Here is a 215,000-nt window from a genome sequence, read left to right as displayed (position 1 = left end):
ATGCATGAAAAATCCTACTCCCATGACAAAACAGAGACAAAGAGAAATAAATCATCATATACATTATGTACATGTTGAACAAAGTACTGTTTGTATTTGTGTTCCATTTAACCATTCAGCTTTCTATCAGAGTTGCTGAGTCAGGAACGACCTCAAAATGTTGGCAACATGAGTGGGCTGGTAGGTTTAATAATAATCCATTTTACAGTATGTCTGGACAGAGAAGATCTTATCCAGTAATGTATCATCAACTCACTGATTCCGTGACCTGACTCCATAGATGACCATCTCTTCCAAAGCATCCTGATTTAAGCATTACGTTCTACTTGGAACCCACTCTGCTTCCAAAACAGGTGTGTTTGATAATAAGAGGAGGATCTGGTAGTTGTCAAAGTCAACAGTGTGTGTGACAAGAGGCACACCGGCCTGCTGGTTCCAGTCGCTGCACCCCACCGGCTACCCATGACGAGGTGCACACCTGGCATTGTCCATATGCATGTGTGACTGAACACACACCTGGTCCAAACACACCTGCCCCCGTTGTCGAAGCCAGTCAGCGGAGCAGGGAGTCGACCGGGAGGTGCACCAAAAGAGCAAAATAAACCTAAAACATACACTCCCGAAGTAAAAAGTAGATTCAGAGGTGTGCCTAACCAATGTATGCCTTCTTTCACCGTCAATTCACCTTCACCCGAGGGTGTAATTTACATTTCAACTTTCGGGAGACATCTGGGAACTACTCAAGACTCGACAATTATAGCCTGATTCATGCTCATAACACTGCGTAACCCTTTGGCACTCAATACAAATTAGTAGTGTATAAACATAGTTTCTAAGAGACAGGGCTGCACTTAACTTGACATCCTGACCTGGACAGTGTATAAAGAAAAGGCCATAATGATAATTGAAGAAGATGTAAATGTGGTGAAAACAGTCAACAGTTTAAATCTCATCTTTGGCGTTGCAGAAGGGATGGATAAGCTTTTGCCCACATAACGGAAATATGTTTTTTTTTTCATAGTCATTTATTTTAAGATCGATATAGGATTAAAAGCTAACCTTATTTCTTTTCTTTTTTTTCTTTTTTTCTTTTGCTTGTTAATCGGCTGGAAAGCCTCCGAGCGTTGGGATCCTTCATTGACGGGCCGCTGCATGTAGGAGAGTGACAGAATGGGTATTCAACTTGCACTCCCTCCGCAGGCTAAAAATCATGTAAGATGTAAAAAAGAATCCCATACATCAACTGAAATACAGGCAGGGAGACACAGGTGCACCTAAATGACTAATTGGAGTTCTGTAGGTGCCATTCATCTCTTCATTGCCTGCCCTCAGTGGCTGTACACCACCAATCCTATCCTGTTTCCTTCCACTTTACCTTCTGCTCTCTCACATGCTTCAACAATAAACAAGGAGAAGTCGTCTACAGTACCTGGGGGTTTTTAATTGTTGTTGTAAGTATACTGGAAATAATGACAGTGAGAAATTCAGTGTGAAATGCATATCCTAATCCAATCCACTCTATTTATCGAGCACATTTAAAAAGTTGACCAAAGTGCTGTACAAGTCAAACAACAAATCACACAGAGATCAAAAGCACACAATAACATACACAGTATGTCACATAAAAAGATTGTAGTGTATTTTATATCAAATGAATTTACTGTAACATTGAGTTTTTTTTGTATTTGGCAATGAGGATATTCTTTCTTTCCCATGTTGCCTTCCTTTAAGTATTTTACTTTTCATTGTCACACATCAAACTGTAATTACTCTAAACAACTTCATGGACCACATTGTTAGGTTTATGCCTTCACACAATGCAGGTTCTTAGAAGTAGCACAGATCTGATGGTTTTAATGATGCAGGCGTTTAGCACTTGCAAACCACACACATTCTTATATCAGGGGAAATGTAAAAAAAAAAAAAAAGTACTTGCCAAATAACTATTCTGACTCAGCTTGTTACTCTCAGCCCATAAATACATAGTTTATTAGGATCAGGGCCATTTCTTCTCTATCAGCACAATGGTAAGGCCTTTGGCTGCTGGGACTGGGCTGAGCTGTTTGAATGGTTAATAAAGGCATTATTTTCTCAAATAAACAGGTCAAGGCAGCAGGCCTGATTGGGAAGCATGCGTCCTTAACCGTGGCTGTGACTGGCAATGAGAGTGCTGGATGGGCCCAGAGCCTGAGTGATTTTAAGAGAGTTTATAATATGATTACACCTTTGTATATTTGCTCTGAATGCTTTCTGGGAATATATATAAACATGGAAATGTTAATTCTGCTTTAAGAATGTGTGTTTGTGTGAGGAGTGTGTTGTCATTGGGCAACAAGGAAATCATCAAAATCATCTGGAGACGCGAGTGTGATTTGGATGTTTGATTGAATGACACACCTCTAGTCTCTACTGAAGCAGAGAACCAGTTCAAGGTCCAGTCAGATGAAGAGGGGGTTGCACGGTGGTGTAGTGGGTAGCACTGTCGCCTCACAGCGAGAGGTTCGATTCCTGGTTGGGGTTCCTTCTGTGTGGAGTTTGCATGTTCTCCCTGTGTTAGCGTGGGTTCTCTCCGGGTTCTCCAGTTTCCTCCCACAGTCCAAAGACATGCAGGATGGACCTGTCTGTCTCTACATGTCAGCCCTGTGTTAGACTGGTTACCTGTCTGTCTCTACATGTCAGCCCTGTGATAGACTGGTTACCTGTCTGTCTCTACATGTCTCCCTGTGATAGACTGGTTACCTGTCCAGGGTGGTTACCTGTCCACCCTGGACCCCCGTGACCGTGACTACAGGATAAGCGGTAGACAAAGGATGGATGGAAGATGAAGAGGAACTCAGGTTCAGTCAGATGGAGAGTAAATGGAGAAGGTGAGGAAATAGGATTGAGTGAAAAGAGGGGGAAACGTGAGAAGAAAGAATCTGATTTGGACTTGGAGTAGACCAGGGTATGGACCAGCTAATGGTCACAAGAGTGCAGTGTGTGAATTAATCTTACATGTCATCAATGATGACACCACCTCAAGAGGGTTACCAGTATTTTCTACATATTGAACCACACTTTTTCTGGTCCCTCGCTCTCATTATTGTTTCTCCTTTCGGATCTGCTCTTTTTCTCAGTCTCTCTGTCCTCTGTGTCTGTTAGTCTCCCTCTGTTTTGGACAAATCCATTTGTATGCTAGTTTTCTCATTTCCTCTCTCAGAAATGACACACTGCAGGCTTTTTAGATTACACAGCTCATTAATAATACACTCCATACACCCACTAATAAGCAATGTGAATCACAAACACTGGTATATCCACCCACAGACATGCCGCCATACACACACTCACATGCCTCTGAGCTATGACGAGATCATGTCCTGAGTATATTACAGCCCTGATTATTTTTAATTACAACATGGCCTCTAACTGTGGAACTGTAATAGTTACATAAATCAGAGCCCTAATCAACTGGCTTGCCTGGCCTCCCTCCCGACTCTTGAAATACAAACAGACGGCGTCACAGCCCAGCCTGCCTCCACCGCAAAACACACGTCAGCGCCCAAGATTACCTTGCTGTGATGTCATGTCCTCTAAATGCTCCAGACAGTTAGGGTGAGAGAGAGCAGGAGCACATGCATGAAACAAACACACACACACGTACACACTGTGCACATAAGCATGAATGTGTTAGCACTAGTGCTCACATGCACACTGACACACTGATCAGAGATAAAGAGAAGGGGCGTGATGGTGGTTATGGTGAGGGAGAACAGTGCTGCGGTTGGCGTCAAGAGCAAGGCTTTGGATATTCCTATGGTCAAGAGGGTAATGATGGGTGAGTACAGGGTGAGAGAAGGGTGAGAAGGGGGCGAGTGGGGGACACTAGGGCATATAAATGTCATATTGCTGCAGTGACTCTTCTGTCAGGGCATGTGGTTGTAACCTTAGCCTTCCCTAAACTGCTCATGCTATGCAAAATAAGGGCGTTGGAGTCCCAGGCCAACACAGAACATGCGGCTCATTGGTTTGGCCAGTTGTTTACACACACACACACACACACACACACACACACACACACACACACATAGAGCTCTCCAGCTGAGGTATAAAGATACAAATCAAACACGACAGATGGACACACACACTCACACACACACACACACACACACACACACACACACACACACACACACACACACACACGTGTAACCACACCATGCCCAAAGACGCCATGTACAAAAAACAAAACAAAACTGCATCAATTATCACATCAACAATCATCATTCATCAGCACAGAAGGAGCGGACAACCAATAGTCCCTAACACTGATCAGTCCCCATCCAAGACAAACATGTTGATGCTGATGAACTGTGAACTGAGGGAACTCTTAGATGAACACAATACTTATAGTAGTTCTCAATCCCAATCCAGCGCAGAGACCTGGGCACAAACCGAGGCCAATGATGCTGCTTGTTTTGAGCAATGATATTGTGAGACCACCTACTCGGGTGCAGCCCGCCTTTTCCCTCCGTTGCTTCCCTGACCTCCAACCTAGCTTTCCTCCTTCCCCTTGCTTCCCCTCCCCTCTCTCCTCTTCCCTCACTCCTGACTGTCCTTTCTGTTATACTGGCCTCTACACTCTAAAAACAGCCTGGGTGCATTTGAGTGGCAGGGGCACGGCAGGGGGCTCCTGGGTCTCCATTTAGCCACTTCCTGTTTGAGGGAGCCAATATGTATACCCCTCCAGGCCATTGCTCTGCTTGCCATGTGCAACCAAATTAGCCTTTTCGTAGACTGAACGGGCTGGCAGAGCTCAGATCACAGCTACAAAGACTCTGCTGGATATGCTAATGCTGAAAAATCACCCTCAGCTTGTTTGTACAAACATAGAATGGAATGCTAAATATATGCATATGATTTGTTTTGGTTTTGTTGTTCAGTTTTTGGCTGAAGAGAGTAAGCTGACTGTCTGAAAGGAAATTGATGAACTACAGGCTGGTGAATGATGTGTCGCCTTCTTCCCAAATACATAGTGTACACTAATCCTGACCAGAGCACGGACATAATGACATATCGTTTCTCTGCCCTTTCTCCCAATTCTTTTTCCACATTCATGCCTAATGCACACACACACACACACACACACACACACACACACACACACACACACACACACACACACACACACACACACACACACACACACACACACACACACACACAGATACCTTACCAACAGTGGACTTCAACTCTACTTACCAAATGTGGACCACTATATCTAGTCATTACAAAAAACCCTGAAACCCTGGCTGATGTCTGGGATCTCTATAGCCTTCAATGTAACTGTTGTAACACACACTGAAAAGGGACATGAGTAGATAGACCATCTTTAAAATATTGATGATTACTTTTTTGTTTTCAACATTTACATGTCAAGTACAAAACAGTAAAGTAAAGTAATGCTGCATCTAAACTTCTCTACCTGTTGCTTTGGTAGTTTACCGACATACTTTTTGAAGAATGTATTGCTTCAGATTTTATTATATTTAGTCAACAGTTGCCTTTTAACTGGTGACTTCCCAAGGGCCTTGAAAACAACAATTATTTAGCCTCTCCAAAAAAAGAAAAAACTTGATGCCTCAATACTCAGAAACTACAGGCCATATTGAATAATATGTTAATTGTTATCATATGTTGATAATTGAAAAGGTATGTCTTATCATGTTTTTAATATGGATTGCAGCAGCATCTCGGTTCTAGTTTTACTGGATCCTAGTGCTGCGTTTGACACAGTATACCAGTTCTAATCTGGTTTAAATTGTACTTAAAAGACAGACACTACATTCTATCTATCGGTAACTATGCATCTTAGCAAACAAAAATGGCAAGTGGTATTCCCCAGGGGTTGATCCTTGGGCCTCTTGGTCCTTGCTCTACCTGTTTATACAAAACAACATTTCCTCTCACAACTATGCCGATGATACACAGATTGGTATAGCTTTGTTAACTGATAACTATTGCCCAAGAGACTTACTTATTGAACAAATTAATGACTGCCACAATTTCTTACAACTAAATAGAGATTAAATGGAAATAATTGTTTTGGTGCCAAAGAGGACAGACTTAAAGTCACTGTTCAAATTGAATCTCTCTCACTGGAGACTCAAGACCAAGACAGGAATCTTGGTCTAGTTCTGGATTCTGACTGTCAATTCAACAAACACATCAAGAAAGTTGCAAAAACAAACTACTATCACCTAAAAATATTGCAAGAATAAAGAATTCATGTCCCAACATGACCCCGAAAAACCTGTTCATGCATTTATTTTTTGGCAGCTAGATTACTGTAACAGTATCTAGTGTTTTTATGCTCCTCATGTCTGGAAATTTGCCTCCACATTACAATCTTTTAAATCTAGTCTTTAAACATTTCTGTTTGACACAGCCTTTTAAGAAATCTTGTCAAACACTCATTTTTACTGTGCTATTTGTCTTTTCATATCTTCTTACGATTTTGATATATTTTTACTGTTTTCATCCCCTGGGCTGTCTATATTTTTTTAAATCCTGTGGATTTTGTGTCTGTATTTCTATTACACTTTAATGGTAAATTGATTTACCTTTACTGTAACTGTTCTGTGAAGCACTTTGAATTGCCTTGGTGGTGCTATACAAATAAAGTTGACCTAAATATATACCTATGATAGAAATATACTGAACATAATCACTAGTGTAATTTAGAATACATTAATGTTTCACCAGTACATCATTATTTGCTTTGCTGCATGCGCTAATATAATATACTCAATAATTGTATTATCAGAATATATATTGCTATATGCTTGTTGTTTGAGATTCTATTACTATATCAGTTATGGCACACCTAACATTAATTGCATTCTGATATAAGTAGATTGAAGGAACAAGTTCATTGATTAAAATCCTGTGCTTGTGAAAAACTGACCAGGGGAGTGTGTTGGGACTGATCATTTTAAAGGTCAAGTGAAAGTGTGACATTAAATGTCTTTTGAGTGATTCATTTAACTTACCCTTTTATCTTAACTATGTCCTGATTCTTTTTTATTTTATAATACTTTACATGCCCCTACCTTTATGGTAGCCCTTCATTTTAATACAGTGTGACGTTTGAAACTTAGGAAATTCAATAAACTTCAGCCTTTATAATTTTTTTGACTGATTCCTTCAGTATGTTGCCTGTTAAATAACACTCCTGTAGTCTGAATGCTTGTGGCTGCAAGCCATTCACACTCCTTTAGGGTGAAAAAAGTATGAGTGTTACAAATGAATGCTCCAGCCTGCAGAGGCAGTAATGAGTATGAACATTAACACCTACATCCGAAGGTGCCCTGTTGGCTAAAAATAAAATAAATCCACCCGATTCATCAGAGGATCTGAGACATTATTTTAGCAGGAATTTAAAGCAGGACCTCCAACATGTTCTGGTTGCTTACCAGTCCACTGTTGGTGAATCTGTAACGCTGAACTCGTAAGTCTTGATTGGTTAATTTGGTTGTAATGAGGAAAGAGCACTGGTTGGCATCTCTCTCTCTCTCTCTCTCTCACACACACACACACACACACACACACACACACACACACACACACACACACACACACACACACACACACACACACACACACACAGTATTAGTACAGCTGGCTGTCAGGTCCTCAGGCTCACCAAGAGGTCCATAAGTACTGAAGGCTATTCTTCCTGTCACAGCATGGGGTACACAACTAACTGTGTATGAGAGTGTGTGCTAAGAGTGTATGTTTTCAGCTGGCACCTCTCAGCCTTGGCAGCGGCTTGTCTCCTGGCACTCACAGGAACAAATTTGTCTTTGGGGTTTGGTTTAGTTTTTGTCTCTGATGTGTGGCTGTGAGTGGGTATGTGCATGTGTGGCTGAGGTAGTCAAGAGGTCTGGTCCTTATCATCACTTTAGCCAGGGAGCATTTGGCCAGAGCAGCAGGAAAAAAGGTAAAAGAGTGTTGAAAAGTGGCAAATAAGGACAGGGATGAGGACAAGATGATTTGAGGGCAAGGTATGAAAATGCTGAAAGAAAAAATAAATCACATAAATGCCAGTGGCACTGCAAATAATATCCATAAAATAAAGAACAAAATAATCTATGCTAAAATGATTCTCTCTCTTTCCTGTCATTGCTTCTCTAAAATGACATTCACTTGTTAGCCTGTCCTCTATGCAAATATAAGAATACCTACCGAATGGGTTGTAGAGCTGACATTTTGTAAGTCACTCCGTGGAATGCCGACGGAATCCTGCATATGTTTTCCCAGCTTGTCCTAGCTGTGGTGTGTTGTGGTCACCGGGCCTGTGTGTGGTCCTGGTGTGGTTCAGCTGCTCAGAATCATTTCCATTTAAACATATCTGTGGTCCTCAATGCAAAACAAGCTTATCCACTCCATCGGAGGTAACACCAAAAGCTTTGCCTGCTGTGTGACCCCTTCTTCGTGCGTGTATTGAGTTCATACCAGTTTATGTTAATGGATGTGGACGTTTGCAGAAAGGTTAGAATGTGTGAGATTCACTGTAATTTGTCTTCCGACGTCTTAGCAAAACAGATTTCTCATGCAGTCGTGATAATGGTGAGCAAACAGGCTTAGAGGGGTGAGTGATGATGGATGGATGTGTTTTGAACTGCAGGGCACCTTCAGGGCATTGTGTCCCGGTGATCAGTGACTCCCCTCTCAGGGGTTCCTTCCCACCACAAACAGCAGAGTACATCGGATCATTGGGAAGGAATGTGGACGCTCTTTCAGTGGGTTTCTTTTGATGGATATTGGTGTGAACTGGTGACAACATTAAGATTTGTGTGATGAGCCAAACCTGTCAATACACACATTTATGTTTCCATGACAATAGAAATGTCATTTTGCAGTGGGACTTCCGCATGTATTTACTAGCTTCTATTCTACATATCATTTTTCTTGTATTTCCCTTTTTCTTTCGTTTTTTAAAATGTAAAACAACATAATCACATGAGGACAACTGAATCCCCTCACCTGCGTGAGTGCTTGTGAGCAGTGTGCTATTTGGAAAAGAGTGTCTTATAGCGTCTGGGTTATCTTTTCCCTGTTAGTTTGTGGTGGAAAGAGCTTTAAGCAGAGATGAGCATTTATCAGTCACAGGACCCCGAGATGGCATCAGGGCTGCCATTGTAACTCCCCAGAAAGAAAATTGCTTTACCACGTCTGGCTTTTGTACGCATATTGGATGCACTTTCCCATAATTCATCTGGCAAACAGGAAGGAATCACAAACTGGATGGGATTCATGTCCTAAAACAGTTCCACTCCCATTATGTAGTGATAAATGGCCCACCAGCAAGTCAGGGAGTCTTTTGGCCACAGAAAGAGGAAGAGCACAATCTTCTGGAACTGATTAGAGTCACACAGTTCTGCTCAAGGGACAAGATCAGTGAAACAATAGAGAATAGATTAGACCACTTGGATGGTGAGAATTACCTTTCAGTGGAGGAGGAAGTCGGGATTGGTAGAAGTGGCTGGTTGAGTTGGGAACAGAGCGGGAGATGAAGCATGCCCCGTCGTTGGCCACAGGGACCTTGGCGTTGACATGGAGACCACAGCAGAGCGGCCTCCTGCCGGAGCTGGGCCGCTACTGTTATTGTGCTTCTCTACGCACACACAAAACATAAGAGTTAACCTGGCATGAATCCTATTCTTGCATGTATGTGTACGGCGTCTTTGTCAGAATTAACCCTTAAGGGACATTTGTGTAGTCGGGGGTGCATTTATTGCGATAACGTTGGCTGTGATTGTTCCCTAGCGATAAAAATTAGGTCCAGAAGTGTGTTTTTGAATGAGTTTCATCCATTATCCACTGAATTTTGACTGTGTGAGATGTTTTTGTTACACTGTTAAGGCCCAAGACCCCCCCCCCTTTAAATTAAATGCCTGTGGTTTGATTACACACAAACTGGAAAATATTTGTTCACTTCAACCATTCTGACAAGAAGAGGAGATCTCTAACTACACATCAAAACCATTTTAGTTAAAAAAAAAGTTGTTGTAAAGGGTCACCATAGAGATCAGTGGGGGAGGGGCTAAAATGGGGCAATTTTGTGATTGTCTTCATTTTTACAAAACTTCAAGATGTTTGCTCGGGAAAATGGGAAAAAACGTGGTTATAATGGAAGTCTATGGAACAAATTTCGGACTTAACTGTACAAACGTAACTTTTTTTGTTCAATCTGACATCATACAAAAAGTAATGCACCAAAGTCAACCTTCTCATTTATTATTCAGATGGGTCAGCCGGTGATATTTATAATAATCAAAGTAAAATTTGTTTTTAGAATATTGCATTTTAGTGAATTAAAAAAAAAGAAGTAAAGCAGTTAGTGGTATATGATCAAAACTGGCATCTAAAGGGTTATTTTTTAATTGTGATTAAATTGTGATATGAATTAAACAAGAACACCCTTCATGAAAACAATGAAAAAAATAATAATAATTTTATAGCAGTATAAAGTTCAAATTACAAATCTTGTAGTTAACAGTACCAACGTAACTTTTTTAACAGGGCAGAAGGGTTAAAAAGGATTTTTGTGTCCAACCACCCTAAACACATACAGATGGATGTTGTGGTTGGCCTTTGATTCTAGTGTCATGGTCTTTATTGTCTCTCCTCATGTGGGGCTTACATGAATGGCAGAAGAGGGGAACACCCGATAAACACATATATTTGCACGCACACACACATCTCTGCCAGTGTGGAGGCTTCAAAGCAGCCAAACGTTTCCCCACAGCCAACCATGAAGACCAGATACTGGGTTAATCAGCCAAATCTGCCAACAACAATAGAACAGTCTCTAGGGACGGGAACTAATGCTTCATATTAACTCTATTGTTCTATTGAAGTTCTGCTTTTCAACAACATGGTTCAACAACAGCATCCATTTTAAACATCATTTTATTTCAAAAGTACACAAACAGGACCAATATCGTTCAATAAGGCAAAGCTCAAATATTAACAACCACTCACATCAGGAGGACTCAAAATTTCATAGTCACAGTTTATGGGTACCACTTGCAAATCATAAATAAAACTCATTATTCCTCATATATAGACTAGAACTTGTTTTTTTTTTCTCATCATGAAAAAAAAGATTAGACAAACATTTTATCACGACCCCAGCCACATATAATCATCTTCATCTTTTTAATTTTTTTATTCTTCAGAATCATTATTGTCCATGAAAAGTCAGAGAGGGCCGGGTAAATGTGCACCCGTCTCTCTCCACATGGGTGTTACACGGCTCTAATGCCCCGTTCCAAGCCCAACTACGGAGCCCAGCCCTTAGTTCAAAGGTTCGAACATAGTGGTGTGAATGTCAGTGGGTTTTATGGGACCACTTGTGCAGTTTTTAAGCTACTATGTGCATTGTTAGCATTACAACTATATTCAAAACTTTGTATTTCCCCTGAAACCTCTCCATGCAGCTCATGTGATATTGCTAAAGCACCGTAATGACCACTACTTAGCAGCTGCACCAGCTATCCATAATCCTTTCAAATAGGTGTCTTTTAGGGAGGTCCCTCAGGGCTAGGGGCTTTGTAGGTGTTGAGTTGGAATTGGGCACATTTTTATAAAGGACATGAGTGTTTTTTTCTGTGGCATCGTTACGATTCTTTTGCATGCCGGGCCAAGCCGATCCAAGTCAAGTTCAGGATGGAGAGGCGTGGCCACCTCTGGTCACCTAGGGAACAGCGCCAGGACAACGCACAGCAGTATTGCCGCGAGAGACGGGGTGTGACCCACAGCACCTCCACACTCCATTGAGTTCTCCTAGAGAGAAAGGCATGTATGGAATATTTTAATAAAAAACAAAGGGATATTAGAACGTGAATTGTGTGTGTGCTGTATGCGTGTTCATGGAGAGATTACCTCTGGGTGGAAAGGGTGACAGGTATCTGGACGCCTCCTGTCCTTCTGCATCTTCAGCCTCTCACACTTGAGGGACTCATTATGTGCAGCTGAAGTTAAGGCAATAACAATGCGTACCCTTTCCAGCTTGTTTTGAGTGCAGCATAGAAAGAGTTGTATGGAGGCAGCGCAGCGTGGGCAAAAAAAAAAGAAGAAGCAAACTCTGGACAATGTTTGAGGAGTTTTCTTTTGTTGCATAGCAACACAATTGTAGGCTGTATGCTACAGTAAACAGTCTACAAGAAAATAAACAGTGGTGGATATGTATATACAGCGGGACTGTACTGCATATAAGTTCAGAGAGATTCACATTGTAGGAGAATCCAGCTCGGGTATGTGGTGACAAACTTAGCTCCTTCAGTCTGAGTCCACTCTGAGCTGTGTCTGCTATTGATCAGTATCCCCTTGCAGCGTGGGCTGTTGTGTAACACAGTCCAAACACAGACACACACACACACACACGCACACACCCAGCACTGTGAAACAGACTTCGAGGCCGGTGCCTTCACATCTTGACCCTCATAACGTTCTCACCTCTTTCATGCAACAAAAGGGTAGGGGGCAAACAAACTCCCCAAAGCGTTCCCACAAATCGATAACAATACAAAAATAAATAATATATAAAATGTTCGAGGCTATTTACATCCTGGTAACAGTGATGGACACACATTGGCTATAACTACTGTACACTGGTACACTGAAACTCTTGAGGTGGAGGAGAATAAACGCCTCCACCTAAGTGGATGGACAGCTGTAAAACACATTAAAGGTGCCTAAAAAAGCATTCATTCATTTATCGTGTGAGTTTATTGCAATAGCCATTTGATATTTGATGATTATGGTACTTTTTTAATCATGCTTTCTGTCCGGGTTTTACTGGTGCTGTTTGTTTTACTCATCTTCACATCCCTGTCAAATGTAGCTCCAAATGCACTTCCTCTTATTCAGGATACCACACCATCGTTGTTTACTCAATCACCCCTACCTCTCCAATCTAAGATCAGTGAAGGATATACATGATTTCGATGGGGTCCATGGTGATTGGCTCAAACATGCTGCAGTCACACTTGTTGTCCACCACCACCATGAAGAGATTACTGCTGGGGATCTGCTGGATCACAAAGGACCTGACAATCACAGTACAGCCAGAAACAAAAGAAAAGATGAGGAAGGAAGAAGAGAGAGGAAACAAGAGTGAATTGAGACATGGATCGGCAAGCAGACAGGTCACAAGGGCATGATGTAAACGTCCATGTGTGTCAGAGGATTCGTGTTACGAGTGTTCACATTCTCTCTGGCGGAGGTTAGATGCACTAAAGAGACTGTCGTCTCATCACCAGCTGTCAATAAACACAGAGACATCGACAGACACACACATATTTTTTCTGTAGACATGACATCTATTGCACTTCTGTCCATACTGGGACAGGACTCCCTCCTCAGTCGCTGTTGTTCCCCCTGTTAAAAGGCTTTCTTCTCATCTGAGAGGGTCCCGGGACAGGGGATGTTGTATGCTGTACAGAATGTAAAGCCCTCTGAGGCAAATATGTGATTTGTGATATTGGGCTGTATACATAAAATTGAAACATACAGAGATACACACATACTTCTCGAAGTCACCCCGTTCCCCTCCTCTTCCTCATTCTCTTCCCTTCCTTTTGTCTTTGTTATATCCTTTCCGAGGCAAGGACCAATGAAGTGTTGCAGAATATAAAACACTCCAAAAGGGAGACAAATGGGAACCACACTTTTGTGCTCATAGCTTCCCATGGTTGTGTTTTACTGGCCTGAGAGATCAGGCCTCACCTCGGCCTCCCGGCCAGCGATTTATGACCGTGGATAAGCTTTATGAAGAAGAGAGGTCGTAAAGATTATCTCTTCTTTCTGTCAACCTCTCTTTCTTTATCTCTTGCTTCTCTCCCTCCCTCTCGTCTGCCCCAGCCGGTGATTTATCAGGTTCTCCGTGAGGCGTTCATCAGACACGTAGGAGCACATGCTCACAAATACAGAAATATATGCAGATCCATTCTCAATTCTTGTGAATGAGGAAGAAAGACAAAAACTGAATATCTCCAGTCTTACTCATTCAATACATGACCAATTTCCTCTGACCACAAACAGCCTCCAGCCCTGAGTAGCACCCATCCACCGCACACTAATTCAGTTATCCCACCACCGCCAACCAAACCAGCCCCGCAAATACACCAAGCCAGTTCCAATCAAGGTGAATTAGGATCTGCTGATGTTTAATAATCTGCGCCCTCCCCTTCACAGCACTGGGCCGGCCCAGCTCAGCCTGCTGATAGAAAGCTAACTTTAACACTTCTGGACAGCACAGCTGCTGGCCTTGAACGTACCCAGTACTGGAAAAGGGAGCCCTACAGCGCATATGAAGGCACACAAGGATATGTACGCTATGCACAGATACACTGAGACAGACATTCATGCATACACACTCTCACAAGCACACAGAACGTAACAACTGGGCCCTGACATGGTCTCCTAGTGCTGTGGCTTTTAGTGGCTTTGGCCAGCAGAGAAACGGACAACAAAGACATCCAATATGTTTTCCTGAGAAAAAAAAAGAGAACGATAGAACACTCACAGAAACAAAGATAAGGCAGTAACAGAAAGAAATCAAGAGTGAGACAGATGTATAGTATAAAGCTGACACGCTGTAGGAAAAGACACACAAAGACGTGGTGAGAAAACATGTGTTCTTTTTCTTCTTACAAAAAACAAATCACACAATCTGCAGCAGAAGCGGACAAAAATGAGCAGTGCATAACAGCCCCTTGTGATCATGAAGGGAAATGTTTAATCTTTCCAGAGTTGTAGTGAAGCTCATTTGATGGATAGGAGCTAAGATGAGAGGATTTCTCATACATTTTAGGCAGAACAGGGGCAACGTGTTACTACCTTTCATGGTCAAACCAGACCGTACTCAGTGTTGGCTAAATGCAATATTTTTGTGTGTCCTGTAGAGAATGTTCACATTTTTCCAATGATTTAATCCTTGCATAACTTAACCATAACCATAACTGCATGCACTGTATGTTTTCAGAAATATCTGTCATCACAGTTGGGGAGTTTGACCAGTAATTACTGTGTGCAATTTAGGAATCACTAATTCAATGAGTTGAAATTGTGCCAGTAAAATCTCAACAAACAGACTGGAGACTTTTCAGAGCAATGCTGTCATTTTATTTCCATTTCTCTCATTACTTTTGGGGAAACTGGGCACCACCATCCCACTATGCTCTTGTCAAGCCTGATTGCCTGAAACCTGATGATGATTCCAATAAGCAGTTTACTCAGGGGACTCAATTAGAGATGTTTAAATTATTTTTAGATGTTTTTAATTCAAGTGGCATTCCATGTTAAAATAGCAAAACCTACGTGAGACGAGCCAATAAAAAAAATTGAAAAATGAAATGAAAAATATGAATGTCATCAAAAATGAATGTTTACTAAGAGAAGGTCTTAAAATGTACATAATTATTAATTTAACATGTAAAAACATTAACTTAATTTAACATGTAAAATGCAACACTCATTCGTATAAAACAAATATACAAATATATTTAAATATAAATAAAACATAATCCTTTTCAAAATAATGAATGCTGGTTTCATAAATATTGCTATACCATTTATGTTTTTGTGTTCTCAAATACTGTATATTATAAAGAGAACATGTCTTCTGTTTAAAAAGCTGTTTCAAAGAAACAAACTTAGACAAACTAAGTGCAACCGGTGAAAAAAGACATTTCAAGCCTCTCTAACAGATGAAACCACGTCTACAAGTCCGACTATAGAACTGAAGCTGTAGCTCATAGCTACTTTGAACTTGTGTTTTTTGGGACCTTGCTGGACTGGGACGGTCGAGAGAAAGCAAACGGCCCGCGGAGCAGTAGGATATATGGCTGCATGTATTGTTGCTAATAATCCCCTTGAAGACCTTCTCTGGTGAGAGAAATGACACACTCTTTGTCCTAAATCTCACGTTACAGTTGGAGAACCTGGCAATCTAAGCCGTTATATAAATTGCTCTATTGTTTCTCATGATCCGTCACTCTGTCTCACCCATCAGCAAGTAACCGACAAATACAAATACCGACATCACATGCAGACATAGTCAAAACACGCTAAAGAGAGGTTTAACAGGCAAAAGCTTAGGGCATATTTCCTAGAGAATAAAGCTCACACGTGTCCCAATGAAAATATGAGAGAAAGGCCTCAGTCAGCTTGTAACGTGAAACAGATGTTTATCACCAATATCCTCTATTACTAATGTGAGCTATAAAATTCCATAAAACCAATATAAAAACTCCATTTTACGTTGTCAAATTCAATGTGCTTAAAAAAGAGATTTATTTGAAGGCGACATATTGCTCAGCACACACAGCCCTGCCCGCTAATCCCAGCTCTGGTGTCATCGTTGGAGATGAGGCCATCCTTCTCTGAAGCTCACTTCTGTCTCAATACAGTGTGTGTGTTTGGTGGTGTGACTGCATCCCCAACCACATTTTACTCCTAGCACCCAGGGCAGTGGTTACCCCACTGACCTTTTGGGGCCGCACCGGCACACACACACACACACACACACAGGCATACACACACACACACACACACACACACACACACACACACACACAGATACACAGGGTTCTGAGCCTCCCTGGCAGTTCCACAGCTGGGAGCAATGAAGGGCGCATTGGAGGGATCCAGAGAACACCCCACAATTGCCTGACAGAAAAGCCCAAATTGTTAATGGGGACCACACTCATTTTCCCATTTTTAAAGGAAGCCTTTTTTTCCACCTCTCTCCCTCATCTTTAAATGCCTGTGTTTCAAACTGCCGGAGGAGAGAGTGAGTGTCTGCATGTGTGTCTCTGGTGGATCGCCTGGATAGAAGTGTTTTCAGCAGACAACAAATGATTTAAACGTGTTTCTCATTATCGGGGATCTCAGAGATAAAAAAATCTTTCGTCAAGATGAGGATTAACAGGATAATTCATTTTTCATTGTTGGCTTGTTTTATGGAGCATACTGGTCTGATGATATCCAAGGTGTTTAACTGAACAGTAGAGTTTTATTTACTCTGTCATTGTTGTTAATGTGTTTTCACATGTCTGTGTGTGTGTGTGTGTGTCTCATACTTGATGCATCCGTCACAGTCCACGTTGCCCATGTTCTCTTTGATGGTTCTCTCGGAGACGAAAGCCGGGTACTCTGTGTCACATGGTACCTGCGTGGTTCGACCCAGCCTCTGGGCTGTGGGGGAGGAAGGAAAAGCGAGGGAGAACGAGAGAAGAGACATATAGAAAGAGAGATTGAATGAGAAAGCCATGGAACATTCATTTAAAAGTCAAATACATATTTAAAGTATGGAAATGCAAATAGATTGAAAGCAAACAGTTAAACACACCACATCCTTGTAAATATACAAGTTTGAAAGAAAGCAGCACTTCTGAATCAGAGCTGCCTCTTGTCCTGCTGGAGATATTGCCCGTGTTAAACTAGGCCTCCCATTTATGCAAAATGGCTTGAACTCTCCTGCCACCCAGAGGTTTGAAACAATGCTACAGGATGGAAAGGGGGTGGGGGGGGGAGGGGGGTGAGGCTCAATTTATTTTCATTTGAGAGCATAATCCTCATTTGCATATTCAATCTAAAAACGTCAAAATGCTGTTATTTGTACATTTCATATTCATCAAAGTGGTATTTGCAACACAGATTTCTAATGATGGTGGATTATGTGTGTGATATGAACGGAGCAGTTTGACGTCTGCATATCAGTGTTGCAGTGTTACTGAGTGAAAAAAAAGTGTGTGCATAGTTGTATATAAACTATACACATGCGATAAACGCGGCCTACATGTATAATCGTGTGGGATTAGTTCAGCTTGAGAGGCTGTGTAGATTGGGTTATGGGCTGCTAAATTGGGGTGTTTCAGCTGTGTGTCACGGGCCTGTCTCTCTATTGTAAAAAGATATAGAAAGTGCTGCTAAGACCTGAGGCTAGCCAGCTGTGAAATTGTGTCGGCTGCCTGGCGAGCAGCGATGCCCAGCTTCACTTCATTGGGGATAAGACTGTGCAAGGAAAGCATTTTATAGACATTCATTTTGTGGTTTTCTCTCTCTCTCTGTCTCTCTCTCTCTCACATTCACATACAAAATAATTTTATATTAGTTTTGGCTCGAATTAATACTACTATATGATGCTGCTTAGTGAGGCTTTCATTTCAAATGGGCAAATGGTATTCAACACACCATAAAGCAGAAGGCATCGCAGCGTTCATAGCTTGGCGGGTATCATATGAGAATGTGGGCGAGTTTGTGGAGGAACGTGAGACAGAAAAAGAAAGGTAAACATAAAACCAGAGAAGGAGAGAGAGATAGAGTGAGAAAAGAAAGAAAGGAGCCTTTTTTGCCTCCTGTTAAGAAGCGGATATTGCTTCCCACCACGACCAATATGACATACATCCTTACAGATCCTAAAACCATCAAGAACAACCCCCTCTGGACACGCAAACAAATACATGTAGAGGCACAGACACACACCCGCTCCCACACTGAGGTCACTCCAGGCAATCTCATGTTCTGCCATTTTTTGCTTTTGGATTGTACCTCTTTATTCTGTTTTTCCAGTGGTCACACTGACTCAGACCGAGAGGAAATGGAGGGGAGATCAAGACGGAGACGGGAGGTCAGTGCTGAGGACACTGGTTGTTTTTACAGGACGCAATGAACTTTGTTCCGTGACTACTCAAGCAGTAGCATGAAAAACTGAACGTATGTGTCAGTGGATGTTTTCATCCTTATATTCCATGTTTTAGAAAAACAAACAATCAAAAGCAAACAGCATTTTGATTGTCATACATAAAGACATTAATGGATTTATGGGCAGATGTCAAATTGCAAAAATAGCTTTCTTCTTTGCAAGACTGCAAAAACTATTATTTAAAAAACACATGTTTTAGAAGCTGGAAAATTAGGTGTTATTCATTTATTGCTGCACATGGCTGTGTTGAGGTATACGCCTTCAGATGAAATATTACTTTAAACACAATTAGGTTAAATTTAAATAGTTGATGGTTGGGAACTACTGAATCCAAATGAAGTAACGTGAATTGCAAGAAGAAGAAAAAAAAATCCAGTTTCCACGAAAATAGTGTCTGTTACTTTTCTTTGTTTGTTTTACTAAGGAGAATAGCGGTCGTTCTAACTTCCTGGCAATGGAAACAAGTGTTTTGGATCATTGAATACAAAAACATTTTTTTTCAACCTTTTAGTTCAGGATGTTGAAAAATCAGGACCAAAATAAATAAATGAATAAATGAAAATACTGAGAACCATTGGACATGCAATGAAAGGCTGGAATGGATGCTGCAAAAGAATCTTGGTTACAGTGAAAAACATTTTTGAGATGTAGAAATATCTATAAAGGGTAAAAAGGGCTTTATCGTTTTGTATCTCGTATATTGTATATATATATATATATATATATATATATATATATATATATATATATATATATATGATGTGTATACTTTAGTGTGTGCATGTGTGGGTGTGCTTCAGAAACACACCCAGAGAACAAGCAGATCACCAAAGAGTGAGTTCTTACCTTTAGCGGTGAGGTCAGAGTACCACCAGCTGTACAAGTTAAACTCCACCAGGAATCTAAATACAGAGAAGACATCGACCATAACAATACACTCCAACACATGCTTATATAATACATACTGTAACACTCTCGACTGCATTCTGACCATTTTCAACTACATAATACATATTTCTGAAGAAATAGTCTGGATTCTTTATTTTATTTGAACAAACGATGATCAATTTAAAAGCAACAATGGTGCAGATATGAATCCTTCCCTCAGCTATCATTGGTGCAATTCTGTTATGTGTATATGCTTTTAAATCACTTCAAGAAGTGAGTGTTAAAATACTCAGTTCCTGGTAGAGGTTTGTACATTTTTACCCTTCAGTTCTGACCTCACACTCATATGCGACTATTTACTGTAACTTTTTATTTGATGAAGCGCAAGTAAAACATCAATTCAAAATCATTTCATAAACAAAAAGTTGTCTGCACTGTGACCAGCTGTAAAATCAGCGCAGACAACTCAATCCTCACATGATGCACTGTGGCGACAACAGACCACCCAGGAAGACTCAACCACAACATGGCATCACAGGAATACCCGTGCTCCAGGAAACATCAGGTAGCCATTACCGCTCGTGATCAGTGATGATCACGTCGGCGTGCATGTGGAGCCACTCGTAAACAAACATACAGTTTATATATAGCTGCATACACACACTGATGACAAGAGGGGCCACCATGAGTCCTCGAAAGCGGCCGGCAAGCACACACGGACAAGACACTCTCACGTACACAGAAGACTTACATGACAAGCTCAGTCAGGATCCACTTCATGGCTGAGAAGAAAGCAAAGTAAGGCTAAGGAGAAAAAAGAAAGAGGGAATATTAATCAGCTACAAAATAAACACTTAATACGCAACTGTGCATCACATGGTGTGGGTTGAACAGAGTGAACTAATGGAATACTCACATCCAGCAGTGTGTGTCCACTGTCACTACTCTCTGAGAAGACCCAACATAGAGCCTGGTAGTCATACAGAGTGACTCTATGAGATAAAGACAAGAGACACAGTGAGCTTAAGACAGGCTGAAGGTTTTTATAAACAACTAACGCATGTATCAGGGAGGTGTAGGCTAGATAAGGTGACATACATCTTGATTCCCACATTCTCTATACTATTACATGCCTGGGGGGTCTTTAGCACTGATGTGTGGGAAACAGGAAAGATCCCACCTCTGCTATAAATGCCGCTTTACCTACGAATAATATATTAGATGGATGTGGCAAGAATGGGAAAAGGAAAGCAACTGAAAGCCGAGAGCTCCCTGAGAGGTTCCTCCAAGTGATGTAGGAAGGTGTGTGTGTGTGTGTGTTTAGATGATTTGGGGATATTGGGGAGGGGGAGGGGGGGAGGGGGGGTATCAGAGGATTTAAGGGCTTAGTGGACCCCGAGGGTGTGAGGTCTGGGTCTGTCTGGATGAGGTTATTGAACGGCTTCCTAACACACACATTCACACGCACAAACACACTGGCTGTGTTTCTCATAGCCTGTGGACAAGTTCCTATAGACTTGACATGTGCAAGTGTGTGATGTCTGAGTGGGCCGGTCTATCCGCAGCGCTGGGCGATGTTCAAACCTCAGTCACAGTACCGGTGACACACAGCTCCAGCACAAGGCCAGGAACCAATTAGTGCTAAGCCAGGCCACATAATGGTGTTAGCAGCAAACTATAATGTAATATCTGTGTATGACTATGAGTGTGTGTGTTTGCATGGCCGTTTGACTGCTGAATATGAGTGTGTGTGTGTGTGTTTGTGTCTGCGTGTGCACCTTAATTTGCTTTGCATGGGAGCACATCACTGTTTTTAATAGTTTCATTTTCCATTGCTTATTTGTAAAGATGGATAATCCAAAAGCAACTCAAAATAATTTGTCGACATATTTGTCTTCATCTGCGGCCTTGATGCTGATGAATAAATCCAAGCTGGCAGCTTGGTGTCGACTTTAAAACGTCTTGAATGTTTTTTTTCCTCCGAGACGAAAACTGTTCTGTAACGTAGCACATTAATTCTCCACAGATGGTATTGGGTTACGACAGATCGTACTGGATTCATTAATGTTACCATTTATAAGCTCTATTACTTATCATGCTCGTTCTGCACTGACACAAGTCATATTATTCATTCATCATATGCTGCACTTTAAACAATCCCTCATCATCAGGCATTAAAGATTCAGTGAAAGCACTTGTAGGCCTCTTTGTTTTTAGGAGTGGGACTGGAAACCAAAGCTGTCAGCTTGTGATGCTCATCTGTCCCATAAACAGGCGTGGTTGTCTATTTGTGCAATGATTTCTCACCTATGATTTTTATGCTCAGAGACAACATGGCTAACTTCTCCTCACCCACAGGCAGAACTGCAGTGTTGGAAATGTGGTTTTTAAGCTTCTGCAAACACGTTCTCTAAAGGTTCAACATACCAGTTTGACTATATGTGCCTGTCCGTGTCTGTTTCCCTACATTTCTGCTCTTTAATACTGGTAAAGTTATCCTCCAGGGTTACATTTCCAAATTAATTGCAGAACGTTGCCACCCACCGCTCCTGGCGTTTTCCAGGAGAAACAGCTCTGCAACATGCAGTATCTGCGTGTGTGTGTGTGTGTGTGACTTCAGGTTTCTCCTAATTCCTTCGTTTCAGGAAAAGATTTGCTGTAATCCCCTAACGGAGAACTCTGCTGAGCGAGGGGTCGGAGTTCAGTGCTGAATAGCTCAACACGATTGGCCAGGTTAGGAGCTGTCAGCAGGAGGGGAGACATGCTCTCATTCTGTGGCTTTCCTGATATTATGCACATACATTTACATACATAGATACACTTGTGCTGGCACTTATAAGTACAGACTCACACACACACACACACGCAGTCTGAAATACTTACCTCTTGAAAGAGCTCATCTGCAGAAGCTTACTCATTACAGCACCCTCTGCTTCTCCAAAGAATTTTCCTGTCTGAGAAAAACAATGAAAGATATATACATATATTTTTTTTTATTACCAAAACCAGCCTCTGGGTTGTATGCCGTCACTAACCAGTCACACATCCGGTTTAGATGCATGTCATACATCATTGTATCCTTTCAGACATTTGTGTGAAATGTGTCATAATGAGCATACGCATTATTGAGTCATGGCCGTAAACGTGTTTTGTAAAGTCACAGCGTCCTTTGACCACCAACTTCTAATTTGTTATTCCTTGAGTCCAGGTGGGCGTTCTGTTTCTAACAATGGATGGACAGACAACCTGAAAATAGAATGCCTGTGGGCCGGTGATAGTCATGCCCAGGGGGTTTATGTTTTCCATAAAAAAATCATGAAAAAATGTAAAGGTCCCCTTAAAATGATGTGTTTAAAATGCCGGAAGCTCTTCCAGGTACAAAAGTGGACAGATCGGATGGCATACCAGAAACCTTCAATTGTCAAACCCCAAAGCGCACAGATACCATCCCACATGGGTAAACGGTCTGTAGGACCCCCCTTCTGCTTCGCCAAATGACCAAGTGGCCATGAGTCTGTGATGCAAACACACTTTCAGCCTTTTTGGGACAGAACTAAGAACTAAATCTCTGAAACATAAAGCCTTAAATGAAAGTTGTGCAACAAAGAACAACCATCCCATTGTTGGATGCAGATTTTAACATTTGAGAAGCTTTATGAATAAATATGTCACCCTTCTGTATTAATAATTCTTATCCTTATCTTCAATATCCAGCCCAGTGTGACTGTTACACCTTCACAGGTCTCCACCTGTCTGCTGCCAACCAGGTGATGCCACAGGGACAAACCTCTTAAACCAAGAGCATCCGGTAACCATATGAAACACGGGACCGGGAGGGTGAACTCAATCCTCTATCCCTCCACATCTTGTCTTGACACCTGGAATGCAGAGATCACACCTCCCACTTCGGAAACCTCCACCCAGTAACAACATGAAACTACCCGATATGACACAGCATGGTAAGATCCTCCGGCTCTCCCAAACAGGCCGACTTCACACATTTAACACAACATGATGACGGATGAAATGAATGTCACCTTGTCGGTCAATGATGTCTACATAACAGCAATGCCATGAAACAACTTGACAACCAGAACCCTACATGCTCCGTCACCTCTAAATAAGAACAAATAAAGAATGGTGGCCAGCGAGTAAGAGACGCATGAAAAGAACATGCAAAAGAAAGGAAGGGCAGTGACAGCCAGCGGACTGGCTTCTAGATGAGCCAAAGCCAGAGTGACAGCATGTCTGGTGACAGCTCAGCAGAGGGTTTATGCTGGGGTTGCATGTCTCCTTTAGAATTAGAATAGGAAGCAAACGTAAGAGGTAGATATGCACTCTGAAATGTTAGCCCAGGCTCAGTCGACTCTGATATAATCTGAAATATGACTTAATATGAATATGATTTGCCACAAACAATGTTTTTTATAGCCTGCTGTCGCTGACTTTTATGCATTTGTTTTTACACTGAACTTGCATGACCTGGCTCTCTATGTGTCTCTTTGTGCGTCGATGTCTTACCAGAGTATAGTCCTCTGCTACCAGAACGAAGCCGTTGTTGTCGATGAGGTAGCAGTTAATATTCTGTTAAATAATAAACACAATGTTAAAGCATTTGTCTGAAGTAAACGTGACAGAATCTTGTATGGTTGATGGAGAAAAGGAAGGCTGACCAACCTCATCATCACAGCTTATGGAGCATTTCCCATCCAATGCTGCACACTGTAAGATAAGAAGAATACAACTACTGTATCTGGGTGTCACACCAAATGTTTATAGATTCATAGATTCTGTTTGTCAGCTGAAAAACCTCGACTGTCTTCCAAAATCCTTTTCAAATAAATAAATGGAATGAAAAGGACGGATGACCTCAACATGGTAAAAGTTCTTCCGAACAATCCAAAGAGCTTTTGTGGGTCCTTGACTTATTAAACATATCATGTAGAGATATTTCAAGTTATTATTCAAGTATAAATATAACATAAAACAAAGGACACTTTATGGAAAAGCAAAAAGTTGACTTGTTTGTGTTGAATCTTTCTGTATTTTAAACTACTCTCATTAGGGAGTAACAACATTTTATGTCTTATGCTTTACATTATACATGTGAATATGTACACATGCAGGATGTGTGATGCATATGAACCTGTCTGCTGGCTGTCCAGAACTTCTTCTGAAAGAACTCCAGTTTCATCTGGATGCCCACAGCTGAAAGAGAGATGACACAGTCAGAGACGTTGCAACTGAATGTGTGCTCTATTCGTTGAAGTGCAAGTGCACTGTGATCCGTGTCACAACAGAAGTCCCCCTACAGGCCAGAGATTGTTTATTAATGTACACTCAGATGTATCCAGTGAACCCTGCAGGACACAATAGGCCAAAAGGGTAATTACACTCTGCATCATACATGTGTCAGCTTATATTTCTGGAAGTGTGTGTTTGTATATAATACTGTACTATCTGCACACATGTGCACAGATGTCCCTAACCACACTCAAAATGCAGTTTCACACGATTCTGAAGCAGACCTCTCTCTGTGCCCACATGAAATCCATCCCATTCCTCAGTCTGCCTCCCTGTTGTTATCCTGTTATCCCTATACAGAGCTGCTCTCACTTCCATAAGCCTCACCCCAGCAGGTTTCAAATGCACAGATCTGACCACAATTCCTTGACGGGGAAAAAAATGTCTCAGCTTTTAGCTGACACATTTGTTAGATGAGGAAAGATTGACACGTTCACCACAGGCTTTAACTTCTATCCTCTATTCCTCGTCCTCCTCTCCCTTTACCCCCTGCTACTAAGACTCAGAGGACCATAGCTTTGTCTCAGTGGGGGTCCGCCATGCATTTAGTGTGTGTACGTCTATGCAGGAGCACAATTTACAGCTTCATTCAAATACAGTGTGACCACACTGTAGTAAACTAAATGAACCAGAATGTGGCATTCAGATGGATGTAAAGGGAACATCATGTTCATTTTAAGGTTCATACTTTTATTTGGGGGTTTTATACTGTCTGTCTGAATATGCCTTCACCTTTATTTCACAGTTTGTGGGTTGGTAGACACTCCAGATACTCAAATATATGTGTGTATATATGTTTTTTGGGGGTGCAATCTTATGTAGCACATCAACTGTATCATACAAATAGGAATGGTTTGAACGATTTGAAGGAAAAAATCTCATTATATTTAAATCCAAAATAGAGATGCATCATTTAATAATGGAATCATGACCCCTGATTCTCACCACTATTACATTAGCATAATTAGAAAAAACGGATATCTAAAATTAAATAAAATCAATATGGATGTTGTAGCTGAAAACATGATGTTTTGCCTCTTTAAAGAGCATCTCAAGGCCCCTAGGCCCCGGCCTCATCACTGCACCCCCCCCCCCCCCCCCTGCATTGACAGCCAAAAGGGGGAGATGGGAAATAGTGTAACTTAAATAGACCGCCAAATTTGGAGGATGTGAATGGAAGAAGATTATTGGAGTATGAAGCATGTCACAAAGTATAAAAGTGCAGCTGCAGTTGTCTGCCTGAACTAGCTTCTTCAGTATGTATTCATTTCTACTGAGACTCATCAGACTCCATAATCTAGAAATTGGTAGATATATAATTAAACAATACATATTCTTATTGCACAAATGTTGTGATATAATTTGGATTCTATACACACATAGACACAAATAGTATTATTGTAATGCATTTAGAATCAGTATTCATATTAATATATGTCATTTACAGCCTATTGTTTAAGAAAAGGGACCCTTGTGTCACAGTGCTGTTTGTTTGATACTTCACATAGAAAAACACAGTCAGAGAATGAGAGAAACAGGGGGTGTGTATGTAGATAGGATCCACAGAAAAAAACCTCACTTACAGCTTAAAAAATACTAAAAAGCCTCAGCGTCAACATGACAAGGGTATCATTATGAACATTATCATTATTATATTGGTTTGCACTTCTTTTAGCGTGATTGTCCGAGTGCGGTGTTCAGTGAGGTGCTGCTGTGGCCCGTTTTAGCCCTCGCCCAGAGGAACAGGTGCAGATTATCCTGTCAGAAGCTTTGCCAAACCCTTTCAGCAGCCCACCATTTCTACACCCACATGGAAAACCCAGAAGGAGAGACTAATTTAAGATGCTGGGCAACAGCATTGGAAACACACACGGTATAAAACCAGGGAGAACCTCGATCATTAAGCCAATGACAGAGACGGGATCATCTGCTCTTAAAAATGCTGTAAAAACAAAGGAGCTCAAATGATTTGTCAGATAAAAATACTGTGAATTCTGAAACATGGAACCTTCAAATAATTAAAATCATCTGAATCCTTAAATTATTATTAACCTCAATTATTATTAGATTGTAAGATGAATATAGCAATATTTTGAATATAGTTACATAGTATAGAATATGTTCTGCAAGGAAAATTGTTTGTGGAAACATAAATCCCATACAAGCAGTACAGCAGTTTGGTCGGTAAATTTGTATTCAGAGGTTAAAACGATGCTGGCTGCTACCTGGAAGTCGGCTCAGAGCAAAAAGAGAACAGCCTAAATCTGTCTCACTAATGCTGTGGAATTTTCTGTACTACGGGGGAACATTTAATTTCCCTAGGTATGATTTAAGAACTTGGGGGTATTTATGCCCTGAGCTGGGTTTATGAGTCCAAAGATGAAGAGACATTAAACACCACTCTAAATCCACCGCACCTCCAATCTGCTATCAATGCAATCCCAGGCAGAGAGAGCTGACAGCCGGTTTAAATCCTACAGATATTTGGGGATTCTAATAAGGATTATATAAAAGTATACATCCATCAGCAAGAGGGTGCAGCCGACTGTGTGCATGCTTGTGTCCGTGTACGTGCTGTAGAAAGGACAAGCATTAGTGTTTCTATTCTCTCTGAGTGTAGGATATGGGCATGTTTTAATTCACATGCCAGGGACAGCACCTTTAGGACAAGCATAAACCCACACAAGCGCCACAATCACAAAGAGCTGCCTGAGAGATGAAGTGTTTTCAAACGTGGTGGTGCGTTCCACAGCAGCTGCAGAGCACAGGGGCGGAACATTCAAGATGCTGAGCTACATTCAGAGGAGGAGCAGAACACGAGGCTGTTGTTGAGGATGCCAGCAGTCTACAAGATTTAGGCTGGCCTCTCCTTCCTGCATGAGACTTGCAAAATCACAATTAAATAAATACAATAACTAAAAGAGTTATGTTAAAAATCATCAAGCACTATATTGCTTTACATATGAAAAGAATTTAAAAAAAAAAGATCAGAACAAAATAAGCCATCTTTGTAGGTTGCCCTTAAGGCATTAATCCCATGCCAGATGCACACGGTGATAATATATGACAATCTGATTAAATAGTAGAGCTTGTTTACTTTTCTCTTGCTCTCTCTCTTTTTATTGGAAACTTGGTTCCTAACATGTTCAGACACTGCAGTCTGTACACATCAACAATATGAACAGAAGTGCCATCACACATTTGAGGATGTATTTGCCTATGTAGATGCACATGACCAGTCAAGAGTGCATGTGAGTGTGGATGCAAGTGTACATGTGAGTGGGCAGGTTCATGATCCTATACATGGTTTTGTTTTTAAAGCATCTCCATGTGTGCCTTATTTGCTCAAGGCTTATATCTTTACACATCTACTATAAATCCCCCAGGTATAAGCTGGTGACACTTATTGACTTCACTTAGTACCGTATATGACAGAATGAAAATAATTGTGATGCCCTTCAGCAGAAGAAAGGATATAAATATGGATGGACAGGAGGAGGTCAAACAAGCCAAGGTCAGCTAGTAAGCTTAATCATAGTCATTGTTCAACATGATTTGATCATTAATCTCTTTCTGTCTCTTGCTTTGTCCAGTTTTTGCTTCTCCTTCAAGCGAACCATGAGGTCATATAAGCTTAACAGTCAATCCATTTGTATGCATAAAAACCGAGCAACAACTGCAACAGCTTAATATCCTGCTGGGAGTGTGTGTGCATGCGTATGTGTGCATTCGTGCGTTCTGTGTTGCTGTGCTGGGGGCGTGTTCTGCCAGCCCTTCAGCCCACGACCCATGCATAATATCATCAAAGCATGCCACAGCAATGGGCATCCTCCGAATGTCTTCACTGCGTATTGAAGTGTTTGGAGTTGTTGCGTATTTGACACGACACAATCCAGATCTAATTTTGTCACAACTCTTGCCACAGCAATAGGAGGTGACACAAATGTCAGCGTACGTGTGTGTGTGTGTGTGCTGTGATTTAAGAGGAGCAGCTGTCCACTGGGAGATGACACCCCATCACATTTCCCCAATGGATTGAATAGAGGAGCAGAAATCAAATTAAATCAAGGAGCAAGAGAAAAGGGAAAATAGAAACAAAGGCAGAAAAAAAAACAGCTTGAAGAAAAATATAAGAGACAGAAAAAGAGGTTGAGAGGCAGTGAGAGAGGTATGGAACAAGATAGAGAGAGAACGAGAGAGAGCGAGAGAGAGAGAGAGAGAGAGAGCAAGAGCGAGCGAGCGAGAGAAAGCGCGCGAGAGAGGCAGAGCTCCCTAGCTCCAGTGATTCCCAGACTTAAGCTCTGTTCTCTGATCTGCCCGCTCTGATGGGGTTTCATACCCGTGCAGGCAGTATTGGGGATCCTGAGGACAACAACACGTTTCTGCTGCTGATCGCAGCTTCTCTAATTCCTACTGAGTGACCACATCAGCCCACTAGATGAGAGTCAGGACAGCTGAACGCAACCTACTACTGATGGCTAATGGATCACCAACCAATGACAGACACTAGAATCCAAAAAGGGAGCTAAAAGAAGATTGAATCCAAGTGACCCAAGGACGACTGGCAGATATGAGAGGTAGGAGCTCCATCGCTGGGAAGAATAGCAACTTGAATGCATTTGTGTATGTGTTTACATGTGCATGGCTAGGGGGCTGCTATCAATGGCTCAGTGTTGTTTAAATAAATGTTCTTTAAACATGGACTGCTCCTTGCATACACGATTCCTGAATGAAAGCAGTTAAATGTACACACAGATAGAAAGACGGATAGATGGAATGTATTACTGCATCTGCACTATATTCACAGTTTTATCTTCCTGTAAATAGGCATTTGCAGTGCCATCAAGGTGATTTCAAGCTGACTTGCGTGCATGTCATTACAAGCTACTCTGTGTGTACTTTGGTCTGTGTGTACCATTCTCCTGTGTTGACCTCATTCCAGAGCTGCTGTTACAATGCTCCACTGAGCTGATGCTGTTTGTGTGCGTCCATGCATTGTATGTATATGAGTGTGTTCATGAGAATGTGCACACGTGTGCAAGTACATGTGATAGAATGCATCCCCCCACCACACACACACACACACACACACACACACACACACACACACACACACACACTTCACTAACAAGGATGCAATTAACACAGCACTACAACCCAGCCATATTCTCATCGTTTTTGTTGATGCACTGACAATATAATACAGCAACAGAGTCGCCATACCAGAGTAACACCTGAAATTAAAACTAGGACTAGTAAAAGACTAACTTGTAAATCACCATCAACTGCAAGATGTCCAACTATTGTCAGTATAATTTGTAGACTATGTTGACAAAAGTCTTAAAGATCTATCATCACTGCTAAATAGCAGATAAACAATTATGTGATAAACAATTCAATTTTGGTGTCCCATTGAAATATGTAACATTCCTCAATGGTAGTTTGATTATTATAGTTGATCAAAGGTCCTTAATATGAATCTGTATTCATTTAACATTGAAATCAGACTTGCAGCTGCTTCATCACAAAGGAATATGTAAGTGAACATTCTCGTGTGCGATGCCACCTGAAGATAAACATGGTGCAGCTAATCAATCTGTTCAGGATCTAGTGTAACGTGCGAGCCGGCTACATTCCCAGGCTTGGGTTTGAGCTTCATTTCATTGAGCCTCCAGCTAGTCCAGCCAATGCTATAAATACTGCTGTAATGTACCAGAAGGAATGGACACGTGAAGTCATCTCAAAAGAGAATCAGACACCTAATATCTTCTGCATATGGATTGTTGTGTGGGTGGAGTGTGGGTGAGGGGTTATGAATCTTTGGTGGAGTCACCAAGGGCCACTGTATAGGGGAGGGTGGGAAGTGGGAGTTTGCATATTAGTAGTTTACTTTCTTGGTGATATCGAAAAAGAACAGTAATATCTGGGCGAAAACTCAGTGAACTGCAGTCTTTTCTTACTGCTTTATTTTCAAACACGTTAATATGCACTTAAATGTTTATTTTCTGTGATAACGGCATTTATTTGTGAAGGTTATCATTATGGCAGTTGGACTCTGCTGTGAATGTATGCAATTATGTAATAATACTTCAGGGTATTGCTGAGAAAGATCAAATCTTTAGTCACACTAGAATTCATTTTTTTCACATTTAGCAGCAAACACAGAAGCATCTGTTGATGATCTAATACTATGTCTCCCTATCTCCACAGTGGTAGTGGTGTGTGCCCTCCTCTCCCTCCTCTCTCTGTCACATGCCTGTCCAAAGGAGTGTAGCTGCAATGGCAACACCAAAGTAGTGGACTGCCGGGGTCGAGGCCTGTACGACATCCCCAGAAGACTGCATCCAGACACCCAAGAACTGTATCTCCAAGATAACCGTATCAGGGGATTAGGATCGATGGCTTTCCGGGAAATACCACTTGTCCGCATTCTTGATCTATCTAATAACTCTATAACGTCTGTTTCGCCGACTGCCCTGCTGGGTCTCAGAACTCTACAGCGCTTCAGCCTGGCCTACAACAGCCTGAGAGAGCTTGACAAGCGGTTACTTGGACCTATCCGCTCACTTTCACACCTTGACCTCTCACACAACAGGTTAAGCATCAGAACTGTAAAATATCCAATGTGTTATTTGGCCACTGTCAAACAATACACGTTGTAAAAGTGATCCAGCAGAGCTTATTGTATCCTGTGTTTCCCTGTCATGTCCCTTCCTGCAGCCTGTGGGGTTTGCCTGGAGCAATGGGGGACAGTTTGAGGAACCTTAGCCACCTGGGGCTAGCGCACAACAAGCTAACGCGATTGGACCGCTCCCTGTTGGAGGCCTTGACACGCCTGGACAGCATCGCACTGCGAAGTAACCCCTGGAGGTGTGACTGCCAGCTCATAGGCCTCAAACTCTGGCTGGAGACATATCTCTTTAAAGGTAAGACCGCTTGAAGCTCCACGAAGTGGCTAGAGCAATGTCTGCAATGTTTCCAACTTTCATCCATCTTACTACCTCCGTCTCAATGGCATTCAATAGAATTCTGGTAATATAACATTATGGTAATACTGACCTTTAACACAACAACAAGGAGAACTAGAACAAGAGTAGAAATGGCTGGACTCTATTTAAATGACTTACACAAAGAGAGTCTATTTGAGTGATTAACATTGATTGGCTGACCCTAAATTGATGTAGGGTGAGGATGTAGATTTTGCACTTGGAAAGATGTACACAGAAGAGTTAAGAATGGGCTTAAAGGTCTGTCAGTAACTAAGGGTGGTTGAATTAGTTTAACATGCTGTCTGGGCGTCGCTGTGGAAGAATGTACGTTGTTTTGGCTTTTATACTATTATTAACATCTGATGAGTACGGTGTTTGCGGAGGTGACCACATGCATGTCAGAGCTGACACTGTTATGGTCATTATTAACAACATTTACAGCAGAATCTTTTTTTTTGACTGTTGCTTCACTGACATTGCCTGACTTCAAAGCTTAGCTAAATGTACCAAGCAGCAAAATAATAGTGTTGTAATGTTAGGCACTCCATGCAGCAGCTCTTATAACTATGGTTGTGATCTCTACAGCCAGAGATAGAGTGTATTAAGAGTTGAATTTGCCAACATTATTTTCCTTGCTAGACCAACCCTAGCAAGCATTAGATAACAAAATAACCACTGTACAGTGAAAGCTAGACTTGCTTGGAGTTGCCGGGCCCGCCTACATGCCTATGTTACCCTGCCACAGCTTTTGTTTTAGAGGCTTCTAATTACTGCAAAACAGAACAATGGACCCAGATAGAAGGATTAATGCTTCATAGAAAGCAAGTGGTTAATCGGGCAGTCAGAAAGGGAGTGTGTGTGTGTGTGTGAGAGAGATAAATAATAAAGGGCTTTACGGGGGAGAAACAATGGGCAGCTGATAAAGTCCTAACTCAACGTTTTCTCCAACAGACTATTCATTTGGCTCCACTGGTTGAGGTGTTAATCAAATCACACTTGCTAATTTGGCCCATTAAAGTAAGCCATTACACCCCACATTAATACATATCCTATGTAATGGGCTTGATCAGGGTCAGCTATGATGATTACGATTGTGGCCTCCTCTGTAGTAAGCTGCCAAAAAGGAAATGGGCAATTAACAAAGGTAATGTATTTTTAATACACAACAACTGATGCATGCCTCCCTATTCCCTCCTGGCCCTCAGTTCTTCTTCAAGGCCCCTCTCTAATCTAAACATTTCACTCTTATCCCAAGGTGGAGTGGTGGATGAGGTGCTCTGCTCCCAGCCAGAAGAAATGAGGGATAAAGACCTGCAGAAAGTCCCATACCAACTCTTCCATGCCTGCATGACTACAAGTTACCATTACCTTTTTGCTAACATAAACCACTTGGAGAACGAGAGGCTACTACGAGGCCACACCCATGGCAACCATGCTCATCCCTCTAGCCACGCTATCCATGTCCCCATGGCAATGGGTGAGGGTTTTGGTGGCGGGGGAGGAGGAGGAGGTGGAGGGGGTTTGCCAGAGTGTGAACCTAAGCAGAGGCCGCGGCCTGTCAACTTGCGCCACGCAATTGCTACAGTGATCATCACCGGCGTCGTGTGTGGGATTGTGTGTCTGATGATGCTGGCTGCAGCAGTGTACGGCTGCGCCTACGCCGCTATCATGGCCAAATATCAGCGGGAGCTTAAGAAGAACGAGGAGTTGGCAGTAGCGCGGGGGACAGATCATGGCAAAGCGGATAAGAAGGAACCGCTGGAGAATGCTATCGCCTAGGAGATAACATGAACCCTGGACCTAAACATGGGCCTCAACCCTTTAACCTACTCCTTTCTGGATGCCATGTGTGTGTGTTAGTGCATGTGTGAGGAAAAGAAGAGAGTGTGATTGTGTGTGTGTGTGTGTGTGTGTGTGTGTGTGTGTGTGTGTGTGTGTGTGTGTGTGTGTGTGTGTGTGTGTGTTTAACTCCTTTCTGAGACTTGGGTAGCTAAACTTCACAGGTATTTGACTATGCACTATGGAGAGTATCCTCTACTACTGTATATGCGGGTTCGAGGTGCAGGCCAAAGAATCCAAAAGGAAACAATTCCATTTTTTTCTGAGAAATGCACATCACAGATAGGAACAAATTGCTATATATTTATAATTGTGTATTTGTAAGTATATTAGTAAAGCTCTGGTATTAAAAATGGATTTCAGAATTTATTGTCTTTTAGTTGTTGTTCATAGTTTTGAGTCTGATTTGGGGGTCATTTTGAAAACTCATAGTAGGCAGCTGCTGTCAGTTAAATTCTGTTCTATGTTGTTTATATCATTAATGTGAGAGTATGAAAAGAAATGAGAGTGTTTGTGTCAGTGTTTTATTTGTGCTTCGTGTGTGTGTGGAGATGTATACTGTATGCACATATTTATAGAGAATTTAAGAGTCTGTGCCTAATAACATGATATAGTTTTAAGAAGGACATATGTTTTCTCAAGGTGAAGGTGATACAAGTTGAAGATGGGAAATTCGTTCAAGCAATAATGAAACAAACTAAAAACATGAAAACCTGGACTTTATCTATGACTTTACAGGTTTATTAATTTGAGTTTGCACACATTCAGACACAAACAATTTAGATCTACAGTTTTTTTAAGATCAGCTGAGTCTTGTTTGTGAATTAATGCTGATCACATAATGCTAGTCATGTCATTCATTATGTATTATATAAAATAAAGGGAAATATGTATTTAAATGTCTACTGGCAACTAATTTGAGCTGGCATGCATGATTAATTGGAAAAAGTACTTTTCATCCTTATCCTACCAACGCAGAGCCCAGAGGTCTCTTTGTCATATGTTTTTGCTGCTCTATTCTATCATTCCAATTTTTAATGACTTTGTTGATCAATTAATTTCTAATCAGTTCGTATAATTATTTTCTCTTTTAGTGCCTGTTAAATCATAAATTTAAATACCAATGCCATGGGGTCAAAAGCACCCAAAGGCAGCCTATGCAGTTTTAACAGATCAAATGTTTACCATGCATCCTAATTTAAAGTATAACAGTACCAGGGGTCCGAACTATCTTTCATTTTGAAGAAGACAGACACAGATGCAGCAGACACAGATTTCCTCATGTGCTCTGTCTATTTTTGGTTTACAGAATATGCAAATTAACTGTACCGTATAATAATCTGTTTTTTTCTTCAGATGACACACATCACTAACAATGGTTTGTGGATAAATAAGTTAATATTTTGCTACGATGGTTGTGTCTCAGGGAGGATATTTAGGCAATTTTGCTTGTTTTGTCGATTACACTGTTAGCCACACAGACAATGACGGTGTAATTTGTTTTTGCTACAGTATGTTATCCTCTGCAGGACGAACACTTAAATGGACAGCAGCAGCTACCTTGGTAATGAATGTGAGGAGTTCAGTCTAGATGGCTTGTGGAAAAACACTGCTTGTTAAGCAGGTTAATACAAGCATCCATTATTATTATTATTATTATTATTATTATTATTATTATTATTATTATTATTATTATTATTATTATCTATATATCGATAATTGTCAGCTTACTCACTGTAGTATGGAGGCACATGAATGTACAGCGATGCCTTTGGTCCAAATGCCTGACCTGAGTGTTGTAGCTCTGTATATTACTGCAGCAGACTTGCTGCACGTGGCCCAGGATGTGACCACAAACACTGACACGCGCGCAAACAGAGATGCTGAAATACACATGCGTATACGAACACGCTAACATTGTGACTCAAGCGATGTCTGCAGGGCCCATGGTGTGTGATGTCATCAGCCTGTCCTGTTCAGTTAGTGTATTAGCGTATTCACAAGTCTACAGCTCAGTGGAGCGCAGGGCAGTGAAAACTGGCCCTAACCGGCCCACGCTAAATTTGCATCCCAGCCTACATCTCTCCTCCCATCTGACTCTCTTATATAAAAGCATCCTTACAGACCTCCCACAATCTGACAAGCACGATCGTCATTACTGTACATCAGCACCCAATGTAACAATAGGGTATTCATGAAGCCTCGTTACTGATTAGTCATTTTGGCGTGCTGCTAAACAGGATTTCAGAGAATGATATTATCTTTAAAACAATAGAGATCAAGTCAGCGGTGTCAAATAATACCGTGGGCAGGTGTAAACTGTGGGCTGCATGTGTCCGCTGTGCTAGAAATCTGATGCATGCTGTATATGCATGTGTGTGTTTGTGTGTGTGTGTGTGTGCACGTTGTGGCACTGCACAGACTCTCCCATCTCTGTCCTTCTGCTCCAGTGGTTTCCCCCAGGCCAAGAGTACCCACAATACACTGCTTTCATGTCAACGCATTCAGGCACCGTGAAATAATTTTCTCTTTCTCTGCCCTTTTATTTCTTCTCTTATTTTATCACTGCATTTCCAAAGGATTGTCCTCTTTCTCCTTTCCTCACTTTTTCCTTCCTCTGTCCAGATATGTTTCTGTGATTCCCCCACTGGCATTACTGACCCTCATCTGTCAACAGGAGAACTTACATAGATGATTATCACAAGAAGCTTTTATATGAGGCAAAAGCTCTGCTTCATATTATTCCTATGTTGGGCGGTGAAAAAAATATTGCAGTTATTCACATACTGTACATTGGGTTTGAATGGAATAACTCACATTCAAACCATTTACAACTGGGTGATTACAGAAGATAGCAATGGAAAATGAGGGGGGGGGGGGGGGGGGGGGGGGGGGCAGGAAGAAAGTTAGAAGCACCTCACTATAAATACAGCTGTATGAGAAATAGCATTGGACCAGGAACACATTGTCTACCTAACAGCATATTTTAGCCACTTCATATGTTTGTATTTTGCTCAACGTGTGTTTGAACATTTCTACAGATCAGAAGCCAAAATAAAGATAAACATTTTTGCAAATAAGGTGCTTCCAACTTTCTTTATGTGAATTACTCACGCACAAAAATATGTCTATTTACTAACTTGTCATCCTTATCGTATGATGTACACATAGTACCGCAGTAAAAGTATTGCATTCATTCTAACCCACACAGGCTCCGCCCCCTCTACTGGACTCTATGTGTAATACTCTCCTTCAATCACAAACACACATTTGTCCACTGAAAAAGCACATAAGCACAGCCAGCCAATCAAGGCGTGCCTACCTGAATAAGTGCAGTCCAAACACTATAAAACACAGTCCGCATGCCGAAATGACCTTGGGCGAGAAACTGAACCCCAAACTGGCCCTGAAGCCTGTGCCATCGACGTGTACATGTGTGTGATTGAGGTAGATTAGATCCTGATGGGCAAGCAGCACCTTTCATACCAGCCTCTGCCATATGAATGTGTGTGTGAATGGGTGAATGCAGATATGAAGTGTAGCGCTTTGAGTGGTTGAAAAGACTAGAAAAGCACTATATAAATGTAGCTCCATTTACCATTTCACACCAGTCACTCCCTTGCTTTCTCTTCAGGGAATGGCGATTCGTCCATTGACTTCTATACGGATGGAGTCACTGCTTCAAGAACCTTGTCAATGTCCCGGCTATGAGGCCGTCACTCAGTGCTTTAAACGTCTGGATGCGGTTAAAATCACAGCTGAAGTGTAACAATATGACTGTGGGGTGAAGTGAGCGATGTTGGGCAGGAGGATGTTAGAGGGGCAGGGGCTCAAATTCATAAAAAGGCATTCATATTACAAATGTAGCAATGTACTAATTCACTATCACAAAACTGTATAGTACAATATATGTAGCCTATTTAAAACAAATCTGTGACTGATGTTCTTTCAACCACAGCTACGTGAAAGTTAATGCTATATTCAAACTGTATTTCAGCCTCCTCACAGGTTAAGCACATCTACTCTTACCAAGCCCTCTGACTGGTTACCCTCACTTGCAGAAACTCAGCTTAATAGTACTGACAAAGATGCACTTCCTCTGGCTGCAATGCTGCCTCTATCACCTCTATATTAGCCTTACCTTATGGTCTCTTCTTATCACCTCTCCATATAGAAGGCAAAGGCATATGCCTTCTATATAGAGAGATGCATTTCTTGTATGGCTAAGATCCTATTACTGTGTGTCTGACTGTGTTTTTTTATTTTTTACAGATTAAGGACGTGGAGCTCAGTCTTTTGCATAATATGCATAATTATGTATGGTGAATAGCTCAGCTCCAAAATGAAAAGAATCCGCAAAAGCTCAGCGTGGATTGTCTTTAAAGGACAACATCAGTCTACAAACTACAACATGAAAAAGAAATCACATTCACGGTGTCAAATTAATCAAATCTACCACATTCCACTGATTCCCTCAAGGGCAAAAGGTAGCCTCGCAACTTGACACATTTGGAGGTGCTTATAGGCTACTTTCTGTGGTCACATACCATATGACTGATGTTTGCTAACTGCACAGCATGACTGCATATACATTCAATTTTGCATTCGTGCAACCGTGCATCCTTTCAAAGGCACACACAAGGGCATTATACATTCTACTTTATTTAACTTTATTTAGTCTTAGTGTTAATATCTTTTTTATATTGTACTTTTCTTGTCAATGCATGTTTATTATTTATTATCCTTATTTTTCTACTGTCTTGCTGCTGTAACGATGTAAATTTTCCCCACTGCGGGACGAATAAAGACTATCTTATCTTATCTTATCTTAAAGTGTAAGTTTGGCGGAAATTGAAAATAAAGCTATTTTCTGAATGAAAATACATCAACTAAGCCGTGGAGGAAGTAATTATCGCTCATCACGCAGTTCAGAGCTAGCACGGGTCGGAGCTAGAGTCCAAAATCGCAAACAGTGGGTTAGCATGGGGCAGACAGCCACACGCTTTCAAAATCGCATTTTTAAACCACTAACATTGCTCAAAACAGCGCCAAACCTCGTCAGCAGCTTGCTCTGGGTGTCTACACATAAAACGAAGCACCAACAACTCAGTTCATGAACCCGAAGTTTATAACAGAAGACAGTTAAGAACACTCACCAATTCTACCCCTGCCAGCTCCTCGCGAAGGATAGTCCGTAAGTGTCGATTACCGAACGAGTTCCCGTGTGAGATCTCGCGTGACATGTATGTGCTTCAGATAAGGCTGCTGTCTTGAACTGATTGGAAGTGTATACAAACCATCCCGACGTTTTTACCCACCGTTATTAACTTATATTTGGCCAAACTGCCACTAATTTAAAAGTATACTCGTTTTATTCTGGGCGAAATCTTCAGTTTCACTTTCACTTTTGCATTGCGTTCGGTAATCGACACTTACGGACTATCCTTCGCGAGGAGCTGGCAGGGGTAGAATTGGTGAGTGTTCTTAACTGTCTTCTGTTATAAACTTCGGGTTCATGAACTGAGTTGTTGGTGCTTCGTTTTATGTGTAGACACCCAGAGCAAGCTGCTGACGAGGTTTGGCGCTGTTTTGAGCAATGTTAGTGGTTTAAAAATGCGATTTTGAAAGCGTGTGGCTGTCTGCCCCATGCTAACCCACTGTTTGCGATTTTGGACTCTAGCTCCGACCCGTGCTAGCTCTGAACTGCGTGATGAGCGATAATTACTTCCTCCACGGCTTAGTTCATGTATTTTCATTCAGAAAATAGCTTTATTTTCAATTTCCACCAAACTTACACTTTAAGCCCTGATTTGATGTATGTGTGCACGTGCCTGGTGGCGGGAGAGAGTGCCCACGCTTCCAGGACCATCCTTCTTGCTGCCAAGGTGATAAGGGGAAAGTGAGCGAAAGAGGACTCTGTGTCAACTGAAGACACCTGACCAAAGAGCTGGCTTCCTCCCACATTCCAAAGACATGCAGGTTAGGTTAATTGATGACTTGCCCGTAGGTATGAATGTGAGGACCATGTCACCCAACGTTAGCTGGGATTGACTCCTTAACAGGATAAGCGGTTAGAGATAATGGATGTTAAATTTGTGGGTGGTAATAAGTGGGATGTAGCAACTAATCTCTAGCTGGTCAGGATTCGTGTGGCTGAGTCTATGCTATATCGTGGCATGCATTCATTGGGCTCCACCCACTTTAAGAGTCCAGTAGAAGCCTTCACAAATTAAAACGTTAAGATATTGTAACCATAGTTCTGTGAGCACAGCCCTCTACTCTCTCTGTCTCTCCTATGCCGCTTGATGGAGAGTGGGTGGGATGGCAGACAGCAGTGTGTGCCAATGTATATACTATGGGGTCCTCATGTCGGGTACTCACATCCTAATTGGCCGGCAACTCTTGTGCAAATTTTCAGTGGGTGAATACGTGCTTGTGGTTGAAAAAGCGTATTACCCATGGCTCTGCCTGTGCTTACGGCACTAGGGCTACAATATGGTAACTTGTACTGTAACACACAAAATGATCCTGTACCTTCAGGAGAGGTGGGTAATGAATGATATTATATCATCTTTCTAGAATTTGTCCTAAAGGTAGTACCATAACTACTATGAAATTATCTTTATCCAGTCCAAATGTCTTCCACTAAATCAGCAATTCCTTTCCTCCATAACTAAGATGATGGCAAACAGAACAAGGGCTGTGCTTCGTACCATCAACTTGCTGATTGCACAAAGTTGCATTATATGGGCGTGACATTGTGGGGCTTCTGAGTCACCAGGACGTGAGATGAGGCAGGCCACAATGAAATCCTCTCGGCCACAATATGCCTTAAATAAGCACAGGGGGAAACATGAATGCACAAAAGGGGTTTATGAAACTGGCTTCTATTAATAAATGTAGGCATAAATGCTCCTTGATTCAAACGTCTGTGCAATGTTGCACTCTCGCCTTCTTTTGAGCATGCGTTCATGCAGAGGGACGTGTGTGGACAAAAAAATCAGCACAGTCAGTACATGTGGGCAGTGAATGTTTCAACTCAAAAAGAGGACAAGAAGTGAGGTTCAACAACTGTAGAGACCAGGAAAACAAAACCGACATAGCAGTGCAAGTACGGAATATTGCAACATCTGTCAATGCAGAAGTGTGTGTGTGTGTGTGTGTGTGTGTGTGTGTGTGTGTGTGTGCGAGTGTGTGTGTGTGTGTGTGTGTGTGAGTGAGAGAGAGAGAGAGAGAGAGAGAGAGAGAGAGAGAGAGAGAGAGAGAGCAACTTGAGTCCCAACTTACCCGCAGCTATGGGTGATTTCCTCTCATCCAGAAGCTGAATGGCGGTGCTGGCCAATACAACACTCTTGTTTTCTGATCCTAAGCCACACACATAAAAGCACATACAAACACAAAACGCACACACACACACACACACACACACACACACACACACACACACAGTTCACATCACGTATCATAATTCCTTATTAGTTCTGAACTGACCACAGGGTGATTGCAGAGAGAAACACTGAACATAAATACCACAGAGTATTATTTCATGGCTACAGCTAACGACCACAGTCCTGAGAGGAAGAGTGCATCCAAGGCAAGTCCGGCGAGTAAATAAGAGGCTTTCAGATCACTTGTATTAGCTGGCACTAATGGAAAGCCTGAGGCCGAGGACAGATGAGAACACATTCTCCCTCTGGAGGGGAAACCATTTCGTAGAGACGTAGTTAAACTGCAACAACTGTACCGTGAGGTGCCTGTGTGTGTGTGTGTGCTTTTTTCTGAGTGTGTGTCTATATGTGTGTCCTGGCCAAGTCACTATGGAAAAGGCTGAACCTCCTCCTAATGTATCTTATTTCAACCCACAGCAATCAGTCCTGTCCACAAGAACACAGCCCAGAATTAATAAGAGAGGAAGGGGAGGTAGAGATGCATGGCGAGAGAAAATGACCAAATATGGGGGAAAGAGGAAAAGAGGGGGGTGAAGGAAATTTGAAAAAGGTCTTTTTAATACCAGGAAGATTTTAAATGTGCATTTGCTAAAATGTGAGTGGGTCTATTGTGGTGTTGCCAGTATCACTATATCACAATAGAATTGATAACTGTATAGAAATAAAAATAATTCAAAAGCAAAACTGACATTCATTTCTCATAACTTCCTCACCACTAACCTGAGTTGAATGGTAGAGAGTAGACAAACGTCCCAGGAACTTGTTCTGCCGCTCTCTTGTACCACAGGGGAAAGTGATCGGCGTTGAACACCCCCTCTTTGTCTTCAGCTGTCAGAAAGTCTCTTGAAGCAGACAGGAAACAGAGAGGATGAAGATACAGAGGATGTACAAACATACAGCATAATATATAGTCACTGGAAGCATAAACAAATAGACGATCAACACATAACTCATAAGCTTATACATGTGTTTACGTACAGAACATACATACACTCAGCATACATACTGGTTTGTAAGCTCGTCAGGCACCACAAACAGATTAATTCGAGACAGGCCTGTTCTTGAGCCCAAGTAGGCTATCTCCACCCCTTTGTCAGAGTTCCTGTGTGTGACAAATACAGACAGTAAGGTGCATGTGTGTTACATTTCCTTTCAACATCAATCAGGACAGAGGCTTTTACAAGAACCATAGATTTTTGGTGTTCTGTAAAAGTAACTTCATGCAATTATTGACGGTGTATTTCTGCAAATGTCTACAACATAGAATTGGTCTTTGTCTACAGGATTGAGTTTGTCTTGATTTCATGCAGAAGTTTCTGTGAGAAAGAAGCGTAGAGTAGTTCACACACTCAGACTTATTGAGCACGAGGCTTGTCCAATAAGCCTCCAAAGGGGCAGTCACCACCGCGTCAAAGAGAACCTCCTGAATCAGCTCCTTGTCACCTAACAAAACAAATACATGGATTTCTTTCACAAACTAGCCACAACACATTCAAATGATTTCATTCTATGAGCAGAGAGGAATGGGGGATTTGTAGGAGACTTTAACCAACATTGTAGGTGTGGTTCGTGTCCACTAAGGTAGAGTTTGATTGCCTCCATCTGGGACAGGTAGCGATGCTCTGGGTGCTCGTCTGTGTTGCAGTACGTCCTGCAATATAACAGAATGGACAATAAGGACATTAGTTACAATAACATGCAACACAGTCATAACTTACACCAGCAATTTTAAAACGGATGATTTCAGATGATGATCGATATAGTCCAGTTTGTTTAAATTACTTTTGCATTGCAAGGCATCTATAATGAAAAAGAATGTGAAGTAAAACCAAGAAGGTTTTTCCATTTACAAGCATTCATTTGAAAAGCGTTTACTGTAATATATTTAGATTTTGGTTCTAAATCCTGTAGACCGCAGCTTCTCAAGTGACACAAACCAAGTCAACGTCCTGCAGATTCCAAATGTGTTATATCACTATTATGTTTATACTGTGTGTGTATCTATTTTTCACACACACACACACACACACACACACACACACACACACACACACACACACACACACACACACACACACACACACACACACAAACACACACACACACACACACAGTCCAGTTTGACTTGATATCAGTTTGTCAGGACACAAACACCATCGATATACCCTTACCATTCATCTGCCAGCGCTACGTCAGGATGCTCCAAGTCATGAAGTCCTGAAACAAAATAAGAAGTATGTCTCTCAAACGAAATAAGCAAAGCACTCAATATGAACTCATAATAATAAGGGGTTGGCATCTATACCTCAAATGCACACACTTTTATACACACACACACACCAGGGTTGAAAAATGTGTTTTTTGAATGGATGTGACAGGTCTGATTAGATCAGGAAGAGCCAAGTCATGCTCAGAGGGCTCTGCATGATGGACATGTTTAGAGAAACACACAGACATGCACATACACACCACCGCCACATGAATATTTACATACATGAGGCTGGAGATGAAAATAGACACACACACACACACACACACACACACACACACACACACACACACACACACACACACACACACCCTGAGGCACACATAGGCAAGGGCAGACATATGCACTGTCAAGACACGGACACACCTACCGAGCCACTAAAGAAATATTTAACTTCCTGTCCAATTGTGGCTTCATTATCACTACATTTCTATTGAACAAGTAAGTGTGACTGTGCAGGTGTGAGTGTATATACTCACATATATTTATATATTGTTTTTTGTTACCGTTCTATGTTTAGAACATTTCAAAGCAAGTCACTCAGAAGATTAAAATCATATGAATAGCTTCTAAAATATGATGCATTGCTGCCAATTAAAGCACCCGACAGCAACAGCACCAACACAGTGAAATGCTGCTCATATGTCAACCCCTCAGTAATACACTCATGTAATAATAATATAAAGACAAATGAGCCTTTCTGCATGAGTACTTTTACTTGATATACTTTATTAACGTTAGAGTGGCTCCTCCCAATTTCATAAAAACTCCCCCTTAAGTGTATAGTTGATGTGGGCTTTATAACAATTGCTGGTCCAGGGGTTTTTAATTTTGATCTTTCACTGAAAATAAATAAATATTGAAAACAGGATTTTTACTTGTGGTGGAGTACCATGTTACATATATAATTTGGTATCGTAGGCTACTGGTACTTCCATCACTGTAGCAGAGTAAAGAAGTGTTCGCTGATTGTGAAATACAAACACAACTGAAGAGAAAGAAGAAGAAGAGGGGATACAAAATGAAACGAAACAGGAATCAAATGAGTTCAAGTGAGTGGGGCAGATAAAGAAAAGGGAGGTTTTCCTACCTTCCTCTACTGTGACATTCCCTCTGAAAAAATACTTTCCATGGCCTCTGGAGAGAGCTACCCCTAGACTAAAAACAAAATATATATATTCTTTTCAAACGACAATTCACTACTTCTTTTATGTGCAAAGAAACCTGCTCTTACCTGAAGGGAGTCCCCTTGATGTCTGTGTAGTAGTAATCATTATGCAACACCAGAACGCGTTTCTGAAATAAAATACATTAATACATTCCATTATACGCTGCAGTAAGCAGTAAACAGTGATAGCAGTAATCTCATGTTATTTGCTGCAGTCTGGCTCCATCTAGTGGTGCAAAGACTACAAGCTGTGGTTGTCACGCAACCTGTTACTCTGCAGATGGATGTGTGTTTTTGCAGTGCTTGAGTATTGGAGAAGGATTGTGAATAGGCATCTGTGTGTACATGTGTGTGTGTGTGTGTGTGTGTGTGTGTATTAACATATTGAATGCTTAATAATCAGGTTAATGTATAATGCCCTTTACTAAGCTTTGAAAATGCACAGTGCACACACACACACACACACACACACACACACACACACACACACACACACACACACACACACACACACACCACACACACACACCTGAATGCCTCTCTCTCTTGGATATTTAAGTAAAGAGAATCATTGGGGTGCTGTCTCTCCGTACTCAGCAACATGTGCTTGGTGGAGATAAGGAGCTCACACTCACAGACAGACAGACACACCTATGAGTGCAGAGCAAACAAAATCAGAAACAAAATCCCCAAGTCAATCCTGTATATCACTGTGCCAAGCCTGACAGCCCCTTGGCAGAGTGGAATCTCCCTGCTGAGTATTTCCTTTGGCACATCCTTTGGGAGGACCAGAAAAGTGTTTATGTGTGTTTGCGGAGTGCTCACCCCTTTGTCAACACTCTTCTTCACCTCCATGGAGAAGGTCCCTGTCTTCCTGTTGACCATGGCATTTCTCAGCTAGCAGCACAAAGCACATACTAAATCTCAGACATCAGATTTGAATTGAGATACTGTGATCATGTTTAATGTAGATTGTACTGAGAGCACAACACACAACAAATGAAAGGACCATACCAGTGTTGCTAAATGTCATTGTCCACATCGGCCACCTAGATTACATTCCGTTTTGTCCATATTCAATATAAATTACAGATTAGACCTGACAATGTTTGTCACGGTTAGTTCAAATTCACCTCGTCGTTAAAAGGATCAATGGATCTCTTGGCTCTGTTGTGATTGACAGCTCAGAGGGCAGAACCAAAGTAAAAAGGAGGTCAACGATTGGCTTAAACTTAGACTTCGGGCTTGTGTGAATATCAGGCTTGTACTGAAACGGCTCGAAGATAAACAAAAATAAAATAAAAAAAATAAAAAACACGACGCATGATTTTCACAAGGTTTAAGGAGAAGGAGTTCGACCATATAAGTATATTCTTCCAAATCCTTTTTGGACATATTTATTTATGTTGAATGTTTGTTTCATTTTAATGTGTTTTCTTAATTTGCAGTGCATTGAGCTCTCAGGACCACCATAAGATTGAGTACAAGTGTCTCACCGTATCATCCTTATCCTCCCATTCCACCTCAGACAGATCCACACTGCTGTAGTTTGGTTTCCTTCGCTTCTTGCCATCTCCATACTGGACACACAGACCCATGTAAACAAGGATGCATGCACAGACACCAAAGACAAGGAAACAAAAAGAGTGTACTACACTGCACCTAATTATTATTTTCACTAACAATTCATCTATTTATTTTTTTACGACATATAGCCCAAGGTAATATTTTTTCAAATCGTTTGTTTTGTACAAAACCCAGTCAATTTGCAACGATATCAAATAACAGTGATAATGACAATGACAAATTAAATCAATATGAATAATTTATTTACTGTCAGAGCAGCAGAAATTAGACAGTTAGTTTAGCTAAGCATGAATATTGGTAGCAGTACGATAACAGTCTGTACAGTCTGTAATAATAATAATAATAATAATAATAATAATAATAATAATAATACTAATAATAATAATAATAATAATAATAATAATAATTCACTTCTTTTTACATAATTTTAAAATAATGTCCTTTGATTATTATTTGTAGCAAACAACACAGCCAGTTAACCAAACATAGTACTGATCATCACCTCTACCTCTCTACCTGATTGACCCTGTTTAATATGGACATTAAATAAAGATGATGGAGTATTGAGTGTATTAATGTCTCATATGTGTGTGTACTTGTGAGTCCCTCTCCATTCATCTGCCAGTGAGGACAGACTCCCACCCCTCATTAGTCGTTAAACACTGTTCATTAACGTCTTTAATGAGACCGCAATTAAACCATCTGTCTGTCTGTCTCGCTGTCTGTTCCCTGCTCCATGTCTGCTCTGCTCCCATCCTACCATCTCTGTCCATTTTCATCCAGTGTTGCATCCAGCTTTGCCACTCTGCACCTATTGTCAAAGTAAGCAGGTTCCTTTGCTCTCCTCGACCCCCCTCCCTTCCCTTTCTGCCCTCTCTCCCCTCATCCACCAGTGAGAAGAGTGAGTGAGTACAATAGAGTTAATCACAGCCATTCAGAAGCTGTATCTCTGTCTATTCACAGCACATCAGAGGCCTGGAAAGCACTCTTCTGATCTGCCATGCAGCCAACACACATGAACCGCATGGCACATAGAGCACCCACACAACTACGCACTCATTTTCTATGTCAATCGGCATCTCGATGTGACAGCGAAATCAGTAATTGACTTGACATGACCTCATGAGTTAGTATTCCTGAGTTGCTTGTACAAAATAAATGAATACATTTGAACTTCAATCTCTGCGGCCTAAAAGGGATTGTTATGATAATATGGTTTCTACTCAGGGGCCGTCCAGACGAAGCAAAACAAACTGTTTTTCTCCGTTTTGCCTTGGCGTCGTTTCAAGAAAATCCGCGTCCAGACGAATCCACTGAAAATGACTCAGCGCGCTGTAGTACATATTCCAGGCCCTTATGCGGCGCTGTTTCTGCTACAAAAACGCAGAAGAAGAGACGGAGCTTGACCGGATGTTTGCTATTGCTATGGCAACACGTGAGAGTTACGGCTGATCTCCGCCCGACCACCCGATCAATAAACACCCATAAGATGACAATTTGGCCCGTATAAATAAAACCAACAATAAGCACCAACAGCCGTCACCCTAAGGACCTTGACGAGGCGTTGTCACACGTTGGGATGGATTAATTAGACAAATAAATGCCTACATTCATTAGCTAGCGGTTGTTTTTTAGCCTCGTAATAAAGTAGCTTTTTCCCCGGAATATCGCCCCCTCTCTCGGCTCCGTTGTTTTTTTCATACAGTGGCCCTGATACACCGACGTACAGACGAGCAGAATATCTGCTACGAGCACGGAGGCCGCCGTTGATTTTTGTTTTTACGAGACGTCGCGGGGGAAGAAGTCAGGCTCGAGGGTCGAGGAGCGGTGCGATGACGTCAGCGTATTCGTTTTCGCCGTCCAAACGAAAACGAACATGAAACGGAGGGGTGCCGTTTTTTTCATTTCCACCCTGAGAGCTGTTTCAAAAAAGTGCGTTTTCACACCGCGAACGCCGGATTCGTATGGACGGAAGGGCGAAACGCACATGACGTCTGCGTTTACGCACTGAAAACGTTTTCGTGTGGACAGGCCCTCAGTTAACTTGTTACAGAGCATCCAGATGGCGCTGGAGGTAATACTCACAAGTGGCCGTAGATCTGGATGGGTGAGGATGTAGCCGTTGTTGGTGATTGCAAAGGCGTAACCGTGAATGCCCAGCTAGGAAGGATAAACACAACCCCCACACACAAACCAATGCATGAGAAATCTGTACAGAACTGCAAATCAAGGCTAATCAAGCTCTTTGTATTTTTTTCTTGCAGGGATGAAAATCACAGAACTGCACAATACAAGGAGGGTGGTTTGATTAATCTACGTCTAGAAAAAATGTCACAATCTTGCACCCAACCAAGCTTCAGATCTACAAGTAAAAGGAATCAGCAAAGGGGCTGTGGCAGGGGACACCATCACAATGCATCAGTGTACATATGTATAATTTTCCTGTCTGTTTTCCGGACTTGAGGAAGAAGCCGTGAATAATCAGTGTCAAAACTTCAACAGAACCTACTGGGGTTCAATTACTGCACTGTGGAGTTGGACTGGCGTACATGCAGATATAAAACATAATTTAAATCCTTTATAGTAACATGCTTTAGTTTTTTACTGACTTAGCATCCAGGTGAATGGCACAGTGGCAAAGTCCAATAATAATGATAATAAAACAAAAAATAAGATCATAAAAGGTGTGATGGTGTAATGGGGTATCTCATAATGCCTACAAGATCTCTAACTTTTTGTAGGGATAACAAAGTGATGTTGGAAGCAGTACCTTATATTTGGGTATGGTCTTGAGCAGCTCAGATACAGGTACGTCTGTCCCAACCACCCCTAGCAGGATGCCACGGTTTCTCTGCAAGCAAACACATAACAAATATTCTTAAGTTGCAAATTGAACAGTTAATTATACAACACTGTCTGATACAGATCCACTGTTTGACATAAAGATTTCAATCTACGATATACACAGTATTCAATTAGTGTTGCTCTACTGTATCCTAATTCACAGACTCCAATCAAACTGAAATTAGTGTCCATCAAAGACAAACATAATCAACCATTATTTCACAATTTGTGTTCATTGTCTCGAACCCTAATCCCCTGAATGAGTTATGCAAGACATAATTGCATAGTTTTTCCAATTAAACTAAACTGTTTGCTGGAGAAAACAAATTGAGTAAACATAACGGTAGTAACAGTGCACTCACGGTCTCATTCTTGGTACTGAACACTGGCATTGCCACTGTGGTCATCAGAACTGGACCTTGACCGTCATCCAACTGAGTTAGTCATGAGGGAAGAAGAAAAGTGAAAGATAGCAATTGGGAGGGGCAGAGAGAGAGAGAGAGTGATAGATAGAGAGAAAGAGAGGAGGAGGAGGAGAGGGAGAAGAGGGAAGCTAATGATGAAATGTTATTTTTATAGTTACAAAGGAAACAAAACTACACAGCACATTGCATGGTATCATGCACGTTATATGAATCCTCTCACACTCAGTGAGTGATTATCTCAAACTGCATTACACTCGTTCCTTAAGTAGTAAACCAGATTAGAATTCTGCAGCAGACCTAGTCATATTAGCTTCTTGAGGGGCCTACACAACTTCCATGACATGTTTTATTCATGTTTATTATTTGCCTTAAAATGTGTTCAATCACCAGGCTGCCTTTGATCACTTGCAGAATAAGCGTATCCAAAGGCAGTGGTTCTAGTTTGGATCTTGGTATCTTCCCTCCCTAAAGACTGCTGGGATAATTATGATATGTATCTTTCCAGTGGCTGATGGTATCCATTAGAGATGAAAGCTTGACACCGTTATGAAAATATTGAAGGAAGGCTTCCCACAGCCAAAAGTGGTCTGACCATGTCCGTTCAGTATAACGTTGAAAGTGTCTAAATGTCAGTCACTCACACAGTTTATTTTCAAGTCACTACAAGTATATGGTCCATTAAGTGCAATATAAATCCTATAACACAATGGTTTATTATATATCCATCCATCCATTGTCCTCCACTTATCCGAGGCCGGGTTGCAGGGGGAGCATGCTTAGGAGGGCATCCCCACCAACGCTTTCCAGCTCCTTCCGAGGCGTTCCAAGGCTAAATGGGCTACATTATCCCTCCAGCGGTTTCTGTGTCTCCCCCGCGGCCGGATCCCAGTTGTGAATGCCTGGAACACCTAACGGGAGGCGTCCAGGAGGCATCCTGATTTGATGCCTGAACCACCTCAACTGGCTTCTTTCAGTGCGAAGGAGCAGCAGTTCGTCTTCAAGCTCCCTCCAGATGTTTAAGCTCCTCACCCTATGTGTAAAGCTTAGCCCAGCCAACCAAAGGAGGAAGCACATTTCAGCTGCTTGTATCCGCAACCTAATTCTTTCGGTCACTACCCAAAGCCCATGACCAAAAGTGAGGGTTGGAACGTAGATGGACTGGTAAATTGAGAGCTTTGCCTTCAAACTCAGCTCCGTATTCACCACAACGGTCCACTACAATGACTGCATCACTGCTGCTGCCGCACCGAACCAGCTGTTCATCTCACAATCCATTTTCCCCCTCCCTCGGTTTCCAGCAGAGCACCATGGCATCAGACTTACACACTCTGGAGCTGTTATCAAGCCAGTACAGTGACAAACTTCTTTCTATCGAGCAGTGCCGTCATGTCCACATGACAGTGTAACTACATAGTAAGATTGCTTAGCCTTTGTGACAGTTGAAACTAAATCTCAATTGAAGGATCGGGATGATTCTGTTTTCCAAGGATGCCATGGCTGGCCACACCAGGCTCTTGTCCACTCAGTCGACTTCTAGGGTTGGCTCGCCACTGACCGCCAGGGTCAGGTTTCGGATGATCTCTCCCTCACTATAAAACCAATCTATGCATACAGTACAGAATGCATTAGTTACTACTGTATCATTTCTGTTCAAATCCGATCACCTTATCTCCATCATTCAAATGTCAAATCAAGTAATAACCATCTTTTAAGGATATAAATACTCTAATCATTATGTAAATTAATAGATACACATCACACCACATAAGATAGATCAGTTCAAATGAACAATCAATCAATCAATCAATCAATCAATCATGCACTTCCATCTCACAGCATAGAAATAAAATCATGAATGTTCCAAAACCAGATATTTGTTTGTTTTTTTAACCTTTTAGATCTATTTATGCATCTTAATAACATTTTAAACATTACTATTTAAACCAAACATTTGAATATATTTATTCGTTTAACAGTTAAGATGAACTTCGGCTTCTCATATCCATATCAACGTATATATATGGCAATTTAATGAACTGAATCCCCAATATCTAAATAGTCTAGTAAACACTCCCTCAATTAAATTACATCTAAGTCAACAAACAGAGTATAACTAACCTTTGGTGGAGTGAATACTATGAAAGATCTGCTACAGTAGTGACTAGCTTAGTTGAGCTAGCAGCAAAGTTCAAATCAGACAAATTCATGTAAATGCTAACGATTAGTATGCTAGCGATTTGGTTAGCACGATTAGCTCTCGGCTAGCACGATTAGCTCGCAGCTAGCGCGATTAGCTCTCGGCTAGCGCAATTAGCGATCTTTTGTAAGCATTTACAACAACATAAAACAATCTGAATCCGTGTCTATATGATACCAAACACCAAGTATCAGGGTCACAACTCCGACTGTAGAACTGAAAGAACAGTATTTCACAACATAACAGAGCTAACACAGTTAGCATGACACTCAATTTTGCATGATCATCCTTATCGGAGGTATTTTAAGGAGCTCACATTCATGTGGCTCAACTCTCTCTCACAGCTTTCAACCTTATGAACAGATATTTTAATAGTTCGATACGATATTTTATAAATTGAAATCCCTCAGGGAATATTTCAATACTAGTTATTGATGTTAGTTATTGATAAGTGAGTGCGTCTATAAAATTTACAGGGCGTATGCGCCACCCTCTGGCGGAGCAGAGGATTGCACTCCCTGTGTGGGTTACACATTGGTCTTGGAATTATTTTCTGAGGCCCAGAAAAGCAGATAAAACTTGCCCCTATGGGTTTCCATTGGAGCGAGTCTGGAAGGCTGCCAGGCAGGTACCGATCTCGGGGTAGGTCAAGTCAATTTTTGTCAGTTTTTTTGCTTCTGAAAAGTCGGGATGACCCTGGGGACAACGACAATGTGGTCAAAAATGACCGGAATGTGTTTGACTGTGCCAAGATTGCCAGCACAGCACTCACTTTGGTTATACAAGGAGCGGGTGGCTCACTGCAATGGCCCCGGTACCCGGGTCAGGTATATTATATACCTGTTATATTATGGTTTATAAAATGAAATGCAGTAACAAAAACGTAAATCATGTTGCATATGATCTGTTTTTGCTGCAACAATCAATAGAGTATGAATCTGCCAGACTGACTATGACATCCCTCAATAATTCTCAGGGAACTACCCTATTACACAGTCCTCTTAACTGAATATTACACACTTCTTGTACACTTTCTTTTCTCCAATGGTCCTTCAGTAATAATAGGTAATGACAGGAAACTGCAACCATCCATTCTGTCTTCCTGTGGAAGGGGGAATTGGTGACCTGAGCTCAAGCTGGTAATAGCAATCCAGGACGCAGGATTGGACATCAAAGAGAGAACAAAACACACCTAAGTACAGCTGCTGTAACAATGGACATCATTGCTGCTGGAGAACAGGATCGATCAAAGGACGGGAACACGAGCAGAGCCTCATCTAAAAATACAAAATCTATTATTATCTATCCAAGGTATGGTCCATTGGATCATATATCACCTGTCTGCACACGTATGGAATGACATTTATTGTTTATCCTCATGAGTTGTTGTTGAGCAGTGCCATCAAATGTGTACTTTTCGTACTACAACACTTGTCTAACATGCTTTTTATTTATATATTTTCAGTATATGTGCATTAGGTAAAATAAGGCTTGCCCAGCTGTTCTGCAAAAATAACATAGATTAATTAAACAGATAACAAGAGCTGCATGGAGAATGGCAGCCAGCAGCTGAATCTGTTAGATTCAAAGGCAACGGCACAGCTACAGAGGATCCTCACTTGCCCTACCCAGAGCAGGAAAGACCCTTTAACCTGTACTTGATTATCCGAACCCAGGAGAGGAGAGGCCCTTCCTTGAACCCTAAATGAGTGTCCTCCAACATGGCCGTGCCATAAGTCCCTAAGGGAGTGCTCTGTATCTACAATTTGACATATAATACATAACCTGCAACCTCTAAACCAAGGTCAGAACTCAACATAGAGCTGTGCCAAATCTGCATCATCATTGCCTCTGTGGCTTTATCTGTAGGGCAAACTGGGTGTGTAAGTCCTTTTCCCTGTTGCAGGTCAGAGAATGAAAAAGAACCCCCCTGGGCTTGAATACACCTGGTCCTCACTGACACAAATACCCACACACTTGGAACCCTCAGAGGACTCAGACACATGCCCTGCCCCGTGTTGGCTTTCTCACAGGACATCTCGTAATCTAGGTTGCCTTGACAAATTACGTTCTGTTGGATGAGATGACACCTGTTTCCTTGGAGACTGATTTAATGATGTTAGTGTGTGTAAGCCCTGGAGCTCGAGTCCCCTGAAGAGTCCTGGGAGGAAACAAGCGCTACCCAAAGGGGAGCAGAGCTGGCATGGACTTGGCACGTCTATGAAAGCTTTCGATTGCCTCAGTCATTATTAACACTTTTGCTTTGAAATTGTGAAGTATAAATTAATCCGTCACATTTTGAACAGCTCACTGGATCAATGTGTCATCAAAAAGGTAACAAACTGCTTGCAGCATTCCCACTTGTCTGTCTTCGTGCTTTAACAAGTATCAATCTTGTTTTTTGAACTTAAGTGCAAAAACCCTCTTCTCAACCCTGCATCCTTCCAACTTTCTCTTCAAATCGTTTACATTTGTTCTCTCATCCTCCCTACACTTGTCCTCCAATATCCCCCCACGACACATTCCTCTCACCCCCTAACCACCCCCCATCATTCCTGAGCTCCAGTGTCAGTTCATCCGACAGAGTGGGAAACAAAGCCAAATGAGCCAGAGAATGATGGATGAAGCTGGTGAGATGAAGGAGGGGAGGGAAGGGAGGGCTACAGAAGAGAAGGGGAGAGTGTGGAGATGGGGAGAGCTGCGACAGGTAGAAGCAAAGTAAAACAGAGGAAGAAGGTGTCGAGGCTAGAAAGAATATTGGATTGCACTGAAAGGGATGGAGAGGAAAAAGATAGTATGAAGGGTACATCTGGAAAGATGATGCACATCAGCCCTGAACATAAACATCTGATGCTCATCATTTCCCCAACACTGAGCCAATCCCAGAGTTTTTCTAACTACTTATCACACACCACCACCATGCAGTGTGTGTGTTTGTGTGTGTGTGTGTGTGTGTGTGTGTGTGTGTGTGTGTGTGTGTGTGTGTGTGTGTGTGTGTGTGTGTGTGTGTGTTTCTTTCTGTCACTGTCTGTCTTTACTTTCAGAGGTCTGCTGTGCATGTGTGCTCCTAGCACCTCGGCTGATCACATGCCAAGCAGCAGTGCAGATTCCTTGCTAATCCCAATTATCATCATCTGACAGTGTGATATCTATTTCTGTTTTCTGCCGAGCTGCTTCTATGTCAATAAGCTTGAATCTATCACACACACAGTACTATGTCAGGCATATGGCCTGCCAGCTGTCTAATGGGACTGCTCTGTGCTCAGCTCATGCTGATGGGGGGGCAGAGCACTCTTCTGTTCTACCATCATCATTGTTATGATTATAGAGCTGCTTATCTCAACCCACATATGATTCACAAAACACTGAAAACGATAAAAAGGCATCAGAACAGATCATCCCGCCAGTCATTATAGGCTATTGGATTTTCACCCAGGAGACGACAATACAGATTATTCTGGAGAATTCTACCAAAACAAATAACACAGGCAATCTTGTTTTTCACACCAAAATCACAAAAGAGCAAACATAGCCTCACATTTACACATATGGTCACACTGCCAGCCCTGGATATACTGGCAAAACACGGCCATCACAGCATCACCAATGATGAATGAGTGCGAGTGTGTGCACAGACATGTGCGTGTGCTTGATCAGACGTGCAGAAGAGAGCGATCAACTGAAGCTTTGACAACCACAATGCATGGTTTGAATCAGGAGGTTGAGGAGCGACATACGACACTGACACACAAGAAAATGCCATGGGTCAGTATGGTAGTTAGTTCACCCAAATTATACCGCCATCTTGCAGAGACCAAAACGCACATGCACATGAAATGCACATGAACACACACCAGGCCTCAACACAGCACAAGACAGCGACAGTGACCTCAAATCTGTTTTGTTTTTAGGGTTTTTTTTACCTTTTGTGCTTGGGGGAGCTAAAGAGAACAGATTAAGGAGGAGGGGAGGAGAGAAAGGGTCAATACGTTTAAGTGTCGGAAAGCCTTTCAGTGCAGTTTCCAATGAATGGAGTGCCAGCATCTGTGGGAGCGTAAAATCCACTAACATTGACTTTGACTACAACTTCAAAAACAGTGTCTATGTCAGGGAGGAGAGCTTTTTAGCTGGGGGTTACAGCGAAGGAAACAACACTTAGTTAGTGCTGTTAGTGTTGAATCAGTGTTGGGTGAATGTACTTTGGCTGTGATAAATGGTTGGGGATAATAAGGGCAAAGAGAAGGGAATGAACAGAGTAAAACAGAAAAAGGTCAAATAAATATGAAGAAGATTGCAGGGAGGAAGAATCAATTTCCTTGCAGTGTTGATACCCTGTGATTTGGGCACTTTTACAAATAGCTACTATTCTCTCTTCATGGCCAAGCACAATAACAACAAGAATGACAACTTAAGTATATTGGGTGTATAATGTTGTTTTTTTACTGCAGGTCAGCCGTTATCTTTTGGGGTGTTTTAGCGGCGATCATTTCTGTGCCAGAGTGTACAGGGGATTTAGCAATGCATGTGATTATATGACTTTGCTGGAATATTAAAGTGAAAAGAAACTGTGGCTAGGGTATGAGGTTGAGAGATCAGAGACTAAATTGCCAATGTGCCCCAGTGTGTTCTACTCACGCTACACAACTCCCAAACACACTCAGGAGGCTCATTGGCTTAATGATTCCATCTGCTGCGCACGCACACACATACACACACACACACACACACACACACACACACGCACACACACACACACACACACACACACACACACACACACACACACACACACACGCACACACACACACACACACACACACACACACACACACACACACACGCACGCACACACACACACACACACACACATACACACACACACACACACACACACACACACACACACACACACTTTCACACATTCAGTCTGAGAAGTCAAACACGTTGTCAGGCGTCTGCTTGCACTACTATTCTCCCTTTGGATTATATGAGTCATCAATCCTGAACATGCACATGTCGTTTTTGTGCATTACGGATTACGTTTTCTTAGTAGTATAACATTAAATCTGTGAATTGATCACAGAATGTTCTGGGTCCACAACCCAGTGTGCATGTGTGTGTTATGAGCAAGGAGTGTGGGAACTGTAATCCTGTACCATATAAGAGATGGCAGAGTCAACTCACAGTGCTGTCGATGTAGGCCTCTGTCCACACTGTGTCATGCTCCCGGTCAATCACTTTGGGACGACTCAGCACGTGGAGATACTCCATCACATTCTCTTGCACATCTGCCAATGTGGAAATCTGAGTGAAGTAACCTGTTGGGCAGAGGGAGGAAGAGGAAGAGAGACATGATGAGGAATCATTTAACTTAGATGATTGCAAACAATGGAGGGTAATTAGGTTCAGTCTCCTAACTCTGTGTCTCCAAAACCCATTGCAACAGGTGGCACATCCAATATCAGCTTAGCCATATACTATTTTCCAAACCATCACTCCAACTTTATTTACTGTGGTACCAAAGCAGAGAAACTACACCTGGAATACAGAACATTTTGCTTGAAGGAGCAGATGCACACCTGGATACATGAGTTATAGCTGAAGAATTCCTTGCAGTGGGCGAGTGAGAGCAAACCAGCATGGGTTTGTGTATGGGTAAGTGGTATGTAAATGTAATGGAAAAACGATCTCAGTTAAACCAAACGCAATGCCATTTCCTAGGCTGGTAATGCTGCCATTATGATGCTAATGTCTTTGCGCCCCTCTGTTATCTCAACAGAGGGGCAGATCTAAGGAGAGAAAGAGAGGGAATCACGGCACAGTAAGACAGAGGGACAGAGAAGACAAGAAGTGACACAGAGAATAAGGGAAAAGAGAGAAACCACCACATTTCCATCCATCCATAAAAACAGACTGCCTCCATCACTGTGAAGCAGTCAAGGAGAAAATCATAGCTGGAGGAAATGGATTTTGGGTCATCGTTCCCGGCAACCACCTTTACTCCACAGGGAGAAAGAGCTGGAGTATAGATGCTATACACAAATCCATGAAGGATGCCATGTATCCCACAAAATAACCAAGGGTAGGATCTATCAATGGTCAACTAATTTTCCATCTGTAACCACAATCAATCAATAAAAAGCTAAAATCTCTTATCGTGCTCGCTGGAGGCATTAAAGTCACATAGTTACCAGAATCTCTATAGCGACAAGGATGCTCTTGACCTGAACTTGACCTGGAAGTGAACCTTGACGGATTCCTTTTCATCCTCAAAGACATTCGGATCTGGCTATTATTCCAGCAGACAGTACAATGACAACACACACACACACACATACAGACTCGCTTCGCACACAAAGCAAGCTGCCTCAGTCTAACTGCATCGTTCATCACAGTGGTGAGTGAAGAATGACTGCTCCCTCTAGAAGGCTGAGGGCATCCTTCAGGCTGAGCCACTGGGGCCAGTGAGATGAGCTGGGGAGAGAACAAATGAATGCTTCTTGCTTTCAGTGACATGGTACACCTGTTGTACACACAGGACAGGACAGACACAGCATGAGCTGGTCAGGATGAGGGCATTAATACATTTTTAAAGATACAAGATGTGGAGGTGAAAGATGTCGATAGATGGATAGATGGATAGATAGATAGATAGATAGATAGATAGATAGATAGATAGATAGATAGATAGATAGATAGATAGATAGATAGATAGATAGATAGATAGATAGATAGATAATGTATTGATCCCAGGGAGAGTGCAGTGCGGCTGAAGGTGCAACACAGGTCTCATCATCATCACTAACACCATCAAACTGACTGAATGGGTCCTTTGATATCACTTGCAAGCTAAACTGTGGATGCCCTTGCTCTCATATCCACACACACACACACACACACACACACACACACACACACACACACACACACACACACACACACACACACACACACACACACACACACACACACACACACATAACGCTAAAAATACATCCACACCCCCTTGTGTGACCTGTGGCTTGCCTTATGTCTTATCTACAGCAGCCTGAGGAAATGGAGCCAGACTGTCTCCGTCACCCACCTCTCTAAAGCTAAATATAGAACATGAAGGAAAGTGCTGTACGCACAAGCATGACCACACACAAAGCATCTGGAAAGTGGTGTATCATCGACATAGTTTGGACTATCGGATCTGAGGAAGATGTAAGGGGACAAATCTGGTCGGTGGAACCGGCTTCCTGCTGTGACATAAAAATGCTTATACAGATGAGCACTGACAATTACACATCTATGCAACTACATACACATACACAGACATATAACAAACACCCTAAACAAATCCTTAACTCCTAATTTATTCATATTCGCCCAACTAACAGCCAAAGCAGCTTCCTTCTGCAAAAACTAAGTAAGATTATAGAAAAAAGCACAGAGGTCTACAAAAGTGTTGTAGGATCCCACCTTTGTTAGCACATGCCATCCATTTGAGATTATCTGCGAAGGCTGACTCTCGACCAATCAGGTAGGGGAATATGCGGACCTGCAGAGAAAAAGCAGATAACTTCCGTCAGTCATTTTAATCGCAGTTTGACAGGGCCCACCACACCACCAAATAGAAGATAACACTGTCAAAGCCAGGCAGAAGGCTCATTCTCTTTCTTTATCTGACAGTGATTAGCAGGCACTCTCTCCTTGTTTAATAGAGCCGATTATGGACTTATTATAATGGAATTTTGATTTTTAGATTTTCTATCTAATCATTAATAATCAACTCAAAAAACTAAATAATTAAGGATTAAGAGATACTGGGTTCAAAATATGATAAGTAAGAACAAGAACTACAGAAGCATAATGCAATCGTTTTCATTATTTGGTGATTATCAGAAAAGTTTTCATGAAAAAAAACGGAAAAAACGTTTTCTGAATTAACACGGTATTTTACCTGAAAAATCTGGAGAAACTCCCATTTAGTGGAGAGCTCAATTTCATGGAAGCAAATATGTCTCACTGGTTCAGTTTAATACAGGTTCATTTTGATTTTGTAACCCACTTGGTGTGTGTGTTGCCAAGTTTCGCAGGTATATCCAAATGTCCAGGTTCTAAGAGGAGACTGGCATACGAAGCAGTGATGTACACAATCGAGTTACTTAACCCCTCCCTTCATAATTCACACTGACCCCACCAGTTAAGCATATTTTGTAATTTCACAATATTCAACAATTTCAAGTGAAAACATGGCATTTGGTGCTTCACAAAGTTATTAGATCATCCTGACTGTCAGAATGCTAATTCGTGGTTCACCGGAATCTTTGATACACACACCATTTGGACGGGTTGGCCACTCCGTGGCTGCTGTATAACTTCTCCTCATGTCTTTCCTAGTTTGTTGTTGCTAATGTTCTGCTAAATCAACTTGGTTGTTCTACACAACAACACATTCTCACTTCCCCCTCTCAATTATGCCACTAGGTAGCACCAAACGACCATAATAACTGAGGGAGTAGCTAATATTGTCATACCGTATACCGTGGACGCACCTCGAACTTTGCAGTCGTTAAAACATGAATTGACGGACATTGCAGAGTTTCTCAGTTCAACCAATATGCCATGCTTCACAGACAACATGTTGCATCTGAAATTCAGGCTGGCTACGTGGTCTGTAGGGATCTCAGTCCAGGACAGGTGGGACATGTTTGCTTCCATGAAATTCAGCTCAGTATTCATCATCATTGCCTATAGCCCCACTTTGGGCATAGGTCGCTGACAAAAAAAACTCTCCAGGCCTCCTGGTCCTGGGCCAATTCCTCCAGCTGACCTCATGTTTGGCCAGTCCTCTGCAAGTATGCCTCCAGGTCTTGGCACCAGGTGTTTCTTGGTCTGCCTCTTTTCCTTTTTCCTTGTGGGTTCCAGGAGAGGACATGATGCTGGAGGCAGTCTTGCAGAGAGTATGGCCAATCCATCTCCAGCGCCTTTTATCATACTTCCTCCAGCTAAGAGGAAGTATGATAATACCAGAAGCCAGAGTTGGTGAAAGATTGGTGTTAGATACTCCTTGCTACAGAAATGCAAACAAAAGACTGAAAATGACCTACAGTCCTGGGAGGGGATGGGCCTCCAGCTAAAGGAGCTAGTATGACCAAGATAAAAAATCTTGCTAATTCAGAAAAACAGGGTCTAAAATAAAAAGTGAAACATTTGTGAAATTGAAAGTTTTTTTTTGCTTTTCTAAGAACCTGTAATTGGAATGAATGCAAATGATTAACCACAAAGTCAATATTTTGAGTTGAAAAGCCAAATCTAAGCTTTATATGCTCAAACCAGAGAGTCTTAACTCTTTGCTGCCAAACACATTTTTTCCCAGTTGGCTGTAGCAGCAGGTGTAGCTGTGTGTGTGTGAAGAGTATGTTGCCAGATTGGACCAGATGCAAGCCTCTGGGGGCACAGCTGCCATAGCTCCCATGCCTGCATTTTTCACCACCTCCTGTCACCCTGACAGCGTGTGTCAGTTTGTGTTTGTGTGTGTGTGTGTGTGTGTGTGTGTGTGTGTGTGTGTGTGTGTGTGTGTGTGTGTGTGTGTGTGTACGTGCAGGTCTAAACATGGGTGCATGTGTGTCTTTATATGAATTTGGAAGACAGCTCCCAGCAGGGACTGAAAATTGCGAAAACATAATTTATGTCTAAATGGCATTTCCTTTTTAATGAATACTTCAGTATTCAATTTATTTCATTGTCACTGCAGCGTGAAATAGATGAACTTCTAAATTCATTAGTGCTTATAACAGCTTTAGCTGACGAAGATATGAACTACAGACAGATCATTTTTCTAGCATCGGTATTGTTGGTCAATTGTCAATTATAATAACTTTCACTATGAATAAGTACAGTTGCCTGTCATTTTAAATCAGCCCTCATCATCTCGATCATAATCATCCTCTATTCATGCAAACCTCGGCCATTTGAATTACATTGTTGGAGTGACTTGAAAATACAACATAGCTGATATCAGCAGAGCCACTCCATGTTAGGCAGTAAGAAGTGTCCCTTTTTTTGTTGAAGTTATGTATTTTCCTTCACTGGTAGCCAAGATGGAGGTGAAATGGGCTGATTATTAAATATTGAAGAGATTTACAGCTGAGTTAAGTACAGTGGAGGTAAAAACTTGTAGGGGCTCAAACCATAGCATGCAATGTTAATCCTACTTGACTGCACAAATTTTACACAGGCAAAAATAAAAATATACATGCATGTAAGAATACAAATGCACACGAATAAACGCACATACATCTATATGTATACATGCACACAGAAACACAAACTCTTTCACATGAACATCTGCAAACATTTAAAGACTGGAAGAATCCCATCTAGCCTGACAAGTCAGTCTTAAAACATACAGGTCGGTGCTCCATAATGCCAGAGCAGCGTATTACTCATCATTAGTAGAGGAAAATAAAAACGACCCCAGATTTATTTTCAGCACTGTTGCCAGACTGACACCCCTTCTACACTGCCTTTTCATTGCGGCAGCATCACTCCTTTTTTCTGCAAAGGGGTGTCAGAATTGTTCCTACTCTGAGTCGGAGGTAGTCGCAGAGCAGTAACAGACGCGAAAGAAGGAGAGACGGCCTCTTAGTGAATTTGGAGAGTCCGGAAGCTGGAAAAGAAGGTGATGTTTTGAAGACTTGTAACGTCCACCACCAGGAGATATAACAAACTCAGAACGCTATATAAAGAAAGCCAGTAGTTGCTCTGATGAGGCCGCCATTGTATTGCACAAGCAAAAGTTCACCTTCCATTATTGTTGTGGGATTTCTGACGTTTCTTTAATATGTCACACTACTGTCGATGCTGACTACGGCAGTGTTATGATGCAAGTCAAAGTTCTATAAGCGTGGCATATGGAGGGCTCTTCTTTCCGTGAGTACGGCGGATTCTCTTTGTAAAAAGTCACAGCTCTGAGCCATGTATTCCTACCACATTATGCTGGTTTAAGTACTATTCATCCAATCAATCTCAGCTTGTGCATGTTAATGAAAAATGATCCATGCACACTGAAGTTAGAGACGGTCTGCCACAAGGTTCTTTGCTTGGACCAATTCTTTTCAACTTATATGGTTTCTTTAGGCAATATAATAACAAGACGCTCCATAAACTTTCATTGCTATGCAGATGATACTCAATTATATCGATCAAGCCAGAAGAAACCAATCAGTTAGTTAAACTCCAAGCATGCATTGAGAAAAACATGGTTAACCTACAATTTCCTGATGTTAAACTCAGACAAGACTAAAGTTATTGGTCTTAGGCCTAAACTCATTTTCGAAAGATATATCTTCGATTGATCGGACAACCTTATTTACCTGTAACATTGCTAAAACACAATCCTGTCTCAAAAAGATGCAGAAAACCTAGTCCATGCATTTGTTTCCTCGAGGCTGGATTTTTGCAATTCCTTATTATCAGGCTGTTCCAATAAATCCCTTAAATCTCTTACACTGTTCCAGAATGCGGCAGTGCGTGTTCTGACTAAAACTAGAAAAAAGGGATCACATTTCTCCTGTATTACTTTCTCTGCGCTGGCTCCCTGTAACATACAGAATTTAAAATCCGTCTCATTAGGCTAAAATTCACTTAATGGTCAGCCACCATCATATCATAAAGAGCTCAATAAACCCTACAATCCTAGCACTACACTCTCAGAATGCAGGGTTACTTGTCTTTCATAGAGTCTCCAAAAGTAAAGCGGGTGCCAGAGCTTTTAGCCATCAAGCTCCTCTTCTGTGGAACCAGCTTTGACGGGGTCGTTTTTTTGTGTTTTATTTATGTATTTCCAGTGAATCCTTGCTGTGTTTTAACTTTGAGTGGTGTGTTATTACATAACGTGTAGTGTGTTTCTCAACGGCCCTTGCACTGCACACAGACTCACCCCCTGACAGTGATTAGTGCAATGCGCAACAGGTGTTTAATGACCAGTGGTGACACATATATGCAACAGAGGAGCAGAGAATGCGGAATCTGGGGAGAACCAAGCAGGAACAGCCCGCAAAAGAGGACGACCACTACAGAATTTCAGAATTCCTTACAGCCTTCACTGGGTGCCATGGGACCACGGTGACCTAATGTTTCCTGGGCTACGTCTGACCAGCCCGCCACTAAAGGGTCACCATACCATGCAGGAGTAAAGTGGTAGTCTGGGGACGTGTCAAAGCTGGAGCATGAGGGCGTGACGACCATGAGCTGGTTGAAGCACTCCAGGAGCCTGGTGCAGTTTCTACTGCTCGGACAATAGCTGTTGTAAAGCAAGGCCAGCATGGTTTCCCTGTTTCCAGAGGGCATTACAAGAACGTTGGGCAGGCTGTTTCAAGTTGATGAGGCAGACATCAATGGAGATGTCAATCTAACACCTGATGTTGATGGCATGCTGGAGGTGGGATTGGTAGATGTCTCTAATAGGCTATAGAAAAACCAAGCATTCAAGGTGCTGAAGTTGGAGGACTGGCCCAGCCTGACACAGGAGGTGCAAGGTCAGTTAGCCCCTCTGCTGCAAAAGTGGGAGAAAGTTTTTGTCCACTCACTTTCCACTAGGGTTCATCGTATCAGCAGCCTAAGCTGCAGATGTGTTGAGTGTAGTAGTCTCCAGGCAATGTTTTTTAGTTCTTCACTATTTGGACAAAAGGATGGGAAATGGGGCCTCGTGATGCATTGCCAAACGGTGGCGACAGATACTAACTAAGATAAGGTATGGGCTGTGCACAAAGGACAGGGCACAAGCAGGATTTGGAAGGTTGTATACAGGGCAGCATATCAATCTCCTGTGGCTGGAGGAAAGCCCACTTCCAATGTTTTTTATACATTCACTTTCACACTGGGGTGCAAGGACAGAGTGCATTCCGCATCTTTTATCAGGAGGAAGGGTTGTCTACATTCTCCTTGCCTCTGCAAGTTGGCCCACAGTTGTTGCTTTGGGCACACCACACATTCCAACAATCAGCCCTAACCTCTATGGTGATACGCACAGCAGCTACAGCCTAAATTGCAATCATCTGACTGTGACTGCCATAAACTTGGATTCTTTCTAATGGCCACGAGTGTGTGACGCCTCTGGTGGTGAAAATAAGTGTGATTGTATAGAAACCTGTGAGAAAATGACCCAACATCTCACTTGATTTATTAGTAAGCATTGTTAACATGTTCTCAAGGTTGAAATTGCTAGTTTCAAGTTGTAAATTATAGTCCCATTTAGGATAAAATCGATAATATAGAAGGGTATGTTTCAGGGCGTGGCCATTGTTTAGTTTGAGAGTTTTTCATAGAACTTTAACCCTTCACAGTGTGTTTTCACTTCAGGAAAGTAAGTGTTGCATTTTGGTTGCCTAAAAATGGCCTCTCGTGTCACTTCTGGTTCCAACAAGATGGGGATGGCCAGAAACCAAAATGCTAAATTCAAGATTTCAAAGCCACAAACCGATGGGTGATGTCATGGTGAAAACGTCCTCTTCTTATATACAGTCTATGAAAGAAAATGGCTATAGAATAATGTGATCAACGTGACGAGTGATCAACTTTAATTGGTATGAATCTCTTGGAACCCCATATTCAGTTTTCATTATATATGGACGGCACAACCCCTTTTTCTCCCTTGAAGGGGGTTACTTTGCCAAACACAAACAATTTGTCAGAGGATCCATTTCAGGTGAAGGAGACGACCACTGCTGTTCTTATCAATGCTGTCCAGCTTTTTCTGTTGTATTATTGGGAACTTTAAAAGGTGGTGAGATTCCCAATGGACCACCATTAATAATTGCCCTTTCTGAGGGAGGGGCAGCACATGAGGGTGCTCTTCTGTCAAAGTTCAACTTATATTTGTATTGACCTTCGCTGCAAGCCATTTGATATGATTGGACCAAGTTCAGACCCCCCCCCCCCCCCCCCCTCTAAAACTGGAGCTGGATTAAGGATATATTGCATTTTTATGAGCTTGGAATGTACATATTTTATTTTCAGGGACATTTGTGGGGTTTGATTGTAACTCCTGTTTGGTGATGTGGACGAACCCCCTCTTTAGAGTACAAAGCAGGATATTGAGATAGCATTTGGCCGATCACATGACCTGTACTTAGTGCTCTTTATTAAATATTCTCTGTTTTTTGTAGCACTGGTGCTTTTGTTTTTATTGCCCTTTGTTGTATTTTTATAATTGCACTCCTTGCATAAATATTATAATTTTTGTGGAAAAACAAAGAAAAGCGAAGAAAAGCTAAGCAATTTCAGAGAGCAGCAGACAGAATGGTCTACAATATGGATGAAGGATATACTCAGATATCAAACTGACTCAGCAATTAACACAGGATCAAAAGGAAAGGTGGAAGCTAAAGCCTAATCTTACAGATCACTGTGCAAAAGAGAATTGACGGCTCAGATTGTCGTCAACATTATGGAAAGGACCATACAGAGATAGACCTTTTTGTTGAAGAGTTAAATCCTTTTTGTTAAACCAAAAACATAACCTATATTGCTGTCGCCAAGTATACTGGAGACCAAAACAGTAATTTCACAGTATTATAATTTTTTGAAAGTCAACAGAAATAAATATTTTTACTGTTCAAACAATCACCAACGCTGGTTTGGCTGTAAAGCTGTAGAACCAAATTATTTTTCACATTTTTGGTCAAAATAAACCCTCAATTCCCTGCGTTTGATATGAAAACATTCTGGCTCTGCAGCTGTTACCCCCCTGACCTCCCTTTCACTCCTCTCATAATATATTCACACTTAATTAAGGGTTTATTTTGACCAACCAAGAGTTTTCATTAAGTGTGTTTCACAACAGATTAAAATAATAAAAATACAAGTGATCTTACCCTTTAACAATGAGGTCCATCTCTGTAGGAATGCTTATTTTATTCACTGTTACAATCATTAAGAAGCACATTTGTACTTTAGTCTGCCTTCAGCGTAGCATATAGAAGTGTTGATGTGCTGTTACACACACAACAGGAGCTGTTAACATCACTTCCTAATACTGTCTGATACTTTTGTCTCTTAACCTCAGTTAATCGGATCAGTGGTGCCCACAAGCTTTCAGTTACACTATGCTCCCAATGCTCTTTGGTAGTACAAAACAAATGTTTCTTTTAAAGTTTGCAATGCTTTTTGCAATCTGTGTTTTTTCCAAAGCATCCCTATATTCTCAGCGTGATGCTATGCAGCGGTGAGGCCATAAGACTGGTTGGAAGGAAGCCATTAAAAACCAGCAGCAGGGAGAGAGAGGGAGAGACTCTGGAGAGAGTGACAGAGACCGAAGACTTCTATTATCAGCAGGGTTTTTTCTAAATGGAACTATCTAGCAGCCTTGTCCCCTCTCCGCTCACTGCTGTTCAGCCTTGAGGCAAGAGTGAGGGTGGTGGGGGGCTGCGAGAATTTTCAAACACCAGAAATACACAAACACATGAAAATGCAAGTGCAGAATTTTTGCTAACTATTAGGGACCCGTATTGATGCATAGAAACATATGCTCAAACAGATTCAAGATTATAATTGGCTAATAATGTGTTTTTTCTGACTTCTGACTCAGACTGAAATTTGCACCGTACATTCATATGCATGAATATAAAGTGTGTTCAGGATGTCTGCATCTACCATTGCCTTTAATACGGTACTTCATCCATAAAAGACCTAAGAATACCCCTTTTTCTTGCCCTCCATCTCCTTTCTATCTCTATCCCCTCCCATTTCATTTCATGGCCTGTCAGGAGAGAACCACAATTACCTTGCAGGACAGCAGAGAGAGAGCTCCGTCCACAGAGACAGGGCCATACTTAGTCTCAGTCTTAAATGCCTCTGAAAAGACCTCATACTAGGTCCACTCCATACCTTCTGCTTCCCGCTCGCTTCTCTCTTTTAGTATTTTAGAATAATTGTATAAGCTTTGTAAGCAATGTATTATACATTATCCTTCTTGCTCTTTAATATGCATTGATCAAATCCTAATTTCACATTTTCTGACAGCAGATTCTCAACAGCGAGTTTAAAAAGTCATTCATAGTCACAGGAGGGCATTAGTCCACTGCTCTCCATTCTCTTCCTCCATAGCGATACCAGGTTGAAGGCTCATGAAATTGGTGAAACAAGGTGTAACAGGAAATGTGTTGTGGAGCTACTATCATACAAAAATGGGATGTGGGTGTTTGTGTGTTTAATACACTACCTTCCTCTCTGGCCAGTTGTACTTGGCAAAGATGGCATCATATGTGTCCACGGCCCCATCTGTCACCAACATAATGGCCTGGCTACACTCACTCCCCCTCCCAGTCTCATTGAACTGGAGATAGAGAAAGGAAAAGGGGAACATTGAGGGGGATATTAATGCAGGTGAACAACAGAAAAAGAAAAGTTTCAAATCTACTTTCTTTAAACGGTTAACTTTTCATGTAATTACTTCCCATTAAAGAATGTAATGTGTCTTTACATGACTTTCCTTTATGGCATGGATGCTTACTGTGTTATTAAAGCAAATGTAATAATAATACCATGCCTTCAACATAGGCACAATCTACAAGGACGTCTACATCAAAAGTGAATTACCTCATAATGTTACCAAGAGGAAAACAGAGACACTTGACATATAGATGGATGTTTTTGAATAAAAATGGGATGTTAAATCTGTGCGTGTTTGTGTGCAAGTGTGTTTGATTAATTGCTTGTTCATAATGAGGAGATGTCAAACCCGTAACCTGAGTCATCAAGCCTTGTTTACTTAGTTTTTTGCATGATTCTGTTGAGCTGTTACGTATTAATTATAGCGTGCTAATTAATTTTGTGCACAACACTGTTATTTGTCTGTGTGTGTATACGCATGCATGTGCATGTAACTGTGTCTATGTGTGTGTGTGTGTGCGCGTGTTACTCACATCACCAAGAAGATTGAAGGCCTCAGTCAGAGCGATGTCTAACATACCAATGCCTTGAGCAAACAGCTTGTCAAGGTGCTCCCGGAAATGCTGGGTAAAATAAAAGTTTGGGAAGGAAACATCACGATCAAGGCGACAAGAAGACTGGACAAGAGTGGAAAAAAACACAGATTATTGATTTTTTTGGGGGGGGGAAATCAAAGCTAAAAATGTAAAGACAATGATCCATTTGCTGATAACATTGAGCTTGATTTGCCAGCGTTTGTGTGTGAACAGAGATTGCACCAATGGTCTAATGGGCTCTTTAACTGAAGCCTGAGTCGCTTTTTGTGGCAAACTGCTTCAAAAAGCTTGGAGTGAAATGTCACATATTGACTGAAAGTGAACTGAAATGACCTGTTCTGCCTTCACCTCCTTTTAGCTGACAACCGTTCAGTCTAGTGCATTTGCAAGTGTGTACATTTGTGTGTCTGTTCATGATGTGACCATGAGGGTGCATTCTCTCTCTGGCAATTAATGATGTCAGCAACCTAACAGGTCTCATGTGCATGTCTCATTCTTTGCATCAGCCTGCAGGCAAAACCCATTCACTCACACACACACACGGAGAGACACAGCTTATTATCCAATTCAATCTATTTTTAGCTGTTTAGATCCAGTTGTTGGCATTTTGAACATTTCCTTTAGATTCTGATTCTATCCAGTTACTGGCAAAAACATATTTCCACCTTTGGAGGTCAGCAACCATTTTACAAACTTCTATATTCCATCTTACAAACTTCCTAGGCATAACATACAAGATATGATCATTTTAGGGACTTACAACCCCACCTACATCATCTTCTCTGCATCTTTTCTTTCTACACCTTTCCATTCACTAACTCTCCATCCATCTGCTCTAGTCTTCGACTCCTTACGGGCAGGTGGAGAAAAGTCTCTCAACACACAGTAGGGGCCCAAGCAGCATAAGGCCATATCAGAGCCTGTTCACCTGGGAGCACACATGAACACACACACACACACACACACACACACACACACACACACACACACACACACACACACACACACACACACACACACACACACACACACACACACAAATAAATATGTGTACAAAAACAACCTGCAGCATCTCTGACAACACTCCCATATGGCAAAAAGACACAACCTTTCCTTTGATATCGATGGAAAGGTTAATCGTTTCTAACAAAAGGCCGTACCCTCGAGCATGTCAAACTTTACCTACTGCATGTGTGTGTGTGTGTGTGTCAGTTAAATTTAAAGTAATTTTTCTCAGCAAAGAGGGCAATGTTCAATCCCCTGGCACAGCAGTGTACTAAAGTACAGTAAAGGTAAGGGGGGAGGGGGGGTGCCCAACCTTTTGTGCAGCACCACAAGGCTCTGAAATGTACATTGGACTTCAAAGCCTTCAATTGTTCACACACCTTTTATACTTCAAAATGACCACGGCAGTCATCTTAATGAAGCCTGGCTACAGGGACATTACATTGCAGCTTTCTAAAGCCTAAGGTTTGATTTTGATTTATTCATATCAACTTGTGGGGAGGTGCAATTCTGATAAATGCATATGAAGAAAAGGAAAATACTTGGCTTTTGCCAAGAAAAAAATTGTGATCATGTAGGTGAGGTCAGTAGGAAACATTGAATCGACAGGAAATTGAAATGAAGTCAGATTCAAGCCCCATTGTTGCATCCATGCAAGGACTTCCTGCCAAAAAGACGTCTAGGTTAAGTAAGATAGATTGGGACTGTGGTTACACCTTTGTTGATGTTGCAAAAATGTCTGATCCAGATTCTGCCTGTTAATCTAGACATTATTTATGCTATTCAACCTGTAAAATGAACCATTCATTCCAACCTGAGTCTCACTTTGTTCTTTATTTAGTTAGTTGCTGCATCTGTGGCACAACTGGAGCAAACTGCACCGAGTCTAAGCCTGACAAATGTTCAATACAGATAATGTTGAGAGTTAAGAGTTTTAAGGCTTTCGTAATACTGCAACTACAGCACACATGAGTAATAATCAGGATGCAATTGACTTTAGATGCTTGTTAACAAGCCCATTCTCCTCTTGGTAATATAACCAGATGAATGTGTGTTCCCGGGAAGCCTGACAACCGGTATTCATGAGCCAATTCAAGTTTGGGGATGAAATAACAGATTTTGGGAAGACAGATGAGTAAATGTAAGTGTCCAGTGTGACATTAACTTCTTGCCCCCAGCTGAAATAGAATACATTAGCTTTATTTACTAGGGCAGACTGCCTTCCCCTCTTAGCTGGCTGACTCACACAACATTAAACTAGCATCTGGAATCAACCATAATGCCACAAAAATCACACACACACACACACACACACACACACACACACACACACACACACACACACACTAGAGGTAATGAAGGTCATAGATTTAATTCACTTGGAAATTTAATTTGAAATTGTATTTTAAGGATTAAAGACAACATTTCCGAGACAATAAGAGTAGTAGTATAAAGAGTAGAAACTCAATGACGAAGAAGGGAATCATGCCACAGTCACTGTGAGGATTCTCACGTTGCATCTTAAAGAAATGTCTTTTATGATCCGCCCAATCAACCCAAACATAGAGACATCCTCTAAACAGAATGTTTGTGCCATGCCTCTGACTGTTAAAGAGTAGTCCACTGACTCAGCATTACATCCGATGCTGCAGATTATTATTATTTTTTATTACACGCAATTGTCTACCTTATTAAATTAAGGCACCTACATTACCTACAATGCACCATTCTGTTTGAAGAATCGGGTGCTAGCAGCTAATGTAGCCTCAAGTCAGCCGAGTTCCCCTTTGAGGACATGTGTCACCCAGTTCAGTCCCAACTGTCTCCTTCTATATGGAAATCGCTTTCAGAGCATCACTACGCACACACACACACACACACACGCACACACACGCCAAACTCACAAACATGCTCACGCTGTGATTAGACACCATACACAAGATGCAATACTTCAAGTATACAAGTGTGTCAGTGACACCTCTTCATATGTGAAGTGTATGTAATATACAGGAAACCATCAATGAGTCCTAAGTGACAGGGAAACAACATGAAATAGGGACAGAAAGACTTACGTCTTTGTTGGTGACGTCTGCTTGGACCAGAGTTCCATTCAGGCATGGCTCCACATAATGCAATTCCTCATTGTACTAAAGGATTACAAAAGGAATAGTTAAAGAGGTAAACTTATTTTTAAATGTGCTGCACCGTAATATTCAATCGAATTAATAATACTGTAAAATGTGAAGATGTTAACACTTTACTCATCTTGATGAAAAGCACACACATGCACACTGCACAGTACATAATGTACCCAGCGCCTGCCATTATGTGATAATACTCATCATTTTATGCATGAGGATGAATTAGACTTCAAAGTCCAAGAAACAGAATGGAATTGTGTTCCTCCACAGCCAGCACTTTTTCCCTAATGTGTGTATGTGCACATGTATCTGTGTGTGTCCTTCCTTTCGTGTGTGTGTGTGTGTGTGTATATACATTGCAGCGTGAGACAAATTCTCACTCGCATAAGATTTAGATAGACGTTTCTCTCAGTGGAGACACAAGATAAAAACCCGTAACAACTATTACACAACGGTGTGTCATCTATGGGAGAATTTCCACAAATAGTAGCACAAATTAAAACAGATGAGTCAAAACGACAGAGCATTTCAAAGAATTTGGGGAAACAATATGTTTCCGCCTGATTGTCAAAATCCCCTTATCCTTCATTTTTTTCAAAGGAATCGTTTTCAAACTAACATGATTAGGAAACAAATGATAATGCACACTTTGTTCTGTGGGGAAAGAGAATGGAGGCTGGCAAAGTGACTCGCTACGTTTTGATGTGCAATGTTATCAGACACACATGTGCACACCCACACACACACACACACACACACACACACACACATTAACACTCATTGAGTTTCATCAGACTGAGATGCGATAACAATGGTTGTGGTGCTTGAGGCGCGATCCAATCACAACTGTCTGTTTTGCAATTCAAATCTCAATTCAACCGACTGCTAATTGGTTGTGAGCGTGACAGGAGAGAAAGCTGATTCGTTCCAGGATTTCCTCTGATCTGAGGAGGAGAGGATGTATGCGTATGCATCTCTAAACCCCACACTCACAGCTGTGTGCACATCTGCACCGACTTACGGCAATGATGTTAAAAAAGTCGTCGTCTCCAAGTGTGTCCAGTATGGAGGAGACGGTCTGTCTGGCGATGGTCAGCCTGAGGCCTTTCATGCTGCCACTGACATCCACCAAGATGACCACGTCCTTTGGAGAGGTGGCAGCCTGGATGTACCACTTCCGGTTACGACAGTCGAAAGCTATGACCCCGTGTTCATCTGGCTTCCACTTGATCCCTTAAAGAGACAGAGTCAGCATCACAAGTCACAAGATAAACAACAATCTGAAATAGCACTATTACCTTGGCTGAAATCAAAAAAAGGTGCCTGCCGTAGCTCTCTTTGTGTCCTAAAGGTGTTCTGCCAAAGCAGAAAGCTTTTTTTTTACATCATTTTCTCAAACATCCTTTTTTTTATTTCCTCTGCCCCTATGCTGCTAAAGATTCTGTTGATCCAAATTACAATAATACATATTTCCAAACTCACGTAGTGCTATTTGGCCATGCAGCTAGAGAGTTGACATTTCTGCTGTCAGTCCAATACAATAGAGTTGAATATAGTGTTCAGGGCATCAGAAAAAAATACACTGAAACATTCAACAGCGATATCCCTTTCTAGACAGTCTTTCCATGTCCAAAATACACTAAAGAGAACACACTGTTTGTATAAGGACTATTCCTTTCTAATGTTGGCGAACTTTAAGAATTAGAAAAGAATAAATGTAGGCTTGTTTCGTTTTTAGGCCCGCAGGTCAGGAAACTTACAATAGACAAGGCCTTTTGACAGCCAGAGCTACACAGAAAATATATGTAATTAAAATAATAATTACACTTATATATAGGTTCAAGGGGTCAAAAGATGAAAAATATGAATTATTATTATAATATTCACAAATTCCATTCAATAGCCTACTTTTCATTATTATGCTACTCCTTATCTATTCCACTTCATCTGAAAATGTTAATTTCATCCATCTGCTAGACTCACTCTAATCTCTACAAACTCTCTCACCTGTCTCTCTTTACCGGCACTCTCTCTGTCTACCCCCCCCACTCCTCTCTCTCACCTCGCTAGCCTCCAGTGTCGAGCTGTCAGTCACTGAAAATCCCCATAAACTCATTCTGCTTTAGGGTGGCAGCGATTTAATTACACACACGCACGCAGACACACGCACACACACAGCCTTACGCTGCTCCACTCTGGCAAACAAACACACACTTACCTGGGTACTGCCTGAAAAAGCCTTTGGCGCTGCCAAAGTACTGCCATATGAGTGATGGGTCTCTCTCAAAGTTATCCACAAACACTTTATTCAAAGCCTCAGACCAGTACACACCATTGACAATGGCAGAGTCTATGGATGAAAGAGAAAAAGAAGGAGAGACAAGGAGAAGGAAAGAAATGGCACAGTTTGAGCACAAAGCTTGCGTTCCAGTCCAGAAGGTTGAAACAGGTATTCTAGGGCCTGCTCAACAACTCATATCATGTCATACACCGCAGCTCCACAGATCACTATCAAACCTGTTCATTACACAGGGAAACAGGGAACGTGTTTGCAGTAAAAGGGATGAACGGATGGGAGCATAGAAAGAGAATCCGAGAGATAAAGGAGAATTGGAACAGGACAGGGTTGGCTAACCTGCTCTACATGGCAGTAACTACAAATATGAGCAATAATTAGGTTACGTGTATCTGACTTTGTGACATCTGGGGATACAAATATATTACACCACAGAAATGTATACTTTCTGTGAAAACAAAGTCAAGTAAAAGCCAAGAGATTGCTAGATTTCACTAAAATACACTTTCTGATAGATTTTTTTTTCTCAGCTGTTGTCTGCAATTGAAAAATATTAATTTTGATTAACTGTTATCTCGACAGGTCCCGTTTGTAATTCCACAGTGAGAAAGCAGTTAATTGAATCATGATAAAATAAAAAACAAACAAACAGATAATTCCTGCTAAAGCTAACAAGCTAGGCACATCTCCGTAGCTGCCATCTCAGCGTCTGAGTCCAGTCAAATGTGCATCTTCACAATATGTGCTATAGTTTATGATTCTACCCAAACTGATCGTCATGTGTGGCATATCCAATCATTGAAACGTATTTGAAATGTCTGCGAGAGTAAGCTTAACGGCTGTTTACTACCACGATCTTGCTTCATTCAGAAGCGGGGCAGGGCAGATGAAGCAGCAAAGGACAAGCACACAGACACAATCATACCGTTACACACAGGCCTTTAGAGAGAGAGAAATCAGACGGGCAGAAAATTACTGAGACAGTCAGACAGACAGGTACCTAATGGATGGAGTGTGTGTGTGTGTGAGAGAGAGAGAGAGAGAGAGAGAGAGAGGAGGAGAGAAAAGCAGATAACAGATTTCCCATCATCTCCTATGCTGGCAACATTGTTCTGCTGTCAACAGTCATGCCAATAAGCCATGATTGAATTAGTCCTCTGGAAGCTAGCACACTGAAGCCCTCTCTTGGTAGTAAACACCCATCCACCTCTGTGGAGTGGACTGGAGAGGAGGCTGGATTTGATCCAGGCTCCATTTACACAACAATACAGTCACTTCTGGTGCAGAGTGTCTATTACAATCTGAACTCGTCGTGATGAGGGAGAGAGTATGCGCTCTACTTTCCCCCTAAGCTGTCACTTAAATTCATCTCAACTAATGCACTCCTTAATTCAATCTGATCAAAGGAGCTCCATGATTTTATATAATCACATATGAGCTTGTACTCGAGATTGAAAAGTAGAACTGTTACTCACCACGTCAGTCAGAGCAATGTAAGCGATTCACGTATTGGAGTATACCAGAGTATTTAAAAATCCAGAAGGTTTGATTTTCAATACCCTCAAAAATAACACTGCTACGGATGATCGATTGATGTGATGTGCTGTAATGCACATTAAGTGCCAACAGAGGTCAGTCTCTAGCGGTGGAACATGCAGGTGAGCTGAGAAATATAGCCACTAAAAGTGATCTATCCAGAAGACGCTAAACTTAAAGGGATAGTTCGGAATTTTGGACGTAAGACCTATTTTCCAACTCAGCCAGTGTGTTCGAGACGTCTGGAGACGTTTTTAAGAAATTTCATTCAGTTCTTCTAGTTGCCGAGTTCGCTTGTGCTATGGCTAGTGCAAGTCAATGGTTCTAGTTAGCATGGCATTAAAAACACTCATACCGACTCCACAGTGCACCCGAGGCAAATCCATTAAAACACTAGACTGTCGATGTACATATGTGTTGATAGAATAATATTTGAAACAAAACTAACCTTGCATCGCATGAATCATCTATTTTTTGAGGGACTAGTTTCTCAGCAGCAGCGGAATTTTACTTTGCTCCGTCGGACTCAAAACTCTAAGACGCGCTGCTTGGAATCCAGCCGGTAAATACACACCTGAACACCGCCGATTTGTCGGCACTTATGCCCCCAAGGCTGTCTGAAAAGCCCTTGGAGCTCACACAAACACCGGGCAGCCCACGGCCACGCAAATCCACAATTACGCACCGCAAACCCGGACCTCTGCTCCGTCTGTAGACCCGTAAACCCTCGGACGCGTTGCGGGGAATCCCTCCGGTAAATAGAGACCTGACCCACGCCGAACAGTCGGGCCTCGTGCCCTCAGACCTGGGTGAAAAGCCCTTGGACCTCACCCAAAGACCAGTCAGCCCACGGCCCAGCCAACCCACAATTATGCACCGCGAACCCGAACCTCTGCTCCGTCCAGAGAACGGTAAACCCTCGGAGGCGTTGGGAGGGATTCCCCTTCTGGCACCACCAGTCTCCGTTTGTTCGGTCCCGGTTCTCAGCTCCAGCGGGGGCTATCTCGGTCTCCACAGACGCTCGTTCACGTTCTGCCCTTTGAGCATCCCTCTCGCGCAATTCTTCCTCTGTATATTCAGGCTCGTACAGGTACGGTTGGGTTTGGGTGGAAAAAAACTCCTCATCAGAGTCTTCAAAAGTTTCAGTATATTCTCCAAAAGTGTCCATTTCTGTGAGATTGAAGAAACTAGCACTGCAGGCTACTCTGCGTCTGTAGCAATGACAGCAGGTAAACAAACTATTATAGAACCGGAAACCGATAAGTGCTAGGTGATATCACTCCGCCGCTGCCATAGCCTACTAGGAAGTATGACATGCTGCTGCTGCTGCTGAGACATAAATCCTTAAAATGCAAGGTTGGTTTTATTTCAAACATTCTATCAACACATACAGTATGTACATCGATAGTCTGCCGTTACAATGGATTTGCCTCGGGTGCACTGTGGAGTCGGTATGAGGCTTTTTAATGCCATGCTAGCTAGAACGATTGACTTGTGCTAGCCATAGCACAAGCGAACTCGGCAACTAGAAGAACTGAATGAAATTTCTTGAAAACGTCTCCAACACACCGGCTGACTTGGAAAATAGGTCTTATGTCCAAAATTCCGAACTATCCCTTTAAATAAACGGTCTTAATCAATAACATTTCGAAAAGTTAAACGTATCAATCTTTTTCACAAGCTAATGATGGAGGTAGCTAACGCCTGAGCCCGCTCATTTCCTTCGCATGTGCAGTACCGATCAGGAAGGATGTACAGATCGGGCAGCGACATCTTTAAAAATACAGGACTATATGGAAAGAAACCAAAGGGTAAAGAAGAAGGCACATTCTTATTTGAACCAAAACTATTTTAACAGAAGAGACGAGATCCGGGAATTTCTGTCGAAATCGTCACACAAAATTCAAGCAAGAGACTTGGTAGTTTGTGCCCAAATTCTGAACTGTTTGCGTGACCGCGATGTAATCTGCTGTGTAATCCAAAACTGCACACTCTACCCAGGTGCCACCGCTCGCCTAAACCTAATGGAGTATCTCCAGTCGGTCAACATCTCCTGTTTTTGCTACATGTGTGAAAGTGAAACTCCACACAATATCCAGAGTTCAAATGAAACGGCTTTAGACACACAGCAATGTAGGCTAGACAATGTCATAAATGCTACAATTGCTTCTGCCGCCAGCCGCTCAGCCTTTCAGGCTTCTGTTCGGTTTTTAAATACCATCATATATCGTAGACGATATCGTAAAAGAGACACCGCAAAGCCGAGGAGGAATCATGAGCAGCAACAGGAGAGAAGTGAGAAGTGTGCATGAGCGCACGTGTTGAGATGGATGTGAACACTCCTCCATCTCAGAGAGTATAAAGGTAAGTGCGTAGCCATCAGAGTGTATCGACCTACTGCAAATGTGGCCGTGGCTTCACTGCCACATAGTGTTCCTGTCATGTATGCTCATAAAGTATGATGGTGTGGATAGCGTTTTGGTTGCAGTGTGAGTTTGGAAGATGGATGTTTGATGTGGTGTGTTCCTCACGCAATTCATCTCCAGGGGCATGCAGCTCTCTGCTATCATGGACTTAACATCTAATTCATCAAAACTGCCACCAATCACCACTTGAGCAGCATAGAAAAACGGGTTCAGACGAGAGTGACTTGCTTCTAAGTGAGTGTTGGAAGGGTTTCAGAAGGAAGACTGTATAGATAAAAAGAAATAGTGCTGCTTTATAGAACGGAGCCTGTTCTTTCGTATCGATGAGAGCCTTGCTCAAATTGCGCTGCAACAATGCAATGCAGCACCATCTGGCAACCGCGCTGTTCAATCAGATACGTTCAAGAGCAGATCACAGGTAGATTACTCTGTTACATTAATACTTCCACTGATTGCATAAACGCTTCCCTTCCCCTGAGTCGAGTCTCTCAGTCTCCTTTTGCAGGTATTTTCTTTTTGATACTTTACCCACCGACGAGCTCCCTGCAGTCCCAGCACATCCACGTTATCACAGGCAGTGAACAAAGCCTGCACATCAAAAACTCTTGAAGCTTTTTCTGAACGTGTGTGTGTGTGTGTGTGTGTGTGTGTGTGTGCACGTGCAATTTTACTCATTTGCCTGTGAATCAAATCAAAATGACTCTTCCTCTCCCTGTATCGGCCTGCCAGCCTCACTCTCCCAACCCGTTTATTCAATCCCTTTCCATTTCATTCACTTTCCTCCTGTCACTCTCACTTGCCTTTACTCTCTTTTCCACCTAGCTGTAATTAATCTGTTGCTCAGACCTTCCATCAGTCTGACTTAACCTACTTTCTTCCTCATTTGCTTTATCCCTCATTTCCCACCTCTCTCTCTCTCTCTCTCTCTCTCTCTCTCTCTCTCTCTCTCTCTCTCTCTCTCTCTCTCTCTCTCTCTCTCTCTCTCACACACACACACACACACACACACACACACACACACTGCCTTTGCCTCTGGTAGATGGGTTAAGCAGACATGACATTCACTCTGTCCACTGAGCTTTGGACAAGGCCACGACTTCATGGGTTGGCAAATGAGCAGAATGTCTGATTATTTAACTTCTAATTAAGTCAGTGTGTGGCAGGGATGATACAATGGGTTACAGTTAATGAACTCAAATCCTCCTCCGGTCAGAGGCGTGCGTCCACATCACTGGCATACAACTGTTGTACTGGTTGTACTGATTATTCAAATTAGTGGGCCATTCAGCAACATTTTTTTTTAAAAAGTGATCATAAATTGGAGGTAGTGAACATACCTTTGTTGTACATGTTGGTGGGCACCTGGACCACGCTGAGACTGAGGTTGACTGACAGGTTGTTAAAGTGATCATTGGGTTGTAGGATGAATTCTCCTCCCAGCTCCGCGTTGTTTCCCTCCTCATCCACCTCGTTGATCAACACTGCATTGAAGTATTCATACTGGAGATAAGAAGAGATGTAAACAGTAAAAGCGATGACGTTTGAGATACAAGTAATAGGCTGCACCTATTTGACCAAATCTTTCATTCAGAATCATGCATGCTAGTTCCAACATGTTTGTGTTGCCCAGTTGCGTTATCGCTGCATAGAATGCCTGGGTCACACAAGAGCTGAGTCAGAGAGTAGTTTGCGTACTGAGGTAACCTGAAACCCTGGATCATCCCAGACGTGCATGATGTTACAGCGGAAAGCTGCTGAGTTGACAAATCTCTCCTCAGCTTACACTCTCTCTTCCTGGCCAGATGCTGCATATGATGCTCTGCCTCCGCTGTATTTTTAGTACTGCGCATACTGGGGAGACTATTAATAAATCATAGAGCATGATAAATATGGAGCACATGGCTCCCTGCATCCCAAAGGCACTGAAGTCTGAGGTACCACACAGGGCAAAGCCTGCAGGGCTGCAGAACAAAAGACAAAGAAATAAAGTTCCTCAAATGATTTCAAAGAAAATCTGACATTTTAAGCCCAGAGGCATACATATTTTTGAGCACTTACATTTACAACGTCACTTTGATGCCATTTAAAATATATACCAGGTCTCAATTCACTTCATTGAAATTGACTCTAAACTGATAATGAATCCATAATGCTCACCTTCAATGCAACTTCAGGTATGTAGGTGGTTAGGAGAACAAGTGTACAATGTTACTTGTAAAATAGATATTGTACTGTATTTACTGTCAGTGGCAATGGCAGCAGCAGCGGTTCAATGCATTGTGCAGGAAAATGGTGGTGATTGCATGTCTTAAGGCCACATTGATTTCTCCTGTAATGACCAAGAGAATAGGATTGAAAAGGGCCTCTGAGGAAAATGAATTCCAATTCTCAAGAGTCCAATACAAAGCCTCAGTATCTGTGTTATCATTCAGATGGGGCAGACACTCTGGACTTGATTTTTCACCGACAGATAACTCAAGTCTTAAGTCCAACATAAAGGGTGATTTTTGTGCAGAGAAACAGCATAGAGCACAGATTTAAAAATCACCATATATATCAACAAATCCTGAAACAAGCCCTCAAACATATTATATTGTTGCTTCGGTGGACTCTTTCCTCCATATGCACCCCACCAGCACCAGTAACCTTCACTTTGGGCTAAATCCTTCCAGCTCCTCTTGAGGAACACCATCATCGTCTGAGCGAGATAAAGCCATCAAATCGGATAGCAAACGCAGTTCCTATCAGTGTAATTAATCAGGCCTGATTAGGCTTATTAGCCTTTTATCATGGGGAACACTGTCATTTCAAGGTGAGGGAGCACATGGTGCATATTCCTGCCTATATTTCCCCTCTTCTTTCTTCTTCTTCTCTTTCTGTTTCACCTTCTACTCCTCTGCATGTAAAATATAGTATGCGTTCAAAAGCCCATTTCTATGCAATTTTGCATGACAAAACAAAGTAAATGTATAATTTTAGAAATGAGCAGGTTGGGAGTTGTGTTCCTCTGGGGAACCACTTCACAGCCTTGTGGTGTTAAGGACACACTTTAATGCATTAACAGTGGAACTTCTAGTAAGTAAGAATTTACTTTCACAACATGTTAAAGTTAAAGTGCTTCACAATAAAACCATTCAATATATTTAACAAACAATATAGTAACAAACAAAAAAGCCATGAAATGGAATACAAAACAAACAACATAAAAGCAAAACATCAGTTTTAAAAAGCTTTTACTATTACCAAGAGGAGAAGAAGTCATTGTAGGGAAAAAAATATTTTTTTAAACTAAACAAAACTATAGGAAAAAAGGAGAAAGGCATAAGACAGGACAGGACGATAGGGTAAGAAAGGACAAGGAAGACGTGACAATATTATACGATAGAATAGGATAAAATCAAAAATACAAAAAAATACAGAATAAGTGATAAATTACAATAGGACGCGATATGGCTGGGCAAAAGGAAAGGACAGGATGGGCGGAAAGAGCAAAAAGGGGTCAAACAACTGTGTACGTGATATTTCTTCTTTTTTATTTGTATGCAATGGATCACATAATTACATGACACCTGTATGTGAAAAGGTTGACTCATCATGATGAACTCACAAATAATCATCACCTGACTCTGCAGTTCACCTCAGCAAAGTGTAGTTTTTGAAGTTGTGGAAAAAAGGGCTTTAAAAACCATTGGAAGCTACCTTCAAATAGCGGATGGACTTGATTTGACCTCAAGCATAGACACCCGGAGTACCACACACACGTCATGGCAAACAAGCAGAACCAACAGCCTGCAGCAGACAAGGTCCCATGCATTCTCCCATTGTCCTGTTAGTACTCTCTCTCTCTCTCTCTCTCTCTCTCTCCCTCCCTCCCTCCCTCCCCAGCTGATTTATCCCTTTCCTTTTCTGGCTCAGTCTGTTTCATTCTACCCATTGTTCACCGGCTGTATGCAATCCTCATCAAGCTCCTCGCCACCCTCAGTCCCTTCCAACTCCAATGTGCTCTCTCATGCATGCAGCTCTCATTGGCAAGGTATGGCTACAATCAGCTCTATATGTGAGACCATTGTTGCAACTGCCAGGTTGCCTCTGTCTAGTCAACCCTTTCTATCTGTTTGTCTCTTGCATCTTGCTGGGTGTGCTCCATCTTTCCTCTCCGGCTGTACAATAGATGGACGAGGAAAATCAGATAAACCTCAATTCCTAAATAAAAGCAAATGTCCAACAACTGTATCTCCCTTTTTCATTCAAATGCAGACAAAAGAATAGCTCCAAATGGAAATGTAAAACATTTCCATGCATATGAACATTGGGCAGATATGTGGCGGACACACACACACACACACACACACACACACACACACACACACACACACACACACACACAGCACACTAGAGGCATTAGCTGTTAAAAATACAGAGAATACGAAGAAGAGTAAAACAAACAACTGTTACTGAGTCTGTTAATTTCCTTATTTAAAGTCAGAACATGTTGGCTTTAATTTGGATTCAAATTGCACCCATCAGGTTTTTGAGTTTCAATAGTGTGGGAGTGAATGTGGGTGTGTGAACGGTGGCAGGCGCAAACCATGGTGAGTGTGTTTGTGTGCATTTATTGTGTGTGTGTGTGTGTGTACGTGTGTGTGTGTGTGTGTGCATCTGTGCATGTGCTCCCCAGCATCAATCGAGGCTGTGTATAGATTGTGTGTGTGTGTGTGTGTGTGTGTGTGTGTGTGTGTGTGTGTGTGTGTGTGTGTGTGTGTGTGTGTGTGTGTGTGTGTGTGTTTCAACGTGTGGGTGTGTGTGTTGAGTAAGTGAATTATGCCATTACAGTGAAGGAGTTCCAGTGCCACTAATGCAGTCCGTGACCACAGTGTTAACAACCTGATCTTTAACGTTTCAGTGCATTACAGTCCGCTGAGAGATCGTACATGTCCCATCAGCACCCACTCACACAGCGTGGTACAGACAGACAGGGGGATGAGGAGCACAGCTTGCTGGAGGTAAACAGTGGAGCATATTTCAGTTGCCTACTTGGGAAGCATAAGCCCAAATATGCATAGATTTAAGGCATTATATGTACAATTTTAACATAAAAACAGCAATAATGCATTGGCACTGTTGGCACAATACAATCATTTATCATAAAGTATTTTTATAATAATTTCCGCCTTCTCTGTGGATTTCGCCCTGTTTCTTTTCTCCATTCGTAGTGGGTGAAACATTTTGAAATGCATGTATTTTTTTAATGTTTATGTCTGAACAAGGCACTCAGTGAGAGTAAAAAAGAAGTAAATCATATTAATTTACACAATCATAGCAAGGAAGCATTAAAAAAAAGATGAATTTGAAGTTCACCAAGAAATAAAATGCACACATCACTGACGATGATGGCTTGAGAGAAATCATGTTATTGAAACTACAAACACAGGTTTATTTTACTCATCTAGATGAAGCAGTTCAGAAATGTGATACTCAAAAAGTGACTTTTTGTCGAATGCATGTTTTTGACTCACTTTACATGTATCTGAGCTTGTATCAGACTTTACACACACATACAGCAGTCTGTTTCCTTGAATACTCATTTCACAGTTCATTCTAATAATTGTTTTTGTGTTAAGCACCTTTCATAATGTCTCTTATGTTAATTACATTAACGTGTACTGCATGTAATCACTTTGAAACAGCTTCAGTAGGAATTATGCTGCATAAATCAACCTGGTTCAGGGTCTCTGTGGACATTTCCACAGGCTGATCACAATGTGTTTGTGTGCTGAGTGAAGATTTCTGCAGGAAGTTCACAGTGGGACACAACACTTGATGTCGACTTTAAATACTGCTATTTCCCTGCAATCACTGAGTTGAGTGGCTATCGTTGATTTCAAGCTGGTGCACAATATCACTGAGTATTTATATTAAAGCTAGGATGGGGAATGTATAGGAACGGTTCTATATTGAAACTCTCTTTACATCACGACCGCAATCAATAAATCAAATGCCCTGACAGAAACAGGAAAACATCTGCAGTTGACACTGTAATAATCCTGTCCAATCATAGAATTCAGCCTCAATGCAATGACAGGCCTACCAGCCTGTCTACCAGCCTGTCTACCAGCCTGTCTACCTGCCTGTCTACCTGCATGCACTCTGCCTAAGCACTCATTGTGCATTTCCAGAGTTTTCCACAAGCTGTTACCTTGACAGCTCATTCTAACAATGGCCATGTTGGTTGTTTATCTTCATGATAACATGTTTACAATCGTGATAATTTAGGGGGCATGGCTTTGGAGGGAGGTTTTATGGGATGGGTTGTCAATGGTGGCAACTTGGCTTTCTCGCTTAATTGAGCAACTTTTGGAGCTTGTGTCTCAAGCTACTTTCATTGGAAAACAGTTGACATCGGCTAGTTTCTGCCATGTTGCTGACCCCAGCTGCTGGTGTGTCACACATTTATTATACGCTAAGTAAAAGGTTTTATTTTTTTTTTATTGTAGCCTTTGGTATAATTGGCAAAATCGTGGTTGTCAGTCGCCAAAATGTGAACCAACTATCCTGCACCCCCAACATCACTGCTGTGGCCCGATCCTGCAGATTTGCCCTCTACAACATACGCAGGATTCGGACCTTCCTCACAAAGGACGCAACGCAACTCTTGGTCCAAGCACTGGTCATCTCCCGCCTTGACTACTGCAACTCTCTCCTGGCCGGACTCCCGGCCTCTGCGATTAAACCATTGCAGCGTATCCAGAACGCTGCAGCACGTCTTATCTTCAATCTACCCAAATTCTCCCATGTGACCCCCCTCCTCCGTGACCTCCACTGGCTCCCTGTTGCAGCACGCATCCAATTTAAGACGATGGCACTGGCCTTCAGGGCCATCAATGGAACGGCACCCATCTACCTTCAAACACTGGTCAAACCTCATGCCCCGAAGCGAGCACTTCGCTCCTCTACTTCAGCTGGCCGGCTGGTACCACCATCGCTGAAATCAAACAAATGTTGCTCAGCAAAGTCCAGACTCTTCTCTGTTCTGGTCCTCAGTGGTGGAACGAACTCCCGACTAATGTCAGGACAGCAGAGTCATTTGCCATTTTCCGAAAAAGGCTCAAGACTCACCTGTTCACCTGACTTCACCTCGACTAGCATGACCCACTAACACCCCCCCCCCCCCCAAAAAAAAAAAACACCCTTACCTATAGCACTCTGATCGTAGCACTGTTGCTCTTGAACTACTAGTTTACTCAGATGAGGACCTAACACTTGTTCTATTTTTAGCTCTTACTTTATCGGCAATGATTCGTTGTGGTTTCCTTGTTTCCTTCTTTTGACAAATGTACTTATTGTAAGTCGCTTTGGACAAAAGCGTCTGCTAAATGACCTAAATGTAAATGAAAAAGACACACACTGCATTAAAAGGGCAAGGGAGAACAGCTACTGCATCTAAGCATCCTAAGTCCACCCAGTCATGCATGCAGCATGTAAACGTGTGACCCACATGCACACACACAAGCCAAATAAAAACACTCCTGTTGATTCTGATAAATACTCTGGCTGCCAGCGAGTCAACAGCCCCAAGGAGAAGATAGAGAGAGTGTGAGACAGAGAGGAAAGTGTGAAGCGGGGGTTCGACCGTGACGCTCCACCCTCTGGTGTTCACTTTTAACTCTCGTCTCCACTTCAACTCTCCACTTTTCTTCACCCACCTCCCTGCTCTCTTTCTTCACGGTTGGGAAAGGGGAAGACACCACTCCCAGAGGGGTGGGAATGTGACTGGAAACAACCAGCGGGCACAGATACAGGTAATCAGTCAGTAAACAAGACTGCAGATTGAGTAAAGAACTAAGGAACGGTCAAATAGGGGTTCATACGCAGTGTTTAAATCCTGCTTCATGCACAGTATGAGCTTTTTTTCATGCTCCCTCTTTCCTCTACCCATAAAAGGAAATGTATGTATTTAAAGATATTTGTATATTGGTGTGTGTGCAGATGTGCATCTGTATACTGTATAAATATGTCTTGTGCTACCATCTACCCTCCTTCAATGCCTCATACACACACACACACACACACACACACACACACACACACACACACATTTGCTTTTGTCCCATTGACTGTTTTACATACTAGTCTCCTCCTGTTCTGTAATCTCTTCCACACACAATTTCAAAAGTACTAGTTTTGATATTAAAAGTACTGCTTAATAAACATTTAATGTTACTTAGAAAATCCCATTTTAGCTCCATCCACCACATCTCTGTGTAAGCAGCCAATGCTCTCTGTCCAAAGGGAATTAATAATGCATTTTATAACTGGGTACTTATCCCTTCAGACCCTCTCGAAGAGAGACTTCACTAAGAGTCAGCTAAGTCATTCCATCCACACAGGTGAGACCTACCTGCTCAGTTTAATTCCCAAAGCTACTCTGAGGTGTATAGAATACAGTTAGCAGCTCTGATTGTCATCTGTTATAGTTAAATCACAACTGTTTCATGTCCAGTTTCAAATGTCGTATGCCAACACTCATGTAGTACTAGTTTTGTAGTCAATTGGCAATTTAGGTTTACTTTCATTTGTATTCAATCTAAACAATTTGAATACCACAAAAGGTTATTTGTAGAAATATTTATCTTTCTTCACTGTCCAACAACTTACTATTGATTTTCCTTAGTTGTGATTCTTGCTGCCTGATACAAATTACGTGAAGCAATGGTGTGATAGAATGATAAGTAAAGAAACAGCGTATGGGGATGTGTTTAATTTTGATCTCTTGGATTCATTCTTTTCAATAAGCTTTTTCCGAGGCCTGTCGTGTCTCGAGGAAGCCTTCTCTCTCTGAGAACAGACAAAAGTACCTTGAAATGCTTTGTGTCTGGAGTTGGCTCACACATTTGGCAACAGTAGTGTATTTGTACATTGTTGTACAGTCAAGGTCAACTCTTGAATACATTTCTTCAAAACCCCATCTTCACATCAAGGGCCTTGCATGCCACCGGACGGGCAGCAGACAGGTACACGCAGTCAGGTCAAACACATTTTGCTAGTAATAGGAAGAGCAAATTGTCAATTCAACAAGCATGTAGCCACCTCTACCCTAGACAGGGAACGATGTGTGTGTGTGTGTGTGTGTGTGTGTGTGTGTGTGTGTGTGTGTGTGTGTGTGTGTGTGTGTGTGAGAGAGAGAGAGAGAGAGAGAGAGAGAGAGAGAGAGAGAGAGAGAGAGAGAGAGAGAGAGAGAGAGAGAGAGAAGGGAGAAGCATTTCACTCCAAGTGCTTCCTCTGGTCTGGGGCTACGTTTTCAGTCAACATCATTGGCAATTGGTTGTTTGTCTCCAACCGCCAAGGAGGGATTTCATTGGCTGCAGAATGCATGGCAGACTGCTCCCTGCTTTCCTATTTACAGTACATAAGCAGTGCGGGTAAAAGAGCAAGGGAGGAAAATCGCAGCAGATTACCGTGCCAATTTCACATGGAAGCAGAGGAGCTCTGGAAAGGATAGATAAGGAAATTCCTATCAGACCGCTGCCAGCCAAATATGTATCCAATAGCAAAAAAAAAAAAAAAAAACCCCGTAAACATTTTATAATAAACCCCCAAATAGTGATGGAGGAGGTTTCACCCTACAGCATGGATGTGGTATTTTTAGCACAGCTGGTGATAATTACCATCTATTCACCATGTTCTGCAGTAAAAGGCACTATTAGAAATGCCACCATGAGAGCTGTGCAGACACACACACACACACACACACACACACACACACACACACACACACACACACACACACACACACACAGGTGTAGCTCTCACACAAACGTACACGCATATTCATGCATGACATGTAAATAGCACCCAAAAAAAAAGCAAAAGCTGTGATGGCAACCAAAGGATGCTCAACCATTTCATTTTATGCTCAAGCAATTCAACACAATTAGCAATGCAAAACCAAAGGCTGCAGCATAATCTGCCAAGAGGTACTGAAAAACTTGCTTCACTAAGGATAATTACGAACACACATCCACACACTCAAATCGACTCAGACACTGAGATTCACATGCGCGCTCACATGGATGTTACATTGACGTTAATCACTTCAATCAGCAGAACTTTACCTGTCAGACCCTAAGCAGGACTAATTCACTTCAGTGGATGAGCACGGTGGTGGTGGCAGCAGCACAGGTGGCCAAAATGAGGAAGGAGAGAACTGGGAGCATATATCTTGTCACGATTAAAAAGCTAACATATGCTGTGCTATTAGAGATTGACAGAGCATTTATGGATAGTGTGACTATTACAGTAAGATTAAAGCGATGATGAGTTCATGATGTGAGTGAGTGGTCCCACTCTTCAAAAAGTATGCATGTGTGTGGTGTGCTGAATGAGTATGGCTAACAAACCTGTCCTATAAGTTACAGGCGATGGGCTTCTGAGTCTTCTTGATGTAATGAACTAACACGATATCATACACCAACTGCATCTGCCATTACATTAATCTCTGGTTAAACTAGATTCTATTACAGTGGTTACACACCATGCCAACTAACATCTGGCAGGTACATGTAATTGTCATCACCATTTTAATTGTTGTACTTTTTTTCCCTTTCCTCTCCCAATTTCTTATTCCCACATGTTTGGTATACAAAGGTTTGTTGGTATAATATCTTATATGGAGGTATTTTGGCTTGATAATGGCATCTCACTCGGTCCGAGACGTTGTGAAACCCTACATTAGACTTTAGACTCTATCAGTCATTATCAGCTCTAAGGCTGCGTCGTTAAAGCTGAAACAAAGGGACAATCACTCCGCTGGGCTCATCTCATCTCGGCCAAGTAATTACTGGCATAAAGCACTGCTGTGAGCCCACACAGTGTTGCTGCCCCTCAAGCAGCATATGAGAACACAAACAGACAAGTGTCCACAGATGACACATGCAGAGGCGAGAGCACATGTCCCCAACAACATGCAAAATACGAACACAAGTACATCTCTACGAAGGCAGTTTTGTTTACATGCATCATCAACAAGAACACAGAGTGTATATTAAATAAGATACATCAAAATATACACCTACAGGGAACCATATAAATATGTATGAACTCCACTTGCAGTTGCGGGCTAAATCTCACAATTTATTTCTCAGTAAGCAACACATTGTTGCTTTATTATGCTTTATTAAGCTGAATGAGAGTGTGTTTAACAGAGAGAGTAGGTGCAAGTCTATAGTCTATCTAACAAGTTGTCTAGAAATGTGCTTATCAACATAAACACGGACAAAAAAAGTACCCTTGAGATAAAATGTAGCAATTTTCTTTACTGTCTGATCTCCTGTTGAAGCTGTTGATATCCATTTTCCAGAATGGTGTTCAAACAACTGCAGGTGATTGTGCAGGTTTTAGTAGGATCGTGGGTGACACTGTCAGGAGACTGATTGAAAAAAAGCACCCTTTTCAAAGAATAACATTGTGTGATGTGTTGCATTATGGTCTATATTTGGATGTTTTCTACTTTTCTGTGCAAAATTGTCTTGACAGACATGCGTGGTCCTAAGAATCAGAAGCTTAAACTCTGTTAAGTACAGCAGCTTCATTTTCTTTTTACTTTTTTTTTTTGTTTTGCTTACATCAAACACCACTTAAACTGCATTCAATTTCAATAAATAATCTCAATGTGATGTTGGGTTAGCCTGCAGCTAATTATTATGATTTTTTTTTAATCATCAATTAATCTCCCAATTATTTTCGGAATAATTCATTAATAATGTATTTGTCTCAGTCCAATGAAAAAAAAAACAATATGTAGTTTTGCCTCAAAAAATGTATATTGTAATAATGAAGGAAAAATATAGATAAACAATGAATTGAAATCATAATAGCTGCCGACTTATTGTCTCTTGATAAACAGCTCTAGTTATTCAATCAAATGTATACACCAGCCAAACCAAATAGCCCTGCATGTGTTTGCTTTAAAGCACAGCGGGGGCGTTGCATTGTATGTGGAGAATCAAGTTACAAAAAAGAATTAGGGAAAGCTTATGATGAGAAGGGGCCTGAGAGCTGGACAGCAGTTATTGGTTACTTTTAGTAATTGGTCCACCTTAATGGCCCATGACAACAGAAACCACAGGGCATTCTCTGTAATGTCTTAAAGAGCTGACCCAATAAACACACACTCACCGCCACGGGCAGAGACACAGACACGCTTAACGCTCACGCCACACACTTTATAAGTAGTTTAGCCGCAAATACTCCCAAGTCGGCTTAGCATCACATTTCCTTTAAAACTCAAGTTTCTGCTGTTGCTCCACCTACTCCAATAAACTTCTGAGATGTGCATGATGCACAGCCAACTCAGGCGTAAACATCATGAGGGCACTGTCTCTCTCTGGCACACACACACACACACACACACACACACACACACACACACACGCGTACACACACACACACACACACACACACACACACACACACACACACACACACACACAGCACTCTAAAAATTAAAGCTGCTCAAATGGATTTGCGGCAGAACCATGAGAGCAGAGGCTGGGTTTGGGGGTGTGTATGCAGATACGATTAGCGGAATGCATTTGCCCAAGTTTGCAGAACTCAGGGGTGGAACTCCCAGGAAGTAGTTTAAAATGTTGTTGGGTTTTTGAATTGGGGAACACAACAGTGCTATATTACCGTACTTATTTATGGTTTCTGTTTCAGATTCAAAATGCATTTGTCACTGAGTTAATTCTGGCATAAACAACATGAGGATGAATTGTTCCACCACTGACAAAGTAAGATGCTTCCCACGTACAACTTGATCTTTAGTTCCTTATATATAATAATTATGCATCTATCATCATGATGCCTTAATTGAGCGGCAGAGTTATTCTACTGACACTCAGGATTAGGACTACAATTTCCCAGGGATTCCACCATGACCTGACAGACAAATTAGAGCGAATAGGTCCCATTCAGTATTTAGAGATAACTAAACCTGCTGGAAACCAGTAACATTACTGTTTAGGGGGAAATCTGTTTGTGGCACTGATCACCAAACATTGATCACAGAGCGGTAACAGTGTGAGCTGTTTCTTTAGGCTCTGTGCAAAATCCTCCACCGCCATCCAGTACTTTGCACCATTTAAAATCCAGAATCTATAATAAATAATCGTGATCTTGTCAAACATCAGACACGGCCATTTGCAGGGATCCGTACTCATCCAACAGCTTTCTAATTAGCTGAGAAAAAGGAGAACTTTGAGGATTTGTGAGAACATTGGTTTGCCACCATAAACCCAGAGGAAATATAAAAGTATAATTGAGGCTTTAGCATATTGAACACGTTACTTTTGCTATTCATGCAGTTTATGGCACAAAGAACGACATCTCATTATCTCCTCAGAAGCTCATCTTAACCGTGACTTGTTTTTCGACCCCCTGTGCACATGCACATCTAAGTGATGGTGTCACTCAGAAACCTGTCTATTTAATCTGTTTGCTAACTGGCTCAATGTAACATCTCATTTGTGAGGATTTTGTTCAGTTATCCACAGAATGAAAAATCATCGTAACAAGGTAGACTCATGAATCTGTGTCAGGTTCGTTTTTTTGTTTGTTTGTTCAAGTAAATAAAATGCTAATAGTAGTTGATAATGTGAGACCCACACCAGACTGTGTGTCTGCGGCAGACGGAGACATGTGCTGACAAAATGATTGGCGATGTGAACATAGAGAGAGATATGGATGTGTATAGCCATGTGGACACACACACACTTTTCAAAGAGAAAAGACTGTTAAGCCTGTTCAAGCGAAACAGATTCCTAATGCCTTATCCCTGCCTCTCCTCTGTTGTGTTTACAGAGGCCCTTGTCATTTGCTGAACCTTTTCTCATTGGGGTCCAATCACAGAAGCACTGGCTTCTGAAGGATACATTATTTTCAGCATGATTTAATAAATTAGCTCACAAGAACAGGGAATGAACACATTGGTTTTAATAATGTGTGTGGTCAGAATATAGTGTATCTCCAGGCACACATACACATACCTGTAGGTCTGGATCCTCCTCGTGCTGAAGGTGGGCTTCCTCTGCCGCCTCTACCAGTCTCTACAACAGGGGAGGAGAAAAAACGCATTGGTCTTTGTACAAAAGTGAATTGATTAGTGGGTCAAATGAGAATAGGCAGAGAGAGAAACAGCCCTTAGAGAGTAACTTTACAACTGGTTTTATAGGAACCCTTTAGCACTAGAGCAGCACTGTAAGCCTTCAGGACACACACACACACACACACACACACACACACACACACACACACACACAAAGACACACATTTGGCCATCTTGTGAAAAGAGGCTATTTTCCTAAATGGTTCAGCAGTAGAGGTAATGTCTGCCTCGGGTTCTTTGGATCCAACCACAACAAACTCCATCACCAGTTCATTTTACTCTCTCTCTCTCTCTCTCTCTCCCTCTCTCTCTCTCTCTCACACACACACACACACACACACACACACACACACACACACACACTCATCACCAGCTTGCTGCTACCGTCTGCTGTGTGTGAGCCTGTAGGGCGGTGTGGGGATCTGCGTCCCTTCGAGTCAACGTTATGCTCTCTCTGTCTCTTTCCCTCTGGAACCATCATCTTTTGAAAATAGCTTTTTGTCAAAAGCAGGCAATCTCTGTCGTCATCCTCATCCTCATGTTGCTCCTCTCATTGATTGGTCATTGATCATTTCAGCACTAACGAATATATGTGCATACGGGAGGGTTTGTTTTCAGAGCCTGAGCACATTCCATACAGAAACATGAAGGTATACACAACAGACCAATACTTGGTTGCATATGCACAAAGTTAAGCCCCTGACTGTATGAGAACCCATACTTATGTACTTAACGTATATGCACTCCCACGGTCTTCCAAACCGTGTCAACGAGGCATTTGTCCTGAAGTCTCCATTGTTAATTCCTGTTTTTAGGAACCAAAAGTCATTTTCTATTGTGACTGCAAGGCGTGTCATAGCTTTGTTGAGAAAATGAGTCATTTCAATGTTGGCCAATGAGTGGCGCTGTGGGTAGACAGTGAAGTGTGGTTTTTGACCATGAGGCAGGGTAAAGGTGGTTTTTGGATAGTTTCCAAATAAATGGATTGGCATATCAGATTTCTAAGTATTTATGTGGGAAATGCAGTATTTATAGGCTGCAACAGAGTTATTGTCACTTGTTGAAGTATGGCAGCGACATTAGAGTAGGTACAATGCATTTGTGATGATGGGTGAAGGGCTGATACATCAGACCACAGTCCATCCTGCCCTTGGTGTGTGAAGACATTGTGAAATTGTACTCAATAAAAAGTATAGGGTAATTGGTGGCATATGGCAGCAATTTAAACAGGCTCAAGGTGAAGGACCTGGCGGAAGGTTTTTAGACCCAGAGTTACAGCTACAAGAATCTCACATACTTCTTTCTATTTCCAGTGATGCGCATGGTATGTTTTCATAGCAACTCATTTCTTTCATTCACAGCTGGTCCTGGTGTCTATGAGTTCTGGTAATGCACTTCCATTTCACATTTCCATTCAAATGGCTTTGCCCGTAAAACTGCTGCAATCAGCCAGCTTCTATCAGCTGAGCCATGTAAGTGTGTGTGTGTGTGTGTGTGTGTGTGTGTGTGTGTGTGTGTGTGCGTGCGTGTGTGTGTGTGTGTGTGTGTGTGTGTGTGTGTGTGTGCAGGCAGGCTGTTTTGGGAAGTGAACATTGTAATCTAGCGCCTGGTCAATCATTTTCTTCACCATAGCAACACATCTGGTCATTGCATTTCATTCTGGGCTAGTTTCCGTTCAGCAACCGATTGATGGATACATTCTACTTCCTTCCTGGTCTGATTGGCTGAGAGAGAACAGCAAAAGACACAGAGGATGCCTTTGTGTCCTCTCTGGCCTGGGCTTCTTCAGATCGTTTAGAATCAAACAGGAAACGCTTGAAAGGCACCACAAAGACCTCAGGCAGGTGCATCTAATGGAAATCCAGAACAAAGCATGCTCGACGAACAAACAAAGATAAGGACGGTGAAATAAAGGGAGGATGTGAGAAGAACGAGGGAATAACGTTCTCTAAAGGTCTGAACACTTAACCTCACACTCCCAGCGAAATGTCAGATGTTGCCTGTGAAGCTGCTGTCGATAGAATCACACTTTTCAGCATTTGTGAGTGGGAGATGGTGTGTTTGTGTTTGTGTGCGTGCACATGCTCCAGTGTTAATGTTTTTCTCAGCTGACACGTGTTGAGATATTAGCCCTTTGATCAGTCTTGCTGTCGCTTTGGCAAATGTCAGTCATTGAATGAGAGAAATGTGTCAATATGTGTGTGTAGGTGTGTGTGTACGTGTGTGTCAGACTGTATAGAAGAATGAGGACATGACAGCTCCCCAAAAGTGAAGCCAAAACATCGTGATCGCCCCCTGGTGGCTGGCTGCAGTTTAAGTCATAAACCCCTCCATGTTAGAGGATGGGACATGGGCCGCCTAAAAAAGAAAGAAGTACACACAAAATGGATTGTGTCATCTTCAGTGTTCATTTTTCGGATTAGTTTGGTTTTATTTAGCTTGCTGATGCTTTAAAAAGGTGTGACATCACGATGGACAGCTGCGAGTCAAATAGTCATGGAGCTAAAGGCTTGGGAGTTGACACAGAGTAGAAACGTCAAGAGGAGATGTAACATTAACTTTCCATAACTGTGACCGTTTGTCTACAATCCATAGTTCATAGAGCAACATTTCCACTGATTAAGGAAATTAGCCATCGCTTTGGACCGTGGTGTGTGGAATCAAAATGTAAATAATCAAACCCCATGCTGATATTTCTGAAACACAAATCATCTGTGAAATAGAAATTGCATCAATTTGATCATAAATGTATTTATAGAGATATTGTAATTAGTTGTATTGTAATTATAGCAATATGCAATTGTGGGTTGGCCTAAAAAATGTGTCTTATTATGAAACATGTTAATCCCCCTCAAAGACTCAAAATTGATTAATTTTCCATAATGTGTCTTTAGGAAAAAGTACTTAAACAATTTCACACCGTCACATCATCATCATAAATGATGTTTCCGAACTGAACATGTTAACAGTTGATTCCCACCTATCTATTCTTGTAGAGTAATTTACCATGCAGAATTACGGGAGTCAGTGATGCGTGGCTGATCTGAAATAAGCAGGTGCTCTCAGTCACCCGTAGTTACCAATCAAAAACAAATATTTTGAATGATATTCTGGTAATTTGCAGGCAGATCAGTTCAAATAGAAGGTATGCATATTAGTGAAATATTACCTAAAGGTTCATATACATATTTAGGTAATGACTATTTTATAAAACATCATTGGTTGAATGAGTGTAATTGCGGTTTCAGTCATGGTCATGTTGAATGACAGGCTTGGGTGAGTTCAGGTCACTCGTGAAAGAACCCACGCATCACTGATGGGAGGTAAAGCTCTAGGGTAAAAATAACTTGCATTGTAGCAGGGAGTTTTTCCAATTGGAACAAACAGCGATAATAATAGAGAGAAGAACTCACTCCTGTGAATTTCAATTCCAGCATATCACCAGGATGAACACTCCAGGTGGTGTGTTTGTCTTTGTTTTTATATAGTGCCACTGTGGGTGTATGAAAAATGTGTCTGTCTGCATGCGTTTGTATGGGACTCACATATATTGAAATGTCAAAAGGTGGTCCTGCCAAAGTATGTGATGCAGTTTAAAAAGAGAGGAAATTACTTTTTTTTTTCACAAGTCATTCTGTGGAGGCTTGGGATTGGTGTGAGATGACAGTAATAATTAAACTGGCACAGAGAGGCAGGCCCTGTTGTCTCCCTGAAAACACACATTCAAACACAAACATACACATTCACAAGCCTTCACTGCAGCTGACAGGGTGAAAGCTGAACACACAGAGCTAACAACACTTACTGCGGTGACTGGATTAGATTTGTTAGCACTAGAAGAAGAGTCTGGCATCCCCAACTGATCAGTAAAGAGCTTTGATTCTCAGCACAAACCTGATAAGACCCAACCTGACTGGTCTGGTCCAGGTCAGGCTCCATTTTCTCTTTATTTCCTCAGGCTTATTTTAATTGTTGAATTGTATTTAGCATAAATCAACCAAAGATAACAATGTGTCACGTTAACAAGGTTGAATCTCACCCCCTGTTGCTTTGCCAGCATGTTCTGTGAACTGTGAGACCTGTCGGGTTGCCTGAGGTGATGCATCAGCATCATATTTTGACCTAAGAGCAGGTAAGTCTGAGGTATGGCAGACATGTATTCACATTTATGTCAGCAATGACAAGATATATATCTGTGTGTTTTGTTGCAGTCTGAAAATCTGATTGAATTTTTATTGTGGACTATGCCATAATAAAAGAATACTTTTGATCAGATTTTGATCATCTTTGGTTCTAGCCGGTGTAGATCCAGACTTTTTTGAGCCTGAAGAAGAACTCACTTTTCGGTTCTATAGGTACTATATAGTACTATCAGTATTATAGTGGTGTAAGTTGAAGCGTTGTCATCCCCCTTGATTAAACACAATTTTCCGTTCCGTCATAATTTTTTATCCCGCCTCCTTCCACCCACCCAGTCAATTTCTCTGACATTTGGACACATCTACCCCCTGTCATTATCTGACATCCTGTGATTATGATTTGGCTTACAAAGGATTCAGCTTGTTTACGCTTTCAAAAGTTCATAAACGATCCCCCCTCATTAAGTAGTCAACTTGATTGGCTTATTGCTCTTGCGCCGTACTTGCTGTGTGGTTTCCTGACGGTTGAAGCCACTGACCTTAACAAATGCCTATCCATTATGAATGCACTAAAGCTGTGAACGCTAGCAAAAGCTGTCAAAAAAAGCTGAGCTATGCTAACAACCGCAGTCAGAGAAACAGAGGAGGGGGGGTGGACGGGGGGTCACATACATTATTGACTGGTAGAGGAAGGCTTGGACTTTTTTAAGCTCTACATTAAGCCTTGCCTCAACAGATTCCCTCCACAAGAGGAGGGGAGGGGAGGGCAGTGGCCTGAATCTGAATCTTCTCCCGAGGCAGCCAAGAACAGGACCACAGTCAACTGCAGTTCCAAATAAACTCGCAGAAAAAACATTCCCAGAGGTGCTGTATGCTGTTGGGTCAGCATGCATTTGTACATTGGGTACAAACTTAATTTATCCTTTTTCCATAAAATCATCAACATTGTTGCAACTAGTGGAGTTGCAATTTCATAGACAACTTATGAACAGCAACCCAAACTAATCCAGATCACCTATTTGTTTTTGCCTTTTTTTTCCCAATCTCATGTACTTGAATAATGTCTCTGCTTGGCCAGATGAGCTGTTCCTCGGTTGTAAGAGGGAATGCTAACTAAGCCCTCGCCTTACTGGATCAGGACATGTCCTTTGGGTTTTGGTTCTGCCAGAGGTCTGATCCGTCGAGGTTGAGCTGGGCTGAGCGGGATTGGCTCAGGTCAGCCCATCAATAGCACTAGAGACAGCAATTAATATTGTCAAACCATCCTGGAAGAGTTGCAGCATCAACAAAATGGAAAAGTGCCCTGTGACACTTCTGGCTCAAGGTTTTGCTCTCTGTTTTGCACATTTGGATTGGGTACAAGCCAAGTAGACAAGAGTGTGGTAGAGGGACCGATACAAAGGGAGAGACATGAGAGAGACAACAGCAAGGTGGAGGGACCGATACAAAGGGAGAGACATGAGAGAGACAACAGCAAGGTGGAGGGACCGATACAAAGGGAGAGACATGAGAGAGACAAGAGCATGGTGGAGGGACAGACACAAAGGGAGAGACATGAGAGAGACAAGAGCATGGTGGAGGGACAGACACAAAGGGAGAGACATGAGAGAGACAAGAGCATGGTGGAGGGACAGACACAAAGGGAGAGACATGAGAGAGACAAGAGCGTGGTGGAGGGACAGACACAAAGGGAGAGACATGAGAGAGACAAGAGCATGGTGGAGGGACAGACACAAAGGGAGAGACATGAGAGAGACAAGAGCGTGGTGGAGGGACAGACACAAAGGGAGAGACATGAGAGAGACAAGAGCATGGTGGAGGGACAGACACAAAGGGAGAGACATGAGAGAGACAAGAGCATGGTGGAGGGACAGACACAAAGGGTAAGACATGAGAGAGACAAGAGCATGGTGGAGGGACAGACACAAAGGGAAAGACATGAGAGAGACAAGAGCATGGTGGAGGGACAGACACAAAGGGAAAGACATGAGAGAGACAAGAGCATGGTGGAGGGACAGACACAAAGGGAAAGACATGAGAGACAAGAGCCTGGTGGAGGGACAGACACAAAGGGAAAGAGAGGGAGAGAGAGAGAGAGAGAGAGAGGGGGGAGGGAGAGAGAGAGGGGGGGGGAGAGAGGGAGAGAGGGGGTGATAGTGTGTGATTTTCAAACACTAAGTCCCAATAATCAATACTTGACAAGTTCTCAGCAGTTCTGCTGATTTAAAGGGAATATAAAGAGACTATGAAGTCCTGCCATCCCTCCTCTGTCTCAGATACACTCTTTACACTTTCACTTTCATGTCGAACATTTTTGAAATCTTTTATTTAGACAAATATTTCCTTCACACGCACGCACGCACACACACACACACACACACACACACACACACACACACACACACACACACACACACACACACAATGTGTGTATATGTGTGTGTATGTGAAGGTCACATTTACAATAAGCAAAGTCATTATGTGTGACCTGCCTGCTGGAGTGAACTTTTGACGTATCTCTTCTTCACATTCAACTTGGCCAGCCTTCTGGCCTCCACCCCCATTTATTCACTAGAAAACAATTCCATGTCTCTCATTGTTCTTGGTGACAGAAAGAAAATACAGAGAGAAGGGGAAGGAAGACACTGTCACTGTCCTGACATCTACTGGCTCTGCCTCGTCATTAGTGGCCATCACTCCTAACAGACACCTACACACAGACAGACAAACACATGCACAGATGTGGCAATGATCTGAGACTGAGGACAGCTAATGAAATTAGGGAAATGAGGGGAGCAGTGCTGTCAGCTCAGTGTGACAGTGGGGTGTTTCAGGGAGGAGGGCAGAAACGAGGAAAGGGCAGGACAACACACTTTAAATTCCCCATCAGGAATTTACGTCAACTAATATAGGAAATGAATTAGGGACGCACAATATCATCGGCAAGGTAAAGGTATCGGCCGATATTGACGTTAAAATGTATCATCGGATAACATGCCAATATATTAAACCGATAAATAAAATCAGATTAAATGACTGGCTGATTCCTGGTGTTTCTTGCTCGGTCTGACTTCAATGCCACCATGTGCTCAGCAATTAAAAAAGCAATGTTAAGAGGCAACACCAGGTCATGGAAATCATCTGCTGCACAGGAAAAGTTGTGCCACACTGTTGAAATGCTTTGTGTTTAATATTCCCAATAAATAGCAGCAAATGAAAATTCAATTTCATAGGAGGTTCAGAGAATGTCATTTAAAGTCCTGTGTGTGCCTTTTATTTTTAATGCACACCCATGCAGACTTCCTGCACTACACTGGTAATCATGCAGAGGACTACAGAGGCGTAGCTGCCACAGGTAAATGATATCAGCAGGAGCAGAGCGTGCGGAGGCCGAATGCCATTACAGGAGAAACAGCCCTAGCAGCAAGGCATCCACTCTGCTTTGAAGTGCATTTGTCACATGAAACACAGCCGTGCTTGACTTCAAAGAGGGCATTACAATAGTTCCACGCCTTTCAACTTTGATAACAACATGTTCTCTGTTTCTTTGAGCGTCTGCTGTCGCCACCATTTCAGGGAGGAGAGGGGAGAAGAGGTGAGGGGGGAGAGGGGAGGGGGGAGGAGAGGAGAGGGGGGGAGGGGGGAGAGGGGAGGGGAGGAGAGGAGAGGGGGGGAGAGGGGAGGAGAGGGGAGGAGAGGGGAGGGGAGGTGAGGAGAGGGGGGCAGAAGGGAGGAAAGGGGAGAAGAGGGGAGGAGAGGGGAGGTTTAGGTTTTCAAGTCCCTTTATTGCACTACTGCAGGACTTACATTGCAACAATGACAAAACAACAACACAAACCAAACACCGTCATGAAACATTTCTTGGTCAAAAATGTAATATCAACTCCTCATCCTCCCCCACAGAACATAAAACCCCCCCAACAGCCCATATCTTTTTGAAAGCCGACACATTGTCCGTTATTTTGTAGAAATCAAAATCAACCCTCAGTCTGGCTTTTAGCTGACCCTTCAGGACCGACACTGGCTCCAAGCAGCCGGCACCCTGAATTTTATTCTTCCGCTTCAGCCAGATGGCTAGTTTGGCAGAGCCGGCTATAAAGTTCATTAATATGTGTATATTTTTCTTTTCTGCACTGTATTTTGGACCAAAGATAAATAGGGGAACAGAGAAAACTTCCCCAAGCCCCCGACACCACCGTTCTAGCAGGTCAAACAGTGCTGAAAGACGGGGACACAGCACAAACAAATGCGCCAGAGTCTCGGACTGACTACAAAACAAACACCCTTCCCCTACTTCTGGATCCAGGTGCGCTCTGTATCTGTTTGTAGCTATTGCTCCATGCACAACCCTCGACTGGAGGTCTGCTGTCCGTTTCTCAATGGGCAGTTTGTACAAGGACCGCCAGCTGCCTTTCGGGAAGAGTCTGGGCCGAAGAAACCGGTCCACCTCGACTCCTCTAGTCCAGCCAAAGAGCGCATGTTTAGGACCTTGAGGCTGATGCAGTAGAGTGCCTTTCTCCCCACATCCTTGAAACTGTCCAGGTGAGGAGTTGTGAATGACAGCAGCTGACCTCCCTCCCGCCAATCCCCCACTGCTGGGGTGATCCGCAGAGAGGGGAAGCTGTACTCACATTCCTCAATCCACTGATCGCACAGAGTCTGGTCCTGTGCAAAAAGTCTCAGATGCGGCGGCAGTGAAGACCAGACTTCCTCCACGACTTTGTTGATCAGCCTGATGGAGGTGATGTTAGGAAGAGGGGAGGAGAGGGGAGAAGAGGGGAGGAGAAGGGAGGAAAGGGGAGGAGAGGGGAGAAGCGGGGAGGAGAGGGGAGGAAAAGGAGCCGCTGTCTGCTCAACGATATTATCCCACCAATGGGAACTGATGATGGTAATAGTAATTAAAAAGTAAAAATGTTAAGCTAAGATGCTTGCTGAGCCCACAAATAAAGACTAAAGACTAACAGGGACACACACACACACACACACACACACACACAATGCCCTTTGCAAGCACATGTTTACTTTGAAATATTTTTCATAGGTCATTTTATCTCATATAAATTAAATTGGTTGACGGCACAATAATGTGGAGATGATAAGGGAGGGGGACAAACACCAATTACACACACACACACACACACCATATCGTCTTCCTCTCTCCAAATTAAAAGCATTATCTTCATACAGAATGAAAACACAAAACATCTCTCACCTAAACACACTTGAAAAGAATGGCATCATCTAGCGAGCACACATTTATACAGGGGGAACCTTTTTACAGCAGCAGGGGCTGCTGTCTCTCAGCAGGTGGTGGGGTGCGATAAAAAGGGGGAATTGACGTGGAGACCAGAAGATAAAACCACGTTGACGGACAGGGGAGTGTGCCAGCACGGAAATTGAATTGCTGAAGCGCCACATAGCAAAGAGCAGGGAGATGGGAAGAGGCGGAGTAGAGAGGGGAGAGACAGACAAAGGAACGAGGGATGCTTAAGGACAGGAGCGAGACTGCTCACTAGGCCAGGCAGATGAGAGTGTGGGTAATAAAAGCTAAAGTAAAAATTGGAGAAAGATGGAGGAAAATGAGGGGAAAAGTACTCATGGATACTTCCATAACACGGCCAACTGTCAGCATTGAAAATGAGAAAGGTGGAGGTTAAGTGGAATTTACGCAGCAGCAGAAAATGGGTTAAATTCTCCTCCGTGTGCATGCAACCTCTTCACTCCTCCACTTTCTTCAATTTTCTTCCTCCTATTGCTTTCATCTATCTTTGCTAAAGCACAGATCATCACCCCTGTGACCAGTATTCTTCTCATCAACCCCCACAACTTTTAGACCACACACATATGAACACACACTAGCACACACACACCCACTGGGATGTACAATTATCAGGTGTCAAGCACCCAACAGGCGGCTTTAGAGAATCCATTGTTAGCGACTAGTGGAACTCAGACTGCCTGGGAAAAGGCAGGCAACAAGAAGAAGAGTCCAAAAATAAAGGCAGTCAACAGGAGGTAAATGAGAGAACAGTCAGGAACATATATTCCCAGAACATATCATTGAATATGGGGTGTATTCCAGAAAGCAGGTTTTACAAACGCCTCACCCTGAAGTCCGAGTTGACCAACCGTAAGATGGGCAACTCTGAGTTTTAGGTTTCAGAACAGCTGTTCTGAATTAATTCAATCAACTGAGTATTTCACTCAAAAAAGCCATCATCAATGGAGCTCTGATACTACGATTCACAGCATCCCGGAGAGAGTCAGAGATATGAATCTGTATTTATGGAGAAAACGAGCTCATACTTAGAGAGTGCCGACATAGCTGCAGCAAAGGAGAGACAGTTGGTGTGGGAGGTAATTGCTGGGAAGTCAATCAAGTTAAAAGTTAATAACTTTGTGTGATGGTTAGCAATGCTACTGCAGGAGACAGGGGTTCAATTCCTGTGGTGCACTCGTGAAATGTAATGAAATTCCTTTTGACAAAGGTGCAATCCCACCGGCATAAAAAGAACGTGGTTGCAGTTGAAAATGAAGCATAAGAAAACAGGGAGGTGAAGGCATATGGTTTTAATCATATTTCACGTATTAAAGTACATATCAGACTAAATACCCAAGGGACTAATTAGGGAACAAGACACAGGTGAGCAGACATGAGGGCGGGCTGACAAGACTAATCACACATAATACACAGAAAAAGGGAGGGAAAACAAAAGCAACAGGATGTAAAGCAAGACAGGACTAGAAAATAAATGAGGAAACCAACAAGACGAAACACAGAAACTACAGAATAAAATAGGAAAACAAGACAAAACACAAGATCATGACAGCCGTTAGCCAACGGAGTCCTCGTAGCTCCAGGAGTGTATTGACTACTGAGGAGATGGCAAACCAAGAACACTGCTATTAGATTAAAAACATCTAATCTCACAGCACGGACTCAATTTATATAGTTGCTACACGTTGACAACACATTTCTTCCTGTAATGTAAAGATGATATCGATGGCCGAAACGCAAAACCTCCTATCTGAAAAATTCACTTTTTGAGAAAACAAAAAAAAAACTTTGTTAAGGATACCCAATGCATAATACACTGTTTTATACAGACTAGGTGTTAACCTTCCTTCTTCTCATCATCCAAAATTAAATCCGACAATCAGAAAATCCTGCAGAGGTTTTGCTTTCCGGCCATCGTATGTAAGTTAAATACAGTTTAATGCTGTTTTGGACCGCCTATAGCAGTGGTTGAATTCCAAAACAATGTTCATTATTATTAGAAAACTGATTAAGTACTCCATTTTGTGTTGCAGGATTTAATATATAACCAGAAACAGAATTCAATTAGGACCTCGCATTCATGCCAGCAAACATTTTCTACAAGTAGGAGTATCTTTGAAATGCCAGGTGACTCATATTAGCATGAATACATCAGCCTCTCTGTGTGCTCAGTGACTCCTGTTGGAAATGTGAAAGCTTTCAAAGGGAATGGAACAGTACAACAGGCACGGTCATGCAATCCATGCGGGCAGAGGTACCATAAGAATAATCACAGGCATATGTAAAGCTAAAGCAAGGAAAGGGTTTGTCACTATCTGTGCCCCCTCTCTCTCTCTCTCTCTCTCCTCTCAGCTTGTATCCTTGGACCAGACTCTCAGAGGGAAATCCAATTTGTGTTAACAGCACCATGTTGTCCTGATAAGATCTATCACCTGGAGCTAGAGCTGCAGCCAGAGAGGCAGTGCACCGCGGACACATCCTGAACTGCACCTGGTACACACTGACACACACACACACACACACACACACACACACATTCACGTATGCAGACATGCTCACACACATTTATGGGCGAGTGTGTTCTTACTCTACATACCAACACTTTAATTAAAGTTGTACTCTAAGATTTGGCATCCGTTGCTTCTAGCGGCCTCTTTGGTGGTAGATGTAACTGCAGGCGAGCCTCTGGGACTTCATCTCCCAGAGTTCCTTTAGAAACAGAACAGTGTTGACTATTTGACGTCAATTGTGAAACTTTTTTTCCCATGTTGGCGGTCACTTTGCTTGATGACTTTCCTTCTTCACTTCCATTAGTTTGTTGTTTCTTTTTCTTGGACTGGAAGTTGAATGGTCTTCTTTCTCTGCCTGTTGATCCTCCATTGTGAGTCAGCAGTAATGAAATGTACCTGGTCAAACACTATAGACTAGAGGGAGCCTGATTCAGCAGTTGGAAGTTACTGATTTCCCATTCCAAGTAAACGCAGCATTCTTCCGTGAGTAGCTCCACCTGCAGACCAACCGCTGCTGACTGACACTAATAGAGCGCCACCATTGAATATTGAACCTCACTCTTTGATAGATTAAATAGATGAAAATGTTTAAATTAAAAATCCTATTTAAAGAATGGTTCGCATCAGCTGTTGACGGTCAAAAAATGTATGTAAATGAGTACAGTAATATATTTTCCCATCTGAAATATGTCTTTCAAAAGTACAACCATTTAGTCCATAAAATGTATACTTAGGCAAAGTACTTATCAGCCACAGGATACGTGCACTACAGCCAGTCCACATACACGCAGAACTGAACATGATATTGATTCAAAGATGATTCAAAAATCAAGAGGATAACATTTTGGATCCAGTTTCAGGCTCTGTCTTTAAGTCGCCTCTTAGATACTGATGTTTGGTCTGAGTAGATCAATAAGGTGACACAGACACTGATGGGTGGCTCACAGCCGCTCTCTGTCTGACACACACTCTTTCACATTTCTCCCTCACACATACACACAGCAAATAAGAGTCTGGTATACCGTGGCAATGTGACACTACAGCACTTCTTCAGACATCAAATAGGGTCAGCAAGTGATTTTTCACTAAGCTCCGTCGAGATCCTTTGCTTGTTCATTCCCAGCCTCACTGGGAATAAATGTACCACAGCAACTGAGTCGTTTCTATTCGTTTCTACTTTGGAATTAGGTGGTCACTGTTTTATGTTCCAGAGTGCATGAGCAATGCAGAAGGTTATGAATAGAATTTTGTATTTGAAATATTTTGCTTCGTTATGAGGAAGGCTTAGTTTTAATATAATGGATGATAAATTAGGTAAAAACGTGTACCTTCATTGCCTGGGCTTTCTTGTGAAACATCTCCTCCATGTCCTCCGCCAACCTCTTTACCAGCCGCAGCCCATCAATCTCCTCCACCCGCACTGCCCGCTCAAACTCCTTGTATTTCTGAAAGAAAACCACACATTCATGTTATCAGATTAGACTGCAACAGTTATATCACTAAACAATGTGTTTTCATTCCAAATATACTAAAATAAAAGGGCATGTTTTACTTTGCTATCCATTCCATGTGATATGTGTTTATGGGACGGACATCTCAGAGTGAGCTCATGCTAATGTTCATTGTCCTATCACTGCCAAATAATATATCATCCCTTATCAATCACCACTTATCCTGTTCAGGGTCATGGGGGGCTGAAGCTGACGTTACACCACAGGGCTGACACACAGAGATTCCGCCATGATCACGGAATGAAGACCTCTCGATGTGCCTTGATTGCACCATTTATACTGATCTCTTTTTACACAAGCATCCTGGCTCTGTGGAACCGGAGAGGACGTGGCATGAAACACATCACAGCGAAATTGCTGTCCATCATATACAACACAGGGTTTCCCGCAGCGCTTTCCTGTTAAGGCGGCAACAAAGGGCTGCCGCCTAAACTAACGTCTTAAAAAAAAAAGAAAAAGAAAAAAAAAAATCCATATACTAGCATTATTCGCCGCAGTGTTTCCCCTACCATTGTACAGGCCGGGCAGGGCCTCCAGGCATAGGCGTAATTTATGGGGAGGATGGGTGGGTTGCAACCCACCCAATAATCCAAACCAGCCACCACAACCCACCCAATTTGATATCATAATTATTGATATTGAATGTTAAGCATTATAATCACAACAGTGTGGTAGATTTTCTCAATTTACCAGTAAAAAATAGTGACGTTTGTCTGTGCCCCCTCCCGCTCTGAGATTTGGTTTCGCCCACCTTGCCGGACCTGCGCTTCTCTACTGTCTCTCCGGTCTCTCCCGGTCTCTCCCCGCATCAGCGGTGGTATGAAGAAAGCACGCGAAAAAAAGCAAAAGAATAAAAGTATCTTCCCAACAGGAGGTAGCTACTGCTAGGGCTCCAGTGCCACCTCTCACGAGTCAAATCATGTTACTGAACAAAAGTTAGTTTGTCCCCCCCCCCCCCCCCCCCCAGCCGGCGAGTTCGACAGTGCGTGTGCGTATAGCCCCGTTCACATACGCCACTACTCGCCACTCGCTTTCTCGCTGAATTCTACTCGCTGGCAAAAAAAAATTCACTGCCGCCGGCGACTTCAAACGGCAACTATCTGTGGAACTCTCTGTTGACGTCAACTGTCGATCATCTCTATTCTACATTGTGATTGGTACTCGCTTCACTCACATCGCAGAAAGTTAAAATAATTTGATCTCCGATCGACCACATCGCATCGCCTGTCCTGACCACATTCCACTAGAACACATTCACATTAATTGAGAGCTGTCTCTCAGAGATGGGCGAGTGGCGACGTATGTGAACGAGGCTTTAGTCAAAACCAAAACACCAAGGAAGGCTGAGGAATAGTCACCCACTTTTATTATTATTATTATTATTATTATTATTATTATTATTATTATTATTATTATTATTATTATAATAATAAACAAATTGTGTTTTAGTCATTTTTGTTTTCATCTTTTCTTGAATGCTTAAACTCATCAACCCCATTTAGTATGTCAACATTTGTATCAGTACCAGCAGTTTGTAAGAAATTGGTCAGTAATTGATATGTCATATTTTGTTTCTCAGAATTCACCAAATTGATGCATTAAAATGAAATTATTTAAAATGTTCTCCCGGGGGGGCATGCCCCCGGACCCCCCTACAGGATCGCAATCCCCCCACCATAGTCTCCAAAGATATATATATACACCTGCTTCACAGGCGGAAATCTCAACCCCCCCAATGTTCAACTCAAAGTTACGCCCTGCTCCAGGCCAAAAAGAAATTAATATATGCCAAAAATAAGCCACCTATCAATTCATTCATAAATCAATAATCATTTACATGGGGGGGAGACACCCCCTGTGGGGGGAGGATTGTTTTTGATAAGCTGTGGAACTCTGAGTTAACCTATTTCTACCTGAATTTCTATGAACTATTAAGCTGTTGAGTAAACCCATAACTTATATTTTACTTCATAAAATAAGACATGCACTCATATGTCGTTGTAGTGTTTTACAGTATCTGTAGCTATTAATGTGATGCTCATCATCCCCCCCCCCCCCCCTGACAGACACCACCTTAACTAACACATTTTCTGGGGGAAACACTGCAACATGTTGATGCATACAATGGCGGGCTCCCGCAAGCAACGACTGGCTTTTTATTTTCAGATAACCGTCTGAGCTTTTAATATCCCCCTGGTGGTGGGTCGTGCACATAACACATCTTCAAAATTCACACTTCCATTCACACTGATGCTGTCTCCCCTGTTTCACCTCTGGTACAGCTCTGAGACGGCTCTACCTTCATTGTCAGTTCAGAGGCGGAACCACTCTCACCCCATTCCCTCTTTGTACCTTTTACAGGAACGACATTGCAGAAAAAAGAAAACATTTAAAGGCAGTGTAAAAGGGGCTAAAGGCAGACAACCATTCACACTCACATTCACATTCATATCAGGGTCATTCCGTGTCATTTCATCAAATTTCTGAAAATCTTCCCACCTGACCATCTCAGAATGTCCTAAAAAAATTTAAGTACAAAGACACACTTGTTACTAGGAAAAATCAAAAATATTAGGTCTCTACTGTCAACAGTTTTCTTATGAAACATCATTGAATGAAGGGTAGTTTAGACGGTTTTTGGCATCATGCTCTGAAAAGCCATTTTTAAACAGCAATATCTGGAAAACTATCTCACCTGTGGCCTTCAAAATTTCTACAGTGTATATATGTTACTAATAGCCTCCAGACATGAAATATCAGGGGTGTAGCTCAATGATAACCTAGTATGGTAGGTACTTAAAATGTGGCTTGTTGAAATAAAGTAGTACATTTGAAGAGTGGCTGAGCTCCCATTTTTGCAGATAAAAGACTTCTATCAGTTCTGCCTCGATCTCTGGTGTTAGCTTAAACATTCTACAAAATATGGTTTCTCTCAGATGATTAGTTTCACAGATATTAAGGCTCAAAAATGGAAGTAAACACATCTTTGCCCAACTTCAGAGTCATATTCCAAAAAACTGACAACACGTATCAGGTCCAAACTTACTTTTTTTGAAAGATCATATTCCTGTTAAAATCATATAAAAAAATCAGGATTTTTTGGGGTGTTTTGCAGTGATTTTTTAAAATCCTGATATTGGTGGGGTTTTGTGGCCGGTTTTGGTACTGCATGTCCTAACAGCCTACTAGTAAACATCACAGCAGGACAATTCAATTGTGTTTTTTACAATTTACCAAAGACTTACATGTGACTAAATGCTACTGATAAATTTAGCCAGTTTCAATGATGTTTCATGAGAAAACTGTTGACAGTAGAGACCTAATATTTTGGATTTGTCCTATTAACAAGTGTGTCTTTGTACTTGAATTTTTTCAGGACATTCTGAGATGGTCAGGTGGGAGGCATTTGATGAAATGACACGGAATGACCCATCAATTAAACATATACCATATAAACATCCTGCATGTCTTTGGACTGTGGGAGGAAGCCGGAGAACCCAGAGAGAACCCATGCTAACACGGGGAGAACATGCAAACTCCATACAGAAGGAACCCGAACTCAAGTCCCACTTGCTGTGAGGTGACAGTGTTAACCACTACACCACCGTGCAGCGCATCATATGTCAGGATTATCATGGAAAATAGGACAATCCCACATTCTAATTCTTATCATATTAAAATATGAAAGTATTAAGTATTTTTTGGAGGTGAATAAGAAAAACAATCAAATAAAAAAAGGTGTTTCTTTATATAAACTAAACTCACAAGTTGACTTCAGGAGGCTCTTTACAGCATGTGACACGATCTACAGTAGATCTTGAATCGGTAAAACTTCACAAAAAATAGGTAAATGGGGGGAAATGTGAGAAATGTGAACCACAAAGAAAGGGTTCCTGTTCTAGGATGCATGTTGTGATACAGAGTAGCCAGACGTAGCAGTAACAATATAAAACCACAGACCAGTAGAAATGCAACAAAGAATCTATGCCTTACCAGAGGTTCAAAAGTAGAATATAGCTGAGTAGGAATAGCTTCTCCAAAGTAATCTACAGATAAACGAAAGCAATCAGCTCAGCCAGGAGAATAAACAGCCACCTCCAAGTTTTACCAACCACACATTCTGCATCGATGACACACCATGCCCTCAGTATCTGCCCCACACTAAATCACATTACTCCGCTATAAACCAATACTAGGGTACTTAATTTAACCAGCGCAATGCTCGGGACAGTGACATTAAGTCTTGCTAATTCCACACCCATACATGCCGCACACACTTATATGAGTTGAACTAAGTGAGGAGGTATACTTCGACAGGAAAAAAGAAAGAGGGAGAAGAAAATAAAACCATTTTTGAAATCTCTGCAAAGCTGCAGGCGGCTGTGTTTCACTCTTGAGGGATTTACCAGGAGATTACCGCCATATCAAATAGCGTGCCCCGTCTAATGTTATGCCAACCTGCTGAGACGCTTGCTCTTAGCTGCTCCTGCGCAGCAACACACATGATGAGCAGGGCGAGGGGAGAGGGATCACGGTAAGAGGGGGAACGGGGACAACATCAGACACTCAGGCGGCAGCTTCCAGATTTAGGCAATCATCTGAAGAACCGCAGGACATCGCCAAACAGAGGGGAATATGTGTGTGCCTCAACCGAAATGTTCGGTAACTCTTTAGTTGTAGCTGAAGGTGATACGTGAAAGCAGAGAGGTCGAGATACAACGTCCGGTCACTTGAGTGAAGGATCCCTGAGACAGGTCAGCAGTGCCACAATGAAAACAAAAAAGCTCTTGGTGAAAACAATTAAGCACAAAAAAGAACAACGAGAGGGGGCAAGGCATTTAATCATTGATTGTTATCTTGTTACAATTATGGGTACATTGCTTGATTGCCCCCATCCCAAGAGATAGACACCACCAGACAGACACAAACGCATGAGAAAGGGATAAGACAGATAAAGGGAGACAAAAGAGAGACAGGAGTGAGAAAAAGATAAGCAGAGCAAACACTGTGTGGGTGCAAAGAGGTTCAAGAGATGGAAAGACAGGTGAGGATGAGGAAGAAAGGGAAGGCAGAGGGATGTTAAGGGTGAAACGTAAAGATAGTCAGGTAGAAAGTGGAGGAATAGGATGATGAACAAACAGAGAGAGTACCGGAAGGTTATAATCAAGTGGGAAGGTCACAGGTCAACGTGAATTTTTACATAGAGATTCCCGTCCTGTAATCACGGAAGGAAGAACCCTCGATATGCAGTGATCTCAACGTTTATAAAGAACTTTGGTTTCAATGGTGTCTCCTTTAACAGAATTATTATTATTTAAGCGTCAGAAATATGATTGTTTCGCTCTCAAGCACAAGTGAAGTTGCTGTGCGTCATATACAGAATGTTGATGCATATAATTGCCGGCCTCGCGCAACTACCACTGGCTTTCTGTCTTCTTCTGAACAACATGAGCGTTTTAAATCCTCCGGTGGCGGGTCGGGAACGTATCACGTCTTCCCAGCTCTCCCCATTCACACTGAGGTTGATCGAGTCTGACACCCCATTCCTCTCTGTACCTTTTTTACACTAAGAAAGGTGCGGAAAAAAATAGTGATACTCCTGCATGTGGGAGCAAGTACAGGAAATCAGGTTGAAAATTGGTCAATTTACATTTGTTTAATATGGAATGAAAATAAGACCTAAGGTGGAAGGGATTTTTGTTAGCCATTAGAGTGATTAGAGAAAAGAGGGTGTGATTCATCAAGGCACTTTTTACAGAGATAAGTGTTCAACGTATTTGGAATTATGGAGTCGGGGGGGGGGGGAACGAGCAGCATGGACAGCAAAGAGCTAACAGGGAATCAAAGAGCAGCCAGGGAATGATTGAATACAATCAGGTTCAAACACTCACTGTTTCATCTTTATCACCATATCATAGCATCAAGCCCGTGTTCGCAACCAGAACACTGAACAGTCTGTTTGCCTTTGAAACGCTGCCGAAGTGGTGCCTTCACTGCCAATTGCATTTGCAAGCCACAGTTTGGAGTGTCAAAATTGTTTTCAAAAGCTCCGTTTGCAGCCAATGAAATGTGCTTCTGTTTCACATATGGTAAGGATCGGATCAGACACACAGAAAGAAGGAGTGAAATAAACCCTACAATGGGTAGGCGCACCCGAATACATGTCACTTTAATCTCCTTTTGGATCATTTATTCTTCTTCAGAACTGTTCTCCATGAAAACTACCCCAACCACAACGTTTAACATTTTTTCAAACAAACGTGTCCCTCATCCAACAGCACTGCTAATTAATTGTAGCCTCAAGTAACATCTTCTGTAGCCAATCAAAGTGACTGGCTGATGACTCACAAGCCAAATCACAGCAACCATAACCGTACGAAAATCAGAGCGATAATCCCACTGGCTGAGTGACAACGGCAGTGTGTCAGAGGAACAGAGAAATCCAGATTTAAAGCCAATCCTGGTTCCTGGCTGGTGGTGGGTGTGGGTTTTTAAAGCTGACAGGTCAGCGGTGGCTCAAACCTGAACTGGCTTGACTGGTTTCTTCACCAATTTCCTCTTTGTCAGTTCTCCGTTTGCTTGATCCCTTTCCTTTTCTCCAGTTCGTGTATCTCCCACTTTCCTCTTTCATCCCTCTTCTTCTCTGCACCCACTTCGCTTTGCTAATTATAAAAATGAACGGCTGACTTCATGGACACAGTCATGGCTTAGAATTCTGTCTAAACACGGTTCTCAGGTCTTTTCTAATGCAATCAGTTCATTTTTGTCTACAGCTCCACTAAATCCTTGTCCATGAAACTGGCCCCAACTGTAACTTTACACACCAAGACATCAGGACAGGACCGAGTGGCTGCGGCCTGAGTCAGAGTGTTTATGTGTCTGTGATCACGTTTGTGTGGTCAGTGAGAGGCTAAGACGGTCCAGCTGACCACAGGCTGTCTGCAGCTCCAGGTTCAGTCAGGCAGACAAGGCCTAATTAGCCTGAAGCTATCGTCTTCACATCACATAAACATCACAGGAAAGCCGACTGACATAAATCCAGAACAACCATTTCCCAGGAACGGGGACGGGAACTCTTCTATAATGGGTTTCATTGGCAACTTAAGCTCAATTATTATTGTAATACATTACATGAATTCATTTCAGCAGGGAGATCGTTGCAGTGCTGACCTGTGGACTCGCAACCTTTCTAAAATTCTATTGGTTTCATTTTCATTTTTGAGATGTGAGGTCGTGGGTCGTTTATTTAACTTTTTTTCATTCTTTGAAAATGTGGATTAAATTTGCCTAGGTTCCATTGTATAGGGAAGACTTCTGCTGCCATCCAATGCGCTTTCATTTTTGTGTCACTGCACTGAAAAACATCAAACAATCAACAGCAATCTTCTTCGTCTTTTTAAAAACTAATTTCCTGCAAAGTCACATGAAAATAAATGCTAATGTTGCTGTGTTTAAACAACAATGTTTCCACAGCAGGGCACCACAAAACTAATTCCAATAAACCTATTGTAAAATATATGTAATATAAATCTTCACAATGGAGTCCATGTGCCATCACAAATACCCGTTGGGACAGTCTCCTCCTGAAACAGCTAACATTTGTTAGGATGGAGGATTTTTGTATTCTAAGATAGCTCTCAATAATGTAATTAACCAGACTAGATATCTAGATACCTACCTAGATAGCTTAGGAGGGTGGGGCTCACTGTGTTGTACACGATAGACTTTGACTCCATGAACAAAACCACCACCCAGTCACTAATGTACAACTCCTCAGGATATATCAGGCTGCTAAGGCTACATTATGAGCCCGTTGCAAAAAGGAGTTTCCAAAGGAGACAAGCAGTGGTGACACATATTGTATGGTCTGTGGTAACTCCATCCCCCCCCTCGCCCCTCTGCTATGCCGCATCACATGAATGAGCTGATGCTGCTAATCTCTCTCCTGCACAGTGTGCTCTGACTCTGGAACAGGAATCAGTGGCTAGAATCCCCATATCCAGCACTTCCAGCACACAAAAACAGAGACATATTCAAGGCTGCATGTACACACACACACACACACACACACACACACACAGAAAAAACGTAATCAATAATACAATAAGTACACAGTAAAAGGTAGGTTGATGATATGTGTGCAAGCATTGTTTTTCTTGTGTCTATCATTTGGTCATTCATCACAATGAAGTGTGAATGACATAATACGGCATGTGTTTGTATCTATGTATGTCATTACCTTGGCTTGTGATAATAAAGTGATTAATGAAGGGGAAAATTCATTTCACAGTAAGACTGAACCCCAATCCCCCAAATCCCAACTCATTTTCCGCGTCACCAGAGCCCACTTTACTGTGGCCCATCCTCACACACTGTAAATGTCTCCCTGTCGCTCTCTGCACAGACACAGACATACACTCTTTGGATATTTAGCGTTTTAATTATTGAATAAAGAAACACAATTTAAACCCAAAATGTGATAAAGGCCACAACATAAACAGTGTGGATATGGTTGTTGCTCAGATAGCCTCCCTGGCTTGCTAAATGAAGCTGAGCATTCACAGCAGAAAAAGGCGAGGCGGAAGCCAAGATGAAGAGAATACCACCTTGAATTACAAGTCTGTGTGCTATTTAATCTTGTCTGGTTCAAGCTGTGTTATTTGGTTTTCATTCAGAAAAAGGAGCCCCGTCTGTTTCGTTTGCTTCCGCCTGCTTGTCTGACTACAAGTGGATGAGTCTGGTTTGATGGACAAAAGAGACACGGCTCTGAAAAGCCCCTGAATGTGTTTCTGTGTACAGGAAGAGACGAGACGCGACTACACAGAGACCAATAAGTCCACATAACAGACTGATGAGGCCCCCTGATATGTGTGCATGACAAGCCTTCAAGTGAAAATGGTTCAGTGTTTAACTACAAAATCAAAAAAGGGAGAAAGCAGGAAGAAAGCAAGTTTCCCAAAAAATAATAATAGCCTAATTATTAATTCCAATTATTGTTATTTTCTGAAATCAGTATTACTTAATGTTAGATTTCTAACGTGTCTGTTAGAGACGGGACAAACAATTACAGGATCAACGTGTTTTATTAACCAGGTTTAATATCCATTATCCTTTAAAAGACGTGCTGTCAGACACGCGAGTGGCGGTGCAAGGCGCGTGCATCTGGTGGTAGTCCGACGGGGAAAGCTAAAGAGAAGAGGACTTAGGCTGCGTCCCAAACATCAGTGAATTCCATGGCCCATTAAACACAAGTAAGTTGAATTGTTACAAAAGAAAATTGCTTGATGTTGAGACAGATGACTTCGGGCCAAATCGGCCGTTATTTTTGACTAATAAAGTGTCTGGCTATAGTTCCATGGTGTTAATAGTGGCAAAGTGTGTTAGCTGACATTCTTTGCTAGCTTATTCAATATAAATGTTTTTTCCATAGATGGACAAACAATTTTTTTTTCTCAAGAAAAAAAAAAACATTCATGTGAGAGTAAGGTCAGAATAAGGTCAGAATAAGGTTAACTGATTGGATTGTTCACAGCAGCTATGAATTGATATTGATGAATGTATTCCTCTTATAATATCAGATCTACCCTGGTTGTAATGCGTGCTTATTGCTTGACAGCAGAAAGAGGTGAGGAGGGACAGCAGGAGGGAGTGGGCACAGAGGGAGGAAGAGAGGGGGAGAGAGGGGAGAGGTGAGAAAGTGGACAGGTAGTCAAACTCAGAGTTCTGAAATGCAGAGTCAGCTTCTGTTTGGCCACATTCATTGCAGTCGACTCTGCAGTGATTCCACATAACTAAGCAGTGTATAGTTCTGCAACCTTACATTTATTGTTTGCATGCTTTGTTTTGTATGACTGAATTGTGCCTTTCTTCAACTTCTTCAAAAGTGTCATTAACTGGAACTATTCAGATTATAACCCAGAACATGCTGGAACACGGTATGTTTGTGTGTGATTGTCAGTGCTAAGAGGGAGAAAGGGGATGGAGAGAGAGAAGGCAGAGAGAGATAGAGCAGGAAGAATCAGGTAAGAAGGTGAGCAGAAATCAAAGTAAGATTGTCATAGTGGCAAAACAATAACATAAATGCGTTTATAAAATCATTTTACAGACATGGTATCCATAGTACACACACATGTATGCCAATGGTCTTCATTCTAAACAGAAGACATTTATTAAAACCCTTTCCTAACTACAGTATATAAGCTACTTGTTTATTCTACCAATACAAGGTGAAGGAGAAGATGAGAGAGAGAGAGAGAGAGAGAGCCGACCAGAGAGCAGGATATGGCCACCAAGCAAAAGTGACAGGGTAACAAGATGTTGCTTTTAATTAAGGGGATAGGGACACAGGTCCCAAACAGGACCAGTTTGGCACACAAAAAGAGCTTTCCAACAAAGCTTGTTCCAGAATTTTAAATGGTTGTAATACTCCTCTTGGAAAGATGCTGCTTTCTGTTTCGCCTGCTGGGTATTTGGTAAATAACTCAGTGAAATACCGTTTGAAGACAGTCTATCACAAGGCAATTTTAGTGGTGGATTTGTCCTAAATAATAATGCCCTTTGTCCAAATAAAAAACTGTATTAACAAAATCAAAATCAAATGGCCACTGAGGCACTTAAAGAGTGAATCTTACGCAGGTATATGACAAAACAATTTGACCTGTACGGTTTTGCGGTTTATTTTCTGTAAAATAGGTTGGTTTTTGGGATGAGCTGAGCCAATGTTGACTACTTTTCACCAAATTTAATTTTCTGTGAAATGTATTGGTTAGCACTGTCACCTCACAGCAAGAGGGAGGATCTTTAAAAATCACAATCCCATTTACCAGCAGGATAATGAGGCCTAATCTATGCATCAGTTTTATCTTTTCCCAAAATGAAGGAATATTAGATAAATACAATACTATATTATTGGTTGAAAACCTTTTAAAAACTTCACTTAGACATTGCTGAATTATTCAGTGTCTCTGTGTGTCTCTTTGTGTCCATTAATGCAAGCTACAACCTTGTGCCCACAGTGCAAGAGCAGGTAATCTCCTAAAACATGTTGAAGAGAACAAATGTCTTGCAGTGTCATCATTTCATATGAAGGACTAGTACTGACTCCCCAAAGCCATGTTTGTAATAACAACCAACATGGCTCAGGAAGGAGGAGGGGAGCAGGAATGGAGAGAGAAGGAGATAGGATGTGAGGAGAGGAAACAAGAAGAGGTAAGACCCAGAGGCATCACAAGGTTAATTCTGCTTTCTGCCACAGTGTCACTGAGAGTGCGTCTGTGTGCAGGAATGAGCCGAGCGAGGGTTGAGAGACCGTCTGAAACAACTGCACTTTGACTTGGAGTGTTTGGAGTGAATGCAACATCAGTCAGTTGCTTTAGTGGGGGACAGGAGAACCAGCCTAAATCCACAGCAGGATCACAGGATCTCCCAGGACCGCCAAATCGCTGCCGTGCCCTCCTCCTTTCATACCCTCCCTTGTATGCCAGCCGACAAATTGTTCCCTTTAAAAGAAGAGCACTGGCCGGAGATGAAGTGGAACAATTAATTTCACGCTTGTCCTCCCTGCCTTAAAAGCATGTTGGTCTGAGTCCCATATCTGGTGGCACATACACTCCCCGCGGATTGTAAAACACACACACACGCAGACACTTACTGTAAATGCGAATCACAAAGACATAAAATAAAACATCTTTAAACACCAATAAGACTCGTAGGTTCATAAACTTGTCTTGCCTGACTGGCCACCCCTTAATTGCAGCTCCTTTCAGCATAATGCATAATCTATCAGTGGGGCTGAATATAATATTGATCATAACACGTGATATCTTAAAGTGAGATCAATGTGCTGTGAATGAATGGGGAAGAGTGTGAGAACAAATGCACACACTTTGGCAGACCACTCACTCTATGGTGAGAAGAGGGCAGCTCCTTATAGGTGCTATCAGGCCATAAGAAGTGAGGTGTAAAAGTTTGGTCGTGGTCTGTCGCTGGTCCCAGGACATCTACCATGCGGTCAGTTTGAGGCTGAACAAGAGCAAGCAGGAAAGCAGATTGTGGTATGACTAACACTTGGCGGTTGGCACACTGGTCTCAATGTCTTTCTTATAAAACAAACTGTTCAGGCCTTGTCCAAACGCAATAAAAAGCAACGCTGTAGATTGAGATTACAACTTGCAGTCAGACAGAGATTTAAAATAACAATAAAAATAATGATGGATAGGGTTTACATGTTTTGGATTAATTAAGATTGCTTGACAATGACCTCTCATCTGGTGAGGCAGGACCCTGGAAGACTTTCAAATCAGGCAATGAATACCATGTTTTGGTGTATTTAAGGTGACTGTGATATGGGGGGACATTGACATGCATACATTGGAAATTAGTGTGTTCACAAGGCCCAGCGTTGATGCCAAGTTGATGCTAAGTTGATGTTAAACTCAATGGGCCCTAGTTTCGTGGTGCAGCGTGGGTGGCGGAGCCGGCGCAATGCAAGTTTCGACCCGCGCAGCCTTGCGCACGGTCAGTTTGGCAGTTTGGTGGATCGCCTGCGCCAAGATGGGTGTGGCGGCGCAGCAGGGGGAGGCATCACGGATTCAGCTTGGCGTAGCGGAAGTTTCGTGGCAAAAAGCCTCGCCAAGACTGCGCTGAAAGCTCGCCAGCTCCGACCTGGTCTACTCTCGGCGCAAGGCGCAAGGCGTAAATAAAGTCCATTCATTCAATGCGAATCACAGCTGGCGGAGTGGAAGTTTGGCTAACGGCGCGTAGTGCGCACACGTCACCGAGACGTGGCGGGAGGTGTGCCTGCGCGAGCCTGCGCGGTGCACGAAACTTGCAAAGTCCAGGCGGACACACCCCGTCGGCGCGGCGCAGGTGCGCTGAGAGCTGACTGCGCCTGGTCTACGAAACTAGGGCCCAAAGACTTAAGGTGTGCTCTGGCTCTGGTGTGCTGCGCTCAGGAGATAGAGCTGTCCACTAATCGGAAGATTGGCGGTTCGATCCCTGGCTCCTCCAGATGAAGAGTCCTTGGGCAAAATACTCAATACCCAAATTACTCCTGAAGGCTGTGCTGTGTGTGTGTGTGTGTGTGTGTGTGTGTGTGTGTGTGTGTGTGTGTGTGTGTGTGTGTGTGTGTACCCGTCCTGTCCAGTCCGGTGTTTGGCTTATTATCGAACCGGCCCAAGCCTAACATACATGAAACCTTCCTGATGGTATTTGATCCCATGCAAGCCATGTTTCTCTTTTTATTTCAGTATAATTGAGACCAATTAGAAATCCCACCCATTTCATTCCTCAACACAATTCACCCACCTGCTTCTCTCTTGTGTGTGTGTGTTTGTGTGTGTGTGTGTGTGTGTGTGTGTGTGTGTGTGTGTGTGTGTGTGTGTGAGAGAGAATGAACATTTAGATTGGTACTGCCCATGTATGTGTGTGGGTAAATGTTGACATGAGTGGTTGGAAGACTAGAAGGGTGATATATAAATATCAACATTTGACTTGAGTTTTACTTGAGACTAAGGGTGCATTCACACTACACTAATCGTACCGCGCCAAGGCACGATTGAGCCTAACTTAAGAACGGTACACTTCCTCAGTGTGACATAGGCTTTAATTGATAGACCGCCCCACTCACTCGGGTTTGGGCTTCAGACTCGTGGTGTGAGCGCTACCGGAATGGAACCGGACCAGTACTTTTATGATAAAAATGCTGCTCTGTGCAAAATCTGCTGAGTGTTTACAAAATCTACCGAGTGTTTACTAGAAACATATGGAGACACATCAGAAAAGTTTCAGTCATGTTTTCTGTGTTGTTCTCTTTTGTGATGACTATGAGACGGCGCTTCTTGAAAACAACGTGAAGCCATGCATGTGTCATATTACGACGTGATGACGTATGTACAACAGGCAATCGGGCCGAGGCCCGTTTGGCCTGGAGCAGTGTGAGTGCAAGCCGGCGGGGGGACGGGGGAGGGGCAATCATGCCCGAGGCACGGTATGGATCAAATGGCCCTACGAGCACTAAAAGTCTACAAGTAGAAATCACAGCTTCAGCCTGACTGTGTTTCTTTATTTATTTTTACTAGTGTTCCTTTGTGCTTCTCAGATTTTCTGAGCTTGGTCACAACAGTAAATGTTCTAGGGGGAGGGATTCTGTGTGGTGCGGCTGTGCTATTTTTTTGGTGGTCCTGAAGGTTAAACTGCAACGACATTCACAAAAACACAACAAAATTAACAAAAACACAACGACAAAAAGAAAAACACAACATTAACAAAAAACAATTAAAATAAAAAAACACAACAACATTAAAAAAACATGACATTAACAAAAACACAACCACAAAAAGAAAAACACGACATTAACAAATAGAAGAAAACACAACCACAAAAAGAAAACATGACATTAATAAAAACTCAATGACAAAAAAGAAAACCACAACGACATTAACAAAAACCCGACATTAACAAAAACACAACGACATTAACAAAAAGAAGACATTAACAAAAACAAAACAACATTAAGAAAAACACAATGACAAAAAGAAAAACACAACCACAAAAAGAAAAACACAATGACATTAACTTCTACCGGAAAGGTAGTTGCTATGACACATCATTGCTGACTGGACGGAGCACGTCCATGTTTTTAACAGGTGGAGGGGCTGCTTTGATGCGGAGATGAAGAACAGATTGTGGCGAGGGATCGCACCAGGATTGGGGATGTACTGCAGCCGCTGTTCAGATGTGTGGTCCCAGTAATTCTGTAAACCGGACCTAAAGTCCACCTGGACCTGATCGGTACGGTTGAAAATAAAGTAATTCTAGCAGTGACGACGATATAGTGATCGTCTCATTATTGAAAGAAGAAAATGAATGAATGAAGCTGCGTAATGATCCTGCTAACTGCTGGATGACTGTTTATTTTCAACGATCATGGTTGGGTCCAGGTGGATTTCAGGAGGTCAGTGGTCCAGTACTACGAGGGCGGCACATCAGAAAGAAGACCACCTATCTCCACGATCCAACTGTTGCGCTGTTCTTTTTCTTTTTTCATGAAGTGAGTAGATCACAGAATCTCCCTCCCTGCTGATGACTCCATTTATTTTCCTTTTGTGAATTTTCGCAACGAATATGTATTAAAAAACGCACCAGACTCAGTGTGCGAGGTTTCTGTACGTCACAAAGTTTGTCGTTTGATGGATGAAAAAAACGAATGTGAAACAATGAGCCTGGTCATTTCTCTGTGTGAGAAATACTAGGTGTGGCGTGTGAGCGTGTTAACAGGTTGAAATGTGTGCTTGAGAGCCCTGTGTAACCGTTCTGTCACAATGAGGGCAATACATCTTTTCTTAATCTGATCCAAAATAATGTCCGTCTGAGCCATAAGCAACCTATGTGGTGAAAAGCAGCCCTTCACTTGTTAAAAAGACCAGGCAGCAATGATGTGTCATCATAGCAAGTACATACCCTTTCAGGTTAAAGTTAATGTGTTTTTGTTAATGTGGTTGTGTTTTTGTTAATGTTATGTTTGTGTTAATGTGGTTGTGTTTTCCTTTTTCTCTTGTTTTTGTTGATGTGATTGTGTTTTTGTTAATGTGGTGTTTTTGTTAATGTGGTTGTGTTTTTGATAATTTCGTTGTGTTTTTCTTTTTGTCGTTGTTTTTGTTAATGTGGTGTTTTTCTTTTTGTCGTTGTTTTTGTTAATGTGGTGTTTTTGTTAATGTGGTTGTGTTTTTGTTAATTTCGTTGTGTTTTTCTTTTTGTCGTTGTTTTTGTTAATGTGGTGTTTTTCTTTTTGTCGTTGTTTTTGTTAATGTGGTGTTTTTGTTAATGTGGTTGTGTTTTTGTTAATTTCGTTGTGTTTTTCTTTTTGTCGTTGTTTTTGTTAATGTGGTGTTTTTCTTTTTGTCGTTGTTTTTGTTAATGTGGTGTTTTTCTTTTTGTCGTTGTCACTTGCCCTGGTTCAACAATGCTATTACGCATGAAAAAACGGCATCACGGCACAAAATCCAACTTGTATTGCATTATTAATCAGCAAAAATGAAAGTGTTTAACATAATATTGTGTTTATTTATAAACGGATCGGCGAGTGTCCGAATCGGCTGGTGTACAAATTGCAGCAGCGCCGCTGCCAAGCAAGCCAAGGCCGGCATGACAGAGATCACATTTCAGTCGAGGTGGGAGGGGGGAGATGTTTGCTTACATCAACGTTTTGAAGACGTGTTACTAGGCGTCGCGACACCGGAGCATTTAACGAGCTGAGAACGGCGATCTGAAGAAGATAAAATGCCGGTTTTTGCTCAACAAGGCCGCCATTGTATCATCAACACTTGAAGAGTAGTGTATATATATTCCAGACGAGCAAAAGTTCCCCTTTCACAGTTGTCTTGAAGCCTTGAGCTTATTGGATTTCCAATGCTCATTGAATACGTCACACCACCGGCGGCACCGTCACCACATCTCTGGCTCCGCAAAGCCATGATGTTTTGTAAAAGAAGACACCGCCGCGGCGTTACGCCACAAAGCAAAGTTATTTATAAACGGTGTGATCGCGGCACATTTTTGTCTCTCTCTTCTGTGATTACGGTGCAATCTTCTGTGTAAAAAGGCTGAATGTTTCCCACAGGAGGGGCTGCTGTGGCACTTAGTGGTAAAAGTTGGTATGGCAGTCCGGTCCAGTCCGGTGTTTGGCTTAATACCAAACCGGTTTTAACATTTTTAAACCGGCCCAAACCTAACATATACATGAAACCTTCCTGATGTTATTTGACATGCAAGCCATGTTTCTTTTTTTATTTCAGTATAATTGAAACCAATTACAAATCTCACTCATTTCATTCCTCAACAATTCACCCACCGGCTCCTCAAGTGTGTGTGTGTGTGTGTGTGTGTGTGTGTGTGTGTGTGTGTGTGTGTGTGTGTGTGTGTGTGTGTGTGTGTGTGTGTAAGTACTTCTGCAGCGAGTGTTTAAAGGCTGCCTGAGGGCTACTATGAGGAACAGTGGCATAACAGCTGTACACAAACACACACACACACACACACAAGGCCTTATGGCATAGCTGGTACCGACATTCAGGACTTTGTCCCATGGTGCACTGCATCTGTTGGGCATGCACCATTGCCCCTCAGAGTGGGTGCCAAATCCCTGCTCTCACTAATGACCGCCATCTTTCAATGTCCTCACATGCCTCGCCATCATGGTGTGCCCCCCACCTACACACAGAGAGACACTGACATCATCTATTCCAGCATAAGCCATAAATAAATACATTTACATGTATGAAGCTATGGTAGCCTTCCTACTTTTAAAAGGGAAGCACTGAGGAAGTGCCCTCTCTACTGTTTCCACTCTACTTTTTCTTTCATAAAGCCATAAGTCACTTCACCAAAAAAACAACATAATAGCACCAAGAGCAAGTCTAATCTGTTCACATGGAACTGATTAATAGTCCACAGTCTATCTGTAGTTGCCTGCATTCAGTTGGTTTCAGCAGTCATGGAAAACATTTTTCATGCTTAGCAGCACGTACAATGCAGCCTGCTGCTTCCCTATTCCACTCCATACATTCTCACAGTCTCAAATTGATTCTAGCAGCAGCCAGCGTGAAAGTGGACGGAGAGAGCAAAACATTGTGGAGGATGTATTAAGGTAATATTCATCCTTGCAAGTTGAGATTTATTATGGGAAGTTACACTTTTTGGACTATAAATTTGTTTGAGTTCGCTTTGAAGGCCTCACAAAGAAATGAGGGAAATAAGCGTACCACCTGCAGAGGACAAGAATATACTTGTGAGAAACATTCATGAATAGACACTATGAAGTAAACTCCCATGTGCCAAGCGTGTAGGAGAACTATAGTGGCCAATGTGAAAACATGAATGGTCCTATCTGGAGCCAGTGTTTGGCTAGAAAGATGGCAGCAAAATCCAGCCAGGTACCGCTCTGAATGGTGAATGAATGAATACACGGCTCATTCTGAGATAACAAATCAATGCTTCTTATTTCCATGTGATTATACTAAAGAAATCATCTGTTATATTCCATTTCTGCTGTTCCTTTATGTAGAGGTCAGTAAGAATGCTAAATTTAATTCTACACACCATAACCACAGCTTGTACTATTGTGACCCAGAATGACTAATCCAAGCCTAGGTGTCATTATACAGTACAGAAAGTGCAATGCATCAGACACTTTTCACTCTTTCATCAACAATTTTGGTGAGACTGCCTGAATTAATACTTTGTGGCATCAACAACCACACCTCGTTCACAGTCATAACGGTGACCCTGCCTTTAGAAATCATCCACTTTATTGCCCAGTCATTGAAAGGTCATTGGTTATCTTTGGAACTATATATTTCAAATATCAAACAGGATACATATGTATTGGTATTAACCAAAACAGCTGGCTATATTGAATTATTGGCAGCCATACTGGATCACATTTTCCAAACTAACTTATGAGGTTCCAAAATCCATTAGCACCAATTGAAAATGACCGTCACGCGACAAAAAGTCACGTAATCTGCAGTGCAGTTTTTGGTGTTGGTCAACATCCACTGTTGGACATCATTTTGTTATTGTAATTGTATTGTATCATTCTGCTTTGCACTACCAGCAGTAATGCCCTGGATTTACTTATTATTACTTACTGTTATTGAATGTAATTTCATTGAAAGTCATACACCTAAAGCATGAACAGCAATAAATCAAACTTTGGCCATTCAATGATAAAGTTGAAGGCTAACTGGCTAACTGAGTACTAAATCATTGAAGAGATGATCGTGACGTTGACGTACAAACATGTATTTCTCTCAGGGAAATACATAATGACTGCTTACTTTCTGCACAATATCCGTCTTTCTTATTGCACATGTCAACAACACCATGTAATCAATACAGCTGAGCATTGATTCACACGGATCTTTGTGTCTAAGTAATCGCACATTGCCGCTGATGCATGACTGTATTCTTCCACGTTGTGTTGGCGAGCGTGTGTTTGGTTGAGCTGATAGGAAGTGCAGGTGAAGGTCATCCGGAGGAGGGGCCACTGGCATCCCACTGAGCTGGATTTGGCAGCACTCTCACAGTCTATGAGAAGTGTTGTGCAAATGAGGCACGGTGTGGGGCTCCATCAAGTACAGCCAAGCGAAATGTTTGTTTGTGTGAATTTGTGTGTATGTTGGCAGAGTTGATGTAGAGGTGGACAGGTCGACTTGGGACACATATTGAGGCCACCCCAAAGTGCAACGAGTGCACGACATTGTGCTGGGCCAGCGGAACACTTTTTTGAGTGTGTGGGCATCAACGCTTGTTCCAAACACTGGCGTGTCCCAAGATCCCCTCCCATGTATTCTTTAGTGCCGTAGCTGCATCCTATCCATTATTAAAGCAGGGGGTTGAGGGAGAGGAGGAGAGAAAGTGCAAGATGGAAGGGGGGAAAGAGAGTATAATGATTTGGAGAGGCACAAGATCATAAAATCACACCGGTGAAAATGTATGATAGAGGGACGGGTTGGCAGGAAAGTTGAAGGTAATAAAAAGACAAAGTGAGAGAAAGTAAGAAAACAAGAGTCGGGGTCTGAGTATAACGTTTAAAGCAGAATTATCTGAGCATGCAGAGGTTTAGGACATACAACGAGGTGCTTGTGATTGATGGAGCAGCTGCAATGGGTCTCATGTCCTTTCTTCTATTCAGTGGATTGCGTTATACAGGCCATCTTTACCTACAGCACACAGGGTGGACCCAAACAACCAGCCGGATGATGGATGTGGACAGCAGCAAGTCACAGACAGTCCTTCACACAATGCTGCACACGTTAATGTGTTTAATAGTACTAGTCCCGCCCCGTTACCAAGTTGGCTAATGTTTACTCTCTGCATGCAATCCAGTCCCGAGCACAACACTCTGTCATAATTACAGAATTCGGAAAAGTGTGTGTGTATGTGCTTGTGTGCTTGTGTGTGCATCAGTTAATGTCTGGTGAAGCCATGGTGAGATATTCTTTATCTGCGGGGCAACAGAGGCAAAGCCAGGCCTGCACAGCCCATGACAGATGACAGAGGATATTTATCTTTAATGCCGAACAGCACAGTGCACAAGGTGTTACGCTGTATGCAAACGCTGTGTGTGTGTGTGTGTGTGTGTGTGTGTGTGTGTGTGTGTGTGTTGCATCTTCTGTAGGAACTTCAGGAACTGGGGGGAAAAATTCAACTTCCTTACAAACATAAATTAACACTTTTCATAATGGAAAATTAATGTATTCATATAGATTGAGGCTAAATCAAAGGAATAAACCACACAACAAGTCATCAAAAGACGAGTGGTTTTCTAAGCCCTCAAACACAGCGTCAGCAGTTGCGCTCTTTAAGAATTTAAGTTCTTTAATCTGGTTGCACAGGGCGTCGCTCCCTGCTCCTGACCTCTCTACAGTAAAGGCAGGGTGTTAGAGTCACTGAGGCTTTTCTCGTACTTTTCTCACCAACAAAGCATTAATTACAGTATGAGTGAGTGGCTGCGTTGGCTAAAGCTGGACTGCTAAGACATGAAAGGATAGCAACATAGGCTGTACGCTCGCCTGCTAACGCTGTAATTAACTCTCTGACACGCCAGCCCTCCTTTTTTTCTCCATTCTTTTTCTGTCTTACACTTACACTTACACACACACACACACACACACACACACACCTCTGTCTCCCTCATACGAGTGGTGGAGGAATCAAATTTAGCGAGCTCATGCTGGTCAGTGAAACCAGGAGGGGGAGGGAGAGCAGGGGGAGAAATGGGAGGGTCGGGGGAGGTTAGGGAAAGACGGACAGTCATCAGTAGACGCCCCTACACAGCCCCTTCACTCACCTCATCGCTAGCCATGCTGAACCAAACCTGACAGCTATTCAATTTTCCAAAAGCTAAATCTAATCTGCAGCAGTCTCCCCCTCACTGACATTCTGTTACACTGGAACGCCTCAGCCGTCGCCCACCCTTGGCAGCAGATTGGCACCATCACCCTCCCCCCCCCCCCCCCCCCCCCCTTTCCACACACACAGATGTACAAAGTCATCCGTGGGACAAGAAAGACAAATAGAGGACAAAAGAAGGGGAATTAGTTTAAAACGAGTCAGAAGAACATCCATCCATCTGTAACCACTTCATTCTATTCAGGGTGGCATTAAAATGCTCGGACCAATAGGGTTGAGTTTATCATAGTCACCCGTTAATAAGACAAATGCATAACATTTGGAAATAAAAAAGGAATCCTAAATTCACTTACAATTTGAAGTACTGTTTAATTGGAGTACAGAGTGGGAAATATTATTTAAAACCTCATCCTCAGACGGCAATTCTTCATTCTTCCACTGTTGTCATTCAAATTTTTAATTAATTTTAAATGATTTAAAATCATTTCCACTTCTGAATTACATAATTAGTCATGCTCTTAAATCTGGTTAGTATGATTTTCATACACATTTAGAACAAAAAAAAAAGTTTTTTAATTATATTTTGGTGAAACAAGTCTTGTCGACTCCAATAGATTAAAGCATATCGCTGCTGGGTGCAAATCCCTTAACTCATCACGTACAACAGAATTCACTGATGTCTTTGTCTATTAGATTCTCTGAAAGCCTAATAGATAATGACAAATTAACTGTTAATAGCTTTTCATAATTCATATTTTTTTGCACTTACTTGTATGAAATATGCTATAGACAGAGTTTAATGGATAAAGCAAGAACATGTACTATTTGCTTATTGTTTTAAAATGGTAACACGTTTTTTATTTCCCTTGTTTTTTTTTTCCCTTGTTTTGTTTTTTTTTATCTTCCAGTGATAATACTGTGTAATAAATGTAGAAATATGTTTTATCCACCACTTCTTTTGGAGGATCCATCTTGTCTTCTTTTGCTTGTTGTTGTGGAATATTGTCAGCATGTCAACATGTCATTAGGTTGTTGCTCTAAGCTCTTTGTTAGTAAATGAGAATATTATAACACACCATACATGCTCACACACACACACACACACACACTCTTCTTCCCCACCCAGGCAAATCAATTCCAGCATACTGATACTTGTCACACATCATTACTTTTTTCTATCATCCTCTGATATTTTTTTGTGCGTTTGGTGAGTGTGTGTCTGTGTGTGAGCGTGCTTTAAGTAGGTAACCTTAACCCACACACACACACACACACACACACACACACACACACACACACACACACAGTACAGTATGCCTGCTGCTTACAGCTCATGCTTTGAAAAACAGAAGAGCAGACGTGCACAGATACCTTGCAGCCCGCCGCTGTGGCGATCCCACTGAATGATAATTTGTCTCATATCTTCCATTACCAAGAGGCTTGAAGTTATTTCAGCGTGGCGTAATGTCCCACTACTTTGATTTCCAGAAAGCCATAACATCACTGAGGTGAAAACCACTCCAACCAACAAACACAGACACGGCCATCAAAGCCAGGCTGGCTCATATAGACAGGTTGCTCAATGATACATGAAATTAAAGATTTCGACAGAATAGCAGCGATGAGGGTATAACACACAGAGCTAATTCTAACTATCAGTGGGAGATGTTTAATGTGTCTCAAACTAAAGTCGCAGGTCCTTTGTATGGGTATGCAGTATAGAGTGTTCTACGTACACATGGATTGTATTTGCTCACGTCTGATTTGTGTAACAAATTGAAGGCTTTATTGATCATGTTTTTTCTTCTTCTTCTTCTTCAGGGACACACACACACACACACACACCCTACTGGTATAACCTTGAAAGGAGAGCTCTTTCCGATGGATACAGGAAACGGGCTGTGGCGTGGGAATGGAGGACAGACCAGGACAGGACAGGAGAGGAAAGAGGAGACAGGGTTTGGATAAAAAGGTGGAATCTGGTCCAATTTGACTGATTGTTTTGGGGGGTTTTTTAGCAATAAATCATCATCATCATTATTTTCAAATGTTTCTATTTCAATTATTTCTGAACCCTAGATCCTTCTGTCAATCATATTGTTTTCCAACTTGTTAGTCATGTAATAATTGACTATTTGTAATGATACATTTGTTCAAAATAGATCCTACAAACCTGTTCTTAAATGAAAGCGCCTATATTATCTATGAAAGTCGATCATTGGAATGTGACAATGACAAATAATAAATTATTGTTATCATACTTGTGCACTTTTTGTTAATATCTCTCAGTAAAGAAGTGAAGTGTCAAATGAATGCAGAGTCAACACAAGAAATATGGTGGGACACAAAGTAAAATCACGAGCCACAATAGGTGCAAGAGTTTAAAAATACTGTACAAACATTAAGACAAACACAAAAGCACTCTTGTCTTGTTAACTACTCGTCCACCTTTTTGTCTTAATATGTCAGTGAAAATGATGGTATCACATGAATATACATTGGTTTTACACTGATGGTGTGTGTGTGTGTGTGTGTGTGTGTGTGTGTGTGTGTGTGTGTGTGTGTGTGTGTGTGTGTGTGTGTGTGTGTGTGTGTGTGTGTGTGTGTGGGTGTGTGTGTGTGTGTGTGTGTCTGTGTGATTGAGTGAGTGAGTGAGACAGACTCATGCAGAGGTATGGTTATTTCCAAGAGAGTTTTGTTACACTAGGGTCAAGAAGATAACTGAAGGGAGACCGAGTCCATCTGTCCCCTGCCCAGGGGAAACACACACACATACACACACACACGTCAGCCTTTTCTCCTCAGTACCATCCTCCCCTCTATGTACAACAGTGTATATCCCTCATTCTTTTCTTTCTGCCTATTTAAAAGCATATGTGCCCTCAGGGAACCTGTGGTCCCTCCTCAGTGTTTCTGGACAAGAGCTAGACTGTACCGGATAGAAAATAAGGCAAAACATACAGGACACTGTGAGCGTGCATCTATAAGCGCCGCACATCTGACAATACTATCCAGCCAGTGGGAACGGTGAATACCACTATGCTTGCAACATGCAACATTTGGTGTCAGAGATGCACTTTCCCCACAAAGAGGTCTCCAGTTTTTTCGTTGTGCAATTAACCCCATGGCCTTCATTTGCATTTGATAAAGAGGTCGTCACTCTGAGGAGGGTTATCTTCTTTTTGAAGGAAGAAAAAGATGAAACCGTTTTATCCTATCAAAAAGATAACAGCACTCTGGCTTCCGAGCGGCTGATGAAATCCACGCTAGCCCATATGTGTCTATATGGCTGTGAATATGAATATGCAGTGTGAAGACAGCCTGTACATTTAAATGTGTGGGAGGGGGGCGGTTGTTTGGATGCACTCATGGGTTGCCTGTGTGACACCTAAACCAGTCACACACACACACACACACACACCATGGGTCTATGCATCCACTGGGGCCCTAAACTGATGGCTTTAAGCACCACATTGTGTCTGTGCACCCGCTGAGACGTTAGCTTCCCCTAAAGCAGCCCTTTATCCACAGCTATCCATTAGCCAGTTGTAACCCGTGCTTCATCAACTGACCCTCCATTAGGAACATTTGCATTCCATCACACTCACATCTTTCCAGAAAACCAAGTAAGAGGGTTGTTACTGCAGAGAGTTGCGACAAGAGGGCTTTTTAGAAATGTCAGGAACATTCAGTTGCATAGCAAAAAATTGCACTTTCTGGAGAGTACATCTGTGTGTGTGTGTGTGTGTGTGTGTGTGTGTGTGTGTGTGTGTGTGTGTGCGTGCGTGCGTGAATGCATCTGCTGGAGAGCTTGTGAATTGGACACCCATCTCAAAAAGGTGCTTGTTCCGAATAAGCTTTTAAATCTGTGCCTACCTCGTCGGAATGCATTACCGATTCTCAAGTGGCTAAAAAGCCCGCAGTTTAAGAGATGGAGAGTGACATTTCTCTCAATTCAAAAAATAACTCAACAGCAGTCATTTCCTCTCGTAAGCTGGCCTTTTCACATCCAAACGGCAATTTCAAAAAGTCTCTCAATAAGGTATCTTTAAGCTTTTACATAAATAGTTACTTTACCAACTGGAATATCAGCTTTGCAAAAAATGTAGTAGAGTACAGTGTGTGTCCCTGGGTGTGTGTTAAAAAACGTATTTGTCAAGGACAGAGGAGCTCCTTTTTTATATATAAGTAGAAAATCTCTTCTCCTCTACCCAAATATTTTGCAAGTCAAGCTCTCGAGTTCAGTCAGTCAACAGACAGTTGAATAATGTTTTAAGAGGAGGATATTCAAGTTCCAGGGTTCAATTTGACAAGTTGAATTCAGACAATAACGCTGCTCACCTTCTGCAGCAGCTGGGAGCCGGAGTACTTTGCAGAGATGGACTTCATCTCCCCACCAAAAGCCGAAGCCCACAGCTTCACCCTGCAGACAGGGGAGAAGTCAGCAAGTTTAAAAGAACTGACTAGTCTGCTTTTCGACAGAAATTTCAAGAGTGGTCATTTAAGCCTGTCAATTCTACATTTCACACTAAAATACAACAGATAGAAATGTGAGGGGGAAAGGGATCACACTCAACAAGCACACCATTACACAGTGGAATTGTTTTCAACGCTAGACCGCAATAAACCATCACACATGTTTTTTTAAACTGGGATATTTGAATGACATTCTGCTTTGAAACTTGTGGCGTGTAAAAGAGCATCTACTTACACGGACGGCGGGATGCTCTGGTGGGTGCCTCCCACCTCACTGACCCTGGTGCTCAGAGTTGACAAAAGTAAAAGCAGACACGCAGACCGCGCACTGGAAACCACACAGCTCCGATCCACCTGCATGTTGGGCAAAGAAACGCGCTCCCTGCGCGCACACGGCGAGTTCTGGGGGGATTAAGCTGCCACCGTGGAGTATGCCCCTCCAGAGAATCCAAATGTGAAATGAAAAGGGGGGAGGGCGGAATGGAGGGAATCAAAAAGTCACGTATGATGTCAGAGTAAATCGTTCATGGCAATGTGTTCAGTTGTTCTTGGTGCGGGACGCGAGATGAGCGCGATGCGCCTCGGCAGACGGCGGGATCCTCAGCTGTGTGAGTTATCCAAAGTGCCGCGGTGTGGCTTCGCTGCCCGACGGAAAGTCCGCTCAGTCGCTTCTGTGGAGCCGACCTCACCCGCAGAGAGCAGGCAGAGAGAGTGGAGGTTCAGGGGAACCGGGGAGACCATCAAACGATGCAGCGCTCAAGAGCACGCCTCCTCCTCCTGAGTGATGCGACTAGTGTCTCTCTCTCTCTCTCTCTCTCTCTCTCTCTCTCTCTCTCTCTCTCTCTCTCTCTCTCCCTCTCCCTCTCTCTCTCTCTCTCTCTCTCTCTCTCTCTCTCTCTCTCTCTCTCTCTCTGAGCATAGGCTACTGAGGATGCTGTTGTTGTTGTTGAATCACGCCATACTTCTGCCCCTTCCTTTCTGTCCCCCCAGTCATGGGCTCTAATACAGGGCTATAATAGCTAGCCTTTAGCTTTCATGTCACATCAAGTCATACACTGTATGCTCAGTTCACTGAAGCAAGAATTAGTGACAAAGTGCTGACGAAAGACAGAGAGTAAGTAGGAAAGTATGCATGTAAACAGAAGGAAGTGGGGATAGGCAGCATCTTGGTGGAAGAGGGGAAGACCACATGATAAACCAGTTGGGCTATGCTGCACAAAAGCATGAGAATGAAATGCACTTTGCAGCAGTGACGTGGCACTGGCAGTGTGTGGGCACATGGGTTGTGAAAGAGGATGAGAGCCCCCGGGCGAGGGACCCCATGCGACGGATCACATTTCACAAAGAGCTGGAAGGATTCTGGCAAGGCACTGGAAAGGGAACGGCCTATCTGGACCACTGCAGACCCGGTGCCCTGTCGATAACTGGAAGACTCACCTTTGATGTGGGTCTGACACACCTGGTCTTGGTCATTCAAACCACAGCAAAAAGAAAACAGTTAGATCAGACCTCAACAGATGAGAAAGTTCAGTATTAAAATTATTATTGCTCTGATATTTAGCTTTTCCCTGTGATTTCGGGCTTGGTAAAATGGAGAAAATCAAATATGATATTTTTGACCGAGTACCTTGATATCGATGTGATAATGATATTGTGGGGGTGACCATTGGTGTTTTCACTAAATATTTACACTATGAGATTTTTGATGAATAATCAATAGCAAGAAGAAGTCTGGTACATTCAGGAAATAACATGATTTTAATGTCAAATTTGGAATCGTGACAAAAAGCAAGCCTACGAGACAGATGTGATTATTTCACTGTTTAAAGTAGCCTATATCTTTTTAGATCATATACTGTATATATATATATATATATATATATATATATATATATATATATATATATATAGTGTTTCATGAAAAGAATCATGGCCCAAGCCATTTGGTTACATACAGGAAGGGATTTGACTGAATATTGTCTGTTCAGCAAAGTTCACTAAAGTGCAAACATAAAAAGATTATTCATATAAATGCCTAAATTATTAAAAAAAAACTGAATGGAGGACTTCAGGTTTATAATCTGCTCTTGGAGGCTTTGGGGCTCTAAGCAGCTGCTGCTGTATTCTACTTATGCCTTAGGCCAGCTATACAGATATACTCAGGTGAAAGTTTTAGAGAAAATTAAAACATTAGCCATGATAGATAGTCTCTTTATCCCAGGAGGGATTTCAGAACTTTTACCACTCACTAGGCTACTACTTCTCATTTCAAACTAAATGTATAAGCATTCATTCTGGATTATCTCTAAAATTTAGATTTTGTGTAATAAATTCTGAGAAGCTCCCCAAATGTGACTGAACGGTAACCCGCAGAGCGTTCTAAATTTGTTTAAATGGCATCTAAACATCCACAGCAGTTTTCGAAAGAAGAGACGCCAGTCTGGAAATTAGGCTACCTTTCATCAGCGCCGGATTCATCTATTCAGTATGTTGACATCCACTATTGAAGATGATTTTCCCCCAAAAGCTTTCATTCACTTTCCATCTGCATTAACTTTCCTTTTCAAAGAACTTACTTATACGAGTGCAGTCAGCCTTTGCCAACATTAGAGATCAAATGTTTAATTCAAGGACACGTTTTTCAGTAGGGCGGAAGGCCTGGTAGTCATTCATTTCCCCTGTCCTAATTTCACAGGTGACACACCAAGCATAGCTCACCTCTCGCATTGAGGCTTCCATTGCCCCCTGCTGTTCATCGTGGCAAATCTCAGTGCGGTTTGTCCTTGTTTTCTGAGTCCATGAATCTTGCATGTGGTGGATATTTTGATCCATGACAGTGCATATTCCACGGGCAGCTGTACTCCATCTCATCAAATACAGTCAGCTGTTTCTCCACCTGTGCTGATGGAGGGAAAAAATGGCATCTCATTATTAATTGAATTAAGAGAGGTATGTCTGGAGGAAGGTGAGTTCTGAGCCTGTTAACAAAGGATTTTGTATGGCATGTTTTGACATTCCCGGGCACCAATGGAACTAGCCCATCACTGTCCACACAGATAAGAACACCCTCAGACACCCGCCTTCTAGTGGACAAACCAGCCTGGACAGGGATGCTTTGGCTCTGCAATAGCTATGAAATAGAACAACGTCATCCCGTGATTTAACAAATACAATAGACGACAGGTGACTAGATGTCTAACTGTTTTTAGAGCTGAAGGATAGAACAGTGGCAGCTCTCTGTTATCATGGCACAGTTGGGAGCAACTCTCAGATTCATCAGTATAATGCCTACAGCTGTATATTCAAATTCAGGGTACAAGTTTGTTGACAGATAGTTGAGAGTTGTCCAGGAGAAACCTGAATATTTTGGGAGCATGATTAAAAATTCATATATGCTCATTGACGTATCAGCATATCCAGTTCAATCATGCCAATATACCTACCCTTATCCACTGATCCTTTATGCTGTTGTGATATGCAAAATTGACCTTGGTGATAATGAGCTGCTCGAGACAGAGGACAGCTGATTGGCCTGAGGTCAGACTGGGGACATCAGAAAAGGACACATGGCCAAAGTGATGAAGCGCTCGCTTCGTTCATAGTCTCATGTGTGTGTAGTATTCTTTCTAAGACCTTTTTTTGGGAGGGGAGGGCCATAGGGGGGATTGAAAGTCATCACTACTGGATGGAAAAGAAATTGCACCATCAGAAATGTCAGAATGTTTCTTTCTAAACTGAAATGCCAGGTACAGCCCAGTTCCCATCAGCTGGGGTACACTGTGCTCTCCAAAATCAGGCATGATTACAGCATTCAGAACTGAGGCAATGGAGGGTTAGAGGAGAAACAAGAGGAGTTGTGGGTGTGTGAAGAAGGCAAGGAGTACCGGATCATTAGTCTTTGATGTTTTTCACTCTGATGACCCCTGACTAATTCTCTTCCACATTTTTTTTCATAAAGTGTGTATGTGTGTGTTGTTATCTATGAATACATGAATAATGATATCAAGGAATTGGTTATCTTCTTAATGTCTTCTAATAATCCTGCATGTTAAAAAACCTCATCCCCACGATGACTGCACGCACTGGTTTCAAGGTTGACCGTAGTCTGTAAAAGAATCCTTTGCTAATCGACTCTTTAGTTTCCTGCCTCAGCGCCCCATCATCTGGAAGATCTCCCAAGACATGCCTCCAGCTCTCCAGCAGGAATCTATGTAGGAATGTGGTTTGGATCCTAGCTACTTATACTCTCATTTATTTCATATTTTTATCTCAACGTATAATATCACTGAAACGATGTTATTCTCTCTCCAAACTAGTTGTGTCTTTTGGTTTTATGGCTAGAAGCTGTTATGAATGGATTGGGGTCGCATGCAACATGAGCGTAGTACATTGTGTTTTCTCAAAGGATGTGAGACGGAATGTAACGAGACTTGGGAACAGATAAGAGACACAGATCATTTATGTTCAATAACTTTATTATCATCTGACTTTTACTTTGGAGCCTTCTTATTTGCCTGATTTAACTGGACTAAATGAAAAAACAGCTATATGGCTTATTCCATTAAAAATGACCACTGTGACCTATCCCCTTTATGTGAACTGTCTACATTACCTGTCATTGAAACAAGATGAGGAGGAAAGCGTCGTGGTGGGAACAGCAGCACCAGGACCAGGTCTGGAAGAAAATAACCAATATGTAACTTAAATAAATAACTGATCCTGTCTACCCTCTAGTCCTAGTCCTGATACTGAAGACTTCCTTAAACTGAACTAGACAGATGTTTTTCTTCATTCCATAATTTAGATTTGATTTGGCCATTCAATCCACTTATTGTAGCTGCTATTATTCAAATCACTGTCAAATCACTGTCAAGTTGAATGGCCCCGCTTTGCCCAGTGATATTCCTACACAATAACACTTCTCTCCCAGGAACTCTCAGGGGAGACTTTAGCCTTAAAAACTCCCATTCAGTAAAGATCATGTTCCATTCCATCCCCGTCCATGCAGGTAACACAAGATACAGTATGAACATGCCCAGATGGGAGCATTTCAGGTGATGCTCTGAAACCAGGAGGGAAACATCTTAAAAGAAGATGCTCATTTTATTTCAAAGTTTCTCTCTTATTACTAAAACACATAGGTACATGTTTTTGTAATCCATCAATGATCAAAATTGCCTGACTCTGCTGATACTTTCCTGCCACTTTAAAAGCATATATAACTCATAAAACCGCGACACAACACAGAGCATGCAGAACAATTTCCCCATAAAAATAATGATGGAAAAGAACGGAAGACAAAATCTATCTACCTCTCTTTATATATATATATATATAGATATATATATATATATATATATATATATATATATATATATATATATATATATATAGATATATAGATATATTATGTTCATAAAATTTGAATATAGTTTTGCTTTTATAGATTTAATAACGATCATGCAGCAGCCGTTAACAATTTTCACATTGTTTTACAACAAAAATAATATATATAAAAAAAATTTAAAATGTATTTTTATGTACAGTCTGTCACTCTCAGCATGCTTGTCAGATCAGATCTCCACACAGCGTTTGGACTATTTTAGCACAGGCTGAATTCTTTATGGTCTCTTCTCTGTTATAGTAACGTTAGAATGACCAGTGTTTGTTGGTTTGGGAGTTTTTCCAATGACATCAAAGCATTGGTCACTGTTCCTGGTTCTATAGGCTGTTTATCATTATATTACCAGTGAGTATGTACAAGTAAACACAACCTCCCGTGCAGGAGACAGCTCAAGAGGACACACAGACCTGATCAGAGTACCGCATCGGTGTCTTCTGACAAGCGGTCAATAGTGAAAGAAAGAATCAGCTTGTTCAGCAAAAGAAGAGTGTGAAATGAAGAGGGGAAGGCATCCTGTGAAAAGCAGCAGGAGGAGGAGATGAGAATGAAATGAGTGCTTCAGGCTTAAAAGACACTCATGATGAACTTGTCATTGAAAATATATACAGAATGGGATGCATATTAGTGAACATAATTGTATTTAAAAGCAATTATACACCAGTCATTTCCTTTTCTCAGAGATAAGAATCAGAACATTGAGTCATTTATGAAAGATAAATGACTGCACTGTGCAGTAGTTGACAAAGGATGAACTAGGAAATACTGGCATGTTAGTTTGTTAAGAGTTGGTATAATCTATGTCTCTTCTGTGTGATTTAAAATATATTGTCTTGATTGTTGATGCAGTAACTGCACCTTTACCTGGGCAGAGAGAGGATCTTTGGCATACAGTCACACTGACCATGACCTTCAAGTACATCATAGAGGCAACCAGATGTAGTTCCCCACCACCAAACTGTGTGGCCGCTACAAGAACCTCAATTAGCCAAGTAATTAGGTCATACATCAAAACAATGAAGCGCCTGGGTGAGGAGGGACGGAGATGTTCAGAGAGGAAATGAAAGAAGCAGAAGAGACAGAGGACAAGGGAAGGGGAGAACGAGAAAGAGGTGAAAGTAAGACACCGAGAGACTGGAGGAGACAGGAGGAAGCAATCGGAATGTACAGGCAGAGGCATAAATGAGAAAAAACAAGAAGGTGCTACAGAAAGACAGGCCAGTAAATCGAAAGCAAGTGGAGCATGGTATATGACAAAGGTGGAGAAAGAAAAAAAGAAAATTTTCATATAATCTGGTGTTTCAGAGTGTTTCATGTTGTAAATCAGCGAGTGTCATCCTGGTGACATATCAGCAAGGCGCTCCACACTTCTGGTTCTGTGAGGAAATGTAAGAGCCAGGCTGAGTTCTCGGCTATCTACACTACATTACCATGTAGAATTATTCAGTACATTTTTCCCCCAGGTTTTTAATTTATGTCTGGCCGCATTTTAATTTTCCTCTGTTTTCTTGTCATTAAAGTGCAGTTAGGAATTAACGACTAACCTAAATAATTCAAAGATTCTGTATTGTGCACAGTCAGTATTTGTTAATTATAAGTAATAGGATAACAGTTATTCCAAACACTCAAGACACAACTACATCAGCAGATGTTGAATGTTTATGAAACAATAAATATGAATGTGTTCTAAAGCAAAGTGTTCTGAGTAGTCATTGATCAAAATATATTAAAAGCAATTTTTTAAATTTGATTTACTATACATTTCAAATAATGACAACTGTTACTTTTGTATTTGAGACAATCTGAAGTAATTAGTTTGCTCCAACCTAAAAGTAATTAGTTTGCTCCAACCTAAAAATAATTAGATTGCTCCAACCTTTAAAAAGTGGTTGCATGGAATTAAACTTTTCAGGTTAAACTAAATTACATTTTTGCTTTGAGTCAATGTGAAATATTTTGTGTGATTGATTACCTCAATTTTTTACGTTGATCCAAGGTTTTTATTTTTTCAGTGTGAGGGCACTTGGCTGTCAGTATGCTACTTTCTGAATATAATATGTTTGTGTATGTACGTCTGTTACGGCTGCCGCCTGTCCCCAGGCCTAACTATTTTAGGACTGGTTAATGAGATGTCAAGTATCACGTGTGTAAGTGTGTGTTATGTCTGGTCTCCAGTCGGATTGGCCTCGTGGGCCCGGTCCCTTCCACTTCCTGTTCACATCTCCAAGGATCCTGACGGAGCGGCACCCAGTAGCAGCTCCAATCCCGAGGGAGCAATCAAGCCCACCTGAGGATAAATGCCATGGGAAATGTTCACTCACGGCCGGCTGTGTTCTTGATCAGCCCGCCATTGTGCAAGAGTATTGTAAGATTGCCTCGTATTTGTAGTCGTCGCTGATGCAAAACGTTCTGAGGAGTCGGTTGATTCGTGTTAGTAGCTCCCACCGGCCATTTTGCCTCATTTGTAGTTTGTTAACCCACTTTGTTACACCATCTTGAAACTCTCTGTTAATTACGATACCAAAAACACCTGGTGTTATGTTGCTTCCCTTTTCCCCTCACGAGCCGGGTCGTAACAATCACGCATGCGTGATCATCCATCCATGCAGTCTGTCTCCTTTTCCCTTTTTCTAAACTGCCATGTCTGCACTGCCGGTCTCCTGAGGGCCAAAGCATCTCATAGCTCACACTTCACATGATGTCCTCACACCGGTGTTGTGTTCAGAGGCACTAGGTAAACAAACAGCATACAGGGAAACACACGAGACACGCGCTCATAAGCACATCTTAAACGACAGTAATACTAAAAGCACTATGACAACATGCATAATTAAAGGCATTCCACCTAAAAATAGAAGGGTGGGGAAGAGAGAGTATGGAAACAAGAGATGAGCAAGAAATGGGAGAAAGACAGAGAGAGGTAACGCAGAGCTCATGGATGTCCACAGCAATTAAAGGAGAAGGAAAAAAGATCCAATGCATAGACTGTGTGCATAGTGTGACTTTTGTATTAGTACACTTGTCAATTTTCTTTTCCATCATCAAACTAACAGTGTGAAATGACTGAAGCAGCTAGCTGTCTGATTGCCTGAAAGAAAAGACTTGGTGGGAGAGGTGGCTTCATCATGTGGAGAAACAACAGGCAGTCAGCGGAGACGTCTGCTATATTTGCATTAGTTTGTGTAGCAGATTAAAAATGGTGTTTAAATGCTCAACATTCACAACATGTTTATGATTGATTTGCCCAAAGCATGCCATTCCATTTTACATTCCTCAGCCACTTCAATTAAAGAAAAACACCTTGCTGTTACAAGTCCTCTCCTTACTCCATTATTCTCCGCCGCTCCTTTATTTCCCCTCTCCCTGCCATCATCAGCTTATTTCAGATATGCAATCTCCTTTTTATCTTTTTCTTGTGTCTCTTGGCCGTGCCTCAGTGCACCTTATTAAAATGTATATTTTCAAATCATTCTTCAAAGCCGAACTGTTTGCATGGAAAAACAGGGCCATGCCCCATGATGTAACAGGAAATTACAGTGAGACTGAGCAGATAGCCCACCTCTATCTTGTCGTCTGCTTTCTCTGAATTTGTTTGCCAATGTTGTGCCACATGGCTGCAAATCCAAGTGACAGTTTACTTTCAATCATTATATTGACTTTATTCAGATTCTGAAGTGCAGCCCAAGCACTTGGCACAGCTGTCAAAAACAAGTATTTAAGCAAATATTTAACTCGGCACTCAATCTGCATCCAGAAATCAAAACAAAATACACATATTCATAAAACAACTCAGCACATCTTTAAACAAAATGACTGAGCTACTGTAGAGCAGCATACTGTGAAACTCCTGTGATCCACCCTTGGGCTGTTTATTTGTTTAAGCCCCATATCCTAGGCTGTCTTGTTGATAACCAACTCATTTGCAATGATAACATGCCCAAGAGGCTAAAATGAGGCCGTTCACGGCAGCTGTGCTGATAGAGGAGGAGGTTGGAGGCTGTGATTGGCTTGACTGTGATGTTCAATTAATAGTCAACTCACCACATCCTAACACATATCAAAGTGCCGCGTTGGGCCAAACCAATGATTGACAGAGCAGAGTAATCCCTGGCACTGAAGGCTGAGCATTATTATCTCTAACTATTTACCACAGTGGACACACCAAACAGGGGATATAAGCAATGAGAAGTAAAAGGGTGGATGAATAACTGAGGAAGAGGGAGAAGGTAGTAGTCTCTTCCAGTATCAGGATGCTAGCATCCAGGCCCCATCCTGTAAAAAGGATGTGAACACAAATTCCTAAAAAGGAAGCAACTTTAGCCACATACCACCCTTAGTATCCTTCCCATCTCTTGTGCTCCCAAAATGCAAAGCAGCTTAGACAGTGGGACTCCGTCACAGTTTGGCTGCAACAAAGGAGTTGTGTGGAGTACCCTACGGGCCCTGTGCTTTCTGGCTGGCAGCTTTACATATAAAACAGGCAGGCCTATCTGTCTCTGCACAGGCTGCGGCCACAAAGTCCGAATCCCCAGCTTGGAGTACTCTGAGGATCCTCACTGTGGAGTTCTGCACAGGGAGAGATTAGCAACAAACACTAAACATGACTCTTGTGTTCGTGTCTCTGAGAAGGAAAGACATTATGCATCACTGAGGGAAGTTTTGTCAAATAAAAGTCTCTAGCACTGTCCGCACAAAAAAAATCTCCACCCTCCGCCCCTCCTGGTCAAGGCAGTTGATCAATCTTTTTTTGATTATTTTGTACATTATTTGTTCAATTTGATATGCAGTTTTAGTGCCGTCACCAGCTATCTGTTGAATAAGGTATATTGCGTTTTAGTCATGTGACAAGTTATTGGCGCTGAACATCTCTGCAGCAAATAAAAAAATTATATCATTTTTGTACAATATACAATATAGTACAATGGCTAAATGTAACTATGACACAAGCAAATACTGCCATCTAGAGCATGTTTTGTGAAGTTACACCTTAGATGAAGCACATTAACTGTGTATATTTGAGGTAAACCAGGTCTAGGATATATTTACAACCATGACTGGTTGAGAAACAAGCAAAATGTTGATGCTTCGTCATTGAATTAAACTCTAAACTGTCTGAGAATTTAGCCCAAATCTTATATGGTCATTGCAAATGAAGGACTTGGGCTATTGTCACAAACCTTTTTTAATAACCTTCCACACACCCTTATAAAAGATACACAGCAGGTCCTGATGTAATAGACCCAGAAATGATTGATTAGGCAACTGACAAAAACATGTTTCTTATGGGAACCTTCAAAGAAATGTATTATAAAGTGCCAAAAATCTATAATAAATGACAACACTCAAAAAATCAATAAAAATACTGCTTCCTACATTTGACTCACAGGTGAGTAGAGTACATTTTTGTTTAGTAATCGAGAAAGCAGTATTTCATTGCATTGCATTGCAGCTATCCTGGCCTCTAGTGGATGTATTTAAAATGTACACGGTCAATGGATTCATCTGAGTCACAAAAACGACTGCAGCCCTCCTCACTGTGGTTGACCCTTCAATGGGATCAAGTATAACACTTTTCTTAGTGACCTATATCACTGACAATACAAGTTATATGCATTGACATGATAAATAGATTTAGTGTTATTATTAAAAAAACATTGATCTTGTCAGCTGATACCCGGCCCCAGATGTGCACAGCACACATGTGCCACAGCTGCCTCTAATGCAAAGATGTAAGACGAATTGCAGCCTGACTAATTCAATTAAATGCCTCAGCAAAAATCAGTAGCTTGAAAAAGAAAAGCCACAGAACTGAAAGATCAAGAAATTGAAAGGAACAGAGAGGCCAAATTTCTGGCCAAAAAGAAGCATGAAAAAGCACCAGAAATGACTTGAAAGATGTGGGGTGCAAGGCAGACTGGCAAATAAACGTCTGCTGTAGTGGGCTCAGTTCTAGTGAAGATACTGGTATCTAGAAGTCCTTGAGGGGGTGTGGATGAGTGGCTGAAATGGAATCCATCCATCCATTTTCTACCGCTTATCCTGTATTTAGGGTCACGGGGGGGCTGGAGCCGATCCCAGCTGTCATTGGGCGAAGGCAGGACGCCAGTCTATCACAGGGCCAACATGTAGAGACAAACAACCATTCACACTCACATTCACACCTACGGGCAATTTAGAGTCACCAATTAACCTATCCCCATCCTGCATGTCTTTGGACTGTGGGAGGAAGCCGGAGAACCCGGAGAGAACCCACGCTTACACGGGGAGAACATGCAAACTCCACACAGAAGGAACCCGGGCCGACCCGGGAATCGAACCCAGGACCCTCTTGCTGTGAGGCGAGAGTGCTACCCACTACACCACCGTGCAGCCCCTGAAATGGAATCATAATTCCTAATTGTAGGTCAGTCCACATGAAGTGTGAAGTGGGCCGACCCAAAGGCTGCCCTCAGTGTGTGAATGGGTAAATGTAGACTGAATGTAATGCAAAGCGCCTCAAGTGCTCCAAGAGACTAGAAAAGCGCTTTATAAATGCAGGTCTGTTTACCATTTTCTACTGTACACAATCTCCATCTCCCACTTATTACCAGATCTCCAGGACTTTTAAAATGATGTACTCATTATTACAATGCATAGTATTATTGTATTTGTTATTTTTCTTTATTTCCATAATTGCATATAAATGTGTTATAAAATAGTAATATGTCAAAGTGTATTTTATTTTTGAAGCCTGTATTATTATATATTCATATTTTGTATAGTTTGCATCTTTTGATTTCTGTAAGATTATTGGCTGGGGTTTAGGGTGACCAATGAGATAGATTCCAGGGAGTGAGGTAGAGGAGAAGAGGGGAGATGGAAGAGAACGGACCTCGAGTCCAATCTCAGAGAGAAGCTTAAAAGATGTTTCTGTAATATATATCTCTGCCTAGCTTATTTGGGCAGGGTGTTAGTTTCCAAGTTTTAACCTTACCTATCTAGTGGGGAAGCCGAGTGTGGCAGCTATCGTAGATAACGCTACGTGAGTGTGCCGAGTCATGGATTTAATACGGTTCTCTATCATGTAACTGCTTATAGACTTTGAAATACTTATGATTTCAGACACCAGAGAGTGTGCCATTCATCTGGTAAAGGTGAACACTCAAACCCACCAATTTATAACTCAACAACCTTCCATTTTTCATCTTTTGCACATTCCTGTAGAGCTCTTCGTCTCTATCAATCATCCCTCACTTATGACTGGTTGTTTATATTGTATATACTATATTATAGTCACTGTTTGTTTATTGTTATTGTCCTCAATGTATGTGCCTTAGTCACCAAGACAAATTCATCAGGATAAAATCCTTCTTGGCAATAATTATGTTTCTGATTCTTCTCAACAGAAACCAACAAGTGTGCACCAGAAGCAACACAGCTGTCTGTCTCTTCAACACAGTTGACAGAACTCAGATAACATTCTGCTGCAACGAGGTGCAATGAGGTCAAAGACCTTTTGTTTGTTCTTGTGAGGGAAACGGCCGCTTTGTTTTTGGCCTCAACTTAAACAGGCCTACTACAGTATACTCTGGGCTTTATTGCCAGCATAAGGTATGGGACTGTTCATAGATCATTGAAATACTTGACAGGAGTCTATAGAAAGAGACATTTACCCTGAAAGCATTTCATACATTATTTGGTATAAATGTGACCAGGTGCTATTCAATATAAGACCCAGAATAAACTGGAACCAGAGACCAGAAACCCACTACGCACCAACCAAATCAAACACTCAAAGGTACCTTTTCCCAGCAAGCTAATGGGACTCAAACCACACAACAAAAACACACATGCAAGATGGCTGCTCCATTTTACTTCCCCCTCCTCGACATGGCAGAAAACCCCACAAAGAAAATAACAAATGGCCCAGTAAATAAAACAGTTAAGAAGTACATTAAAACCTAATAATGTGGGAAAACAGTGGTTGGCTCCTCTAAAACGCCTGGCTTGTTGCAGGTGGAATCTATAGAAAAGTAATATTATTTTATAAAAGGACTAAATAACCTATTTAAAGACACTGTTGTGCATGCAGCCTACCTGGTTTCTAGGCTGATGTGCATATTAAGCGATTAGAATCCCTCACGAACATGCAGCATCTAGAACTACACATGCCTTTAATAATTCATTTTAATACTATTTAACTCTACATTTTAATAGTTAAAATCATGCTTTTAGAGATGTTTAAAAAGGAACACCACATCAAGCAAACAAGGGTGTTCTCAGCTGCTCACTCTCAGGTGAATCAGTGGAAATTAAAAGGCCCAGTTGTGCTTTCCGCCCCTTTTTATGGCCCTCTGACTGGGTCCTAGTGCCCGACAGGTGTAAACCTCCCCTCCACACATGCAAAATACATGAAATAAAAAAGTGCAACTGCTGAGAAGTTTTTAAAAAAGACAAACAAAATGTTCAATTTAAAAAGATTCAAGTATACAAAATTCACTTTTCTTCTGATTTCCTTATCAGTAGGTAAATACTGAAAAATCATTTTGAATAAAATTAAGCAGCACTCCCTTCAACCTGAGGTGTAACACTGACATCATAGACCTGAGTTTGGAGGAATTCATGTGAGAACCCGGGATATTTTTTGCTTCTGGCAAGTGAAACGTGTTTTCTTTTAAACATTGAGCTTCAGAGGATGAGATGGTAAATGAAAAGGTGAAGCAGATTGTAGAGTTTATTTGTTTATTGACTAAACTGAAATCAAATCAGAAGAGTAAATAGATCTTCCGGCATGTCGTCGAGGCTCGACATTCTTCTAGAAGTGACATCATCAGTGGGGTTGTGACATCACCATGTGTCAGCACATGACAGGGTCTTCACTGGTTCTTGACACAGACAAAGGAGTTCTTCTTATTACAGGGTGCATCGTTGGCTAAATTGTCTCTTGTAGTCGCTGTTTAAACATAGAAACAATGATAGCATGTTAGAGGGTGACGGTTTCACATTGACTTGCTTTTCTCAATTATGTCAACAAAACTTTCTTGGAATAACAAAGACATAAGAAAATGGAAACAAAACACAATTAAAGTCATTAATTATGAACAATTATATTTATACCTCCTAAGATAATCTCCAAGCAATGTTCAGCTTTGTTGTAGTTGTCAGGCTGCCCGTTGCCCCAGAGGTCGAAGTCGAAATGGGAACCATCACTCCACATCCACACACCCTCCTGAAAGACAAAGTTTTCATTACAGTTATGTTGAACCGTAGTGCCTTTCATCAAACTACATTTCTACAGTAAAGAACAGGTGGGCTTATGCCATCAAGTGTCCGTATCACAACTGTTTAAGAGGGTTTAATATCTCTTAATGCCACCGTCAAATTACACACAGAATATATGCAACATCAGACACACACGGGGACAAACACTGTTTGTTGCTAAAACACTGACCTTGGTTGCGTCGTAGCCTCCAATCCACGTCCGTATATTTGAGCCAGTAATTTTAACAAGCGTGTTATGGAGGAACAGAAACTGGTCTTTAGTGTGGAGGGAAACCAGGTTTGCACCTAAAGTAGTGCAGTAACGCTGATGAAGGAGACAAAACAAGGCAGAAAGAGTGAGGACATCACTACACAAACCATGTACTTTGTGTTTAATGAGTTTAGTGGGAAGTTTTTTGAAAACTAACATCCAAATTGAAATCCTCTGTATTTAAACTCAATACATTTTCAGATTCAGTTAAAAATGTTATTATACGGCTGTTTGGATGTCTCACGTCACCACTGAGGGTTTCTTTAAGAACAGCTGGTTTAAAGTATACTGCATGCCATGAATACATCGTGTGGATTATAACTGATATAGTTTAAAAATGTACTTGTGCATCAGCCCAGTCCATTCCCTGGTAGACAAACAAGTAACACTTTTGCTCAAACTGGAACCAGCTAGGAGGGCACGGTCTGCAGGAACCATCTAGAACACAGTTGTATTGATTAGAAGGGCAATCCAAGGACAAGCGTCAAATGATCCAAAGCAGATTGGAGATCTGACAATTTTGTCCCTCAGCAAAATACAATCTGTTGAGTAAGGAGCAATCTTTAAAAAAGAATAATAAAATAGTAGACTTATCGATAACCTGAAGAGCAGCTACAGTATTTCACTTCCACTATTCTGACAAGTACCGACAGGTTGGGTCTCACCTGCTGCCTGGAAAGATGAAGAAAGAGTGAAAGTTTGATTTTATTGCAGAATATAAATGAAACATTCATTTGATTGATCACATTGGTTTAAATTGTATTGATTATATCAGTTATGTTAGAAAGATGGTGTTTGTCCTGGAAGAGGACTGTTGTTGGATGCATAACACTTACATTAGAGTCGATCCACAGTCCAGCAGTCAAACAGAGGACAACGATGAAATGAAGACTGGATGCCATCTGTGAAGGAAAGTACATGGATGAAATAATGCACAAAAAGCATATATATTTTCTAAATTTGAAATAAATTACTAGATTCAAATGACTATTTGAAAAGTTCTTCATACAGCAATGTGGTGATACAGGACAATAACATGAACAGAGAACAGGTCTACGTTCTACAGAAAGGAGGCATTGTGAAGGATTTTACATGCAAAAATGGGATTTTCCCTCTGAGTGAACACTTAATGTAATAATGAACGGATGAAAGCTTGTTTTCTGTGTTTATGAATCATAACAGCGTATGTTGAAAGGCAGGATTGAACGCCTTACCTTGTTGTGATGATCAGCTGAGGTCACTGTAGCAGCAGTAGCGGCTGTCAAGGCGTCTTTAAAGGGAAATCCAGAGTTTATAAACCCGCCTTGTTTTCAGTCACATACCTGCAACGTGTCTTTCTCTGATCACAGGATATTGTTTGATTATTGTAATTGGAATGAATGAAGGAAAACCAGAAATCTCTTCAAACAAAGATATAGAGCTACACATTAGGGTTACCAACTGCCACTGCATGCGTTAACTGTATACTCACTCTTCTTCATGACAATAACAATAACTAAATGACTTAAGCTTAAAGCTCTAGTCTACAATTTGAAAGGTTTGAAAAAAGCATCCCCCCCCCCCCCCCCCCACACACACACACCTCCCCTCTGTGCTCCTCCTAGCTCTATCATTCCCCCCTCACAGCCTCCCACTTTCCTCTTATTTTATGAAAATAGTTCACCAAAATGTGTTTCTGAAAACATTTTAGGCGAGAAATAAGCTATGCTGTTGCTGAATCTGTCTTTATTTTAGATCGACAACGCTCAGTTTGAAAGATTTCCGAGAGCTTGCGGGCGGCGGCGCCGTCTCTCGAAACTCACAGCATTGCACATTGCACAGCTTCTTACATAGACAATGAATGGGAACATTTCCTCCGGCGATGAACTCAGAAGGTCAGACTCAGACTGCAGTACGTTCCCGATCCCTGGACTGCTACTCAGGGCAACAAGCGTCTTGTCTGCTCGTAGTGAGTCGGGACGAGATGTGAGCAGGAGAGTGAGCGAGGATTGGATCGGAACATTTAGCCAATAGTAGCCATGCGGACCGGATGGCTAATATTGGCTAACGTTTGGCTCAAGTGAAAAATCATAGACTACAGCTTTAAGTTGAGTAGACTGTGGTGTCCTTTGAAAAAGTCAGGCATGCTCAGTATAAGACAACATCATGTTTGAGTCACATCATTTCATGGTTTATTAATTATTCTTCAAATGTTTGGATTTCATATTCTCTCAAATCAGAATGTAAAAGCTCAAATGATCAGATATCACAGGTAAGGAATGCAAACAGCAGGCAGAGAGGTGAAATAGAACAAAAGGCTTTAATGACGAAGCTGATTGGAAACAGACAGGGAACCAAAAACCTGAGGAAGCAGGCAATGAAAAGATATTGAAAGGGACAGATTTGAAAAACCAGAATGTGAACCCTCTCTCTGGTGAAAACAAGAATACATGGTTACGTTTCAGCAGCTGTGGGGAACGTCAACAGGCCCTGCAAATACTTTTAAATACTTTTACTCCTGCTTTTGGTCTACAGCAACATTGTTGGATTGATCCATCTCGGCATGGCTGTGCCTGCTGCCATGGACTACTACTGTTGATACTATTGCTTCTGTTAATACCACCACTACTGTTAATGCTACTACTACCATACTACCAGCACCAAATGCAGTTGGAACCCAAGGGCCTGGGCTGCACGAGATTTCTGCCTAAAAGCCTATTAAGGCAGTTTTTTCTGGCCACTGTCGCTGTAACGCTTGCCCCTGGGTGATGTTGGGACTTTGAAATTGTGTTGACTCTTGAAATTTTGAGCGTATTCTAGTCCTGCTCAATATTAAGTGTCCTGAGATGACTTCTGTTGTTTGACACTATAAAATTTAATTGAATTGAATTTATCATGTAAGGTGACCTTGGGAGTTTGAAAGGCGCCAACAAATAAAATGTATTATTATTATTATCATTATTATTATTATTATAAAATATACAACACAATCAAATAGAACAAGACTCCTGTTTCCTACACTGAGATGGAAGGGTAAATACAGAGGTGTCAAAAGCAAGGCTAACGGAATCTTCTGTCATATCAATAAGGAAAGAAAACGATAATTCCTCTCAAATGCATTAAAACGAAAGGAACGCGCCTGTTTTAAAAATGTAAGGAGGAGAAAGTACAGATATTTGTTTTAAAATGTAGAGAGATAATTATAAAGTTGTCCAAAAAAGAAACTCAATGACACCGTTATTAAGACTGTGACTTTACTGTTTACTTATCATTTAATTATTTTAATGAATAATTGATTTCACACACAGTTACAGATCAGCCTCTACTGCCGCAGGTAAATGTTCAGTACTGAAAAACCATGAGAAACGGACCTAGAATTAATAATCATACGGATACAGCTCGTAAAAAACCATGAGAAACAGACCCAGAATTAATCATACGGATACAGCTCGTAAAAAACCATGAGAAACGGACCCAGAATTAATCATACAGATACAGCTCATAAAAAGCGACCTGGCAGACGCCTCTCTTGATCAAACTTCATGTGTTTGATTAAGATGATATTGTTTAATTGAAAGGTTTTTGACCGACAACTTGGAGATGATCCACTGAGTCAATTGGCCGGCAGCAGAGTTGTACGTAACACCATTACATGAATTTCTGGTTTAAATGGACAAAATAGCACCCATGTCTGCATGTGTACTTTTGTTGGGACTGGACCCCGGATTTCCAACTAAAATATTATAAACATTATAGGGTAACTTCTTCAATCTGCAACCTATTTCCCCTATAATGAGGTTTTAACAAATTCACATGGCACTGTTGAGTAGCCTTTCTGCGATCAGGCGATACTTGTTTTAGAACTTTGTGCGGACCAGTAAACCTTGCTTGAAAGGGCGAGTTGATAATAAGTAACAGTGTTAAAACCTGGTCTCCAACAGTAAATACACGGCGCTCAGTACGCTGATCAAACAGTCTTTTCATTTTACCTTGTACGGATGACAGGTTTTGTTTAGCCAGCTCTCCAGCTGCATACAGCCTATGCTGAAAACCATTCACAAAATCAATGGGATTTTAAGGAGGTTCTGCTTCCTTCCGCTGATCATAAAGTGGATTCAACGGCGTTGAATCCACGTTACTTCTGCGTTACTTCTCTAGCTGCCAACATCAACCAAGGCAAACCCTCCTCCCAGTCCCCCTCCATTTGAGTACAATAAGCCCGCAACACTTCAATGCTCAACAAAACTCATTTAACTCCAAATGCCATGGGCCAAAAGTCAACAAGGTGCCTCCGGGTCAAAATAAACCCACCGCGAGAGCGCCAATTCCCACTACATATGTCTGCCTAACACAGTCTAACCTACCATTTAAACTCACCCTAGTCTTCATGCAGTGACAATGGTGGGTTCTTACGTACTGAATACAGACAGCGCGGGAAAGCCATCAAATAATGGCTCAAATAAAACCTCCCTGCGGCTAGGGCCGTGCTCCCGAGCAATTGCTCCAGCCAGATTTACTGCAACACTACCAGGAAAAAAACAAACTCGACGAACCCAAATATGACTGCAAGTGATGGGCAGAGGTCATAGGTCATTGTGCAGTTTTGGTAAATTTGTACGGGGTATTTGTCAGGTAAAAAATAATTGTGGAAAATTTAAGCCGATGGTCTAGCACAGACAACACAATTAAATGATTAAACCTTTATCAACACGAGTGACAAATAGATTGCCAGTATAATTGTATTCCTATTGTCCTCTTATGGTATATGTCATTGTTTCCTTATAGCCCCTCTCTCTATTTTATTGTTGTATTTTGGCATTTTGCGTTTGAAAAATGTTGGATAAACATGTTAGGACAAAGTTGAACAAATACATGTTTACCTGCTGTACTTTTTAAGCATGATGATCTGTGACCCAATTTAAGTAAACTGCGGCACTAAAAAGGCATGATATTGGGTGAATTAGACTTAGAAAAATGATGGCAACAAAGTGACAACCAATATTGTTGAATAGATTTAAAGTAACAATGTGCTAAAATATGAGTTGATATCATTTATTTTATTTAGTGAATCTTAATCATTTTTTGCCAGATTCTTAGTAAACCCAGAGTTCACCCAGATAATTATTAAATATTAATACATTTCACCCAGATAATTATTACATATTAATCAATTTCACCCAGATATTTAATAAATATAAATTACTTTTGCTCAGATAATTAGTAAATATAAATCAATTTTCCTTCTGAAATTTATTTGGATTTACTAAATATTTTTGGGCTAATACAACTCATTATTTGGCGTGCTATTACTAAATCCAACACATTTTAACTGTTGCTTCTATTACCATGTACTTGTTTTTTTTTTGTTTAAATTTAGTTCATTTATTCAATACGTTTTAATCAAAGTTGTAGTACTTAAAATCTATTCAATTATATTACGTGTCACTTTGTTGCCATAATTTTTTTAAGTAACCATTGGTCACATTTTTTACGGTGCACTCTTTATACAGATGCTTCCTACTGTTTTAGTAAGTGAGAATGTGTTTAGAGTTTTGAAAAAAGAGGGAATGAGATCTGCCTAGGCTTGCTTAAGGCAGACCTAATGACAGGATGAGTTTCAACCTAGGATAGCCCCAGTAGTCCAGTCGAAGTGGGGGTCGACTTAGTTAGGCAAAGCAGCGACACAAGTGCAACGACACAGTGAGTCCAAATACATTCCAGCCTCCTCCCTTCTCATACCTTCTGATGCCATTGCAGTGATGAGTAGTACTTTCTTTCCATCTTACAAGAAACACACATAAAGACAGCACACAACATAAAAGACTGAAAATTGAATACAGTTGCTGTTATAAGAATTTTGTATAACCCCATGTCTTAAAGTTTTCTTTGTTCAGGTTACAGCTTTAGGTGTTGAACTGTTTATTACTTTAGTATCCCCATGGCTGACCTAAATGTTATCAGAGGCCTGGTAGTCAGGAGTCTGGTTTTGCATGAAGATTAACTGTCAATGACGCGTTATCTCCTTTGCCTTTAAAAGACTCAAGTCACAACACTGATTTAAGCACTTTGTCTGTAGCATCCTCACACGTTGTTGCATTTTAACTGCTCCTCTTGTACAAGATTAAAGTCAGACGACGACTTCTGTGTCCGATCTCCTCATTGGGTGAATTTATTCGTTTACGGACAAATTATTTTAACAGTTGCACCTTTGGCTATATCCGAGACTTTAGAGATGGTTTGGGGTGTGGGACGTCCATGGTCCCCTGCTGTATTTATACACTGTTTATATCTTGTTTAGAGTGTATTTGTTGACCCGCTGCTGTTGTGTCAAAATAATTTCCCAGTCTGGGATAAATAAAGGAATTCTGTTTTGTTCTATTATTCTATGCTGTGGTAAAAATGTTCCTTCACTGCAGGTTTCAGTGTCAGCACAGATCACTCTTTTTGTAAAACCTCAAACAATGTTCCCTAGTTATGGACACACTTGTGATGCATAACAGTGACCACAGGCAGAAGTGAAACACAAATACAGCACAGGAGTCACAGTGAAAATGCGTGATGTAGCAGGTCAGAGCGCATGAGTGAGTTGAAAGTTGATATCAAAGATGGATGGAGACAATCTGAGAGGCAGAGGAGGAAGAGAAACTGTTATAGGCCATGTTCTTTTCATGGAATGACAATGAAGGAAGCAGGAAAAAGACTCCAGATTCTCTGTGGCTCCATAATCCGGAGATTCACAAACGACAACAGCTCGTTGTTTTGGTCATTGATGTTCTGTGTACAGATACTTCCATGGCCGTTTTGACTGCATGTATGTTTGTGTAACTGCATGTTTCTGTCATGAGGGTGGAAGGTCTCCTAGATTCTGATGATGGATCAACCTGATGAAGGTCCTGCAACACTGTAAAGCAATACATTACATCATCCACTTCTCTCCTAAAGAACATCTATTCACCACAACATTCCACCTACCCTCACCATGTCACCTGTCTCAGTTTGATTTATTTGCCAGTCTGTTGTCCGTTTGAATTGTTCTTTGTTTTCTATTTGTGTGAAGCATCCTTGGGTTTCTTAAAAGGCACTATATAAACTACAGGGGCGACTGTGGCTCAGGTGAAGAGCGGGTTGGCCAATGTTCGGAGGGTCGGCGGTTTGTCCCCACTCTTGTCACTGTGTCATGGTCATTGTGTCCTTGGGCAAGACACTTCACCCAGCTAGCCTTGTGTGAAGTGTATGACTGCTGTATGTTTGAGGTTTACCACCACCGGTATGAATGTGTGTGAATGAATAAAGCGTCTTTGGGTTCAGAAAAGCGATATATAAATTGAATTCATTAAAGTTATTACTTTTAGTTTTGCAAAACAAATGAAACAGAATCCTCATAATCAAACTTCCATGAGGTTTGATCAAGAGAGGAGTCAGCCAGTTCACTTTTCCAATTAACATTAGCCTGCATGCAGCGGAGGATGCAACTGTTAAAAATATATATTTTTTTAAAAAAGGATTTCAATAATTTAATTAAAATTAGAAATAACTCATCGCCTGACTTACAAACTACTTGTTTCAGATGTGATAGACTGGTTACCTGTCTGTCTCTACATGTCAGCCCTGTGATAGACTGGTTACCTGTCTGTCTCTACATGTCAGCCCTGTGATAGACTGGTTACCTGTCTGTCTCTACATGTCAGCCCTGTGATAGACTGGTTACCTGTCTGTCTCTACATGTCAGCCCTGTGATAGACTGGTTACCTGTCTGTCTCTACATGTCAGCCCTGTGATAGACTGGTTACCTGTCTGTCTCTACATGTCAGCCCTGTGATAGACTGGTTACCTGTCTGTCTCTACATGTCGGCCCTGTGATAGACTGGTTACCTGTCTGTCTCTACATGTCAGCCCTGTGATAGACTGGTTACCTGTCTGTCTCTACATGTCAGCCCTGTGATAGACTGGTTACCTGTCTGTCTCTACATGTCAGCCCTGTGATAGACTGGTTACCTGTCTGTCTCTACATGTCAGCCCTGTGATAGACTGGTTACCTCTCTGTCTCTACATGTCGGCCCTGTGATAGACTGGTTACCTGTCTGTCTCTACATGTCAGCCCTGTGATAGACTGGTTACCTGTCTGTCTCTACCTCTCCTGTTGGATACAGACAGCATGGTGAGGGAAACAGGGAGCAGTAGAATATGGATTAAATAGTTCTTTTGGAAAGCAGTAACAGAAGCGAGGCAACAGAGAGTCCATTGAGTTTGCAAATGGCAGAGTGTCTTTGCTTGCAGCCTTTGTGGATGTTGGTATGTGGGTCAAAATGGAGTCTACTGGTCAGTGACCAGTTCCTAATGTCATTAGGAAGTGAGGTAAAAAATGAATGACCAGATTACAAATACTCTCTCTGACTTAATTCAAATGTATGTAGCACATGCTGCAGCTTACAGCTAAATGCCGATGGATATTTTGTATTTGAGGAGCATTGTAGGTTTTTCTCTCAAGTCTGAATCCACAGATCGCTCGTTATAAATTACAATAATCAAACAGTATTACTTAATCAGAGAAACACGTTGGCATATGTTTGCTAAGCACACCCAGAGCAGGTCTATAAATGCTAGGCTTCCCTCTCAAAGACGGCCGGCTCGCTGCTACTCCTGCAAGTGCAACCTCAGCTGTTCATCACAACAACGTAAGGCTCTCGTTCCTGTCTTTCATCACAGCAGCATCAGCTGTTATGATTCATATCATTATTACATTTAGTGTTCACATCGAGGGAAAATTCCCCTTTCATATCTAGTTATTTATGTCTTCTGTAAAACATGCAAAATGTAACATTGGTGTAAGAAAAATAAACATTTAGATAATGCATACACTCATCTCTAGGGTTTCATAAATATACTGTCTTTTCACAGATGGGTTCAGGTCTTCATGTCATTGTGCTCCTATGTTTGACCATTGGACTGCAGACTGTGGCAAATGTAAGTATTATGCATACTAACAGATTTAGTTTAGAAAGATGTTTGATGATGTAATATCCATATTTGGTCTTTACAGTAACAACCAGTGCAATAGTGAGTAAGGTGAATAATACATGTAAGTCATGTTTTCTTTTGTTCACAGGTGGCCGGTGCATCAGGTTGGTAATTCTCACAGGCAGGGAGGTGGATGGTCGTAATACAGTAGCTGGCACTTTGTGACTTCAACTAATTCACTTTTCTAAATAGGGTTATGGGGACAAAGTCAAATTCCCTCCTTCTGTGCAACTATTCATTTAAAAGTTTATCCAAAAGTCATTGTTATTTTCAGCAGCCTGAGTTGAACAAATCAAGACGATATCTTCCAAAGTTTGTGTTTTGATCCAGTTTCCTTTCCCTGAGCTGCAGTGGAGGGATAGTAACACAAAGGAGGAATGTTGTACTAAAAATACTTGATTTTGGGGATAGATATCTGAGGTAGTATAGTCACTCTACCAGGGTACCAGTGTGGCATAGAGGAATGCAAAGATAGTGAGTAGTATATTAATAGACACTTGAATACATTTGACCATCTTCATTCAGGTTTTGTAATTAGTAAATATTATTGTAATTCTGCCCCATTTTTGCCATTTCAAACAAATTAATGAATCTTTGTGTCCGTCTCATCAAAGACCAAGTCTGTAAGACCTGCCCTTCTGGTTGGACTCAGTTTGAAGATCACTGTTTCAAGTACTACCGTGGTCCAAAGGACTGGGCTGATGCAGAGGTACTTGATGGAACAATATGAATAATCAAACTCCGTTCATAACGTATGTATGCTTTAAACACGCTTGTTAAAAGAGCCAGTAGAGGAAGCCAAACTCACGTTTTTATCTCTTTCCATCTCTCAATGATTTCCCCTCACTTTCTTTCTGTTTTTCACTTCACACTTTCTTTTTAGCTCATGTGCATGAGCATTGGTGGGAATCTGGCATCAATCCCTAACCAAGGCGTGCTGGACTTCATCAATGAAATGATCCTGACAGTGGATGCGGTAAATAGTGGAACTTGGATTGGAGGCCAGGACGCAACAAAGGTGAGGGATTTAACAAGACATGCAGTTAAACCTTTAAGATGATCCGTGGAGATGCATCAATCAATCCCTTACACTTTATTTGTGTTACACTGTCTTTCAGGAGGGTGTGTTTTTGTGGAGTGATGGCAGCCTGTTTGAATTCACCAGCTGGTCTCCTGGGGAGCCCAACAACTATCGCGGCAAAGAAAACTGTCTGGCGATTAACTCCCAAAGTATGCACCATTTATCTCTTATATTATTACCCGAAAATAATTGTGCTACTGATTGTAATAATCTCTGTATCCCTAATTGTTTGTTACCTTTTAAAAATAGATCTTTTCAACGATGACCATTGTGGTGTCAGGAAACATTATGTCTGTTCGAGGAAGCTGTGAAGATCCCCGTCAAGTGCTGATGATGTCACTTCTATCAGGGTGTCCCGCCTCGATGGCATGACTGGTAGAAGATTTATCGACGGTTTTGATCAATTTCACTTCAGTTGATTCAATAAACGGATACATCCTGTCCTGTCTCACCTCTTGATCACCTGATTTTTACTTTCAAAAAACCCGATCAAAGAGCTTGATCATGGCCATGGGTCTTAACTCACACATTCCATTCTAAGTAACAGCCGTTTGTAAAAAACGAATTTGTTGTTTTCATGTGTGACCAGGTGCTATTCAATATAAGACCCAGAATAAACTGGAACCAGAGACTGCATATAAGGTCATTCCATGCCAACTCAGCCACCCATGTACATGACACCTCTCAGATTTAGCTGAAAAGCGGTGTAAATATGCCTTATGTTACCAAACAAAGGAATCTGAGGTTTCAGGTCAATATCTCAAACGGTTTGCCCGTAGTGTTCATTTGAATTTCAAGTGCCACACCCCTTTCTGACACATTGGAATTTCGCATTTCATATGTTGGCATATTTGGAGGCCCATAACTTCTGTTCTAATAGTGATAGAAGGCTGGAAATTGGTCTGTTAGTTCATTGTAGTTTGTACTACACCTTCTAAAGGATCAACATTCCTTGCTGTTTGGGTGAGAGGTGGTTCACCAAAGTCCTAAAAAAATTTGACGGCATGTGTGATTCTTCACTTTCTGGGTGCGTCTAGCACCCACAAAGTTTGTTCCTTTCTTTTAATGAAATAAAACCTTTTGGACTTCCGGTTCAGACATGGAGTAGTAGTTTGCGTGACACCGGAGCTCCCTCAATTGTAAAAACTCCCCGAAAACTCTTACAAAAAGAAACAGAAACCATACAGACTGAAATGTGAACGGGGAAAGTTAGAATGAGAAGAAAACTCGAGCCGCCCAGACTAAAGACACGGCGAAGGACGAAATGGAGAAACCACTTACTAACCGCAAAGCGGAAGGAGACTGCGAGCATGAATTAATGCACCTGGCTGATCGTGAAGTGGAAAGGGGCTCGGATCTAAAGATTATCAGCAAAAGAGATATGGGATCTTAAAACAGAAATTAAAGATGCATTTCGAGCATTTGGGAAAACACTGAGAAGCGAAGTGAGAAAAGACCTTGATGATTTCAAACAAGACATAAACCAGCAGCTCTCTAAAATCGCCACTGACCAGCAGCTGCAGAGCGGCAGAATTAACGAGGCTGAGTCGCGGATTGAAAAACTGGAGTATTGGGCACAGGAGGCAAACAACGCTCTCATTATATCACTGAAAGAACAAAAATCTCTACAGGTTAAGTTAACCGATTTGGAATCCAGATCGAGGAGAAATAATCTCCGTATTTACGGAGTCGCAGAGGGGGAAGAGGGTGATTCTACCGGACGACTTCAATTTTCAAATTCAAAGAGTGCATCGCTCACTCGCACAGAAGCCTGCAGACGGAGCCCAGCCGAGAGCTATCATTGTACATTTTCTGGAATTCACCACCAAAGAAAGAGTAGAGGTGTGGAAAAAGAAAATACAACTGGGAAATAGAACATTGTCATTCGATCACGACTACGCAACAGAAGTCGTTCTAAAGAGAAAGGAGTACAACGCTATTAAAAGAATCTTGAAGGAAAATGGAATCCGATTCCAGACACCATTCACCAGGATGAGGATCCATTGGAGACGGGGACCCGAACCTACAACAGCGCAGGGGAGGTGAAGGAGGAACTGGAGAAACGCGGGCTCTCGGAGAAGACACCGATGACCGCGACCGCGACCGTGTCCGTGGAGGCGGCGGCTGCGGACGGGACGGAGACACGCCTTCGCTCAGCGATGGAGTGGCAGCACAAAGAGGGACCCCGGAGGAGCTACGCAATAGCAGCGGTACGAGCCAAGGAAAAGTTACAGCAGTTTCAAAGATCTTTGGGGCTACCGATGTTTTCTTATGTTTCCTAAGTGATACAGTGTAACAATGTGAGAATAGCGTCCTTAAATGTAAATGGCTTAAACAACCCAATTAAAAGAGGAAAAGTAATGGCAAAGATGAGAAAAGAAAAAATTCAAGTGATATATTTACAAGAAACGCATCTATCTCAGCAAGAACATGATAAACTGAGGAAATTTGGATTTAAAAAATGCCTTTTACAGCTTAAGAAAGGCCCAAAGAGAGGAGTCGCAATATTAATTTCCAACTCTGTTAATTTTGAGGTTAATAAAGAAATTAGTGACAAAGAGGGGAGGTATGTAATGGTAAGAGGGAAAATGAACAACAATGTAGTTACTTTGGTTAATGTCTATGTGCCACCTAACTCTGATAGAACATTTTTGAAATTACTGCTTGAAATTATAGCCTTGGAAAATGAAGGAATCTTAATATGCGCAGGGGATTTCAATATGATTATGAATGCTCAACTGGACACTAGTAACAACAAGAGAATTAGGACCCATCTATCAAAACTTGTCAGCATCTCTCTTACTGAACTGGGCATGTTTGATGTTTGGAGAGAACTTCATCCATCGGAGAGGGACTATACACACTGCAGTGTTTCCCCTACCATTGTACAGGCCTGGCGGCCCGCCAGGCCAAGGAGACCTGCCGCCAGGCCAAAAAAAAAATCTATATACCAAAAATAAGCCACCTATCAATTCATTCATAAATCAATAATCATTTACATTAGGAGCGCCTCCGCGCAGCACAGCAGACTTCCTCCGCAAGACGCGCGGCCGCAACAATCCTCGCCGCGCGCTCCCGCTACTTTTTTCTTCGTGTACGTTCTTGATGTTGTTCTGATGCCGTTCCGCCTCGTTAAACCACCACGATGTCGCTTTCTACTTTGAAAACACGGAACGTTGACACTGTATTTTGATAAGCTATTGCACTCTTCAGACTCGTGGTGTGAGCGGAACCGGTCCATAGGGTCCATAATATTTATTTTATTACATTACATTATTATTTATTTTTACATAATAAAAATGCCGCTGTGTGTCTCCGTCCAAAACCCGCTGCGCTCGCGCTGCCTGCTCGCACAGATCCGCTCGTGCGCACATGCGCTGATGCAGGTCGAGTGTTGTCGAGAAATATAAGCAGAGACGGCGCTCCTTAAAAACAACATCACGCCATGTGTGTGTAGTATTAGGACGTGATGACGTATGTACAACCGGCCAAAGCCCGTTTGCCCCCCCTCCCCGGGGGGGAGGATTGTTTTTGATAAGATGTGGAACTTTGAGTTAACTGCTGTTGAGTAAACCTATAACTTATATTTTACTTGATAAAATAAGACAATATATGCACTCATATGTCGTTGTAGTGTTTTACAGTATCTGTAGCTATTAATGTGATGCTCATCATTTTCCAGCCATATTTTTCTGGACCCTGATCATTTCCATCAACTGGCACCTTAATAAGTCACTCTCCCCTTGTGATCTTGAATACACTCTGGTTGAACAAAAATGTTGAATGCAAATATAATAATTGCAGAATTGCAGACTGCTTGCTGTGCCACCTGACTTAATCCAACTGCACCAATACACCATCCCACGCGTCTCGTCTGTTTAGGGTTTTTTCGGTGGGTACCACCGGGCCTGAAAAAAATTCTAGGGGAAACACTGCACACTATTCTGCCCCACACTCAGTGTACTCCAGAATAGATTATTTTTTTATGAGCACAATTGACAGATATAGAATAAGGGAGTGTAAGATAGGGATAACTGACTTGTCCGATCATAGTATAATCTACCTCAGTATTCATCTAAATAGGAGAAATAAAAATACACTATGGAGATTAAATGTGAGTTTACTGAATAACCAGGAAACACAGGAGCAAGTTAAGAAAGAGATTAAACGTTGTATAGAGGATAATAAAGACAGCCCAGTGGATTCTACAATATTGTGGGACACGGTTAAAGCAGTAATGAGGGGGAGGTTAATAGCAAGGGCAGCATACCGAAAAAAGATTGGAGAGGAAGATTACAAAGAGTTGATTAAACATTTAAAAACATTGGAACAACAACATAAAGACAACAAAGATGAGTTTTACAACTAATATTCAGTGTGAGACGGCAGATCGATGATATCCTAAAATAAGAAGTTGAGAAAAAATTGAGATTCATTAAACAAACATATGAATCAGGCCCAAAAGCAACTAAATATCTGGCGAGACGACTTAAGGCCCAGCAAGCCCCACACACAATACATAAGATTAGAGACCCTGTAACAAAACAAATATTACTAGACCTCGATGACATAGAAAAGGCCTTTAAAGATTACTACCAAAACTTATATTCCACGCCTATAGCAAAAGAAGAGTACGAAATGAAAGAATTCCTTGACTCTCTGGACTTGCCAGCTATTGGAGAAGAACAAAATAGAAAACTAACTTCCACCATAACTAAGAACGAATTAGATGCTGCAATTAACAGATTAAAACCAAACAAAACACCAGGTAGTGACGGATTCCCTAGTGAATGGTATACAACTTTTAGGGACGAATTATCCCCACTACTTCTGAATTCCTTTAATTCCACCCTGGCAGTGGGCAAACTGCCCCCCTCGTGGAAAGAGGCCATAATTTCAGTTATAAGGAAGGGAAAAACAAGGAATATTGTGAATCCTATAGGCATATTTCAATTCTAAATGTGGACTATAACATTTTTACCTCAATCTCTAAAAGATTAGAAAATGTTATGTCTGACCTGATAGATGAAGATCAATCAGGTTTTATAACAGGCAGGCAGACCCAAGATAATGTTAGACGTGTCTTGCACATAATAGACCAGATCCAAAAACAGGGACTGAGAGCAGTATTGGTGAGCCTTGATGCAGAACAGGCCTTTGACCGCGTCTATCAGAAATTTTTATATCAGGTGCTGGGGAAACTAGGGATTCAGAAACAGATAATACAATGTATCCAAGGCCTCTACCAGGAACCCACAGCGAGGATAAAAATTAATGGACATCTGACCGATAGATTTATTTTACAACAAGGGACTCGTCAAGGATGTTGCCTTAGCCCTACCCTATTCGCAATAATTATTGAACCACTGGCACAAATGATCAGACAGAGTAATGACATGACAGGAATTCATATAGGAACACAGGAACATACCATAGGACTTTTCGCAGATGACGTTATTGTGACTCTCCAAGACCCCGATAGAACATTTCCTATACTGATGTCAATATTAGAGGACTTTGGTAGATACTCAGGTTATAAATTAAACATAGAAAAAACACAAATTCTCACATTTAATTATTCTCCAAGCCAAGAAATTAGAGAACATAACAACAAATTAAATGGAATGCTAAAGTAATTAAATACCTCGGTGTGACATTGACAAAAAATCTCAATAAAATATTTGAAATAAATTATAATCAGATCAATAATAATATAAAGATAGATATTAGGAGGTGGTCAGCCTTCAATATGGAAACACAAAAGAAACACAATTTAGACAATGGGATAAACTTATATCTGCATATATTTGGGCCGGAAAGAAACCAAGGGTTAGACACTTCAGTTAAAAAAAGAGGAGGGTGGGTTGTCCTTGCCTAATCTGAAACAATATTTTTACGCAGCCCAAGTGAAGTTCCTGGTTTGTATTGCCCTCTATATCAGGCAAGATGGAAAGATATAGAGGCCAAGATGGATACCCTTCAAACCCAAGCATTATTAGGGGATATAAGTAAAAAAAGGGATCTACAAATCAATAATGAAATTACTAAACAAATGCTCCATATCTGGAGCAAGATGGTAAAAGAATACAAGATGGAGGGAGATATCAAATTATTAATTTGGCCTGCTTTAGATCCTAAATTCAAACCAGGAATCGTCGACCTTGGATTCAGACAATGGTGGGACAAAGGCATTACAGCACTGTATACGCTAACTCACAAGGGTCACTTAAAAAGTTTTAGAGAATTACAAAAGGAATTTAGACTTGAAAACAAAGACTTCTTCAGATACCTGCAAATAAGAGATTACTATGAGAAAAGAATAAAACCAACATTATCTGAAGAGGGCAACGCAGTGATAGACGTTCTGACTGAAGCTCATAAAAAGATGAATAAAAAAATAATTTCCAAAATATATCAGGGTCTCCAGGAACAGAATGGAAACAACACAGACTACATTAAAGCAAAATGGGAGAAGGAAATAAACATAGAAATATCACAAGAGGATTGGCATACAGCGTGGAGTGCACAGCATTCATCTACAAGTTCAAAGATGTGGAGAGCCTTTGGTTGGAAAATATTGATACGCTTCTTCATTACACCACATACCATACCTCGGACACCATAAAAGTAAACTATCCCAATCACAAGAACAGTGCTGGAGGCTGTGCGGAAACGCAAACGCCAATCACTCTCATATTTTTTTGGTTATGCCATAAAATTCTGGTTCTGTACTTTTGTGTCTTGAGAAATGAAATTATTAATACGAAAGACTGGTATCTGTGTAAAACATTGTTAATTGCCTGTAAAAAAACAATCACTAAGAACTGGTATAATTCAGAGGCACCAAGTATCAATCAGTGGATGGATAAAATTAAAGAAATCCATACAATGGAACGGATGACTTTCTGTCTGAGGTCCAGGGGACCGAACTTGAAATGGGAGAAGTGGACTGCCTACACCAAAAGAACAGAGGACACTATTAGTTAAGCTAAGGACAATTAAAGACACTGGACATGATATAATTAAATTGTTCAACAGAGGAGCCCCCCAATTTGTTTTTGTTTTTTTGTTTTTTTTGTGTGTTTTTTGTTTGTTGTTTGGTATTTTTCTTGTCGGCTTGTTGTTTTTCTTTTCTATCTTAAGTGGAAAACACTAAATAAAAAGTAAGAAAAAAAAAAGAAAAAAAAAGAAATAAAACCTTTGACTATGAAGCTCCATAATATTAATTTTATTCTTCATAATGCACCATTTTGGACATTTTTTCAAGTCTGGAATGTATATCAGGGAGAATTTAGTGATGACAAAGCATGAAAATAGTGGAAATAACTTAGTTTTATGCTCAGTGATGGCAAACAATTAAATATTAAGACTGCTGGCCATTAATTTCCTGAAAAACACAAATTAACCCCTTATCCCCGATGAAAGAGACCCGCCTGCGACAAGCAACTTGCAGCACAAGCATGTCTGCAGGCCACTGATGCAAACCATATTCTGACACCAATGGAGATGTTTCAATCCGCAACAGAAAACAGTAAGAACATTACATTCTTCTTTGTTAGTGCAGAAGATATTAAAAAACACGAGGAAACGTACCAATTGGAGAGACGTTACACCTCAGCCAAAACAATCACTGGAACACGATCGCATCGTTGCTTTATACCCATTTCCAAAAGTAAGATACGGATGAAAAGAATATCACAGGATATAATATTCACAGATATCGATGCAGGAAAACAATCTGATTCAGAACACTTGGATACGGAACACCCGGAGGCAGAACACTCGCAGTCAGATCAGCCACACAAACATCATTGAATGAAGGGTAGTTTAGACAGTTTTTGGCATCCTACTCTGAAAAGCCATTTTTAAACAACTGTGGCCTTCAAATGTTTACAGCAGGGTTTCCCGCAGCGCTTTCCTGTTAAGACAGCCACCTTAACAACAAAGGGCTGCCGCCATCAGGTACCCGAGGTAAATACCTCGGTTAATATTTCCTGGGATTTTTTATAAAAATATTAATTTTACAAAAAAATATGAATATCTAATTCATAGAAAGATCACACATTTTATTAACCGCTACAGCCGACAATCAGGAGTTGTGTTTCTAAAAAAAAAAAAAAAAGGAGTTGTGTTTTTGCATATGAGTCTCATAACTTTAGCCTTACACGTCACGCCGCAGCACATCGCGTCTACCGGCACTGACTGGACATGTTTTGGTTTTGGGGTGAAGAAGAAGAGATTCTCCGCTTGGGATGACCTGAATGAGAAGTAAGGAACGAACATACTTGCCAGTTCGCGCATTTGTCATAATAGTTTTGTTGAAACAAAAAGAAAACACTATTTTGCAGCAGCTGCATGTAGGCTACTTGCCCAAGACAAATTTCAACTCGGGGGACAATAAAGTTTATCTCATCTCATCGTCATCTCATCTCACTAGCTAACGTTAGCTAGTGTAATGTGGGGGACAGCTCTCCATTCCGAAACACTGCTGTTACTGCTGCAGCCGCCGCTTCTGCTGACAGCACGGGGGAGAATAAAAATGTCTTTGCTCGGTGCTTTGGTTGGATTTAGGCTATGAAGAAAGGAGTTGGTTAAGTGTAGTCCAAAGACCAGGTAGAGGCTAGACAGGCTGAAGATTAGACAGCCTTCGTAAATAATAATTTGTTCTCAAATGCTTACCTGGTTAAAATTGAGATGAAAAAAAGCATTTGTCACATTTGCATTAACTGATCATAATTCTGTCTGCCTGTCTGTCCTTTTTATGTACTTTCAGTGAGTTGAACCCTCTGGAGACAGGATCCAGCCAGGCCTTCCAAAAGGTCAATATATACAGTATATGTCAGTGTCAAAAGTTATTAAAAATCCAGTCAACAACATTATCTGATTGTGTATTTGTATAATTGCACAGTTTAAAACACTATTTATTTTGCTAAAAAATAAATATTCTTAAAAATAAAAATAAGTGCTCGCATGGTTTTGTACCTCACTAGTTTCATAACCCTGGTTACGGCCCTGGCTGCCGCCTAAACTAACTAACTAAAAAAAAATATTTATACTAGCGATATTCGCCGCAGTGTTTTCCCTATCATTGTACAGGCAGGAAAAAAATCAATATGCCAAATCAATTCATTCATAAATCAATAATCATTTACATTAGGAGCGCCTCCGCAAGACGCGCGACCACAACAATCCTCGCTGCTATGGCATTATATTTGTGCCACATTTATGAAGGAGCAATAGGGTTGGGCATTGTTTGGATTTTACCGATTCCGATCCCGATCCCGATTCCGATCCTCTGTTTCGATTCCTGTTCTAAACGATTCTCGATTCCGATTCTTTGAGGTGCAGGTCAACAGGTCCAGTGTTGCCACAGTTACTTTGAAAAGTAGTACTCTTGACTTCACTTAACTTAAATAATTGTTTGCATATTGTAATGGCAGTAACATCATTAATGAACATTTTATGAATATTGAACCGGCATTAGAGCAGCAAGGAGTGTTTTTTATGGAAAGGATGAACACAGTCCTCAAGTATGAGCGGCGTGATGACGAAGGGAGGGGGCGGGGCCAGCAAGCAGCGAGACATTTCTCCACTAAACACTCAAGAGAGACTCCGCTCGCATTTCAGCACAGACTGAGTTAGCAGGAGCTCCGTGAAATCGAGAACTCGTCTTGTTTATTCACACGCTGCGCCTTTTCACCGTCAGCGGGCGGGACCTGCTCTTTTAATGTGGTTGTGCCATGCTGTGACTCTAAAGGTTTTTTCAAGTTTGACGTTGTATTCTTGAAAGTAGACAACACACTGTTGTTAACACAGAGTGTACAACGAACCTTTATGTTGCCATCTTTTGCTGAGATGAAGCCGAAATAATGCTTGTATTTCCAGCTGGAAAATGCGTATCTCTCCCCCTCCATTGTTTACGTTTCTGCCGGTAAAGCTGACTACACGCGACCGTCAGTGAAGGTGTCGGCTAACATACACGTCACCCCCGAGACGCAAGAAGAAAGCTTTTTCTTTTTCTTTTTTTTTACCGACAAAAATAGTAACGCACCTTGTATTTAGATAAGTAACTTTAATCTGACTACTGGTTTGGCAATAGTAGCGCGTTAGACAACTCGTTACTGATCATTCTATCGCGGAGTCTCCGCACGCCTGGCGGAGTAAAACAAACAAACTAGTGCGGACGTTGAAGAACCAAAAAAAAAAAGAATCGCAATTCCAACAGCTTCTTAACGGTTCCGGAACCGGAGGTTAGGATCCGGTTCCTATTTGGAACCGGATCTCGATGCCCAACCCTAAGGAGCAATGTGAGATTTTGAGCGCAAAAAAATATATTTTGCGAGCACAGAAATTATATTTTGAAGAGAAATGATACGCGAGCAAAACATAATGTCATTTGAGCAGGCAAAAATATATTACTCTCACTCAGTTTTACTCATGCCCTCTCTCAAACTCTTGCTCGCTGCGCTGCAGACCGCTGCACGCGCGCTCTCAATCTGTACCTTCTGAGCGCGCTCACCTTTGTCTTTACGCTCGCTCAACTTGGCACAAGGTGCGTGTCCACTGGGGCGATTTTAAACACGAGTGGACGCGCCGCTTCCCAGTACTGCACGCTTGGTGGGCTGCCACTAGAGGATGATTGACAGGCGCTCTCCTTCATACAATCACGCGCACACTTCATCGCAGCACCTGATTGGACGATCACTTTCACCGCTGTCCTGTCTGCTCCGGAGTTCACGCAGACCAACATGGCGGCTCGTTTGGAAACTTTCTCTTATTTTACGAAAATAGTTCACCGAAAGGTGTTTCTGAAAACATTTTAAGCGAGAAATAAGCTATGCAGTTGCTGAATCTGTCTTTATTTTAGATCGACAACATTCAGTTTAGAAGATTTTCGCGAGCGTTCGCGAGCGTTCCCGAGGCGGCGAGTCGAGCCCGGCGCCTCTGATTAGCATAAAGTAGATTTGACTTCAACTTTATGCAAATGAGGAGCGGCCAACTCACGCGCCGTCTCTTGTATGGAGGACTAAACATGACTTAAGTATAAATAAATAAATAAATAAATGAATAAATAAATGCTGAAATAAATGAATGAATAAATAAATGCATGAATAAATGTATAAATAAATACAGGAATAAATAAATAAATGCATAAATGAATAAATAAATGTATAAATAAATACAGGAATAAATAAATAAAAGAATGAATAACAAAATAAATAAATGCTTTATATTTATTTCTACATTTCTGTTCACCTACATTTATTTATTTCTGTATTTCTGTGTCCATATGTTAATGAGGTAGGAGGTCCTAACCTCAGTCAACAGCATGATTGGTCAAATCGGAGGGCCAGACAAAAGCAAATGATTCCCGATCCCAAGCCTTGCTCCCTGTAACTTTGCAAACCAGCTCCAGTAAGCGTAATGGCCTCGACCGGGAGGCCACTGGCAGACCTGCTGCGGGATGTGGCTGACCAGCTTGAAAACTGTGAGTTTCTTCTGTTTAGGCCTGTAACAGGTATAGCTAGAAACGGCAGTTGTTGAGCTTAATAATAATTGAAATTGGCACCCATATGATTTTCACTGCTTTGTTATTTTCTGTACAGCACCGAGGACCGCTAATGCGCCAAGTTCACCACCTCCGCCGTCACACAGCATGACACCCAGACACCCAGTGGATGGTAGGTTTCTACAGGGAACAGTTTTTGATTCTAAATCCCATCTGTGGACAAAACTACCATCGCCAGTGATGAGTGATTTATTCAGTGGCGCTGTGCATTAGCTTTAACAGATCACATTTCTATAGTGTGCGATGCTAACATTAGCCAACATATTTCCCCTGCAATCTCTTTATATTATTTTCTAACATTGAGCATGTCCTCTTCACTTGATCCTAGCCGAGGTTTAAAGACTGTTTGGGCCATACACGGGAGGGACAAGGACAGCAAGACGGCGACCCGTTGCTGGGCCCGCCCAACTTTATTCCTACACACATTCATTCTGCTGTCTTGTGGACAAAAACGCGGACTTAGTCCCCAACCAAAACGCCAAAGACAGACTTGCTGCAGCAGGTTTAGGGGAAAAACGTCTTACATTTCAAGGTATGTCAGACATCATGATGACTATTGACACCATACAGTCTATGATTGACACACATTTGTCCTGTCAGTGTATTTCTGCAGCTGCAGTGTGTAATGTGGGAGGTGAAGGGGAAGGTTATGGTCCGCTTTCAATGGCGGTAGCTCCGGTTAGCTCAAAGACACGGCAGGCAACATGTGGGATTTCCGCAATACTTTTATTCCACTATACAGATCATACATGCACTGGCAAAAACAGGCCGAGGATCCTACACCACCACATCACAAATTAAGTAAAATAAAAAGTGGTCTTCGCTCCGCTGGCGGCATCTTTACGCATGGAGGAGCGGAAGTACACCTGCTCTTCTTCTGGGTACAGGTTACATTATCCACTAAACAAAAGGAGGCGCCACCTAGTGGCACTACATTAACCGCTACATTAACCGCTACAGTAAGTCATGTTTAGTCCTCCATACTCTCGACATTCGCTGCAACGCTGCCAGAATGCATTGATTATTTTCACAGATATTCACAGATATTTCACAAGTCAACGGTTCTTAGCTAGACAGGCATTAAAAACAGTCTTGCCCACTTCACAGTGCCAAACTGTTGACGTTGACTTGCGCTAATCATAGCATAAGCGAACTCGGCAACTAGAAGAACTGAATGAAATTTCTTGAAAACGTCTCCAGACGTCTCAAACACACCGGCTCACTTGGAAAATAGGTCTTATGTCCAAAATTCCGAACTATTCCTTTAAGGCTCAAAAATGGAAGTAAACACATCTTTGCCCAACTTCAGAGTCATATTCCAAAAAACTGACAACAAGTATCAGGTCCAAACTTACTTTTTTTGAAAGATCATATTCTTGTTAAAATCATATTAAAAAATCGGGAGGGTGTTTTGCCTCAATTTGTCGCAGTAATTTTTTAAAATCCTGATATTGGTGGGGTTTTGTGGCCTGTTTTGGTACTGCATGTCCTAATAGCCTACCAGTAAACATCACAGGAGGGCAATTGAATTGTGTTTTTTACCATTTACCCAAGACTTACATGTGACTAAATGCTACTGATAAATTTAGCCTTACGAAAACATTCAAATGTAGCACAGTTGTAGTTATAGAGGCAATAAGTCCTTGAATGTGAGTTGAACATGCTGAAAGCAGCTTTTAAAGTCTTAAACCATGAACAAACATAGCATAATATTGAAGACTGTACATTTTGTCATACTTTAAGTATATACATACACACAGATTACACAACCAAATCAAATAATAATCTTAATTTGAGCATAAAGATTTTACATTACAGTAGAAAAGTCTCTAAAGTTTGATATTGAATAACAGTTTGTCTCTATGCTCACTATGAGGGATCACACATTTTTCATCTTTTAGATCCAATTCCTTCGTCACATTCATTAATTTGGCAGTCACTTTACAAATTGTCTAATGTACATCTCTGCTCTGTTGTGCTCATATTTTTTTTTACATGCGCCCAGTTTCTGTAGAGGGAACGTCAATCCTTGCAATTCTATGCTGCAGTGGGACATTGCACATGTCTTCTCTTCTTGGCCAGTAGAAACTCTTGGCAGGGTCATGTGGGTGCATGAACTGAATCAGTACATCTTCATCTTGCTCTGAAACTCAAATTAAGATGATTATTTGATTTGGTTGTGTAATGTATACTTAAAGTATGACAAAATGTACAGTCTTCAATATTATGCTATCATATGTTTGTTCATGGTTTAAGACATTAAAAGCTGCTTTCAGCACGTTTAACTCACATTCAAGGATTTATTGCCTCTGTAACTACAACGTGCTACATTTTAATGTTTTTGTGAGGCTAAATTTATCAGTAGCATTTAGTCACATGTAAGTCTTTGGTAAATGGTAAAAAACACAATTGAATTGCCCTCCTGTGATGTTTACTAGTAGGCTGTTAGGACATGCAGTACCAAAACCGGCCACAAAACAACCACCAATATTGAAAAAAATCACTGTGACAAATTGAGGCAAAACACCCTCCCGATTTTTTAATATGATTTTAACAAGAATATGATCTTTCAAAAAAAGTACGTTTGGACCTGATACTTGTCAGTTTTTTGGAATATGACTCTGAAGTTGGGCAAAGATGTGTTTACTTCCATTTTTGAGCCTTAATATCTGTGAAACTAATCATCTGAGAGAAACCATATTTTGTAGAATGTTGATAGATAAAGTCATAGAAGTCTTTTATCTGCAAAAATGGGAGCTCAGCCACTCTTCAAATGTGCTACTTCATTTAGACAAGCCACATTTTAAGTACCTACCATACTAGGTTATCATTGAGCTACACCCCTGATATTCTATGTCTGGAGGCTCTTAGTAACAGATAGTAACCTGTATTGCATCACAAACTTGTTTTTAAATGTGCCTGCTTTTAAACCGTTTTATAACTTTATATTACTTGTTTTTAACCGTTTTATAACTTCACAGTACATCTTTTTAACTTATCTCTTAAGAATAGCCTGCTTGTTTTAATGCACTCACTTGTAGCCTCCCTGTGTTTAATAGTACTTGTTTTAAATGTATTGATCTTTAACCGTATATGTAAAGTGTCTTTGAGATCCTTTGAAAAGCGCTATACAAAATAAATTTATTATTATTATTATTATTATTATTAGATATACACTGTAGACATTTTGAAGGCCACAGGTGAGATAGTTTTCCGGATATTGCTGTTTAAAAATGGCTTTTAAAGATGGAGTCTACGATTTATAGTAGCCATCCGATCCGCATGGCTACTATTGGCTAAATGTTCCAATCCAATCCTCTCTCACTCTCCTGCTCCTGCTCATGTCTCGTCCCGACTCACTTCTGCGTTTGAAACTGCAAGCAGACAAGACGCTTGTTGCCCTGAGCAGTTCAGGTATGTAGCAGGGCTCTCACGTGATTTTGGCTGAGGCTGCAGCGTCAGTGGGGAGGAGCGGGGGGGATTGTGGCGAGAGATCGCCGAGCAGTTTGGGATCGGGGACATAGCCTACTGCAGGTCGGGGTGAGAGAGAAATCCGACCAGCACCCGCTGCATTTACACCGATAATGTGTCATCATTCTTGGCCCTAATAAACACTATTACTGCTTTGTACATGTTGTGGAAGTCCCGGACACACCGGGAAACTAAACGGCGTCCTGCCTGAGTTCATAGCGGAGGGAATGTTCCCATTCATTGTCTTTGTAAGAAGCTGTGCATGCCGGTGCGGAGCGATGAGTTTCCAGAGATGGCGCCGCTGCCCGCAAACTCTCGATTATCTTTCAAACTGAGCGTTGTCGATCTAAAGTAAAGACAGATTCAACAACTGTATAGCTTTGCAGAAACACATTTCAGTGAACTATTTTCGTAAAATAAGAGGGAGGTGGGAGGCTGCGAGGGGAGAACGATACGAGCTCGGAGGAGCACAGAGGGGAGGGGTGTGTGTGTGTGTGGGGGGGTGTTTTTTTCAAACCTTTCAAATCGTAGAATACAGCTTTAAGCGTATGATGCCAAAAAACGTCTAAACTACCCTTCATTCAATGATGTTTCATGAGAAAACTATTGACAGTAGAAAGACAATATTTTGGATTTTTCCTATTAACAAGTGTCTTTGCACTAGAATTTTTTCAAGAAATTCTGTGATGGTCAGGTGGGAAGATTTTCAGAAATTTGATGAAATGACACGGAATGACCCTCAGAAGAACATGGTGACGTTTTTGTGAAATTCATATGGAAGCAGTGCTCACCAATACAAACTTGACAATTTCTTGGATAGTTTCTTTAACTATTTTCCATGAAATTGTGGAAGCAGTGACATACATTTGTCATGGTCCTTTTGGTCAAGGTTGTATTGGCGAGCACTAGATATCTGGCACACTGACACAACAAATTATATGTTGGAATGGTACCCAACAGGGGTATAATCTAATAAAAATGCGGCTGTGTCTCCGTCCAAAATCCGCTGCGCTGCCTGCTCGCACAGATCCGCTCGTATTCACGTGCGCTGATGCAGGTCGAGTGTTGACTAGAAATATATGCAGACGATGCTCCTTCAAAACAACATCAAGCCATGTGTGTGTAGTATTATGTACAACAGGCAATCGGGCCGAATCGGGCAGTCAACCGGCCCTCATTCAAAACTAATCGAATAGCCCTGGCATACATGATGGGGCACAATGTTACACTGAAAAAATCCTGCGGCCACAGCCAGTGTCGCGTGACTTCAAGTTGACTCGGGGACGCGATGGCGGCGAAAAAAGCAAGCGCAGCACTGTGTGGCAGTTTTTTGAACAAACTGAAAATACAGTTGAGTGTAAATTATGCCAGACAAAGATGGCTTATAGTAACAGGATCCATGCGCAACCACTTACAATGGCTTTGATTTAATGGGATTATGAGGCGGTTGAATGGAAACAGAACCCTCTAGTGGTTATAATGTATGGCGCAACTGCGACAGAAAGAGATCATACATTTAAACGTGTAACCGGGGACACGTTGGTTAGAAGCTCTATGTAGACTTGTAGAAAAAATTGTAAACGTTGACACCCCTAATCTCCATTGGTGTCAGAATAGGGTTTGGCCTGCAGCCTTGCTCATGCTGCAAGTTGCTTGTCACAGGCGGGTCTCTTTCATCGGGGATAAGGGGTTAATTTGTGGTTTTCAGGAAAATAATGGCCAGCAGTCTTAATATTTAATTGTTTGCCATCACTGAGCATAACACTAAGTTATTTCCACTATTTCCATGCTTTATCATCACTAAATTCTCCCTGATCTACATTCCAGACTTGAAAAAATTTCCAAAATGGTGCATTATGAAGAATAAAATTCATATTGTGGAGCTATAGTCAAAGGTTTTATTTCATTAAAAGAAAGAACAAATGCATAAGACCCCATCTTATTTGTGCCAAAGTGAGTGCAAGTGGGGGAGGGGGGTCTGGGGGTTCTCTCCCAGAAGATTCTGAATTTGGTCGATGTGATTTCCCGTATTCTGGTGCATTTGGGGATGGCCAGCTGGAGAATGGCAATACCTATATTCGTTCAGATGCATAGCCTCCACACTTGCAGGGCCTGCACTAGCGTACAGATGTAGCATTGGGTTTTGCTGCTTCCAAACCATAAACCTACTTTAAAGGCCTATATTTTGGATTCAAAGTTAAGTTGATTACATGTGTGTAACATACATTCAGGGCTCCACATAGACATCATAACCATAAGCAGAGTTTCATAATTTAGAGGCCTTTTTAGATACAGTATATCACAAATCACATATCCTGTGATATTTTTCTGAGGGGCCCCATTCAGACATCATAACCTATTGGGGGCCTATTAAGACATATCACCTACTAAGTTTGATCAGGGGACCCATTAAGAGCGGGCCTTGCACCATACCATGAGTAGATAATATAACCATTGCTATTTGACTTATTGGGGTAATGACTTCACGCAAAGGCTTGGGCTTCAGGTAGGCCCGTTCAGTTGTCACAATTTGCCTTTTCACTTTAAGCTCAGTGTTGACAATAACCACACAAGGGGGTACTTGAAGTAGGGAATTAAGCGCAGAGTATAAATAAAGCTCCACCTTATGCAGAGGCAAGTTGTACAATAAATGGAAGCCACAAACATACTTCATTACGCGTGCATTGCGCTATGTATTAATCAACCAAAAATGATCAAAATTAAACACAAAACCTATACATTTCCCCATCCTTTTCTCAGTCCACACAAATAACATAACAGTCCAGCTCTACCGAGCAACCCGAACGTGCGCAACAGTCTTTGATCCGATAATGAAGACGGTGCCGCCTAATTCTCAAGGATGATCCACAACGAAAGAATATAGTCCAGCAAAAATGACCAAAAAAAAGGCAAAAAGACAAGCGATCGCACCCGGCCGGGTATACCCAACACAAAAAAGTAACAAAAAGGTTGGGTCTCACCGGTATCGCAGGAAAAAAGGTAATCCAGAAAGGCTTTGGATGAACGTCGCTCCTTGCTTTCACCATCCAAAGAGCATGCGCCGCGTAGAATAATGTCCACAAACACTCGAACAGACGCGATTCTAAGGATTTTTTTTACAATTAAAGTTAGCGGCAGCTTTTGAATGCTGGCGCCACTTCTCCACGGTATCTCACGCACTCTTCCTTGTCAGTCACCGGGGCCGCCCTTAGCCAGACGCGCACCTCCAACAACCATTTAAATGGACAGACCCACCACCTTACATACACAGGAAAGTTAACATAGACCAAAGGCAATATTAGTACGTATCTTTTCATACACACTTTACATTAACATCATATGTGATTTTAATAACCTTTAGGAACTATTAACTTTATCTTTCATTTAAGGATACTTCATTAATATGACGGTGTCACACAGTAATCATTCTTGCTCACATGCCACAAATGTGTTGGGGCTCCTGGCCCCTCTAGACCTCTGGTCTAGAGGGGTTAGTTAGCTAGTTATTAACACAAAACCAGTCACTTTTTAACCGTAGAGGGTACTAAAAATGCTCGGCCTCCCATGCACCTGTACAGGTTGTGTTTCTGGTGCTTTATTAACTGGGTTTTTCCGACTACGCCATCATTTTATTCGTTTGAGGAGTTTAAAGTAGAACCCGCTCCACTCTCTTGCACATAAATACATATTAAGAACTGCCTCAGAGAGTTTAGTTAATTTAAAGTGACATGCCCATCACCTCAACATGGTGGCGCTACAGAAAATGGAGGCATCCCTGGGATAATTTTGAGGATTAGTACGCTTAATTCTTTGTTAATTATTTTTGTTTGTCCCTGCTAAATTGTTTGGACATAGCATTGAGAAAATTGTGATTTATGCCATGGAGGCTCAATTGTATTTGAAGTTCCAGTCAGAGATGCTTTAATGGTGCAGAGAAGAAAAGATTGAAGCTAACCATGCTGTATTAGTGGTTGGTGTTGGTGAAGATGCTGCAGTGGGTCAGATTGAGGATGCCCTACAAACTGAGAAATGGTATGAGAAACACTTGTCTCATGTTCCCATTCAACCCTTGTCAGCCATTTGGGGTCTTAGTGACATAATACACTTATCGAGGATATTTGGTAGTGGACGTGTTTTCTAAAGAGCTTGTTGGTAAACCAGATATTGTCAGTGTGAAAGTCAGTATTGGTTGTAAGATAGAGTAGGTCTTGCATAGCCCTACTGAAATGGACCCAGGTGAAACAGTTATGCTGTGAAATGGATGGGCCCTTGTCAGTTTACCATCGTACCACAATAAAGTTGTTGTGTGCAGTGTCCTGTGGACTTTTTCCAGCGAGCGCCTAAAGGCATAGTTGTAGTGGTAGCAAGTGACGTCATGCAATTGCCTCAAGGTGTAATGTTTCACCAGTAGTAGCTGTGGCTATTTCTACTGATACAAGATGTTTCTGGCTCTTACTATATAATGAGGCAAAGAGAGAGGTTACCATACCTCTTTAAAAATACAACATAAACATGCCCCAATGGTTTGCATATCGAAAGCTCATAAGAGTGAAGGCTACTGAGATCACAAATTGGGCTAACGTTAGCAAGAAAGCACTGTCCTGTTCTCACAGTGACGTCATGGGGTTCGTACTTCTTTACATTTTCTACAAAGCTCAGTTGATTCATACCAGAAACTAAGAGGATACTAAGACAACTAGGGGTTAACTTACCCATAGTTTATCTTTTTTGCCACCTCTGCTCACTTCCGTCCTCTGTCAACTGAACGTTGAGAAAAAAATTACGTCAATCTTGGATCCAACTCCTAGTGAGTCAGCAAACAAACAAACCCCAGCAAGAATGAATGTAATGCAATTCTGAATTTCATTACCGAAAAAGTATGTATCATAGTATCATATGAGTAAAACATGTTAGTGGTTACCAGGTATCATGAGTACTACTTGCTAGGACCAGTTGTAGCCACTAGATGTCGCTGTAGAACACAAGCATTTATTCACAAAATGACAATTGATTGGGTGTTCAAAATCCACTCATGACTTTGGCGTGGTCTTATTTTTAATTTTACTCGGTCCAACTAGTTTTGATTTTGAAATGAATCCAAACTTGCAGCTGAAAATAATATTTGATGATTAACATTTCAGTCATTGTTCTTTATGTGTTGGTAGTATAACAAACATATTAGTAGGGTAGTTATTACTTTTTTACTTTAAACATTATATGACATATTTAATTAACTTAATTTAAAGTAATTTAAACTCAACTCCTTGATAATAAAATATGAAAATAAAATATTGTTAAAATAATCTTAAATACAGCCCTTCAATGACAGCATTAGGCCTATAACCAGCGGAAGAGGGATGTTATCATGTCTCTGTTTTTTGAGATTGCATTGCAGATGGTTATAGCCTATGAAGTATGCATCAACGTATTTGATTGGACAAGTGCCAACAGATAAACTGTAATGACATTTTAGGTCCGAGTGAATGTGAGAGGGAAGAGCAGATGGCACTTAGGAGGGAAGACCTAGCTGGCATAATACCTGGACACTCGGTTGGAGAACTGTGGGTTAAGTAACAATTAACAACATGATCAACATATTGGGAAATAGGCCTGCATCATGCAATTGAAATAGATTTGTTTCATTACCAAACGGAAAAACATAGCAAAATACAGTTATGTGATCCTGTATGCATCCATCCATCCATCCATCGTCTATAGCTTCAGGGTCGTGGGGGGGCAGGATCCCAGCTGACATTAGGCGAAGGCGGGGTACACCCTGGACAGGTCTATTGCAGGGATCCTGTATGCAATACAACCCAATTCATCATTTAAACAAGGAAACAAGGAAAATATCTTTTCCTCTGAATATCATTTATTGTTCAATCTACATCAGTTGGTCCTTGGACAAACTGCCTCCGCTCTTTTCATAGTTTGAAGGATACATTAATGACCAAAGAACACATTTCACACTGCTACAGATTGACAGAATTGCCATATTGAATGTTAAGATATCTATTCACTGTCATGCTGAGTGTTTTTATCAGTAATAATGACTTTACTGATGCTGTTACTGCTGCTAGTGTGGCTTCTGGCATAATAATGGCATCTATAAGTCCTGGTGGGTGGACGGCATTCCATAGTATCGTCCTTCTATGGTAGGAATTTGTACTGTAATTTACAGTTGGATGAAACTGGGCCTTACATTGTCTGGCCCAGCTTAAAACAAATAGACCGACAGTATGTTATGTTAATACTTTGTAAAAAAAAAAAAAAAGAAAAGAAAAAAAGAGAGAGAAATCATATGCATTGATACTTTCACCAATCCTCATAGCACAATGTTTGTATCTATTTATATTAGTTGTGCAATATTTGAAGATAGTAAACAGCTATGATCATATAGAGATCTTAATGTATCTACAGCTTTGTATATCCTTTTGGTTATGAGGAATAGCATAGTCATCCTGTACCTAATAGTATTTCATGATTACATTGTATATAAAAAAAGACCTCCGCAGAGTAACGCTTCTGTACATGTATGTGTTTTTGTTTTGTACATAGCTGTAATGGTAAGCTCTCATTTTCACATTGTCTCTTTCCGTCTCTCATCATATTTCATGGCAACTCCTTTGTAGCTTCACTTTGGCAGTCAAATCCAGTGGTGTGGATGGAGGAACCATGTCCTCCCTTGTCCAAACGCTTGACTCTCAGAGAGTCAAGTCATTGCAAGACCCGCTTTCCTGCCATGCCCTTCCAATGGGCAGTCTTGTGCAGCATAGTTCCTTGTGTAGTCTTTAATAGTTTGTTGTCAGTGCTTTCGCAACCAACCAATGTTGTGCTAGTTTGTAGAACCCCCCTTTGTCTGGCTGATCTGTAAAAGGCCATTTCACAGTTAAGTCCCAAGCAGCAGTCTTGTTCAGGGGTGGGGTGAGAGACTCCAGAGGCCCTGAAGGGCCAGCAGTGCTGGTCCATTCCCCTCCAGCCAGATGCTAGACCAGTGGTTCCGAATATTTCTCTTCGCTTACACTCAAAAGCTTTTAAAGCTCCTTCTACTTTGTGCCATATTTGATTATTTTAAGCTGCAACTCATGCAAGACTCTCTGTCATCCTTATTATTAGGAAACACTGTGCTAGCCCGGATAGACCCGTCTTTTATGGCACGCAGCTAATACGGCTATTCCAGCAATAAAACTGCCTGTTTGAAGTATATATTTCTTGCAGCGGTATTAGACAAAGTACACTGTAATGAAAGCTGGAAAGACAATGTGTGTGATGGAAGCTTGTAATATGACACTTGTGAGCCATGTAATACATACATATAATCAGCATCTGATGTTAGCTGTATTAGCTACAGTTGCTAGCCGTCTGTGGTTTTAATGGCTGACTGGGGTAAAGGCCTGTTTATGCTCTTACCCTTCAGGGCCCCAGGACTGTCCTTGACCTTTGCCATCAGGATCATGAATTATCTCTCTGGGAGAGGCTTGAACATCCAAAGGCCTTATTCAAAATGTGGATGCTTCGATGCAGGTCAATGACATAAGAAGAAAAAGTATCCAACCACGGTCTGCATTTACTTAAAGTAGTTAAGACATACAAGGTTTTCATATGAACAGGCAAAGTTGTCATTTTGTTGAACAAATATTCTGTGGAGGATACTTTTTCACTCTCATATTCACTTGCTCTCCCCTCGGCCTTGCTTCTCAGCTTTTCTCTCCCCCTGTCGTTCTCCAGCTCTCCTTTTTCCTTCACAGGCTGTTCTTGTCTGGCAACTCGGCTTCCGGACTGCGGGGAAAATACACAGTGGCTTTGTGCTCCTCGTAGCGGTCGATGTGCTTGAGGTGTACCACCATGTGCAGGGCATAGGCTAAGACGAGGAGCAGGATCAAAGATGTCACCAAGCCCATCAAGATGGCTGGTGTCAGGAAAGTGGCACAGTCACTGGCTGACGCAAACTTGTCCGACTGTACATTGAAGGCCTGGATCTGGAAGAGCAGAGAGACAAGGCGGAAAGATGAGATTAGGCTAAACTAAAGAGGACAACTGGCTCTTACTGGGCTTACCAGTCACATAGACACTGGGCAGATGGACAGGTTGAGACAGTAGCAGATGGCTAAACAGACTGTGTACAGACAGATTGACATACTACCAAAAAGACGATAAACAAACGGACGGACTGACAGCCAAACAGGTGGAATAAAAAAGGAAATGGCTGGCAAACATACAGACACATGCACCCACGAAGGAAACAGTGGGGAAGACGTTCACATAACAATGTGCAGACATAACTAGCAGAGTTACACAACAATGGTTGCGCCCCTTGTGCAATAGTGTACCTGGAAATCAGTGAAAGTGATGTGCCAGTTAGCGGATGTGTCAGTGTGGGAGCTGGGCACTAGCAGGGTGTCATATTTGTGCAGGCTGCTGACGTGTTGGCAATGGTAAGACGAAGTAGCCGGAGCGTAGACCTCGCTGGCATTGAACGTGGCCTCCTGGGTCCAGTTGTAGTGGATGTGAACACTGTCTAGTGTGAACCAATTTTGACCAGCTGCTTCATAAAAAGTGTTTGACATCTGAAGCCTGGTGGAAGAAACAGTGCAGTTAGATGCATGCACAGTGTACATGTTTGCACTTGTAAGTTATGTTGTGCATGAATTAAATGTTTTAGATACAAATATTAGATGTAAGCATGTGCTTTTTACCTGATTACTAGACCTCGCAAGTCCTCCACATCACCAAACCTTAAGGAAAGCCTGCAGTAAAATGAAACCAAAAAATAAAGAAATGTCTGATTTAACACAGTAACTCAGAGGAATTCTCAACTGACCAAAGTGAATATTAAACTTATTGATGTCTTCCCAATACAGTGTATTTTCTGATTTCCTTAGATAATTTAAATTAAATTAAAAGTAGACTATAAGTATTTACTCTTGTCAAATACTTGTCATATAAATTGAATTGAATTGAAGAAGCATCAAACCCATGCTTGGCTGTATATGTTTTGTTATATTTTACTCATCTGTCTTGTAAATAGTGCAACAATTCACTAAAAACCACAACAAATTCCCGGAACACATGTTGGACTTCAGACCTTGCCTATCCACAGCATGACTTACGTAGCTTTCTCCTTGGTGCAAATGGAGCCTTTAGTGTCCACAGGTGAGTTGGTGTTGAAGACCTTCTCAGTCAGGTCAATAAAGGTATGGTTCCTGTAGCGGATTGCCAGGCGCTTTGCCTTGAACAGAATACAGGTCTTCCCATTGTAAGACACACTTAACGGACCATACGGCCCCATCAGAGACTGGAGCAGCTTCCTCTTGCTGTGAGACATCCCTGGCTGATGCCAGTTAAAAGGCTGTAAACATATAAAGAGAGGGATTAAGCACGGGACAAATAAAGAAACTGCAGTAAACTGGCAACCAAATTGGGGCAGAAGTAGTTTCACATTCTTTGATTGTCCTCGAGAGGGCGATCAGATTTTCATTCAGACACATACTCATAAACTGTGCCCCAGTTGTCGGGCTGGAAGTGGACTACAAAAGGTGTATGCCCTAAAGGTTTTGCTGATCCTGCTCGTCCTTGAATAAAAGTATCTATCAACACAAAGACCAAAACTTATCAAGCTGTTTATCACCTGGAAGTTGCCCTCGAAAGGCCAACATGCGTAAACCAGAAACTGATAGGAATTTAGCCTAATGCAGAACAGGGACAAAGCAACAGTGTCCATTCATTGATTTCTCCGACTCTTCAATATAAGCAGCCATTTCACTCTGATTGTTGTTCTACAACGTGTGATCTATCACCACCTTGTAGCTATTGTTTGCTAATATATTGAAAAACAAATTTGCTTGGTATCTGTACATCCTTTTTTAAGGATCTACATATTTTAATTTTTTTATTAAAAGTGCAATTTAAGCTTGTCATTCTGACCATAAAAGGTTTAATGTTCCAAACACCACTGAATCTCAAATGAGGATGGAGCAGCGTTGTCTTCTCCTTCGACGACTGGAGCTTTCTGAATTTGCATATGATAGTGTGTTAGCAGTGAGACTGCATATCTGCATTGGGCAGATAAACAGCCCCCTCTAGTTTTTTAATCTCTTTGTTCAAAAGCAACATCTCTTTGGAGAGAATTTGGGCTAATCCAGCACTTTTGTACACTATATAAAGTGGCAGTCACAGTGGCTATGAAGTGATTATTTTTTGTTTGTTTGGTAACGTAAAGTATTTGAATCATACCTGGAAATGCGTGGCATTATACATTTGAAGTGCTACAGTACAACATGCGGTAGTTTAGGAGAGGTTACCTCAAGGAATCGGTGCATAGATGCATCAGCTGATACAGCAGTTGCAATGTATTTTCAGTCAGAATGGTCCTATGTGTGTAGGCGGCACGGATGTTTTACCTCTGGTGAATGTGAGACAACACTATTCCCTCATCCAAGGTCAAACAGTATGTGGCTGAGTGAGTATACTCTGTTTTGTTTGCGTGCGCCCCAGTGTGTTTCTGTGTTCTGTGCACAGGAAAAGAGACAGGGCTGATGGTGGAGATAGTGAGGGGAGAAGGGAGAGAGTGTCTGTACCTGCAGTATTCTCCGGAGTGGGTTTTCATCTTCAGGCGTCAAAATAACCTCTTCACTATCTAAGCCGTAACCACCATCTTGACCTGAAAACACATACACACATTACTGCACCGTGAAAGATTCAGTATCAGTACACACATTACGCTGATTGCCATACTGCAATGCAGATTGCACCACAACCATAAAAGTTCAGCCTGATTTCACACACTTACACGCAGAAGCACGGAGAGATCCTGCGTACACCTCGATGCTCAGGCTCCTATCTATTTCCAGTTGCTTTGCGTCATCGCAGTGACTCATCAGCAGTTTATTTCACAGTTACGCTAGTATTGTTCTGTGTTTACAAATAGTGTTCATCTTGTTTCAGCAACATAGGGCTTGCAATCACATCCTTTAAAGGAATGTTTGCATTCTTTTTTCAGCCTTTTTTGTCACAGAGCCTAAATATAACACATCTGAATTGTCAATGAGGTGCGTGGATCACACACAAGCAAAAATCCGTTTATATAGCAAAGATGTCTCCAGCTTTAATGCTGAAATGTGCTAGTCAGTACTATCTATCCAACACATCAGCGTCAAACACATTAACATGGCAGGTTTGATTGAATGAGGCCCTGTGTCACACCAGATTTGTTACTTACTTGATGTGACTCTTGTTGCTTGTTTGGGGTTCTCTTTGCTGTGGAAAAGACAGAAGACAAAACAAGGTCTTGAGATCACAAGATGCAGGGAAAGGTTTTTCTTTCTTTTTTTGGGATAATGCTCCATAATGTACAAGATGCTTATTAAGCATTTTCCCTTCAACAGGAAAGTTCATTGTCTATCGATGCAGCTGCAGCAAACACAGGGACGAAAGCAGCTTTGCAGGCTGGTAATATATAGGCTATACATCTTATATTGTATGTTGTAAAGGGAATGCTATAAACATATACAATCAGTTTGATTGATTATTCACACACACATTATTAGTGTAATTCTGTGCTACTAAATAATGTCTGTTTTGTTAGATACAGCATAAAAACCTTATAATTAAACCTTAATGCCACATACCCAAATTACATACTATACCGGTAATTTACTGCCATACATGAACAAGTATATTGTTGTATTGACTATGCATGAAAATGACTATCATGAAAAAACATTGTGATTTACAGACATATTAAATTGCACATTTTGCAAAACATATGACGTATAAAGGTTTTGCAGGAATGTGATACTGTGTGGTATATTGCCATTGCTAATTGACCGACCTTTGAAGTGGAACTGACCTACATAGTGCACAAGTGACGGGGACAACCCATCTCCTTTTCCTTCACGTGTTTGCCCTAGCTGTCTTCCTCTGAGTCTAACTAAACCCTGTATAGCCTTGGACTTCTCCAAGTTAATCCTGATCCTTTTAACTGTCTAATCAAAGACGTCATATGGCAGCAATGGGCTTACTGAAGGACGATGACTTGTCTCGTTTGTTGTGATGGTCTACCCAATGCTCTGATAGTGTAGTCTTCCCTAGCCGATTGTTAGTGAACATCTGGGCTGCTCGCTAATCTCCTCACAATAGCCAATTATACAGAACTTGTTAATGGTAAACCCTTAAACCTGTGCGTGATTGGACATGAAAACCTTTGTGTCATGTCACTGCAGGCATTACTTCCGTCTGTTCATCAGCTTTGGTCACTATTTCAGATGACTTTATGAATTGCAACACAACAAAAGCAACATCTGTGAAGACCTTCATCTGTGATTGATATGGATAGTAACGCTGTGATCTTGTAGGGAAGGCCTTTTTTTTATTAGATACACAAGACAGACTGAGGATGACCTGAATACATAACACACAAAAGGCAGTTTACAGCTCTGACTACTGTTATTAAGGACTGTTCACACTTTGTTTATGGAACTGGTTTTCTCTAATTACATGATCTAACAATTCCATCCTACATTTAGCAACAAAAGGAGTTTGGAAATGACAATTCAACTGCTCAAATACCTCGATCTATTCTACATTACTTCTTACTTCCAGAGCCAGAGGGTACTGTTTTATGATTTGAGAGGAAAAGTACCTTTAATCCCAATTTGTGACATTAACAGGCTTCATTGAAGATTACGTTCTAATTAAAATTACGTTTTCTGAAATTCTTCATGTCACAATAAGGGGAGGGTGGGGCTATGTATTTTACAACATTTGCATTTTTCACTTTGATTTCATGCTCTAAATATCAAACTGTTGGACTGGATTGTGGCCAGTTTCAAGGACATATTGATCTTTATCTATGACATTTCACTGATGTCCCACATTGCCATGTTGTTGGCTTGTTCATGCCATGGATGCATTGTGCATGCATGGAGATTATGCATCTCCATGCATGCACAATGCATGTTGTTTTTTTTGCATGCATGTTTTTTTTTTTCAAATTACGTATTGGTCTAGGACAGGGTCATGTAATTAAAGGTGAAAACAAGGTGAGCAGACTTGGGCTAACAGATGAAATTGGTGTTTCTGATCACACTGGAAGTTACGTATTGAGGTTCTCAGACATATCAGTTCCAGCAGCCTGGAGTGGTTATCTACCCGTCTGGTGCAGTTTCCACCTGGACAATATTGTGTAGTTTAGTGCCAGATGGATTTGGATTAGTGGTGAACACAGGCCAGGTCCATTGGAGCCCAAAAATGGAGAGACACAGGTCCTGAACAAGATGAAGAGATTAAGGCATGATGTCTGAGCCTGCAGCATTATGGACAGTTCAAGTGCTAATTAATACATCTGAACTGACTTCCAAAATCATAACTGCATGTACAGCCATCCAGGTATGTGACCATTGACCATTGTAATCTAGCTAATTACAAATGGAGCAGTTTAATGTAATTTAGTTAAATGTGTGTAACTGGTATGCCCCTGCCAAAAGAGCTTGTTTCTTTGACCTGTATTCATTTAATTGGTTATATTGGGCATCTACCAGTAGAACAATATGATGCTCATGCTAATATCACTTTTGTACTGCTAGAACATTCGATTTTGTAATTGTCAATTGAGTGATAAAGTAAAGCACAGCGTGTATGAGAGGGCTTCATACACAGGCTTCACAATGAAGGTGCAGGCTACTCCTTCAGTGGACGCCTTTGAGTTTGACTTTGTTTCAGGTCAGCTATCACACAGCTGTAGAGTAATTGTGTGGGATTTTTTTCCAATAAATGCAATCGAATTGAATTAATCTTCAGTCCAGAACAGATAACTGAATGATAATATGTGAGTGAGTAAGTGATCAGCAGGGAGGGACTATGCTGCAATTTCCTGTATATGAGCTCCTTAATATTCTGCATGGTGATAGGCTAAATCAGAGACTTCCCAGGATATGTTGTAACAATATGACAGTTAACTTATATAGTAAATCCAAATATTTACATTTGCCCAGGTGAATGCTGGGTAAGCATGTTTGTGTATGAAGGAGCTGCCAATAGCACTATGCCTTTGGCAGCTTGTAGTTGTGGCTGACACCGAGGAACCTGGATGCTGCTCACTTATCACCTGCACTGACATGCACTGAATCCTTACAACGTGAAGTTAAAAGAAATCTCCCCAGTTATCTGAATGTCATATCTGATTATGAATTCATGTTAACCCTGCACAGCTACAGACAGGGATTAACAACTATTTGTGCCATTGTAAACAAGCTGCATATGCCCCCAGCCCATCCCAAACACAAGTGGATATGCACTCCTTCCTCTGCACCTAGGCCCCAGCTGGCTGGAAGGAGCCAGAGGAGTCTGAGCGAGCGTGAGTGCTAACTAAAGCCCAGCCGTTTGTTCCTGTGCCAGTTTCGCGAGGTCAGCAACCCAGGACTGCTGCGGCCCCATCATTGGCTCAGCCTGTCACACGGTGCCTGGGTGCTGAACAGGGCCTTTATATAATCAAAGCCATGCCAGAGCCACTCCTTGGCTCACCTCGCTCCCACTGCATGTATCACTGAATATGTGTGCATGCAAGTGTACAAATATGTACTTCCACTTAACATATGTCCAAACTACAAGATTGATTACACCACGATGATCATTAGTCCATTATGATACAGTTATTTTTAGATAAGTAAGTGTCTGGCTTTTAAATATTAACAACAATGGGAATGATTTATGCTACTGATGGTATCTCGGTCAATACGCTACGTTCTCTGGACATCCTTATTCAAGTCCATAGATGGATAGCTGATTATCGTCCCTCATGTGTGCGTCTGCTGCTGAGCGGAGGGAAGGTGTGGTGCCTGCTCCACAAACTTGTAAACAAATCCTCGTCTCCTCTGCTACCACAGAGTGCTGAGCCACTGAGACTCTCCGTAAACCAGGATCAGCCCATCCAAGCCTCTATATCCTACTACAGGGAAACAGTACTGGGGAGTACTGCTGATATTGTTGAGTGAAGTGTGGTTGGTTTAGCCCACTTCTATTTTCATTAAAAATATGAGAAGAACACATAAGGTAATGTCTAGCAATCAAATGTGGACCTTGAGCCATTAGATATGGTTTCTCAGACTCGAACCATTGTAATGTGTATTAAAAGTATCATTGACGTGTTCTTTTACTCATATTTCCTTATATTTTGCCTCCATGAAATTTCAGCCCCAGCTACGATAGTATTTCCCAGTGTAGTCTACAGAGTGAACTACGTTTGCAAAGTTATGTTAATCTCACTATTATGTTGGGGATATATGTCAAATGTATTCTAATTTCATTCATTCGAAAGCACTCAATGTTTGGGGTCAACTATTGTGTCCCTGACACGACAGGGAAACGTCTCTTAATCCGACACTGTGCCGGTGCTGGCCTATTATTAGATTATTAGATTTATTAGTGCAGATTAAGCTTTAGGAGTCGACTAAAATGCCGCTCACAGCCATGCTGCCGTTTCACTGTAGCTTTGATTTGACCTGGGTCAAGTGTTAGAGTTGTCTAAATGTCCCTCACCTCTGAGATCAGACACCGTGGTGCTGGTGTGGACGTCTAACGTCATGCATGTTCCAACAGGGGATCCAAAACACATTTCTGCTCTAGATAATTCACCTTTGACTTGATCTTATGATATTATGAAAATTAGCCGGTGGTCTTTTAACCTTTTAATCTTTCTGTGACGGGGATCAGTGATCAATCTTCCACTGGAAATCCAATAATTAGACCTCTAATCTGTGGCTATCAGGATCACTTTGTCAGTGTTTAACAGTTTTGAGATACATTAAAGCACATGTTGACACTGTGATGGATACATCTTTTAAACTTTTAAATTTTAAAGAAGATTTCATAAACTTGACACTGTGTTGTGTTACACTGCAGATCAACAAACAGTAACAGACGGCTCTGAAGCATCTTTTACCTGTTCAGTGTTTTATATTCAGAAATGTACAATTAAGTGGCAGCTAGAGAGAGTATGGAAAGATGCACATATCTTGTGCTGATCTGTTCTAATTGTGCTGACCTCATTCAGTCTTTATAAATGCATCAGTGGCCATTTTTCACGAGTTGGTGGGAATGATATAATGTAATTTGAGTGAGCTGTAGCAGGCTCCAGCAATTGGGTCATATCTAATTGTGTAATTGTTTGAGAAATTTACTGGGCCGGGTGAACTAAACACATTGGTAATTGAATGGGGATTTTGATGTAATTAATACACGTGACTTGTTTAAAACTTTGTTAATGCAAAACCTTACACGTTCATGCTAAAAGTATTACAAAATCTGTGACCAGCTTTGTGTGAGATCTAATTATTTCTGCTCTGAAAAAAGCTTACAACAGCATCAACAGTTTTTTTGTTTGTTTGTTTGTTTTCCTTTTGCAAACAATCATAAATTACAGCTGCAAAATCTCTTCTTGCAGTAGTTTTCATCTCATTCTATAACTTTGCCTGCGTTACTGATAGGCTCAGTCCGGAAGAGTGAAAAAATTACAATTTAGTATCCACTTCTGGATTATTTTCAGCAGAAATATATAATGGTTGAATTATTCAAGAATTGATGCTACAATGGAGATGATTGCACTTTTGAACTGCAATTTTGTTTTAAACAGGGAAAAGTGAAATACATCACTGTTTTTAAAGTGTACTTCTAACATACTTCCCAAGCAAGTATTTGGATGATGGTGAATGGTTCATTTCTAGCTGGTATTTTTAATAACTTTGCAAAGCTCTTATCAATCATAGGCCAGTTCCATATTTGTCATAGTTCCGCAAATTGAATATACCACAGGGGGCATAGGGGACATTTTCTCTTCATTATCTCCCTGCAACCCATTACTGGCAGTAGGGCATCCTAACACACACATCTTTCCTTATCTCTGTCCTATGGTATGCACCCTACATAGCCTTTCCCATAAAAGATTACAATATAATCACATCTTGGAGTTTGTCAGAGCTCTATGACCGGAGACTGCAAATGTTGGAGAGTTACATACAAAGTTAGATCCGGGGAATAAGCTCGAAAACCCCAGGAGAAATTAATTTTGCTGTTCTCTGTCGGAGAGACTGCGGTGAAAAGTTAAGATAGGGATCTGTCAGGGTTTGGTGAACGACAGATTGAGCTGGAACAAGAGCAGTCCCATGAGTCTCCGTATATTGAATTCTAAATCCAAGTTATCTGCCCTGCACTTGCAAACATGTGTCGAGATAAGATTGTTTGTGCAATTAATGAAAGCATGGCAGTAATAATCTTCCATTCTCCAAGTGAATTACTGGCCTTCTTTCTGTCCAACAGCAAGTCATGAACAATAGTTAAAAAGCATTATGTCAGAAAATGCAGCATATTATGGTTTCAAGCATTTGCGCTATAGAGGACTGTGTGAGCCATGGTGCATGGCATAGTTTCAAAAGCCTTTTTGGCACAGTGTTATTGATTTGATGTCTCTATAAGCAGACGAGAGCTGCTGCTAGCGAAGGCCCTGCCTGCCGACTCAGTCCCGTCCCTGTGACACTGTTGTGAGTGCCTCCAGGTTTGTGCTCTGAATATTTTATCCAGGTTTGACCTGCAGGACTGCATGTGTGTTATGCAGACATGGCCGGCTAGAATTCCCTTCTCCACTCTTCCTCTCTCTCTTCCTCCCTCCCTCTCTCTCTCAATGACTGCATCAGTAAACAGACCCCAATAGACCGTCCCTGATGCATCCTTTCCTCCTCCCTGTCCCATCCTTGTTTACCTTCCCTCTGTGCTGCTCCCCCTCTTCTCTCCTCTCTCCTTACCTCTCTCCTGCAGGCCCACTGCCCCAGCCTTATTTAGCTCTGTTCTACCAGACCAACACTACTGTGCAGAGACAACAGCCCCATCCGTGATCGATGAGCAGCGTCTGATGCAGTCCCCAAGACCGAGACAAACAAAGCCTCGCAGCTCAGCTCTCTCTCTCTCTCTGTTGCACCAACACTGCCTGCGTTCACCCTTTGTGATACAACCAAGGTGGCAGTGGGGGAGACGGGAAGGGAGGCAGAGGAGAGAAAGCAAGACCCTCAGAGAACACATCAGCATGCCAGCATCCCCGCATGCATCTCCCCATACCCCCCTCCCCCTCCTCCTCTACACCCCTCCTCTGTTCACAGCCATAGAGAGGATGGATTTACCTTCTGTCCAGGATTTTAGGCACTTCTTCATAGGTAAGACCCGGCAGAAACTCGTCCTCAGAGAAGGCGAGCCCAGGCCGGCTGAGGGCAGACAGCAAGGCGAGGGAGCAGAGGAGGAATGCGTGTGCAGCCATTGAGACAATGAAAGGAGACTGCCGCTGGATGAGCTCCGCTTCATAATCTGCTCTCCTAGCAGTGCCTGACTCCCAGCTCTCCTGACTGGCAGCCACTGTGGCCAATCAGTAGCGAGCAGAGCCGATTAGCTTGCGTCACAGTCCCCTCACCGCCTCCTCCCTCCCCCCCTCTCCTCTCCCTCCCACCCTCCTCCCTTCTCTGTCATCCTCCCCCTGCCTCTCACCCTCCCACATCCACTCCTGTGCTCTCTATCTCCTTTTCTTCTGTTTCATGCACACATAGCTGCAGGCAAGCCCTATGTATAGACAGCGGCTCATTCTTTTTCATAGCACATCTCATTCTACCGATGCTACCTACAAATAAAACACTCATACACATGTAGACACACACACACACTCACACATCCATGTCCACAGACGCCTGCAGGCACACTCTAAGTCACAGCAGGCTCACACACACACACACACACACAGACACACACACACACAGAACTGTGGAAAATCACCTGGGAAGGTCAAGGTCAGATTGTGCAGGAGGATAGGAGTATGTTGACATGACTTTAGGGGACCAAAAAAAAAAAAAAAAACAGCCATGACTGCATGACCTAGATCTCCAGAATGCTGCCATAAAAGCAGAATTAATTCACTTGATCTATGTGTTGTTGCGAGCACTGAGAGGGCCTGCGGCTCAGGAAATTGTCCACTGAGGCTGCAAATATGGATGACAGGAGCAGCTGAGCAGCCGTGAGATGAGACGGGACTGAGGGTCCAACCCCGATGACCCTGACGGCTGATCTCGTTTCCTCCTCATTATTTAGCCCACAAATGCGTGTGATGCCTCAGGATCTTGATACATCCCCTCATATCTTTTATTTCCATATCCGATGATATGATGATTTTCAGAGCAGAACATTAAGAGTGATTATATAACCAAATGTTTCAACCTACTATGTAAGATTTTCACTTGATGCGTGGCAATGATTCACACTAAAGGACTGGCTGTAGAGCAACTAGTTTTCACTCATATACACAATACTTATACAGTATATATATACAGTATGTCTTGTACTCAACACACTGGATGACTATGACGTAGACATTAGATGATTGATCCAAAGATTATTTGAAGTAATATCATAGCTCATATTGCATGAGATACTAAAACCTAAGAGACCATGGTATTAGTATTTTGCTCAGCTGTGTTGCCCTGTCATTCAGCATGACATTTATTTATTTAGGTTGAGTGTTAACAATGCTGGACGTCTCAACAAAAGTCTGTGGGAGAATCACATATATGGATAATGTATTGTGAATTGATACACTAACAACGTGGGGGGAGTTATTATTGGGAAATGATTTAGGAACTCTCAAATGAAAAGACATCAGAACGTCTCTAGTGAGATTTTGACCCCATGTATGTATATATATATATATGTATATATATATATATATATATATATATATATATATGTATATGCATGTGTGCGTGTGTGTTTGCGTGTGCCAACAGAGCTGACGTATTGCTGAGTGAGTGTAAGAAGTCAGCGGTGTCTCCTAGGCCGTACAGTAACAGGAGGTGACTAAAGGCTGTCTCAGCCCTCTGCATCTGCCCGCCACAGTCACTTCAACAGGCCAATGTGTCAGTCTGCTGGAAGCAAAGTGCAAACTACACTGACACTGCTGCCATCACACACTGACTGCATCACAGACTGTCTCACAAAAGGTCGTCCAGGTGTGACCACTTTAGAAGGAATTACGCCATGAAGTCTCAGAACATTCTGTCCGACATTACACCCTGAACACACACACAGACAGTTTATCTCACTATTAGTATGTTCTTCTCAAACCTTTGCATGTATTATATGCTGTTAAAGAGAGTGTGGTAACTGTGATTCAGGTCCACATGTCATATCAAGCACCATAAATGAGTTAGCTCGAGAACAGCCTCAATTATTATTATAACAAGGCTATGTCACTTTTAAAACATAACATACCAAACATTCCACACTTACAAATGAAAAGTCGACCTGATAAGCAATTCAATATCCTCTACAGCCTTGCTGGTATCACCAGTAGCTTATGGTGGTTTGCTAATGTTGCTACTGCTATACTACGTTTTTGCATCGGAAGCCATGAGCCCATCATTGTCACCTATGGCCACGGTGGTTGCTGTTCAACTAAAGTAACTAAACGATTTATTGAAGACATTGTATCATGCAGGAACATAAATAATGACAGGAACACTTGTTGGTAGACTATCAACTACAATAAACAGCAGCGTTAACAGTAAACTGCATTTGTGTAGCAGGTTGAGTCCTAAAACCAAGAAACGAGTAAGCAGTTAGCTGCCTCATCTCAAAGTTAATTAATTTATTTTTTTTGGTTAGATGCCTGACATAAGGTTAACACAAGCTTAACAGAGTTACACGTTTTGTTAACCCCGAGCTTTTGTGTATCTTCCAAAAAGCAGCTAAATGAGCGAGCAGAGCTTGTTGGGGACAATAAACGCTGCCTCATCGTGTTTATATTCACGCTCATGTGACCATAGTTTGTTTATAACTGCATGAAAGTAGCGTTCATTTGCGAAAAATATCATAAACTTTTGTTCGCCCCAGAGCATATTTCCGCAATAATCATTTTTTCCAGGAACCAGGGTGATGCTAACTTCCGGGTTTGGCTACGTCTTCTACTCTATGATCTTAAAGCTGGAGTCCGTGTTGGCGTTGCACAGGAATTGATTACACGGTGCTTTTTGTCCACCCAGTTTGGTGCTTTGCCCCGTCTTGGTGACTCATGCAGTATTTTAGATTATGAAACAGATCAAACATACAGAGCTTCAGGGTTACTGTCTATTTATAGGTATGATCTCATATGCAACTTTTTAATCCCACTCTTTATGCCCACGTAGAACGTGGAGGGTCGATGTACGCAGGGTGATGTAACAGGTTTCTGCAGTTTGATTGCTCTACAGCATGTATTGGTGATGATATATGACTGCTAATCTACCAGCTAGCATGAACATCTGATCTCTGCTGTCAAAGCTGTGGCAGCATTCATTAAAATGCTAAAGCCTGTGTTCATTAAGAGGCCATGAGTGTTGTGGGTTCGGGTTAATGCATCACTGGAAGTGTTTAAGTGTGTGTAAATGTGTGTGTAGCACCAAAATTTGTATAAATGTGTTTGATAAAAGAGACTTATTTTTGATTATGTGTTTTTATTGGTTTACATATTTGCTTTCTGTCACAACACTGTCCATCATAGGTCTCATCATAGGACTTTCATCTTCAAGACAAGGTCAGTAAGGGCACCCTACGATGACAGGTATCACCGCATGATGCAAATAGTATGGTAAAATGTAATATAGTGATATAATGTATTAATTAGGTCTCATTTGCCACAAATACATAAACCTCCCTTCCTTCCAGTCAGGCTCTTCTAAGCAATCCATCTATGCATCTCAAACGTGAGTTTAATGAACTCTTTAAATAAAAAAATGTCACTATGAAGTCCTAATCTTGTTTACTGGATTTGCATTCAACACAGTAATATATATTTCCGACGAAAACATCCTTTATAAAAACTAGTCTATTTATTAAATATAGAACAATCTCCAGGTAAGCACACAGTATACTGATTAATCTGCTGAGATTACATAACATCCTTAAAAGCTTTCATTGAGTCACTGCTTCATGCCATACTGGCATCGTCCCAGGCAATATGATATATGATGGATATACAGTATTATCTATTGATATGCAACTAAACTAATAGTCCAAAGCTAAGAAAGTGGGCCGTATTATCTCAACATGTCAAGGGAATCAGTTTGTACAGCACTCTTTGTTTAAAACACGTAATATTTTATCATGAAGAAACACAGATTCCTTCTATAAAACCATATCCATTCATAAACACTCACCATGTAGCTTTTGGTTCTGGAAACCAGAGCGTCTCTACACCTTTAAGATGGCTGCATCAATCATGTGATACTACGCAAACGAGAAACCCTCCACGCAGACCAATGCAAAGATTTGATTGGCTAGAACCTGTGAATGGCCAATGTTAATGATTAACATTCAAGTCACAACACTGCAGTTTCATTCAGTCCTCGGTTCCTCCTCGGCTGGCCCAATGCCACGCTGGACCACTTGAGGGCGCTAACATATCATCCAGCAGTATGCTTGCAGTCCTTCATTACTGGTCTCCTCTCATGAGGCACGATGTCAACGTAAGAAACGTGGCGTGTAGAACATAGTATAAAGGGATAATAATCTGCTCTACAATGGAGAAGGGCGTTTCAGCTCCTTTAACACAGACTTTAGAAGTCTATCAGTGACGTAATAAATAATTCAATAAATTAAATACATTCAAATTAGCAGAATACATAACACATTACTTGTTAGTATGACGAAACACAGCTATGCACCAGACAATGTGTGTTACAATATGTCATTTTTCAAGCCGATTCATCACACAGTTTTCACCATTTCCAAAGTAAAATAGCAGCAACGACCGATGAGATTCAAGTCCACATCCACAAACTGAGCTCACCTGATAAACTCTGCCTTCACAAAAGGTCAAAATAATACATTCCAAATGGATGATATGGAAACAAAAACCGAATGTCTGAAAGATGTAAAGTAATAAATTACATAAATTACCTACGTGCTTGACCTAATTCGCTCAAAATAAAATGATGACATATTTTCTCTAATAATCGTGTTTCCCTCTTACTCGTCTCCTTTCCTTCAAGCTTCCAAAGTGACAGACAGGTTGGGGCAGACACTCATTTATAGCGTTTAGAGGCATCAGTCTATCACAATATACTGAGACTCTCTGTGAAGACGTCAGGCCTTCTAATAAAGAGCTGACCTAGATCTATACACAGTGCTTTATCGTGACTATGACTTTTTTTATCATTAAAATACAATCTGAAACTTGCAAATGTGTAGCCACGTGCCTATAATATTGTCTGAAAGTTTGCTGTTTTCCCCATACCCGACTAATCTAAAAGAAAATAATAAAGTCACAGATAATATCAGAAGCACACGTCTATCCATGTATCAAGAATATAGTCAAACTAGACAACAACTATCATGCCAAGTCTATGTTTATCTGCAGGTGTAAAGATAGTCATGATAACATTTCCTCACTATTATGTGGCTGGATACAGAGTTATCTTCCCATATGATTTGATTGTCTAGGAACTAAATGTCAGAGAGAGAGAGAGAGAGAGAGAGAGAGAGAGAGAGAGGCACCAGACTGTAAGGGAGGACGAGTAAAGCAAATCAGTAAACAAATAAAGGAGTCTCTCTATACAAATATAAACTCTAGAGTTGTCTGATAACTATGAAGTTGGTCAGTGCTTGATCAATGCACACAAATATAAAAACGGCAGTCCTGGAACAATTCATCTGTCCTGATCTAGGGTCAGCTTTGAGCCCTCCTGCGTTCAAACGATTGCCCAGGAGAGGTCAAACTAACCCCAGGTCCCCGTCTAAAAGCAACTATACCAGTCTATAAAATGCGCATAAAAGAGAGAAGGCACAGAAACACAAACCCACCGTGGAGTGGGGTGGACTGACAGCAGCAGTTTTTTGGGAGCAAACTGGATGAAGCTGTAGGTCTGCTGGCAGCAGATGGGTTGCTTATGACTTACGATGTCTGGAACAGAGCAGAGATTTATAAAGGTGCTGTCTCCTTTTCATGACGTTAGTCTCGGACCTCTATGTCTATACAACTGAGTCGTTTACCATTCTTCTCCTGGCCCCAAATAAGTCACAAGCCTCAAACGTGTGTCAGTCACCAGAGCCGGAGTCACATTCAGTGGTTGATAAACCTAGAGGTGACTGTTGTGTTCCTGAATGCACCCCTGTAGACAAAAAAAGGGCTTCCTCATCTGATCCACTGCCTTCCTCACCCTAACCTGCACCGAGGGCAGACAGCTGGTGTCTGTTACGCCCCGCCACCAAACAGATCTACACTGTTTTCCTCCATTTTGTCTTGGAAGCCACTTCACGCTACAGGCGGTCCTTGTTATGACACACCTCATCCTATTTCACCACACCTGTCTTCTCCTGCGCTGTTTGGTTTGCTGCCTTTGACTGGACAGGCTCTGTCTTATGAGCAGCCAGCTTGGCCACAGTCATGTTTGCCTCTTTGCCGCCTTGACTCTTCTCCTGTTTGGCTGTCTTGCCAGTGCTACGATGGTGGACGGGGGGTGTTGTTTTCACAGAGGCGGGTGCTTTCCCTTGGGGCACGCGGGGGTCGTCTCCGATGTCGACGGTGAGGTTGGTGTAGAGAGGCTCCAGCTCTCTGGAAAGGAGCTCGTAGGTCAGAGAGCTGAGGCCGTCAGAGCGCCAGTTGAGTCTGGTCCTTTTCAGAAGGTCGAATCTAGGAAGACAAATACAGTATCACAGGTTTGTGTGTGTGTGTGTGTGTGTGTGTGTGTGTGTGTGTGTGTGTGTGTGTGTGTGTGTGTGTGTGTGTGTGTGTGTGTGTGTGTGTGTGTGTGTGAGTGTGTGTGTGTGTGTGTGTGAGAGAGAGAGAGAGAGAGAGAGAGAGAGAGAGAGAGAGAGAGAGAGAGAGAGCATTTCCAGGGCAAACTTTAAATGGAATAGTTTGACATTAGATGAAATGTGTTAATTTGCTGTCTTTCAATAGGAAGATCAACAGCTGCAGGAGACAGTTAGCTTAGCTTAGCATAAAGACAGCAGACAGCCGAGGCTGGTATGGACCAGATGAAACTAAAGTGACATGTGTTGAGCTGTAGAGACGCTGGTAGGCAGGCTTTGTTATCTTCAAGAACATCAATAAGTACAATTCCCTTCTTCCCAGTTTTCCTGACATGAAGGAACAACATTAGTTTTCATTATTTTTAACATATATTTGTTCTGTTAGACACATTCAAAATGCCCCACAAATTTATTTCAAAGGGAAAATATAATTTTTGTGTGTCTGCGGGTGTGTCTGTTTGCACCTGCGTGGGTTTTGTTCATTGCCTCTGTCCCCTTTATGCTTGATCATCTTGTAATGGCCAATGGCCACTGGAGGGCGCATGATCTTCATGCCAGACAGTCGAACTCTGGAGAGGCAGCACAAAACAGTGGTCAACAGGAACGGCAGATTCTCATTCACAGTCAGGCTAACAGACCATTCATGCTATTTTCTATAACTCAAAGCAATTCTCAATCTAAGTACATGACGCTTCTAAAGTTTACATTTAAAAGTAGAAAACTCAGGAAAACAAACATGGAATTATGGGTGGTATATGAGAATAACATACGTTTATGGTCTATGGGCGGTTGAAAACACTGTGGTTCCCTTTTTCCATCTCTGCTGCTTGTGTACCACCCCAGTTATCCGAGTCAATCAAAGCATGATGGAACTAATGCTGTGAATGATATACTGTATGTTAAGTTGCAAACATCGTGTGCAGAAGGCAAAGTGTTACAAAAAGTAGGGGAGAAATGTTGTTTTGCTGTAATAATCGATGCAAGCTCTTTTGCATTCTCTTATTCCATTCAGCGTCTCTCAAAGAGATCAGATTAGCAAATAGTAGAGCGAGTGGAGAGAGGGGACCGCAGCAGAGGGATGAAACCTTTAAGCACGCAGCCCAGCCCAAATGTGCAAGCGAGTCCATGCGAACCAACTCACTGAGCCCGCTCCGAGAGACACAGCAAAGCCACGGCAGTGGGACGGGATGTGGAGATGGAATGTTAGAACACAAATTAAAAGTCAAAGAAAAAGAAAAACATGTGGTAAAGAAACTGTAAACATGAGGGGGGATGAGTAGCACAATGTGTTAACATGATGACTGTCACTAACCCCATCAACCCTCCTCACCTGGCAGCAATGTCATCATCCTCTCCACCCCAACCCCAGTACTGGTTAGGGAAGCCGTTCATCTTCATGTACTGGTCTGGGGTCACGGCAGACACGCCACCAAAATACTGTGGGTACGGCAGCCTGGGAGGATCAAATCACCCATGAGCAATCTGAAAATAATGTCTCAGCACAGTATTTATGTAGAAGTCCATGTGTACACACACACACACACACACACACACACCCCACACCTGTATCTGAACTTGTCCATGGCCACAGACAGGTGCGTGGGGAACTGTTTGTGACAGGTGTAGGTGTTGTGGTCGTTCTCGGGCAGCAGGTCCACATCGTGCAGGAAGATGCAGCTCCAGTCTTCGTCTCGGAGAGCCTCCCGCACCCCAACGTTCAGCAGCTTGGCTCGGTTAAAGGTGCTGTTCCCCCACTGGAGTCACAAACACAGACGGAGGGTAACACACCGCTACACATGAATGTAAAGTAGTAAATATTCTCACACTGTGTTGCTATGGTAACATAGTAACCTGACAAGCTACAGACATAAATGTGCTTCATAATCCAACTTTAAATATCCAGTTAATTCAAATGACATAAAAACACATTTTGTCACTTCGGATATCTCTAATGGAATCTACAGCATGCCAATCATTTTGGTTTCATTTCCCCGGGTTTTCAGACTTCTTCAATACAAAGTAGCTCCAGTGAATGCCAGTGACTTGTTCTGAGTAACTAGGACATAACAGACATCGCAGGTGTGGCAGTTCCTGTTGATTTGGTAATGTGTCAGAGCTGTATACACACTAATACAAACTCCATTTACATCAATTGTATGAGGGCTGAGGGGTCCATCTTAGAGCCACATAACTAAACTAAACTACTAATGAAACCAACATGATGTGCATGGAATTGTGAATAATATAAAGGTGTAACAACCAGTATTACCCCTAGTATTACACAGTGATAGACCACAGCAGTCATTACACTAGTGGCAGCCCACAGACGACATGAATATACTGATGAAACACCAGCATTACACCAGCTTTATGTCATAATGCATAGTAGTGATACACCAGTAAGATATCACAGTGTAAGACTGGTATTGTTACCCCAATAACACCAATATTACACGATGCTAATACGTCAGGAATATTAAAACATATAACACGATAGTGTTGCACATGTCACTTACAATGTACTGACAGTACACCAGCACAGCAGCATGCATTTCCTCGTGGAGAGACACAACGACAATGCCACTGAGAAAAATATAGATGGTCAAAATTTAAAGCCAGCATGTACACACACACACATAGACACGCACACGCACACACACACACACACAATCTGACCTGCTGTACTATATAGATGCTGTAGTGGATCTGCTGCCTTTGCAGGAATGGGTGGAGGTGGTAGAGGAGGGCACGGAGGTGGGTCTGCCGGTTCCGATATGGTACCACGATGGCTGTGTGATGGCGGGCCTCGCAGTCTGGAGGCCGGTAGCGTCCGCCGGGCGACACTAAAGGGTTTCTCTGTCTGATCTCCTCCAGGGACAGAGGAGAGGAGAGATGGACAGACACAGGTCCGACTGGAGGAAGGGAAAAAGTGATATTGACTTAGAATGTGTTCACTGTGCGTTGTTTCTGTGTATTACATATAACAGCAGACTGTTAACCCCTCTCTCTCACCCAGCAGTGGGGAAGGGATCTGGCAGTCTCTCAGCGGTGGTCCTGTGGCGGGGGGTCCAGTGCCAGAGTTGCGAGGCGGGGGAGGCGGTACTCCCAAATGACTGAGGTTGGTGTAGACGTCGTGAGGTCGAGAGTAATCAAACTCCGGCTCCGTGGTGTGCACCAGGACAGACACCAGGCCTCGGAAGCCCCCAAGGGAGAAATAGAGAACAAAGGCAAACTGGAAGCCCACCAGCAAGGCTAGTGTGCAAGGGGAGTCCAGAGAGCGCCCGTAACACGCCATCATAGAGTCAGACTGCAGAGGTACGCTGAATTCAAAGGTGGGAACGCGGATGGATGAGAGATGGCAGGGGGGGTTACGGGAGCAAGTGGCAGCCGGGTGAGGAGAGTGGAGGGAGAGGTGGGGAATGAGCGAGGGGAGGCAGAAGGAGAGGAGGGGAAGGAGCAATGCTGAGTGCAGGCTCAGGCGTGGAGTGGGGGAGTGTCCATCTGTAGGAGTGGGAAGTAGTGGTGGTGAAGCTCAGCCAGCACTGCCATCACCTCCTGACCACAGACTTCACTGTGGAGGGAAATGGAAAATACTGTCAGTTAATCCTATTCATTGCTTGTTATTATTATTATTATTTTATCACATCGATCGAGATGTAGCTACCTGCTTTTGCAAGGGTCTAATTAAAACCTTTCCTGGGCCAGGAAGGGCTCACTCCACCTCTCTCCTCCTCTTCCTCCTTTCATCATCAAGCTTTCTGTGATAAAAAAAATAAATAATAGAATTGGTAACCATGCACGAGCAGATTTTCCCAGTGCTACTGTGAAGTCTACTGAAAGCTAAAATTAGCTGTGGAATGACAAGCAGCTACAAACAAATGTCATGATTGCCGCTTTATTTAGAATGGCTTATTTTCAGCAGTGACATTTCCATGGGGCTTATATGGAGGAAACGCTGATGCAGATCAAATTAATCCAACATCACAGCTCCCTGATTGCCCCAAATAGTTACATGTTATGGCAAGCCTTGTGGCTCCAACACTGGGGCTGATGTTCAATTTCCCGAGAGAGGAAACAAGAATCCATTGCTATTCAGAAAAAAAACATAGCAATGGATGAAAATAGATCACCGTGGAGCAGAAACAGCGCTGGTTATCAGTAGATTCCTTCCAAACAGGTGATTAGCCTATAAATCATGGCTCATATCGTCAGGCCTATGCAGGTTATCCTGTATTGTATTTACGTGACTAAACCACAATGTGTCAATGACGTTTATTCGACAGGATCGCTGGCTACAAATGCTGCTTCTTAAATATTTAAATGTTAAATATGATATTCTAGATATATGATATAGGCTTCACACTCGCTCTCCAGCAGCCGACTCACCATCACATCCGTGCGACATTTCAAATCCAGCCCCCGGCTTCCTCGGAGAATCCACGGGGCCGCTGCCACCGAGCACGCGATGGACAAAAAGATAGCGGGCTTTTATTCTCGCTTCCTCCTCCTGGTCCGTCCTCCGAGGGGAGATGTCTGCGGGGCTGCTTGGAGAGCGCAAAAAACGCCTTTACACGCAAGAGCATCGCCGCATATCCGTCCAGCGTCAACACAGGCAAGTGTGCTGCTCCGGCCGGATCCCTGTATCTCTCAATCAGACGGGATGGGGGCGCGCGACGGCGGGCACGCGCTGGGCGCCACATTTGAAAACAAATGGAACTGTGATTTTTACCGCTGATGGTTCATTCACAAATGCGTTGATATTTGACGAATTAATGAAGCGGATTAATCAACGTAAATTGGTTCGGCTCAGAGCCTTTGAAAGCACACGAATAGTGTGAGAAATAACAGGACACGGGTGTGTTACTGATAGGCAGAGACGTGATCATTAAGGTCAATGAAAGGTTTTATTTCAAACAATAATCAAAATATTATAGACAGAGACTGTTGAGGGAAAAAGAAAGGATTAAATGGGCAATAACAAAAACTCCTAAAAATTAAATGGTCAAAAGTACTTTATAAACAATATTAAAAGGCCTCAATATAAAATGTTAAGATCCAATAAATTGGTAATAAAAGTCAAGGCAACCACAACAAAAAGAAAAAGCAGAGGCCATTATGTGGAGCAGTAGACTACACGGAGGAAGTGTCCAGGGCTGTTACTCCTGCAGCACAGCATCCTCACAGCAAATGGTGCAGTCGATAGTGTACCCGTGTGTTAATGACAGACAAAGTGGTCCTCTCCTTGAGTGCTTAGCCTCCCAACAATGACATTCTGATTATAAAGACAACAAAACGGTCAGAAAACACAACAAGCAAGCAAACGGTAATGACCCGCAAAGTAAAGTCTTAGACACCAAACTAAGGAAAACAATTGAAACAAGTTAAACGTGGACAGTGGACGGGGCATAACAGCAGTGCATGGTGCAGGTGAAGCCCTCATGCATATCTATGCTCCAGTAGGAGCAAACAGCGACCTCATCACTGGGACACCAACAGGCCAGCCGCAGCAGAGAGCAGGAACCCTGGGCCACAGGTGCCTTATATCTGGGTGCTGATAGAGAATGAGTTGGGCCAAGGCTGCGTTCACCAGCACTACTGAGGGGATTCTATGCCACCACAAAAAGAAATGCTTAACGTTTAGGAAGAGAGAAACCCCCAAGAGTAAGCTAGACTTTTAAAATGACCCAACTGAAAAAAACCCAGCCTAATGTTGTAAACTCTTTCCAGATGAAAGTAACTGGAGGCAAAGTGGCTGATCCAGAGAGGAAGTAGCCACGTCGACGCCGCTGACAGCCCATTCCTTGCCTCCACCCAAATCATCATTATTGACAGAAACATGTAATAATGATCATGTAAACAACGAACACGGCTGTCGTCAGACTGTCTGTTTGTACTCACAGCTGTCACACTGCCAGGGCTCGTGGGAGACTCTGGTGATGCAGCCGCCCAATTCATATGGATCCAATCATTTCATCCGCCTGAACCAAATGATTGGATGAGTAATTACAGTCCCACGACAGCCAGAGCATTGTTCATTGATTGCTGTCAGGATGTAAAGGGAATGTCAACAAATATAATAAAACATGTTTCTAAAATACACCCACCTTTAAAAAGTTGAATTATAGGCGTTCATTAGAGCCTCAGCTTAATTCCAATATTCATCAGAATTAAGATGATACACATGCAGTTTGACTTATCGCAGTATCACCCCTTTTTAAGGTAATAGTGTAATGTTTGATTCATATCATTTGGTCAGCATGGACATATTGAAGAGATGTCTATGATATGCAGCACTTTTTCTGCAAATTCGTTCTTCACCCTGCTCTTCTTGTTTCTGTGTGTTCATCAGTGATGCAGATGGTCAAGTGTAAAATCTTTTTTTTTTAAAGATTTATTGAGGCACAGACACCTTTTATTAGCAGTGGACATTTAGGAAAGACAGGAGAGAGAGGGGGTGTGACATGCAGCAAAGGACCTCCGGCTGGGATTCAAACCGGGGTCAGCTGTGTATGTACGTGCGTACATGGCATGCACTCTAACCACTCCGCCACCTGTGCGCCAAGTGCAAAATTTTAACTGATAAAATGACTTTATTTTTCAGTTGAAGATATCCAACGAAATGCTCAAGACAAATGTATATGAGTTCAAGCAGTATTGAAATATGATCTCTCTCCTTTAAGACGTCCTTGTTGTCATATAATACATGTAATGGGACCATGTTGTCAAAATGTCTGTACTTCATTCATCAAATGTTTTCCACTTTTGATATTTCTTTATTTCTCACACAGCATCCAACCCAGGGGCATCAGTTGTTGTCTGGTTTGATAGCAGGCCAAACATGTCTTTATTCACATGCAGCAGTAGCTGGTCAGATTACAGAACAGAGACAGGACGGAACACTAATGGCTAAAGTAGTTCCACATGGGTCTACCAAAGGGGCTAACGCTCCAATAACCCCGAAGCATAAAGCATAACAGAAAAACTGTGCAAAACAATGCATCAACACTATTATTGTTTGCAGCAATATGTGAACACACTGCCTTCACTGTCTCAAAGCAAAGCAGATGTGTGTTTTCTCTAACTGAGGCAAACCCCCCACTACGTCTAGTGTCCCCTCAAGGATTATTGTATTAAAATATCATACAGACAGAATAATATTTAGTAAAGACACAGAACAGACTCCTAGGCAGGCTGATATTCACCTCGGATCAATAAGAAAAGGTGTTTAGCACTGATGAGGGGGATTTTAAAATGTACGTATTGCCCTTTTAATCACCCAACTTCCATATGTACAAAAATGTTTTTGAACTGGTTAACTTGAATAATATTTTCTGTCTGTAAATGGTAGAAAATAGCCCCCAATCTGTGACATATTGTTTATTAATACAGTATAATTTAATCACAGAGTTGAGGGCCAAATTACTTCAGATCAGGATAATGTGATGTATCTCCCAAATCAGCACACACACAAAGTCATACAGAGCACCTTTTTATGTATACATAAAACATCTAGAATGAATTGCTTTTCTATATTCTTTTTTACTCCTTAACCAAATCGTTAATAAAAAAAAAAAAACATCTATCACAATAAGCACTATTGTGTAAAAATGCGGAATGAAATGCTTCACAAGTTTCCATTTTTTATCGATTTAGGCAAGGGGAAAACATTCTTCTCCTCTGTTTCATCCATGTCAAATGGCAAAACTTTCAAAACCTTAAATTCAAAAAAGTGAAAACTCAGGTGAAATACTGCAAGCGCTTTGCTTTCCACTCCCTTCAAGTTATGTGATTGTATTTTTCACTTCTCTTTCTATTTCATCAGTTTATTGCCCACCTTCTCCATTTCCAATCCTCGCTCCACAACCAGTAATAATAATAAAGATAATTATTGCAAATATGAACTACCTTCCCTCCAGCTCTCAAGTTTTTTTAATTATTTAAATTATCTGCTCCTCCACCACCACCTTCCCCTCACTCCCCATCTCTCTGTATCCCCTTCTTTACTTTTTGTAGTTGCCAAACTGAATGGCCATCCGGTCGCTGACACAGCGGAACGTTGCAGGCTGCACCTCCCAATAGTTGACAGGGTTAGAAAACAAGCTGATGCCGTTATAGAACGTCCTCTTCATCCCAAACCCTCGAGGGCAGAAGTCATCCACGCCCACCTGGTCGATGTTGTTGGAATGGAGATAGACAACCTTGAAAGCAGAAGCGGCAAAGTCGAGGGTGAGTGTCGTATGAAATATTCAGTCTCAGATGGAAAATCAAATGTGTGCATGCCAGACTCACCTGGAGGTACTTCATGTCTGGGAGCCCTTTGGGAACACGAGTGAGGCGGTTGTTGTCCAGATGCAGCTCTCTCAGCCTGGGGAGGAAGGCCAGACTGCCGTTCTCTATGTTACGGATATGGTTAAAGCCAAGGCCCAACCTGGAAAAAATGAGACAAGGGGAGACATGTGGAATGGGCAGAAAACAGGCCACTGCACGGTACATTTAGCTGAAATGTTTTACTAATGTCAGCTGGAGTAACTGCAAATTCCATTATAATATCATAGCAAGAAAGGGATATTAAGCCAGGCTATAATCAGGGCCACAGAAGCCTGGCCATAACCCTGTGACCATAAATATTTACATTAGAGATTAAAGTGTTGGACGGAGGTAACCCAAGACTGGAGTGTATGAGAGCAACAACGAAGAGAGTGAAAAGCAGCACTTTTCCTACTATGACTGTGAAAAAGCCTACTGAGAGAAGATTGCAGTTGAATGAGAATGCAAACTTAAAACAGTTATTTTGCAACTTTTTTGTAGCATGTCAATGTAGTTCATATTTTTACCCCTGAGGGGCAGTGCTGAATACTTTTTTCATTTTTCACACCACAGGGATACTTCAGAGAAGTGCAAGTAATCCCTCAGGGTGCAAGAAATGAGTATGCTGTTGAAGTGTGTGTGTGTGTGTGTGTGTGTGTGTGTGTGTGTGTGTGTGTGTGTGTGTGGATACCTGTACAGGTTTTTGTAGCGGCTCAGGTCCTCCAGTTCCACAGCCTGGATCTGGTTGTGGTCCAGATGAAGCTCATGGAGACTCTCTGGGAGATCTAAAGACAAACACCATGTAATGGTTTAGGGTGAGGTTGTCCTCTCTTTGCTTTCTAGTTACTTAACGGATGGTATGAGATGTTGTGACATGAACTGAGGTCCCTTTTTAGAGTTAGACGAGAAGATTAATATCACTCTTATGTCTGAAAGTTAAATCAGAACCTTCATCTAGCAGCTGATTAGCCTAGCTTAGCATAAAGACTGGAAATGCTACCTTTTGGCACTCCAGTTAGCTTGGACTCTGAGATGCGCAGATAATTCAGTTTCAGTCCCTTGAAGGCTCCAGGCTCAAAACCGCTGTTGTGGATGGGGTTTGCTCCCATTTCTGCAAGATGAAGGGAACATTTGTGGCATGGAGTAAAAAAAGAGTCTCTTTAATCTTCTATACAGTGGCAAAGGCCGTGGTAAGCACCACAGGTTATGGCCTAAATTTGTGGAAGTCATCAGCATTTCTGACCTATGCAGTTCATGTTGACCAGGCCTGCGAACGCTCCAGAAGCCACCTGCTTGATGCGGTTCTCGTGGATCCTAATCTCAACCAGAGAGGCGGGCAAGTTCTTGGGGACAGTGGTCAGCAGATTCTTGGAGAAGTACAGCTTCTGCATGTGCTTCAGGGGCACGAATGCTCTGGGGTGGACTTTGGAAATATGGTTATTCCTCAGAGACAGACCCTGAAAAAACAGTTGCCATGGAGAGCCATATTAAATACGTTGGCACCCAGAGAGTCAGTATGAACACTCAAATAATACATCATATGTGTCTGTCTCTTGAATGTGTCTGAGTGAACTAAAACAGATCCAGCTCCAGTTAACAGCAGTCTAGCAGACTGTCTCTCCACCTGCGCTGGAAAGACGGATGTAGGCTCCAGACCTTAATAGAGATGTTATTGTATAATGTCATGTTGTGAGTTTCCTATGCTGCCAGAATTAATATTGCTCTTGGTCAGCGCTCTTGAACGCAGGTCGGGAGCGAGCAACGCCTTGCTGCTAAGAGAGGCAAGGATATGAGCTTGACCACTCCCATTTGGCTTCAGGCTTAAATGTTATACAGTCAAAGCACTCAGAGGAGAAGGCAGTGGGAGAAGCAAAAGAAAGGAAGTGAACCTCTAAATCCTCAGGGAGGGTCATAACGTTATTTCACACTACCGAAGCCAATACAAACTGAGTTGTGTCGTTAACACATCCTTCAGAGGTGGTGATCGAATAGCTGAGACAGACATTATGAATGTGACCAGACTGTGTGTGCGTGTGTGTGTGTGTGTGTGTGTGTGTGTGTGTGTGTGTGTGTGTGTGTGTGTGTGTGTGTGTGTCTTACATATAAGTTAGTAAGGCCTTTGAAGTCAAACTCCTTAAGCTCAGTGATGTGGTTGTTCTGCAGGTCCAGGAACTTGGTGTCCAGAGGAATATTCTTGGGCACCTCAGTCAGACCTGAAGACGAGACCAATAAAAACACAGAAGGTAATCATACTCTGTTAAATGCTTCCAAGGGTACAACATCACACTCAATAAATTGTCATTGTGTGTTTTAAACCTCCTTCGGGCCTAAACATGGCGCCAATCACACTCCCACACAATCTCAAATAAGCACTAACCGCCTCCTCGTCTATTATTTTAATAAAAGGTGGACATAGACACAACCGAAGTCATACAGAGACACACATTACTGGTGTGTCACTTACAAAGACACAGGGACACCACATGTAATCCACACACACTGAGAGAGAGTGTGTGTGTGTGTGGGTGTTAATGTGTGAGTGGTGAAGCTGCCATGCGTCTTGATGTTGGCTTCTTTGTGACAGAAACACCTGCTAACCAAATCTAAAGAAGTAGAGAAAATGTGCAGTTGACGACATAAACACCAAGAGCTGCTATGGTTAGGGTTCCGCTTGTGAATATTGTTCCCCAAAAAAATAAATTCCCAAAGGCTAAGAATGGGTTTCAAAAAGCGGACAGCGTGAAGAAATACACCTGCATGATTCCATTCAGGGTTCTCTCTGGAAAAAATGACTCAGCCCACGCACAAACACGGCAACGGCGGATCATTAACAAGACCACATCACAGGACACGTGGACCAGATGTGGTCGGCGGTGCAGACAGGCCACTGTGAGCGATTTCCATCCAGGGCCAACCTCATCTGGATGACGAACATGATGCAAGCAGACCTGCTGGTGAGAGAGGATGCCAACTGCCCCACTGGGATCCAGTTTGCCACCAACCACATCTGTCCCACAGGACTCTACCCAGAGCTGTCCATCTGGAGTTAAGTTTAGATATATGGCTTTGGCTATAGTGGGCCACACCCTCCATGTCACCACACAGGATCAAACCCTCAGCAGCTCCCTTTCTGTAGGATCCACGTCCACACAGTGCTGAGATCTGGAGCAGTGGATGAGGAGGCTTGGAAGAGTAAGAAACAAAGCCAGATTTAGCCTGCAGAGATAAATCCATTAAAGTTGTAGATGAAAGTTTTAGTCCTCGGTGTTTAAATTATAATCTCAGTCGATGATTTTCTCAAGTGTAATTGTTTCAGCTGCTGGCAACAAAAAATGTGCACTATGTTAACAGGTGGTAGGAAATATTTACCTTCCAGCCAACACCTTCAGATTTCAACATGCAGCCTGCCAGCTGGAAACCTTCATATTTGTATGCCTGCACCACGCCTCACAGACACAATAAACAAACCTGAAAAAACTTTCACCCACTCCCTGATGAACCAAATCTCTTTTACCCTCTAAACCCCAAACCACAGCACGTCGTCCGTATCTGCCACAAATCTCAAAGCCTTTACCACAAACTGACAAAACTAGCACCCTCCTAAACCCCAGCGCCCCTCAACACACATACCGACGTCCTGCCGGGATGCACACTGAGAGTAGACAGACGCCACCGCCAAAATACATCTGTTCTAAATAAGCACTTGACATCTCGGGAAATTATACGCTTCCACATTTACCCGCAGCACAGAGACCAGGGACAGTAAATATATAGAGCTTGTAAAATGATGATTCGACAAAACCATTATGTCTAAACACAGACAGCCTATTAGAGTTATATAGCCAGTATAATGTGAAGGATCTTTATGTCTGTAAATAAGACTGAATGCCATCTATTTGGTCCTGAAAGAACAGACAGAGGAAAAACAGCATGCACTTTTAATATCCACAAGCAGGAAATTGTGGCATGTGCCTATGGAAACATGACTATACAGACTGTAGAAGTATCACAGAAGTTTGTAGGTAGGAGACAGAGCTTAACATTTTTTGTATTCTTGTCACCAACAAATTAGCTTCAGTAGAACTCATACCTGTGAACATTCATAACCTTCACATATTATTATCCTGATGAGTAAACACAACTTTTATCCCTACCATTCTTCTTCTGATGTTGAACACTTTAAGCTAACTAATTCTTCACTCAATCCTGTACTAAAATCCCCAAAACAACATAAACCAACTCCTTAAAGACGGAGAGGAGATTGTAAATGTTTCATCTCCTCCGATCAAAGTGTCGCTCTATTGTCTTGATTACTTTCCCCTCTTCATCTCTTGATCCCTTCCCATCTCTCTGATCTTCTGGTCCTCCTTCCTAATCTTGCTTCCGTATTTTTCCCTTTCCTGCTTAAACCATTTCTCTCCTCCTCTCCCACCCAGCGTCGACACACAAAGTCTGGAACACAAAATCCTTCAAAGACCTCCTCAGAAAGAAATTCCTCTCTGAGATAATAAACCAAAAAGGGCTTAACTCTCTGGAGACGATGTAAGTCAGCAAGGCTCTGGCCTTGCTCGCTCTGTCATCCATTTTATTTGCTTTCCTATGTGAACCTCTTGATAAACACACATACTTAGAAACAATGACAAAACATCACAGACATACTCTTTCTCTCTGTCACACACAAACACACACACACACACACACACACACACTCTCACTGACCGAGGTCAGAACACTGGACAACACTGCGCCCACAGTGGCAGCCGAAGGGGCACATGGGTATGTCGGGGGGGAGCATCTCCTCTACGGCCGAGCCTTCTTCTTCATCCCTCATCATCGTCATCATCCCGCCACTGTCCATGCTGTCCATGGCAAAATCCCAGAAGCCTCTCTGCTCGAAGGGCAGGGCCGAAGAGGTGGAGAGCAGCCGAGCCACGCATAGCAACAGCAGGAGGGAGCAATGAGGCAACATCTTGAACTTCTATACCTGAGAAAACACAAGAGGGAAGGATGGCAGCATCACTTTTATTGTGCAGGAATCTATAGTTGGTGCAAGTTTATAAGCAAGTCAAACAGTCTTACAACAAATCCTTCGTTCATATAACACAATGTTTGAGAGGTGGTGATTCACCTCTTTAGTCATTTTTGCACTGTAATTCTTTACATATATATTTGTATATTAGTTTGTCCAATAGAAAGAAATATAACAGAAAATAACTGCAAGGAAAAGTGCAGGTGTAAAGCTGGCTCAGACAAAGCAGGCAACTGCCCTGGTGCCCCAGGTCCCCAAGGGCCCTAAACGTTGTTGTTAATCCAGAAGTCCCCAGACTGGCCACGGCCGGGGAGTTTTATTCTACAATAGAAGTATTGGTTGGTTTCAGGGCAAATAATGAAGTTAATGCACATCGCACAGATATAGCATGTGTGTTTGCCGCTGGGCTCCTTAACAGGTTGATTGAGCCATGTGCATGAGGGCTTCAAATCCATAGCTCAGGGTAATAAATGGACATTAAAGTATTATGAAATGGTCTACTTATCCTTAATTATAAAGCCCTACTGTTCACAGAACAGGCCAACGGGTGGTGGAGGCGTGTTTGGAGAAACGGACTCATTCCCCCGGGAAAATCGCCAGGACTGAAATTCGCTTAAACCACACTGACAAAATGTCACTGTCTGCTTCCTGCTCACAGAGTCGATTCCCATGAGAGTAACTTGGGAGAGTAAGTTCTCACTGACCAATCGGTGAGTGTAGGGGACATCGCCTCAGCGGTGGAAAACTTTATTATTCCTGCAACCGAGCAGTTAAACAAAGCCACCATTCATTTAGAGGGGAAACTGGGTGTGCAAGTCTGTGTACACGCACATGTGTTTGAGTGTGTGTCCATGTCAGGAAGCACATACTCCATGATGTCATAGGCGTGCACACACATACACACACACACACACACACACACACACACACACACACACACACACACACACACTGCTGAATGAGGTCACCAGACGTGTGACGTTACATGTCTGTGCTTGTTTGCTGTCTTCATCCTGCATGCTCTGACCTCACTAACACCTCGGCACAGTCGCCCCCTACGACTCTAGTTCCTAGAATAACAAATCACTACCAGGCCAATTGATCATTACAGTGGGAAACTGTGACTCTTAACCTGAGGCTAATCCAATGAAGTCATGCCCTTTTCTACACTGGACACTGGGGTGACCTACACCAGTATAATCTCTAACCTTGTGTAATTTCTCTCCTCCAATCCCCAGGTCCTTAATCCCACAGAAAGGCTTGATGCCAATGGATAGCGTGTAAAAGGACTTTCCAGGAAAGTTTATGGCTCCTGTAGCAAAACGGAAACAAAAGGAGGGCACATTTTGGTTTACAGCATTATCACAAATGGAGGAGAGGGAGAAATGATGGAACAAAAACAGAAGTGAATGTGTCAGAACAAATTGAAACTCAATGCACGTTGCCTTTGTGTGCTGCTCACTTGTTTCAAGGCTATTCTTATAACTGCAGAACATTTGCTTGATCTTTGCCTAGCCTATTTCACCAAATATCCCAGGATATTTCAAGTAGCACTGACTGTCCGTAATGGTTTGAATGAAAGAGTCTTAACCTTGTGAGCGGGTATCTGGGGATTTTTTTATGCTGGGAAAATGCTTCTCATTCCATGCTTCATGAAAAAAAGTTCTCTAAACTGATACTAATCCTTGAACTTACAGAAGTAGAGCCTGAATAAAAACACTCCACAAAGAAGAATGTGAACACATGCTCATCAATTTAACTTCAACACTGAGTATTCCTAATCTTTTGAGTCCTGAGTCATATAGGACAGTGCATGAGAAAATGATACATTATGTAATTATATCAATATGTGGCCATTGTGTTTAAACCTGCTTATGCAATCCACTGCAACTGTAGAGTGACTTAGCTCTATTCAAAGGCATACAAGTATTACAGAGGGACATTCAAATCTGTAAAAAGAAGAGCCTGTGCATGAAGTGGACCTGCCTGGAAGCATGAATAACTGGCCCCTGCAGTCTGCTCGCTGCAATAAAAATAGCAGCCAAATTATACCATTTTGCAGAAAAGAAAAAAACCCACTGGCCTTGGCTTGGCCAGAAGAATGCAGCAAAAAGGACATAGCGAGGGCATATATAGTCAGCATCACACAACAACACAAAAGACACAAAAGGGCTGCAATATAGAAGACACCACCAGACTTATTTATACACCTACCATTTCTGTGACTCATGCATTGTGGGAGGATTAATTGGTATTGTAGATCTAAAAATGTGGCACCCTTGTTGTAATCTGTAACTTGTGCAATGATTTCTCAGCCATCCGTAGAGATGTAGAAGTGGATGGAGATGTGCAGACAGGGGTGTTGGGGATGATGGAAATGTAGACAGGAACAAGTCTATCATCATTCAGGAATGACGTCTAAGGCTACTATAAACACAACATGGTGATAAGACTAAACTACATCCCACAATCAAGCAACCTCTCTGGCTGTAATGACCTCTTTTATCTGGTGTGTGTGTGTGTGTGGGTGTGTGTGTGTGTGTGTGTGTGTGTGTGTGTGTGTGTGTATTTACAATTCCTCTCCTCTGCCTTCGGGTAAGTTGTGATCTACCAAACATCCGGTCTTAGACGAAAAACCAACGGTTTCAATCTTAATTGTCATTGCCTCGGCTCCGCTCCACTCCAAAGGCCAAGAGTGCTTTAATGGATGGATGAATGACTGGTTGTTGTCGTCTCGCTCGCTGTGCAAGAGTGAGTGTATTGGCTGTGGTGAGAAGGAAGTGAGATTAAGCTGCAAATGATACAGGAAGGTCTCTAATCAACAAGTGCATCACAGGTACGAACCAGTATTGCCTTTCTGCACTACTTGGCCAAAGGTATGAGGACACACTGGAGTAAATGTTTAATTTCTTCTTGTTTTTCAGGGTTTGAGCTAGTATGTTGTGAGACTTAAACATCTTTTGCAACATGTCCCTGGATAGGAGCAAATCCCTGCAGCCAGGTTCAAAGACCTTGAAAGTCCTCCCCAGAAGAGTGGAGGCACTTTTGAAATGAGATGTTCACCAATCACATCTGGGTGTAATGTTGTAATGCTGCAATACATTTAGCCATGTCATCTATAGTCCTCTCTCAGAATCATCTTAATATTCAACGAGATGACGTCTTCTTCTTCTTCTCTCTTCTCTGCAGAAATTATTCTTTTCCTTAATAGTGCCAGAAATGTGCCAGCTCACACTCACACACCCTAATGTGACTGTCTGAATCTCTGAAGGTGGTTGAAGCTGCAGACAACAGAAGACAGGCATTGGATTGGAAATGTGAAATAAGCATGAAGGGAGGAGAAAGAGCAACAGAGAAGATAGGAGACAGGATTCAAGGACGGATGCATGGGTATGTGGGGGGGTATGTGGGGTGTGTGCCAAATAACACCCAGTGGTGTCAGTGAAATCGCCATCTGGTGAACAATCAAAAAAAAGTATCGGTTGTTTGAGTTTCCCACACTCGACGTCTGAGACCAGCTTTACATTTCCTATACGCACTATCCATCAAGTGCCGGCTACTTGTCAGCCCTCACCTCCACTGCAATTACTTTGATGTGAGTAGAGTTCCCACACGGCAGCCTTTTGCCCTCGTCAAGCTAAACAAACACATATTTAGGCTTTATGCCCTTTGTGTTGCCAAGAACAATCATCTCCAGATACAACGCACAGTGTTTGGTCTCCCATGACCGCAGTCCAGAGAAAGGCAATCACAGTGACCTCCCACCCAGGCATACACACAACCCCCACTTTCTCTGGACTCATTTTGATTGCTACCACCTTGTTATCCACGCAGACATTTTTAATTGTTATGACTGTAAAATTACCACAACCCCTTTCATCGCGGCATGTTTTATTCACCGTTCTTATCTGTGTCTGAAGCGTAGAACCCGTTGGCACCGGCGTGAGCCGTGGCTGCCAAAGTCCATTAAGCTTAACAATATCCACCATACACGCAATAAACGGCTGGTTCATTTGATCCGTGCATGCATACGCAGGAACACGTTGCTCCTCAGACTACTTTGGCAGAGAAGTTAAGGTGGGGCAGAGAGCTCACCAAAAGTGCCAGCTGGCAGAACCACGCTGCTGTATTGGCAGTCGCCACGTCAACGCTCAGTGCTGTTTAACATCACAGGGTGGCTCAAAGTGATCACGGTGCTGACTGAGCACAAAATGTTTGACACGGCTTCATATTGTGTTGCAGAGAATAAAATGACATTTGAGCTGGAGTCTCTCCGTGGTGTATTGATTTGTTTTCCCTCCAAACCATCATGATATTGTGAACAAAATCCAACCTGCAATAAACTCTGACACCTAAAAAAACACTAAACTCACACAAATCTTTGCTTGTGGGAATGCAAACACACTTGCGTGCTGTCCCAAACACACACACACACACACGTAAACCATCCATGTTGGCTGAACTCCCTGACTTCCTTGTGAAATATCTCCTTCCCTCCACACTTGACACACAGAAAGGCAGACGAGCACTCACACACATTCACACCCTAAATGCACGTGCTCTTCAGACACACATGCTGTTGGTGCTAGGCGGGTCCGGTAGGAGCATTCGGGTGGAGTTAACTGCCCCGGCGGCTGTAATTTGGTGACTGCGATCCCTAAAAAAAGGAACTGTTTGGCAGCTTCTCTGGTGCCGCCAAGCTTGGATGTGGTGGCAAGCTGCTCAACGCTGCAGCAACAAGGCCTAACCGGAGAAGAACAGAGAGCAGAGCAATGCAGAAGCACAAACAAAGGGAGGAATCAGACAACTGACCTGAGGATCCATGCCTTTGGTCAGATGAGCCTCTTTCGAGTATTTCAAAGTTTGTGCCAATTGTTAGTGGGTTATGAATTGTCAAAATGTTTGCTTCTTTTTTTAAACCAAAATGGAACCATCAGCAAATTCTCTCGCCAAAGTCAGAGCTCAAATGTTAAGTTGTAAAAGAAAAGAAAAAGGTTTAACTCTGACTTGAATTTGAGACGAAGGGGAAACTGAAAACTGATCACTGAGGGTGAACAGTTTGAGCTTCAACCAATATATGATGGGACAGACTGGTGGACGGACAGACAGGCAATCACCGACCAGACAGACAGGTACTCCACCTGTCTGTCTGTCTGGGTTGGTCAACCCACAGGCTGGTTAATAGGCAGCCACGCTCGAAGGTCAGGAAGCAGACAGATGTAGACCATCATTTGAAGTGACCATCGACTCCACAGTCAGACACTGTTTGCTCTGTCTTTGTACAGTAAGGAGTTAAATACACTGGTATAACGGCTCATACGTGGTAGTTAACTATAACTGGACATCTTTGTCTGGACGGACGTCTTTCCATAAAGGACTTTATGGTTGTATGCATCATATTATGTCACAATAACATACAGCCAGCCTTAATAACACCCCAGCCAGATAAAGTTTCTCAGGCCACAGTTCTCTCAACACAGTCTGAATGCAGATGTGTACCAGAAGGAGTTGACTTGATTGGTATAGTTCCAGTCTAATGATTCCCTCTCCATCATTATGCAGGAAGGAACATAAATGCACGTTACATTTAAAGTCTCATGGGAGAATAAGGTTGCGTTGATTTGAGGATAAAGTGAGAGGGATGAAAGGTTTCTCTTAATCATCATCACTAATGCCTTGCTCCCAGTGAGCATCGCTTCGCCATCTAGCGTTACACCGGAGGAAAAAATGACAGCATCAGATGA

The 215,000-nt window shown here is 41.9% G+C and overlaps 7 protein-coding genes across 11 annotated transcripts in view; 2 read left to right on the top strand and 5 right to left on the bottom strand.

Moving 5' to 3' along the window:
- Positions 1-10,940: 10,940 nt before the first annotated feature.
- cacna2d3a (calcium channel, voltage-dependent, alpha 2/delta subunit 3a) lies at positions 10,941-131,756 on the bottom strand. Of its 2 annotated transcripts, XM_084015472.1 has the most exons (37): positions 131,316-131,756; positions 130,946-131,027; positions 105,512-105,628; positions 92,138-92,197; positions 79,433-79,595; positions 74,056-74,187; positions 72,859-73,070; positions 71,769-71,843; positions 68,629-68,718; positions 67,926-68,039; positions 59,180-59,258; positions 56,900-57,033; positions 55,639-55,656; positions 49,456-49,527; positions 49,020-49,100; positions 48,335-48,409; positions 46,159-46,242; positions 45,488-45,559; positions 44,729-44,790; positions 44,585-44,652; positions 43,397-43,442; positions 42,779-42,876; positions 42,575-42,668; positions 42,232-42,327; positions 41,946-42,067; positions 41,065-41,142; positions 24,792-24,853; positions 24,323-24,367; positions 24,167-24,229; positions 22,529-22,599; positions 20,562-20,637; positions 20,397-20,449; positions 19,604-19,659; positions 17,133-17,247; positions 12,985-13,097; positions 11,932-12,014; positions 10,941-11,832 (listed from the first exon to the last, which is right to left on the bottom strand). In XM_084015472.1, exons 1-37 carry the CDS (start codon positions 131,438-131,440, stop codon positions 11,740-11,742), a joined length of 3,279 nt encoding a protein of 1,092 aa, XP_083871598.1. In that variant the 5' UTR covers positions 131,441-131,756; the 3' UTR covers positions 10,941-11,739. The 2 variants fall into 2 exon arrangements, with proteins under 2 accessions (XP_083871598.1, XP_083871599.1); XM_084015473.1 differs by lacking the exon at positions 55,639-55,656.
- Positions 28,962-33,837, top strand: lrtm1 (leucine rich repeats and transmembrane domains 1). The gene is made up of 4 exons (XM_084015474.1): positions 28,962-29,526; positions 31,160-31,544; positions 31,670-31,875; positions 33,194-33,837. The coding sequence occupies exons 1-4, from the start codon at positions 29,520-29,522 to the stop codon at positions 33,715-33,717; spliced, it is 1,122 nt and encodes a 373-aa protein (XP_083871600.1). The 5' UTR covers positions 28,962-29,519; the 3' UTR covers positions 33,718-33,837.
- A 13,537-nt stretch (positions 131,757-145,293) lies between the features above and the next one.
- Positions 145,294-146,426, bottom strand: LOC311017317 (galactose-specific lectin nattectin-like). The gene is made up of 4 exons (XM_084015568.1): positions 146,336-146,426; positions 145,912-146,046; positions 145,578-145,689; positions 145,294-145,413 (listed from the first exon to the last, which is right to left on the bottom strand). The coding sequence occupies exons 1-4, from the start codon at positions 146,354-146,356 to the stop codon at positions 145,337-145,339; spliced, it is 345 nt and encodes a 114-aa protein (XP_083871694.1). The 5' UTR covers positions 146,357-146,426; the 3' UTR covers positions 145,294-145,336.
- Positions 146,427-155,078: 8,652 nt separating this feature from the next.
- On the top strand, positions 155,079-156,493 carry LOC311016893 (galactose-specific lectin nattectin-like). Its single transcript, XM_084014893.1, has 5 exons — positions 155,079-155,093; positions 155,604-155,698; positions 155,873-156,007; positions 156,108-156,219; positions 156,320-156,493. Exons 3-5 carry the CDS (start codon positions 155,876-155,878, stop codon positions 156,379-156,381), a joined length of 306 nt encoding a protein of 101 aa, XP_083871019.1. The 5' UTR covers positions 155,079-155,093; positions 155,604-155,698; positions 155,873-155,875; the 3' UTR covers positions 156,382-156,493.
- Positions 156,494-176,964: 20,471 nt separating this feature from the next.
- Positions 176,965-189,499, bottom strand: LOC311017565 (V-type proton ATPase subunit S1-like). The gene is made up of 7 exons (XM_084015995.1): positions 189,275-189,499; positions 182,329-182,366; positions 181,688-181,770; positions 180,221-180,459; positions 179,807-179,857; positions 179,441-179,684; positions 176,965-179,089 (listed from the first exon to the last, which is right to left on the bottom strand). Exons 1-7 carry the CDS (start codon positions 189,406-189,408, stop codon positions 178,853-178,855), a joined length of 1,026 nt encoding a protein of 341 aa, XP_083872121.1. The 5' UTR covers positions 189,409-189,499; the 3' UTR covers positions 176,965-178,852.
- A 3,476-nt stretch (positions 189,500-192,975) lies between these two features.
- On the bottom strand, positions 192,976-200,553 carry b4galt3 (UDP-Gal:betaGlcNAc beta 1,4- galactosyltransferase, polypeptide 3). Of its 3 annotated transcripts, none has more exons than XM_084016169.1 (8): positions 200,307-200,553; positions 199,585-199,678; positions 198,933-199,491; positions 198,597-198,832; positions 197,484-197,674; positions 197,251-197,373; positions 196,385-196,489; positions 192,976-195,798 (listed from the first exon to the last, which is right to left on the bottom strand). In XM_084016169.1, exons 3-8 carry the CDS (start codon positions 199,216-199,218, stop codon positions 195,459-195,461), a joined length of 1,281 nt encoding a protein of 426 aa, XP_083872295.1. In that variant the 5' UTR covers positions 199,219-199,491; positions 199,585-199,678; positions 200,307-200,553; the 3' UTR covers positions 192,976-195,458. The 3 variants fall into 3 exon arrangements, with proteins under 3 accessions (XP_083872295.1, XP_083872296.1, XP_083872297.1); XM_084016170.1 differs by having other exon boundaries at positions 198,933-199,486; XM_084016171.1 differs by lacking the exon at positions 199,585-199,678.
- A 2,843-nt stretch (positions 200,554-203,396) lies between these two features.
- Positions 203,397-215,000, bottom strand: part of bgnb (biglycan b) — a 12,144-nt gene continuing 540 nt past the window's right edge. The window contains exons 2-9 of one of the 2 annotated variants that reach the window (XM_084014474.1): positions 210,465-210,568; positions 208,947-209,211; positions 206,328-206,440; positions 205,471-205,684; positions 205,228-205,338; positions 204,919-205,012; positions 204,210-204,348; positions 203,397-204,118 (exon numbers count right to left, since the gene is read on the bottom strand). In XM_084014474.1, the coding sequence (XP_083870600.1) occupies positions 203,921-204,118; positions 204,210-204,348; positions 204,919-205,012; positions 205,228-205,338; positions 205,471-205,684; positions 206,328-206,440; positions 208,947-209,196 (1,119 nt within the window). In that variant the 5' untranslated portion in view covers positions 209,197-209,211; positions 210,465-210,568 and the 3' untranslated portion in view covers positions 203,397-203,920. The remainder of the gene's footprint in view (positions 204,119-204,209; positions 204,349-204,918; positions 205,013-205,227; positions 205,339-205,470; positions 205,685-206,327; positions 206,441-208,946; positions 209,212-210,464; positions 210,569-215,000) is intronic. The other variant, XM_084014473.1, reaches the window with a different exon arrangement.

Source organism: Eutrigla gurnardus, assembly GCF_963514095.1.
Source record: "Eutrigla gurnardus genome assembly, chromosome: 8".
Taxonomy (NCBI): domain Eukaryota; kingdom Metazoa; phylum Chordata; class Actinopteri; order Perciformes; family Triglidae; genus Eutrigla; species Eutrigla gurnardus.
This window is presented reverse-complemented; position numbering and strand designations above follow the sequence as displayed.

What these genes read in the sequence shown, in the direction of transcription:
- LOC311017565 (XM_084015995.1), bottom strand. Translation starts at nt 189,408, where the DNA reads ATGGCTGCACACGCATTCCTCCTCTGCTCCCTCGCCTTGCTGTCTGCC. An exon ending in TTGCGAGGTCTAGTAATCAG is followed by an intron (nt 179,685 to 179,806) that starts GTAAAAAGCACA and finishes TTCTTCCACCAG; the next exon opens with GCTTCAGATGTCAAACACTT. An exon ending in TCACTTTCACTGATTTCCAG is followed by an intron (nt 179,090 to 179,440) that starts GTACACTATTGC and finishes CTGCTCTTCCAG; the next exon opens with ATCCAGGCCTTCAATGTACA.
- LOC311017317 (XM_084015568.1), bottom strand. Translation starts at nt 146,356, where the DNA reads ATGGACTGGGCTGATGCACAA. An exon ending in TGGACTGGGCTGATGCACAA is followed by an intron (nt 146,047 to 146,335) that starts GTACATTTTTAA and finishes CTCCTTCATCAG; the next exon opens with CGTTACTGCACTACTTTAGG. An exon ending in CTTGGAGATTATCTTAGGAG is followed by an intron (nt 145,414 to 145,577) that starts GTATAAATATAA and finishes ATGTTTAAACAG; the next exon opens with CGACTACAAGAGACAATTTA.
- lrtm1 (XM_084015474.1), top strand. An exon ending in CTTGACCTCTCACACAACAG is followed by an intron (nt 31,545 to 31,669) that starts GTTAAGCATCAG and finishes CCCTTCCTGCAG; the next exon opens with CCTGTGGGGTTTGCCTGGAG. An exon ending in GGAGACATATCTCTTTAAAG is followed by an intron (nt 31,876 to 33,193) that starts GTAAGACCGCTT and finishes TCTTATCCCAAG; the next exon opens with GTGGAGTGGTGGATGAGGTG.
- cacna2d3a (XM_084015472.1), bottom strand. Translation starts at nt 131,440, where the DNA reads ATGCAGGTGGATCGGAGCTGTGTGGTTTCCAGTGCGCGGTCTGCGTGT. An exon ending in CAGACGTCACCAACAAAGAC is followed by an intron (nt 68,719 to 71,768) that starts GTAAGTCTTTCT and finishes TATTTTACCCAG; the next exon opens with CATTTCCGGGAGCACCTTGA. An exon ending in GTAGCGCTGGCAGATGAATG is followed by an intron (nt 42,877 to 43,396) that starts GTAAGGGTATAT and finishes GTTATATTGCAG; the next exon opens with GACGTACTGCAACACAGACG.
- b4galt3 (XM_084016169.1), bottom strand. Translation starts at nt 199,218, where the DNA reads ATGATGGCGTGTTACGGGCGCTCTCTGGACTCCCCTTGCACACTAGCC. An exon ending in ATGGACAAGTTCAGATACAG is followed by an intron (nt 197,374 to 197,483) that starts GTGTGGGGTGTG and finishes TGATCCTCCCAG; the next exon opens with GCTGCCGTACCCACAGTATT. An exon ending in AATGAACAAAACCCACGCAG is followed by an intron (nt 195,799 to 196,384) that starts GTGCAAACAGAC and finishes TTGTCTTCCTAG; the next exon opens with ATTCGACCTTCTGAAAAGGA.
- LOC311016893 (XM_084014893.1), top strand. Translation starts at nt 155,876, where the DNA reads ATGTGCATGAGCATTGGTGGGAATCTGGCATCAATCCCTAACCAAGGC. An exon ending in GAGGCCAGGACGCAACAAAG is followed by an intron (nt 156,008 to 156,107) that starts GTGAGGGATTTA and finishes ACTGTCTTTCAG; the next exon opens with GAGGGTGTGTTTTTGTGGAG. An exon ending in TCTGGCGATTAACTCCCAAA is followed by an intron (nt 156,220 to 156,319) that starts GTATGCACCATT and finishes TTTTAAAAATAG; the next exon opens with ATCTTTTCAACGATGACCAT.